This window comes from Camelus dromedarius, chromosome 16 (genome assembly GCF_036321535.1).
Source record: "Camelus dromedarius isolate mCamDro1 chromosome 16, mCamDro1.pat, whole genome shotgun sequence".
Classification (NCBI taxonomy): domain Eukaryota; kingdom Metazoa; phylum Chordata; class Mammalia; order Artiodactyla; family Camelidae; genus Camelus; species Camelus dromedarius.
This window is the reverse complement of record NC_087451.1, coordinates 30,144,245-30,421,815: the sequence shown is the minus strand read 5'-3', so window position 1 is coordinate 30,421,815 and position 277,571 is coordinate 30,144,245. Positions and strand designations below refer to the sequence as shown.

The 277,571-nt window shown below is 51.7% G+C and overlaps 10 protein-coding genes, 2 long non-coding RNA genes and 1 pseudogene across 38 annotated transcripts; 8 read left to right on the top strand and 5 right to left on the bottom strand.

Annotated features, from left to right (window-relative positions):
* Positions 1 to 19,171: 19,171 nt before the first annotated feature.
* On the bottom strand, positions 19,172 to 21,572 carry LOC105092167 (uncharacterized). The gene is made up of 3 exons (XR_837429.3): positions 21,319 to 21,572; positions 19,468 to 19,559; positions 19,172 to 19,216 (listed from the first exon to the last, which is right to left on the bottom strand). It is a non-coding gene; the product is annotated as an uncharacterized LOC105092167 (long non-coding RNA).
* Positions 21,573 to 40,331: 18,759 nt separating this feature from the next.
* On the top strand, positions 40,332 to 154,218 carry TNRC6C (trinucleotide repeat containing adaptor 6C). 5 transcript variants are annotated; one of them, XM_064495464.1, is made up of 23 exons: positions 40,332 to 40,428; positions 80,238 to 80,337; positions 81,043 to 81,064; positions 100,456 to 100,782; positions 111,718 to 114,297; positions 122,185 to 122,400; positions 123,188 to 123,354; positions 124,954 to 125,034; positions 126,299 to 126,356; positions 128,390 to 128,532; positions 129,962 to 130,135; positions 131,481 to 131,627; positions 133,456 to 133,575; positions 135,660 to 135,743; positions 135,942 to 136,173; positions 138,194 to 138,361; positions 139,480 to 139,671; positions 140,129 to 140,272; positions 143,497 to 143,613; positions 145,558 to 145,752; positions 146,387 to 146,457; positions 146,942 to 147,081; positions 151,255 to 154,218. In XM_064495464.1, exons 2-23 carry the CDS (start codon positions 80,275 to 80,277, stop codon positions 151,613 to 151,615), a joined length of 5,802 nt encoding a protein of 1,933 aa, XP_064351534.1. In that variant the 5' UTR covers positions 40,332 to 40,428; positions 80,238 to 80,274; the 3' UTR covers positions 151,616 to 154,218. The 5 variants fall into 5 exon arrangements, with proteins under 5 accessions (XP_064351534.1, XP_064351533.1, XP_064351535.1 ...); XM_064495463.1 differs by lacking the exon at positions 40,332 to 40,428 and adding an exon at positions 57,530 to 59,178; XM_031469189.2 differs by lacking the exon at positions 40,332 to 40,428 and adding an exon at positions 57,531 to 59,178 and having other exon boundaries at positions 129,986 to 130,135.
* LOC105092163 (uncharacterized) lies at positions 152,266 to 154,218 on the top strand (annotated as a pseudogene). Its single transcript, XR_837427.3, has one exon. The product of XR_837427.3 is annotated as an uncharacterized LOC105092163 (transcript).
* A 3,363-nt stretch (positions 154,219 to 157,581) lies between these two features.
* On the bottom strand, positions 157,582 to 173,408 carry TMC6 (transmembrane channel like 6). 8 transcript variants are annotated; one of them, XM_064495471.1, is made up of 22 exons: positions 171,703 to 171,903; positions 171,346 to 171,504; positions 169,293 to 169,434; positions 169,003 to 169,145; positions 168,749 to 168,844; positions 168,296 to 168,457; positions 166,905 to 167,010; positions 166,655 to 166,751; positions 166,157 to 166,414; positions 165,670 to 165,860; positions 164,768 to 164,912; positions 164,064 to 164,219; positions 163,476 to 163,627; positions 163,296 to 163,377; positions 162,999 to 163,096; positions 162,239 to 162,334; positions 161,958 to 162,033; positions 161,008 to 161,141; positions 160,677 to 160,853; positions 160,510 to 160,588; positions 158,540 to 158,607; positions 157,582 to 157,822 (listed from the first exon to the last, which is right to left on the bottom strand). In XM_064495471.1, exons 3-22 carry the CDS (start codon positions 169,349 to 169,351, stop codon positions 157,756 to 157,758), a joined length of 2,442 nt encoding a protein of 813 aa, XP_064351541.1. In that variant the 5' UTR covers positions 169,352 to 169,434; positions 171,346 to 171,504; positions 171,703 to 171,903; the 3' UTR covers positions 157,582 to 157,755. The 8 variants fall into 8 exon arrangements, with proteins under 8 accessions (XP_064351541.1, XP_064351538.1, XP_031325050.2 ...); XM_064495468.1 differs by having other exon boundaries at positions 171,387 to 171,504; XM_031469190.2 differs by having other exon boundaries at positions 169,003 to 169,142; positions 171,387 to 171,504; positions 171,703 to 171,901.
* On the top strand, positions 172,066 to 184,678 carry TMC8 (transmembrane channel like 8). 6 transcript variants are annotated; one of them, XM_031469192.2, is made up of 17 exons: positions 172,066 to 172,180; positions 173,431 to 173,498; positions 174,117 to 174,380; positions 174,578 to 174,726; positions 175,065 to 175,214; positions 175,510 to 175,595; positions 176,070 to 176,206; positions 176,489 to 176,636; positions 176,970 to 177,140; positions 177,441 to 177,580; positions 178,781 to 178,904; positions 179,244 to 179,341; positions 179,515 to 179,698; positions 179,832 to 179,962; positions 180,052 to 180,210; positions 180,785 to 180,863; positions 181,388 to 182,536. In XM_031469192.2, exons 3-17 carry the CDS (start codon positions 174,220 to 174,222, stop codon positions 181,643 to 181,645), a joined length of 2,175 nt encoding a protein of 724 aa, XP_031325052.1. In that variant the 5' UTR covers positions 172,066 to 172,180; positions 173,431 to 173,498; positions 174,117 to 174,219; the 3' UTR covers positions 181,646 to 182,536. The 6 variants fall into 6 exon arrangements, with proteins under 6 accessions (XP_031325052.1, XP_031325057.1, XP_031325053.1 ...); XM_031469197.2 differs by lacking the exons at positions 172,066 to 172,180; positions 181,388 to 182,536 and adding an exon at positions 184,539 to 184,678 and having other exon boundaries at positions 173,360 to 173,498; XM_031469193.2 differs by lacking the exon at positions 172,066 to 172,180 and having other exon boundaries at positions 173,360 to 173,498; positions 175,513 to 175,595.
* C16H17orf99 (chromosome 16 C17orf99 homolog) lies at positions 184,539 to 196,466 on the top strand. The gene is made up of 6 exons (XM_064495479.1): positions 184,539 to 184,659; positions 184,753 to 184,881; positions 185,279 to 185,305; positions 194,412 to 194,681; positions 194,847 to 194,940; positions 196,341 to 196,466. Exons 2-6 carry the CDS (start codon positions 184,851 to 184,853, stop codon positions 196,444 to 196,446), a joined length of 528 nt encoding a protein of 175 aa, XP_064351549.1. The 5' UTR covers positions 184,539 to 184,659; positions 184,753 to 184,850; the 3' UTR covers positions 196,447 to 196,466.
* A 605-nt stretch (positions 196,467 to 197,071) lies between these two features.
* SYNGR2 (synaptogyrin 2) lies at positions 197,072 to 200,879 on the top strand. Of its 2 annotated transcripts, XM_031469199.2 has the most exons (4): positions 197,072 to 197,227; positions 199,059 to 199,296; positions 199,559 to 199,698; positions 199,788 to 200,879. In XM_031469199.2, exons 1-4 carry the CDS (start codon positions 197,129 to 197,131, stop codon positions 199,983 to 199,985), a joined length of 675 nt encoding a protein of 224 aa, XP_031325059.1. In that variant the 5' UTR covers positions 197,072 to 197,128; the 3' UTR covers positions 199,986 to 200,879. The 2 variants fall into 2 exon arrangements, with proteins under 2 accessions (XP_031325059.1, XP_031325060.1); XM_031469200.2 differs by lacking the exon at positions 199,559 to 199,698.
* A 1,118-nt stretch (positions 200,880 to 201,997) lies between these two features.
* On the bottom strand, positions 201,998 to 212,576 carry TK1 (thymidine kinase 1). Of its 2 annotated transcripts, XM_031469202.2 has the most exons (7): positions 212,420 to 212,576; positions 212,293 to 212,324; positions 211,143 to 211,253; positions 208,691 to 208,784; positions 203,391 to 203,480; positions 202,971 to 203,090; positions 201,998 to 202,881 (listed from the first exon to the last, which is right to left on the bottom strand). In XM_031469202.2, exons 1-7 carry the CDS (start codon positions 212,483 to 212,485, stop codon positions 202,678 to 202,680), a joined length of 717 nt encoding a protein of 238 aa, XP_031325062.1. In that variant the 5' UTR covers positions 212,486 to 212,576; the 3' UTR covers positions 201,998 to 202,677. The 2 variants fall into 2 exon arrangements, with proteins under 2 accessions (XP_031325062.1, XP_031325063.1); XM_031469203.2 differs by lacking the exon at positions 211,143 to 211,253.
* On the top strand, positions 211,194 to 230,039 carry AFMID (arylformamidase). 4 transcript variants are annotated; one of them, XM_010983813.3, is made up of 12 exons: positions 211,194 to 211,273; positions 212,797 to 212,871; positions 214,488 to 214,578; positions 224,066 to 224,170; positions 224,252 to 224,300; positions 225,343 to 225,428; positions 225,516 to 225,588; positions 225,765 to 225,862; positions 226,115 to 226,193; positions 226,313 to 226,454; positions 226,651 to 226,755; positions 228,050 to 230,039. In XM_010983813.3, exons 2-12 carry the CDS (start codon positions 212,812 to 212,814, stop codon positions 228,080 to 228,082), a joined length of 921 nt encoding a protein of 306 aa, XP_010982115.1. In that variant the 5' UTR covers positions 211,194 to 211,273; positions 212,797 to 212,811; the 3' UTR covers positions 228,083 to 230,039. The 4 variants fall into 4 exon arrangements, with proteins under 4 accessions (XP_010982115.1, XP_064351547.1, XP_064351548.1 ...); XM_064495477.1 differs by lacking the exon at positions 214,488 to 214,578 and having other exon boundaries at positions 225,249 to 225,428; XM_064495478.1 differs by lacking the exon at positions 212,797 to 212,871 and having other exon boundaries at positions 211,197 to 211,273.
* A 2,008-nt stretch (positions 230,040 to 232,047) lies between these two features.
* On the top strand, positions 232,048 to 239,560 carry BIRC5 (baculoviral IAP repeat containing 5). Of its 2 annotated transcripts, XM_010983810.3 has the most exons (4): positions 232,071 to 233,053; positions 233,355 to 233,464; positions 234,701 to 234,818; positions 238,277 to 239,560. In XM_010983810.3, the coding sequence occupies exons 1-4, from the start codon at positions 232,943 to 232,945 to the stop codon at positions 238,364 to 238,366; spliced, it is 429 nt and encodes a 142-aa protein (XP_010982112.1). In that variant the 5' UTR covers positions 232,071 to 232,942; the 3' UTR covers positions 238,367 to 239,560. The 2 variants fall into 2 exon arrangements, with proteins under 2 accessions (XP_064351550.1, XP_010982112.1); XM_064495480.1 differs by lacking the exon at positions 234,701 to 234,818 and having other exon boundaries at positions 232,048 to 233,053.
* Positions 239,561 to 245,134: 5,574 nt separating this feature from the next.
* On the top strand, positions 245,135 to 250,662 carry TMEM235 (transmembrane protein 235). 3 transcript variants are annotated; one of them, XM_064494888.1, is made up of 4 exons: positions 245,135 to 245,315; positions 246,728 to 246,808; positions 247,392 to 247,529; positions 250,421 to 250,662. In XM_064494888.1, the coding sequence occupies exons 1-4, from the start codon at positions 245,135 to 245,137 to the stop codon at positions 250,660 to 250,662; spliced, it is 642 nt and encodes a 213-aa protein (XP_064350958.1). The 3 variants fall into 3 exon arrangements, with proteins under 3 accessions (XP_064350958.1, XP_064350959.1, XP_064350960.1); XM_064494889.1 differs by lacking the exon at positions 246,728 to 246,808; XM_064494890.1 differs by lacking the exons at positions 246,728 to 246,808; positions 247,392 to 247,529.
* Positions 250,663 to 253,288: 2,626 nt separating this feature from the next.
* LOC105092200 (uncharacterized) lies at positions 253,289 to 259,225 on the bottom strand. 2 transcript variants are annotated; one of them, XM_031469206.2, is made up of 7 exons: positions 258,925 to 259,225; positions 257,255 to 257,338; positions 256,426 to 256,514; positions 255,781 to 255,966; positions 254,940 to 255,077; positions 254,550 to 254,742; positions 253,289 to 254,010 (listed from the first exon to the last, which is right to left on the bottom strand). In XM_031469206.2, the coding sequence occupies exons 1-7, from the start codon at positions 259,124 to 259,126 to the stop codon at positions 253,730 to 253,732; spliced, it is 1,173 nt and encodes a 390-aa protein (XP_031325066.2). In that variant the 5' UTR covers positions 259,127 to 259,225; the 3' UTR covers positions 253,289 to 253,729. The 2 variants fall into 2 exon arrangements, with proteins under 2 accessions (XP_031325066.2, XP_064351532.1); XM_064495462.1 differs by lacking the exon at positions 258,925 to 259,225 and having other exon boundaries at positions 257,255 to 257,800.
* A 16,105-nt stretch (positions 259,226 to 275,330) lies between these two features.
* On the bottom strand, positions 275,331 to 277,171 carry LOC135323144 (uncharacterized). The gene is made up of 2 exons (XR_010384390.1): positions 276,524 to 277,171; positions 275,331 to 275,622 (listed from the first exon to the last, which is right to left on the bottom strand). It is a non-coding gene; the product is annotated as an uncharacterized LOC135323144 (long non-coding RNA).
* Between the last annotated feature and the right edge of the window lie 400 nt (positions 277,172 to 277,571).

The window sequence follows — 277,571 nt, the reverse complement described above, 5'->3', positions numbered from 1 at the left end:
TCTTTCTGAGCCTCCCGTTGTCATCTGGTAGCTGAGTGGCTGTGGCCCTCCCCACGCTCTGAAGGCCACCGTCTCCTTCCAGCTTTGTGTCCATCAAGAACAGCAAGCTCTGGCGATGGGGCAGGTGAGCAGGGCTTTGTAGAGGGCAGGGGCTGTCCACCCATCGCAGGCCTGCCCAGCCCTCAAGATGCCACATTTCCTGGAGCTCAGGCCACTGCCAGCTTCTCCTCTGCTGCCACCCCTTCTGGCCCCAGGGTGGTGCCCAAAGATATGCACCCCAAAGCCCTAGGGAACGCCCCATCCCAAAGGCACAGTGAGCCTGAATGCAAATGCCCCCTCTCGCTAGCTGCAAGGGGTGGCTGCTGAGCCCGCACAGTGCTGAGGGTGACTCCTCCACCAGGATTTCTGAGTCTGGAGCAGCCTTGAGCCGTTTCCTGCAGCAGGGAAGAGTTGAGTCGGGGAGCACCTCTGTGCATCCGGGACTGCGCCTCCATACCACACTCAGGGCTGCTCAGACAGCGCTCCTCCCTCTCCACCAAGGCCCGTACGGGTTCTGTGCCTGCTGCAATTATCTTTCAAAAACATAAAGTTTCCCCTCACTCCAAGGCAAGCATCATCATCCAAGGCAAACAGGAGCCAGGACACTACATAGCCCTGGGCAAGAACAGGGTCATTCACCAGAATGACCAGGAAAGCCAGATCCTGACACCAAAGGTGCCCTCCTAGAGGGCACGGGCATCTCCTCCGAACATTAGCCCCCCTCTAGATAAGGCTGGCTGCCGCAGACCTAAAGGTACTTCTTAGAGCTATTCGACACAGATACGGGAATGTGGGTTGATCCAGAGGCCACAGATATCTCCGTAGAAACGGAATATATAAACTGAAATCTGATCTGCCCCGGACCCCAGGACAGGAGACATCCTGTGTGACCTTGGATTTGTTCCTTAACCTCTCTGGACTTCATTTGTAAGAGAAGAAAAACCTCATTTGTAAGAGAAGAAAAACCATACCTTGCAGCTTTCTCATGTGGATTACAGTATTACTTCTGTAACTAAAGCTGTGCTTTGCTGTGAACTTTCTAGGGACTAAGAATTCGGGGAAATCCTCTTATACACAGTATTTCGTTTGTTCATTCCATGAGGAAAGAGAAGGTACTAGTTTTACGTCTATTCTGTATAGGAAGAAGCTCCGGCTTGTTGGGCTTAAAGCATTTACCCAGCATCGTGCAGCTAAGAAGTGGTCAGCCGCATTCAGCCCCGGCATTTCGCCCCCAGACCTGCACTCTTCATCACTGTCTCCTGGTACCGCCCTTGCTGTTCAGCATCTGGAACACCATCAGGTACATAAAGGCGCTCAACAAATGGCCACCTCTGTCTCACCCCACGCGGTGCTGTGGTATCATTGACTGTTCTTTCAAATCAACCAGCCTGTGCACCCATGTAGGTGGCTACCCACAGGCTTACTAGTTTCCTGTGGCTGCATAACAGATCACACCAAAATTCAGGAGCTTAAAACGACACATATTTACTATTTTTTATCTTCCAGCTCAGGACTTCTCAAAGCTCCCATCCAGGTCGGGGCAGCTGTCTCGTTTGGAGCTGTGCTGGGGGAGGATCCACTTCCAAATTCACTTGGTTGTTGGCGGAAGTCAGTGCTTTGCCAGCGGTGGGACTGAAAGTCAGAGTTTCTTGCTGGCTGTCAGCTGGAGACTGCTCTCAGCTCCTTGGTGCATGATCCCCTCCAAAGGCGACTCACAACACGGCCACTTGCTTCATCAAAGCCAACGAGAGAGAGTGCCCATGCTGGATGGCGTGACAGACTCACGTCATGGGATCACATGCACCCCATCTGTCATAGGTGCCGCCCGTGCTCCAGGAGAGGGGACCACACAGGGCATTACACCAGGAGGGGACCACACCCTCCAAGAATCTGTCCACCACAGTGTGACGTGCGGTCACAGATAATCACGTCCCCAGTTCATAAATGCAGAAAAAGAGGCATGGGCAGGGAAGCGATTCGCTCAAGACCAGCTTAGCATCAGGCATCCCTGCACCTACGCTGTTGTTCTCTTGGGTAAACGCATCCAGTAGATGAAGGTGGTGTCTGTGGCGGAGACTCAGCGTCGGCAGACCAGGACCAGAAATGCTGTCACAGCAATCAGTACCGGTCTCTGTACTCCAAGAGCAGGAGCACTAGGTTTGACTCCCTGCTGAGTCCCCGGCACCCAGTGGTACACACCCTGGCAGGTGCCCCGGGAGCACCCGCCAAATGAAAGGGATGGATTGGCTGGCGGCAGCAGAGGGGCCGCTTGGACTGGCTTCCACCCAATGGTGGTTTGTAGGGAGCAGGGAGAGAGGTACACGGGACCCAGTCTCTCCCTAGGCCTGTCTTGTCATCATCAAAGGCTGAATATATGAACAAACCCTCGAAAGAATGAGATACATCCACGCGGCACCTCACTGATCTTTCCTGCTTGGGAAGGGACCATGTCTACAGAAAAGGCAGGTGAACTCAGGTTGAGGAGGACAAGTGGGGAGGTGAGTTCCCACCCTGGAGCCTAGACCAGCCTTCCAAGCCCCAGCCCTTAGCTGTTCCGAAGAAAGAAAAGGCTTTTGTTACAAGAGCCCTCTTTAATGGGAAAGAAATGCAGTCTTGTCAAAAGCCCAGGGTGGTAACACTTCCCTAACACAATACATGCTGGTGACAACGTCTAATGAAGACTTTTATGATAGGAGCGTAATTGTAAAAAAAAAAAAAAAAAAAAAAAATGATTACAAAATTGGTTTCAATGCTTTGTGGTCCAAGAGTTCATTTGTGTCCTCATTCATGCACTAAATAAGCCCCTAATTAATCTTGAACCTTGGAGAAAGGAGACTAGATTGCCATTTTCTCCATGAGGATGCACTTCACATTTTGGAAAGTTTGAAGAGGCTCTTAAGCATTTTCCTTTAGCGGTATTTTATCAGCATTTCAGAGAGGCTTCATTAGGCTGCCGAGGCTGATAATTGCATTACCATATTTTTAAGCCTCCTATGTGCGGGGCGGTTTCATCTTTCTCCAAATTCTGCCATTAATCTGCTGGCCGGACGGGTCAGAGCCTGGGCGCTCATCCTGCTTCCTGGAGGAAAGGAAGCTAAGCCCAGGGCTGATGCCAGCCCTTGAACAGAGGGAGAGGCCACCCTCACACCAGCGAGCAGCCAAGCTCCATGCTGCTTTCTCTTTTAGCAGCAATTTTAGCTTCAAATGTCAGTGTGATGTCATTATTCCTCGGAAGGCGTAAAAACCTCCAATTTTCCAGCCAAGGGAAACAAACAAAAGGAACATGTGTATGTGTGCGTATCTATGTGCGCATAGATAAATATGTATGCAGAAAATGAATATATGTATATGTGTGCATAGGCAGATACGAATATATGTATACAGGAATATGTATGTATACATAAATAGAGATGATATGTGTATATATAGATTAAAATATGTACAGATATGAATATATATGTGTGTTTATAGATGGATATGAATTTTCATATATATGAATATATGTGTGTACATAAATAGCTATGACTATATGGATGTATATAGATAGATAAAATATGGACAGATATGAATATATGTATATGTGTGCATAGATATGAATATATTTGCATATAAATGAATATATGTGTATGTGTGCATAGATATGAATATATGTAGATATGAATACACTGTATATAAATACGAATATATGTAGATATGAATACACTGTCTATAAATAGATATGAATATATGTATGCATGCATATATACATACACGGATAAATAAATATGTGTATATATGCACATAGATATATATGAATATAGATATACAAATATGTGTATGTAAATAGATATAAATGCATGTGTGTCTATACATGTACAGATAGATGTAAATGTGTGTGTGTGTGTGTATGAATCTATGTCCGTGTGTGTGAAGACAGATCTGAGTGTGTGTGCATGTGCAATGAGCCAAGATGTTTAGGTTTTATCCGGATATTTCCCCTCTATTTAAAGAAAATTTCAATGGAAAACTCATTCCCAAACATTCACAGCTGGGCAGATAAAGGCTGGCACCCCACCCAGGGTTCCGTGTACATTTCTTTAATTCTCATTTCTGGAGCAGAGCTGCCTGGTATTTCCCTCATTTTACAGAGCAGGAAATGGATTCTCAGAGATCCTAAAGCACATGTCTCTGGTGGGGGCCTCAGAATTTCCAGCAGGTGCTGCAGACTCAGAAGCTGGCGCACTTACTGGTTGAATATCCGGCTCAGGGGTCAGGAGCCCAGGAGAGGAACAGCCCTGGGTCCAAACCCCAGCTCTGTATCCCCAAACAGTGTCTTCACTCCCCTGAGTGTCCACTCCCATCTATAAAATGGGGTGATGCTGTCCACCCTGCAGAGGTAAAAGGATGAAATGAGATCAGATATGTGCAGCCATAAACCCTGGCCCGGCCACACACCGCTCACACAGGTGCAGGCCTGAGTGGACAGCCTGATGCCGGAGGACAAGAAGCCAACCAGGCAAAGAGATGCAGAGAGGAGCCCTGCAGGAGGGAGTGTGTCAGCTGAGCCGGAAAGCGCTCGGAGTGCTGGAGGAGCAGCAAGCGGGCAGTGGGCTCAGGCAGCGGCGTGGTGAGCGATATCCACACAGGGTCCGCACTCCGAAGGTGGGGGCTTCACCCGTACCGTGCTGTGTTCCCTACAGCAAGAGTGCCCGGCAATGACCGCTCCCCCCATGAGCCAGGTGGCCTCCCAGGACAGCCGAGTCCTCTGCCCCAGGGTGGCCTCCCAGCCAGCAAGCGTGTGTGCTGATCCCTGAAACAGCTGGGCCACAGAGAAGCCACGTGTATCCCCAAACCCCACACCCCATCCCTTCTCAGGGCAGAGAACCTTCACCCACACGCCATGCCCTGAAAACGGTCTCTTCTTCTACCAGGAAACTCCTTTCCATTCTGGTTCTTCTTTGGGCTGATCTCGCTAGAAACTCAGGCAAAGAGAGAGCAGATCATAGGAGACAGCTCAGAGCTGTTTCTATCCCAGGCAGTCGGTTCTCTCTCCCTCTCTCTACCCCTACACATATGCAGACAAGGACCAGCCACAACACAAAAACCTATTTCCACACCTGTGAACCTCACTCCCCCAGATCTTCACCACCAACGTAGCTAACACACTAACAAATGGCTACAAAATGCTTGCGATATGGGTTTATGTGTAAAACGCACCCGTCGACACACACATAGACATTTATCCATTTTGGCCAATGAATGGGGGCAGGTATTGTCTCTGGGGTGTAGATTTTTGTCCCATTTAACGGAAAGCAACTCCAGGCTCTGTGACTAACCCAGGTAACCGTTGCGGCTTTGCTGGGGACGTGTGATGCCCGCAGTGGTCCCACCCTCTGAAGGCACTTTGTTTCTCACCAAGGGACACTTTTTGCCTTTAAGTCTTGGCAGCACCCCCTGCCCACGACCTGAAAGCAGGGACCGTGTCATGCGTCTTGGTATCCCCAGGACCCAGCCCAGTAAGTTGGTAGAAAGTAAGGTGTCGGAAAGGATCGCGGGGTTCTGCAACAGCGGTGCTCTTTTCCGGGCCTCCAACTTAACTCCAGCCCTCTGCTGGGAAGCCCCGCCCCGCGGCACCCTCACCTGGAGATGCAGCCCCCAACCCGACACCTTGATGGCTCCGTCTGGCAAAATTTCAAAACAGAAAAGTAGGGAGCGAGCGGGGTGGCCAACTTTTTCTCTGAGTAAGTACAACTTTTAAAGCATTTGCCATCCAACATCTCCGTCAGTTTATGTAACAAAGGACCTTCTAACACCAAAAGATAGAAAGGATCTCAGAATAGAGGTCAGGTCTATAAAGGGACTACGAAATCTAGCTCTACCAAACACTCACCACTCCGTCCATTTCTCTTCTCTCCATTTTCCATCTGGCCACATCCAGCGTCAGAGGCTGGACCAGGTTTTAGGAGGATGGCCCTGGCTTAGTGGGGGACAGGGCCAGGCCAGAAAGGCAGGAGGGAAGTGGGGACTCACAGTCCATGGGAGAGGCTGGGTTCTGAAATGGAGGCGAACTTGGGAAGGAGATGCAAGGGGTCCTGACCAGGAAGCCCACCGAGGAGAAAGCTGAACTCAGGAGCTGGGAGGCAGCCACGCTTGGAAGGGATCTCACCTGGAAAGCTGAGCGGAAAATGGGAAGTCTTAAAGATCCCCTGCGGACACTGAGACTTAACTTTCAGCCTCTCCGTTAAAGAACCGAAGACAAAGTGTGTTCAAGGCTGGCTCTCAGTCAAAGCTCTCATTTTACACCGACGTGGTCTTCATTTTCCAAGAGCGTGTCCTGTGAAGCCAGGGCCAAAGCGGACAGAAGACCCCACACCCTTGGCCACCTCCCCATCTCCTCCCCAGCACGACCACACCATGGGAAAGCATCAAATTGACAAGCCTGGTCGGCCAGCCCACCTCCCACCCCTACCATCCCCACCCACCATCCAGCCATTGTCCCTCTACATACAGTTGTCCAGTGCCTTCTCTGTGCCAGGAACAGACAGTTCTCATCCACCAAAGGTCCCCAGCCAGTGGTCTTGAGGTGGGAGGAAAGAGGAACTTGTCTTCAAGTTTCCTCCCCGCCTCTAGCCTCCCGCCTCTCTCTTGGTCCCTCCCGCCCTGCCTCTGAGCCGCACCTCCACCCCCTAGGTTATTCCACCTGGACCCCAAGCACAGTCCCCCACCATCCTGGGGCAGGCACCGTCCTCGGGCCCGTCTCCCCGCAGCTGCCCTGGCCTCTACACCGGTTCACTTTAACCTGCTGGAAGATGTGCCCAGGAGATCATTTCCTAATAACCACATTTCCCCTCAATGATCTTCTCTCTAGAATATAAATTCAGATGAAGTCAAGGTAATTTTTCCTCTGTTAAAGACAGCCTCACCTGGGTGCTTCTGGAAGAGAATTAACAGAGGGAATAAATAACTCCACACCTGCCTGATGAAGGGAGCATGGTTCATGTGACAGTGACCTGCCATGTGGGACTTGCCTGGACATGCCTCAGTTTCCTTGTCTGTAAAATGGGAGAATAACAGTATTTCCCTGCTAGGATTGGTGTGAGAATTAAATGAAACGAAGTGGAGCCTGGTCCCCCCTGTTAACTATTATCGTCATCAACATTATTATTTCCAGGTGGGCATGAAAATTGGCCCTCAGCGCTGTAGCCAGTGATGACTGTAAAGGACACATCTGGTCACTCCTCTCCCCTCTAAATCTTCTCTCCAAGGCTCTCCAGCGCCCTCAGGCAAAATCCTTAGAGATCTGGTCCCAGCTGACCTGGACAACCTTGTTTTGCACCACATGCCCTCACCCCTCCAGCTGCCCCAGCCACCTACACTGGAGGGGCTGGCGGTGGGTCAGCACAGGGCTAGCCCCTAAAGAAAGCTTCTTCCTAATTCCGCCCCAAGCAGCTGGATGAGCTGGCACGGCATCTGAGCAGAGTTTGCCTTCAGGCCGTGTCCTCCCATTTAAGGGCAAAATGCAAATGATAAATTCTGAAATTAACAGCCGCCAAGATGGCTTGTCAGGTTCAGGGAACTCCTCTTCCCGTAGCCGGCTCTGCGTGGTGGCATCTGCAGCTCGCCGGCTGCTGTTCGTGTGTTATTGCAAGTGTCTTATCGCATTCAACATGATTATTTTTCAGAGGATAAGATAGCAATGTTAGCTCTACTTGGGATTATTGGCCTGCAGTCGCAGCCACCTGTACTTGGCATTCACTGCAGAGGCTGAAAAACCTTCCGAGACTTGTGAAACCAATCTGATGTAGGGTTGGGCAATGAGGAGGGAGCAGAGAATAGAAAAGAAAGAAAAACAGCTAAGAGCTGAGGTGTAAAATATTATCCTAATTAACTACAGGGGCAGAGTTAATGCACTAAGGTTAAAAAAAATGCACTGTTTTCCTTTTTTTTTCTTTTCGCAAATTGTGTTCTTGTGTGTTTCCTGATGACTGATGTGATATATTCTTGGCTTTCAGAGCAAGAAAAGTCATCAGGGTTTCATTTGTTACGTTTATGCCAAAAGAAATAAATCTGGGCGGTCGTGGAGAAGGTTGCTCACGGCCCCGTCACTGTGTGGGGAACCAGGCCAGTCGCATCCCCAGCAGGCGGGCGGGCAGAACTGACTTGGGGTAAGATACACTTTGGCCTTATTGATCACAAAGCTTCTTCATTACTTCTGCGGGGCTGCAAATCAATAGACAGGCCCACAGAAACATAATAGATTTTTTTTTTTTTTTTTAGAAAATCAATTAAACAGAATTTTTTTTTACAGAATTGAGTTTGCATGGCTGTTGTCTTTAATGTGGTTTCCTTCTCAGGGTTGCCTTATAACGACCAAGGGGCAAAGCCTTGTTTAAAAGTTTGAATTTGAAAGAAGAAGAGAGGACAGTCTGGGAAAAGCAGAAAGCATCCTGTTCAGCCCCCGAAACCCTGACTCGACAACCTTGCTAGGAAGCAGTGGCGTCGGGCCTGCCCCGCATGTCATCCTCTGGGCAGAATCTGTCAGTGTGTCTCCTCTCGGGCTAAAAACGTGGAACTGAAACTTCTTGGAAAGCCCAGATTGATGTCTGAATTTCCCCATTCCGAAAGCAGAAGGAAGCCCTGCGGGCATCAAGGTGAAATGCGCCCGGGCTGGGGCTGCCCAGACCTGCCAGTGAGCTGCCCACTGGTCCCTCTCCCCCCAGGGACACAGAGGAGCAGCTGGAGGCTCGGGGATGCTGAGCTCAAGAGGCAGCTACGGCCCGGAGCCTCGGCCAACCGGCCACACTCTTGGGCTTTTTCTTTTTGTAGTTCTCAGATAAGCAAGCAAATTCCCACCGTGCCAGAGGGAGCAGGCTGGGGTTTGGACAGCGTGCCGCTTGTGGACTCGTGTAGCTCCCCGAGTCCTGGTCCTCAGCGGGCAGGGGTTTGCATCCCTCTGCTCCCTTGACCTCAGCCTTCTTGCCACTTTCTTCCCGGTCTGCCATGACCCTAGATGACATCTATTTTAAAAAAGACAATCCTCCTTCCCCTTCTAGCAACTTGACAAAGAACGCCTCACGTGGACATGGTGACGTGGCGTGGAACCCGGCAGGACAGCCAAGCCGGAAGTCCTCCAGCAACGCGGGGCATGAGGAATTATATGTTCCTGAAGGCGCTGAATAAAGAACAAAGCTGCAGTTCCGTAGAGGAGCCTGGTGATGACATTTTAAAATCTCCCTTAGCTCTGTTCCTGTGGTTCATGTCATCAAGACACCAGGACAGAATCTCGGCCTGAATTTATGTCCATTTCAGGGCGGACGTGTTATTTACCGTCGCTTCCTTCCATCTGTCTCTCGCCTTGGGCTTGTCTTTCAGTAACTCAGGCGTTCCGTCTGGGTGTTCACAGCCCTCCCTGAGGCAGCTGGCACCGGGGCTGCTCTGAGTACTGGGATTACTTACATCACTAAAGGGGCGTGGTGCTCCAGCTTGGAGATTCTGGACTGAATCTGGAAAGCTAGGGTGAAGCATGAAACCCTGATCCATTTCCATGGGGCTAAAAGAGAGCCAGAAAGACCTCCCAAGCTAATCAAAAGCAGCAGGCTGGGTTTGCCTGAAAATGGAGACGCCAGTCTGCTTCCTCTTCCTCTCCATCCCTGTGGAGACAGGGCTGGGTGGGGACCCAGGAGGTACTGGAGCAACATGCCTTGCTTGAAGGAAGGGGAGTTTTAGCAAGCAGTGCAAGAGTTGAGGGCCAAATGGAGATTTTTCAAGATAGAGTGATTTGGGGGAAATTATTTCTTCTCAGACCGTGTTTTCAGTCTGGCTGGATTTCACGGTACCTAATCGGTGTCAGCAAAACAATGACTGACCATCCAAGACTCAGCTTCAAACCTTCCATATTCTGCTGTTCAGAAATTCAACTTGGACCCACCATAGACACTGAATTCCAAGACTTTGAGGAAACGTTGAAGGAAAAACAACGGCATTGCCACCATAAACAATGGAGAAACAAGAAAATCCATCTTCATCATCTGCTGGGACATTTTACTTGGAGAACTGTAATTCCAAATTCTTACATCTCAGAGATGGACCTAATGGGACATTATCTCATTTAATAAATGCTCACGGAGGGCTGCCATGTGCCGGGCACTCTTCTTAGGGAGTGGCTAATTCATAGGAAAAGGGCCTGCCCTCCAGGAGTATGCATTCTATGGGTGAGAAAGATAATAAACAAACACATAGGGGCGTGATGTAAACTCCAAGAGAGGGGGCGGAGGGTACAGCTCAGTGGCAGAGCATATGCTTGGCAGGCACGAGGTCCTGGATCCAATCCCCAGTACCTCCATTAATTATAACAATAAACAAACCAATTACCAACCCCCCCAAATAAAAACTAGACCACTTTTTTTTTTTAAATCATTAAAAAAAAAAAAAGAGGGAGGTGGGGGAGGTTTGAGAGTAGAGGACAAAAGCAGAGGAGTGACACCCTTTGAAGACAGAGAACAGAGATGCAAGCCAAGGGATGCAGGCAGCTTCTAGAACCTGGAAAAGGCACTGGGTCCTCCCCCCAGAGCCTCTGGGGGGAGCACAGCCCTGCCAAGGCCTCTGTTTGGCCAGGTGACACCCATCTCAGACTTGCAGCCTCCGAGACTGTAAAATACTAGATTTCAGTGGTAGTAAGCCACCGAGCTTGGGGTCACCTGCTATGGCGGCCCTAGGAAATGAACACAGTGATCAAGTGTGGAATAGGCAACTTTTTCTTGATGTGTGATTTTATCTTATTTTTTCACAGTCCCTGCTCCCCCCCCCCCATCTCCCCAGTCCCTCTGAGTTTGGGATGCCCTATTGGCTGTCTCTGAAGAGACAGCCTCAGCAAAAGTTCCCTCTAACTGGCTCTCAAATAATAATTCTGTTTGCTCCCTTTGGTGGTCCAGAGGCAGGTCCCACAACACTCTGCACCCTCAGGGTGTCCACCCTGGCCCACCCAGGCTTTCCATGCCAGTTTCCCCCTAAATGCCCGCAAAGAGCAGCCGTGAGCCCCCATCCGTGTTCTCAGACCCTGGGACCCTGGAAGTCATCTACTTTTAGCCTGGTTGCTGGTCACTGCCTCCCAAATATGCATGGATCCCATCTCCAGCCCCTGGGTCTTCATGTCCACAGATGCCCTTCCTGGAGTCAAGACCATGCTTTCCTATAAGCTCTGAATGTACCTCCCTGCTCCCAATGCCTCCATCACCTTGGTTAGGAAATCTCTACCCTATTCCAGTCCATCAACACCCACCCTGACCTCTGACAAATCCCTGGACCAGACAGGAGCCCACCCGCACTGGCTCTGTGGGGCGGGATATGTGTGCGGTCAGACAGCAAACAGAAGATGCACGTTCATATGTGCAAATAATTCTCTTCAAGCAGACACCTTCAAGCTGAGGCCCCTCTTCACTCGCCTTTTACCAGGCTGCTGTGAGCTCAGCAGCCTCTCCAGGCCTCAGCATCTCCGCCTGTGAAGTGGGGCTAACAAGAAGTCCCACCCTATGGGGTCACTTCGTTGAGAGGATAAACACGGTGGTGTCTGAAGGTGTCTTAACGCTCCACACACAATAAGTCCAGGAAATGTTGTCCATTTCATCGTCTGATCTTTAGTACAAATGTTATTTTGCAAAAGGAAACATCACCTCCAGTGGATTGATTTTTTTAAACATTTTTTATTGATTTATAATCATTTTACAATGTTGTGTCAAATTCCAGTGTTCAGCACAATTTTTCAGTTATTCATGGACATATACACACTCATTGTCACATTTTTTTCTCTATGAGTTATCATAACATTTTGTGTATATTTCCCTGTGCTATACAGTGTAGTCTATTCTACCATTTTGAAATCCCAGTCTATCCCTTCCCACCCTCCACCCCCCTGGTAACCACAAGTCTGTATTCTCTGTCTGTGAGTCTATTTCTGTCCTTTATTTATGCTTTGTTTTTGTTTGTTTGTTTGTTTGTTTGTTTGTTTTTGTTTTTGTTTTTTAGATTCCACATATGAGTGATCTCATATGGTATTTTTCTTTCTCTTTCTGGCTTACTTCACTTAGAATGACATTCTCCAGGAGCATCCATGTTGCTGCAAATGGCATTATGTTGTCGGTTTTTATGGCTGAGTAGTATTCCATTGTATAAATATACCACATCTTCTTTATCCAGTCACCTGTTGATGGACATTTAGGCTGTTTCCATGTTTTGGCTATTGTAAATAGTGCTGCTATGAACATTGGGGTGCAGGTGTCATCCTGAAGTAGATTTCCAGTGGATTGATTTTTGTTTGTTTACACGGTAGTGGTTGTTTTATGACAAAGCATTACAGTTTTTTTTCTTCTTCAGAGGAGCTGGACTATGTTCCCTTTGCAAACATGGATCATGTGAGATGATGTTTGAAAATTATAACATATTTCCTCACGGATTTGGATTAGACATGCAACACGGACCCACGAGTGGATGAGGAAGTAAATGCCTTCGGTGCCTGCGGCTGTGGGCCAGGGTGGTTGATAACCAGGAGCATGGTGTACTTGCCCAGATCACCTGGAGAGATGGATCTCGATGTGTGATTTTTAAAAATCATTTTGAACAGACACACACTACTATATATAAAATAGATAAACAACAAGGACCTACTGTACAGCACAGGGAACTATATGCAATTTCTTGTAATAACATATAATGGAAAAGAATCTGAAAAAATACATATATGTGTATGTATGTATATATATATAACTGAATCACTTTGCTGTACGCCTGAAACTAAATTGTAAATCAACTACACTTGAATTGAAAATAAGAATAAAAAAAATCATTGTGAAAGAAGAATAACTGTTCATCTAAACAAGATTATTCAGATTCAGTAAAATCTCTCACGCATGAACTAAAACCAATACTCACCAAATGAAACTATTTCTCATCCCCATTCATACTGGGTCCTTGTTTTACCTTTTAAAGCCTGATGTGGAGTCATGCAGAACGACCGAGGGGAGGTCAGTCAAGCTCCATGCAGCCTTCCAAGGGCTGGGCTGTCATTGTTTATGCCTAATCTGCTGCTTAAATCAGGAAAATGCGGTTCCACGGGGGTGGGACACACAGACTTCCCCCCAAGCGATCACCAACGATCCCAAATCCTCCTGAATTTACCCCCTAAATGAGCAGGAGCGGCGATCCCCGCGCCAGGAGCCAATGGCACAGCAGGGCCTTTCCAGCTCGACTCGCACGAAGACTGCGATGTTTATCACAGGGCAAGTAATAAAAAGGTGCTAATTCGAAGCTTACATGTATATTGTTAAAACCCCAGGAACAGCCATTGTTTAGAACTTAGACCAACAAAAATATTTTCCAGGGACATTTTTGGGGAGTCACAACACTGTTAATAAAAAGCAGAGCAACTTTGGCGGGTTTTATTGTTGTTTCCAGATTTCCTACGGATGCTCTGTGTCCTCCCTGCTGCACTTGGAGCCGTGTGTCTCTCCCACCTGGGATTTTGCATTTTTCCTCATGGGCCAGGAGAAAGGGAAGCCAAGTCTTCCTCTGACCCGCCTCCCCGCGGGTCCTACACAAAATGAAGAGTCCAAGCGGGTCCTCTGTGCAGCCTTCCCTCTGATTTGGGAAACTTCTCCCCGAGGAGGCCCCAGCCCCACTGAGCCTGACCTCTCAGAGAGGTCTGCCCAGTCTCCCCAGGCTTTGGAACCCCCCTACACAAGGGACACCCTCAACCAGGAACTCACCCACAAGGCTGGTGACTGCATAGTGACTGTTTCCATGGCCAGCTTGGACTGTTTCCTGGAGTAACTAGCCCTGCAAACTGGAGGGATCTGGAAGTCTGGGCATGTAGAGCTGCCAGGCAGATGGAGGGATGAGGTCAACAGGAAGCGGCGAAGCAATGAGAAGGGGAAAGGTGTCTGATTCTCAGATCAGCCAAGCCACCCCACCCAGGACCTCCAGCCACCCTCCACCAGCTCACAGCCTCCAAGGCCAGGCGATGGCTAGTCACTGGTCACCACGACCCATCCTCTTCTCCCCAGATGCCCCTGAGGTGCAGGTGGCCTCCCTGTGACCTGTAAGCTTTGGAGTCCACAGATGTGGATTCAAATCCTGCTTCTCTCGCTGTTCTCCCTCAGGCAATGCTCCATCTAAGTGGGACATGCAGGGTCCACAGGGCTGCTGGCATCACGGGGGACTGGAATGGCGTAGGCAGGGCTCCTGGCACCAGGGAGGGCAGTTGGGCATCCCCTCCCCCTTCCATCCTCCCGGCCGAATCTACCAGAACAGAGCCCCTTGGAAACAGCTTTGACTGTTTTCACAGGAGCCTTTTGGAGACACAATGATCATTTTCAGCAGACCAAGAGGGGGCGGTGTTCAAGGGCTTTAGGGCAGCACTCGAGGTGGCTGCGGTGGGGATGGGGGCAGGCAGCCCCATCCCGAGTGGGCTGGAGTGGGAACAGGGGGAGGAGAGGGGAGGGGCGGGCGGGGGGGGGCAAGCGCCGCAGCGGCTGTTCCCACCCCGTCAGTATGCAAATCGCTCGCCGCTGAGATAAATGATCCGGCTGGAAGGCAGGCAGGGTTCCCAGCGGGAGCCATTTGTCATTTCCATTCCCGACCAGTGAGCAAATCCGCGAGAGCCTCCCCATCCCACCCTCCCGCTCAGGTGGCTGCGCGGGCACAGGTGCCCAGAACAAATGGAGGCAGCTCCCTGACCTCCGCCTTCCCTCTTCCTAATGGGGGCAAAGACCCGCCTTGCACAGCCTTGGACTTGGGTAGCCCAGCACCATGTGGAAAAAACTCGAAGGCCAGGGGAGAGGGCGCTCTGTCTCCTGGAAGGACAATGGGAAACCGCAAACCTCTCTTTTGGCAGTCAGACCCCCGCCTAATTGACAAGTGTGTGTCCGCTGCATGAGCTGCTAAAATTTTCCATGACGTCAGCAGAGTCGGACAATGTCTGGGGTTCACCTGGCAGGCTTGGCACCGAGTGGAGGAAGTGTGGGGCCGGCTTGTGCTCCGGCAAGGATCTGCGTAATGCTTGGACACCACAAGCTTGTTCATAAAGGGCTGACAAAGGCAGAGATGGATCAATCAATTCTGGAGATTTCAAAATGGCCAGAAGTCCAGTCCAAGTCACCCCACCCTTTCCTATTTGGGGCTTCTCGTCTTAAGAGCAAAGGCTTGAGAACATCGCACTCACTAGGCAAGACTCAGATGTTATCGGGGAGCAAACACCGGGCAGTGGTGATTTAGGAAGCAAGAAAATGGGCTGTCACTACCAGGGATGTGCTCCACCCATTCCGACAGGACCCCGGCCGGCGGCCGGCGCTGGGGGCATGGCCCACAGGGGTGGCGGGCTGGGCTGGAGCATCCTGTCCGTTCCCGGAGCGCAGAGCCTGGTCCACTCCAAGGCAGGGGGCTCCATAAAAACGTGCTGAATGGGTTAATAAGCAACCAGAGAAAGCCCCTCATGGGACCGTGTAGCGCAGACCAGACTCTACAGGGCTAAAACTCTTTGGCACAGCCAGGAACTGAATTCATAGCCTTTGTGTTTAAATCCTGTGGCCCCACTTTGGCCTTTTATTGACTCATTCATTTATTCATTGAAGAAATATTTATCAGGTGCCCACCCTGCTCAGCGCCCGACAATGCTGATTCTCATTCGCTCATAAGTTGCCAAGAGCTGGAGTCTTAACAGTGACCCGTGGGCTCTCCACTGTCAGTGGCTAGTCCTTGCCAGGAGTCCTCATGAGCCAATGCCCTGAAGCTCCAGAAGAACCTAGGATATTGTTGGGTTCTGCTGGCATCATGGAAAAATCTTAGCAGCTCACACAAAGAACATGCGCTTGTCAGTGAGCTGTGGGCTCACACGCCAAAAGAAAGACCTGTGGTTTCACATTGCCTTTCCAGGAGACCACTCATCTTGGCCAATAACCAGCATTACCCTCGCCACCTCTTTAGCAGAGCCCTTCCTGCTGCAGGAAAATGGCGTGCGAGAGAATGGCCATGTCCCAGGTCCCAGGCAAGTTCTGGGGAGGTGCTCCATCACATGAGGGTCCTGGGCTTCAAGCAGGAAAGAATTCAAGAGTGAGCCATGGTACAGTGAAAGTGGACTTATTCAGGGAGATACACACTCCAAAGACAGAGTGAGGTCTGTCTCACGAAGAAGGGAGAGGGGCCATGAGGTGTTGGGCTGGTTAGTTTCTACGGGCTGGGTAATTTCATATGCTAATGGGTAGGAGGATTATTCTAGCTATGTTGGGGGCGGGGATTTCCAGGAGTTGGGCCCCACCCACTTTTTGGTCAGCCTGGGAACTGTCATGCACCTGTGGGTGTGCTGTGAGGCTCAAAGCCTACTGGAAGTCAAAGACAGAGTGACTTCACCGGAGGAGGGAGGGCTGGGACCTGGGGGATTGTCAGCCCGGAAGCATCCACGGGAGGGTGCTGTCTGGGGGGTCTCTTTCCAGCAGGAGGTGGATGGGGGGGACCGAGGTGCAGGTGACGTCGGGGAGGCCAGTCCTGGAGGAGGGCCTGGGCCACATTGCCGCCAGGGGGATCCAGGTTTCCGTGAACTCAAGAGGTTCGAAGGCACTTTCCAGGAAAAGCTGAGGATGTGGCAAGAATCCCTCAGCTAAGAATGAAAGGGGCCTGAAGGGCTGGCAGGAGGCTGGGACCAGGAGGTGGAGGAGGAGACGAAGGTGGAAGGGGGCAAAGGGAGCTCAGAACCAAAACGAGACGACCACATCTGCCCCCAGCGTCACACACTGTCTGTGCAGAACGCGCAGTGAGGCAGGAGGCCCCAGGGCTGGCGTACACGCCGTGTGCACATCTGCCGAAGTCCCCGCCCTGCAGTGACCACATGCTCCCCACGCTCTGCCAGCACCGGTCTTGTTGCCAGTACAGCAGCAGTCACCATCCTTGGAGGAAACAGACATGATGCTCTGGTAGCAGCGATGAAGGAAGATAAGCAGGGTGTGGTGGGGGGATGGGCAGGGAGTGGGGTGGGGTAAAAATTTGCATTCAGGGGACTGTAGAAAGGTCTTCTTTCTCCTCGAGGGAGTCCCCCCACCTAGAGGTTGGCTTTCCTGAGTCTCCTTCCACCTCTCCCGGGGGCACAGGCTGGCAATCACACCCTCTCCTGCGGAGGGTTTTGAGGGCTTTGAAAGTGCCGAGGCTGGTTGCCTGCCGTTCAGGAAGTCTGGTGGGGTCACCTCTTCTACCCCCTGCACCCCCTCCCTCCGCTGACTGGTCTGACCCCTGGGGTTTTATCAGAGCCTGGTCCCAGCGGGTGGCAGCGGGGCTCAGCAGGGCCACCTGAATCCCACTGAGAACTCATTCTCTGATCCTGCCTCCCTTACCGCAGCAACATGGTGGGGGTCGGGGGATGGGAAGCACCTTCACAAGCAAAGCTTATTCTCAGCTCCAGGTTTAAAGAGGCATAGAGACAGGAACATTCTCTCTCGAGCATCCTGCTGTACAAGGAGGCTGGATATAGCAGGGGGAGAGCCAGGCAGGGCCTGAATACAGGGGCCTCTCCAATAAGGCATTGCCAGCACCATCCTCCCGGCTGGGCTTGTGCAGGGCTCAGAGAGGTTAAGCAAGCTGCCCGAGGTCCTGCAGCTCCGGAGCACACACCCCAGGCTGACAGCCTTCAGAATCTGCTTTTACCCACTGCAAGATCCTCTGGCCTCTTTCTCGGGCAACGTCTCCCCTCTGCCCGGGAATCCACCAGTGAATCCACTCAACAGGCCTCTCCTGGCGGCCTCCCAAGGCCTGAAGTGGCTTTAGGGGTTGACGATCTGTCCACAATGCCAAAAGTCTGCCCCTGGAGATTAAGTAATAAGGGTTGTAGGCGAGGAGGGTATAACTCAGTGGTAGAGCATGTGCTTAGCAGGCACGAGGCCCTGGGTTCAGTCCCCAGCACCTCCATTAAATAAATAAATAAATAACCTAATTACCCTCCCATCAAAAAGTTGAAAATTAAAATAAGAGAAACGAGGGCTAGGGAATGAGACCCTTGCAGGAGGCCAGCACCTCCCTCCCTCCTACCTGCGCCGCCCTTTCCTGAGAACCCAGGTCTCTCCCTGGGAACAGGGGAGGCCAGCCCTTCCCAGCGCCCTCTCTGGCCTTCCTTCTGCAGCCCCCAAAGCTGCTTTCTCTCCCCCTTCCCTTCTGTGCTGGCTGTCTTCACCCTCCCCTGGTCTGCAGACCTCCTGGATCTCCCAAAACCCTGAACTGCTGGCTGGGGTCTGGTGCCCGCATGGAAGCGTGGACCTGCATCGGGGGAGGTGGCGGCCAGTGCGCTCTGTGGCGTCAGCAGCTGTGGAAGCCAGAGTCCTGGGAAGGACTGGGAAGGAGGATCCACTCCTTCCCCATCAGCAGCCCAGGCTGAGAGCCTTTCTGCACGTGGGTTGCAGGCTGCCGCCTAGAAAAACCTACCCAAGGCCAAGGTGTTCGAGGGGGCCACTGGGCTTCCAGGCATCCACAAAGGAGTTGCTGTGCCCGGGGCCACAAACATGCCACCAGGGCAGCAGAAAGGAGTCAGGGACCAGATGTCAGAAAGAAGAACAAACCTGACTCCACGTTGGATCTGTTCCTTTGGCTCTAAGCCTGTGCTCTGTTGCCTGTGCTGAGTCTTGCTGGCTCTGCACCTTTTGTAAAAGAATGTTGCCTATGGCCTGAGATACAGAGGAGCGCCCAGGGCTCTGCCCTTTAAGGGTGTAACACTTTTCCATTAATACAGAGATAAAAAAGTTGCAGAACAGAGAATAACATTGTCTTGTTGGAGGTTTACAGGAACATTGTGGCCAGACCTACATGGACAGCTGCAAGAACAAAGGATCTGACACCAAGAAGTTTGCAACAACCAGCCACACCTCCTCCCCTTTTAGTATCAAAGAAGCCTGAATTCTAACTTGGGGAAGATGGTTCTTTGGGACATTAGTCTGCCATATTCTCAATCTGATGACTTTTGGAGTAAAGTTGCTATTCCTTGCCCCAACACCTTGTCTCTAGATTTAATCGCCTGTAGTTTTGTGAGCAGAATGAGCTTGGACTTGGTAACCACATTTGATTATGAAAAAAAAAAAAAACAAGGCTCTGAACCCAGAGCTGGGCACCTGGCTTGCAGTCTTCTCCATGTCCCTCACTGCTCTCAGTTCTCCGCCCTTCTCTCTTCTGCCACACCCTGGAGAAAAGGGAGACACCCCCGCCAAACACCCCAGGTGAAGAGTGAAGTCCCCTTCCTTGCCTCAGTCTCCCCTTTGGTCAAATAATCCTAAAGCCCAGAATAAATGATGAGCTTGGAATACATTCATTTCCTAGTCCCTGGATTTGAACCCTCCCAGCCCAGGTTCCTTTACTAAAGAGGCAGCCAGCCCACCTACCTGCCCTCAGCCCCACCTGCCCAGGCTCCCTCCTTCCGGCCCCAGGCCTTACTTCGTTCCTGGGCCTCCTGAAGTCTCTCCTTGCACATTTGATGCTGTGGCCTGGCTCCGCAGAAATGGCAATTACTGCGGTAGCCCAGTGGCCTGAAGAAAGATTGGAGTGGGTAAGTGGGGGGTGACCCGAGGAGAGAAGAGGAAGGTTCTTTATTAAATGCAGATGTTTTTAAATCACTGTAATTAACTGGAATGGAGACCAGGAATCACAGGCATAAATGCTAAATGGGCTTTTGTTTTAACTGTTTGTCATATATTTAAAAGGTCATTGGAGAGTATCAGGCGCAGAGATGGGCTTCCTGTCTGTTTTTCCCTAGCAAAGCCTTCCTCTGGGCATGTGCACATGTGTTACACACACACACACACACACACACACACACACACACACACACACTCAGTTGGCCTGGCCAGGATGGGTCTTGCCCAAGGGAGGAATGGGGCTCCACTCCTGCAGCCCTGGAAGTTTCCTCAGAGGCTGTGGCTCTTCCTGCACCAGAGGCCACGCAGCAGGTGGACCTCTGTGGAAGCGCACGGAGGCCCTGGCCGACTGCCTGCCTCTGATCACCACAGCGCAGGGCACGCATCCATGCAAGCTTGCTTCTCCAAACCCTTCCTTGTCCCATGAAAAAGAGTGGGGGGGCGGACATCCCCCTTTGGGGGTCAGACTACCCTCTTTCCCTAGGATGCCGGGCCTCTCTTCCAAGTGAACAATTCCTTCCCAGTTTCAAGGCGTGGGAAGGGCGCAGGGTAGTCTGTGACAAGGCGGCCAGAGATGCTTTGAGAACCTTTAAAAGGTCCCCCTGGTCAAACACCTCTTCCCGCCTCTCCCCAGATCTGTATCCTAAACTCTGAGGGCATGCGGGGCTGGCAGTTTGCATAGCGCGTGGGACAGAGTGAATAGGACAGGCAGACGTGTCTGCAGTAGCACGGGTGACAGGCTCCCAGCATTGCTCCAACAGGGCTGAACCAGCGTCCATCTAATCCCTTTCCAGGAGAACCCAGCCCTACGCCGCCCCCAGCCATGGGCTCTGCTGCTGGATAAAGCCGGGGGTCTGGGGCTCGACAGCAGGGTGCCCACCGCCCAGGGCCGCCAGCACCCCACCCTGGCATTCCCACAGCCCATGAGCACAGATGAGTTTTTCCTTTTATGCTCTGCTTGTCCTCTCCCCATCCACCCTGCTCAGAGCTGAGCCAGTAAAAAAGGAAAGGGGGCCAGGAGGGAAAACGGGTGAGGCTCCCCAGATGGTGGGAGAAGCTGCGATGGAGCTGTTCCTGGGATGTGCTATTGGAGCTGGAAACCCACCGCCCCCACTTCCCATGGAATCCATGCCAGGGCATGGGGATCACCAGGCGCGCATTTAAGGTTGCCTTCTAGCTACACCCTGAGTCCAGCCAGGCCCCCGAGCCCCCTAAGAATCAAGTGCAGGGGCACCTCTAGGCCCTGAATCCACAGGAGTGTCCTCCTTCAGGCCAGGCTTGTCCTTCTAGTGGGGTCAGCAGAGCAACCCAGGTGTCCAGTCTCCAGGTCAACCCCCAGCCCCTCCAGGTACTCTCCCCTCGGATCCCTCGGAACTTCGTCTTGGGCAACAGCTTTCTGCCTGGGCTCTCCAGGCCAGTGGCTCTCTGACCTTCTTGGCCAAGACCCACAATAAGAGACAGATGACGCCATGTGACCCAGCCCAGAAACACGCATGCAGACAAGGATATAAATAACCGTGACAAATGCAGCACAAAGGTCTTGCCCTCCACGGGGCCTCGCACGCGGGTATTTTCTCTTTTGCTCAGTTTCTCCATTTTTTCATGTTATTTTTTTCTATTTTATTCTTGTAGAAATCCAGAATATTCTTACCTGAGCTTTGATACGTCATGCCATCCTTTCTTCTGTCCTTCCTTCTTGGCCACCTTTTTTTTTTCCCAAGCTTCATCAGGCTCACTCTGTCTCTTCCCTTCCTTTTAACTTCCTCCCAGTTTTCCAAACTCTGAAAGCATCTTTGATATTCAGAGAACACGACTTGGGTCTCCCCGACCTTGAGAGATGCGAGCCAAGGAATCCAGCTTATTTCAGTTTGAAGAATCCATTTGCGTGTCTGGCCAGCAAGGAGATCTTCCAATTTCCGTACAGGGTTTTGCATTCCTGCAAGAGAGGAGCTGGTGTTTACTGAGCAGTTACTGTATGTCCAAAGCTCTCCGTGGAGTTCTAAAGGCAGCATCTCATTTGCTGCTCTCAAGAACCTTTGAAATAGCATCTTATTACCACTATTCCCATAGGGACTCAGAGAAGTCAGTTACTCAAGACCAGGGAGTGGAGGGGCTTGGGGGGTAGCAGGGGTGGCAAAAATCACAGCTCACAGGGACAGAACAGCCAGAGGACAGCACAGCTCTGTCCTTCCTGCTGGGGGGGGGGGGTGGTTGCTGTCCCCGAGAAAGTGATCAAGGCATAACAGGTCCCCAGGCAAACAAGAATTGTTTCGCTGAATGACCAGTCTTTCCCCCACATCCCTCCCCCGTGTAATTTTCCAAGCTGAAAGCAGGGAGAAGGGATGGGGCTGGGGGAGAGGAAAGAAAATGCGAGAAGGAGAAAAAGAAAGAGTGAGCCAGAAACAGACAAAAATAGAGACAATGAAAACTAATATGAGACCACATTTCCTCCATCTGAAAAATAAACGTATTTTTTTCACTTTCTAACGTTCTTGCTAGAAATTGAGGTACACCTTATGATCAACGTCAAGAAAAACTTGTTGGCTATCTGTGCATTTTACAATCGTGGTGAATTGGAACAGAGAGGAGGGACGTGTGGCTCCAGGTTGTCCCGAGGCTCACAAGGTGAACGTCACCTGGGGCAGTCTAACTTCCTAGTGCGGCTCACACGTCTGCAGATACGTGGGGACTTTCCTGGTTCGTTATCAGAAGAACTTGACATAATCTGGCCACCACACTTTTAACCATGTTGATTTACGGGGAAGAAAATTCCGGGGCCACCATTCTATTTTTATTTGCACAATCTTATGTATCTATTTTCAAAAATGTGCATTTCCAGCAGTTTGGCTGGCTTTTTTTTTTTTTTTTTTTTTTTTTTTGGTTTGGTTTTCGTTTGTTTTGTCTGCGGCAGCAATTAACCTAATAAACCACCTTTTCATTACTCTGGTAGATTAACCACTTCAGAGAATAGCAGATAAACATTCAAGCACATTCAGAAGCCAGGCCTAACAGTGGGGTTGTTTTAATGGTGCGATCCCGGTAATTAGAGAGAAGAGTCCCCTCAGGTAACTGCTGGGAAAGGTCCCTTAATTTGACCCTGTTTCACATGGTCCAATTTTCAATAAAATGAGGCACTTCAGCCCTGTCCCTTAGGAAATCACCTCGGAGCTTGTAATCCCTAGATCTTCCCGGGGGATATTCAGTCTAAAGTACCCCCTTCTGATCTGTTGGCATCAAATTGGCCGTCCCTTTCTGCTCGCTGGTATTTACCCAGGGATGTTTCCGGGACCCGGCCCTGTGCCTTATGGCAACGGTAGTCAAGGGCAGAGGGTTCTTCCTCCATCAGTTGGTACCTGCCTTCTTCCCATCACTTCAGCTTGCTTCTCTTTCCCGTTGTCAGGGGAAACGCAAAGCAGGATTTGATGGTTTATTCATTATTTACTTATTTATTTATTGAAGAGTACTCCTACTGCAAATACATTTTTGCCAGAAGCAGAAAGAAAAATAGACTCCAGCTCCTCGCCCCCAAATTCCCCCTCCCCTACCCAAATCTGATATGTGGTATATATTCTCGAGAATCCAAAACCACCCAAATTCACTGCAAAGTTTCCTCCCCAGGCACTTTAGTGCCAGGTTTTTTGTTGTTTTTTGTATTTTGTTTTTTGTTCTAAATCCCCAGCGTTCCCTCCTTGAAGCTTGATCTGGCAGTCTGAGACTAGACAAAAGTAAAATGCAACCTTCCTTCAGGCAGAACTTCCTTCCAACCAACGAAGCAGAAGCATTTCCACTCTAGGACCCAGGAGATGCAATGCTCCCAGAAGGGCCCGCACACAGCCCTCAGAGCTTGCTGGATGGTGCGTGGGCCGCACTGCTCATCCAGGCCCCTGGAGTCCCTGGGCCTGGGTACCAAGAAGTGTATCATAGATTCAAGCCCTTCACCGTGGAGTCAACCTGCCCCTGTGCTGCTCCCTGCCTCACACTGTGCACTCTGGGAACTCCAAGATGCTAACAGCGCCCCAGTTTTAACTCGCATGACTCGTGGAAAACTTAGCTCAGGCACCTGTTCCTCCAGGAAACCCCCAAGAGCCCAGGCTCATCTGAAGCCGTGGGTCTGCCTGTGGCCCCAGCAGGACTGAAGTCTCTTCCAATGGAGTGTATGGGAAGGTGGTCTTCCAGCTGCAAATTTCAGAAAACCAACCCAACAGGCTGAAGCATTATAAAACGCATTGGCCCTCGAGGTGAAGTTAGGGCTGGCTCCAGACGCGCTTGAAGCCGGAGCTGGGACAGGGTTATCAGGACTTGTCACTGCCCATCTCTCGGCTCAACACCATGGGCTTGGTTCCCAGACGGACTCTCCCTGCGTGTGCTCTCAGCTTCGTATCCAAGGTGGGGAGGCTCTGGTTTCCCAGTAGTTCAGATGAAAATAATGGAATAGCCTTGTTGGGTTTCATGGGCTTTACTTGATCAGAGACCCATCTCACTACCAGTCCTAATGATTGCGAGGATGAGACATGTTGGTAGAATCTGGGAGTTTACTGGAACCATATAATAATAGTAATAGTAATAGTAATAGTAATAATAATAATAATAATAATAATAATAACTACTCATTATTAGTCATCCAAAAGTAGGGGGTTGGTCCTTAAATGAGAACTGGGGTGGGTGGGTACAGCTTAGCTCTACAGTACAGTGGAGTGCCTGCCTAGCATGCATGAGGTCCTGGGTTCAATCCCCAGTACCTCCATTAAAAAAATAAATAAACCTAATTATCTACCACCACAAAACAAAAAAACAAAAATAAAGTAAAAATTGAGTTGTCTTTTAAAAAAAAAAAAAAAGAACTGGAGGACTATTACCACAACAGGGAGAGCAGAACTGGACCACAAAACCACCAGTGCTGCTGGCAGCGACTGTGCTGGTCCACAGCTGCCTGATACAGAACAACTCAAGAATACAGGAAATTCTTTAAAAAAAATAAAAAATTATAAAAATGATTTTAAAGATAAAGTTATCAATAATCTCATCACCCAAAGGCAACAATTATTAGCATTTTGGGGTGCTCTTTCTTGCAGTTTTCCTTTCTAAATGCAGTCTTAAAATTTTTTTTTAAATTTTTGATCTGTAATTGATTTACAATGTCAGTTTCAGGTATACAGCAAAGCGATTCAGTTATACATATACATACATTTTTTTTTTCTTTTCAGATTCTTTTCCACTATAGGTTATTACAAGATATTGAATATAGTTCCCTATGCTACACAGTAGAACCTTGTTGTTGATCTATTTTACATACAGTCATGTGTGTCTGTTAATCCCCAACCCCTAATTTAGCCCTCCCCACCCCTTCCCCTTTGGTAACTGTAGTTTGTTTTCTCTGTCCTTGAGTCTGTTTTTGGTTTGTAAATAGAATTTGTATCATTTTTTTTTTTTAGATTCCACATATAAGTGCTATCATACAGTATTTGTCTTTCTCTGTCTGACTTACTTCACTTAGTATGATCATCTCTAGGTCCATCCACATTGGTGCAAATGGCATTATTTCATTCTTTTTTATGGGTGAGTAATATTCCATTGTGCATATCTATACCACACCTTCTTTATCCAGTCATCCGTTGATGGACATTTAGGTTGCTTCCATTATATGCAGACACTTTTATGCATATGCTATGGTCATATTATCTATAGCTTTGATATCTTACTTTTTTTCACTTAAGACTTTACTTTTTCCACCCAACTTACCACTTTTGTAAACATTTAACCACTGCCATATAATACATTGAGGTGATGTACATGACTATTTAATCATTTTATCATGAGGTATGTGTAAAATATATGCTATTATGAAAATACCACCTGAAGCATTTTTAAATTTCAGATTGGGTTTAAGGAGTCATTCTTGAACGAGTGGGTGATCATTGGATCTTAGGACACCATCCTGGGGATCCCGAATTTCCTAAGACTCTCCTTCCTCTGCCTTCTCCAGGTTTTCCTTAAGACTGTGATCAGTGGAGGACACTTTGTTTGGTGTTCCAAATAATCCCAGCTTCATGCAGGGAACAACATGGGGCTCTCTGGCAATAAACTCATCACGTGGACATGGCTGCCCTCCTACAGTTCTCTTCAGGGAACAATTTTCTGAGGTCTAACATGGAGCCTAATCGACACCTTTCTTGAATGGGCTGGGATGATAACTCTTTCTTTAAGCCACAAATGATGATTCATGGAGTTCCTGCAGGACAAGGTCTTCACTCTGTTCTCACCTTCATTATTTTAATCTCCCTCTGAATGATTGTCTAATGGATTTGTGTTGCTATAAAAGTCCATGAATGGTGGGTGGGTGTCAATAAATCCCTCAAATTCACAAGAGGTCCCTCCCCTTGATTAAGGAGGCTACAGAGAGACTCCGTGAAAAGTCTGTCCAACCCTCGGACGCAGGAGGGTGAACACAACTGGGAGAAAGGGGCAGTAGGCCCGACCATAATGTGGCCAGCTGCCTTCAAGGTCACCAGAATGGCTCTGAGAGTCAGATCACATTTCCTCCTTGTGGGAAGGGATGAGAAGCAGAGGTTGAATTTGGAGACTCAAGGATACAAAGGGTTGTGAGGGATTAAAGATGAAGTTGTCAGTGGACTCATCCGATCATTCAGCATTTTACTGAGCTCACTGGTCTGTGCCAGGGACTGTGCACTGGGAAATCAGGATTAACTGGAACGGCCCCAGCCCTTCAGAGTCTCACAGCCTCCAGGACAGAGGAAAAATGTCCAATCCAGTAAGGACCATATGGATCAAAGTACTGGGGGAGGGGGGGTTCGATGTTTTGTTTATTTATTGCTTAATGGCAGTACTGGGGGTTGAACCCAGGACCTCATGCATGCTAACCATGCACATTACCCCTGAGCTATACCCACCCCCTGCAAAGTGCTGATAAAGTGACATAAGCTAGCAGGGCCCTGCGCATACAAGGACCTCACCCTTGGTTTAATGCTCTGCTGGTGGGCATGGTTACCCTTCAAATCCATTCATTCCGAAAAGATTTATTGAGGGCCTACTTTGTGTCAGACACACGCCTGGACACTGAGGACAACATAGACATACATTCAGGACAGGTAGCGGCAAATAACCACATAAGAAACATGTAGGATGTCAGACGGGAGTGGGTGTGGGGGAGGAGAGCGGGGTCAGGGGATCCTAGTCTACGCAGTCTGCCAATTCCGTGTACCACCCCCTCAGGCCCCTAGGCCATTGTGATGGTTAACTTTCCGCCAGACGCCAGTCTAGATGCTGCCGTGAAGGTATGTTTCAGATTTTTAAGATGTGATTTAAACCAGCAGGCTTTGAGTAAAGCAGGTGACTCTCATCCAATCAGTTGAAGGACTTAAGAGAAAATAGACTTGGGTCCCCTTGAGGGGGAAGAAATTCTGCTTCCGGACTGGAGATTGCCACATCAGCTCTTCCCAGGGTCTCCAGCCTGCTGGCCCACTGCAGGTTTCAAATTTGCCAGTATCCCTCACCCCAATCACATATGTCAATTACTTTTCTCTCTCGCTCTCTCTCTCTCTCTCTCTCTCTCTTCCTCTTGATCCCTCCTCCCCCTCCTCCCTTCTCCCACTGGTCCTGTTTCTCTGCAGAACCCTGACTGATACAGCAGCACTCAAGGCACAGGGCTTTCCCATCCTCCTTGCTCCCAACCTCACTAGCTGCCAGAGTCAGGGTGTAAAGGGATGGGGCTGCTCAACTCAGGGATGCGTCTGAAGACTCCCACCTCAAAGTTTCTACCACAAAGAGTTGTGGAGGGGAGGGTACAGCTCAGTGGTAGAGTATGTGCTTAGCATGCATAAGGTCCTAGGTTCAATCCCCAGTACCCACATTGACAAAAAATTATTTTTAATAAACCTAATTACCTCCCCCTGAAAAAAAGGCCTGGGGTGGGGAGAAACAGCTCTGGGAGCTGCCCCTACCTGTGCTGATGGCCTGGCCACAGGGACCTTCTCGTTTCCTCTTTTGAGGACCCCGTGGGGGCAGAAGTCCCACACACCGCACCGCACAAGTCCTCTGGGCCATCCCTGTGGAAGGGGCTTACTCCCTTCCTGATGGCTGCCTTCAGCTTGAGTTGGACCTGGGGTGGAGGTACTCCGTGGCAGGTAAGGCCCTTCCATCAGGTCCAATAAATCCCCTCCGTCGGCCCATCGCTGCACGTCTGGCCCGCTGAGCCAGTGGCTGCCACCATTCGGATGATGTGTGATAAGGTCTTTTAGCACTAAGTATAGGATTCTCCAAAGGGGGCTTTGCTGGGATGCCAGGCTCCACTCTTTTTTTTTTTTTTTAATTTTCTCATACATTGAAACACGTGTCTTTGCTCCAGAATGCTGTTGTCTTCTGGGAACAAACACAGAGCCCCATTGTTTACACTGCCAATTAGGAGCCACAACACCCCCACGCACAAAGGCCCGGCTGTGCCCAAGCGGCTGAGGGAAGTGTCTTAGAGTTTGTGACATGGGTCTCTGGATGCAGGAGCCTGGGCTAGTCATGGATGGGGTTCTGGGGAGTCGTTTTCTCCAGGTACAGGTCTTGCTACTGGTCCCCAGGGCATTGCTCCACGGACAACCGCAGTGTCCAGGGGGCTTTCCGAGGGCATGGTCCGTCTGCCCCTGGGCAGCTGCTGTCCCTGAGGTCATGCAGCCTCTCCGTGCAGAGCTGGGGAAGGAAGCTGGATGGTGCTGGTGCAGCAAGAAAATGGAGGCAGCCAAAGTCTTCACCCGCTTTAGCAATGAAGACTCATGGAGATGAGATGCTCCCAAATCGGTGCAGTGGCTGCTGACATCTGTTCTTCGGGGGTAAATTTCACTCTTTAAACAGGTGGAGGAAAGCAACAGACATGCTTTTCCTAAGACATATTTGTAGCAAAATGATGCTGCCCTGTACAAACCCATCTTTTATGTCATCATTGGCGGCGGCCCCACTCAGTGGTATTCAGAGCCCCCAGGTCCAATCAGAGATGAGGACTTGGCTCTAAGATAGTTCTGCATCTAGTTCAAGGGCCGTTATGTAAATCATGGCAAATTCATTTGATGAAATAGTATGAATGCTGTTAAGATGAGTTTTATAGAGTTTACTGTAATAACATGAAAAAAATTATAATGTGAAAAAAATTTTTTACCCCAAGACTAAACATGTTTCTCTTTCCCCCAGAGGGTAATTCCAAAACAATTCATAGAGCATGAGCAAGTGTCTGGCTTTTTAAATTAAAATATGAGTCTGGAAGGAAACAGTTTTTTAAAATTTTTTCAATTTTAATTTCTTGAAGTATATCGGTTTACAGTGCTGTGTCCATTTCTGGTGTACAGCATAATAGTTCAGTCATACGTATACATACATGTATCTGTTTTCATATTTTTTCATTATAGGTTACCACAAGAGATTGAATATAGTTCCCTGTGCTCTACAGGACAAACTTGTTGTTTATCTGTTTTATATTTAGTGGTTAATACCTGCAAATCTCAAACTCCCAATTTATCCCTTCCCACCCTCTTCCCCCCTGGTAACCATAGGTTTGTTTTCTCTGTCTGTGAGTCTGTTTCTGTTTTGTAAATAAGTTCATTTGTGTCATTTTTTTAGATTCCACATATAAGTGATATCATATGATATATGTCTTTCTCTGTCGGACTTACTTCACTTACATGATAATCTCCAGGTCCATCCATGTTGCTGCAAATGGCATTATTTTATTCTTTTTTTATGGCTGAGTAATAGTTTTATATATATATACACCATAATTTCTTTATCCAGTCATCTACTGATGGCCATTTAGGCTGTTTCCGTGTCTTGGCTATTGTAAATAGTGCTGCTGTGAGCATTGGGGTTCATGTATCTTTTTGAATTAGATTTCTCTTCAGAAATACACCCAGGATTGGATTGCTGGATCATGTGGTAACTCTGTCTTTAGCTTTTTTTAAGTGATCTCCGTTCTGTTTTCCATAGTGGCCACACCAAGCTCATTCCCACCAACAGTGTAGGAGGGCTCCCTTTTCTCCACACCTTCTCCAGCGTTTATTGTTTGTGGAATTTTTAATGATGGCCATTCTGACTGGTGTGAGGTCACGCCTCACTGTGGAAGGAAACACTTTCACGTGTTAATTTAGGCTTCTTTGACGGTCAGGGCAATGTGGTATTTTTCTTCTTTCTGTCCTTCTATATTTTCTACACATTTTTTCATAAAGAGCCTTATTATTTTATAGTTGGAAAGAGTAAAATAAACAAAAATTAACAAGCAAGCAGCTGCTATGATGAGAAAATTGGGTGGAAACTCCATTGTTTTGCTTCTCCATTGTTCCAGTATCACATTATACCCAAGGCCTGAACAACTGGCAGCTGGGAACCTTGCCCAGGCTCTGCGAGATGAACCCAGGACCTCATGGCTGATTCCAGATCACACCAGGTGCCAAATTCAGAGGTTTGGCAAACTCTGAATTTCACCAGGTTGTTTTTTTTCCCATTTCTGGCTACACCCCCTGCCAAATCTACACATTTTGGTTTGTGGGGTTCACCATGAATGGCACCCCTGCAGGAATCAGGTTTGCAGTCCCCAATACAGTCTTTTTGCAGCAAGATGGATTCTTTGCAGATGCTGGAATCTCAATTCTGTTCCTCTCCAGGGGTCCCTGACCCTTGAAACCTAGCTGCGGACGAAACTGATTTCAGTGATAATTCCTAGAGTCATGTTTTCCAACACAAAGGCTGCGCTCCAGGGGCGACTTTGAGAGTCAACACAGGGCACATCCTGGAGATTCCGTCCCTGGGTCTAAGAGCAGGACCAGCCCTCAGGAGGAGGGGAGCACACACACGGCCCAGGAGATCGGCACACGTTGTGGCAGTTTCCAGGTAAACCTGCCCTCACTCCCACGGCATCAACCGACTGAAATCTGTGGTTTGGGCAGCTGCAACAGCTTGTGAATTTCTCTCTGGCCTCACTCCTCTAATTATTCATCCTGCTGATTTTAACAAGAACTGCAGCTGAGTGTCTGAGGTCAGCATGGTTTCCATGACCCAAACTGCCAAGGGGGATCTGCTTCTGTTCCCCAAGCTGGCTTCTGCACCTTCACGTACGTGGAACTCTGAGCTAGCAAGCCTGTCCCTCCCTCCTTCTCCCAAGACTCACCTACTCACCAGTTCCAGTGTCATCTCTGGATGACACCTTCCCTGCCACCCAGGCAGACGTAAACCAGTCATGCCTGGTACAGAAAACCATTCACTCATACAACAAGAATTTTTTGAGTACCTGTTACATGCCACATACTGGGGAACCAGTTGACATGACTCTGCTTATGTGGAAATGGTTGGACACTTAATAAATGGCTGAAAGGAAACCAGTGGGAATCCAGCCCCACTGTCAGAACAGAGCAGACATCTGAGCTTTTCTCTCCACCACTGGGATAATGAAGTGGGGCAATGTCTTGGTTGAAACGGGATTGAGGCTCCCTTGGGTTGACCAAATGTGGTTGGTGATTTGGTTACTCAAATATTACTAAAGATGAAGTATCATGTGAATGTTTACCAACTCTCCTCTATTCCTTCTCCTGGTACCACTTTTCTGTTAATTGCCCAGTTCATCATCTGAGTCACTTTGACATCCCCTCAGCTGCCCCAGACACCTGCTCTCCAATTAGTGACCGAGCTCATGCCTCTCTCTGAAATGCCTCCAACTTTGTCAGCATGGCACCACCCTTACTTATCTGCACGGTACCAATGTCTATCTTTCCTTCCTCCACAAACACGTGTAAAACACCTACAGTGTGCCAGGCACTGTGCAGGTGCTGGGATAAAGCAGTGAGCAGAAGAGCAAGTGCTCTCTGCTCTCGTGGAAAGTAGCGTCTCGTGGCGAGACGTGCATTAACTAGGGCCCATAGAAGATATGAGTGGATGAATGCATGAATACACGACCAATTGCTTAGACTGTCAGGATCCTGGCTCTGATCCGTCCTTCAGTGCTGCTGCTTGGATATAGCTTTGCTCACATTCCCTGCCTAAAACTTTCGATGGCTCCCCACTGCACACTAGTTAAGTTCTCATTCCCTAGCCTGGTGGCTCTCCACACTCTGGTTTCAACCCTAGCTCTGTTTCCTTCTAACCCTCTAAGATAACCCTCCTACTACTCAAACTATCCCCATTCTGTTTTGCATGTCCCCTCCAGCCCTGCTGTTGACATTTCATCCATCTGAAGGAGGAGAATTGTGTAGTTTGGTGGAATTTGGGGGAGAAGAACCAAATCCTCATCTTCTGAAGTAGGAAGTCACGATGTTAAAATACAAAACATCAGGAAGGAAAAATATCAGCTTTTTTTTTTTTAGAATTATGAAGGTCAACAGCAGAAGAAATGGCTAAAGGACTTGAAAGTTGTTGCCTCTGGGGGTAGAAATTGAGAGGCAGGAAGGATGGGCCATGAGACTGGGGATCTGTTTGTTTTAAGTCTAGTAGGATGTAATTGCCTTTTTGAACTATATACATGGATTAGGGTTTTTCGTTTTTGTTTTTTGTTTTTAATGCCTAGGAAAGTCCCAGGACAAGAAACACCCAGTTATCAGAGGCCGATTTTCCTAGATATGTCAATAAACAACAACTTTCTACTGTACAGCACATAGAACTATATTCAATCTCCTGTAGTGACCTATAATGAAAAAGAATATGAAAACAAATATATGTATGTATATGTATGACTGAACTATTATTGCTGTACATCAGAGAAGGACACAACATTGTAAACTGACTATGTCAATAAAAAAAGAAACTGCCCAAAGCAAAAAACAAAAACAAATGAAAATTTTAATGCCTATAATGCAGCAAGACAAAGTTTAAATTAAAAAATTAAATAAAATTTAAAAATATTAAGGGAGGTAATGTGTATAAAGTGCATAGTGTAACGTCCAGCATTTAATAAAGCAAAGAAGAAAGGGTTATTATTACGTATTTTCATCTTTTCTATGAATCCCACCACCAAGCAGTGGCAGGAATGGGGATTATATTTCTTTGCTTTCAGTGTTTCTCTCCGCTTTACTATACAACCCTACAGATCAATGGCATATTCCTTGTCCTAAGGGTATTTTTCTCTTGAAATCCCTACTGAAAGACTTTACAAAGGTTTCCTAAGGTGGTTTAGAGCACCAGTAGCTGCTGGGACTAACACACCCCTACAAGGGCTTCGCCTAATACAAATATATTTTTCTTGCATCTGGGATTCCTGGTTTATAGGAGATTTCTCTCCTCTTGAGGATTCAGAAGCATAGGCCCTTTTCCTTTCAGGGCTCTTCTATCCCCTGGTGCCCTGAAATCCTCTGCATCTGGGCAGGAAGGGTACAGATGGAAAGAAGAAACAAGTGCTTCTCAATCGCTTTGGTGAAGAACATCACTTCTGCTCACATTCCACTGGCAAAAACTAGTCACATGGCTCTACCTACGTGAGAAGAGGGTGCTGGGAAATGTAGTCCCTGGCTGGACAGTGTGAAAACTTACAATATGGAAGGATTGTATGGATTCTGGTGGCAGGATCTCTGCCACATTCACCACCTACAAAAGGAAAGAAGGAAGGATGGATGGAAGGGAGGGAAGAATCCTATCCATCCCTCTAAAGCCATCTGAACGCCAAGTCCCTATGTAACGTTCCCCGATTCACCCCTCATACATAACATCTAGAGGTCATTTCTCCTCCGGTATTTTGATGTTGACTTTCTTATGACATTTATCATAATTCCTTCATTAACTCAACAAAGAAACACATTCAGCACCCACAGCCAGCTCTGCACTGGATACTTGAGATACATCTGTGAACAAAACACAGAGATCTTGCACTAGTTGGGCTTACATCCTAGTCTGGGGCATGCTAGACAATAAACACAATCAAAAGCAAACTATATATCACAGAAGGTGATAAATGTTACAGAAAAAAGTAAAAGCAGAACAGGGAGGTGAAACTGCTCGTGTCTTTATCTTGTTCACTCTCTCAGAGGTGCAGGCAGGGTGGCCTTGAGCTTGGAATGTCTGCAGTGCTTTGCATATGCCAGGCACTTGCAAATATTTGCTTAATTCATGCAAGGATGAAGGAGCTAGCCCCATAATGGGGAGTTTACTCAGATGGCAAATCCAAGAGTTACTGGGTGCTGACGTGAGCCCTGCTCCTTAGTTGGTCATCAGCTCCAAGCAGATTTGGACCACAGGAAAGCCCAGCTAGGGGACAGCCCATGAGGAATACTTCCTTCTACCCCACAATGAAACTCTGCAAGCTGCACCGCCTTGCCTCTGTCCCTGGACTGCCGATTTGGCAGAACTTGAGCAAAGAAACTGCAGTGCCCCCAAAGCTGTCTGCCTAGTATCACAGGACCCAGATAAACGAGACTGTCTTAAATACCTGAACTCCCTACACAGGTGACATCTTCAAGCAGACTTCATCAGTCATCTTACACTCCCGACCAAGATGACCTCCAGTAAATTTTCACCCCAGAGTCCGGAAGGAATAGAGCCGGTAGGAAGGGAGCACTACGAAATGACCACGTGCGGACCAAGGCGTGCTTCCAAGACATCCCAAATGTCACTTTGTGATTCAGACCGAAAGAAACACAAGCAAACGAAACATGTTTCCTGTAGTTGAGATACGTGGGCCCATAGAGTTGGGGGGGGGGGGTGGAATTTGTTTTCATAACAGGCAAAGATGCAAGGAGTATATTTTCCTATTAGGTTTAATACACCACAAACAATAAATTAAAATGCAACTCTATTATAATATAGAGGAAAACAATAATTTGTATTCAAATAGCTAGTGAGTTCCAAAAGATCTAGAAACAGAATTTCAGACCCAGGAGGAATCTCAGGCCATTTCAACTTCATCAGGAGAAAAATGGTGGTAATTCTCTCCATTTTTTGCAAATCATGCTCCCTAATTCTCTCTGTCCCTCTTACACACACACACACACACACACATACACACACACACACACACACACACACACACACACATAAGAAGCTACCTCCGCTGCCTCCCTCTGGTCTCAGTAACACAAGTGACCCCCTCCCACCCAGAGCCTTGGCATAGCAAAGTACCACACAACAGGCGGCTTAAACAGAAATTTATTGTCTCACAGCTCCGAGTGCCAGTCCAAGACCAAGGTGTTGGCAGAGTCAGTTCCTTCTGAGGCTTCAGGGAGACTCTATTCCACACCTCTCTCCTAGCCTTGGGTGGTTGGCTGGCACCGTTGGCTTCCCTTGGCTTGTAGATGCATCACCCCAATCTCTGCCTTCATCTTCAGCTGGTGTTCTCCCTGTGTGCATGTCTGTGTCCAATCGTCCCCTTTCTCCAGGGATACTGGCCATCCTGGATCAGGGCTCACAGCAAAGATCTTACCTTAACTTGATTGTCTCTGCAAAGACCCTATTTCCAAATGAGGTCACATCTCAGGCACTGGGCAAATCCTTTGTGAAGGGACACAAGTCAACACACAGCAAGAATGTGGTCCTTCATGTTCCCCCCTCCACCTCACTCTGCAGCCTGCCCACACCCCGCCACCGCTGCTGAGCACTAAATGACCTCCTGTTTGCCCAACTTGGAGGGCGATTTCCTGTCCCTACCATGTAGACCTTACTGTCACGCTTTTGGCTGCCTAGTCCATCCACAAACTGCTTCCTCTTCCAGCCCCTTCACCACCTGGAATTCCGAATCTCAGAAGGTCCCTCCTCAAACTCCCTTAGGGCTTCCTCCTCTTCCGTGGGGTTCCTTAGGCCCAGTACTCAGCTTCCTTCCTCATCTTCCCTCCTAACCAACATCTCAAGCGAATCATCTATGCCCCTGCCTTCAACGTCCTCCCCTCTGCAGACCACCCCTATTAGGTTTCTCCAGCCCAGACATCTCTCCTGACTTGTAAATCTGCCTGTTGCCACTAGCTGTCCCTCAGGGCCTCCTACTCCAAATGGACCCACCTGACTCACCCCTGGCCCCCCAAAGTCACATCTAAGGCTTCTGGTTCAACCTCCTCCTCTTTCTGTAGCCCTGCCTCACCTTCCATCCATCCCTCACTGAGCAAGAAGACTAGGCATCGTCCTTTACCATTTTCCTTACTCATCTCCGGAGTTCCCTGGAGTTAAAGTTATCTTTCAAATGGATCTTTCTCTTTGACCTCTATCACCACCCTACTTTCATAGTTTTTCATTTCCTGGCTAAGAGACTTTGCAGGCATCTCACCCTGTTTCACCACCCACTGCCTCACTTTCCCTGTCTTACCCTTCTCCCCACCATCCACAACGTTCCCAGAGAGATCTCTGGGACAGTCAGGTATAACAAGGTTTAGAATTGTTCAGGGGCTCTATATCACCTCCTTAAAGAGACATGAGATGCTCCTTATAATCTGGCCCCTGCTCATCTCTCCCACTTCCTTACTCTTCCTTCTCCTTACACGTGAGCTGTTCCAACCCTCATGACACTTTGCAGCCCCCCTGAAGGTGCTATGCTGCTCTATTTCCTTTACACTAGCTGTTCCCTCTGCCTCCAACGGCCTTCCTTCAGTTCCCAACCATTACATTCTTCTAACCATTGCCCCCCTCACATCCTTCAAGACTCAGAGCAGAGGTCCCTCTGGGAGGTCTTTCTGAGCACCCCAGAACGACCTGGGTCTCCCCTCCTGCCCCCTGCAGAGCCATGTATACAATCTAATCCTAAATCAACCATGGCTTTCAGCTTTAAATCCCCAGCACCTAGTTCACTGCCTGGCTCATAATATAGGTTCAGTAATTGGTCAGTGAGAATCTCTAACTCAGTGAGGAGTACAAAAGAGCAGTGTGAGGCCCAGAACACTGCCTGGGGTCAAACAAGCAGCAAGGGGTGGCGCTGAGATTCAGCCTTGCTCTTAAGGTTTTCGTCTCTCCTCAGTGTAGTGGGATGACACGGAACCACTTGGGGAGAGCTGGTTAAATATACCACTTCACAGGCCCTGCAGTGGACCCAGATGAATCTGTATTTTAAGCAAGTTACCCTGGTGATTCTTATGAACAGATTTTTAAGAACCAACACTCCATGCCTTGCAGCCTGCCTGAAAGGCCTTTTAAGTTCATCACATTTTTTTAAGGTCAGGGTGGTAGCTATCTGCTGGGGAGAAGCAGCCCCATTCCATTCCGTTTCCATTGAAAAGCAAACATTTGTTGGTGTCTTGAAGCTTTCCCCTTTGAGAGTCTACTGTTAGGATGCAAATTCTACTCGCAGAATCAACAGGATGGGAGGAGGGACTTCCGGCGGAAGAAAAGCAGCCCCGTGAGGTTGGAAGTGGCTGGGAGTAGATGGAGAAAGGTGCCCTTTATTATTATTTTTTACTGTCAAATTTTAGCAGGCATCAGAATCACCTGGAGGGCTTTTTGTTGTTGTTGTTGTTGTTTTTAAAATTGTTTTAAATAAATTTTATTGAAGTGCAGTTTGCAATGTGTCAATTTCAGTGTACAAGGGCTTGTTAAGCTGCAGATATTTGCCCCCCACCCCCCCACCCCAGAGTTTCTGATTCAGCAGATCTGGCAGTGGGGTCCAAGACTTTCGGGGGGAGGGGGATTACATTTATTTATTTTTAGAGGAGGTACTGGAAATTGAAGTCAGGACCTCACGCATACACTCTTCAACTTGAGCTATACCCACCCCCGCCCCCCAGAAGTTGCATTTCTAACAAGCTCGCAGGTGATGCTGATGCTTCTGGTCCAGGGAGCACACTTTGGGAACTGTTGAGCTAATTCAACCTTTGTGCCCAACGCAGTAATTTATTCTGCAATTTCCCTGGAGATGAGGGTGTAGTCACCCTGTCTTTCTGCTTAAACCAGATGTGGCTCTGGTTACACTTCAAGCTGGAGTTTCTACGGGTAACTCTCAAAATTTTTCCTTGAATGGAACCAAAATTTGCCTCCAAACCTTCCACACATTTATCCCAGGACTGCCTCCTACAGTGTCACAGATGCATCCAGCCAGGTCTTCTCCATCTGTCCTTAAGTAATTGACCTTTTGGTGTAAGGGATGCACTTAATACTTAATTCTCTTGCATGTCATTCTGTGGGTTTTGCCCATTATTATAGATTATTAACTCATACCTTAGTTACAAGGTGGTAATGGCAGGGCTGAGAGGCGGATAACAGACCCCAAATGTGCACTTACTCATTTTACCACTTTACCAGGGGGCTCCTCATGGTTTATTCGGCCCAAGTAGCCACTGATAAGTGACACTGAGTTCTTCAAGCTCCACACTCATGGCCATGGTATATCTCAGTGTTTCTGGATGCGCCCTATTTAGAGTGTTCTTTCTGTTGCTACAGGCCCATATGCCAAACCATGAGTCCAATTTTTGGTTCAGAAAACATGCTCAGTATAAGTGTTGCCTTTTCTCTGTGTGTTTATGGTCTAAGATAACAGGAGAGGACAATTATTTTGCCTGCTTTAAGCTGAGGGAGGGGTCAGTAAAGAGAACAAGATGGAGAATAGTGGAGAGGTTACAGTCACAAATTCAAAACCAAGGACAAATATTAAATAATGTAATTTGGGTTCAATTTTCCAAACAGTGAAATTCTGCTTATTACAATAATGGGCCTACCCAGGTAGGTACCTGAATTCCTCATTGATTAAGCAATCTATTTAGTGGATGCTGCATATTTTATTTTGCAGTCCCTCCTGGAGCAGGTGACAATATCTTTATCTTTGAGAAATACAAAGGAAACAGGTTTCTCCGCAGTCAAGAATTAAATTAATGTAAATAAAAGTTGAATGGAAAACGCAGAAGCCTCTCTCAGGTCCGTTTGACTTCAGATCCTTCTAAGTATGTAGGTTTTTAAGAAGGGAAATGCCCAACACAGACAGACGTTTGAAGATGATTTTAGACCGGGGTTTCTGAATCTGACTACCGGAGGGCTTAAAATATGGCAGTAAGAAGAAAGGAATGCGCAGAGCTCAAGGGACCCTGAAGGGAAACGAGAGCGGGGAGTCTGTTGTGTCCCTTTCATCCACAGACGTTTCAAAGCAGGACACTTGCGGTAACAAAATTACACTGTGAAAGTAGCGTGTCATTATCTGCTCTTCAAGATGGGGACACGTAGACAGGGAATGGCCTCCTCCAACACGAACAGCTTTCAAGTAGCACCGCGGAGCCTCCACCGCACGAAGGGGAAAGCTGGCCGGCTTCCACTACGCTTCGTGAAAATGGAGTGAAGTCTTGGTTTCAATATCTTCTCGTGACTTGAACCGAGAGTTAAAAGGGAACGTTTAAGTTGCACATCGCTCCTGACCTTACCTACAGTTAACGACTAGCGTACATCGAAGAGGAGCGGCGGAATGGAGGACCGCTACCGGGTGCCGAACGCCAGAAAGGAACCGTGGAGTGTGGGATCTGGAGCGCCCGGGTTCGGCCCGGCAGCCGTTTGCGCGGTGGGGGCGGGGTGCTCGCGCTCCGGGGAAAGGGTCGTCTCCCGGGAGCTGTTTCGCAGCGAGGCTTGTTAGGCTCGCAGCAGGGCGCTCCCCGGGGAGCGGCTGCGCGCAGGGGCTGGCTGGGAGGCGCGCGGCGAGCAGGATGCTCCCGGGCCCGGGCCGGCGCGTGTACGTGTGTGTGCACGGTGGGGAGGTGCAGGGCGTGTGCACGGCACGGGCCGGACGCGCGCCACTGCGGGCGCTGGACTCCGGCGCACAGAAGGCCAGCGCCGCCGGGTGAAAATACCGCTCAAAACCCTGGCTTGGGAGCCGCGGAGCTCCGGCCGGAGAAATCGAGCAGACGCGCAGGGCCGGGTCTTCGTCCCGCCGTTGAGCGCGCTAACGCGGAGCCGCAACACCTAAGACGACGAGGACGCCGCGCGGGTTTTCACGCACCCCAGGCGGAGCTCGAGCCCTCGGGACTCGCACCCGCTCGGGCAGGCGGAGCGCGTAACCGCCAGCGCCCTGGCGCGCTCCCCGCGCGGTCTGGGGAACCACAGTGCGGGCGGGTATTAAGGGGGATCGAGGGGGCGTGGCCTGACTGGTGCTAGCCAATGGGCCGGGGAGGGGCGCGTGGGGGCGGAGCTCGGGTTCAGAGCGCCGATTGGTCAGTTGGCCCTCCGGTATGCAGATACAGTGGAGTCACGTGCCAGGGGCCGGGACGACTTCCTGTTGGAGGCCAACGCGGGGCGGGGAAGGGGGCGCGAGCGCCCCGTCTGGCTGGAGCGGGGGGAGGGGGGTTCTTGTCAGTTAGAGCAACAAGATGGCCGCGGTGGCAGCTCCGCACCTCAGCACGACGGCCCCGGGAGCCGCAGCCGCCGCCGCCGGCCCCGCCGCCCCGCATTCCTGAGCGCCGCCCCGGCCGTCCCCACCGCCCCTGACAGGGCCGTCCCCGCGCTCGCCGCGCTCCTGCCGCCGCCGCCGCGGGCCCACCCGAGCCGGAGGCGGAGGGAGCGGAGCCGGCAGAGCGCCGAGCGCCGCCGCCGCCGCCTCGGATCCGGGGCCGCGCCGGAGCCGCCGTCCCGCCAGCGGGCGCGAGGAGGAGGTCGCGTCGCGGCGTCGCCGGGGCCGGACCTGGACCCACCGGGACGCGCCGCCGCCCACCCGCCCGCGCCGCCCCCGCCGCCGCCCGCTTCGGGACGTGAGCCCGCGGCGCCGGCGCTGAGCGGGCCCCCGCCGCCCGAGCGCCCCGCAGGCCCCGGGGCGGCCGCCCGAGTCGTCGTCGCCGCAGCCCCCAGGCCCGCGCCTCCGGAGCCCCGCCGAGGAGCCGCCGCCGCCGCCGCCGCCGGGGACGGAGCCCAGGTGAGCGCGGGCCCGGCCTCCGAGCCGCCGCAGCTGGCAGAGCTGGCGGCGTCGCCTTTGTTCGTCCGGGCCCGGAGCGCGAGGGGTCGCGGGTCCCGGCGGGAAGGGTGCGCGGCGCGGGGCGGCGGGAGCAGCTGCCCGCGGCGCGGGACCGGGTGCGTGCGCGCGCGGGGAGAGAGGTTCGCGGTGCCGGGCGTGATCCGAACGGGCGGTGCGGCCACACGGCGATTGCGTGTGTGGTGTGTGTTTAAACTGATGCAGTTGGTGGGATTGGTCGTCCCCGAGTAGTCACCCCCGGGTTTTGCATTTCTGATGGCATGCACGAGCCCAAGGGTTTTCGGTATGGGGCCTCCCGCGCCGTTGTTTGGGGGAGCGCAGACGCGAGCGTGCTTTCGCGAGCGTGGAGGGGCCCCTCGGCCTCCTGCGGGTCTGAATCAGGTGGGCTGCTCGCTGCGCTGCAGTCTGCGGGGCGACGCGCACGAGGCGAGGGAGCCGAACCGCAGCTGCCCGGCTCTCGGACCCCGAGCGCCCCGGGGCCACCTCTGCTCCAGCGACGCCTCGTCTGCACCTTTGCCTCGTGGATGAGATTAATTGATGGATTCGTGCCTGTTAAAATGTGCAGATGCGAATGCAGGGGTTCCCTGCGCGTTAAGCCGGTGGAGAACCATCCGCTCGCAGGTTACACAGAGCTTTGGGAATCTCACCGAAGATGCAGGCGCGCTGCCTCGACGGTGCGGGGCGGGGGAGGAGGAGTCGCAGATCCCGGCTGCACCTCTTGCGGTATAAGGCACTCGGCAGTCACAGTGATTCTGTGCAAAATGAGTGGAACTGTCTGGTACCTTTGCCTCTGTCAGGTTGAACCTCCATTTGAGTGGTCTGCTCGGTTTTGTCTCGGCATGAACTGCAGATCCTGAACTCAAAATGGTGCTCTGTTGAGGTCCAACTTAAGCGTCTTTAAGGAGTTGCAAGTTGGCGGCGTCTGACTGGTTTAATCCATTGTGTTGCTGAGGTTCGGGTTTTCTCCCGTATCCGGTGTTCACGTTGATGTGCTGCGGTCGGTGTAGGTGGTCGGTCAGTTTATGGCGATCACTGAGGAGAGGCAGCTACGTTTCGGAATGTAATTTGACCCCTCAGGAGGCTTATTTTATGCAAGTGATTTCCTACATTTAGAATTGAGTAACTAGGGGGATGAGTTGAGACACTGGAAATGTGGCTTGAGTGAGCTTAAAGGACAGTGGTGGCCAGTTTGAAATATGTGAGGAGTGCTGACAATTACACGCATAGTTTCCAGACTTCCCTCAATACTATGTGAAAGAATAAAGGATAAAACTTAGCCCCAGGCCAGATGGACTCATTGGCAGAGGGCACCTTGAAGAAATTTACCTTATTTCAGAACCACAGAGGTGAGGGAGGTCTTTGAACACCTTTCAGTGTGACACTTCTGGGATGCTTTGTTGGGGGAAATGATGCAAAGTGAGATTTTAAAACCGACTAGCCCAATAATATTAACCAAATTAATTTTTATTGTTGGTGTTTACAGAAGATAATAATGGTCTGAATAGTTGTTAGTTTACCTACATTGAAAGTTTTTTATATTTGTAATTTCATAAGAATAGAGGTTCATAGAATCTGTTTTTCTTTCACACTTTGGGTCGTGAGACATTGATGGCTCTTCAGAAAATAGTAATGTAAAAGTATTGGTTAAGTTTTACACATGCACATACACACATAGTCAGACTTGGTTTTATTATGTGGATATAGTTTTAAAAGCCTGATTCTAAGTCTTTAATATTTGTCCAAATCAAAGACCTTATTGTCTGCTACCTCTGATTTACTATTAAGGTATGAAATTAAATAAGATTGACACTGAGGCTGTCATAAGACTTAATCCTAACTACTTCATTTTGGATTCTGGCGTTTAAATATTTCAGTAGTAATCTGGGGTAGACGTAAATGTTGATTTTTGGTTTTCCTCCTCAGTGTTTATTGTTGTTCTTTTTCAAGTGGCATATGTTTTAACACTTTGACAAAGATTATTTTGTAACAGGTTTATGTTTATACTTAGTTGTTCAGGAATTTTGCAACAAATAGTTACCTTAGAATGCTGGTTATGAGGGAAAGTGGGGCGAACTGTTTCATTTGACTCTCAATGATTAAAATATAACTAAACCATGGGGGGAACACAGGAAACTTTAAATTACAGTATTTCTCACCACCACCACCTTTTTGTTAAACACCCAGCTTTCCTGAGATAAATTTGTGCTTTTCCAAATGCTGTCATCTGGCTCACTTCCAAAACCCAGCTGGAGGAGGAGGAGGTCAGGGCTGGAGGGGGCGGGGGGCAGCCTTTTTCCTTAGTGCAGAGGGCTTTCAGTTGGGAAGAAATGGAAGATAAAATTCCTACAGTACTGGCTGAGGTTGTTTCCATTACTTCCCCAACTCCAAGTGAGGGCAGTGAGGTCCTGAATGTAAACTTATTCTTGCTTGACTCAAGAAAGGGATGATAATTTTAAATTAAAGAAAAATACTAGTGATGGTCTGTTTACCTGTTATTTGACTTGCGCATATAGGATGTCTTTGACATCGTATAACTTATGTATCAACTTAACATCGTAAGGCTTAAGAACCATTTTGAAGACTGTTGATGGGTTTTTGTTGGTTTGTTTTGGCCTTCTCCAGTAGGAAGTAGATCCATGAGATAGCATGCTTAGGTTTGAGATGATATTTACCTGCCAGCCAGGGTTTATTGGGTAAAGGTGATATCTGAGAAGACTTTATAAGAAAGAAAACATTAGCTGTGAAATCTGAGGTTGTTCCATGTATCAGAATAGCATATGAGTTAATTAAGATTTGGGGATGGAGCAGGCAAAGATTACTTAGCCTGTGTGGAAAGCATGAGAAACAGAGAGGTGAGGAGGGCAGATCTAGAAAAGGCCAGGGGCCAGGGTAGGTTGAGGGAGCAGGAGGTGGAGCCCTGAGCTGGCAGTGCCTGGAAGTTTCTAAGTAAGTGGGGAAGAACCAGGTATAACTTTGGTTTTATTTGTTTTTTCTTTTCCTTTGACTGAAATTGTTTTGGCTTCTTACTCCTGATTTTGAGACAGTCAAATGGGTTTTTACCTTTTTTCCAGCTTTATTTCAGAGGGTCTTCTGATGTTTTAGGTGAGCTGTAAGGAAATCTTTTGAGAATGTTGGTGCCGTGGTCTATTTTGTATGATAACTGGTTTCACAGTGAAGGTGACTGAATTCTATTTGCTTAATTAAGACAGTGAACATCTTAATAATTATGTTTGAGGATGTCATAGATTTGAGTAGAGAGAGCAGAATATCAAATGAGAACTGGCTTTTTTTTTTTTTAAAGGACGTTTTACGGATTTTCTTGGTTTAAGCTGGTCTAATCATGACTATCTAAATTTTTACACTTAGCTTTTAAATAGTTGTGCAGTCATGCAGAGAGCATTCTTTACTTTGCAAAATAATATGCAGTAAGTTTTCTTTAAGATGTTCTCGATTATAAACATTCATCTTATACACAACCTTTTAGGAATATAATTACTTAAAAATATGAAGGTTAATTATAGTCAGAAATAACTATATAACCTTGTGTAGAGATTGTGTGTTTGACATTGAAACCAAAAACATGTGTAATCCTTGCCCAGTGAACTCGTTTGAATAACTTGATTAAAATACTCCTGTAACTTTGCTGTTGTTCATATTATGTATTTGAACTGTAATTTATTTAACAAAAAGTAAACATGTATTTTTGAATTCTCCAACTGGAATGTGACAAAGATTGGCGTGTTAAAAACACGATGAAAATTTATACCCTTTGTACCATTTTTGGAGTTTTACTAAAAATGAGTTCTTTTCTTGGCCCCAGATGCTTTCAGAGAATGAAGAAGCTCTTGCAGGGATGGAGAGCTGTTTGTTAAGAATGCATTCTTCCTCCGTAGCCCTCAAAAGGCTCTCGAGCTGTGTGCAGAGCTAGACAATCTGGGCATCCAGCCATAAAACATCACTGCTGCAGCACAGAGAGTTGCTCGCACCCCCCCGAGCCCTCCGCGGCTGCAAACCACAGCAGAGGGAATGGCCTTGGGAAAGCAGCGCGCACTGCTGTTTGAACTCTTAATATTCTGCGTAGCTCTCTGAGCTCCAGCTCTGCACTGGGACTTCAGTGTTCTAAGATGTACTCATGGTTAAGGGTGGGCAAGAGTGTAACTTCTGAAATCTGTCCCCTCTGGGCCAGTGGATTGGAGTATTTGTTGTGGGAAATAAGGAGCAGCGAGGTGTCGGTCCCAGAGTCTCACTCTCCTCGTTTGCCCCTTTGTCACAACACTTCTTTCCTGTTGGGGGATGACCTGCCAAAGACACATGGGACAGAGGAACGGGTCCTGTGGAATCTGTCTTCCAGAGAAGGGACTCTGTGGGGTGGATTGGTCCCAGGTCGCTCGCATCCCATTCTACTTTCTCATAAACCTTTTTTGACACAAAAATTACAAACATATGAAGATGACAAAGTGTGCAGATGTGTGAGCTCACCTTTGTTGTAAGGTTGTGGCATTTTCTGTGAACGTCGTCTATTTGTATAAACCCAGATGATCCCCTGTGACCCTCTAGAATACAGATTCCCGAACAGCTCTTCAGTCTAAAGACCTTCTCTCTTTTCCTTCTTTCGAGTGGTTTAGAAATTAATACTCTATTATTTCATAATGACCTTCCTCTGAAGACCTGAACTGCAAACCTGCAGTATCAAGACTGACTGTTCTCAGCAGCGGGAGAACCCCTGTCTGTGGCCGAGCGCCTCACTGAGCGGCAGACGGGCTCGGGCCGGACACAGTTAGTGCCACAGCGGTTGTTGGGAACGTGTGTGTTGTTGGGTTCGTTTCATGTGTACACTCTAAGCTTATAAAAATAAGATTTCTCACAGGTAAAATCAGTTGCTTGGGTTTATCCTGGCAAAGATATTGTTTACTTTTTATTCCCAAAGTTAATTTTTCTTTTCTTTCTTTCTTTTTTTTTTTTTTTAAAGAGATTGGGGGAAAGTTATCCCTTACTTTTATTTATTTATTTAAAAAATTTTTTTTAATTGAAGTCTAGTCAGTTTACAAGGTTGTGTCAGTTCCTGGTGCACAGCATCATGTTTCAGTCACACATATACATAAATATATTTGTTTTCCAAAGTGAATTTCTTTTTAATTTTTCTTCTGATAAATGAATAATTAAGATGGCAACCAGGAAAACCTAAGTTAGGACAGCAGCCCGGAGGTAAGGTTCAGGGCCGAGGCTGGGGAGCGGCAGCCCAGGCTGCGCGCGCCCCGCCTTCGCAGCCGCTCGGCTGTGGGGAGGTGTTCACGCGGGAGCGGTGTGTGCGCGTGCGAGTGTGTGTGCAATTACTCCCTGGGTTGCAGTACGTCTTCTTGTACTATGTGAGATGTGGAGGGGAGAAGGTGAGTCGGAAGGGAACTCACAGTCACAGGGTTTGTTCTTCAGGAGCTGCGGTTTGACGCGAGGTTGGGGAGGTGCGGGAAGGAGGCGACGGCTGTGTGGAACAGGTGCCTTTGAGTCGCTGAGGACGCTGGAGAGGTGGGGAGGGGCTGAGAGAGCATCTTCTCAGGTAGCCAGATCTCAATTCAGAAATAATCTTCTAGCAGGTACCACGAACATTTGAGATGTACTTTGTGACAGGGCGCCGGGGACGGGAGCGCGGCTGTCTTCCCTCGTCCTCACGGTGCTCCCAGAAAACGGCTGCTCCTGTTCTTTCCATTTTGCAGAGGAGGAGAGCGAGGACAGACAGGGGAGTAATTTCTGCAAGGCCTACAGCCCGTAGGAGGTAAAGCCAGAAAGTACGCTCAGCCCGCTTCAGAGCCCGCACACGTGGACGGGCAGCTTGGATTATCTGAATAGCTTTCTAATTAGTCTCTCTTCCTTTGGCCTCTGCCCTGCTCACCCATCTGCTAATAACTGAATGCTCTCTGGGCACTGTGTGTGTGTGTTACCCATTTCTCATTGGCAGCTTTACTGTTCCTGTGTTTGTTTTCTAGATTGGGAAACTGAGGCTGATGGAAGTTGAATAATATGCCCAAAGTCAGAGCCTTAATGAGGTGTCAGGCCTCTGATGCCAGGGTCTGCGGGCTTTAGCATCCCCCGGGCCGCTTTCTAAAGCCCAAGCCTGGTCACATGTTCCTTCCTTTATGCCACAGAAACTGAATGGTTTCTTTGCTCAGTGGCCACAGTGAAGGTTGACATCTCCCTGCCCTCCTTGCTCTGTCCTACTAGTGAGGGAGACAGGCACCAAACAAGTGAAAACAAACAAACAGAAAAACTGAGATAGCAATTAAATGTTGCGAAGCTTCCTTAAGTTAACAAAAATCCGTGGTGGTGTATAATTATATAGCTGTATACCGTATCTCCCCTCTGGAAGATGCATATTAACACACTGGGTGCTTGGAGAAGTCCAGCAGCAAAAGGAAACTGTACCTTCACTAGCCCAGTCTCTTCCAGACTTACGTGGCCACTGAACAATGTTTTCCCTTCAATACCACCTTTCAATGGAATGGGCTTTGGGACTGCGGAAGGAGAAAGTGCCCAGTCATTCAGAGGAGGGAGAGGATCCACGGGTCACAGTGGTCAGGCAAGGCATCACTTGAAAGGGGTCCTGGAAGGTGGATAGAATTTGGCTGGATAGAAAGGTATTCAGCAAGGAGACAAATGGGCAAACGATGTGTGGGGAGCATTTTGGAAAGTGCCTACCCATAGCAGCTAGGACTCCGTTTATTGACTGAGCACTGAGACCTAGCTGTAAGTGGAGGCTTCGTGTCAGCAGTCAGGTTTAGAAGGGACTATGTGGAAAGCATCTCCATTCTTTGGCTGGTTAGGAAATTTTGATGGTTATTGATAGACGTGACATGTCTATCATGTGATTAGAAACTTTCGTTGAGCTGACATACAGCGGATGGTTGGAGGGGGAAACCATGGCTGTTGTGGTTGTTGGTGCAAGGTGATGCTAGCTCGGACAAGCACTATGGCAGGGTGGAACTGAAAGGGTGTTCAGAAGGATCAGCGGGAAAAAACAGCTCAGAGTGATTGGTGTGGGCTGTTGGAAGGAAAGAGTTCTGAGAGGTCAGCTGTACGGGGCTTGCTGCTCTTCCTGGGATGTCCTAGAGAGGCTTTAAATTAAGTAAGTAGAGAAGCTAATGTTAAAATATGTGATTAAATACATACTGTGCATCCTTTTACAATGCTGTTTTGGGAAAGAGGACACATAAGATAGTAGTTTTAGGAGAGTTTGTTGTTTGAGGTTCTGGGATAGAGATTTGACTCACAGCATGAATCCTGGTACGTAAAGGGCCATGTAATGACAGGGTTCTGCTGCTAATTATGGTGAGTACTCTCAACGGCAGCGAACTTCCTGAGTGCCATCCCCATAAAGAAATCTTAACTCAGAATTATGTAGCAGTCTCAGATACATTGTAAACTTCATGGATATGGAACACTGACAGAAAAGAGAGAAAACAAATCTTCAGTATTTTCAGAAAATGTAAGATCAGATTATAACAAATAGTATACTCGTTTTCATGGTGGCTGTGTTGATGTTACTAGCACTTTTTAGAGGTTAGATAAATATGATAGATTCCTTAAACTAAGTGATAATAGATTCCTTTTTAACAAAGAAAAAAATTGAAACACCAAAATAAACTTTTTTCTTTTTTTACCTCCCTAGAGTGGGGTGGGGAAGCTTTAAAACAGACAAAAATTTTATTTACCACCGTCAAGTGATGAATAAGAACATTAGCCCCTGCTGTACCCTTGCACGTACTATGGTTTTGTATTTAATTGATGAGCACTATTTCTTCGCCCATTTCATTTTAGACTGAACCGCCTTAGTGCTTTGCAGAAAAACCATCAGCATCATCATTTCCCTATTAGACTCTGAGTTCCTTGATAGCAGGGATAATAACATGTTTGTCTTCGTAATACCTACAGCATTTTGGAGATGCTCAGGTAAAATTTTTCAGTTTGATTTTGAGTCATCTGCTTCTGCAGAGATGTTGCTTACACACATGGTAGGAAGGGGGCGGGGAGAGATGGATGGTGACTACTTTCCCCCTGTGTTGTACTCTTCTTAGGATCATGACCCACCATATTTCCAACTAGTCAGATGGGATGCACCTGAAGGTGTGAGGACAGTCTTGGGGATGAGTCATCCTGACAGTCCCCAGTGGGATGCCCTGCGCCATGTCATCTGCCTGTGGGAATGGGCAGTTCCCTTTCCCTGAGGCCTCTGGGCACTGCCAGTGAGTGCCCCCAACCAAATTGTAAAGAAATAATACGTGATATTTCTTATGGAATTCGAATTTTAGGTCTAGTTCCTGGTTTGTCTTTCAAAGATCAGGCGACTATCTTCAGATACTAGCCATTGGAAAAATTTAGTGTTACATAACTAACAGGATAGTTCTGGCCAGTCCACAGTGTCTGGTTAGCATATACTAAGCTTGTTATTCTAGTCTCCTCTAGGGGGGACTCTGGAAATCAGATTGAATTTTAAAAGGATGTTGTCGAAATTCTTTTTCTTGAGACCAATTTTATGTTAACTCAATTTAAGTACTCCTTTAGCACAATTGTTAGATGTGGTTATTTAATTAGCTTACATGCATGCCTGTTTAACCTTTGATGGCAGAATTTTGATTATATAGATCCACGGCTTAAGAAAGTGGGTTTTTCTCTTTAACTTGTGAGCGTCCAGCTGATCTCAAAGTAGCAGACATTGATTTCAGAATTCAGCCTTTAAGATTACTCAGAAGTCTTTTTGCCTTTTATTTATCTTTCCCATGACCTTTTCTCCCTTTTTTCATGTGCTCTTTTCATGTTTTTAATATTTTTTACATTTTCCCTCCTGAAACTTTGCACTTCAGAGATGGGAGGAAAGGCCTATTCTATTTTGAGGCTCTGACCATGCAATTCACAACTGGAGAAGGGATTCCAAAGGGCCTAATAGCTGTAGTTTTTTGAGTGCTTGGTGTGTGCCAAATACAAGGCACTTGATGTATTACCTCATTTATTCTCATCAGTAGATGAGGACGTGGAGGCACCTCGGGGAAGTCAGGTCTGCAGGACTGCCGTGGCCGTGCGTCTGACTGCTCTGCTGCTCCACCTCACTGCTGGACAGAGTGGTTTTTTATTATCTTTAAAGATCTAAGAGATCTTTGGGGCCCCAAATTTGATCTGTGGCATTTGGCCTATTTTAATAAAATTTTTTAATCATATGGTATATAAATAACCTGTGTTCAGTGGGTTCATAGCCCCAAATAGTATCATTTTGGGCTCTAAAAATATATTGAGAGAAACCAACTTTGATGTGTTTATAAGAAATGTTAGTTCTACTTGAAAACCCTGATGATAAATTCTCTTTTCTCCCTGATTTCCAACTCTGGCATCTAGAATGCAGCTGAGGAGGGGCGTGTCTATGAGACAAACAGAGGTCTCATGAAATCTCGTGGATTACTTTTTTTTTTCTGTCACAGCAGCAGGTTTTTCTTAAAGCATTTTTTGAAAATAAACATTACTGAAATTTTTAAGCCTATTTAAAGGGATTCTACTTTTGATCCAAATTGTAAAAAGTGGGAAGATGCTTCTATGCAAATCGGTGTCACCTTGGAACTAGAGTGCTGTAGTTATTAGTGGGTAGTTGGAAGGAAGCTGCCTGTGACTTATGTGAGCAGTGCATGATAACTGTCTGTCTTCATCTAATTGAGCTGCTCCCTGCTACTTCCTGTTCAGTCTCAGATCTCAGTAGGAAAGCAGCTTCTCACTTGACCCATTTTTCTTCTGTGTTGTATCTTTCTTCCGGTTCTTCATGACAGAAAGTTTGAAGGAGTGGAGTGTTGTAAACCCGAACTGACTTATAAGGTGAAGACATTCAGACCTTGGAATAAGCATATTATCTTTTGTTTTCATTATTTCGCTCTCTGGTTGGAGGATAACAATTTTGCTTCTTTGATGTCACAGTTTTCAGAGGAGATAGATATTAAATGACTGAGAATGGTGGAGAGGCATAGGGCAAAGAAAAAATAGGTACGTGGGGTAAGGGTCTTGTTTCAGTAACATGGACAATTTAAGGATGTCATAATTTTAGTAAACATATATGCTGTAAGCCTGGCATTAATAGATCCATGTTATAAAATGTCTATTCATCTGGAGACCTGGGTCTCTTAATATCATTATCTTGTCATCATTAACGCTGCCATTAGTCACAGGTAGAACACGTTACCATGTGATAACATTTGTGTCACACTCATGGCTTATAGAGAGCTTGAATTAGCTTCTGTCCTTGACAGATGAGATTCTCAATATCCTAACATACCTAACTGAACACCAGTCTCATTCATGAAACCAACTCTAACTTCACTTGTGTGAACTTTCTCTTTTCTGTCTACACTCACACCTTTAGTGACCTCATCCAGTGCTATGACTTTATATACCACACCTACTCTAAAGACGCCTAAGTTTTGTTTCACCCACCTGGACTGCTTCGCAGACTCAGTATTTGCATATCCAGTTGCCTCCTCCACATCTCCGATGACTGTTAAGTGAACATTTCCAGCCCAGAGGGCCAGGACCTAACTCCTGTTTTTGCTCCCACATCCACTGTGCCCCTCCCTGTCTTACTTAGGGGTGCTTACATCCTGCTGGTTGTCCAGTCAAAAACTGGAGTCCTTCTTGGCTCCCCTCTTTCTCTCCATGTACAATCCATAAGAAATTAAACAAGAGGTTTCTAAGTAACCCATGGGTCAAAGAAGAGATCACAAGGGGAAGTCAAAAAGTATTTTGAATTGAATTAAAAAAAAAAACCACAACATATCAAAATTAATGTGATTCAGCTAAGCAGTACTAAGAGGGAAATTTATAGCTTTAAGTGTCTATACTATAAAAGGAGAAAGATCTCAAATCAATATTTTAATGAAATCCACTAATTCATTCCTATGAATCTGGAATGTGAAGAACAGACTAAACCCATAGTAAGCAATAAGAAAGAAAGAAAGATTAGAGTGGAAGTCAATGAAATAGAAAACGGAAAACAGTAGAAAAGATCAACAAAACCAAAAGCTGCTAATTGAAAATATCAGTAAAATTGACAAACCCATAGCTAGATTGACCAAGAAAAACAGAAGATACAAAGTAGCAAAATCAAGAAGGAAAGAGGGGACTTGAGTACTGATCCCACAGAAGTTAAACAGATACTCTTAATAACTTTGTGCCAACAAATTAGACATCTTAGATGAAATGGACAAAATTCTAGAAATAGACAAATTGCCAAAACTGACTTCAGGAAGAATGAAAAACTTGAATGGACTTAAAACAAGTAAAGAAATTGAATGGGTAATTAACAGTCTTGCCACAAAGAAGAGCCTAGGTCATCTTGGCTTCACTGGTAAACTTTGTCAGACATACAAAAAACTAATACCAAGCCTTCAGAAACATTTCCACAAAATAAAGGATGAGGAAACACTCCTCAGCTGATTCTGAGGCCAGTATTGCCGTGCCAAAGCCAGAGATACCACAAGAAAATAAAACTACAGCCCAATGTCTCTCATCAGTGTAAACACAAAAACTTCAGTCAGAAGCCAAGTCCCGCAACATATAAAGAGAATTATGACCAAGTGGGGTTTATCCTGCAAGTTTGGATTAACATCCTAGAGTCACTTGATGTCATTCACCATGTTGATAGAATCAAGGACAAAACCACATGATCATCACTATAGATGCAGAAAAAACATTTGACAGAATTCAGTATCTATTCGTGATAAAAACTCTCAGCAGATTAGGTATAAAAGAGAAGTTCATCACCTTGATAAAGGGTGTATAGGAAAAACATGCAAAACACAAGAAGTTAACATATTTGAGGTTGAGCAACTGAATGCCTTCTCCCTAAAATCGGGAACAAGACAAGAACGTCCATTCTCTTTGTTTCTATTCAGCATTGTACTGAAGATTCTAGCCTGTGCAATCAGGTTTTTTAAAAAAAAAGGAAAGGAAGAAGTTAAACTGTCCTTATCCACAGATGGCATGATTCTGTATTTAGAAAACCCTAAGGAATTCACACACACACACACACACACACACACACACACACACACACACACACACACACAGATGCTACTAGAACTAGTAAACAAGTTCAGCAAGAAATACATGAAAGTCTCTTGTATTTCTATATACTAGCAATAAACAATTTCACTATAGCATAAAAAAATTAAATACTTAAGAATAAATTTAATGAAGTAAAAGACTTGTACTCTGAAAACTGCAAAACATGACTGAGAAAAATTAAAGAAGATACAAATAATTGGAGAGACGTTCTGTGTTCATGGATGTGAAGACACAACATATAGACACAATATAGCAGTTCTTCCTAAATTGATCTATAAATTCAGTGCAATTCACATCAAAATCTCAGGCTCTTTTTTGGGAGGGGGCAGAGGTTGATAAGCTGATTCTAAAATTTATATGGAAATGCAAAAGACTGAAAGTAGCCAAAACCATTTTGACAAATAAAGTTAAAGGAAGGACTTAAAATTTCCAACTTAGGAATATACTCTGCAGCTAAAGCAATTAAAACAGTGTGGTACTGGCACATGAGCAGGCATATAGACAAATGGAGCAGAAATGAGTGTTCAAAACCTTTGTTTACGGCGAACTGATTTTTGACAAAGGTGCCAAGACAGTTCAGTGGGGCAAAGGACAGTCTTCTCAATAAGTGTTCTAGGGCAGTTGGATATCTGTATGCAAAAAAAAAAAAAAAAAAATGATTTAGATCCTTACCTCATACCATACACAAACTGAACCTAAAACGGACCATAGACTTAAATGCAAGAACTGAAACTATACCACTTTTAGAAAAAATACAGGAGAAAATCCTCATGACTTTTGGTTAGACAAAGACTTCATAAATAAACCACCAAAAACATCAAAAAAAAAAAAAGTTGATAAATTGGATACCATCAAAATTCAAAACTGTGCTTCAAAAGACATTAAGAACATGAAAAGACAGTCCACAGACTGGAATAAACTATTGCAAACCCTGTAGCTGACAAAGAACTTGTATTCAGAATATATAAAGAATAAGTCTTCATAACTCAATAAGACAAAGTACCCAAGTGAAAAAGGACAGAGGGTATTAATAGACATTTCACAAAAAAAGATATAAAAGTGGCTAATAAGCACATAAGATGCTCAATATCACTAAGCATTCAGGAAATGAACATTAAAACCACAAGATACCACTTCATATCCACTAGAATGGCTACAGTCAAAAGGCAGTAACAAGGATGTGGAGAAACGGGGAACCTCACCCATCGCTGGTGGAAATTGCTTGGTGCAGCTGCTTTGGAAGACAATTAGGCAATTTCCTAAAAAGCTGAACATAAATTTACCATATGACCCACCAGTTCCTTTCCTGCTTATCTACCTATACAGATACCATTACACGAAAACATGAACATGAAGGTTATTTATAATAGGAGTAAGTGAAAACAAATGACCATCGACGGACAAATGGGTAAATGAAATGTGGATATCCATACAATGGAATATTATTCAGCAATAAAAAGAATGAAGTTGTGGTACGTGCTACAGTGTGGATGAATCTCAGAAACATCACACTAACTGAAAGCAGTCAGATGTAATTTATGTGATATTTCCAGAAAGAACAAATCCTAGGATCCAGAAGTGTACTGGTGGTCGTCTAGGGCTAAGGGTGAGAATGGGGATTGGCTGTAAATTGGCATGAAAGATTTTTGTGGGGGTGGGGGGGTGGTAATAAAATGGTTTGAAATTTGGATTATGGTTAATGGCTGTACAACTCTAAATTTACTATGAACCTTTTTTTAAAGAGGGAAGAAAAGCTATTTTTATATCTTAAGGCTTTGATGTATGTTAAAATATATATACTTATCAGACATTTTCATCTTATTTTTTATTAAAAATATGAAGATTGTTCTTTGTGTGTTTTGTTTTTGCTTAGTTTTATTTTGGGATTATATTGCCACTGCTATTTCATTTTCTTTAAGGTGACAATAGATTAGCAACAAAAATATTATTGACTAGCATTATATTGTGTGTACCTGCTGCATTTCCAAGAATGAGTCTTAACTAATTTAAACTATTTAAAATTCACAGATTATGAGGTTTATAGAGGAGAAAACTGAGGTCCAAAGAGGTGGTGTGACTTGCATAAGATCAGACAGCCCTGGGTTCAAACCTAAGTCTTGCCAGAAAAACTAGCTTTATGTCTTTTGGCATAGGTAAATGAGCAAAGGAAAAGACAATTTATAAAACAGATTACTAAGTAGACATTTAAAAAATTTATCTTGCCAGTAATCAAAGAAAAGCAAATTAAAGGAACCAGAATTTGTTTTTTCATATCCAGTTGGCAAAGTTTAAGTATAATCCTAAGGAGAATGAGAAAAGAAATTCTTCCACTCCTGTGCTGCTAGGGAAAATGCGGCAGTGAAGATGGGTGCAAACACCTGCAGGCAGTGAAAATGCTAGTACTGTCCAAAGGTTCAAATGCCTTCATTACCCCGGCGAGGTTATTCTGGGGGGCATCTTTATTAAGGTTTTTTCCCCACATTTACTAAACTGCACACATTTAAAGTATACCATTCAGTAAGGTTTTATATATGTACACACCTGTGAAACCATCCCCACAATCAAGGCAATGAGCACATTTGTTGAGGTTAAGTTTTGAAGTTCGTTGGTGGGAGTGGTGGGACGGTGCACTGGAGGGGGATGAGAAACAAAATTTTAAAAACCAAGTGACCACTGGAAAATGGCCTCCCTTAGAGGAAATGGGGATGCCTCCCTTACAATCTTGCCCATAAGAGGGGAGGATATAGCTAAAGTGGAAGAGCGCACGCTTAACATGCACAAGGTCCTGGGTTCAACCCCTAGCACCTCCTCTAAAAATGAATAAATAAATCTAATTACCACCCCCCTCCAAAAACTTTTTTTGCCTAAAAAGATAGCTACACATAGCAGTGTTTAAAATATACTTGTTTTTGTAGGAAGATAATTAGCTCTTGAATATTATTTAATCAAACCTTTCCTTTTGGGGCTAAAAATCTGTTCTTTCAGAAGTATAGAAAGCACTGCAGTTAGGAGATTCTGGGGCTTCATACACAAAGTTTCAGCAGCAGAAGTGGGAGCCAACACGGTGCCACGTAAGACATTTGAAGAAAAACCACCACCATCCACTCTCATCCTTACTTTATGAAACAACAGACATTCCCATGCAGAGAAGTAGAAAGGATACCATCTTAGAGGAGAGTCCTACAAGTCAAGTGAATGTAACTTTGTGAAAAATGTGCCTCATCCTTATTTCTCTCGTTTTGTGGAGTTACCTTGATTGTGAGGGTGGTTTCACAGGTGTATACATGTATCAAAATTTATTGAACAGTATACTTCAGATACGTGCAGTTCCTTCTCATAAACTGATAACCAGCATTTGAGGACCACTGATACAAGCATGGTCCTGGGAATTTCAATTCTGGGTTAAATTTCTAGGAATGCCACTTACGAGCTAGGTGACTTTGGGCTTATTTTTTTAATTTCTCTGAGCTTTTGCCCATCTGGAAGAAGTGGATAATTATGCCTCTACAGGGTTACTGTGCAGACTCAGTGAGATAGTGCATAAACTTGACACATTGTGGGTACACGTTATCTTCCCTACATTCAGCCCTGCAGAGTCTATTCCTCACTGCCACACATGTGCACTGTTGTTACCTATCTGTGTGTGTGTTACTGTAATTTCAAAGGAGTGATTCAAGTGTGGAGAGTGGTATTGTTTTAACCCTATTATAGACATGACCATAGTAATCACTTTGGTATGATTTGTAAGGTGTGTGTGGGGGGTTGTTTTATCCTGAAAAGATCCACAAATGGCCTATAAAATTATTGCTTGAGCAACGGATGTAGGTTAGAGATTGAATTTGTATTCTTTGTAGACTGTTAGGATTTGTTCTTGTGATGATCATATTGTCCGTTTAATTTACTGTATTTCACATAGAGGTGCCCCAGTCAGCATTCCAGAAATGCTTATAAATTGGTCTCCTGTGACATTCAGTTATCATAATGTGGTAAAGCTTTATTTGTAAGGTCAGATACCTAAGAAATATGAAGTCACTCAGTGACTTATAAAACTTGGTTTCCCCCTTTATTTTAGAGGTATGTTAAAGAGAGAACAGAATGCTTAACATGTTGCTACTCGGCATACAAGTTGTATGAATTATTATATGACAGGTGTTTCCAGTTGGTATCTGTATTATGATACTTAGACTTTCTACCTTTTATAATGATTATGCATGTATATATTTTTTCTTTCTTGTATTATAAACTCCTTGAAGGCAGGATTTTTCTTTTCGTCTTTTATAAAACATAGCTTATTGACTTATTCATAGTAGGTCTCAGTAAATTTTGCTTATTGATTGAATAACTGAATCTTCATATGTGTTAGATTGTCAGCTTCTGCTAGTACCAACTCCCTCTCCAAAGAGGATGAGGAAAGTAGAGTGAACAGTAATATCCCCTTTTCAGTTCCACTAGTATCTTTCTTAAATCTCCAGTAATCTTAAAGCTTTGGGTAATGAAAAGCAACTTCCCTGACTCAAAAGTAGTATGTATTTATGACCTGGTACAAAACAAAAAGATAACCTTTTAGGTCAAAAGGAAACATTTATTGAGCCTTACCCTTGTGCTGGGTCAGGATCTTAACTTTTTAAGTCATCACAGAACCCTTTGAGAATCCAGAAAACCTAAATAGAACAAGGAAGAAATTTCAATTATAGAAGAATTCCTCTTCAAAAAGTTTCTTCTTTTCTGATATTGCTAATGAAAATAAATTCTTTCATACTTTTTAATATTTACTGTGTAAATTGTCTCAGAATTTTAAAAAGAGGGAAAGCTATCTAATTTGTTTTGTGAAGTTAGCGTAATTATACCAGAAACGTGAAAATGATAGCAACAAAACTGTCTTTAGACTTCTGTTAATGTAAATATAATCTGAGAATCTTAAATAATTTACCAAAAAGTGTAATTCATCAGTGTTACTATTATTTCTTTAAATCTCTCTATAGAGAATTGGAGATATGCAGCAGCATGAGATTATCTTAATTGCTACCTAGAAATTCATTGAGTAAAATCCAGTATCCTTTGAGACTTCTGCTTCTTGCTAAGGCAGACTAGCTGTATTAGACCACCCTGCTCCCAAGAACTAAAAAAGCTAAGTAGAACATTAAAAGCAACTATTTGAAGGCATTGGAGGCTACCAGGGCATTCAGGACTTCGAGGGGCCAAGATTTCCCCCCAAAGAAGGGAGATCTGAAAAGGCAGAGTAAACATTTGCTGCCATATGACCCCTGAGAGGCCATTGCCAAGTCAAAAGCCAAGACTGAAAAGCTGAACAGAAAACTGAGGCTGAGAAGCTAAGTAGAGTGTTCCGTTCTGGGGGTAGGGGGGACATGAAAGGGATGTCAGGGATGACAGAGAAGGAAGGACCCTGGTAACCATCCCAGGCTTTTGGTTGGACCTCCCTGGCCCTACTCAACGGAGTTTTACCCTAGGACCAATGATGAACATAAGCATCTTCCTGAAATCCACCCTTGCAAAACTGAAACTTAATTTTGAATTGGCTAAAATGGATTAAAGTGATTCACCTCTGCTCCAAAGTACCTGTCAGGAGCAGAAGTAAATGCTCTCTACAGGAAGAAGATCATATCATCTGGTCTCAGATATCTTCACGATTTTTCCATGCAGTAACTAACATTCAGTCGAAAACTAGGCATGTAAAAAGACTGACAGTCAAGGGGAAAGGCAGGCAACAAGGACACCCACGGAAGATCTAGCTTTTGGGATTATCAGACTTGGACTTTAAGATAACATTGATTAACATGCTCAAAAAGTCTGATGACAAATGGAGTTTCAGGAGAAACCTGGAAACTGTGGGAAAATATCGGAATTGAAAAGTACAGTAACAGAAGGGTTTCATAGCAGATTAACTGCAGCTGAAAAGAGCATTTGTGACCTGGAAGACGGATTAGAAGAAAATATCCACGCTAAAGCACGGACACAAAAGGATAAAAAAAGGAAAAGAAAAATCACATAAGAGACAAATGGGACACTACTCAAAGTCTAAAATACTTATATTTGGTGTCTTGAAAGGAAAAAGAATAGGTCAGAAGTAATATTTAAAGAAATAATGGCTGAGAATCTTCCAAAACTGATGAAAGTTATCAGGCCATAGATTTTGGAGTCACTGTGGACCTAACCAATGTTTTTTTTTGTTTGTTTGTTTTAAAGAAAGGAGGGAAGAGATGGAGGGAGGAAGGAAGAAAGAAGGAAACGGAGGAAAGGAAAAATTGCTAAAAAACCAAAGGCAGTCTTAAAATTAGCCATACGAGGCAAAAGATGCATTACCTTCAAAGGAGTAATTAATGATTGACTTTGCAGAAGAAATGGAAACAGGAAGACAATGGAATGATGTCTTCAAAGTGTTGCAAGAAAATAACTGCCAACCTGGAAATTTATATCAAGCAAAAATGAAGTAGAATATAGACCTTTCAGATAGACAAATAACGTGTGAGAATGCATCACCAGAAGATCCACACTGAAGGAACTATAAAGAGAGTTCTTCAGGTAGATGGAAAATTACCCCAGATTGAAGCATAGAGATTCAGGAAAGAATCAAGAGCATTGGAAAAGGTAAATGGTGAATAAGTATAAAGTAATATAACTGTATAAAACAGTAGAAATAGTAAATGACAGCAGTATCGCAAAAAGCAGGAAGAAGGTAAATATGATTTAAATATTCTAAGATCCTTGTAATTTATATTTAAAAAGACTAACGAGTCTGGGGTGTATGATGTAATGTGTAAGGCAGCCCTTCTCGACCATGTGTAGTGAGAAAATCACACCCTAATGCCCAAAGACAGCGACTGATAAACTTCAGCCCATGGGCCAAATCCAGCCTGTAGCCTGTTTTGGTAAATAATGTTTTATTGGAACAGCCATGCCCATTAGTTTACGTATTGTCTGTAGTGGCTTTCATGATACAGTGCCAGGGCTGAGTAGTTGCAACAGACACAGTATGGTCCATGAAGCTCAAAATAATTTACTTTCTTGCTCTTAATAGAAAAAGTTTGCCAACTTATGTGCTAAAGCATCCTTTGTATGTAATGAATCAACCTCTTTGCATCTAGCATGACACTAGCTATGTATCATCTTTGGAGGAATTGAAAAATTAGTCACTCACATTATTTTCTGTAAGACACAGTTCTCTCATGGAACTTCAGTTGGAAAAAGCTACTCTGGGATAACCACTAAAAGGATAGAAAGAGAATTTATAGCTGTCAAGCTAATAGAGAAGGAGAGGGGAAATGGAATAATAAAAAACACTGGTCCAAAAGGAGGCAAGAAGTGCGGGGGAGGGGGAGTACAAAATGAGTAGTAAAATGGTCAATTTAAGTGATATTAGACAAAGTAGACTCCAAGGTAAGATACATCCCTAAAAATGAAAAAAGAAGTATCATGATGAAAAATGAGTTAATCCATCAAGAAATTTGTATGCACATAGTAACATAACTTCAAAATACAAAAAGCAAAAATCAACAGAATCAAAAGAAGAAAAAGATAAATTTATTATTGTTGTTTCTTCTGTTAGACACAAATTAGGAAGAGCAAGACATTTGTTTAATGTGGTATCAATTCTCAGACCAATCATACTTAACTGTGAAAAGCTAAAAGCTGTCACTCACTATGATTATACCAAATGACCCCTTTGAAGAATTTCTGCTTTTCATCCTAGCAACTTTGAACTCTGCTGGGGTTTGGAGTTCTTACTTTCCAAGTGGGGAATGCTTCTACAAGACTTCGCAAAACAGTTTCATTGAGTTGGACTATGAGGCTGCCACTCATTTGGGGGCTCTTTATGTTACTGAACCCAAGGGGTTAGTTTACTGACTACAGTACTTAATCCTGATTACTAGGGGGAAACAGGGATGGTGCTGCACACGGGGGGCAAGGAAGACTGTGTCTGTAACTGGGGATTCTCTGGAGTGTCTCTTAGTAAGTGCTTCTATATTAATACACTATTAAATTATTGTATATTAAAGGGTAATGGAAAACTGCAGACCCAGCAAAAGCCTGGTCTTTTGAGGAGTCAGATCCTTCAGGAATGAAAGTTTGGGTCATCCTATCATTTTGAGAGCCCTAATGAGCTGAGGTTCTCATTGAGGACAAATGAAACATGAAATGGAAAGTGGAAAAAGAAAGTCATGGACCCCATTCATGACCATGTGACCAGGCGCAGAAGTGAGAATTGTAGTGAAAGCACATTGTTTGCTTTGCTTTGTTGTATCTGTGTGTGAAACTTTTGCTTTTTTCTCTTACTTTTTACACAAATGGTTGGGAATTAATCTGACAGTTTAGTCTGCAGAGAACGGAATATTCAGTGGGACTGGATTGACTTGAAGGAGAATGAATGTGCCAGGGCTGGGTACAGTGGCTGCTGGGACTATGGCCCTTCATCTGGGGGGAAGGTGAGAATGTCCTCACTTACAGGAAGACAGCTGCCTGCTGTTAGGCAGAAGCATGGTTGTTTTTATGCTTTATGCCAGTTCAAATGTGCGTAGAGGGTGTATTTGGGAGCCAAGCAGCCAAAGGGATGTTATTCATTTGTCTCTCATCTCTGAATCTGTGTAAAGCCCAATCTGTCCATCCCCAGCCTTGTGATGCTGGAGCAGGGCACCGTAAACATTTCCCTTTGGCCACGTTAGTCTTTGTCAATAGACGGCACTGGAGAGACAACACGAGGAGGAGAGGGACGGAGGGGGCTTCCCTTCCTGGTTCCATTGTGCTTTTGGCGGGGTGCAACAGTCAGCAGATTGGCATCTGGGGGTCCTGGTGGTTCTCATCTCAGTGGCACTCAAGGAGCAGCTTTGGCCTACCCATGCCCTTAGGGAAGATGATTCACCACTCAGGAGGCCTGGGTCCTCTGTGGGGCCTCTTTGCTGCTGAACAGCTGTGTGTCCTCTGGCAGCTGCCCCTCTCCGGTCCATGTGAAGGGATCTTCTTCCAAAGTCTTAGCCTCTTCCTTATTTATACACCCCCAACCTAGAGGTGGAAAGTTTCTGCTTCCTACATTTGCTTCGTTTGGACCCCTTCAAGACCACTTTACCCCTCTTAAAAGTTAATCAACTTTTACTAGTTAACAGATCTTTCTATTAAATCTACCCTATTCAAATTACTGGTGTGGTTTCTGACTCCAGCTATTTCCTGACTGGTAAGACTAACATTGGTATTTAATTTTTTTCTTATGTTGACTTCTAAGTTCTTGCCAGTTAAATAAGACAGGTATGTTAGTTTTCTATTGCTGCATCATGAATTACCACCACCTTTGCTGTTTAAAAGAACAGCCAGTGTTAGTTGACAGTGTGCAGGCCAGAAGTCTGGCCTGGCGTGACTAGGGTCTCTGCTCTGGGTCTTGCAGGGCTGAACTCAAGGTGATGACCAAGCTGAGTTCTCCTGTGGAGGCTCTGGGCAAAGACCTGCTTCCGGGCTTATTCTTATTGTTGGCAGAATTCACCTCCTTGTGGCTATAGGACTGAGGACCTTGTCTCCTTGTTGGCTATCAGTATGGTTGCTCTTAAGGCCACCATGTTCCTAACTGTGTACCCTCCACCTTCAGGCCAGCAGCTGTGTGTTATAGCCATCTCATACTTTGAACTTGTGACTTCTTTGTCTCTGACCTCTAAACCTGGGTTCAAAGGGTTCCTGTGATTATGTTGGGCTCACTTGGATAGAAATAAAAAGGTGAAAAGAAGGTTGTTGTTTACAGATTGTATACCCTTTAAAAACCCAAGATGCTCTACTGAAAAGTTATTTGATGTAGCACAGATAAATCAATAATTGACTAGATACCTACCATCAGTAACCATTTAGGTAATACATAGAATATTTGATCCTATACATAAGGACAATAAAATATCATAAAATACCTATAAATGAGATTAACATGTATAGGAAATAAATATAAAGAAAATGACGGAAATTGATACAACATTATAAACTGACTGTAACTCAATAAAAAATTTAAAAAAATGTTTTGAAAAGAAAATGATGGTTTCACTGAAATAGGAAAGGCATTGAGGGATTTTCTCTAATCTTACAGAGCTTTCAGTTCAGTTAATTTGTACGTTTAAAGCAATTCTAATTTTTAAAAAATAAATCTTTTTCTTCTGGAACATGGTAAAATGGTTGTAAATTTCATCTGGAAGGATAAAAGCATAGTTAAAACAACTTTTTAAAAAATAATGAGGGAAACTAGTGGTAGCAGATAACCCAAAATTTTATGAAACTAGGATAATTAAAATAGTGTGATCCTGGCAGAAGCACACAATTACTCATGGCACAGAATGGTCTTCGGGCCCATCTGTTATACGTGACTTTGATATATGAAGAGTCAGAGTCACAAACGAGTTGGGAAGGGAAGGGTCATTCAGTCCTGGGCACCGAACGATGCCCAGGCAAGGAACTCTGTGAGCTACTGGATTTAAAAGAAAGCAAGGTAAATCCTAGTGTCTACCGTGAATATCTTAAATAAAGCATCATCTGTATAAAACATTTAAGAAATCTAGAAAATAAACCCAGCAAATTTGGGGAATGTTTCTATACTGAAAATAAAATCTTGTGAAAGCTTTTTGTGGGATTTTATGGGAATTCAAAACTTCTGAATATCAAAAATAATTTAAAGGCAAAATGTGAGAAATGTTTCTAGCAACATAATAAAAGGTTAATCCAGTTAACATATATAATCTCTTATAAATTGATAAAGAAAAAAAGCACATTAAGAACCCAAGGGATAGACCAGAAGATATAAATGGAAACAAAATTCATGCAGGTTAACAAATATGGGGAAGTATGCCCATTAATAATCAAAGAATTGTAAATTAAGGCCAGTGAGATACTTTGTATCTGATTAGCAGAGATTAAAAATTGTAATTCTAAGTGCTTGTGAAGGTATTTTGAAACAAGCACTTGTACTCAGCTAGTAAAAAATACAGATTATTAAAATGCCTTTGGATGACAGTGTGGTTATAAGTATTGAAACTCTTAATTATACCCCTGTGTTTAGTAAGTCTGCTTCCTGAAATCCCTCTTAAGACAATAATCACAAAAATAGAGCATCTTAGAATAATCACAAAAATGGAGCAGACTACACAAAAGAGGATTAGTGGTGAAAGTCGTGTAAAAGGGAAACACCTAAATAAATAACAGGAATTGTTAAGAAAATTATGGTCTGTCTGCACAATGAAAGTAGTATGTTGTCATTAAAAATTGTATTTGTGAAGCTCATTTAGTGTGAGAATACCTTGTTATAAATGAAAAGAGCAGAATATAAAATTTTATATAAAAAATTATTTCAACCATATCTTTTTTTTAAGTTTAGAAAATTCCCTGAACTGAACTGAGCGTTATTGAGAGCATAAATTGAAACTGTGGTCAACTGTCCACCAGTGGTGCTGTGCTAATTAGCAATATTTGCCAGCTCTTTGTTCTTCATTGCATCTTCTTCCCAACATCAGAATTTCTTCTCAGCATCTGCCTGTCTGTGAATCTGTTCTCACAGGAGATCACTTCTGTACTTTGATTCCCTGGTTAAAAACACACAGCTCCCCACTTGCTTTTCTTTTCTGTCTGAGAATATTTAGAACCCAAAAGGGTTTGGTTATAATTGGCATCTTTTCCATTAGGGCTACCTTTTTTCCCTGTAAAAACTTTCCCAGTACGATTTGAAACTACAGAACTGTTTTTTCAGTGTTGGATGTCATTTGTTGGGTGCTGTTTAAATCTCTTTTATGGTACATGTGCCTGCAAACTTTTACAAACAGTTAATGGGGAAAATAATGTTAATTTTCAAGGAAACACTTTGTGCTTTTACCTGAGAGGTGCAGGGATGTATAGATTTCATTTCGAGTCATTGTGTGTTTCCTGCAGTTTTCTAAAATGTAACCTCTGGTGGCGGCAGGGACCGAAACAGAGTCTGGCACATAGTACATACACTCTCAGTAAGTACAGTGGATCCTTGCACCATGTGAGGGTTAGGGGCGCCCATCCTCCGCACAGCCGAAATCCACGAGTAACTTCACAACCAGCCCTTCATCTGGGTGGTTCCATATGCTCAGAATGGATTGTGTAGTACTGTAGTAGTTGTTGAAAAAATCCACGTGTAAGTAGACCTGCTCAGTTCCAGCCTTTGTTGTTGAAGGGTCAGCTGTGTATATCGAATGAAAAAGAGCGATTGCTACTTCATGGAAATGTCTACAACTAGAATTTTTCATGTGGAGACCTCAGTGCATCTCCATTTCTTGAAATTTGTGCCATTTAGTACAGTGTGTGCTTTGTTGCCTCAAAGCAGCGTTTCTCGACAGGGTAGGTACCAACCCCTTTGGGGGTCACTTGGAAAGATGGAGATGTGTTCAGGCTGTCACGTGATTGGAGTTGGGCACGATGACATTCAGTGAGTAGGAGCCAGGGATTCTAGGTGTTCTGTAGTGTGTGGACCAGTCCCACACAGTGAAGACTGGCACTGTGGTACTGCACCCTTTGTTACTTCTGGATAGCCCTCTGGATATTTAGGTAGGTGAAAACCTTGTTTATTTTCACGTAGACCCTATTTTACGTGTGTATACAGTTTTTTGTGCTGTTGTGATATACACTGAATTTCCCAGGAAAGCAGCTCTCTTGTAAGTTGAGGGAAGATTGTACTTTGGAGCTTTCTCAGTACTCATCATTTTGGAAATCTCATCAGTGATGTCAGTGCCATTCATGGAATTTGAGTGGCAGTGCCAGCTTTATTTTCTTCATAGCATTTGTCACAACGTGAAATTGCCTTCTTTACTTTCTTGTGTTTTTTGTTTACTCACTAAACTTAGCTCCTTAATAATAGGGAGCTTGTGTGCCTTGTTCACTGGATATCCGTATGCCTAATACAGAGTCTAGCATATTGTGGCCAGTTATTAGTAAATAATCGATGCGTAAGTGGTGGGTCGGTGTTTTAATGTGTCTCATCCTCCTGAGCCTGACCGTTGCATGCTGATGGTCCTTGAGTCTTTGTCCCAGGCCCTCTTTTCTGTTTACATTAACTCCTTCCCTACCTGATCTCAGCTCTGGCCGTGGCTTTGACTAATCTCTGCATTGACATCTCCCTAGATTTTTTTCCAGCCCAAGTCTTTCCTCTGAATCCAGAATTATATCTCTAGCTGCCAGCTCCCTTCCCAGTTTAACGCTCAAGCATCTCAGACTCAGGATGTCCTTCTCCAGTGTTTGTCTTGAACGATGCTGTCCCACACTCAGGGTGAGAACCCTGGGGTTGTTCTCAGTGCCTCCGTCTCCCTTATGCCCACATCCCGTTAATCACACGTTCTGTTCATTTCATCTCCTAAGTAATTTTCAAACCCTGCTTTCTATCCCCAGATCCTCTGAGGCTCCCCAAATGTAAATTACCAAGTCTCAACTCTTAGACTGACAGCAGAGCCTACTCACTGGTTTCCACCTGCCCAGTCTTATCCTCTTATATTCCATTGTCCACTTAGTAGCTGGAATGATCCCGTATAAACACAAATATGATTGTTATTCTCTTGCTTAAAATTCTTCAGTAGCTTCTCGTTGCTCTGAGGTTGAGACCAGAACTTTTAACCCACATCTCTCCCACTGACTTGTAACCACTTCTTCCTGCGCCGAAGCTGTCGGCCCACTAGTCACCTTGCTGTTCTCAAATGTGCCACGTTTCTTCCCACTGCAGCGTTTCTGTCCGTGTGGCTAGTTATCCTTCAGAACTGAGCTCACCCCCTCTGGAGACCTACCGTGCTCTCCTGAGGGGCAGCATGCCCCCATCACGTTCTCTCACAGCAGCCGGTACTTCTTAGCAAATTTTAATCGATGCGTTATGAAAGTAGCTGTCTGTCTTTCCCTAAGAATTGAGGGGTTTTTTTTCTAATTCATGAAGCATACGCATGGCCTCAATATGTTTACTTTTATTACTATCATAAAGAATGACATAATAGCAACTATAATAATTTGCTTTCTACAATTTAATTGGTTTTTGTCCAATATTTTCATAGGGTAGATGAGTTTCATTTGTCACTTCAGGGACAGCCTGTGTCACTTGTTCTAAGAAGCACACTTTTCCCACTTCTAACATCTCTGAACTGGACGTGCATCTTACAGACAATGGTGTGTCACGGTGGAACTGGCAGCAATTTTCCTTAGTGGTGCATAAAATGTTGGTGATCTTATAGTTGAAGGCATCTTAAATTAGATAAAATTTGGCATTTTGTAACAAATTCATTCTGGAAGATGTGCTGGGAACCTTGTGGGGCTCAGTCACGCTGTGGAAGCATTACTAGGGTTTTTCTAGTCACAGCAGGTAATGGGTGACATCTTGATCCCTTAAAGAAGTTTCTGCCTATTTTGCTCATATTCTATAGAGGTGAATTTTGGGGACTCGATTTATGATTGTTTGGTCAAGAAATACACAAACTCACAGATATGTGTGTATGTATATCTGTTTTGTTTTGGGAAAACTACCTACTATTTATCTTCCTTTAGAGGTGGGGAAGCCATCCGTCAGTTTCAGAAACTTAATTTTCCCTGGGGAATGCGTTCTCTCCTTCCTTTTGGAAGGCGTTTTAGATGAGCACACCTAGACCTCCCCCAGCCTTCCTTGTATCTACATTGGGCATGTGAATAAGTTCTGGCTAACTGGACATGAGCAGAACTCGTGTATGAACTTCCAGGGCATGAACCAAAAAGGAAATGATTTGCTCTGCAGCTTCTCTTCTCCCTCTTCTAGTGACTGAAACGAGCTGGGTCCCTAGATGCCTCTTGGAGCAAAGCTGCCTGGCCAGCCTCTGCAGTTGGAGGAGAAATGTCTCAAGGACATTGCACTTCGGAGTCTCTCAGTTATAGCAGCTTCGCCAGTAGTGGAGCTGATGTATCATCTAAGAGACTGTCTTGATTAGACTCTTCAGTTTCCAAAAAGTGGGGTCAGCCTAACCATCAGCTTGTCTTAAGTCTGAAGCACACGGCTCTCGCTCCCGGACTACGTACAGCAAAGCGTATGTGCTTTTTAGGGGTATGTTGTGCATGGGGGACGAGCGCGTGCTCAGGATTGAATCACTTAACTGCGGCACGTCGGGCTCCTCACCAAGACGGCTGAGCTTCAGAGCCTTCTCCTGTAAGACGTAGGTGATGTCCCTTTCAACGAGGTTTTGAGGAGTCAAGGATGTCGTCTGTTGAGAAGGCCTTCCTAGCCCTGTGTTTAGTAAATGACAGCTATTGTTCTCATTAGTTTTTCCGAAGACTAAAAAACCTCACACTGTCTGCTCTCCTCGTGTTTTTCATTCGGACTTGGTATCTATGGAGGAGTGTTTGATTTTTCTAGGTTTTATCTTTGGATTCAGTGAAACTATCAGAAACTTTCATATTTGGACCATGTTGCCTTGACTCCCTAGAGAACTGCTGAGTTTTTGACATTACCTGAGTCTCCCCACTATGCTTTTAGCTGTGAGGAGGTTGCAGGAGCTGGTTTAATAAAGCCAGCCCTTGTGCATGCTTTGGGGCGTGAAGGACGCTCGCTGTCCGGGGCCTGGCTGTGTGTCACCTGGGGGAGGTCTCCCGTGGAAAACTTATTTTTGGACCTGAGTTCTAGGGAACCTTTTTCTTCCTTTGTAGAATGGGTTTGTGTTCTCATGGTTAAGGATGGAGTGAGGAATTGAATCGTAAACAGTAACATAGTTTAGGAAGCTGCTAATTGCTTCACTAGAGGGCAGACTGTAGGTTGGCTCTGAGTGTGTGTTTTAACCCATTACTGGATGTGGTCGCATTAAAGTCCTTTAAGGAGGTGAACTCCTTTTTTTAAAAAATCAGAAAGCCAGAATGATGGCGACTAGCAGTGAGTCGACTTTGTGAGAGTAATAGAAAACATTTGCTGTTTTAAATTGGTATATGAACATAGTATTGCACACACAGTTCATACAAGTTTACATACTTTGGGGATTAGAGTTGTTGATTTAAGACAGTAATTCCCAGGCTTGTAGTTTAAGATACAGAACCAACAGGCTGTGACTAGTAAATACTTTTTAATGTTCACTATCTTTTAGGAACCTGTAATTTAAAAAAATATGACAACGAATACATGTATATATGTGTATGACTGAACTATCACGCTATACTCTGGAAATGGACACAACAGTGTAAACTGACTACAATTTTTTTTAAGTGAGGAAAAAAAAAGAATTGCTAACTCTAACGGGGGATTGGAGTAATGAGGGATTTGCTAGTCAGAAGTAAAGAAAACTTTATATTTAAAGCTTTAAATTTTGTAGGAATAGCAGGTATAAAGAGTAGCCACGGCCCCCAGGGCTGAGCTGGGGCACCCCCTGAGAGCCCCACTGGCTGAGGTCCAGACGGCTGGAGAGGGTGCAGCTGTGGTCCAAGGTATGGCAGAAAAGTCACCAAGCAGGGGACTGGGGCGGAGGCACTGCTGGGAAGGTCCTCTGCCAGGGGAAGGGGAGGGGCTGCAGGAGGCGCCTGAGCGGAACGCTTTTCCTGCTGTGTCTCTCTAGCACCCTCTGTTGAAAAAGCTTCCCATGGTGCCAGCTGGCAAAGGCAGATATTAAAGGTCCCAGTTTTCAGAGTGGGCAAAAAGCCGAGTGTGGAGCTCAGAGGCCATAAATCCATAGCACAGTGCCCCACGTCCACATTCCTTAGCAGCTGGGAGTAGACACTTTTGGGTAAAGTGTGCTTATTATCTGTTACACAGTGCCTACTTTAAAATTTTCTAGCAAACATGAAATCTTGATCAACATTAATGACCACTCTGCGGCTTGTGCACCAGAATGTGTCAGCAAGGACTAGTGTATCTGAGAGATTGGTTGGAGATTATTAATTCAAGCATATTAAAAGTACACATGTTCAAGTGCCATTATGTAAATTGACTATGAAAATGGAGCGACAGTAGACATTGCAGTGTCATTGTCTGACTTAATTTGAGGCTACTTTAAACTCAAAAATGAAATAAAGAAAAGGTTTCCGCAAAACGGTACCAACTTCTGTACTTGTAATTACTTGTAATAATTCTGTGCGTGTTAATATAGTAGTACTAAAGCAGTTTTTATGTAGTCGTTAAAAATATTTACTGAACATGATTAGTTTTGAGACAAATCATAATTAAATATTGCTAACCCCAGTCAGTACTCTTGCTGAGTAAGCCTAAATTAAGTAAATAGATTTGTTGAGAAACTGTATTTATCAGGATTCTTTGGTTACAGGCAACAGAAAGTGGCTCTGTATTAACTAAGGGGGAGGGAAGAGGGCCTTTTGGAGCAGCATGAGGTGGCTGGCGTCATTGAAGGGAGAGCTGAAAGGCCAGGCCCAGCAGCCTGCAAGTCTCAAGAGCGGGTGTGAATGGACAGGGTTTGGGTTTGGTTTTGGTTTTGGTTTGGTTTTTGAGTTATAGTCAGTTTACAGTGTTGTGTCAATTTCTGGTGTACAGCACAGTTCTTCAGGCATACATGAATATATATATTCATTTTCATACTCTTTTTCACTATGAGCTACTGCAAGATACTGAATATATTTCCCTGCGCTATACAGTATAAATGGACAGGTTTTGTAGGCCACAGTCACTGAGCTGAGTCTGCTCCCGCTGTTTGCCACTCAGTTCAGGATTCACATTCCAAAGAGTGTCTTGACTGACCTAGTAGGACCAGGGGGTAAGATACTGAGGGACGAGGCACAGAAACAGCTTGTTCCCGGGCTCAGAGGACATGTGTCACTAAGGCTTCATTCTCACCCTGCTTCTTAGCTTCTCTTCCTTGCCGTCAGCCTCGTTGGCAGGCCTCCTGTGGTTAAGGCCTTTAGCTTCTATTCCTCTGATCCTCAGAAGTTCACGTTCCTAAAACTCAGAGTGAGAGAGGGACTGGTACTCCAGGGGAAATCAGGGTACAGTTACCAACGTGGGGAGTAAAGGAAGCTGAGTGACAAAAATAACAGATGGAGGTAATCAGCTTTATTGTTCAGAGAAAAGCCTGCCAAACGAGGAACATAATTTTTTCTGTGATAAAAAGTCAGTGGAAGTAGATAACAACACGTAGGAAGCGCTGGTGGAACAGGGAAGGGGCTGTGTCTCTGCCAGCGCGCAGCCAGCAAGCACCCGTAACGTGCGTGTGTGACAAGCGAGAAGCAAGAGGTGCTGCTGAGAAGTCTGGTCGGTCACGTGGCACCCGACCAAGAGTGCTGCTGGCTTTGCTCTGGTTTGGTGTTTTAGCCACAGTAGTTAAGTCCTCAGATAAATCCTGGGTCCGAAGTCTGTACTAGCACTAAAATGAAAATAGTGTCTGAGTTCTTTTGGAATATGTTGAGGCCAGCTGATTTTGCCATGTCTCTCCCTGGATCTCTGTGATTCTTCTCCATCGTTGCAAAATAAAGGCTCCTGCAGTCATCATTCCTAACCAGGGTCTTTGCCCTTTTCTCCAGACTGTCCCCATGTGCCTTATGGTGCACCGGTCCTGTGCTAAATGACCGTCTTTAGCTTTAGCTCTGTCCCCACAGCTCACCCCATGTCCCACCTCCATTTAGTTGCCACCTCACCTCTCAGTAGGCGAGGAACAGCCGGGGAGGAGAATGCATGGGGAGGGATTCCACGTTCTCCAGAACCACCCTCCCACCTCCATGACCACTTACAAATCGTAATTTTTTTGCTTTTGTTTTTTATTTTGTCTTTGTTTGCTTTTTTGTGAAGTTTGCATACAGCACAGTTCCCTCCCTGGTGTACAGTTACGTAAGTTTCAGCAAGTGCAGCCAGTGTGTATGTAACGCCCAGTGTGTATGTAACGCATATAGGTGCACGTAACCACCGTCGCAGTCAAGGCGCAGGACAGTTCCGTCATCCTCCGCAAAAGCCCCCTTGCTCCGCCCCTTTGTGGTCCGTGTCTTCCTCCAGCCCCAGCCGCAGCCCCAGCCCCAGGCAGTCACTAGTCTGTCGTACATGCCTATTATTTTTCTTTTTTCGGAGTGTCTCATGAATTGAACTATGCAGCATGTATCTTTTTGAGTCTGGCTACTTGTACCTAATATGTAATATGTCTGAGGGTGGTTTCTGAGTTTATCCTGTTTGGAGTTTACAGAGCTTTCTGAATCTGTAAATTTATATCACCAAATCGGGGGAGTCTTCTACCACCCTCTCTCCAGACTTCTTTTTCTTCACCAACCCCTTCCTCCTCTAGTTCTGGAACTCCAATGACAAGAATACTGGACCTTTTGATATTATCCCATAGGTCCCTGAGACTCCATTTTTTTCCATCTTTTTTCTGTCTGTTCTTCAGATTGGGTAAGTTCTGTTGCTCTTTTAAGTTCAGGCTCTTTCCTTTCATATACATTCTTTCATTGAGCCCATCCAGTGAAGTTTTTAATTCAGATATTTTTCAGTTCTAGAATTTCCATTTGGTTCTGTTTTGATAGTTTCTATTTATCTGCTGTGAATGCCTGTCGTCCCATTTGTTTCTAGTGTATTGGCCTTTGTTTGCCTCCTGGAGCATAGTTACAACAAGTGCTCTAAAGTCTCTGATAACTCCAGTACCTGGGTCATCACAGAGTTGGCATCCCTTGTCTTTTGTCCTGACAGTTTGGCCACATTTTTCTGGTACTTTGGGTAAGGAGTAATTTCGGATCTGTCCCCTGGATGTTATGACTGTGTGTACTGACTGTGAGTCCTAGTCAGCTCCTGGAGTTTGTTGTTGTCGTCGTCTTGTCCCGTGCTTGTTTTTATCGGCGGTCTGCACGACCGCGGGGTCTGTCTTGCCGTCTGTGCACGGTGGCTCCAGGGTCAGCTCCGTCTGCCTGGCCTCCGCTGTGTTCTGTCACTCTGGGCCTGGCCCACACCCGCCACCCAGGGGACAGTCTGAGATGTGCAGACATGGGGAGGGTGGTAGCAATTGCAGTCCAGTTTTCAAAGGCTTTGCTCCGCTGTTTTGGGTCTGTCCTACACATGCGTGACTCGAAGGCGAGCCCAGAACTATGGAAGTTTGTGCATAGAATTTGGGGGATCTCCTCTAGTGGATTCCTCTCTGGGATTCCCCCACATTGTCTGGCTCACAGGAGCTCATTTTCCTAATCCTCTCTTCAGAAAGGCGGGGCTCCTTCCAGTTCAGCTGCTGGGCCTCCACTGGCAAAGTGACAAGAACAGACAAGCTGCGAGAGAAGAAGGGAAATGAGACACACCCCCACGCAGGCCACCTCCCCAGGTTTTGATTACTCTGCCCGGTCCTCCTGCTTTGCTTACTTTTCAGAAACCGTATTTTTATATTTACGTCATACACCATACAGTTTTTTGCTGTCATCAGTGGCAGACAGAGGCTGTACTGGGCTTACTCTGTCTTGGCTGGTACCTGAAGTTGAAATCAATACCTGTATCCATCTGTATGCTGCCTAACAGATTGCCACAAACTTAAAGCAGTCGGCTTTCATTATTTCATTATTTCTGTGGGTCAGAACTAGGCCTGCACTAGCAGGGGCTGCTGCAGGCTGCCGTCAAGGCCAGGATTTCACGGGCGGTGGGTAGGGACGGGGCTTGACTGGGGAAGATGGGCTTCCGAGTGCACTAAGGCTGCTGGCAGAATTCATTTCCTTGCAGCAGTAGGATTCATGGCAGCTGTTTCTTCAAAGCCGGCACCTGAGAGGGAGACCAAAGCTAGTCTGCTGAACAGATGGCGTCTTAGAAACATAGTCAGCAGAGCAGGAATCCATCCCTTTGCCACATTCTGAGGGTGAGGAGCAAGTCGCGGGCCCCCGCGCCCACGGGGAGGGCATCGTGCAAAGGTGTGAGCCTCGGGAGACCTGGGAGGCCCTGCCAGCTACAGTCCCCTTTGCTCCTCAGAGGAAAGCTCTTCCTTCCGCCGTCTGCTCCTGTTGGAGCCGGGGCTCCCTTTCCCACCCGGTGTCCTGGTGTCCTGCTGAATGGCTTCGGGGTTCTTTTACGCAGTTTATCCGATACTTGGGCCTCCAGATTCTTGACCTCCTGTGCGAGTAACCTTTACTTTAGAACCCAGTTCTGTGACTCTGAATCCCCAGCATACGCTGTCCACTGCACTGCTGTGTTTGTTTCTGTGGTCTGTCAAGTACGAAGATGACTCAGGCCTTACTGTCCCTGCCCTATGAGCTTCCTGCCCCTCACGGTCTAGGACTGTTTGCTGCCTTCCCCTTGTGCTGTCCGTGAGGGTCTAGCGAGTACATCCCACAGACAGCAGGTGTTCAAACGCAGTCTGAAAAGTTAGGAACCTTAAATATTTCTGACAACTGGACAGGATACCACTTCTTTCCCTCTTCCTTTTTGATTTTGTCTGATAACACTTAACCAGCCCTTCCTAACCTAAACACTGCCAGGAAATTCAAACTGAATTAGGCGAACTTTGTAAATAATGGCATGTAACACATACTCAGAGAACTAGGGAGTATTTTAATAACATGACATTGGAATCTAACCAGTGTACGCAGCATAAGTTGTGACTTGTCCTGTAGGTGAAACTAGGTTACCGTTTCTGGTAACTAAACCTCACAGGCAAAAACAAGCCCACCCTCTTTTACTGAATCCCATTCTTTTGCAAAAAGAGAGGAGTCGACTACCAAAAAGACTGGAAATTTGGAAGATCTTCCACCCAGAATATTTGAAAATCCAGATTATTAAAAATATTTTCCTTCTAATAAAACTGAATATATTAGGGACCCATTACAGCATTCCTTGCCACATGAAGTGTAGATCATTTATGTCCACTTTGGCCCTTTGGACTTGCTCTGGGTCCCAAAGCTGAGCCCCAGTATCAGATTTTCTCCTTACCTGGTTTTCACTACTACTGAAACATAAACTGCACCACTGATCAAAGCAATGCTCTTTTCTTTAGCAGAAGCCGGTAGAATAGAGCTGGTGTCACTTGTAGTGGTAATAAACTGGAAATGAAGTAAATGTGTATGGATAGAGGAATGATTGAATTAAATATGGTAACTTTCACACCAGTGGTATATTATGAAGCCATTAGAAATAATAGATTAGCCTGTCAGTTGGGCAAGGGGACAGGCACAGAAGGCTATGAACTAGGTGGGCATGTGGGTTATCCGGGAGGGAGGGGAAGGGAGTGGACCTTTGACATGGATGTGGAGGGTGGAGAAAGCCAAGCAGAGGAACAAAAGCAAAGGTTATACTGGGGGAAAATACAAGATTACGTTTACACATGTATATAAAATCATGTGTTTAAATGTAATTCTTAAAGAAAAAGTTGAAATTAAAAAATGAAATTCTTGCAACCTGGCCATCCCTCTCCTTTATTCCCCTAACAGCTTGACTTGTAAGTCCATCTCACAGCTTCTCCACGTAGGAAGAAAAATACTGTTTATAATCTCCTTATTGGCCTCAAAAGGTAGATAGAAACATTGGATATTACCTGATCATTTCAGAAAATTAGGTTTCCCTTGGAAAGAAAGTATACTTACGAAAGATTTTCTCCAGTATAAATTTCAGCTGAAATTAGGGACCAGAAATGCCCTGAATGATGACAGGCTTTTCTCAGTGCCACAGAGACAGGACAGTCCTGCCACCAAGGTGCCCCAGCCCAGAGGACAGAAGGAAGCAAGCACTCAGTGTTCATTAAAACCAGGACTAAAGTCCCCCTAACTGTAATAGAAAGAAAGCGTAAGCAGGAGGGCATTGCCCAGGCGGACTTAGTGTTCATCTTTCTTGCTCTTGTTGAGTTTCGTATATATCGCTGTTGTAATAGTGATCATTTGTTTGATGCATTATTTATATGAATATCTTAAAAGCATAGGAACTCTCCCTTGTTCACTGCTGTAATCCCAGAGCGCTTGTGATGAGTGCCATTGTTCAGAAAATATTTGCTAAGTAAACCAATCCCTTTTTGTCCCTGGCGCCTACCACACTAAATAGCATATGTTAGTTGTATTCCTGAGTGATTGGATTAGTGAACAAAGGTGATGATCTTAAGGTTTAGGCTCTCTAGGAAAGGAACTGTTGAAAATAGCTTAGAAGAAAGTGGAAGTCAGGGAATAGCAGACTTCAGTACAGATGATGAATGGGCACAGTGGAAAGAGGAGTAGGTACAAGTTGTGGTCAGAAAGCAGAATAACGACATCCGGAATTCCAGCCGTGGAGCAGTCCTGGGGGTGAGGGCTACAGCTAATACTCTGGATAAAGCACCCTGAAAATCAGGGGAAGGGCTGCGTGTTTTGCGTCTGCTTTAGCAGAAGAGCCAGCTGCCCAGCCGATCACCCTAAAGCAAAGCTTGTGATGAAACAAGTCCAGCCCATGCACAGAAAACTGATGGGTTTTTTGATGCCTCGGTTTTAAGCCTGAATGGTCAGCCAAAGATGACCAGACAGTTGAGGAAGGGCTCTCACGTCAAAGAGAGTCCAAGAAGCGTCCAGAAAGGAAACAATGCAGGAAATTTAGAAGAACTTTATAAAACCCCTAATTAATATCCTTAGCTAGTGGAAAGATGATTTGCACCCATAAAACAAGAACAGAGTGCTGTGGGAAAAGAGCAACTGGAGAATAAGAGAGTTACTTAAAATTTTAAATGTCATGGAATTAGGAAACTCAGTAGAAGGATTGGAAGACCAAGTTCAGCCAAACACTCAGAAAACTGAGAACAACAATGATAAAAAAGAGTTGAAAACATAAACATAAATTATGATGATCCATCCAAAAGATTTAATATGTTGTTGTTTAGAAAACAGAAGGTATTTTCAATAAAATAGAGAACTGAAAAAAAGTCTCTGTATTGAAAGCGTCAGCTAAATCCTAAGTGTAAATAGCGGGGGAGAAAGACACCAAGGCGCACACACATCACCGTGAAACTTCAGAATCCTAGGGATGAAAAGAAGCTTTAAGGGGGAAATAATCACCTAGAAAGGATTAAAAGGCAAAATGACATCAGACTTCTCTTGAGAAGGGACCAGATGCTAGAGCAGAGGGGCACCGTGCCGTCAAAGTTGATTTTCAACCTAGAATTTGTATGCAGCCAAGCCGTCAGTGAAACAGAGTATAACCAGTTCCAGCATAACTGAGGGCATCATTCAGGAGGAAGGCAAGGGAAGTCACAGGATGACCAAATTAATAAATTCAAGTCAACATTAATGGATGGGCTATGGTGAAGAGTTTGCGCATGCTGTTCCTTCTGCTTAGTTCCTCCTTTCCCACTCTATCAGTCTGGACTGATAGGAATGACACAGTGATACAGTTTTATATGAAGAATATGCTATGATGAAAGAGTAAGTGTGGGCTCCAAAAAATATACAGATGTCCAAGAAGCATATGAAAAGGTGCTTGACATCACTAATCATTAGGGAAATGCAAATCAAAACCGCAATGTGATACTTAGGATAGTCAGATTAATACAAACAAAACACAGAATGGCGGTGGCCAGAGCCTGGGGGCAAGTGTGGGGTAGGTAATGAGGAGTTGTTTAATGGGCACAGAGTTTCAGTTTTGCAAGATGAAAAGAGTTCTGGAGATTGGTTGTACAGCAGTGTGAATGTAATGTTACCAAACTGTGTATATAGGAATGGCTAAGATGGCAAATTTTATGTATATTTTAGCACAGTTTTTAAATTTCATAAGAAATAACTAGAGGATATTAGAAACCTCTAGCAGAGTGCTCCCAGCCCAGTCATCTGGCCTGAAGACTCTGGAAAAGGGTTTTGGGAATGCAGTTGAGGGGGCTCATGTTTTTAAACAGGGAGAGGGGTGTGTAAAAAACAAAAGCAGAATTTTTGTAAAGAAAATAGTGCAAGAGGAAAAGAAAAATAGCTACACAAGAAGTAAAATGTCATCACAGTGTATGACCTAGCTCTGCAGCAAACATTTACATATTCCTTATAAAGCAGATGGCATTCATTGTTTTAACTGAAAGTAGTGATGGAGTAGAAGCTAGGGGTACTGAAGAACCACATCCACATCCATCATTATAGGAATTAAATTGTTAATGTCTCAAATGGGTAAGAAATAGCAATCCAAGCATTTTTAAAGATATATAACTGCATAGTCAGAGAGAGAATGTTCTTAAAGGAACTGTTAACATGTTACCTCTAAGGAGAGAGCCGATGGGCACTGCACAGAGAAGAGTCTCTTTTTGTTATGTATCTTTCTACTGTTTTTTTTTTTCCCATGAGCAAGTATTACTTTATGAAAATGAGATTCAATGTTGATTTTTTTAAAAAAGTAATTAATGATAAATGACAGACATTGTACACCAGGAATTAGAGATACAAGAAATTAGTGCTAGTTAGGGGAAAATTAGATAAAACTTCATTAAAGTTCATACATTTGCAGTGTGCTTTGTCATAGAAACATGGGCTCGGGCAGGAAAGTGTAAGCTATCTCGTGGCTACGTGGGCCCTTTATTTCCAGCACTTTATTTTAGTGGTACAGTAAAACCTTAACTGGACTGCTGGGGGGAGTGGCTGCTTCTAATTAATTTAATTTGCAGAGTAATAAGATTAAGCAAAAATCATTTTTATTCCATCTTCCATAGAATACCTTTTTAAAATGTAGCTGTACTTGCCTACTTTATTAAGCTTAATATCTGAAGATAATTTCAGGCTTTCATTGTGCTGTAGACTTAGAAAGTGTAACAGTAGAGGTGGGCAGCCACTGCATTCTAGTTTTTGTTCCCCCTTCTAGTTGGGCGGCAGGAGCGCAGTGATTAGCACACGACCAGCCCCTCACTCCCAGGGCTTGCCTGTGCCTTGTGAGAATGTTTCTTTAAACCGGATGTCTTAGCATCTCTGCACCTTTTAACATGAAAATATTCCTAGAAGGTATCATCTAAGATAATGAATAATAACCGTTTCCCAAGCTCGGTAAGTGTGCTGACCTCCTTTAAAAGTTGTGTTTCTCAGCCTTGGCTGAACGTTGGAGTCATCTGGAAGCTTTTAAAATTGCTGGTGTCTGAGTTCTGCTCCGAGAGATCTCACTGAAAAGGGTTGCAGCCTTGGCACTGAAGTTTCTAAAACTTCCCAGGTGGTTCTGATGAGCAGCCAAGAACCACTGTTTTAAAGGAAGAACAATCTGTGAGCGCCCCCCACCATGTTGATCTAAACTATTTTTATTAGGATGGTTTTCCGCCGTGTACAGACTGACTACCTAGGTCGAGATTCCCTGTGCATGTAGTAGTTGTGTGTAAAGTACATTTACAAATTTAAAACAAACTCCAAAATTAACCAATTGAACAACAGTACTGGTGGGTGGACGGTGATGTTTTGCGGAGGCTTTTGTGCGTGTTCTGCTTAGTCTGTTAAACCCTCCTTCCCACCGGTCTGGGCCTGGTCGGGAGGTAGAAACCACCTAGTTGTAGAAACAGAGGAAGTTTATTATAAGGAATAACTGAACTGTGATAAAAGGGTAGCTACAGAAAGCGTACCAGGGCTGCGGGAGAGAGCTGCGGAGGGACTGATGGGAAGCCCTGGCCCACCGCCCCCCGCCGGGCCCAGACTCCCTGGAGGAGGTGTGGCTGGGCCCAGGGCGGCCAGTCAGCAGGTGCTGGGCAGCAGAAAGCGCTCCTCTGGGCCAGGAATGCCCCAGCCAGTGGCCAGTTGCATGGACACGTGGGAGGAGGGAGCCCTGGTGGCAGCCCTCCTGGTGGCAGGCTGCAGTTGATGGCCAGGCGAGCAGCCGTGCAGAGGATGTGGGAGTATCTGTGCAGCGGGCGTGGAGGATCCGGAGGGCCTGTCATTGGGAGAGGACCAGAAGAGACGGGCGTGGGAGTGGGGTGAGCGGCAGGAGGCCTGGAGGACACGGTGTCTGTGTTGAAAGGGTCACAGGAAGGTGACACTAGACCACGCCAGAGCTGCACAGTTGCTAAGAGACTGCTCTTTCTGGACATGTGGCTGAGATCCTCACCAAGTGTCCTCAGAGCCACATGCTGACCCCACCCTGCAACAGCCAGACAAGGGGAGCGCCCCTTCCTCCTGCGGGTCCCTCCAGTGCCGTTCATGAGAAACCTCTGCCTTGTGCTCCCCGGAAAGGAGACGTCGTAAACGATGGCTGTCCGTTACTGCGGGGTGCGTGCTGCGGGGCGCGGCTGGAGCTGCCGGTGCTGGATTGAGAACTGACACAGCGCTCCTGCCAGCCGGACACTGTGCAGCATTTAAGTCACCGCTCGTGGCCACCTGACTTTTCCAGGCACTGCTCTATGCTGTGTCCCAGGGTGTTCTTGCAGTAGGCCAGCATGCTGGGTAGGAGTCTTTGTTTAAAAACAACTGGTTTGTCAAACAAACGTAAAAGGTGCACATGAGTCACCTCCAGACTCTGACTTGGCTGGGCTAGGGTGGGACCCGGGAGTCTGCACTTTGGATAGGAATGATTCTGACGGTGGTGGCCCCTGAGACAACACTCTGAGGACTGCTGGTCTGGGGCTGGACTGTAGGAACTGTGTCTTTCCCCATTTTGTACCTGTTACACTGCCTGACAAAGGCTGGTGCTGGACAGATGTGGGCCGAGTGAACGGGCCCCCGAGAACCCGGGGCTGCCTGCTGCAGCGCTGCCCGGGAGGGACGGGGTGGGGCGGACGCTGGGTCGAGCATCTTTCCTCAGGTGCGCGAAACTGTCTGACCTGAACTTTCTGCAGCTGCTGTTTTTCCATTTTTTGATTTAAAATGAATGTTATACTAATACTACTTTTCTTTATATTTACTAGGGAGAAAGAACAAGAAACACAAAAAGAGGAACGTTTGATGGAAGAAAAGAAAAAGAAAAAGCAGGAAGAAAAGAAAAAGAAGGAAGGTGCTCAGAAAAAGGTTTGACTGGAGTTCCTAGTTCCCTGTGTCTGTCACCACTGCATCCCCCTGCGTTTTCATAGCCGTTACATTAGGGAGTTTCAGTTGATTTTGAAATTCAGTGTGCTCAGTCCAGAGTGCTAGTAACATAGGGAAGGAAATAAGAGAGCTGTTTTCTAAAGGAGTTTGATTTTAGTTGGTGGTGAAGAATGTCTGTGCTGCTCTGCTTAAACTCAACTGTCCAGAACAGCCATGTCTGCGGGCCAGTTCACTGATGATTAGAAAAGCTGCAGGTAATCTGTACAGCTTTGGCAAGCATTCTTTTACGGCTCTTATTAGCAAGTAGTAAAACGTAAAGCCCTGCTGTAAACATCATGGTCATACTTGAATTTCACGGCATTTAATGTACCAAGTTTTGCCATTTGTTTTGTTCTTGCCTAGTTTAATGCATCCTGAGGCTCAAGCTGTATGCCTTTTAATCTAAGTTAAAATAGAGAGCTCAAATGAGCTCCCAGATAAGGGTTTTTTTTGCAGTTAGATCAATATTGGCACATAATTAATAGCATGTAGACAATTGTGCATATTACCCAATAACTGATTTTAATATATTAACTGGGTAAAAACTTACTTTTAAAGTTTCTAATGTTAAAATCTGCTTATAAACTTTCATAAATGTGTGCATTCTACACCTTATTATTCCTAAAGCATTTCTGATTTTTTTTTCAGGCTGCTGATCAAAAAACCAAAGGTAAGTTTATTTTGTTTGTGGGGGTACATTTTATTGCAGTACCCAAGTTTATGATGAAGATGACTTTTTTTTAATTGGTAGTTAAAAACATAGACTCTAACCCTGCCTTTGAATCTGCTTTTTATTCACTGTGAAATTCTTCATTTATCACTGGTTTTCCATCTGCATCTTGGCATTTGCTTAATCTAAAATGCCTAAAGAATGTTCAATTAGCTTTCTAAATGATACTTTATAATTTTCCTTTGGTATGATTTTCACCAAACGAGGATTAATCTGATAAAGTTGATCCAGTTTGAATAAGAACAACCAAAGGGTAATGAATTTTTTTTGAAGCTTCCAATTTCTCTTTGCCGACTATTAATAATAAAAAGAGGTATACTCTTTCTGTATTCCCTCTTTGCCTGTTGATGTGCAAAAGGTTTCTTTTTCATTCTCCAAGTCCGGAATTGGCTCATGACTGTCCCAGTGAGTGCCGTGCGAGCGCGTGTGGTTCTCACGGTAACGTTGGCGTCTCTGATGCGCGGGGAGGTGAGCAGCAGGGAAGCCGCCTCGAGCCCTGGGCTCCGTCCCTGACGTGCACGGGCGTCCCGTCTTGTGGTGACGGGTCGCGCCCTCGAGACTCGCACACACCGGCTGTGCTTAACTTGGGGCGAGTTAACTGCACTTCTTGAAGCCTCAGGTATCTCGTATTTAAAGTGAGATAAGTAAGTAAATAAATAAATAAATAAATACGTTTTTAAAATGAGAAAGATAATGAGCGAGTGGTTCCCACCTCCTAAGGCTGCCGTGGAGACTGTGGAGAAGGGGCAGGAGCAGGGCCCAGTGCCCACTCGAGGTGGGCCGTGACGGCGACTCTGCGTTTGTATTCTGTTGGCCCGTCTCTCGTCACCGAGGGCGCAGACACGGTGGCCCCGGCGGCCCCGCTGCGCATGGCCCGCTCTGTGTGGCACTTGCAGTTTTCAAAGCAGAGTTTGTATGATCTCACTTGAACTTCGCGATTAAGCAGGGCAGGTGCTAGTTGACAGTGAAGAAAACTGAGGCTAACAGTGGGAGGCACGTGGCTTGCTCTTGGCCCAGCGTTAGTGTCAGGACAGGACTCAAGGGAGCCCAGGCTTCTGACCCCAGTGCAGCAGGCCTCGGGCTCCCACACCGGAGCCACAAAAGAGACAGGTTTCATGTCAGTCAGGATAGAACGGCACCATAGTTTTCAAAAAGGACCTTTTTTCTCTCACGCCCTCAGTGACAGTGTGAACTTACGTCACACTTGTCAGAAGGGCCCGAAGGGCTGTGGAACAGTGCTGTTTTGAATTTATGATCTTGAATAAGAAATAATGGGTTCTTGTAATTGTCATTTAAAAGTGCAGTATTATTGCTCTGAATCATCCATTTCATCCATTTCCCTTTTTTTTTTTTTTAACATTTTGAGGAGTTTTTACAACCTGATTCAACACCAGCTGTGTTCTGTGGTCATTGTCACTGTCTTCTCTCAAAACAGTAACAGATTGCTTCTGACTGCACAGTGACTGTGAGCGGCATGCCCGCCTCCCTGCACAGAGCTGCTGCTTTCTGTCCCTGTTCTGATGAGTATTTGCATTGCTGACTCCAAACCACTGGGTTTTTATCTTCTCTAAAATACTGCTCCTTTGGATACAATTTGTCAGTAACTGTACTAACTATAACTAGCCTTAGAACAGAACATGATAACGATTATTAATGTCCATCTAAACAAAAAACATGCTTTTTGGATTGTAAATAACCCAGCGGTGCTGCTGGGCAGTTCATTCACAAATATGAGCAGCACCAGGGTCTGAATTCTTCTCAGACTCTCCGTCATTACTGGTTCCCATCAAAACTGACTCCCTGTAAGGTGGTGGTTCTGAATTTCTGACTGGACATGTGTGTTAAATAAATAACACAGGCTGGGCCTGCCTGAGCGTTGAGAGGTCTGGTGGGAGCGGTATTAGTGCTCACACAGAGCGCAGGCCTGGCCTTTCACGTGCTTCCCCTGCTCCAACCTCTGTAGCCAGGAGGGCAGGTGCACACGTGCCCAGCCCTGTGCGCACGGGCAGTGGTCCTGAAACCAGCACCCTCGTTGGCAAATACTTTCAGACAGACCCTGCATGTTTGTTATTTCTGGTTGCTGATGGCATTGTCTGCAGTGTACACACGAGTAAACTGAAGCTATGGAAGTTTGCCAAATGCCCCCAGGACTGCATGGCTAGTGAACAGCAGGGCTGATGTGCCCGGAACCTTCCTGAACTCAAAGCAGCCAGGAAAGGCACGCAACAGATGTTTATCAAGCATTTACAGGGTCTCAGTACCTACCAGGCTTCAGAAGTCTGGTAACTTAGACAAGGTGGTGGAGCCGGTGAGTGACAGACTCCAGAGCCAAACCTCTTCCTGGCCCAATGTGACCACCCACTTTGGAATCAGGAGAAGCTGAGGACCCTGCTCTCACCACAAGGCAGCGCCCGGAGGTCTCAGGCCTGAGTTGTTAGAACACAGGAAAGAGTTGAGTGACTTGAGTGAGTCCAGGAGTTGAATACTCTTATAAGGGAGGCTGCCGTTATAAATTGGATTATATAATATGCTGAATCAATTAACAGAGTAGAAAGACGTTCGAATTGATTTTATTTTGATTATTAGCTCAAACTAGAGCAGATCAGTAATTTCCTTGCCCTGCGAGCTACACGCACAGAAACAGCGTGAGGAAAGCGGTGCCTGCCCTGTCTAGCGTTACATTTGACTTAGTTTTCCCAATTACTGAAACTTAACCTCTTTAAATTTGGGTTTATTTTAAACATTTTCAGAAAACTCTTTATATCATACACGTACGTATACCTTTCTGCTTTCTTCTAAAGAATAACCAGCCTAGTCCATTCTTGATAGATCAGTCTTCATTATAGCATTAATTATGCTTAAATTTTTTAAATCTGGCTATAACCATTGAACTTGAACTATAAGTCTTCATTTAAAAGACTAATGGAGAACTGAGTCTCACTAGGAATTCTCTGATTAGCTTAATCTAATACATAGCATGCATCTCCCCCGCTCCAATCTGAAAACTAGGTGTCTAGAAATTCTGCTTTGCAAAATTATGAATAAAATAAAATTTGGTTCCTGTTTTTTCAAATCCTGTCTTGCAGTGTCTTTGTTGAGTTCATTTTCTTTCTATTTTAAGCTTCAGGCGAGCAAGTGAGTTGATCTGAAACCCTGAGCCCCCCGCGCTCATACCCAGCACCCGCCCTGCTGTCAGGTGGGGGCCCCACTGAGTCCAGCTCGGGGACTTTTCTCCACGTAGTGGACTCATCCTTGCTTTCCACCAGTTTCCCCTTGTCTGTCCCCCGCGTGTGCACATCCTGCGGTGGGATTGGTGTCCCATGCTCCTCAGGAATCCGATGTGTGTACATGCCCAGAACCCTTTTCTTTCAGTGCTCTCTAGTCTTGAGTGGTGGTAGTTTCAGCCATCTTTTCCTTCTTTTTCCTCCTGTGATGAAAAATGCAAGTAATATGTTCTCATTGTCTAAAAAGAAGTTAAAGTTCACTTGAAATCCCTCCATCATGAGATATCCACCAGTTAACAGTCTGTTGACCGTCCCTGAAAGCATATGGATACATAAATACGGGTTTTATATGGACTCTCCACCACTTCCCCTAATTAAACACTTCCCCATCCCTGCCCCTCAAGGAAACGCACTAAGCAACTTGGAAACCTCTGTGTCAGCCTATTTAGAAACAAAATAGTCCTTTGTAAATGCTGCTAAACATTGTCTTTGCAGTGGTGACCACTGAGCCATCTGAACTCAATGCCTTAGTGAGGCCCGAGATGCTTTCATGGAGGGGAGAGTGGGACTCAGATGTAATCGTCTTTCGAAGTACCAGTGATGTGTGCGTCGTGTCCCTGCTGTGGGGTGACTAGTGTCTGAGTGCTGGGCGCTTCATATTGGGTTTTGCTTTGGTAATCAGTCGTCTCTGTTCTTTATTTGAGGGACTGCCCTTAATTAGGGCAGAGAAAAGAAAAGCTTCTATATGTGATGACTTTGAGCCTGAGTTTTCCGTATTGTCTTCTGCGTGTTTTCATGGACTTAGAGGGGTTTTTTTTTTAGATTAACTATAGAAATACCCATAAATATGAAGTAAATTTTAATTCCATAGTTGTAGCCAGATTTTCTCAAGTTCATAAAATAGAAAGGTAAGTTTTCATACAGAAAGCTCAAAGGTAATTATACCACATATGAGAGCAAATATCTTGATGCCCGAATATGGCTCAAACACAGTGAGATTAATGATTCATTGTTCTGAGTCATAAACTTAAAAATTCATACATTTTAATTAGTTTCCTAATCTTGCTTGAAAGGACTGTAATTTAAGTTTTGCAGTCAGATATTCAGTTTCGGCATGCGTTCAGTTTGTAATTCTTAATTTTAAGAAAAATCTTTATGTGCTTTTGTTAATGTAAATCAATTAAAACCATACTGTTTTAGTAGCCTTTTATTGTTATAAGAGTTTGAGGGGGTCACAAATTACATGCACTGTGCTGACCTGCTGTTAAGGCTCGTCCTAAACATACATCTATAAAGCTTTTCCTCAATATGAGTGAAAAGCAGTGAGAACTGAGGTTTAAAGCATACCTTCCCAATTTCATAGTCGGATAGAGATAAAAACAGACCCCGCATTTCTGCACTTCCCCCGTTAGGCGGCGCTTCTCTTGGGCTGAGCAGTTGATTGCTCTTTGTTTAGTCTTTTGGGGTCTCAGCACAGCGGCCAGCAGTTAGTGTTTGTAAAACCACAGGCCTGTGTTTCCCTGAGTCACACTGTGTGATGCAGTTGGCCAGAGTCCTTGAATTTACATGTGCTCACCTTCGTACCGTGTCACCAAAACAAATACTATTTTGAGTATATGAGTTACTTTTAAAGCCAGTAGCTGAATGTCTAGTCAGCCTGCTGAGCACAATATATTTTATAAAATACGGCATTTTATTTGCATGTCTACAAAATTAATAAAATCTTAGCGCTTGAAGGATCCTTAGAGATTACGCATTTCCTATGTTAGATGGGAAATGAAATTCAAAGAGGTTAGGTGATTGTTACAAGTTTTGACAGCTAGTTAGTGGCACAGCTAGAACTAGACCCTCATCTTCTGGTTGTCAGTTACATCATTTTTCCGCTATCATATGGAGGGGCTGGAGAGGTAGATACTGTGTATGTATCATCGGTACCGTATGACTGTTCATTTTAAGAAGTAACTTATGAACTTTTCAGATAAGGCTGAAAGAGATTTCTAAGAGACTTACTATATGAGGGATCTTTATAGGATGGTGTCTTATAGGATCTTAAATCTTAGCTGTGTCTTTCTTTGGCCAGTTTGCTCTATGCTTAAAGGAGTTATCTAATTATACTATTAAAACTCTACAGGAAAGAAAGTATAATAAATACGTGAATATTTTTTTCATGGGAACAATGGAAAGTGTATTAAGATGTAGTATTTGTCCCCTACATATGTAGGCAATTTAAAAGGATAAAAGTTTATTGGGAAAAGAAACCTAAGGAAATGTATATATATCTTTTTTCTTGATGAAATAGGAGAAGAGAGGAGGTAAGCTGGTGAGAAGGGGAGTGGCATGCAGCTGCGGCGTCACAGGCCCCTTGAACCGCATCTCCTGGCGGCCCTTCTGATGGGCCTCGGACAAAATGCAAGTCTGCGTCTCAGTGGAGCCGAACTTCACTAAGACGTTAAACATCAGGGCAGTTTCCAAGGTCAGAGAAAGCAATAGCTCATGGCTCTAAAGGAAGCTGCCAGTCTGCTTTCTGAGAAATAATTTGCTTACCCAGATTGCTTTTTTTTTGCTTTTTTTTTTAACAGCTTTATTGAGTTATAGTTGACATATGGTAGGCTGCATATAGTCAAAGAGAACTATTTAATAAGTTTCGGCATGCGCACACCTGAGAAACCATCCCCACACTCAAGACAGCAGCCATCACCCCTAAAAGTACCCCTGTGCCCCTCCCCAGCCCCACTCTCCTCCCCCTCCTCCCCTCACCAGTCTCTGGGCAAACACTGACTGCTTTCTGTCACTCCAGGCTTTGTAGACGATTATGTAAATGGAGTCACACAGCGTGCACCCCTGGCCGCGTTCACTCACAGAGTAACACTTACGAGATTCATCCCTGTCGTGTGTGTATCTTTCCTTTTTCCTGCAGAGTAATATTCCACTGTTTGGATACATCACAATTTGTTTAGCCATTCATCTGTTTGTGGACATTTGAGTTGTTTTCAGTTTTTAGCTATGGTGAATAAAGCTTCTGTGGACATTCATATACAAGTCTCTGTATGGTTATGTGTGCCGTCGTTTTTCTTTGGTAAATATGTGGGAGTAGAATGGCTGGATCTTCTGATAGATGTATGTTGAACTTTTTCACAGTGACTGTACCATTTCTCAGTTCTCCCACATCCTCACCAACGCTTGGAAAGTCAGTCTTCATCATTTCAGCCATTCTGATAGGCGTCGTATCTCTTTGTGGTTCTGCCTGGCACTTCCCTAACGGCCAGTGACGTTGCACATCGCTGTCATGCGCTTTTCTGTCATCTCTGTGTCTTCCTTGGGGAGTGCCTACTCAGGTATTTTGCCACTTTTTATAGAGTTATTTGCTTTCATACTGCAGATTGGTTTCTAGCATTAAATTGGCCTCTAGAGTTGGGCAGGAAGCCTCATCACTGCAGCTGAGTTCTGCAGGCCTCAGTCCTTCCCCCGTCTTCCTGTGTGTGCAGTTGTTTGTATTACAGGGATATCAGCAAATCTGCACTTTCAGTTGTGATCACGTTTTATCTGGCTTTTAATGTACCTACTAAAGACTGCGTTGATAAGTGAGCAAAGTATTAGTCACATCTTATTATCTAGAGTTGTCAAGTTCGTTCACTAATTAATTTAATGAACAGTTTATAAATATCTATCAGACAGCTGACACAAGTTCTCTGTTCTCAAGAGATACATTAATAGGAAGAATTAGCCTTATAAGCAAATGGATATATAAGCAAATGAATGCAGTAAGGTGTTCTGAGGGTTGTGATTTATTTATCCCTTACCTTCTGCCTGTAAGGATTTAAGTTACATTTATTTGATCATCTTTTGTCCAATATTTATATTTCCATAAAGAAGGTAACCTGTTTTTTAAAACTAAGTGAGAGAACTGGGGGAGGGACAGCAGTGATGAGGCGCGGCACGGGCGCGCGGAGCTGCGCCCCTCCGGGTGGCCCTGAGTTAGCTGTGGAGACGAGGACAGGGAGGGATGCCTACCCTGTCCCCCAGCCCATCCCGCAGGCCGGGAGAACTGCGCACTCGTCACAGCCTGGCCTACCAACAAAGGAGGTGAAACTGGAGAGGTGGGAGGCAGGGGCCTCGCTCATTGTCAGTCCCTGAATACCATCCTGAGGATTTCGATTAGGTCTTTTAGACCAGAGAGAGCTGTTGGGGAGCTCTAAGTGGGAGAGTGACATCATGAGACTTGTATTTTAGAAAGGTCACTGAAGGGCCAGATTGAAGATGGAGGAAACGGCTGGAGGGAGGGCTGGAGCAGCGGGTGCAGTTAGACCACTGCCTGCAGATGCTAAGCTGAGCGGCGGGGGTGCGGAGGAAAGGGTCACGTCGATGGAACAGGCAGAGCTCAGGGACTGGCTGGGCTGCGGACCGTTTGAGCCAGCGGATGTGTACTGAACACCTACTGTGGCCTGGCTGTGTGCTCTTCAAGTCCCACTCTTCCGGAGTCCTATGGGGAATGGACGAAGGCATCAGTCAGGATGCTGTGGGCACAGTTACCAAGCGCTGTGATGGAGAGGAGCGTTGATTGACAAGAGCACAGAACAGAGGAGCCCGGACTAGGCTGGGGTTAGGGAAGGCATCTGGGTGGTGCCTCGGTTGGGATCTGAAGGATGAAGAGAACGCAGCCCGGCAGGGGGAGAGCAGAGGGGGCTCAGGGCCCCCCACCCACAGGGAGCAGCGTGCGCAGAGGCTGGCAGGGGTGTGGCACTTTCCAGGACCTAAACACACACGTAGCGGCGGAGCCCCAGCGTGGTCAGCAGGGGAGAGAGCGCTGTTGGGGGAGTACAACGGGGGATGGGGACCAAGGCCTGACGGAAGTGGAACGTCCTTTTCCTGCGAGCAGTAATGAGGCTTTTCAAAATAAACTGGCAATACAGGCAGTTTTCCTCCTGGTCCGGCCTTCTGACTCGGGGTTGGCTGGTTCACTTGGGCACCCTCTTCTGGCAGTTGTAGGATTCTGCACTTTGGAGGAAAGTGCAGATTATTTCTATTCCACAATTTATTGGTTTATTAAAACATGCACACAGCCCTACTGCTGCGCGTCCTGGGAGAGCGTGTGTGAGGCAGACCCACTTAAACCTCTGTGTGTCATGAGATTTCAGATTTGCTGTTTGTTTCCAAAGCTTGTTCAGGAGAGAGAGGTCAGGATGGAGGTGAGGGACTGAGAAGCGGCTTGCTTGCTGGGCTGTCTCCACCTGCAGGTCTGTGCGCTGCGGTGCCTCGCTGGGGAGTGTTTCAGTTGACCGCACATGCTGAGAAGGCTGTAGAAGAGCCAGCATGTGTTCATGCTGTATTGGCTACCTGGCTTTAACATAGGCTGTTATTTTCTGTTTTGATCTTCTAAAGCAGCTGGCCGGTGTTTAAGAGAACCTAGAAGTATTTGCCAGTATGATAAATAATACATTTTCTTAGAGTAGAAGAATCCAAGGACCAAAACAAGGTAACCTTTTAATGAAGTGATTCTTATTGTTAGTAGTCATTATTAAAATAATTTTACTTGAACATTTATATTATCCAGCCTATTGAGTAGAATTTAATTTAATGCCCTTCAGAGAGGTGGCTGTAATACATTAGAATAGAACATATCTCTAAACAGCATTTCTCATTAGCAGCAGACACTAAGTTAATGTAGTTAGTAGCAATGAGTTTGGGCTCATTTTGAGTTGGGCTCTAAAAGTTACCATGGTGACAGATCAGCCAGAAGCCATCAACAGAACAAACAGAAGGCCACCACTGTGTACCCCACAGGGACTGCCAATAAACACAGCAGATGGACTCTCGATCCTCATCTCTGTCTCCTACTCACATCTCGTTGTAAGGGAACTTCTGGCTGCAGTGTTTGTTGTAGTATAGGCTGCAGAAGTAATTGTAAAATGAAAATATTCCTTGGAGTCACCGATTATTATAGCACAGAGGAAAACTTCTCTTTCATAGTCATGTTTGCAAACAGCCAACATACTTATTTCAGTAAATTTAAATTTTTAAGAAACTCTGAAGCTTTGAGTATATATTCCGAAATGGCTAGGACTAATGCAAGATTTTTTTTAATGCAGGATTTTAAAATGTTTTTTCCTTTTCGTCACTGTGTGATGTCTGTGCATAAGAGAAATTCTGTGCTTTATCATACAAAAACTGTTTCCCAAGTTCTACGGTACCATCAGTTATCAACATATAGACATTGATTGATTAACGTCTCACTGATGGGAGTTGGCGGGTGAATGAGGAAACTATTAAATTTATGCACCAATTGTCAGATGCATCCAAATTTCAGAAATAAGACATTGAAATGTGTGAATTAAAGTGTCCCTCTAGGTTAACATTTACCTATAAAAAGTTACTTTTAAAATAGGCCACTCGAACCCACTGCATGCCTATTGTCAGTGTGCTTGAGGCTAGTGGAGGCAGCCTGTGAGACTCTAACGGCAGGTGTATGGAGGTAAGTCCCGTTACAGTAGATGCCATCAGAAGGAAACAGTTGTTAACTGTCTCGCTCACACCATATGCTGCAGTGCTGTCTAGGTGAATGAAAGGTTTAAATGTACTACGTGCTTTAAAAAAAAAATGAAACCTGTGCTCTTCACCAGAACTGAATTGAAGGGTGTAGAAACAAAGCACTCTAGCTATTTTCAGCAGAAATGAGTTTAAGTACAGGCAGTTGGGTGCTTATGAAATCATGGGGGGTGGGGGCGTGCCCCAGGCTGGGAGGCAGAAGTGACTCCCCACAGGGTCCTCCAGAAGAGCTGCTCCCTGGTGAAGAATCGGGAGGCCCCACTGGCACTGCTGACTTCAGGAGCCCAGTGTCACTGCTGCAGCCCAGCCGCTGGAAAGCTGCCACCAACACTGTCTCACCACCAGCAAGACAGTGACTGGGACCCAGGATGCCATGTGGAAACTCCCACCGTCTCCAGGGCTGTGCTTACACTCAGAGCTGGTACAGTGGGCAGAGGGCGCCCGGGTCCCTCTGCGAGCCAGGTCCCTCACGCACACGCCTCTCGTGGGGGCCTGAGTCAGGCCTCCTTGCAGCTGTGAACAGACCCTGCCAGTCCTGCTGCTGGTGCACCTGTCGGGAAGGAGGCACCTTTTGCTTGCTGCTCTGAAGTGCTTTTAAAATGCTGGGATGAAGTCAAAACTACAGTGAGATACCACCTCGCACCAGTCAGAATGGCCATCATTAAAAAGTCCAGAAACGATAAATGCTGGTGAGGGTGTGGAGAAAAGGGAACCCCCTACACTGCTGGTGGGAATGTAGTTTGGTGCAGCCATTACGGAAAACAGTATGGAGATTCCAAAAAAGACTAAAAATAGACTTACCTTATGATCCAGCAATCGCACTCCTGGGCATACATCCAGAGGGAACCTTAATTCAAAAAGATACATGCCCCAGTGTTCATAGCAGCACTATTTACAATAACTAAGACATGGAAACAACCCAAATGTCCATCGACAGATGACTGGATAAAGAAGTTATAGTGTGTGTGTATATATATATATATATATATATATACAATGGAATACTACTCAGCTGTAAAGAATAATAAAATAATGCCATTTGCAGCTACATGGATGGACCTGGAGATTGTCATTCTAAGTGAAGTAGGCCAGAAAGAAAGAAAAATGCCCATATGATACTACTTATACGTGGACTCTTAAAAAAAAAAAAAAAAAAGGCAAGGGAACTTACTTACAAAACTGAAACAGACTCACATAGAAAACAAATTTATGGTTACCAAGGGGGAAAGAGGGTGGGAAGGGATAAACTGGGAGTTTGAGATTCGAAGATACTAATATATATAAAACAGATAAACAGCAAGTTCATACTGTACAGCATGGGAACTATACTCAATATCTTGTAACTTATGGTGAAAAAATATGAAAACGAATATATGTATGTTCATGTATGACAGGCACTGTGCTGTCACCGGAAATTGACACAACACTGTAAACTGACTAGACTTCAATTAAAAAAAAATATATATATATATGTAAAACGCTGGGATGGCTGTTCATTAACAACATTTGTATAGTTTGTTAACAACACTTTTCAAGCAGGGGAAATATGAGACCCAAATTAAGGAGGGAGGCTTGGGCCAGACCAGAGGTCCAGTCCTCTGACCCTGAGTGCGGCTGTCGCTCTCCCTCCTAAGCTGTTGCCTCCCCTGACCTCTCTGAGTCTGGCCTCTCTTCTTCCCTTCTTTACGTCATTATCTGCAGTTCATCATTTAATGTGACTTGGGTTTTGTTTTTAATCAGCACAAGTAGTTTCCATTACTTCTGTGAGGAAAAGGATTATTCTAACTGACAGATTTTTCTGCTTGACCAAACTTTACTCAGGCTCCTGGACCTTGTCCTGTGCCCGTCTGTGCACTTCCCTGTAAAATCTGGTCCTGCTGAGTCAGTTTAACCGGAACCTCCCCCCGTGATATCTGATCAGCTTCTCTGTCCTCCACGGCCCCCCGGTGTTGTCTGAGCCCCCTGGCCTGCCTTCAGCTAGAGTCCTGTTAGGTCAGTGCAGCCGGAACCCCCTCCCCGTTACCCCTGATGTTTCCTCTTGGTGTTTGCTGTCCACTGACACCTGCCCCCCACCCCAGCTCCTTAGCTGTGAGTTCCCACTTGCCCGCACTGTATCCGGAGTTGAGCCCAGCCTCTCTTCCCCGCTGGGAAGTAAAACCCCACTGAGGTGGTTGCACAGTGATGGCCCTGGATCAAGTCTGCCTTATCTTCAACAAGTGTCATTGAATGTTTTCTTTAACATAATGTAAGCACTTACAATGCACTTACTGTGTGCCAGACACTGTTCTAAATGGCTCTTAACATATATTAACGCTCACTTTTCAAAGAACCCCTCCCAGTGAAATATCGTTACCCTCACTTCATCCTCCACTTGCCTGCATTTTACAGATGGCACCACTGAGGGACAGCCAGCCAGTGAGTGGCGGAGCTCGCAGCCACTACGCTGCATCTCAAGAGAAAAAGCACGTGGGATTAATAAACCCCAAAGTGTGCATGGCCGTAATTTCCTGGGAGAAGGTGGGGTACACAGCCAGGGAGGGGCGGATAGGGGCCTTTGGTAGAGTTGGCAACCTTTTCTTTCTTAAGCTGGAGACTGGGTACATGGGGATTTGCTGACCTTTTTGTACATCTTAAATATTTCCAAATAAAAAATTTTTTAAAAGAACGTCTTGGTGGTATGATTTGGAAACACGTCAATGCACTGGGCGCCCCATGCTCCCCTGCTCTGTTAAGTTTCTGACGAGCAACATAAGGTGGATGATAGCAGGAACGAACTCCTAGGTGGGTCCCCGCACAGTCCAGAACGGATGTGGAGGGTGCTGCTGCTCTGGACCACGGCCCCCGTGGTTCTCCTACCGCGGAGGTGATGTCGGACAGGACCCCTGGCCCTGGAGCCTGCCCAGACAGGCTCTTGATCAAGGCCACCTGCTTGTTGAGTTTAAACTGCCAGTGACAGTCGCAGCAGCTCGACTCTCCAAGAGTTGGTGATCACAGGAGCCCGTCCCCAGAGAGCTTCTGCCCAACACTGGAGGCTTCAGGCTTCTCCGTGTGTTGTGGCCAAGACAACACCATGGAGTGACCCTCCACCAGGCTGCCCCTGGGGGCTCTTCCAGCTGTTGGCCAAGTGATGGAATCCAAACCCTAATAAAGTCTACGCCTGCCTCTCCGGCCGTATGTCCCGCTGCTCTCCCCTCAGGCACTGGGCTCCAGCCACACCAGCACGGAAGCTCTTTCCCACTTCAGGACCTTCGCATGTCCTGCCCCAGCCAGTGGGAGTGAGGTCACAGACGTGGCCCACTCGTACGAGCGGGCACACTTCGCCTGGTGAGGTTTCCCACACTCAGCCTAAGTGTCACTTCCTCGGGGGGGCTTTCTCCCAGCCCCTAACCTAAGGGACTTACTTTCATGTTCTTGCAGCAACTGGTAACTGTACGTTTGTGGAATCACTTTTAAGACAGTATCTGTCTCCCACTGGACTGTGAACTACAAGGGTGAGAACCGTATCTGTTTTCCTCCGCGCACAGTGTCCAGCACAAACAGGCCTTCACTGAGTATTTCCTAAGTAAGTCGGTAAATGAGGAGACTGACACACAGCGGGGGGTGGGGGTGAAAGTCATAGGCAGATAACATTAAAAAAGGTGAGCTCTTGTTTACCTGCCCAGCTCTCCTCATTTTTCACAGCACTTAACGCCTCCTAGTGCTTGTTTACCTTATGCGTTGTGTTCATTGTCTTTCTCCCCTCCGCTGACGCCAGGCAGGAGTGGAACGTTCCCAGCGCCTGGAGCAGTGACTGGGCTGTAGAGGGGCTCCGGCGCATAAATGAGGGAGTGGCATCGATCTCCAGCACCTGGGGTCTAGGTCATAGACGGAGAGAAGGGGCTGGGCGGTACCAGGATTCAGAAGCATGTAGGGAAAGTTTGAAACAGTTACAATAAGGGAGTTTGGGCAGAGCACATTAGAGGAATTCTCTTTAGCAGTAGGGGCTTAGAATAGCATACGTAGGAACTAGACTTCGTCACTTTCAGAGCCTGCAGTTTCAGCCTGTACACCAGAGTGGTGGCGGGGGTGCTACAGGAGGACGGACGCAGAGTGAAAGGGATCCAGATGGCAAGACTGGGGCTCGGGTGGCAGGAGGGAGAGCAAGGTGGTGCAGGCTGGGTCACCAGGGGAAACTCCTCCTCTCCTGGTCCCCTCTATGCAAGGTGTAGAGCAAAAGTTTGAAAAAGAGCTCCTTCTGGATGAAGTCCTCCAGAGCCCTAAGGGGCCCGTCTGAGCTTCCTGCCCAAACTGTAGCCTGTTGTTTTGGAAGAGCGATGATAGGATTTTTTTTTTAACATTTTTTATTGATTTATAATCATTTTACAAGGTTGTGTCAAATTCCAGTGTTCAGCACAATTTTTCAGTTATACATGAACATATATATATTCATTGTTACATTTTTTTCTCTGTGAGCTACCAGAAGATTTTGTGTATATTTCCCTGTGCTATACAGTACAATCTTGTTTGTCTATTCTACAATTTTGAAATCTCGTCTGTCCTTTCCCACCCTCCGCCCCCTTAGTAACCACAAGTTTATATTCTATGTCTATGAGTCTGTTTCTGTTTTGTATTTATGCTTTGTTTGTTTGATTCTTTGTTTATTTGTTTGTTTTAGATTCCACATATGAGCGATTTCATATGGTATTTTTCTTTCTTTCTGGCTTACTTCACTTAGAATGACATTCTCCAGGAGCATCCGTGTTGCTGCAAATGGCATTATGTTGTTGGTTTTTATGGCTGAGTAGTATTCCATTGTATAAATATACCACATCTTCTTTATCCAGTCACCTGTTGATGGACATTTAGACTGTTTCCATGTTTTGGCTATTGTAAATAGTGCTGCTGTGAACATTGGGGTGCAGGTGTCTTTTTGAAGTAGGGTTCCTTCTGGATATAAGCCCAGGAGTGGGATTCCTGGGTCATACGGTAAGTCTATTCCTAGTCTTTTGAGGAATCTCCACACTGTTTTCCATAGTGGCTGCACCAAACTGCCTTCCCACCAGCAGTGTAGGAGGGTTCCCCTTGCAATGGTAGGATTTTATAAACTATTTGGACCCTATTGTGACAGTGCCTTCTGGAAATTTTAACTGAAAGCAGAAAATTACTTCTTGGAAAGGAAATTGTGGGAAAGACTTGCTTTCTTATACAAGGATCTGACATCTGTCTTTTCACCAGCAGATGGCGCCCTTACTTAAAAGAAAAAAGTAAAAGCTTACTAGGCAAAGGAGAGGAACCACAATGTCTTGCTGGAAGTTCTTTTATTAGCCATGTAGTTATTCTCTGATTTCTACTCTTTTTTTTCCCTAAATAAAACATGATTTGTTGACCGTCCACAGATCAAGTTAAATTCCCATTGCCCTACTGTGTTCTACTGTGTGAAAACAGATGTGTAAGGTAGGCTGGTTTGCGAGCCTCTGCCGTCAAGGTGTGGCCTTAGATCCGGGTCTGTTTGAGAAGAGGAATGCCAGGCATTCTTTGATGCCCTGCTCTAGTTCTTTGAGAGATTTGGATCTAAAGAGAGTGTATGGCTTATCAGATACTGCCCATCAGATGCATCTATATTGTAATAATAGACTCAGGTTCCATTTGTTGGTTGAGGTTATGTTAGTTGTCTGCTCGTTGCCAGGATCTGAAAGATTCTGGCTTATGCCTGAGAAGGTTTATCACTATCTCATAGAAGAGGCCAGAGGTGCAGCTTGGCAGGGTCAGAATTCTTGGTTCCCTCCGTGTCATGCTCTGCTAAATGAGGCTTCTCTTCCTTTTCCTCCAGATACAGGGTGCCCCCCAGGCCACCAGCCAGAGTGGCAGTCGTTCAGGCCGCTGGGAATAGGGTCGAGAGTGCGCATGAGGGTAACTGGGGAGTGAGTGCTGCGCCCGCCCTGTGCCCCGGGCCCCTGGCCCCGCCTGTTAGTTTGCAGGTATCCAGTGATGCTTTTCTGTTTGTGAGGTAGGACGCCAGTGTTTCTGCTAGTGCAGAGCTGGAATAGGAACGCTCTCACCTGAAAAAGCCGGTGACCCACCACGGTGGGCGGTCCTTTATGAAAACAGTTATTTAAATGCAACAGGTGTCTGAGAAACCAGCTCAAACCTCACTCTCTTTCAAGAAGACAGTGCTGCTTCTAGACCAGCGTGTTCCCTGAGAGCTAGAACCTGAGCCGCAGATGTGAGCTGCATGAGGAATTTTAAATCTTCTCGTAGCAAGTTTTAAAACTAAGAAGAAACAGGTGTGATTACTTTTAATAATATTTTTAACTCGGTATATTCAAAATGTTATTTCAATACAAAATCAATATAAAAACTATTAATGAGATTGTGTGTGTGTGCTAACTCTTTGAAACACAGTGTGCACATACCGTCACAGCAAATCTCGGGTCAGACGCCAAGTGCTCAGTAGTGACATGTGGTTGGTGGCATGCTGGGCAGTGTGTGATCACCTTACCTCTGAATGACTGACTTCCAGTCAATACCCCCATGCTTTTGTGTCTCGTAATTTCTGTTTCCCCAGTTGTTGGTTCATTTCAGTGAGAAACATCTCATGCTTCAAGCCTTCCTACAGCAGCCAGCACCATCCTGGGCTCAGACCCAGGAAATTCTTGTTTGGCCTCTGGATACGTTCAGTTTGAAGGGTAATGGCTTTCCAGGCAGCGCTGTCCAGTGCACGACTGAAGATCGAGGCCGAACTCGAGGGGACAGTGTGGGACAGGCAGTATTTGGGTTTCAGTAGCATAGGGATGATGGTCAAAATTGTGCAACTGGATGACCTCGCCAGAGTCCAGGGCAGAGACTGAGTCCGAAGACTGGAAGTCCATTTGTGGTTAGAGGGGCCAGCGGGGCACAGGGGAGTCTCTGAAGGACACGGGAACGGGGTGAGCATTTCATCCAGTTGTGGGTTGACAAGTATAACACAGGGTGACTTTTGTTCTCCTCGTAGCCCGATGCTCTGCTCTATTAAGAGCACCTGGGATTCCAGGCGAGCACTCAGATAATCCCTTCAACTGAAAGTTCCCTTTCTTTTCCCACGTGTAGCTCCGCGTTCCCCTTCCTTTGGCAATCACAAAGGGGGCGTCCTCACCACGGAGAGGAGACGCGAGACGGGCTAGCCATGCGCGTCTGTTCGGCACAGCGGCGCCCGCGCAGCCTTTGGCACCCTGCTGGGGCTCTCATCCTGGGAGCGCTTGTGTCTGACGCGCAGTCCAATAGTCCAGGCGGTTTCCTGTCCTGCAACGGGAGCTGGTCGTCCTCCTCCCTATGAAGGGCTGGGTAGCAGATACTGTAGACTTTGCAGGCCATGTGGTCTCTGTGACCTACTCCTCGTTTTTTTCCCCACTTTTTACAAATGTAAGAAACACTTAGCTCACCTGCTGGCACCCGCCCTACTCAGCAGTTATTCAAGAGGAAAGGGGAGCCTGGCCTAGAGGACTTTGACCCTTAAAATGAGGCTATCTTAGGTATAAAAAGGACTCTGAGTAACGCATCAGGTAGATAGCACAAGGAAAACTGAATATTCCCTATCAAGTATCTTAGAATTGGTGGTTTAGATTCAAAACTAGTAACTGATAACGCTCATTTATTTGCATATTTCTTCATTTCTGCGCCAGGAATTGCTTTTCCTCTTCCTCTGAAGGTTTTGAAGAAAAATAGCCCTGCTCTTGTCCTTTGATCTCCCTGAAGCGGTAACAGCAGTGTCGTGGAAGAGCAGGGGCCGGGGTGGGAGCCGGGAGTCCTCGTCCTGACGTCCTGCCGGCAGATGTGGCCGCGGGGTCTCCGTGGCGAGGGCGGGGCGGGGCGCCTCACCCTGAGGCTCCCGTTGGCCTGGTTCTCTGCTGCTGTTACTGAAGCACCGGGTCTTTTCCTTGCGTTCCTCCTACTGCCGGAACCTGCTGAGACCTGGTGCTTTAATTCTAGTTGCTCTCCTTCAGGTTAATGAGTTCAGGTGGGCCTTCTTCGCTTCCAGCCTGTGGAAGGGCAGGACGACAGGTGGAAGAGCCTCGACTTCGATGGAGGCTGGCGGCCCTGCCGGTTACTGCGGAAGGGAAGGGGTCTTGTGAGCAGGGCAGGTGGGGCTCTCTAGCTCACGGCTGCGGTCTGTATTCCGTCCTTGCCTCCCTCCTCCCCTTCCTCTCAGTTCTCTCTGACGCTCACCAGTCTTCCGGTGTGTCGGTGTGCCGCGGTCTGTATTCTATAGAAGGACGTCTTGGTTGCTTCCAGTTTGGGGCAATTTGATTAAAGCTGCTGTAAAAATTTCTGTAGAGGTTTTTTGTATGTGGACACAAGTTCTCAACTTATTTAGGTAATGACTTAGGAAGAGCCTTAGCAGTCTACGTCGGGGTGGAGAATGGATGGTGGCTTCATCCGGGATTCAGGGTCACGAAACAGGGTGACAAGGAGAGGCCTTGCGGACACTGGCTGTGCACATGGCCTTGGGGTGGATGGTGGTACCCACGCGGGCGACGAGAAATGCAGGCTGGCTGCAGGGGACAGTGAACGGCAGTCACATCTATCCCCAGTGTGGACTGGAAGCATTTCGTACTATTACTCACACAAGTAAGATGTATGGAGAGCCAGGTCTACACTCGTTTGGCACATAGCTTTTACTCAACTGTGCGATCAAAGACATCTACAAATTAAGTAGAAAAATTTTTTTTCAAATAATATAAATGTAATGTCCTGGATGTTAATGTTTCGAGTTCAAGACGGGAGCGACCTTGAGGCTCAGAGTCTGGCTTTTTGCGCCTGTTCCCCTTCCTCGTCGGGATCACTGCTCACCCCTCTTTGCGTTGGGCGGCTCATTAGCGTCACCCCTCAGGGCTGTCACCCAGCCCTCCCACTCCTCCTCTCTGTTGACGTTACTGTGAAGCCTTCCTTTCTGCCGTGCACCCTCGCAGCATCTTGACTTTCACTCCATGCAGATGCATCCTTTGCGAACTAGCCCGCCTGCATTCTTTTCCAGTAAATCTGTGAGGGATGTCTTTGTGGTAGAGTTACCATCACCACAAATGCTGTAATATTCACATAACCCAGAACGCACTGATGTGTATATTTTTTACTATCTTCAGAATTAAAACGAAAATATATAAAACCTCATAGATATCTGATGATCCCTTAGTTTTAAGAAACACTGACTGAGAGCAGTGGTTCTCAAAGTACGGGCCGAGGGTGTCGGCCTCCCCTGGGAACTTAGCAGAAATGCAGATTTGCGGTCTTTCCCCTCCAAGCACTGAGTTCCCTCAGCAGGGCCCAGGAATCTGACTCCGGCTCAGGTGTGAGAACTGCTGCTCTAACCTGGCCTAACCACCTGTCCTACTGGTGAGGGAAGTGGCCAAGAGCTGCTGCTCAGGATCACAGCTCGCTTATAGGAAAACTGGATCTCAGACCTGGAGCTCCGTCAGGCCTTCAGTGCAGTTCAGTTTCCACAGCGCTCCATTGTCCGTTCTTCCTCGCTTTAGGTTTTGTTTGCTTTGGTTTGGGTTGGGTTGAAGGAGCTGTTACTAAAGCACCGGGGTCTTTTCCTTGTGTTCCTCCTAGTGCCAGAACCTACTAAGACCTGTTCAAGCCAGCCCCCACCTGCCGGGACCAGTACCAGTACTTCCACCAGCACTGTCGCCAGCAGCAGCAATGGCAAACGCGCGTCTGCCAGCGGCCAGCAGCCGGCTGCGTCCCGCTACCTGCCCCGCGAGGTGCCTCCACGCTTCCGCCAGCAAGAACAGAAGCAGCTGTTAAAGAGAGGTCAGCCGCTGCCCGCCGGGGCTCTGACCAGCGTGAGCCCGACCCAGGGTGCTGGGCCTGCAGGGCCGAGCCCCCCTCCCCTGCCGGGAGCCGGAGCACAGCAGCCCCCCAGCAAGCCCCACCCAGGTAAGAGCCAGGGCTGGTTCTTTCTACCTCAACACTGGTTTGCAGTTGGCTTCGCTGCCCAGTAATAAAAATGGTGGTCCCTGTTTACTAGATACGTGATCAAGCTAGCTGGCTAGCTAGACAGGTCACAGGTGGATTGATTCATCTCAATTGCATTTTAAAATTTAATTCTGTTTTCCCCTACTTACATATATTTTTCTCATGTATGTTCAGATGGCATTAGCTACTTCAGCTAAGTCTGTTGCTCACAGTCTGCGTCAGCACATATAAATCTGTCAAGGCAGATGCTTTAGAACCCTGCAGCGAAACCGTGTAAATCAAACCCCGTTCTCTCACTTTACTAGGCTACCCCATGGCCGCGCCCACACTTCTGTGCGGGAGGTAGTCGCATCTTGTGGGAGTGGGTGTTTCTAACCGGAACTGACACAGGCGCCCGGAGGCCAGCATGCCTGCCCTCTCCCCTGCAGGCCCCTGGGGGCCTGGGGCTCTGGGCCATCTGCTGCTTGTTGTTTCACCACTGGCGTTCTCTTGGCTCCCAGAGAATCACCACTTGCCCCTTTGCTCTCCGGCTTCCAGAACGTCCACACCTCTCATCTCCTCTCCCCTCTTCCCATCTTCTTGACCTTCTGGATTTATACGTTTGAAAATTTCTTTATTGGGAGTTTTCGGGGAGTTTTTGAAGGAAAGCGAAGTATGTGTGTTCAACTGCATGATTCTTCGTTATTTTCTTAAATCTTTCTATTTCAAGTAATTTAACTCACGACTGGCACCTGGTCTAGCATGGAAACCATGTTGGCTGATGGAAAGTTGGGTCTGTCATTAGAGAGTGAAGGAGGCCTCTTGTATTAGATTGGAATTTAAAAGAAACATGTCACAATTCATACTAATATTTGTTTTCTTTCTTGTGTTGCCTTTTCCTGCAGGGAATAATTCCAACATGACATTGAAGTATTTATAGCAGTATTTCTCAAAACCATGACTTTGTGGTTTTGTTCAGAACAAATATTTTTAGACAGCTTTGCCATGTCTCTTCAAATAGTCTTGACTTTCATCTGCTAAATTCCTGGTAGAGGGGATATAGGTCAATGATTGTCAGCAAAAAGCTAGGAAGAAAAGAAATGATCAAATGTTTTTGTTGAATATAATCTCCTCTACTTAACTGCAGCCAGTTTATCATCAAACTTGCAGTTACTTTCTGCACTGAAATACGGTCCCCTGACCAAGCTTCACAGAGACATAGACTGTATAGGCGGCTCCTGCAGCTTGGTGTATCAATTTAAGACCCTGATTTTGAAACACTGAAAAAGCAGCGCCAACAGCCCTGTTTTTTCTGGGCTTCTCTCATTGTTGGAAGGTTGGCGGGCGGTCCTGCATCAGCGCTCTCATCAAATGCTGGCGGTGCGCAATGTTGCTAGTATTTTCTTAGACAAGTAGAAAATAATCAAGGAGTTGATTCAGTAAAATTTCATATGAAAGTAATATTCTTTAGTAAAATATTTGTCTCTGTGCATATGATATCCTTCTCCAGAAAGTTATTCCTAGTTCATTGTACTTTTAAAATGTATACCCTGAAGACTAAATCATCACTTTACATGTAAAACATCTCAGGAGGTGGAATCAATCTGAATATTAAGGAAATGAGAAATGGTTGGGGTGTTGTTGGTTTTTTGGTTTTTGTTTTGTTTTGGTTTTGGTTCCCAGACAAAATCTTCCTTTTACACCAGCTTGGCCTCTTCCCCAGCACTGTCTGGTATCACAGCCGGGGGAGTCTGACTCCTCACCGCCCGCTGGTTCAGCGCTCCGCTCGGAAACCCGCCCTGGTTCCCTGGCTCCTGACGCAGGCTCAGCTTCTCTGCCTGGCTCAAGACCCGTCCCCACCTTGTCCAGCCAGCATGTTTCCTTCTGTCCTCGTGGCCTGCTTTCCGTTGTGAGTGGGATGGTTTCCTTACTGCCTCCCAAGTCTGCCACACCCAGTGTCATCTTTCCCAGCACGTGCGCACGCTTGATTGCCCTGCTCTTTCTGTCTCTCCAAATCACTGTCACCCCACCCTGCATGAGCCCCTTCAGGATTTCTGCCCTCGCGTGCCCCTCAAAGCTGGAAGGTGCCGTGTCCACAGCCCCAGCCTCCTCGTGTTGTGTACCGTGTGACCTGTATTGCATGCTGACTAAGGTGCCCTAAAAGGAAAGGGTCTGGGCTGCCTCCTGTGTGACAGGTTTAGCAAAGCAACAGGAAGCCTAAACTGGAGGGGACACCCTGGCAGCCGGCCCTGGGTATGCCACCGCTGGTGCTTCCGGTTCTCACCTAAAAGGAGGCCTCGGGCCCTTCCCTCGGCGCACTAACTCAGACACTCCCCGAGAGCTTGTGGGGTTCCGTCAGTGGAAGGCATGCTGGCCTGCCCGCCGGGACCTTGAGCAGTCAGCGCGGGGACTGTAGGTGGGCGTCCACGGGCACGGGGGTCAAGAGACTGGCCCGATTCGTTTTCCAGACCCACGACCCCTGTGTGGGTGACCTTGACCAAGGCACTGCCTGCACTTCGGGCTGCTCATCTGTAAAGTGAGGAGATCCCTACTTCACAGTGTTTTGGAGATGGTGTTTGTTTCATGCTCCACACAGGCCTGTGTGTAGTAAGTGCTCAATAAATGCAGGTGACTCCTGTTACGTGGGACTTGGGAGACTGTTGAAATAGACCATAAATATGTACCTGTCTTTAAAACACTACTCTGGAGCAGCAATTTTAAAAATTCACCAAACCTTTATAAACTTTTGTTTTTCATAGTGCAGGTTATTTAATGAGTCTGTGTCCAGGTGAAATTCTGTCAGTATGTTCCATCCACATTTTCTTCTGCACTGAAAGTTTATTAGCTACTGCTCGAAGTAAAAGGTCTTGTAGCTCTTTTTTTAAGTAATACGTAGGTTTTTATTGTATTTGTATCTGTGTTAGTAGGTTTCTCACTCCTGTAGCCACTCCTACATTAAAACAAAAGTACGGTTCCATTCCTGATTCCATTCCTCTAACTGTGGGGTTAAATTAAAAAGTATGAATCCTGGGTCAGCAGAACTAAGATTGAATTATCCAAGCAGGAGGCACATGGTGACTGATCCTTAAGAATTTAACAGCAGACCATTTCTAGTGACAGGAGAAGTAAAATGGAGAGCTGTCTCAGCCCAGCATGTTAATTTGTGTTTTTTCCCAAATGTTATCAGTATGTGCTCATGTCCTGACCACGAGCCTAACGCCCAGAAGTGGTTCTTCGCCTTGTGGTGTGAACTGGTGGCGGTGAGTAGGGACCGGAGAGGCAGCAGGGACACGTTCGAGTTGACTCTCACCGCTTTGGACCCATAACTCGTGTTGGCGACGTTACTAACTTACAGGGACCAGCGTGACGCGTGGTGGACGCGGTGATGCTGGAGGACCAGGGCACTTGCACTAGGTCTCCAGCCCTGGAGCAGCAGTCTAAGCCCCTCCCCACCCCTGCAGCCCCCGGGCTCTGTCGGCCCCACTGTGCGTTGGTGCCCCGCGTCTCCGCGGCAGCACTGTGTAAGTCACACTGCCCACGTGCTCTGAGAGAAGCAGGACTTCACACTGGCAGGCAGGGGCGGGTCCTGGCTGCCGTGAAGGCTCAGTAATGCTGACGTGGAGGCGAAACTCAATAAGCTGAAAGCAGAAGCAGATTCTTTACAGTGAACTTCTAACTCAAAGTAAGGAAATTTTCTAGCATCAGGTCAACTGTTTCCATCAATCATTGATGCTCTGTCTCCACTTTAGAGACCTCCGTGGGCTGCCATCCCTCGTGGAAAAACAGGGCTGTCTAATAGGCATGCCCAGGGCGGCTGGGAGAGAAAGGCCTTGAAAGGCCCTGGAAGGACTGGAAAGGAACTGGAGGAACCCTACAGAGAGCCTTGCGAGGGGGAGGGCTGGTGACTGTTTTGGTTACAGAAAGTCTGGTCTGAGAACCCAGGAGGCCACGCTGGGCCAACCCAGAGGGTAGAGGCAGAACTAGGGGCAAACTACTAAGCAGTGGGGCAGGTTTCAGCCCTGTGGGAGAGCTTGTGTTCCTTCCGCCGTCGCTGGCAGCATCCAGGGAGACGGAATCACAGTCACTGGGACGGACAGGCCAGGGTTCGGCCCAGCCCTGGTTCCAGGTTCTCTCTTTAAATAACAACAGTTCATCCTGAAATAAAACATTGTTCTTCTAACAACCTAATACAAGGGAAAGTAGATTTTCAAGTTCACGTACTGATTCGGAAGCGAGCTCATTTAGCCAACTGGCAAAAAATTTTAACTGGTAAGATAAGTGTTACTAGTATATAAATGTTAGTGATTCACCCTATTAAGTTTCCAGAAGAACGTCATTTTATCATGTTATTTTCTGTTCAGACTATGTTTTTGCCAATCTGCAGCATAACTCCAGCTTGAAACACTTGAGAGCTTTTATCTTTTAAAAAAAAACTCTCACGTGCTAAAGGCAGAACAGTGTATTGTTTTGGTGGCTGCTTGGTACATTTGTAAACAGAGGCTTTGATTAATATGCAGGAGTGTTTGCTACTTAGATCTTTTGTAGATAGAAGCAGAAAGTGATTAAGAAGTTGGACGCGTGCCAGTTTACACACGGGCTCATTTAGAAAATGCTAGCTGGTGTCGGTGTGCCACACGGATAGGGGTGCTTAGGAAAAGCGGGAAAGAGGAAGGGACGGAAAACAAAGGAGCAGGAAAGGGTTTGTTTGCATGCGCCCAGTCAGCAGCACGAGTTACTCTTTTGGCAGACAGGAAAGGTGGCTCTGGTGCTCCCTACAACTGGTCCTGGTGAAAACGTTTGTGTCAGTTGAAAGAACTTAAAGAGGAAAGGAGATCGGTTTAGTGTTGGCTGCAAATAGATAATCAAGGCTTTCAAATCCTCTCGACAGGATGCCTCTCTCCCCCCCACCCCCCGCCATGTCCCCTTGTTGGAGGGGGTGATCAGCTCCCTCCTGGGGTGGGAAGGGCACCGCCAGCCCCTGGCCCGCCGAGGCCCGTGGGCCTGCAGGTCACTGCGCAGGGAGGGCCCCAGCCACCTCTGCATCCAGCAGGGACGCGGTGGCGCGGGGAGCCGCGGGTGCACCAGGTAGCGTCTCCGGGGACGGGAGGCCCCCTCTGCAGGTATTTCTGCCCCGTCGGCCCCGAGGGGCCCAGAAATAAAACCCCCGCGGAGCAGAGAGCGGCCGCTTCTCCTGGGCCGGCCAGGCCGGACGTCCCAAGCTCCGGCCGTGCCTCTGCCCTCCTGCTTGGTGTCTTGGGAGGGAGCGGCCGGTGGCAGACCTGCGAGAGGCCCCTGGACCGCGACCCCAGGGCAGACACCCTGCCGGCTGTTCCGCCTCCTCCACCCGGAGAGCGCAGGCCGGCCCGCTCGTCCTGAGCACGCGGCTGCTTCTTTCCCTGATCTGTTACTGCTCTCCAGGGTCTTAACCTGGAGGAAGCAATCTCGGCTTACTGCCGCCTTGGAAAAATGCACAGGACAGTCGGCTTATTCTTTTGGACACTTTCCTTATTGTTTTCAGTGAACCTTTCACTCTGTTCCGCATTTCCTAATTCCCTGCATGTGTAGAAGTTGACAGATGAGCTGCTGCAGGGTCTGTTGGGTGATGGAGCTCAGAATTCAGAGCACCATCTCTGCGATTTTCACATGCAGGCTAAATGCAGCAGAGAGGGAGGCGTCTTCCATTCCCAAAAGCTGAAAGCAGTTGTTACATTTATCCTGCCCCTTGAAACCAGGTGGGGGAGACTTTGTGTTATCGGTAAGAATTAGGGCATGTGTTTCCAACTATGGGAAGCATTTGGAGTTACTTTTATAATGTATGGTTTATTATCCTGTCATTTCAGTTAAAAGGGCTATAGTGAGAAAGGGGTGACTTGTGCGCTGTTTGTCGGTGTCATCACTAATTAAGCATTCCCAGCACTTCTGAGTAAATCTTGTCCACGCTTCTCTATCTGATTAATTCGATACCTAATTAAAATTTTGCCTACTGTAGCTTTTGGAAGCTCTTTGTTCAGTACTTTTTCCTGAAAAATTTATCTTTATATGGTTACATTTTGGAATTTTGAAACAAAAGAAGAAAGCTTTTCTCTTTAAACGATGCTGTTGTGTGATCCTTTGTAATTTAATCACTTAAAACAGCTTGTTACTTAGATTTTTATAGAGACACCTATTTTTAGAATGTGTGAACCATTTGAAGGGTTAAAAAAAATTTAACATACACAAACTTCATTACATTTTTCTTTTTAAGGCTTTTTTTTCAGTGGAAATATTTTAGTAGTAGTATTTTGTAGTGGAAGGAGCACTAGAATTTTATCCTGAAGATACGGATTTCAGTTCAACCCTTACTGCTTACTGGTTGTAACACCTTTTCCAAGTTTGGCCTTTGAGCCTCTCTCTCCCCATCTGTGAAACAGATGCAGTTGTGAGATTCAGGTGACTTAATGTGTGGGGAAATAGTTGGAACTTCAAAATGCGATGAAATACGTTATGTCTTAGGGATGTAAAGACTCTTGTTTATAAACTCTTTCAAACTTGCCGTTCATCAGATGCATGGATTTTAGCCTTTTGGAGCTCATGAGCTATACTGGAGAGTCTAGAATAACCTACCAGAGGATTCATTCTTGGTTTATTTCAGAGCTTTCATTCATGTCAAAATGTCTGTTTCCAGAAGTCAGTCATTCCACAAATTTTTCTCATGTAGTCTTCCAGATTACAGCTGAAAGATAGACTTTTGAATTGATAACACAATCAAGAGACTTTGATTTATGAAAACCATGCTATTCAAATATTTTCGAAGTCACAGATTCTCCTAAGAAGAACGGTGTACTTCAGACATAGAGCTCAGTGGGTGACACTCCCACCCACCCGTAGCCCAGGCCTGCGGTCAGGACACCACTCCGGAGCCTCCCTCTCCTGCTCCCGCGCATCTGGTCTCTCACTAGGTCCTGGCACTTCCACCGCCTGAGTGTTACTCCATCTCCCCCCGCCCGTCAGATTATCATCACCAATTTAGCCACGGCCATTGAAGTGGGATGTGGAGGGAAATTAGCATTTTTTTAGATATAAAAATTTAGGAAGGAATTCTAGTTTCCTAATTCTAATATTTGCTCTGCAGCATGACACACGTTCTCCATTGATCACCCAGCCCGGGTCCCAGGTCTCATACACAGAGTTGGTGAGGACCCCCGGGGGTGGGGAGGGTCTTGCCCAAGAGGAAGGATTACTTGGGGGCCGAGGTCATTCCTTCTTGCACTCCGTGTTCTGTGCCAGCGTCAGCTTGTATGGGCTCCGTTCTGTGTTTTCGTGGATTGTACTCCCGGGGCAGGAGCGTCATGGCAGTGCTGGCCATCTGAGGACATGGGGAATAGAGGTGAAAATCTTTCGTGCCCCAGATTTGTGACTGTATCAGGGCAGAATAATCGGGCACAAAGGGGTAAGTGTTCCAGACTCTCTGGATGTGGGGAAATTGGATCTTTTGTTTATTTTTAACATTAAAAATGCAGAGGAGGGCCGCCTTTTTGCTCCCTCCTCTTCGGAGATGGCCGGTGCTCTGTCTATAGAATGTGTACCTACTTCTACCCTAACCTGAGCGCCCAACCCCACACCTCGTGGCCTTTCTCTCGCCTTCTGAAACAGCCTACACTCTATGCAGTATGTAGCTCTATAAATAAATCTACCTTTACTCAAAAAAAAAAATGCAATGGAGGGGGGAGGGTACAGCTCAGTGGTAGGGCATGTGCTTAGCATGCACCGGGTCCTGGGTTCAACCCCCAGCACCTCCATTAAAAAACTTTTTTTTTAATGAGGGTAAAGGCTTTACTAATATTTGCTGTATGGACAGACACAGGGCCTACTGTTGGTCATCCAGCCTTGGGTCTCGCTCCCCACACAGGCTCTTTGTTTTTGTTGGAGCAGCGTTTGACAGTAAATCTCAGATATCATGGCCTTTAAATATCTTCACAGACGTTCTGTTACGTAACTACAGTGCAGTGATACATTTAGGAGATTTAACACTGGTGTATCTAACTCTAATACATCCAAATTTCACCAGTTGTCCCAATAATGTCCTATTTTATAGCAATCAAGTTAACTATTTCTGTTAATGCCCACCTCCTACAAATGGAATGTAAAAACAAGGTGAACCGCGTTAAAATCGTTTCTGGTAGTGAAATAATAGCTCAGTACGAGGTGTAGTCCCTGACTGTTCGTTTTTTGCATTCATAATTGTCAGAAAAATACCTAGAACTTGCCCTTGTAATGAGAGCCTTCAAATGGTAGAAAAAACACAAGAGTAACTTGTGTTTACTTTTTATATACTTTCTGTATTCGTGAACCTTCACTGAATTCTGAGTGAAATTAATTTTTGAAAACCTAGTCCGTCTTGGTGGTGTTGAAGTAGCGAGAGGTGAGGAGCCAAAGAACAGCTGAAACATAGGAAAGAAGGAAAAGGAGCAGCAGTGTGTCCAGTCGGGGCAGGCCAGACGCGCCTGAGACCAGCGCGCTCCCCCCCCACCCCGGGCTCTGCCCCCGGCCCAGGCCGCCTCGCAAAGGGAGACCGCCGCTGCGCACTGGTTTGCTTTGCTTGGTGAAACACCGCTGCCCCGAACGGACTTCTGTGGCTCTGTGACTTCTCTCCGCCGGAAACCACGTTCCAGTTGTAGGTTTATAGTATCCGTTTTAATTTTGTCTAAATAAAAAAGATTTTGAGCCAGCAGTTCTTTTTCTACTACCTGTTTGAATAATCACCCTGTATTTTTGCAAATCGCTTCAGTTAAGTATCTTGCTAGTCGACATGAAACTTAAGCTTAATCTTAACATTACCTTCAAAGTCAACTGAAATTAAGTAACATCATTTTATGTTACTGGCAGACTGCTTCCAAAAGTGTTTATAAAAAACATCCATCAATTCATTTGTTTACTCCACAGATATTTATTCACAGCCTCTTACGTGTCAAATGCCCTGCTGAGCACCAGACAAATAGGGCAAAAGCAGGCAGCGCTTGCTTTCGTGGGGTTCGCAACGTAGAGGGCGAGGGAGACACGAAGGGTCACACCCGGAACTCCCCCGAGGGCGTGCACTCCTTGAGTGGAGGACTCTGTCTGCAGGGGTCGTCACTGTCCCCCACGTGGCACCTGCACACGCCGTGAGGGTTCTCATCTGGGTCAGGGCTTGGCTCACCCGGCGTACGGGCCAGCTCAAGCTCGCCACCTGCTTCTGTAAGTAAAGCTTGGTTGGGGCACAGCCATGCTCGTTCATTATCTGTGCCTGCTCTCCCACCGTAACGTCAGCATTGAGTGCTTGTGACAGAGACCACATGGCCCACAAAGCTGAAGTACTCAGTGCCTGTCCCTTTACAGAAGATGTGTGCCAGCCCCTGGTGCAAATGAATTTTTTTTTTTAAAGGAAGACTTTATAATGAATGTGTCCGAGAGTCTTAATGGGGAAAGAAAGCTTATTCCATGAAACGCCTGGTGAGGTGAGGAAGAAGCAGACAGTTGAGCCTGAGCGCAAGCGGAGGCCAGCCCCTCCCAGGGCGGGTTGCTGGAGTGGACGGTGCACACAGTACCACGAGGAAGCAGCTGCAGAGCCAGGGGAGAATGGGGAGAAAGGAGGCCCCAGAAGAGAGCCAGCCTGGTGGGCTGCCTGGAGACGCCGGCCTTGTGCTCAGAGCCTCGGAAGTGTGTGAGCACGCACTCCTGACCTGCCGGGCATCCGTTTGGCACAAATATTCGGTGCACTGTTGACAAGACCCTGGAGAGGAGCAGGAGGGGGCCTGGCGGAGGCAGAGCTGCTGGAGTAGCCCCAGCAGAAATGAGGGCCCTTGGGCCAGGGGGGCGGAGGGAGGTTTGGTTTCTCAAGGTGAGTGGACTTGTTCTAGAGACTTCTCATGTGTAGAGGCGCGGGCCTGACTTCCTCCTGGCCTCAGGGCCCGGGGCCCGGGTGTGTGGACACGGCTGTGGCCTGCCAGCCCTGCCACGTCGGTGCTCTGCTCACGCCCTGAGCCCCTGCCCTCCTGCCCGGGGAGGGCCGCGCGGCGGGAGCTTGACCGTTGTGCTGACCGCTCCTTCAGACCGCGGGCTGCTTGTTAGAAACAGCCCAGGCCGCATGGGCACCTCCTCAGGCCCTCCATACACCTTTGTATGTGTATAGTTTTCTATTGTTTTACCTAGTGACTAATATTTTTCTTGAAATGTGGGATTTTTTTTAATGTATATGAATGAAAAAAATCTATATTCTCAGAGGATTGTCTCCTTAATTCCAGCATTAGCCTTTTTATGAATGCACAGGAAACAGTGATAAACCATAATTGCTGGTGGTAAGTAGTATAAATGAGATTAAGTGGTTCTAAACTGTGTACCCTTGGTAACATGAGATACCATTTTCTAAAATCTCTTCCCTCTCCTCCGGCCCCCACCCTCTGCCAAATATTGATTCTGTTGTATGATTCTGCGGTGCATTTATAATTCTCTTCTGTGGAATAGCCTCTAACACTAGCTCGTTACAGGTCTCGAAAAGAACTGCAGGCTGCATTCAGCATCCACGTGAACTGCGCATCGTAGCCGGTGTCCGCAGAGTCTGTACACCCGCAGGCGCCCTGGAGTCAGGGAGGCTCCTAAGCCGCTTCCCGCTCAGCCGCTCTCTGCGACAGATGCATGCGGAGATGCCCTGTGCTGATGTGCACTGTCAGTCTTCTCAGCAGTGTGGGGTTGTAGGAAATAAAGTAATTTTAGAAACATTAACTTTTTTAAATGGGAGTTACTAAGAAGACAAAGAACTTGTTTCTTTGAGTCATTTTTGTAGTATTTGTCGTTCAGAATGGAGAACTCGAAAGAAAGAGCTTCTCCCAAAGCCTGGTTAACAGTTGATTTATTGACACATGGGAGGAAAATCTCATTTTGAATTTCTTTGATCTTTTTCAGATCTCAGTCACAGTGGACTGGCAGATCATTATGAAAGTTCCCACTGGGGACAGCAGCCCACTTACAGAGGTGAAGCCACCTGCAGCTGGGATAAAGTGATAATAGACAGGACGGATAAGGAGGCGTGGCCTTCCATCACAGGGGCAGAGACTGAGTCTGCCTCAGAATGTACGTCGGACACTGACTCTGCCTCCCACTGCGGCTCAGAGAGCAGTAGCATGGCTACCGGGGGCGCGCAGGGCAGCTTCGCCGGCCACAGCAAGAAGGCCAGCGGCAGCACTGGCACCAACGGCGCGCTCGTCCAGAGCCCCCCCGCCCAGAGTGCCCTCGGAGCCGGGGGAGCCGGCAGCGGCAGCGCGGCCCGAGCGTGGGGCGTGGCCCACTGCTCCCTCGGTGGCGGGGATGGGAAAATGGACACCATGATCGGAGACGGGAGAGGTCAGACCTGCTGGGGTGCCTCCAACTCCAATGCTGGCATTAATCTCAACCTTAACCCCAACGCCAACCCAGCTGCCTGGCCTGTACTCGGGCATGAAGGAACTGTGGCAACGGGCAGCCCTTCCAGTATTTGCAGTCCGGTCAGTGCCATCGGTCAGAACATGGGCAACCAGAATGGGAGCCCCGCAGGCACTTTGGGTGCTTGGGGGAACTTGCTGCCGCAAGAGAGCACAGAACCACAAACGTCCACTTCTCAGAATGTGTCTTTCAGCGTACAACCTCAGAACCTTAACACTGATGGACCAAGTAACACTAACCCCGTGAACCCTTCACCAAACCCTGTCAGTGCAGTGCAGACGAACGGACTGCCGAACTGGGGCATGGCTGTCGGTGTGGGGACCATCATCCCGCCCCACCTGCAAGGCCTTCCTGGTGCTAACGGATCATCAGTCTCTCAAGTCAGCGGGGGTGGTGGTGGCGAAGGAGTCAGCAGCTCCGTGTGGGGACTGTCCCCCAGTAACCCTGCCACAGGAAATAGCAGCTCTGGGTTCAGCCAGGGGAGTGGAGACACTGTGAACTCAGCATTAAGTGCTAAGCAGAACGGATCCAGCAGTGCTGGGCAGAAAGAAGGAAATGGAGGGAACGCCTGGGATTCGGGGCCTCCTGCCGGCCCTGGGATCCTCACCTGGGGAAGGGGCAGTGGCAGCAGCGGTGTTGGTAACATCCATTCGGGAGCTTGGGGCCACCCTGGCCGAAGCACCTCGAATGGGGTGAACGGGGAGTGGGGAAAGCCCCCAAACCAGCATTCCAACAGCGACATCAGCGGGAAAGGATCAACAGGGTGGGACAGTCCGAGCGCGGGCGGCCAGAACCCTGCCACACAGCCCGGCAGCGAGCACGCGAGCTCATGGGCCAAAGCTGCGTCTTCCGGAACCACAGCGAGTGAAGGCGGCAGCGATGGTTCAGGCGGTCACAACGAAGGAGGTGCCGGGAGGGAAGGAGCCGAAGGCCGACGGCGAGACAAAGGGAGTGTAGACCAAGGGCACATCCAACTGCCAAGGAGCGACCTCGACCCCAGAGTCCTGTCCAATACTGGCTGGGGACAGACTCCAGTAAAGCAGAACACTGCCTGGGAATTTGAAGACTCCCCTCGGTCTGAGAGAAAGAGTGACAATGGGACAGAGGCCTGGGGCTGTGCAGCCACTCAGCCGTCACACTCAGGGGGGAGGGGCGATGGGCCCATCACGGACAGTGCAAATACCTCTTCAGTGTCTGGGTGGGTCAGCTCACCACCGGCCGCTGGGCCAGCAAGCACAGGCTGGGGAGACGGCAGCAACAAAGCGCCAAACGGCCCAGGGGTCTGGGGGGATGCGGTAAGCTCTACTGCTGTTAGTAATGCTGCTGCTGCCAAGAGCGGCCACGCTTGGAGCGGGACCGTGAATCAGGAGGACAAGTCGCCCACCTGGGGCGAGCCTCCAAAATCCAGATCTCAGAACTGGGGAGATGGACACAAATCGAACCCAGCCTGGAGCGCAGGAGGGGGAGATTGGGCCGATTCGTCTTCTGTCCTTGGACACTTGGGGGATGGGAAGAAAAATGGCCCCGGCTGGGATGCTGACAGTAATCGATCAGGGTCAGGTTGGAATGAGGTTCCCAGGTCGGGGACCAGCGGCTGGGGCAATGGCACAAATGCGAAGGTGAATCCAGGGACGAGCTGGGGAGAGTCTTTAAAGCCCAGCCCCCAACAGAACTGGGCGAGCAAACCCCAAGACAGCAACGCGAGTAACTGGGGAGGAGCTGCTTCCGTTAAACAGACAGGAACAGGGTGGATCGGGGGGCCGGTCCCTGTCAAGCAGAAGGACAACAGTGAGGCCACAGGCTGGGAGGAACCTTCTCCACCATCCATTCGACGCAAAATGGAAATTGATGACGGTACCTCAGCTTGGGGCGACCCAAGCAACTACAACAATAAAACTGTAAACATGTGGGACAGAAACAACCCGGGCATCCAGAGCAGTGCCACGGCCAGTACCAACACCACCACCACCACCACCACCACGAGCAATGGCGCCAACGTGGCCGAGGCGCCGCCGGCCCACCAGGCCAGCGCTCAGCTCAACCGATCGCCGCTGCTCGGTCCAGGTACGGGCGGACTCTGTGTCCCTGTAGCAGTGAAAAAACATGGTTCATTCTCATTACATTTGGGTTTTTTTAGCAAATGACCTTAGACTGATTATAAGTGCCCTTCACCTTAAAATATCGTATTTGAGTATTATCCAAAGAGAAAAAATAAAGTAGGATGCTGTGATAGCTTTCTATCCAAGGAAAAAAATACATTAGGAACTTACAACAGAAAAGGAGAGGAAAAAAAAAATACATCCTCTTTAGGAAAGATTGGGGACCATTATGTTGGTTTGTGTTTACATATTACAGAGCCTTCATTTCTTTATGAGATAAACCGGCGGTTCTCCACCCCAAGGGGCTTTCGTTAGAATCACACGGGAGCTTCGGGGCTGGGGGATACCAGCCTCAGAGATGGCTAGTGTCATTGGGCTGGAGGGAAGCCCTTTCACTGGTCATTTTCAGAGCCCCACAGGTGTTTCTGGTGTGTGGTTGACGCTGAAATAAAACCATTTTTGTAAAATGCGATGGCATTGTGCAGAACAGGTCATGTTTTGATTTCAGGTGAAAGAAAAATCCTAAGGTTAGACTGCAATCTGTGTTTCAAGTTCGTGCTTTGTGGGAGGCACTCTACTGGGTACTGCAGTGGAAGAGACCATAGGATGGTTCAGGGAGTGAGGCGGGGAATCCAGCTGGACTTTGTAACTAGAGAACTAACAGGAGCTCCCTGACTTGAATATCAGACCAGGGTACGAAGGGCCACTGTGCTCCAGGCGTGGAATCTGCCTGAGTGATGAGTGAGGACTGGACTCAGCAAATCGCAGAGCTGCCAGGGGTGGAAGGGACCAGATGGAGAATCTCATCCAGCTCCGGGCCTCCCTCTTCTACACACTCACTGGGCACCAAGTGCTGGGATTCCTGCCCCCACTGGTCACTTTCCTGGTCACTCTGGCTAATGTGTCCTTCTTGGACTGAGCCTCGGGCGGCCTCCCTCCAAATTTCTAGAATGATTCCTATCACTTTAGGACTGTACAAAGCAAGGGTTAATTTCCCTTCCCATACCACCGGATTTCAGACAGCTGCATATGGTGATCGTGTCCCAGCTGCCCATTCGCCAGGAACTGTTCCCAGCTGCTACCACGGTTCCTCATAATCACGGCTGTAATTCCTTTTTATCATCTGGAAAAGCTGTAGCTTGTGAGAGTCCTTGTGCCCAGAACTGATGTCAGTGTTCTAAGTATGGTTTAACCAGCACAGAAATAGTTGAGATAACCTCCCTCGCTCCTAAAGTCATACTCCTAGTAATGCAGCCGAAGGTTCGTGTAGTCTTCTTGAGCCACGTCACAGTTTTTCTTAAATTCTGAAGTCTTTCTTTTCGTTAAGGCCACTGTGAGCCCTTCCTCGCTCAGGACTGTTCTTGTGTAGCTGGTGGCTTGATCCCAAGTGTAATACTTTGTTCCTGGTAAACTTGGGTTCAGGGGCCCTAGCCCGTTGACGTCTTTTGAAACCCTGATTCTGTAATCAGCATGAGTTACTCCTTCCAGTTTTATGCCATTCCTAAATTTTAGAGATGTGGCCATAAAGACCAGACTAAGGATGGAGTCTTATCTCCACGGTCACTTACTCGGTTGTCTTATATATGGAACCTAGAATCCAACCTGCAGGGGAGTCTGCAAAGTGTGGTTTCTTTCACTCGGGGCCTCTGTCATCCATGAAGGCTCACAGACAGCGGTAGAATGGCATGCTGAGTGCCTGCGACCGTCATGTGCAGAGGTTTGGGGCAAAAAAATTGTGAGCATCAAACATCCTTGAAACAGATGAGTAGAGATTCGTTGCACCCCCACTGCCTTGTTCTGGAGCCCCATCAGAAACCCCGCCAGGGCTGATTCCTTTCGCCCCTCTCCCTCCCCAGCTCCCGCCTCCAGGCCGCCTCAGTCCTGTGATCTCTGATCACCCAGTGAAGCCCTGTAGTCTGTGAGGTTTTTCCTGCTCTCAGCACCCCTGTGAGAATGCTTCTAGAGCCAGTACCTTTATGCCTTCATTTCGCACACGTGCACCCAGAATGCACTGTTGAACACCTACTGTGTGTTGGGCTGTAACCGCATAGAGGACAGAGCTCTGCGCTCTCTACCTCCGGACCTGCATAGACCTGGGCACAGACCTCTGCCTTACGAACGTGGTTTCTCAGTGAAATGGGCTTCTTGCGTGCGTCCAGTTTTACGAAAGTAAATGCTACAGGACAATTGTTTTCTGATGAGCCTCAGGAAAATCGGCATTAATTTAGGAAACGCACTGTAGCTTCATAAACTGGATTATTTAGATCTCGTTCAAACACATTCTGGAGCTGGAGCACAGTAATGACCTAGAGAAAGTCCCTGTGCCTGCCTTTGGCCAGAGCTGGTTAGCTCTCTGGGAAGGGCGCACAGGCTCACTCAGCTTAGGGTGGCGAGCGGTGTCTGCCGGGGCGGGGCGGGGCGGGGCCGCCTCCTGGCTCAGCTCTGCCCCGAGGCCCGATGAGAGGGTGAGCCAGACCTGCAAGCATGGCACTGACACGTTTCTCAGGAAATGCAAGCAGATGCTGAAAATACAGCCTGATCACCTTGGGCACTTAGAAATAAGTACTCTGGGACACTTAAGAATCAATTTGCAGACACAGGAGAACACTGACCATTGAGTCTAACAATAAGATTAAGGGACAGCCTCCAGAGATGGTTCCTTTCATCTCTGGACTTTGTCCACTTTCACCAAGACGTTCAGATCATTTTAAAGAGAGGTAGGGAGACTGCTATGCAATTAATTTAGAGTCAAACATGAAGGCCATTACAGGCTTGATCTGAGTGAAACGAGCGACACAGTGGGGCCAGGAAACCTTGCCTGGGATTGGTCCTCGCGTGGTGGACGGGAGTGAAGCATTAGCACCGCACACCGGCAGCGAGCTGGGGGAGTACTGCTGATGTTGCTCGTGGCGCATCCCTCTTCCTGCCTATCCTCAGCTCCTCGGAAACGTCTCTCGTCAGCCTGCGCCGGGCGCTTGAGCCGTGCCGGTGGTGATCCCTGCCTTTGTCATGAGGTTGGAGAAGCCTCCAGCCGGAAGCAGACGTGACTTTGCTTTGGCTACTTTGGATAAGTGGAATTATATTTGCTTTATCGTATAGGTTTGTGGCACAAATGTGGTGACCGAGGTAGAGATTGTGTGAGTTAATCATGGAAGGGGCATGTCACCCATTGGATAAACTAAGACTTGGAAGAAACTGGATTTTTTTTAACATTTTTTTATTGAGTTATAGTCACTTTACAATGTTGTGTCAAATTCCAGTGTAGAGCACAAGTTTTCAGTTATACATGAACATACATGTATTCACTGTCACTTTTTTTTTCTCTGTGAGCTACCACAAGATCTTGTATGTATTTCCCTGTGCTATACAGTATAATCTTGTTTATCTGTTCTACATTTTGAAATCCCAGTCTGTCCCTTCCCACCCTCCACCCCCTTGGCAACCACAAGTTTGTGTTCTATGTCTATGAGCCTGTTTCTGTTTTGTATTTATGTTTTTTTTTTTTTTTTAGATTCCACATATGAGTGATCTCATATGGTATTTTTCTTTTTCTTTCTGGCTTACTTCGCTTTGAATGACATTCTCCAGGAACATCCATGTTGCTGCAAATGGCGTTATGCTGTCAGCTTTTATGGCTGAATAGTATTCCATTGTGTAAATATACCATACCTTCTTTATCCAGTCATCTGTTGATGGACATTTAGGTTGCTTCCATGTCTTGGCTATTGTAAATAATGCTGCTATGAACATTGGAGTGCAGGTGTTTTTTTGAAGTAGGGTTCCTTCCAGATATATGCCCAGGAGCGGGATTCTTGGGTCATACGGTAAGTCTATTCCTAGTCTTTTGAGGAATCTCCATACTGTTTTCCACAGTGGCTGCACCAAACTGCATTCCCACCAGCAGTGTAGGAGGGTTCCCTTTTCTCCACAGCCTCTCCAGCATTTGTCATTTGTGGACTTTTGAATAATGGCCATTCTGACTTGTGTGAGCTGATACCTCATTGTAGTTTTGATTTGCATTTCTCTGATAATTAGTGATATTGAGCATTTTTTCATGTGCCTATTGATGATTTGTATTTCTGGAAGAAATTGGATTTAGGAATCCTCGACCTAGGTTGATAAAACGTGCATGTTGTCTCTCTGAGTGTCCCTAGAGCAGAAGCTGGAGAGCGCTGTCCTTCCTGCAGGCTGCCCTGTCCTGGAAGTTCACTCGCTCCTTTATCATCCTCTGGGGTAAAAATGATACCCAGAGACAGTTACCTGCAGATGGAGAGAATCAGCACCGTGCTGTTAGAGAGCGACAGTTTTCACACTGCGACTTCAGAAATAGATCTCCCTGACCTCTCCAGCCTGGGTAATTTTCTGTTTTAAGCACCATGCAACAGTTAATTGAAAAAGGAATGAGCTGGGAGCAATCTGTGCTTTTTGTGGATATGAGATTTTTCTTGGATTTCAGTTTGATTGGGGTGTTTATACTTTCCTGTGTTTTGAGGGACTTGTAAGTGGGGCTGGACTTGAAGGAGGACCAGGGAGTCAGAAGTCCTGCTGAAGAGGTAGCGTGTGCCTGTCAGTCAGGTCCTGGGGTTACAGACGAAGGTTTCACTTTAGGTACCTTCAGTTCAAAGCGAATAAAAGAATGAGACAGTTTAAGGTACCGTTTGGCCCCCTACGTATCAATGAGAAAGAGCAAATTTAAAATCTGTATTAAGGCGCTAAAGTACGAACTGTTTTTTTGTTTCTAATACCGGCCGTCTGTGATGACCCAGGAGGGCAGGCAGAGGCATCTCCTCTAAGAGGCCGTTGTGCAACTCAAGACCATGTGATCAGCCTTTTAAAAGGACCCTTACCTGTAACCCTCAGATAAAGTCCCGTGAGTTTGGAACAGAAGTGTCAGATAAATGTCCAAGAACCAAGGCATTCTGAAAGTAGGATGCTTCGCCATCTGACTGAGCAAACTCTTCTGCATAAAGCTTTATTACATAAACACCTTGATTTTAGATACGAAAAATTAATTGTTCCTGCTCTGTCCCTCCATAAGCCAGTAGCCAGCTGAGCATTATCATAAATTTACATCAGGCTTGAAGGCCATCCGTATGAACAAAATCCCATCTCATTAATATTTAAATTAGTACCTAAAAATGCCAAGCACAGAGCAGGCACTCAAATGCTTAATCAATTGAATTTTCAGTCCTTTATCTGTCCTTCACTTAATTGTAATTGGCCACTTTTTAACTGAACCTTTCTTCCCAAAAAGGACTGTCACACGTATAAAACTATCTAAGCAGCATCCATGGAACGAGCTAGCATTGATCCCTTGGGTCACGGAAGGAAACATGCCACCTGCCGACTTAGCTGTGTGCAGCTTCAGGGTCTGGATGGTTGAGTCAGATGAAGGGTCTCCTCTCTCTCTCTCAGGTCTGCTTCCTGGCCTCTTACCTGCTCCGTGTTCATCTTCACGCCAGTCCCCTGGGCGCGCACCTCTCCGATCTGAGAGGAAGACGAAGGATGTAGGTTCAGAGCTGTCTGAGAGCTGCGGCTCCTGTGGGCGTCTGGCGGCTGCTGCTGCCTCATCCCAGCACTGTGTGTGTTCGGGGAAGAAGGGCGCTAGCGACTCGGGACCCCATGGTGCAGGAACATTTTGCCAAAAGCGATAGTATTTGAAGGACCATTTTCTAAATTTTAGTATCAGTGGTTTTAATATGAGATAGGAATTTGTTCAGCCTCACTATGCCCAACTTTGAAAGAGCTTCTATAAAATTATTAACAACAAGGATACCAAATTCACTTGAGCACTAACCATTAAATGTGGAGGTTGTATATATTTTAGGAGTATGCGTTTGAATTCATTTTCTCCCTACCAACAGTATTTGCTTTGCATCAGAATTTTCTGGTGTGCCTCGGTTTTTAGCATCTCTAGAGCCTCTCGGTGTCTGGTGGTGCACTCACTCTGATGTGTACGTTAGTTTGGTGTTGGGGATAAATTATATTCTTGCCAGGCTTCAACTTAAAATGGTGGAAATATTGTTTCTTGGTGTTTGAGCAGTTACTCTTCCGTAAATTTCTGAGATTAGGAACACGCCGCGTGTAGACCGCTGGCCTACTATAGAAAAATGCTCTGCAGACATTTCTGCTGCTTTCACTGGAATTTAAAACTCTGACTGTCATTACTATAGTCTTAACATTTATTTGTAGTTTTGACTTAGTTAAGTAATTTGTAGTATTGCTTTTCAAAGAGATGGGAGTGTAAGGATGATAAACAAATTTTAGGTGAATTTGTTATTTAGTTACAATAAATGAGTATTTTTACAGCTGATTGGCCTTTAACAACACCTGAATTATTTCGCCTTCCCAAAACATCCCTAATTTTTGTCACGTGTGTTAATTTTCCTGGTTTAATTTTGTCCCTTCCATTTGTGAAGCTCGTCCCGATGTGCACAGTGTTTTCTGTGTAGTGGCAGGTGGTGCTGTAGTCAGCAGTGGCTGCCGGTAGCTGGTTGGGGCTGACTCCCCTGTTACTGGTCATCATTTACGTCATGTGCTGCTCAGCACAGAGCTTGTGATTTTAAATGATTCATAGGTTGTATGTCCTTTTGTCATTAATTAATATTGTTGGCATTTTATTAGAGTAAAGCTGCAAGGGACTGACACCGCACTATTTTTACTCAGAAAAATCAGGAAATTTCATAATTGAGATGGTAGTATCCAACCATATCGACCAAATTGTTTAAAATTTGTGGTTGGTTATTTACAGTTTATGCTTTCTTTTTCTTGTTTTTTCTTTTTCAATTGAAGTATGGTTGATTTACAATGTTGTATTAATATTATATTTTATGGTTTCTGTTCTTCAGGTAGTAGTTCACAGTTCTGTCTCTGAGAAACTGTATCTGTATGAAAAATACAGCTGCTGTAAGAGCTGTCAGTGTGACTGTTAGTGTCAAGTGAGCTTATGGGCAGAAACAAAAAGATCAGAATTTGGGTCAATTTGGAAAAATAAAGTTTGCATATATCATGTAAAATATTTTTCTTACTAAACTGTAAAGAGAACAGGGAGATCCTGTTGTCACCTGGTCTCGTGATCTCCTCTGTGCCTGGAGGTAGAAATGCCATAACCTTCTGCATTCACTAGTTTCCTTGCATACGCTTGTCAGGGACCAGCCCCAGATCGGGATGCTCTGGCAACAGGACTAGATGGAGGAACAAAAGAAGAATCCTGAAAACCCTTGCAGTCAGTGTGTCTGGCGGAAACACCGTATCTGTAGTTCTTCCACTCTGTCCCCATCTTTTAAGGCCGATGCCTCAGCTCTGCCTCAGCTCACTGAGGACCTGAGAACCGTGGGTTTTCTACCATTACATTATCTGCACATGTGCAATCTGCCATCTTCTCATTTCTTCACCTGGATCTGTGTCTTTGATGGTTAGTCAGAAGATAAGCAAGAATAGTTGTCAGTGTATATTTGCAACTTGTAAAAATTTTTGTAAGAGAATCATGTAACATAAAATTTCCTTTAGGTTGTTACATTCATACCAGAAGTAAAAGAGCTACTTTTTCAACTTTCCTTTTAAGCTATTCTTCTAAACTCTATTATGTTGCAAATACTGCGAATTTAATGGTCTTTAATGTAATGGACTTTCTGCTTTAAGTGGGTAGGGGTCAGGAGTGAGAAACTTGCAACTTTTAAAAGCCAGACAAATCTGATTAGGTTTGATATTGTCTCCTTTGCACTTTCTACTAAAAGCCATCCTAAAGATAGATTACCTGGAAATTATTTTGACCTTGAAAGTACCATTTTTACTTTCTCCGTCTTACTTTTTCTTGTTTTCTCTCTCCCTGGTCCCCTGGTCCGCCTTTCAGTTTCATCAGGCTGGGGAGAAATGCCTAATGTTCATTCAAAGGCAGAAAACTCTTGGGGAGAACCATCCTCCCCTTCCACCCTGGTTGATAATGGCACAGCGGCCTGGGGCAAGCCGCCCAGCAGCGGCAGCGGCTGGGGGGACCAGCCCACCGAGCCAGCAGTGACGTTTGGAAGAGCCAGCGCCCCCGCTGCCGCCCCAGCCCTGTGCAAACCAGGTAAGCCGAGCTGGCAGCTTAGAAATGGCTCAGAGTAGTCTATTTGGAGAGATGTTTATCAAATGCATTTTAAGAATTAATTTTTAAGGACACTGTCCTCATTTTGTTTACATGTTAAGACTAACATTAAACCAAGCCTATAAAGAAATATTTGCCATGTCTAATAGATGAACACAAAGGAGCTTTCAACAGAAGCTCTCCTTTAAAAAAATAAAATAAACACAAGAAGCAGAACAGTACAGCATTCCTGCTCGCTCCTGCCCACCAGCCACACTTGCTATTTCTTTTTCGAGGAACTTGTCAAAAACACAGACTGTCGGGCCTGACCACAGACCTGCTGCATTTCCCATGGTCCCCAGGCGACTTGTGTGTGGTCACGTTGTGTTCCACGTGGCATACCATGTGACACAGAGGACAGCGACATTTTCAGGACTCTGCATTTTACTGGCCATTTCATCCCATGGCAGAGACTGCCGCCTTCTCCTGTAGCCCCCAGGACTTACTGTAGACTGTCCATGCTTCACCGTGACCTCTAGTCGGGTACGGGGGTTTGGAACAGCACAGACTACAAATAGCTAGAGTTTGAAGAAAAAAGCTACATACGCATTTACATGTATATTACACTTTTCACGGGAGAAATTACATTCTTGGATCCAAGGGAAACAAAGTAGTGAAAAGGCAGGTCACAGGACACCCCTTTGTTCTACCTCCCCCGAGTGATGTTTAGTGCACGCTGTCCGCCTGAGGAGTGGCGAATGCCACACATTCATGTCCCCTCTCTTTCTAGCTTCAAAATCTATGCAAGAAGGCTGGGGCGGCGGCGGGGATGACACGAGCCTGGGCGCCAGCCAGTGGGAAGACGAGGACGGCGGCATGTGGAACAGCGCTGCTTCCCAAGAGAGCGCCTCCTCCTGCAGCCCCTGGGGGAACGCCCCCAAAAAGGGGCTCCTGAAGGTGCGTGTGTCACCAGAGAAAATGCTCTCCACATCAGTGGTGCCGAGGGGAGCCTCAGCACACGGTGGTCCCCAGTCACAGTGCAGAAAGCTCTGAGGACCCCTGCCGGCCCTGGGTCTGTCCTGAGCCCAGAGCCGGCTTCCCAGGGACTCCGTGGCGCTGCTGTCACAGCAAAGCAAAGGCAGAGATGACAGGAATCCAGCTGCTTCTGCGAAGCCGGCAGTGGAGGGGTTTCCCCTCAGGCTCAGCACCGCCACTCCTCTCACCAGAAATGTTTACTTTGGAAAAAATGATTATTTTCCACAAAAAACTAGTATTCATATTAACATATAATGGGTTTGCTATTGTTCTTTTTAAGCAAATTAGTAACATTTTCTAAATTTCTGAGTTTTAATTTCGAATGCAGTAAATATTGATAAGATGCAACCCATGTAAACAAAACTGCAGGACCCTTAGTTTTTCAGAGAGGGTAGCGGGGTCTCACGACGGCCCGTGTAGGGTTTTAAGTTCTCTGGAAGGGTAAGTGAGGGGAGGAGAACTCAGCAGAGGGACCTGGGGGGCGGGGGAGACGCTTCCACATGCCCCTTTTTTCTACTTTCAAACCATATGAATGTGTTATCTGTTCAAAAAAAATTTTTCAATTTGAAAAGCATTCAGTTAGCTGTAAGCAGAACCCGGAAACTAAAACTGGGGCTTTCTGTTCAAAAAGAGTAGAAATGATGGGTGAGACTGTCTTCCCACAGTCGGGCGGGCAAATAATCCAGTTAATGGCCAAACCAGAAACACCAAATTGGGAAATTAAGGTATTGTATATTCTTGGCAAACGTGGCTCTGGCCACACGGTGCTGATTAAAATCACCTCCCAGAAGCGGCCTCCGGAGGACAGCCAGCCCGTTAGTTGACTGCCCCCGCGGGTTCCGCTCCGTCGCTGTGGCAGCCCGCCCTTGAAGAGCGCCGTAAGGGATGCTTTCTGTGCCACGTGGCTGCATCAGCTGCATCCCTGTCACCGTGGAAGAGCAGGGGGGTGGGCCAGGGTCCCGTCTTGATGCTCAGCCCTTCCACGGTGCCCGCCGCCCTCCTCTCTGTCCTCCCTCCCCCTCCCTGACAGAGTGAATAGTTAACAAAACTAACAGAGTTTTTGTTCCTGTCACCTGGTTGCCTTTTCATTCTGTTGGAATGAACCCCTGGCATTTTGTTGTCTTACTGAGTAAAGCTTAAAAAGGGCAAAAGCCGTGTAATTTTTGGTAAACTTCATGTGATGTTACCGGCCTTTATTCAGGGGAGCACTTATGATGATCTGATATCGGAAGGGGTGCATATTTGTGATGAACTAAGTCCTCCGAGGGAAAGCAGCGACTGTCTTGCTTTTTGAAGTCTGTGAATTGCACACGTATGCCTGCCTCAAAAGCACCCTGAAACATCCCACGGCGAGAGCCACGAAGTGCTGTCAGGGCACCCCTGAGCGCAGCACCGCTCGGCGTTGACCCACAAAGATGCTGGGACTTATAAATTGACGTGATGTTCAGTTGTCTCCCATTTCTGGAAGAAGTGCATTAAAATGTGACTCATGGGCTTTCTCCTTCCCACTCTTCATTCCAGGGCATGAAAACATCTGGCAAACAGGATGAGGCGTGGATCATGACCCGGCTGATCAAACAACTCACAGACATGGGATTCCCGGTGATTGGCACCCCATTTCACTGCTCCCTGCCGTGTGCTCCGCTGTGTGTGGCCCTGTCGTGTCCGGCCCGTGTCTGTCCTGTGTAACACGGAGGGAAGGCCTTTGAGGGACGAGATTGTAGCCTTAACCTAGCCCGTAAACTCCCCTTTCACCTGGGCACCTCTGCTTAGGGCCCTGGCTGAGCCACAGCAAAGATCCACATCATTTCTATCGAGACAGGTGTGAGAACCTTGTCCTAGAATAAAAAATGATGTGTGATTTTTAATTTTTATCGGTTTATACAGTTTTATTTTTTCCTTTACTTTATAATTAAAGGTGAGTTTTGTTTATGTCATAGATTGACAAAGATCACAAGACAAAACTTGGTGTAAACTGCTGACGCTTCATGTCCAGAAAACGAATCCTAACCAAGCCTGTTTGGTTCCTGAGTCTCAGATCACGTGCAGGGGGAGTTGGAAATCTTAGGGCACTCCTCTGAAAAGGTGTCAGTCTCTCCCGCCCCTGAGGTCAGCGGCGGGAGCTCAGAGCACAGGGATGCCACCCTCACCCGCCATGTATTCCCTTCAGGTGTCTTCTTTCCAAATCTTTATTCGAAGAGTATTTATTTTTCGATTGCTGTGGGTGTCCCTGAAAGATGAGCCTAGAGTGGCCCCAGACAAGAGGCAGGAACGACGCCCTTCGCGTCGGGCACAGGCTCTGAGCCCGGCCTCCTCCCACGTGAGCTGGTGGCAGGGTCGCCCTTGCCCTTCCACTGAGACCAGTCTGTTTCAAGCCACCTGTGGCTTGTTTTGTATTGTATTGTTTTTACCCTTTTTTTTGGTGACAAGTAGTTGACAGCAGAGCCTGCAGCAACTTCCCGCAGCTGTCCTGGCAAAGAGCTCATCCTCCCAGAGCCGCTGGTGCTCAGACTCCTGACCCTGCATTTTGTCTTTAACACGTTGATCGCCACCTCGCCCAAATCTGGGTGACAGTTGTGCTTCCTCAGGGCCACCTGATCCTCAGTGGGCTATCAGTGTGTTAAAACTGTTAAATACAAGTTCTTCCCTCTAAAAATGAATTCAGTACCCTTTATTACAAGTATTCTTTTATTTAGAAGATGTCTGTCTCTAACTTCAACACGGAAGAGAGGTATTTCTAGTTCCAGAACCTGACAGTATTAGGTTAATATTCATCACCGCCCTGAGCTGACAGTGGTAGAACTCTGTATGAGCCTTTCTACGAAAGCGACCGCTCAGTCCTAACGGAAGCGCTTCTCCCCCGCAGAGAGAGCCGGCTGAAGAGGCCTTGAAGAGCAGCAACATGAACCTCGACCAGGCCATGAGTAAGTGACGGACACCCCCCGACGCGCGGCCACAGGTGCCAGGTTGAGCTTTGCTTTCGAGTCGTGGGTTGAAGGCGGAAGGCCTGCTGGGTAGATGGGCCCAGGCCGCACAATGTGCACGGCCGCAGGGTGAGACCTTCGGGACGAGGGGCTCCGGGGGCAAATGGCCAAATGTCACATTAAACCACGTTTGCTTTTTCTGTTTTTTTCCCCCAATTTGTTCAACAAGTAGATGAACTTATCCTGTCTTCATCTGTTTTGAGGGAAGGAGATAGTGAGCCTCTTGGAGAAGGTGCTGGGGCCACGTGCCCCCTCATTGGACGCTGAGGGGGCTGGTCCTTGTGCCTCGCCGGCCGGGGCCCCCTCAGGGCCCAGCAGGAGCAGCGCCTGCTGGCCGAGCACCCACTCCCACTGAGAGATGAACTCACTGTCAGGGAGCAAGCGACTCTAGTTCTAGAGTTGCTTTGAAAATAATGATACTGGGGGAAGGGTATAGCTCAAGTGGTAGAGCAAATGCTTAGGATGCATGAGGTGCTGGGTTCAATACCCACTACCTCTTCTAAGAATAAATAAATACTAAATAATCCTAATTACCTCCCCCACTAAAACATAACTTAGATAAACTTAAAAGAAAAAGAAAATAATGATATTATGGTAACTGTTTACGTGTAAAATACAGCTGATTCTTGTCATCCGTGGTCCTTATGTCCTGTAAAGTCCCTGCAGACACGGAACCCACAAATACGGAGGGGCCCTCACCCCCAGGAACAGCCAGGGCCACAGCGCAGTCAGCACGTAACCTTGTCCGTGTGCTTTTCTGCGTAAAGACGCTGTATTTAACATCTGTTTCTCACGGTCACCTGCCAGATTTCTTTCCAATAAAGCAGTAGCTGAGAAGGACTGAGCACGCCCTGACCCTGGGTGACGTGGCCATAGACGCCTTTGTCTTTTCGATTCATGCCAGTGCCACCGGCTGGCTATGTTTCTTTTAAATCAGCCCTCATCTTGTGACTCCACAAATGTGGCCACATCCTGTCTTTCCTGAAGCACCGTCACGCTGCACGTGTCCCCGTAGCCCCTCCCGAGCAGCCCTCCATCCGGACGGTGACGTTCCTCCTTTCTCGCGGCTCTGCCGTGCTGTTGATTCATGGGCGCCGGCTCGCCGCTGTCTCTATCGGGCCCGACGCAGTCTTCTTGTGCTCAGGAACACGACAGCATGTTGGCTTGGGGACCGTTTTAAACGCTGAAATCTCCAACAAAAAGCACAGCAATGTGGAAAGCCAGGCCCTGGATAAACCACGAAAAGGACACTTGTCCGTGCGATAGCCTGAGCTAGGAACGTGTGTGTTGGGGCTCAGATTCTTCCCTGCCCTGTGCACGTCCACAAATGACTACCCAAGTGCCACAATTATTGATCTGGGGGCAACAAGTAAATTTTAGCAAGTAGGTGAGCTCACAAGCTCCAGATCTATGAATAATGAGGATCAGCTTTCTAGTCTCGGGCAAATGCTGAATATGTGGTGTACACTGCCAGGACCGAGGGCACTGGTGAGCTGGAGGGTTATTCCTGCCTCCAGACCCGCGAGACGGCATGGAGGCACAGGGAGCTGAGCAAACACCCGTCTCTAGGGACAGGGACAGGCTCTGTCTGGTTTGTGTTGTACATAGCCCCAACATCTGGATGGTCCTTACAGCCAAGAGGGATTCAGCTGGTGGGAACCGATGGCCGTGAGGCCAGGACAGCCGGGGAAGAAGGGGCGAGGAGTCCCAGGGAGAGGAAAGGCTGAGCCCCGCAGGGGCAGGGGTGGCCGGGTGGCTGGCGTGGAGCCAGTGAGGGCTGAGGATCAGGGGCCGGACAGCAGACTCCCGGGGCCCGGCCAGAGCCAAACCGTGAGGCCCCTGGTTTCTGGGGGGTGAGAGTCTTTACTCCTCCCTTGAGGCGTCAGCCGGCGCCCCTGTGTGCTCAGAACTCGCAGCCAACCCCACCCCCAGGCATCTCGTTTCAAGTGCTGCTTCTGTACGCTGTGTCCCAGGCGCTCTGCTGGAAAAGAAGGTGGACGTGGACAAGCGTGGACTGGGAGTGACCGACTACAATGGGATGGTCACCAAACCCCTTGGCTGCCGCCCGCCAATCTCCAAAGAGTCTTCCGTGGACCGCCCCACCTTCCTGGACAAGGTATGGGTTTAGGTGGCTTTTTGTTTGTTTTTAGCAAGAAGTAATTTTCACTTTTCACTGTGTTGGAGTAAAAAATTATTGGACTGTAATATTTAAGTGATTTTTACCCATTTTTGTAATACCCGTGATGTCTGAACTCCTGAGGGGTAGTGTTGTATCTCGTCTGATGTGACTAGGACTACAAATACTTAAATGAAAACTGGTTCTCATATTAGTGGGTGAACTTGACTGCTTCAGCTTGTCCAGTAGACAAGGGTCATCAAATCTCTGTGTTACTGTCTTGTTTTATGTGTGTAGTTCTGATTGGAAATGATGTGTTTTATGTTTAATCTAAAAAAAGGGACTAGAAGTGGTTGGGCTTGGGCACCCATGTCTTGTGGCCCCTGCTTGGGTCAGGCCCTCCCGAGACCACACCGGCATCTGGGAAGCTCCCCTCGGACGGTTAACAAGTCCCGTCACCTGCCCCCTCCTCTCGGTCTTGGGCGTGGTGCCCCCTTCCCAGATCAGGGTGACCTCACAGTGGGAAACAGGGTCCCATTAAACTCTAGCAGAATGTTCAACCTTGAAAATAAAGTGGAAGTGAGAAAAGACAAGTTTGAAACAGACAAAAAGCAGGCCACAAGAGAAGAGATGAACGTTCATCTCTGTCCTCACATCCGCGGCGTCCCCCGCTGGTGCTCACGCAGGCCACTGTCGCCAGAGGGTCCTCACCCTGCCAGCACCATCGTGCCCAGGGAAACCAGAATTTCAGACAATGATGAATCTTTTTGGAGCCATGCTTATTCTAAAATATTATTTGTTGTTTATCTGAAATTCCAATTTAACTCAGCATCCTGTATTTTTATTTGCTGAGCGTCGGACCCTGACTTATTTCCTTATCATTAAAATGTGAAATAATACTACAGGCTTGTGAAGTTAGATGAGATAAATTTGCAAAGGACCTGGCACAGAGTGTCACTTCAGTAAATGTTAAAAAAAAAAAATTAAGGTTTTTTTCTGTTTTATAGCTAACTTTATTATTAGGTTAAACCGTATGAAATCTCTATAAGTCAAAAACAGTTGAATGTCAGCAGAATTCAACCTAATGTATACCTAGAGCCTTGCAAACAACTGAAAATGGTTGTAAAGTGTTGGATTCCAAGTGAGATTTCTGCCTCGTTTCTGTCTCTCTCTCCTGATTCCTATCCCGGGGCAGGGTCCATAGCATATGAAAACATTGTAGGCTGATACATGTGTTTGTAAAGTAATTGTTAAAATGAAAACAGCATCTTAACCCTGTTTCTCTTTTTTCTTTTTCCCTCTTCCTTTTGCCCATGTTCTCCATTCTCTTGTCCACACGTTTTTGATCTTTCAATTCCTTATTCATCTGCATCCGTCTCTGTGTCCCGGGAAACTCTGTGCTTTGTGTGTGGACGGGCACTGCGCACAGCTCACGCTTTCTTTCCCCAATCAGGATGGCGGCCTCGTGGAAGAGCCCACGACTTCACCATTTTTGCCTTCACCAAGCCTGAAGCTCCCCCTTTCCAACAGTGCACTCCCTAATCAGGCCCTGGGCGGGATTGCCTCAGGGCTGGGCATGCAAAACTTGAATTCTTCTAGACAGGTAAGGCTGTTGGGAGAGGGCCCCTTTTACTTGCCTTTAAAAAAGATATGTTTGAGACGTAAACCTTATTTTTCATTAACACCTGTATTTTAAGACATAATTGAATGGGTAAAGGGAGCTGAAACGCTGTAAGGATTTCCTCTCAAGCGCTACTGGTGTTGAGAATTAAACCCAGTTTTTGACATGTAACCATCTCGTAGGAGAGGCTTCACAATTATGTGTGTGTTTACGTGCGACTGAGCTGTATTTGAGTTCAGCGTGCTTGGTACTCACTCCCCGTATGTGGGGTGACGCACAGGGCAGGGCACCCTTCAGGGGCCAGGCCCGTCCAGAGGTCCAGGTAGTGCCCACCTCTTCCTCATTTCTCAAATGATTATCCTGCCAGAAAACACCATATTCTCCCCTTTTTCCCAGAAATAGAGGTGACATCTCTCAGGGGTTCTCAGTGGTTTCCAGGGAGTGATGTTGGCGTTTCTCCCTGCCTGGGAGACCCCCCTGGGGATGGTGAAAGTCACAGGTAGACGTGACTGATGGCTGTGTCGTGTCCCCCTGCTCCCCTCGGATGAGATGATACGGAAGCAGACCACGCTGTTCCCGCCTCCAGAGCCACCTTCTGCTTGGTTTTCTCCCGGCCGAGGCCGACGGCTCTGAGACTTCTCCCAAGGTCACTGCCATGAGACCCGGGGTGTCCCCAGCCTGCGGGATCCCCGCCATCTCACACCGCTCACCCTGGTGGCAGTTCAGGGAACGTCTGCATCTTGGACATCCCACGGTCGGGGAGGCAGCAGCCCGGTGGTGGGCCCGGGGGTGAGCCCCATAGCAGGATGGTCTGCTCAGAGCCCGGGGGATAACTCAGCCAGCAGAGGAGAAAGGATGACTGCAGTATATTTATTAGGTTTCACACAAAGCGAACTACCTGAGTTTGTCCAACTACCCAATTTCAGGTTTTGCTGAAAGAATAGCTGTATTTCCTTTTTGAAAATGTTGTGTTCTCTGGGCGAGTGATCCCCAGACAGCATCGCCCTGTGACTCATCAGTGTCCACAGCTCGCGTCTTGCTCTGGTGCCCAGCACTGATCTGAGTAGTTTCTTTAAACACGGTAGCCTCGTGCGGGACCCCTGAAACCGCTGTGCGTGTGGCTTCTGCGATTTAGAAGCACAGGCAGGCTTCTCGGGCTGATGTGTCGTCGGTGCTGAGTTGAGTCAGCATGTGTTCAAAGCCCCTCTGGTGCAGGCTGAGAGTGGTAGGAGGGGCTGTGATTCTGCCTCCCTGCCTAGGGAGACCACGTGTCCCCCAGCTCAGTGTTCCGGTGGCAGCTCTGTGACAGGCCCCCGTCTCCCCACAGACCCCGAGTGGCAATCTGGGCATGTTTGGCAGCAGCGGAGCAGCACAAGCCAGGACCATGCAGCCGCCGCCGCCGCCGCCCGTGCAGCCCCTGAGCTCCTCCCAGCCCAGTCTCCGCGCTCAAGTGCCTCAGTTTCTATCCCCTCAGGTCAGCCTGCGCGCACAGTCACCTAGCTGGTCCTCCGGCCCCGGGGGACGGTCCAGAACTGCCCACACCTCCAGCAGAGCTGTGTGCCCAAGTGAAGAGAGGTGCCCAACACCAGCAGTGATGGACTTTTGTCCTGGCCTTGAGAAAACTATTCAGAGGAAGCCAGTGACTTGTCCTGGGGTCGGGGAGAGGAAAGCAGCAAGTGAACTGTCGCTTAGGACAGAGGAGAGCCGGCTGAGCAGCTGCGAAGGGCTGACCGACAAACCCAGTGTGACCGTATACAGTAGGACCTGACTGTAGACTTTTTAGTTAAGTTTATTATTTAGTATTAGATCATTTTTTCCCATAGAGATACTTAAAAAAAAAAAGACAATCAAATAGAATTAAGGAAAAGGATCTTGTTGTGCAATAGCTCTCAAGCATAATATCAATTATTTTCACATTAATATTGTTTGCTTTTAGGACGGTCCATCATTTTAGACTTTGGACTGAGTTTTTAGTTACAATGTTACAATCCTGATCCCTTATAGAATATTTAGTAATAGACTGTGATCGGACATCATAGAACCAGCTGGAAGTAATTATCATTCCACAGTTGTTTGACCCCAGATCTGTGCACTGAGTTGAGAGGCTGAAGTCTGAGTAAAGTAATAGTTAAATTCATTAAACAGGATACACTGTAAACCACTACAACAAACAGACCGCACAGTACAGAGGCGTAGAGAAGACAGACATGCCCTTCCCTCTCAGGGGACAGCACAGAAGGCCGCAGCCCTGCCCCAGCAACTTCCCCACACGGGAGGGGAGGCAGGAGAGCCTGGCCCAGGAGCTGCCGGACCCATCCACACACATCCTGCTGCCCACACCTAGTGGCACGGCCACCCCAGCGAGGGCAGGGGAAGGGGGGTTCCTGGAGAGCAGAGAGCAGCCTTCCCACACTCAGCACTCCCCGTGTCCCGAGTGTCCCGCGTCCGTGTCCACCCACAACTGTCACATAATGTGTTTCCTTTACATTGATTTGCCTTCTTAATTCAGATAAATTTGTTCTCAAAGAAAACTTTATCTATCATAAATAGAAAAATCAGCGTTTTTCTAAGACCCATTACACAACTATAAAAGTAAAAAATGCTCTTTTTGCGTAAATGCTGTGGTAAACCTACAAAGCACATGGCGGGAAACACTGAACTGGCCAATGTCAGGACCCTGATTGGCTCAGAGCAGTGAATTCCAGTTAAACAGGGAGTCAGGTTAACAGAGTCAGTTCCCCCTGAGAGGAATGTCTGGTCCTCTGAGCCAGGGAGACCACTTCCCGAGCGTGTAAACTTGAGTAGGGTCACTGCTCACCCTGGACGAGCCCTCTGGTCGGGGGCAGTGGCGCCATCCACCGAGCTCCTGCGGGGACTGGTCCGAGACACACGCATCTCCCCACTTCCGTGAGGCTCAGACTGAGTGAGAGCACCGTTGTGAGACCGCCCCTGCACAGTCTCCGGTTCTCACATGATGCCCACTCCTTCTCACTTTGACAGAATGTGAAATCAGTTACCGGCAGGAGAAACCCAGAGCCTTAGAAAGTTCATTCATTACTGGACTATTTAGAGGAAGAAATCTCTTTCTGACTGTCCCTCCCTCCCTCCCTTCTTCCTTCCTCCTTTCCTGCTGCATTGTCCACAAAAGCGAGTAAACGACTAATGTTAAAACGGTCATAATTTTTTAAAAGCTTTTGAAGTTCACTCATGAGACAAAGATAATTTTCTTTTAGTTAGTCAGTTTTGATTCTGAAAAACTACATAGCCAAGTAAATAACTAATGGTGCGTTTTGTGTTGACAGGTTCAAGCACAGCTTTTGCAGTTTGCAGCAAAAAACATTGGTCTCAACCCTGCACTATTAACCTCGCCAATTAACCCTCAGCACATGACGATGTTGAACCAGCTCTACCAGCTGCAGCTGGTGAGTGGGCAGAGCGGCCGGGCCGCGGGCCTGGGACGGAGGAGGGGCCCCGCTCCCGCACGCTGGCAGGGACAGCAGCTCCCACCGCACGCCGTCCACGCCGGGGGCGTCCCTGCGGCTCCCCTCAAGTGTGTGCACTGTTCCTTACGGGTGGTCTCACCAAGCTCTGTGATCAGCGGGCCGTTGGTGATTGCAGTCTCCCGGGTCAGACGGTTAGGCCTGCTTGATCGCCCTGAACCCCAGAACCCAGAACAGCAGGTAGTGTCCGCGGGTGGTGTCCACAAGCACCCGTCTCCAGGCAGAAGTCACTTCCTTACATTCAGTAGACGCCTTAGAGATTAGGGCTTAATTGTCTCTCAAATCCCTCTTGAGAAAGGCTGATGTAGCCTAATCATTCCTGAGTTTTATAACTTAACATCTGTGGAATTTTTAATTTTCAGTGATCTCATTGCTTTTACCGTGAAATGCCATGTCGTATCCCTAGGTGCATCTGGATGTATATTCACTGAAGGACCCACTCTCTTTCTTTCTTTAATATGCTGCCACCTGATTTATTTAGAAGTCTTGTCCAACAGCTTTGTCTCCTAGAAAATGAGTCATGCAGGAAGGAATAAAAGGCCCTCTGTAGGCAAAGCCGTGATGTCAAGCTTTACTTACAGGAGGGCCTGGCACTCGGTGCTCACCCTTTGGCATCTGTTAGACACGTGTCTGACCAGTCTGCATGTCCAGCTTCCCAGTTAGTGGCAGGGTGGGGTGGGGGTGTCCTGGGGACCAACGGCAATGCAGGGAGGTGGCCAGCACCCTGGACGTGGGGTCCGGGCCACAACTGGACCTCTCACACTGAGGGAGCGGTGTAAGGCCCCTGGGAGAAGGGGCAGCAGCTGGGCTTCCGCCAGGAGGCCACTGACCCCGGGTGGACAGGGCACAACCAGGAAGCAGGCTGTTAGAGCTCTTCCTGCAGAGGACACTTCCTATTCCTCGGTGACGTCAGAGGCACGGCTGGATTCTGACATGAGGCAGAGCCAATGGTCATGCTGATGTCCTGGAATCTTTCCTTTATGTGTAATTTTTATTGGCCCCTTTAGTGTCAAAGAATTATGTGTAATGTATTCTGCTTTAAAAACAAGGTATATTATTTTAACATTTTTCCCAGAAAAAATGGAAAAATGAAGTTTCATTGCATCCTAAGGCTAGGTTTTAGAGCGTATAAGGACCGCTTAAGTGTTTTATTCCTCTCTAATTTACAGATTAATGAGGCATTTCTAGTAGTATAATCTATACCTCTGTTTGGATTCTGTTTTGATAAACTCTCTTGCCCAAAATGTCCCCAAAAATCCATGTTGTAAGAAAACAATTGACAACAGTCGGCCAACTTTTAAAGTAAACGGTCAAACCTTCTGCACTGGTGTGGGAAAAATCTGCTGCTCACGCTGGCGGCTCATGGCCAGGGGTCTGTGTGGACTGAGGTCACATGTGGCTCCTGGCACTTAAAGCCCTTTAGCCTTCATCGTTCTGTGATCATCTAGGGCTGCTGATCACCACTGTCCTGCCACACTGTCTGAGCCACCCTGGTCTCGGGTCTTTATCATCATAAGAGTACATTTGGATGGAGGGGCAGAGCTCAGCAGTACAGCACATGCCTAGCATGCACGAGGTCCTGGGTTCAATCCCCAGCACCTCCATTAAAAATAAACAAACTTAATTACCTCCCCCCCCAAAAAATGAAATTTCTCCTCATTTCTTTTTATTTTTAGTTTGTGTGAATCAAGCAGAATAATTTTGATCTCTTCATTAATTAAAAAATACTTGCTGACAAACCTCATTACCAACACTCCACAGGGCACTGACTGAGTTACTTTTTACAAGTCTGTGCTCTAGAAAGGTTTTGGAAAGACATTCCTCCTTTTAAAAATGCTTCAAGCCTCACAGTATGCTTAGCTTAGAACACAATACGCTTAAACCACAGTGTGGCAAGGGGCCCGAGATTCCTGGCCATTTTCTCTTTTTTTAACTGATATGCAGAAGTCGAACCATTTGTTGGTGCCTTCCTTACAACCTGTTGAGGGTTCTCTTTCTGTCCCCAGGCGTACCAACGTTTACAGATCCAGCAGCAGATGTTACAGGCCCAGCGTAACGTTTCCGGACCCATGAGACAGCAGGAGCAGCAAGTAGGCGCCCCCGGACGGCTCAGCCCATTCGCTGGCTGTGACCTCCCCTGACCTTGTCCACGAGCTCTTACGTTGTCCTTGGTTTCTCTCTCATTGGGCCTCCCCTTTCTAGAGTCCCCGGGCCACCTGGGCTGGGGAGGAGGTGGGCGCGCGTTGGGGCCCCCCCCCCAGCCCGCTGAGCACGCGTCTCGCCCGCAGGTTGCGCGCACAATCACTAACCTGCAGCAGCAGATCCAGCAGCACCAGCGCCAGCTGGCCCAGGCCCTGCTCGTGAAGCCGCCGCCGCCCCCGCCGCACCTGTCTCTGCACCCCTCTGCAGGCAAATCGGCCCTGGACAGCTTCCCCCCGCACCCCCAGGCCCCCGGCCTCCCCGACCTGCAGACCAAAGAACAGCAGTCTTCACCCAACACCTTTGCTCCTTACCCTCTCGGTGAGTCCCCGTGTGCCGACCCCATGTGTCTGGGGGGCTGAGCTGCATGGCAGAAGTGAGTTCCAGCCAGAGCCACGGAGCAGCTGTCTCGGCTCCTTCGTTAGGGAGCCGCCCTGGCTGGCTCCCACAGAGCAAGTTTTGCTGCAGCCATGAGTACTTTCAGTATAAAATCTTTTCAGGCAGTGCCGGTGAGCGCCCCAGAGCAATCTCGTCTCCGCTGCGGAGTCTGCACTTTGTTCCAACCCTGGTTCCCTCCAGCCTTCCCCGCCAGGAGCAGGAAAGGTGTGCGGGCGTACGGGAAGCAGCCACTTCTAAAGAGCAGCGGTTGTCCATACAGTCCTGTAGGGCAGGGCGTGATTTGTGCAGCCCCCCAGGTCAGCCGATAGGGCGCCTGCCCAGCACAGAACCCGCAGGTCAGTGGACAGCGTGGTGCCACCCTCGGGGGCACACAGGCTGGCCAGGAGGGGCACGGGTTATGGAACTGAAGACTGAACAGAAGGGATGTGTCAGGAAGGTGATTGTATGGGGGCACAGGTGGACCCTTGGACAACACGGGTTTGAAGCTGCATGGGTCCAGTTACACACAGGTTTTTTCGATAAATACTCAGCGCGGCGCTACGTGGTCTGTGGGTGGTTGAAGCTGTGGATCCGGAGGGCCGACTGTAAAGCTATACCCAAGTTGGTGACCGCACAGATGGTTGGCGCCCCTCCCCTGCCTCGATGGAGGGTCAGCTGGACTTTGCTGTAAGAGTCTAGGAGCAGGCGGCGGTGCCACATGCTTGTCAGGCTGGCGGGGGCGCCTGCAGCTGCGGGCAGAGGGGATAAGTGTCCCAGAGAGGACAGTGCACCCAGAAAGGCCCGGCCAGCCGAGCGGCGGCACGCCTGGGCTGCAGTTGTCCCCTCCTGTGTGATGTGGCCACCTTCTCGGAGGAGAGGTGTGTTCTGATCACGTGAGCACGTTCTCCCTGATAGGCGATTGGGGTGTGTGTCTCTGCTGTGAAACTGGCAGACACTAAACTGATCCTTGTGTCCTTCCATCAGCGTCCCACCCGCTGCCGCGCGCTGTGTTTAAGAAGCAGGGCATTCTCGTAGTTACAGCCTGACTCAGGAGGCGGGCTGCCACCTTGCCTCCCCGCCCCTCACAGCTAGCTCACCACTTACTTGTACAACCTGCCTGACTGCACTCCGCCTCACTTTCCCCATCTGTAAAGTGGGAATACTCACCTCATAGGATTCTTTTAAAGGTTAAGTGAACTAATACACATCACCCAGCGCAGTGGCAGTCCTTGTCACAAGCTCCATTACATGCCCGCTTTCAGCTCTAAGAAGTAGACCTCAGCCAGCGCACCAGGCCAGCTGGGCGTGAGGCGGCACCCCGCTTTGAAATAGTTCAAGTCCTTTAAAGGAGGTTGATGTTAACTCCTAAAGAGCAGGCTTTGGTGAAGTGAACCCTCCCTGCCAGCCTGTTCGTTTGTTGGTACTTAAGTACACTCTCTGAAAAACTCGTCTTGATCTGGTGAGTTTCTGTGAGATGCCCTAACATCAGAAAAGGTTTTCCTAATTGTTTGGACTTGATCTGTTTTCCTGTGGTCTCTGACCAAGAAGCTTCAGAACCATATTTGGCACAAAAACAAGTAAAATGAAGGGAATCATTGGTCTTATTAATCAAAGACTACTTGGTACCATTTTCACCCTAATTTAGGAATACTATTCTTAGAAACGTGTGTTATTAAAAAGACAAAAAGGAGAGGGGAGGATGTAGCTCAAATTGTAGAGCACTTGCTTAGCATGCATGAGGTCCAGGGTTCAATCCCCAGCACCTCCTCTAAAAATAAATAAATAAACCTGATTACCTCACCCCCCCCAAAAAAGACGAAAAAGGTTTTTCTTCCCACCAGGATTAAAAGTTATAAAGTATTTGGCTGTGAATTAATACGTAGATTGACTCCCTAGGAGGGCCTTAAAAAGTAATGATTTAGAGGAAGAGCAGATATTACCCTAATGGCTTTTTTATTTTCAGCTGGACTGAACCCAAACATGAATGTCAACAGCATGGACATGACTGGTGGTCTGTCGGTGAAGGACCCGTCTCAGTCCCAGTCCCGCCTCCCTCAGTGGACACACCCCAACCCGATGGACAGCTTACCCGGTGCTGCTTCCCCACTCGACCAGAACCCCAGCAAGCATGGTACGTCCGCGCCGAGGGCCGGGGTCTGTCGCTTCTGTTCTGCTCGCACCTACCCTCATCCTGTTAACTCTGACTACGATTCTTTTCTGAGAGTTCAGGGCTGAAAGCTGAATAAAAAAATACTGCATCCCAAGAAGCCAAACCAAGCAACAGCAAACCCGTCGATACGGAGAACAGAGTCATTACTGGAAGGGGAGAGGCGGGGGGAGGGGGAAGTGGGGAAAGAGGGTCAGCTGTGTGGTGACGGGTGGAAACTGAGCTTTTGGTGGTGAGCTCGCTGTGGTGTAGACAGTGGAAATGCAGTGTTGTGCCCGCAAAACTTACATAGTGGTATAAACCAGTGTTCCCTCAGGAGTTCAATATATATACAGTCCATTGCGTTCCAGAGCGCCTAGGGTCCCGGCTGCTCAGTGGCCAGACCCCTTGAAAGCTCAGCTGGCCCAGCTCAGCGCAGACCGAGCAGCGGTGTAAACGCCCACGCGCAGCGGAGGCCGCGGGTGGCGACGGGTCTGAATCTTCAGCAAAAATGCTGATAACCACAGGGGGGCGTCTTCCTATTAAACATTGAATTTAGCTCTAAATATCCTGGTCGCATAAACAGGAAAGGAAATTTAAGAAGGTGTATCATTCCCTCTGGACATCAGAGCATTCTGAGAAGACTCTTCTTCCTAGTGGTTAATTCTACAAGAAAGCCATCCCGTGCCATCGGCACTTTGCTTGGCCAGAGAGAGCTCAGTCGCCCGGGCAGTGGGGTTAGGCCTCTGAGTCCACCTGCCGGTTTGTCCTTCCGAAGTGAGGGCAGCAGACGAGGGGGAGAGACAGAGAGAACAACAGGGACACAGCTGAGCACGGGGACTCGCAGGCTGTCCCGAGAGAGCTTCACCGTGGTGCGTGTGTGCATCTCATCAAGAATTCTAACTTTACAAATTGAAACGGTTCCTAAAGAGTTTGTCTTTCAAGGGCGAAGTTTGGAGTAACTGGAAGGGTCCCTCCCTCCTGGAGAGTGCTGGGCAAACCGAGTCTGGCAGCTCCCTCACCCCAGAGAAGGGCACAGCCTGGCGCCTGGCACTGGGGGCTCGGGGTCCCCGTTCACTCTTTGTTCCCTTCTGTCCCCCCAGGTGCTATCCCTGGAGGTCTCAGCATTGGGCCTCCAGCTAAGTCCTCCATCGACGACTCCTATGGCCGGTACGATTTAATCCAGAGCAGTGAGTCACCAGCCAGCCCTCCTGTAGCTGTTCCCCATAGCTGGTCACGTGCCAAATCTGACAGTGATAAAATCTCAAATGGCTCCAGCATCAACTGGCCCCCAGGTAAGAGCGTGCACCCCTGCTGTGCAGTGCAGAGCAGCTCGTGCTCAGGCCTGTGGGGGGTGATTAGGCCCAAGAGAAAGCAGGGCCTGAGCTCAGAATCCTGGAAGCACTGACCCCGTAGGTAATGCGCCTATCAGATCAATGGCGGATGTGGTTGGCGCCTTGGGCCTTTCCTATAGCCCCTCAGCCAGGTGGGAGGAGAACGGGGAAGGGCACTGCATTCTGTCTGTTCGGCGGTGCCCAGGCTGCATCCCCCCATCTGGACACTGTCTCGGTGCTCAGTGTGGCAGCTGTGATCCCTAGTTTGTTCCAAAGGATTGGTGATTTACTGAAGAAAGTCTGAAGTGTACCTCTTAACCTACTTAGCAAATTGTAAACATTTTTATAAATGATCATGAAGCAATGTGAAGGTACTCTAACATGCATGTTTTGATTTTCAATTTTTGGAATTTTCCAGAATTCCATCCTGGAGTTCCATGGAAAGGACTTCAGAACATAGATCCCGAGAATGACCCAGACGTCACTCCTGGAAGTGTCCCCACCGGGCCCACCATCAACACCACCATCCAGGATGTCAACCGCTACCTCCTCAAGAGTGGAGGTGAGGGGCCGCAGTGGCACTCGGGCCTCGGGGACGGTGGGGGCGGCGAGGCGGGGACAGTGTGAGGCACATCGGTAGGGGCCTTCACTAGCCCCCAGAGCAGTGTCAGATGTTACGCAGCGCTCACAGGAACACAGAGATTGATTCAGGCTCAGTGTTTTTGCTGGATTTATTAAAACGTCATTTTTTATGAGCATCGTGTTATAAAATAACAGCATTAATCATTGAGTTTTTTAATGAAAAGGTTTTCCACTTGAAATCTCTTTAAACTAGAAATGAATTGACTCTACTTGTCTATCTCAGTCTGTTTTTCCTTCACACACAATCTGGTAAAAAAGACTGAAATTCTTCCCCTGGACTGTTTTCCTGGCACAAACTTCTGATGCTAAGCTGTGCCCACCCCGTGTCAGACTTAGGTTCCAGCAGGAGGAAGTGATGAGCTGAGCTGTGAGACTACAAAACAAATATAATTTCAGATGCAGCAGGCAGAAGGGCAGTAACTCGCCTTCCCTTGAGACCCTCAGACAAAGACGTTCCCTAAGTGCTCCTGCTGGTGGAGTTTTCTCACCAGCGTCCTAGCAATGGAAAGGAATAGCCAGGTTACCAGCGACACTCCACGCTAACAAAGCCGCATGGATAGTTCCCAAAATGTTCATTTAGGTTTCCTACTCCAGAGTGGCCCATGCGGGAGAGGCATTTCCTGTTCATGCTTCTTTAAAGTGGCAGGACTCTGCATGGGCCTGTGGTTGGGGTAGGAGGTGGCATAAACTCAGACCATCCTTTCTGTGCAATGCCAGGCACTCCAGGTGGTGGTGCCACTATTCTTAGGGGCATCGCAGCCTCCCCGCCATCGTGCACAAAGGAGTGGTTTGGTGGGGAATGGAGCCTATTGGAGGCAATGGGAACGGGGGAGGCACTAGGAACGGGGGAAGCACAAGCCAGAGGTGGGACCTAGCCCCCAGGTGTGGCAACGGGGTTGTGCCAGGCCGAGAGCATGGTGTGTGTGTGGGTACGGCGGGGAGGTGCGAGGAATCTGGGCTGCTCTGCGTAGAGCAGGGCTTCCTGCCCAGAGCCCGATGGGCACCCCTGGTCCCCTGGCACCCAGGGCTTCGCTGGCCACCTCCGCCTGTGCATGCAGGTGCTGTCACGTGACACTGGCAGCCTGGGGGCCAGTGAGTCCTGAGGGCAGAGCTAAGCAGAGATGGACATCACGGTAGAGAGACACTAAGCCTCAGAGAGGCGCTGGCATCCAGTGGGCAGAGACAGGACCTCAGCTGTGGGGCAGCGGGGCCAGCAAGCACGGCCTCAAGCGGGGTGGTGGGACCTCTGGGGGCCGGACACCCAGCGCGGGGACGTTATGAGTCTTGGGCGGCTGCCCCTCTGTCCTGTGACCTGGCCACACCCGGGAAACCCTGCTCCCCCACCTTTTGGTTCGTTATCTGAGAGAGGGAGCAGAACGAGTAATGTATCTTTATGTAGAATACGTTCACAAAAAGCACCACGACCCTGGGGCTGGAAGTCAACTGCGAGGGCCAGACCCCTGCTGCCCCTCTGGGCCCATGTGCCGCTCCCAACACGTCCCTGGGACCAACCCCACTCAGGGCCAAGCCACAAAAGCCATTGTATATTTGAATGATCAGCTTGGTCTAAAGTATAGAGGGAAAAAACTTAAGAAAATGTAGCCGAGGAGGAGGAGAATCAGAAAGCTGCTAAGCTCTTGATGTCGGTTTATTAATTTACGTATTTTCGGCGAGATTTTCTGTTTTGTTGAGTATACTTGGTGTTGGTTTTCTATTTACATTTTTGGTTTTTATTTATTGCCATTGGTATTAAGTTCCAACTTGATATTAAAAACTTGCTGTAGCCAAGTACTTATTTCGATGTTATAGCTTTAACCTTTATGAGGTAAATAATTATCAAAATGGTAAAATGTGCCCTTGCCGCCTTCTGACACACTGATTCTAAAAAGGAAAGTTAACTATAACTTACTTCATGGAGCAAATTCCACTATTAAACTTAAGATCTCAAAGCTAGCACGCTGTTAAAATCTAAGTACCTTCCTGTGTTAATTACAAAAGAAGTACCTTGTAGGGTTAAATATTAAATAGTCTGTAAGCTTGGGATCTTGGGTTGATGCATTTCATTGGTAAATGAAAGCAGAGGTTTTAGGAACTAACATTAGGTTGTCAGTAAAGCTGGCACTTTTTAAAATTGAAGACCTGCAGATTACAAATAAATTTTAATTTTCCTCAGCTCTGGTGCCACATTCTAAGGAGGTCAGTTAGAACAGAGCAGCTGTAAACAGCTGTGCAGGCTGTAAACTGCACAAGTCTGGGAGGTGCCACACACCTGGTAGACCCCAAGAAGGTACCCCTGAGGTTGTTCAGTGCACCGCCCTGGGGGAGGCCCAAGTCTTTTGAGATAATGTCTGTGGTAATAAATGTGTGACAGCCGGACTGTTCTGTGCCCCTGTCCCTCCCAGCCAGCTTCCACACACGGGGCATGAAACTTTCCAAGTCAGAAGAGCTCTGAGCCACCCTGCGTGAACCCACACCGTTCCCGCTCCTTCCCCCTCCTCCTTCCCCGGCTCCCTGCTCTTCTCAGAGAACTGAGGAGGGGCGGCCCCCCCACCCAGGAGCGGGGCCAGGGTGTTCAACAGGAAACGGCGGTTCTGGGGACACAACAGCTCACGCTGACAGTTACTGGCTCGTATTTGTCCTCGTTACTCCTATGTTCAAAAGAGAAGCAGGAATGCGGGCAATGGGCTCCCTGAGCCTTCCCAGTGAGAAACAGTGCTGTCTTCTTACGGCAAGATCTGTAACAGATAGCTTGGAGTTTTATTTTGCTTTTCAATTTGTGGCTGTTGTTGGAGGTAATGAAAAGATGAGTATCAGCCCTGTAGTTTTACTTTTATCTTCCTTGGAAGGGAGAATCAGTGTGAGCCTTTAACTCTGATGTGCTGTCGTAAACATTCTGGTGGGAACTGTCTTCTGCTTCTGGTCTTTGCCGCCCCGCCCCCCCCCCCCCCGCCCCCCGGCCCTCCCGGCGGCGTGGGCACCAGAGGCGGTGGCATGCCCATCTCACCGCGATCTTGGCCGCGTCTCACTCTCATTTTCCGCCATTTCCGAGAACGGCCGCCTAGGAGGAGACTGGTTCCTGGTTGGTAGAACTCTCGGCCCAGGCGGAGTGGCTCAGCCGTCTTAGTGCCGCGTTTGGTCCTGCAGGGTCCTCCCCACCATCATCTCAGAACGCCACGCTGCCTTCCTCGAGTGCCTGGCCGCTCGGTGCCTCCGGCCACAGCCGCGCTCTCAGCAGCATTGCGCCCGCGCCTAGTATCGCAGGTACGCATCCGCCTCCCCACTCGCAGGTAGCCTTTTCCTTCTTTCCCCAACGAAACTGATGGCCTGGCTTTTCCTGGTGGTCTGTCTGCCCCTACCTGAGCTGGGGGCCCGTGGTGTGACAGAGAGTGGGCCTGAGCTTGGCTGAGCCGCGGGGGGACCTTGGGCACAGCTGCTTCCCCCACCCCACCCCGTGGAGCAGGAGTGGTGACCTCTCCTCCGTGGGCTGTGCAGAGATCTTGGGATTATGTAAACCCAGCGCAGGACAAGAGGTGGCCGCTGCCTAAGCGCATCTGCTTCCCCCCTTCCCCCTGTGGCTGCAGACCAGAGGCTGCAATGGGTACGGACGTGGAGGTGGCCGCTCCTGGGAATTTGCTGCTACTTGCGTTCGCCAGGGACGAGGAGGCCACAGCAGCCCCGTGCTTAACTCCCAGCACCCAAAGCATGGCCGCTGCCACCACCCGGATGGATGCGGGGCCTGGGTTACCCCTCACCCCTGTAGACGTTACCGGTATTCCGAGGAAGACGTTTCTTTCAGGCTCGGAGGAGCACTGAGAATTGTCATAATGACTTCAGAGGAGTTTGAGTCTGGAAGTTGTAAGACAAGAATGTAAAGAGATGTGGACACACACACATCGTGTACAGGTTTATGAAATAACGTGGAACTTAAGTAAAGAGGGCTTACTGCTTATGCATTTCTTCAGACATGTTTCCGCATCCCAGCAGCCTCCCCGTCCAGGCTCTGTTGAAACCAGTGTGAGAACGCTCTAGGGGTTCTCTTTCTTTCATACCAATACCTGGGGGAGAAAGGAGTTGTGATCCAGTTTAGCATCGTATTTTAAAAAAAAGAAAGAGCTTCTGGATTATTTCTATTCCTTCTGATGCTTATTCTCTCTAATGTCTAGAAGGGATGTACTAGGCCTCTCATATTTCCACACATGTAGCTCAAGAGATGGGCAAATAAAAGCATCTTCCCAGGCATTTTGCTTTTCTGATTAGCGGCCCCTTTGCTCAGACTAGCGTTTGTTGTTGTGAAGTTGCGGTCGACCTGGTGGCCGGGGTAGAAGGAGCGGTGCACGCAGGGTCTGTGCTGACAGAGGAGCTCGGTGACAGTGACCTCTATGCTTCCCGTCGTCACTGCGCCCGCCCGCCCGCTGAGGGGGGCGTTGCAGGCACCCCGGGGCACGGGAGGGGCAGAGGCTGGTGATCATTATTGGTTTTGTTTTTTCTCCCAAAGAGCCTTAAAACATGCTTCTTCCAACCAAGGTTCCAAGATGCCAAACGGCTCCGCCCTCAGGGCGCCTGGGCCACGCCCATTTCTGCAGGCACAGAGAGCCAGTCTCAAAGCTGTAAAGATACACTGGTGACGTGAGTTCAGTTATGTCAGAGCGGGTGTTGCTTTGAAATGGGACTTAGACTCAAAGAAATAGTGTAAAGAATACATGCGTTCCACCCATGACTGTGGTTAGTTCGTGTGTTTTGGTTTTTTGGTGGAGGGGAGATAATTAGGTTTATTTATTTATTCGTAGAGGTGCTGGGGATTGAGCCCAGGACCTCACGCATGCTAAGCGTGTGCTCCACCACTGAGCTGTACCCTCCCCAACTTGGTGAATTTGTTATGGGACACGTCCCAGCAGAATATGTTGATGAGTTAGCCTGAGCACTGACCTCCAGTAATGCTGTTTTCCGGGTGGCAAACTTGTGGCTGGAACATTTAGCAAGTTGAGTATCAGAAATACTGTCAGGGTCCATACTGGACACCAGCAGACTCTGTCTCTGGGCAGAAATCCAGGAGAGCGCAGAGCGTGCCTGTGGTTCTCGGGAGGGGGCTTCACCTCGCCCCCGCGGGCCGCTGGAGCCAGGGCGCCGGTGTGAGTCCCCGGACGCCGCTGCGACGCTTCTTCTCTGTCTCAGGAATGCCTGAGCTCCGTCTCTCTGCCTTTCTAGGTAAACTGTCAGACATTAAATCGACGTGGTCCTCCGGCCCTGCCTCCCACACGCAAGCCTCTCTGTCTCACGAACTGTGGAAAGTGCCCAGAAACACTACTGCACCCACAAGGCCGCCTCCAGGGCTCACCAACCCCAAGCCTTCCTCCACCTGGGGAGCCAGTCCCCTCGGCTGGACCAGCTCTTACTCCTCGGGTACGCATCCTGCTCCTGCCCCAGCGGGGCGGCCCCGCCTGCTCTGCTCCGCCTGTGGGGAAGGTCCTGCATCTCCTTTTTAAGGAGGGACCCTGGACCCTGGTAGGGCCGAGGAGCCACCCAGCTCCCCTGCCCGGGCTGCAGCATCCGCGCCGGGTGTTCACGCCGCTTTGCCCCCTCGCTGGGCCTCAGCGAGGCCCCTCAGCCAGCACGAGGGTGTCGGTCTCCACAGGGCTTTCTGGGCCAAAACCAAAACAGACCCCAGTGGGAGAGCACCACCCTCCCGCCTCGGCCCTGCTGAGCTGCGGGAAGAGGTGGGGGCGGGGGCCTGAGAATTTAAGGAACGTTTCACAGCAGCCCTGCACGTCTGCTGTGTTTTTGTTAGCCTCTAGAGGGCGGGGAGACCAGGCCTTTCAGGCGACTCTCCAGTCTCTGCCCCACACCTGCCCCCAGGGGTCTGCAGGGATTGTCAGGGATTGTGCGTCTGGGTCAGTTTCCAAAGGTTGAGAAAGGCTTGGCGCTTGCGGGTCTGGCCTGTGCTGCGTCCGTGCTGGTGAGACGAGAAATGGCCGGTGGGGAGAGCCATCTGAGCAGCACGGCCTGGTTGACCGAGTTCTTCCCTGGGCTCGTGCAGGGTCTGCCTGGAGCACCGACACCTCAGGAAGGACGAGCAGCTGGCTGGTTCTCCGCAACCTCACGCCCCAGGTACGGGCACCCACGGGCGGGCGGTGCGTCTCACCAGCCTCACTCCGGCCCCAGCGAGCAGACACGCCCAGGGGTCCTTAACCCCCTTCCTGGGGAGTTGCTTACTTTTCACTCTTCTGAGGCTTAAAGAGTTTACCCTCATGAACAGAACTGCTCACCCGTAACTACCCGCTCCAGAACGACGTGGCCTCCCCGTTCCCGGGTTAGGGGCCGCAAGGCTCTGCGCAGTGCGCTCTGGCCAGAGGGGGTCAGAGCCAAGACAGTGTGTTCTTCTCCTGATTAGCCTCGCTCATCAGATGTAACTCTAATGTCCAAGATTTTACAATTGCGAGGTAGATGACAAGGTACAGAAGGTTAACATCCTAAAGCCGTATACTGAGCCCCTTTGAGGCGTCTTCCCAGCGCATAGTGCGCCCGGACTTCCTGAACACCTGCTTTGACGAGCGCGGTGGAAGAAGTCCCTCCCCCTCTGCTTCCCCGTCAGATCGACGGCTCCACCCTGCGGACGCTGTGTTTGCAGCACGGGCCTCTCATCACATTCCACCTGAACCTGACGCAGGGCAACGCCGTGGTCCGGTACAGCTCCAAGGAGGAAGCCGCCAAGGCCCAGAAGTCCCTGCACATGTACGTTGCTCCCCTGCCCTCGGCCGCCCCGTGCTGCACCCTGGCAGTGCTGGGCCCGGGTGTAGTGGGCGGGTCCTGTGGCCCTGGGGACCTCGGGCACAGACGCCGATTATCTCATGGTCTAGAGGCTGGAAATCCTACAGAAATCCAGCATGTCCTCAGGGGCGGCTCCTCCCAAGGCCTTTCATGGGCTTGCTCACGGCTGCCCCTCCCATGTCCACACGGTCATCTCTCAGTCCGAGTATTGTATGTCCTGACTTCCTCTCCTTATAAGGACACCCATAGCGAATTGGGTTTCTCTCTCATGACCTCATATTACCTTAATGATCTCTTTAAAGACCCTCCCTCCAAACAGAGGTACAATGAGGTCTTGGGGGTTAGGGCTTCAACATAGGAATTTAGGGAGAACACAGTTCACACCAGAATAGGTGTCTTGTGACATGTTGGTGTCCTCTCTGCTGACTTGCCGCGGCTCTGCCCTCCAGTAGGGAAGCCCCCACCACCTCCACCCCAAGAGAGGACACGTAGAGCCTGGTGACAGACGATGCGCCCCCACCAGGTAGCGCTGGGCACTCGGCACGTGTGTGCCCACTGCTGGCCTCGTCAAGGTCCCTGCAGCTTTTGATGAGATGTGTGAGCAGACCTATCCAACGACGTCACTTGAGATGTGGACCCTGGAAATTAGTTGTTCCTGCTTCTAGCCTAGGATATAAATTACACCCATCCTGAACGATGCTCGAGTTTAATGGTGCGTCCACACACTTCCTTAGAAAGGTGCTCTCCACACCAACACAGCATAGCAGCTAGAGTCTAAAATGAGGGGGGGAGAAAAGTTCATAAGCCAGGCTTGGGAGTAGCAGTGACAACCCGTGAGCTGCAGGACTGCTTCTGGGGGACCTGTGACATGAAGCCTTCAGCTGCACTGTTCCATTAAAAGGAGAAAAACGGAAAGCCAGTGAGGCAGACACAGGAAGACCTCCGCTCATGTGACCCCTGCCCTGCTTGCTTGTTTGTTTGTTTTGAGTCTTTGTTCTCTGAGATGTAACTGACATACAACATGGTGTCAGTTTAAGGTGCAGGACATGTTGGTTTGACACATTTGTAGATTGCAGTGTGGCTACCACTGTAGTGAGCTGACAGCTACATCAGGGCAGTAGTTAGTATTTCTTTTTTGTGGTGAGAACATTTAAGATCTCCTGTCTTAGTGACTTGGAAGTGTTGCGGAGTGTAGTTACCGAGCTGCCTTGTAGCCCCGGAGCTCACTCGTCTTCTGACTGGAGGTTTGTGCCCTTTGACTAGTCCCTCCCTGCCTCCCCGCCTGCAGCCCCTGACAACCACCAGCCTACGCTCTGTTTCTGCAAGGCTGGCTTTTTCAGATCCCACATGTGATCGATACCATGCAGTATTTATTTGACTTAGCTGACTTAGCAGAAGGCCCTCAAGACTGATCCAGGTTGTGGCAGGGTTTCCTTCTTTCTCATGGCTGAATAATATTCTTGTGTGTGTGTGTGTGTGTGTCTCACATCTTCTTTATCCGCGGATCTGTTGACGGACACTTAGGTGGTTTCCCTGTTTCGGCTGTTGTAAGTGATGCTGCAGTGCACCTGGGCATCCAGGGATCTCTTCAGTACCCTGTTCATTTCCTCCGGATGTGTAACCCAGGAGTGGGCCTGCTGGATCATATGGTGGTTCTGTTTTTAAGTTTTTGAGGAGCCTCCATACTGTTTTTCCATAGTGGCTGGACAAGTTTACATCCCTACCAGCAGTGCACAAGGCGTCTCTTTTCTCCACATCCTCCCAGCACTGGTGATTTCTTGTCCTCTTGATGATGGCCAAGGTGTGAGGGGTGTCTCACTGCGGTTTTGATTGGCATGTCCCTGACGGTTAGCGACGCTGAGCATCTTTTCATGTGTCTGTTGGTCGTTTCTGTCTTCTTTGAGGAAATATCTATTTAGTTCTTTTGCCCATTTTGTATTTGGATTGTTTGGGGGTTTTTTGGTTGTTACCAAGTTATCTGAGGTTCTGTATATATTTTGGATGCTAACTCTATGAGACAGCTGGTTTGCAAACACTTTTCCCATTTTATAGGTTGTCTTTCCGCCTGGTTGATGGTTCCCTTGGTGTGTGGAAGCTTTCTAGTTGGATGAGGTCCCTCGTTGAGTTTTGCTTTAGTTGCTTGTGCTTTTGGTGTTATGTCCAAAATTTCATTGCTGAAACCAATATCAGAGAGCTTTCCCCCTGTGTTTTCTTCTAGGAGTTGTATGGTTGCAGGTCTTATTTTTAAGTCTTTAATCCAGCTCAAGTTAATTCTTGTGAGTGGTGTAAGAGAGGGCTCCAGTTTCTTTTTTCTGCTTGTGCCTGCCCAGTTTTCCCTGCACCATTTGTCGAAGAGACTGTCCATTCCCCATGGAGTGTTCTTGGTGACCGTATCGAATGTCAGTTGGCTTGTGTGTGGGGGTCTGTTTCTGGGCTCCCTGTTCTGGTCCACTGGTCTGTGTGTCTGTTTTTATGCAGCACCTGCTCTTCTGGTAACTGTGGCTTTGTAGTGCGCGTGAAGCCAGGAAGCCTGATGCCTCCTGCTTTGTTCTCTCAGGTTTGCTTTGGCTGCCTGGGGTCTTTTGTGGTTCCACACACATTTTAGGATTGTTTTTACTATTTCTATGAAGAATGCCATTGGAATATGATAAGGATTGCACTGAATCCATGGGTGGCTTTAGGTTGTATGGACATTTTAATGAGTTTTTTAAACTTTCTTTGGGGGGTGGTGTAATTAGGTTCATTTATTTTTAGAGGAGGTACTGGAGATTGAACCCAGGACCTCGTGCATGCTAAGCATGCACTCTGCCACTCGAGCTATACCCTCCCCCTCATTTTAACGATAGTTTTAACTCTTCCAACCCATGAATACAGGTTAGCTTTCCATCTGCGTCGTCTTCAAATTCTTTCATCAAACTCTCACAGGTTCCCTTGTAGAGATCGTTCACCTCCTTGGTTACATTTATTCCTAAGTACTTTATTGTGCTTGATGCTATTGTGAATGGGACTCTTTTTCTTTATCTCTTTTTCAGATGTTTCATTCTTAGTGTGTAGAAGCACAGCTGCAGTTTTACTGAATTCTTTGATTGGTTTCAGCAGTGCTTTGGCAGAGTCTTCAGGATTCCCTCCGCATGAGGTCACATCACGTGCAAATAAAGAGCATTCTGCTTCTCCCCTTCCAGCTTGGGCACCTTCCATTTCTTTGTCTCGCCCGCTTGCTCTGGCTAAGACTTCCAGTCCTGTGTTGAACGGCTGGGGGTGGCACCTGGTCTTGTTCCTGACGTCAGAGGACAAGCTCTCAGCCTCAGCCCTGAGCGCGGTGCTAGCGGCCTGCGTGTGCGCCGCTCTTACTGCCCTGAGGCCTGTCCTGCCAATTCCCTGCGCGTAGAGGAGTCTTCGTCATGAAGGGATGTTGTGTTTTGTCGGCTGTATTTCTGCATCTACTAAGATGATCATGTGATTCTGCCTTTGATTCTTTTAATGTGGTGAATCCCATTTATTGATTTGCAAATGTCGAGCCACCGCTGCCAGAATCCCAGAGATGAATCCCACGCAATCGTGGTGTATGATCCTTTTCATGAGCTGATTCAGTTTGCTAATATTTTGGTGAGAATTTCTGCATCTGTAGTCATCTGTATTGGTCTGGTTTTCTTGCAGTGCGATCTGGCTTTGACATCAGGATAACACTGGTCTTGTAAAATGAGCTGGGGAGTGTACCCTCCTCTTTAAGTTTTTGCAAAAGTTTGAGAAGAATTGATCTTTACCCTCCTTTAAATGTTTGGTAGAATTGACCAGTGAAACCGTCTGGTCCTGGGCTTTTCCATGTTGGGAGTAGTCAGCTGATTACGGATCAGTCTCCTTGCCCGTTATTGGTCCTTTCAGATTTTCTGCTTCTTCACGAGTCAGTCTTGGTAAATCATGTGTTTCTAGGACTTGGACCATTTCCTGCAGGTGCCCAGATGGTCGGCGCCTCCTCTGTATTTCTGTGGTATCAGTTGTAATGTCTCCTCTTTCCATTTCTGCCTTTACTTATTTGTGTCTTCTTGTTTTCTGAGTTAGTCTAGCTAAAGGTTTGTCGATTTTGTTCATCTTTTCAAAAACCCAGCTCTCACTTTCGTTGCTGCCCTGCCCCTGCAGGTGTGTCCTGGGAAACACTACCATCTTGGCCGAGTTCGCTGGCGAGGAAGAAGTGAACCGCTTCCTGGCCCAGGGCCAGGCGCTGCCGCCCACCTCCAGCTGGCAGTCCAGCAGCGGGGCCGGCCAGCCGCGGCTGGGCGCCTCGGGCAGCTCCCACAGCCTAGTGCGGAGCGACGCCGGCCACTGGAACCCCCCGTGCCTGGCCGGCAAAGGGAGCGGCGACCTGCTGTGGGGCGGGGTCCCCCAGTACTCAAGCAGCCTGTGGGGCCCCCCCAGCAGCGACGACGGCAGAGTCATCGGAAGCCCCACCCCTCTGAACACGCTGCTCCCCGGCGACCTGCTCAGCGGGGAGTCCCTCTAGCCCCAGGACCCCGGGCACCCCCATCATCAGCACTGGGGGGGAGCTGACCCTTTCCAGTCCGGCGTCGCTGAGGACCCGCTTGCCCCGAGCAGCCCGGCAGCCCTTTCGAGTACCTCTGTCCAGTACTGCAGACGAACCTTGGCCGCAGCCCTTGCGAACTGTTCCCGAGACAGTGCGGGCTGCGCGGGGTCAGTGTCACGTGGAATGACAGGATGCTTCTCACAGCTTTTTATTTTGTGTCGTCCTATGTTTGTACGGTGTGTTGTCATTTTGATTTTTTAAGTATAAAAGCTGCTTAGAATAGTTCTATCATGAAGGGCACTTTTCAGATTGTGGGCTGGAAAGGGTTATTTTATCAAGGGGGGAGGGCGGGAGGGAGACGAGAAAGCCTATTTAAAACGAGCCTGTGACGATTATGCACATTACCAGAGGCGGACCCCGTAATCAGGGGGAGCTGGCGCCCACCCCTGGGTGCGGTCCCGGCGGCCCGGACCAGGAGCCGAGCGGAAGGAGCGGGCTGCGATCTGTTCTCCGTTCCCACGGAGCCGCCTATGCACATTTCCCTTGTTTCATTACTTTTTCATGTCATTTTTTTTTAATCCCAAAAAATATTTTTTAAAAGTTAAAAAAAAAAAAGAGACATATCAAACATGCAAATACTTGAATCCAGCAGGCCAATAATGAAATGTGAACACTTTCTAAGTCTAATTCTACACTTCCAGGTTGACATCAGTACGCAGAAACAGGCTCTAGGAAAAATTTCTAAGTTCACAGCCTATGTGTGTGAGTGTGTGTGTGCGCGCGTGTGTGTGTGTTGAAACAGAATGTGTGTGCACGTGCGTGTACGTGCACACTTTCTGTGTTCGTGTGTTAAGTGCGTGAAGGATTTAACTGTGGGTTTTCCCTTTTTTCAGTATGTGCGCTTTTTTTTTTTTTTGGCGCATTGGTCAAACGTTTGTTATTATTAATTAGCTTCTAACTTTGCACTGAGTGTCCCTGCCCTTCCTTTAGCTAATCCTATACATTAAAGAAAATTCATAGGACAGGGCCGGTGACAATTCATGTGTAAATGTTTACTCAAGGACTCTGTTATTGCGTTTAAAAATTACAGTGTATATCTCTGGAGAAATAATATGTATACCTACCTTTAGCAGCTTTTTATTGTGGACTCATGCAAGAAAATTATTACCAGAGTATTGCACCATTTTTCCATTTGGAATATAAAGTTAAAGAGAAAAACTCTTGCTGAACTGTGGCCATAGATACTTGCTTGTAGAGGATGGATGGTTCCGCGGGAGGAGCGGAGACAAGCACTTGGACGTGGGTTGTGACTGCTTCGGAGGGGCCCGGGGTTAGGGCTCCCACCTGTTTACAGACCTTTTTTTTCTCCTTCAGACTTTAAAAAAATTTTAAAAAGGAATTAAAAAAAAAAAAAAGACTTCCGTCGTAAAGAAAACTATTTTCAGAATGCAGACCCGCTACTTCAGAGCTCTGGGATTGAACAGTGTTGTTTCCCCTCGGCCATCGTCATGGACTCTGTCGACTGTCCCTTCTTCGAGGTGACGAGTTGTGGTCACTGTCTTGCACACGCGGGTGCGCTCTCAGGAAAGCCAGGGTTCCCGAGGGGCGGCTCCACACCATTTCATGTATTTTGTAACCCAACTCCTAGCACTGAAGATGTTATTAAAAAACAAACAAAAATAAAAAAGAAAGAAAAAAAAAGAAAATAGAAAAAAAAAAAACACAAAGAAGAAAGATACCTAATCTCTAACGTGTAGCAGTTACGTATGTACCAAATAATGGACTCAAAGGAGATAGATGTTCGAAGAGTGCTTTATATATTAAAAATCGCTTTATGTTTTAAAAATGATCAATGTTTTGATTGTTTGGCAAGAAAGAAAGACAATGGAGTAACATACCCTCAAGTATGTTTAAAAAAAATATATGAACATTGTGCTCCCTGCCTGCCTGATCAGGAAACTTGTGCATTACATTTTTTTTAATTAGCTTTTTAATGGTTTTATCAAAACAAAACAAAACAAAAAAACATAAAAAACGAAAAAAAAACAAAAAAAAAAAGAAAAAGAAAGTTCCTGCAAAATTGCAGATCAACAAAAGCTGGTTTTATAGAGGATCACGAACTATGCACAAACTGGTTCAAGACTTTTTCTCAAGTTCAGTAGTGTATTTCGCTAAGAAGACCTTCCTCAGAGTAACTGCATCTCATTGCCATTACACGCGCCCTGTGTGCTGGATGCACACGCCCCCGTGCACCCGCATCAGACACACGCGCGTGGCCCAGACGTACAGCTTCCCTGCTGCGTTAGCGTCGAGTCGTAGAGACCTCCTGACATTTTTAAATTGGGGATGGAAGTAAAGAGTTTGTTTTGTTTGTTTTTGTTTTTTGTTGGGTTTTTTTTTTTTTGACCTTTTATTTTGAATTAAAGATGTCTGTAACTCTGAGATTAAAAAAAAAAAAACAAGTTTGTGGCTTTTAATGTTTCTCCTCATAGAATGTGATTGTCGAAGAACACGCACCGAAAGTTGCTTTCAAAAGTACAACGCTTTGTTGAATCTCAATAAACTGCAATTTTTTTCTTGGCTGTTGGAATAAATGTGTTCTTTGTTTTCCAAGGACAGCTGTCATCACTATGCACTTTGCATGTGTTGGGAGAGAGCGCTGTCCTACTGTGTAACAAATCTCCTGTGTCTTTTTACGCTGTCCTGAGTTTACATATAATTAGATAAACTCCAAGCTTCCGTAATTTTATCATTTGTTTTGTGGTTTTGCACTGAAATCTCATTACTGTTGGAGAGATGCAGTTGAGCCCGTGGCCTCCGCCAGCCGCCAGTGTTGCCCGGGGCAGCCACCGGGGGACCCCCCTGCCCCTCTCGCCCAGGACCCGGGCTGGAAGTCAGCGACACTCGGAGGGAAGAGCGTCGGGAAGGGCTTCGGTGTTCGCTAGACATCGCGCTCCCGTGCCTGCGGGGCAGCCGCGGCTAACTGCAGCGGAGCGTTCGCACCGGCGCGGCCGGCAGGGCGGCGCGTACAAAGAGCGGCGCCTTCCCCCGCGGCGAGCAGGCCGGCAGTGAGAGGTCGGAACACTGGGCCTGCTGACTCAGGTCCGCCCCGGGAGGCTTACCGTGACCGTCAGTAAGTCCAGCACCACTGCTTCTGTCCCGTCAGGACTGTCCCTTGTGACCTTGCTCGGAGACCAGCACAATGAGTGTCTTTTTCTCTCTCCACCCCTAGGGTCGAGTCAGCGTCTTACCAGGAAGACGGGGTCCCGGTTGGTGAGCTTCCAGCTGTGACCAACCTCTTCAGAAGGTTGAGGAAGAGATCCCTGAAGGGTCATAAACAGGAGAGGAACCAAAAGGCTAAAGGAAGAATGAAACTCAGAACGTGGATGATCAGCACAGACCCCACATCCCAGTGTGAGCCTGGAGGGAGCGACTGTGGCGCTGGGAGCCAAGCCCGCCACCAGTGTCCGCTTGGGGCCGGTGTGTCTGGAGTTACTACAGGGGAGCCAACTGTCCCAGCGCTGCTCCCCGAGAGCAAGTTCAGGGCCTCAGCAATGTCCAGAGGATGACGTTCATGGAGGAGTGACAGCCCGGGGGGAAGCAGGGGATAGGTGGGGAGCACGGCGTGAGCGGAGTGACTGCCTCCCTCCTGGAGTCGGGGCAGGTCCTGGGACCCACAGGTGAGGAGGCGGCCTGGTGTCTGAATCAAGAAAAAGTCCAGGCTCGGAGCTGCACTTCTTTTTGATCATTCCAACCAGGCCGTGGGCGAAGAAGGCAGGGTGCTCCGTGGGTAGCAGTGTGGTTTGCAGGGAAAGGACTGTGGAACGGACAGGAGACGCCGGAGAGGTGCCAGGGCGAGCAGGTTCATTGACGGCAGGTGAGACCCTGGGCGCTGAGGAGCAAGGCGCAGATTCACGGAAAAGAGGGAAGACGGAGACGGGGAGGCATGTCAAGAAGGTTCCTTGCAGGAAGAGAACATCTGGGCTGAATCAAGAAAAAGCTACACGGGAATCATGGTGGAAACATGCAGTTAACGTGTCAGCTTTGCATCGGGTTTCACAGTAGAAACACTGCTAAAAAATGTCAGAATAGCAGTTTCCAAGAGTCAGCTGGTCTTGTTTGGCAGTTGTAGCTAGCTTTTTGCTTTTTTTTTTAAATAGCAAAGCTACTGTGTGCCAGGCCCGGTGCTAAGCACTACGTAGGACTGTCCGATGTTCAACAGCCCCGTGAGGTGAGGAACGGGGCCGGGAGAGGTTACAGAACACGTGCAAGGCCGCGAGCTAGTAAGGTCAACTCCGGGCCCTCCTGACTCCGCAGCCCCACATGGGCTCCCTCACGGAATGTTCCAGCCAGAGGACCTCAAGGCCACGTCTGTATCAGAAACAGCGTGGACAGGCGATAGCTGTATGTGTCGAGAGGGCTGGCTGCAGCCCGGAGGCCAGGCTGGTGCTGCAGCCCTGGGCAGAATTTCTTTGGAGAACCTCAGTTTTGCTTTTAAGGTCTTTCAGCTGATTGGCCGAGGCCCACACACATTAGTGGGGATAATCTCCTTGAGGTCAACTGACTGTGAGTGCTGAACACACCTACAAAATGCCCTCACAGCGACACCTCGATGAGCGCCTGAGTCAATGGCCAGGGACACCAACTCACCGCTGCGCAAGGTGTCTGCAAAACACCCTTCACCTGTTCGTCATAAGCAGTGTGTCCTGACCTCGCAGTTGTCGCAAGGCAGGTGAAGGGGGCCCGGTAGATCGTGACGGATGGTAACGCGGGTCAGACTGGACGCGGTCGGTCCGTGCCTTCCATGCAGAGGCAGGTATTGCGGGAGGGGGGCCCTGAAGAGCCCAGGTTGGTCTCCCCACCCAGCTTCACCCAGCGGCGCTCATACCACCAGGTCAGGCCAGCTCCTCGTAGAGTCCCTAAGCACCGCCAGGCTGGGTCGGCCACAGCCAGCCCAGGAATCCTGACCTGCCGGGGCATCAAGGGCACCTGGGGAGGTCTGGTTGATGCTGGGGAGCCTCTGGGGCCGAGTCTGCGGAACACCGGAGCGCCCCCGTGGGACCATCCTCAGACGAGGGCCATTTGGGGCTGGTGTGGGCCCAGCTGCGAGCACTGCTAACGGCAGTGGCAGCTCCCTGTGGGCCTGACACGGCCACTCGGCCAGGCTTTGCTCTCCCAGGTCCCCCTCTGGGACGAGGGCAGGGGGCCCGTCTCCACTCTCAGCTTGTCTCCCACTGGGGCTGCTGCCCTGGCTCCTGCGGTCAGTGGGCACCGAGGCTATGACAGCCTAGTCCCCTCCTCTCTGCACCCTCGGGTTCTCAGCATCCCCCAGGCTCCTCAGACTCAGGCTGGTAGGACCGGAGGTCACCCCGCACCAGTCACTCCTGCCACAGGCCTAGGAACTGGCCGGCCTCTTGTCTGTAGGCTCCTCTCCCCATGGCTCATTAGCCAATGACCCACCCCAGTCCCTCCCTAAACTGGCCCTCCTCCCCACCACCAAGAGCCACTAGAGCATCAGTTTATCACCCTCGACACGCCCCGTAGTTGTTCCATCCCCGTAGTTGTGCGCAGGCTGGAGGGGCAGCGTCTGAAGCTGCGGTGCCGTCCATCTCTGCCATCCGGGGCTGGGCCGGCAGAGGGCGCCCTGCGCCCAGCACCGAAGCCCCACCGCCTGTTTTATCAGGAACCCCATGTCGGGAGGGGACCTGGTACCATCTGGTCCATCTGGTGAGGCTGCAGGGCCCTGGCCGGGCAGAGAGAGGAGCCTTGAACCAGGAGGAGAAGCTGAAGGGGCTGCCGGTGCAGGAGGCCAAGGTTCCCATGACCTCGACCTGGAGGTCATCCCCGGGGCAGCAGGAGGCGGGCTATGGGCCCGGGGGCGTGGCCGTAGGTGCCTGCAGCTGGGCGGCCTGGGTAGGAGCACAGCCTCCCGAGAGACAAGCCCATTCTGCAAACCATGTTTAATCAGAATAAACAGAGTCCCGGGTGGGGCAGGGTCCGCTGGGTGCTCCCGCTAAGGTGGGCTGCAGTGCCCCCACCCTCCGGCTGGTCGGCATCTGTGCCCGCAGGGCTGTGTGAGCGCAGGTGAGCAGGTGCGGGGCTGCTGGCCCAGCGCTGTCCTACCAGGTGTCCCCGTCGTCTGTGAACAGGGCTGGGGGCATCGCAGCCGCCTCAGTTCTACCAACCCTGCCGGAAAGGGAAGTCAGCGAGGGGCCAGGGCCTCGGGCAGCCCTTCCTTCCTCAGGAGCTGCGTCCAGGCCTCCCAGGGTAAAGGCTCGGGAGAGACGTGCCAGGGTCTGGCAGAGGCCTTTGTTGGAGGGGAAGGGTCTTGTCAGGTGCGCAAGGTGGGTTCCTGCTGCCCGGGGCATGTCTCTGGGGAGGGGAGCCCCCGGGAGCCTTGGCCTGCAGACCTCAGCCGCCCGCCTGGCCGCGTCAGGGGTCAAGGAGGGCTGTGTGCATTCAGGAGGGTGTCTGAATTCATCTCCCTTTCTCTGGGCTTAACCACAGAACAGGTGGGAAGCGCAGACCTGGAGCAGCCCAGCCCCACTGCAGCATTTTCTTAGGGTGCATTCACCCCATTGGGAAAACAGGGGCAGAGCCTGAGGAGAAGGCCAGCGAGGCTGACCCCCAGACTCATCAAGATGGGGGAGCAAAGAGGACACAGAGAGAGCCGCAGAGAGGGGCAGGGAAGGACACGAGAGACCTGGCTCCACCCCGCCCCCTGCACAACAGTTCTTCGTGTCCTCTTCTTCCTTTCTCACCAAACGTTACCTCTCCCTCCTTCCCCAAACGCCCCACACACGGTGGGGAGAGCGGGCAGGGACTTCCCTCCCCACCCCCCAGCTCCACGGTGTCTCCATGTCCCAGGGGTAGAGGGGCCCCGACCCCTCCAACGCCCCTCACCTGCTCCTCTCCTTTCTCTCGTAGACAGACTGAAGCTTGTTGATTAAGAAGATTTTGTCTTCCCCCTCCTAGAAATGCCAGAACACAAAGGCTGAGAAAACAGAAGTTGTCTTTTCTGTCCAGGACTGCCCTGTTCCAGACCGCACTTGGGGTAGCTCACAGAGTATTTGACATCACAAGCACAAAAAGTTTAAAGAAGGGGAATGAGCCACCAAATGAGGAGAAAGTAAAACCAAGAGCCAGGCAGTGAGCAGATGTAATGTACATCTAAGCTTCCTAGTGGCCACAGTGAAAAGGGAAATGTGATCGGCCACACAGTGAAGGCAGCAAAGCCAGCCTGACTCAATTTTAAACTGGCCCTGCCACTTACTGAGTCTGCCTTGAGCACATTACCTTCTCTCTGACCTCAGAGTCACCCTCTAAAAGAGGACAAATGTCTGTCACAGGGCTGTGTTCGTTTTCTGCTGCTGTTCCAGCCAATTACAAAGCTTAGGGACCAAAACAACATGAATTCATCATCCGTCAGTTCTGGAGGTCAGAAGTCCAAAACGGGTCTCACTGGGCTAGAATCAAGGTGTCAGTAGGGCTGATTCCTTCCAGAGGCTCTAGGAAGAATCTTCCCTTGCCTTTTCCTGCTTCTGAATTTGCCACACCCCTTGGCGCACAGCCTCCTTCCATCTGCAAGACCAGCGATGGCCAGTCAAGTCTTCCTCTGACACTGGCTCCCCACTTCCATTTTTAAGGAACTTACAATTACACAGGGACTTCCTTAAGCGACCTCCCCATGTCTCCTCCCCATGGAGGTATAAGGGACAGGGCTGTGTGCCTGAGTAAGCCGCCCTGCCTGAGAAAGACGGCCTGCCCAAGCCTGGGAAAAGATGCTTCGGGCGGTGGCTGAGCTCAGACCTGCAGCCCCAGAGACAGAACTAGGGCAGGGCTCGGCCTCGGGAGGACACTGCCTGCAGCGAGGGCCACAAGGGAATGAATGGTCCTTCAGCCCCCAGAGAAGTGGGAGGTGGAGCTGGTCCCCTCCCAACACTGCTGTCCACCTGACCCCTCCCCCCCCAGCCCCCTCTGGCATCCGCAGGCCCCAGAGCCCTGTGCAGTGGAACAAGAGCCAGTTAGCAAGATTCCACTTCCCGCAGCTGGGACAGGCGGCCACCTCGGCCGAAATGCCCAGCCTGGGCCCTGTCCCGTGTTTGTGAAAGGCGAGATGACGGGTTAAGTTGTACTGCGTTAATTATAACCCCAGAAAAAGTGGGAGCTTTCCCCAAGGGATCCTCCCGCTGGGAAAGACCTGGCCTGGAGCCCCTGCATCAGTTAGCCAGTGGTGAGGGTCCCACGTGAGCTGCACCCCAGCCCTGTCCTGCCTTAGCTGACACCCCACAGCTGACCCCCTAGTCCTTTCTAATGCAGAGTGTCTGGCAGCCACCAGCCCTGGTGTGACAGCCTGGGGACAGAGGCACCAGCTGGCCCCAAGTGGGCTCAGGCGTTAAGTATACAGGTCAGAAACTGCGAAGGACGTGAAAAAAAAAAGAAAAAACAGCGGTGGGGGCAGTGATGTCAGAGCGCCGGGGACGAGGTCAGCGCCCACTGCGTGTTAACAGGAGGCCCGCTGCTGCTGGACGGGACTGGGTGAGAGGCCATTCCTACCTGGGGAAACGCCAGCCCAAGGGGCAGTGACTTGTTTTCAAGGTGACGGTGGTGGGGGGAGGATCGCCCCGTAACTGAGCAGGGAGGGGGCACAGCCCTCAGGGCCAGGCGGGGCTGCCTCTCAGCGGGCGTAGGGGCGGTGCTGGGGCGCTGGGGCAGGCCAGCTGCATCTCCTTTCAGTACAAACTACACATTGCCATCGATGTGACTTGTTTGGCAAACAGCCCCCTTCCACACCCGGGGTCCGGGGGAGGCGAGGAGGGGCCTGACTGTGAGCGGCCGGTGGCCCCCCAGGGGGAGGCAGGAGGGGCACTCACGTTGCTGATCTGCTCTTTGAGGAGGCAGATGACCTTCCGCTGGCCCTTCACCACCTGGATGTTGAGGTAGATCACGGCCCTGCGGGAGATGGGCGGTCGGCCTGCGCCCCGCGCAGGAGCCCACGGCTGGGAGAGGCTAGGACCCCGGCCTGCAGCCCCACACTCACAGCAGCAGGGCCGACACCAAGTAGATGGGAAAGGTATTTTCCAGCAGGTACCGGTGGATCCAGGGCAGCCAGGAGACCCTGGGGCCCGCCCTCTCCAGGTGGCGCACCCACACCTTGCCCGCCTCATACATGGTGTCCAGGGTCCGGAAGGGGCCGCAGATGCTCGAGGGCTTCACCCTGGGGAAGAGGGCAGGTGGCTCGACCCGTTGGCCCCAGCGGAGGCCCCACGTCACCCAAACCGTGGCCACCATCCACAGTCCCTGCAGGCAGCCCTTCCCTAGACCCGGGGGCGACCCCATCCCCACGCCCCCGAGGCCAGGAGCCCACTCACTGCCAGACAGCGTAGCAGAGGAAGATGGCAGCGCCCAGGAAGGACGGGAAGCAGAGCAGCGAGATGAAGACGGTGCTCATGTGGGAAGCCTTCCAGGGCCTGCGGGGCGCCTGGCAGTTGGCCATCAGGCTGGTCTGGAGACAAAGGATGTGCTCAGCCACCGTCCTGCCGCCGCCCGCCACTGGGCCTGGTGGCAGCCCCCAGAAGGAAGAGGGGCGAGGCCGCAGTGGGTGGGCTGTGCTTCCTGGCAGAGCCCGAGCCAAGGCCCCAGGACAGGACCCGGGTCCCCTCCCCGCCGGGACCCGGACTGCCAGGCAGAGAGGGGGACACTCGGAATCGGAGCACGCAGGCCACCTCCTGATCTAGGGAGGGGAGACCCAGGCACACGGGGGGCTTCTCATCCAGGGTCACTGGTACTCAGAAGGGCTTGACACTAGGAGTGCTTGTGATGTCAACGGAAGGTCTCTGCAGGGCCACACCCCAAGCCCAACGCTCTACCATCATCGTCTCGGCAGTGCCCCCAGTGCCCCAGAGCACTGTCCACGATGTACAGGTGCGAAAACAAAGGACCCAGGAGGAGAAAAACCTGGTTCTGAGACAGCGAGCCCACCTCCCCCGACCTGAGGACAGACGACCAGGGGCGCCTCACAGCCCCCCACCCTAAGCCCAGCCCACGCACACAGGCGCCCAGCCCTGACCACGGCCCCTGCAGGGATGCTGCCTGCCTGCAGAAGGCAGGGAGGCAGTGATGCGGGGAGGGGGCTCAGCTGGCCCTGGGGGCCATGGGACTGTCCCTAGAGGGTGGCCCTAGGCTGCCAGCCCTGCACCAGTCAGGTCAGGGGAGGGTTCCAGAGTCCCAGGGCTGCACGTCTGTCAGCCCAGAGGCTACCCTGGCTGCACGTGCTCCCTGGGCCCCGTCGCCCTCCTCAGGGCCCAGGTGGCACCTTTACCTTCTTGACGTAGAAGAGGAGCAGCAGTTTGATGATCTGCATGGCGGGGAGGAGTGGGGAGAAGAGGACACCGAGCCTGAGGGGGAGGAGGCGAGGGGGCTGCAGTCCAGAGGCGGGGGTCGTGACCCCGTGCTGCGCCCTGGTCTAGGACAGCCTGGCTCAGGCACAGGACCCCGGGAGCTGAGGGGTGGGAGGGCTGGGCCTTGCTGTGTCCCAGAGGGGGAGGGGGAAGCTCCGCGACCCCAGGGCCGGGCAGCGGGACGCACGTGGGAGACACTCACCAGGTCAGGGTCTGCCCGTAAATCAGCTCCAGGACGTTCCCAGCAATGTCGAACTCAGGCTTCCCCCTCCTCTTCAGTGTCCGCTCGGAGATGAGCCTGGGGCAGAGGAGCCCCCGGGGTCCGCAGGAGGGCAGGCACCCCGGCCCGGGGCCCCACCCGCCACGCTGACCATCCCGCCCGTCCCCCCCCCCGGCACCCAACAAGGTCGAGGGGAGACGGCAGCCGGGGTCCCACCCCAAGGGGTCCGCACTGCCGCGGGCTTCGTCCCTGTCCTTTTTCGAAGCCCGTACAGATGCTCCCGGGTGTAAACATGCACGTCGGCATCCGACGTTTTACTTCTAAAAATCTTGTGAAGTTAATACATTCTCAAAGAAAACACAAAGAGAAGGAAATACAAAACACCCGCCACACGAGCGCCGCAGCGAGGCCCTCAGAAAATGTCCCTCCACTTCTATCCTTCCTTCCGACCCCTTTTTCCATCATACGAGACTCACATTGTATCATATGCGTCACTTTGAAACCTGTTTTCCTTTCCGATCTAAAAATAGGTTCCATCCTGTGTCCTAAGTGTTTTTCTCGGTTCAGTGATGTCTTACAGAGGAGCTGTCACGGGTGGAGATTTAAGGCCTGCTATTCAGGGACTCGAGAACCACCCAGGTGACCCTCGTCACCACGCTGGTGAGGATGCTGGGAGCCCTTCGGAGCTGGGAAGCCCAGATGTCCAGGAGGTGAGAGCTGGGACCCGCCCCTGGGGCCTCACCTCCACACCAGCTCCCCGAAAAGTGTGTCCAGCAATGTGAAGAGGAAGTCCATCACCATGAGCCGGTACAGCTCCTGGCCCACAAAGTTCTCCCAGCACTGAAACGGACGCAGTCTCAGCCCCAGGGCCCCGGAACCCCCCACCCAGCTCACCCAGCCCATCGAGGGGCCTCCAGTACACTTATAGCCCAGGTAAGGTCCGGTGAGGGCCACCCCCTCCGCCCCACCCTGGGACCAGGGCAGACCGTCCTGAGGGGCCCAGGGAGCCTCACCCCTACCAGCAGCGGCCGGCCCTCACCTGGTCCCGCAGGGTGCCCACCCTGCGGCCCAGCCAGTGGTAACAAAGGATCCCCAGGGTGACCATCTTGAGGATGAGGTTCCTACAGAAAAGAGCCGGTGTGGAGGCTGAGGGAGGGTGCCTGGGAGACAGAGGGTGCGCCCCAGAAAGCCCTCACCTCCCCCTGCCCTGGCCACTCACCTGCAGATGGCCACGTACACCTCCAGCACCGGGGAGTCATGGCGCTCCAGGGCAGCCAGGCCGCGGTACAGGTAGGGGGCCCCCAGGTTGAGGAGGCAGACCACCAGGGGCAGGGCCAGCAGCGCCCCCTCCCGCTCAGTGGACCCTGGGCTCTGTCAGAGCAGGGGAGGGGCAGCATCACCACAGGCGCCCAAGGGACAGGGCCGTGTCCACTGACGGGGGGAGCCGCAGGGCGGGGTCCCAGGGCGGAAGTGGGGGGTGGAGATCACAGGCACACCTCCTTCCACCCCAGGCCTCGCTGTTCAAACCGCACAGGAAGGGGGTGGGGGGAGGAGGGGAGGGCGGGACACAGGTGTCAGAGAAGAAAAGAGAAGATAAAAAACAAAAGGACAGAGAAACAAGAGTGTGAAACAGGCAGAGAAGAACCAAAACAAGGCCCGAGAAGAACCAAAACAAGGCCCGTGAGAGAGGCGGCCTCCAGGGAGGGCTCGAGGCTCCTGGCCGCCTTCCAGGTCCCCGTCTAATAGCTAAAGCGGGAGTCTGACCCCCAGGCTGGAGCCCCCTGGGGGCTGCCCACTCCCCCTGCACCTTGATCATGAGTTCCGAGAAGCTGTAGACGGCCACGGTGCAGCCCAGCGTGGTCCCCAGACACAGCAGCCACACGAGCCCCAGCACGGCCACACGCCGCAGCCGCCAGCACATGCTCCGAGGGCCCCGGCGCAGCTGCCACACGGCCAGCAGCTCCTGCGGGCGGCAGCCGGCCTGTCACCCACCCCCGGCACAGGCGCGAGGAGCCCCGGGGACCGCGGAGTGGACACACACGTAGGGTCACCACCCGCCCACCCCCAGCGCCCGGGCCGGTCCCCCGCCCTGCTCCAGGGCCGGCCCGGCCTCTCCCGCCCGGCCTCCCCAGGTGTCCTGCCTGCAGGCAGCTGTCCCCTCGCTGACCGGAAGCCCTGAGGCGCTCCCCAAGGCCAGTGAGGGCCCATCAGCCAGGTCAAAGCTGTGAGCTTCCCTGATGCAAACCCTGCACATAAAACCTCAGAAAGTCAGAGAACGTTCCACAAGGCCCAGCTCGGCTGCCTGCTAGGCCTGAGGCCTCAGACAAACAACGGAACCTTGTTCCTCCTTGTCCTCCCTTGTGGCCTCCTCCCATGGGGGCCAGAGGACACAGGGACTCCCGGGAGAGGGCCCAAGAGCAGCCCTAACCGTCGCCCACTGGAGCAGATGTGGACTGGTGTCCCCAGGACCGGGGTGGCGGTGGTGGCCTCAGGCCCCCCCTGGCAGCTCACCTTCAGCTGGGTTCGGATGTTGTCGTGCTGGAGACGGGAGGCCCACTTCTGAGTCACTTTGTAGTCCCAGGAGCAGAAGACAGAGATGGCGTGGACCCCCGAGGTGCTGCCCACCCGGTAGCTCTCCCCGAAAGAGCGGGACATGCTGGGAGAAGCAGAGCCGAGCAGGGATTGAGTGGGGGCGGAAGGTGCAGACAAAACACCTCGGATGCTCCTTGCAGCCAAAACCCAGCACCCACTCGGAGGAGCCCGCCCAGTGCTGGATGGGCCTCCCGTCACCCGCCCCCTGCCCCACCTCCAGCCCAGAGGTCTCGGCCTCCTGGTGGGGCCCACCGGCCACTCCAGATCCGCCCTGTCCAATACTGTGCCCACCAGCCACAAGTGGCTAGAAGAGGGCTCAGGCGCCAGTCCCCACCAACATGACCAGCTGCCTCCCACCCAGTCGTGGCTGCGGAAGATGCTGGCTCACCTCAGGGCCTTTGCACTGCCTCTCCCGATAACCCAAACACCTTCCTCTGGCCTTTCTCTGCCCACCCTTATTTAATCTCTCTCCCTGGGACAAGTGTCACCAGCCCTGAGAAGCTAGTCCGACTCCCTCTCCTGTGCTCCGTAACGACCAGGCAACACAACACCAGGACATCCCCAGCCTCTTCGATGGCCTGTCTCCTCCCACAGACGGCAAGCTTCCCGAGGGCAGGCACCACGCTCATTTACCTTCCTGCCCTGCGCCAAGCACAGCAAACGTTTGTGGAGTGGATGGTGCATGGGTGAAACTGGGGGTGGGTGGGAAGGAGGAAGGAAGGGTCCGTGGATGGTGGATGGACGGACAGACGGACCAATAGACAGACACGGGGTGGATCAGTGGTGCTCAGAGCCAGGGTCATGTGGTGGAAGGTTATTACCTGTAAACCAAGGTGATGCAGGTGATAAAAAAAGCAACCCCCACGGTGAAGAGGTAGGCCAGGGGCATGTTGTAGGGCAGGCCGCCTGCCTCTGGGGGGCACTGGCCGCCATCCGGCGGGGAGGCACACGGCTGGCTCAGAGTGGCGTTACTGTAGTAGCCGTAGTACAGGACGGTGTGGGCGAAGCGGCCCTGCAGAGAGGCGGCCCGGCCGAGTCAGGGGCTGTCCCTCTCCCTGCGCCTGACCCTCCTCAGGCCTGAGGTGCAGAGAGAGGAGGGCACCCAGAGGGCAGGGCGAGGGGAAGGGCAGAGGGGGCAGGGCAGCGCAGGGCCAGCGATAAGCGCACGGAGGTGGACAAAGGCCTGCAGCCACCCTGGGGCTTCCCAGGCCCCACAGAAAGCACGGGGGGCGGGCTGCAGGCCCCTGGGGTCAGAGCAGGGGGCAGCCGTGGTGAGAGGGGGGCCCGCCTGCTCCCACCAAGCCTCACCCCACCCGTGAGGAGCTCCAGGCCCGTGAAGGCGGGCACGGAGGCCGGGGGCGCTGGCGGGAAGGCGGCCTGCACGCCCACGATGAAGGCCAGCAGTGGCAGCAGCAGGAGGGCGTTGAAGGCCAGCAGGGTCTTGAGGAAGAGGAAGTAGGAGAGGACGCTGGAGCCGAACTGGCCGCCGATCCGCTTCAGGGCATAGCGCCAAGGCTTCAGGGCCTGCAGCCCCGAGAGCAGCACCAGCCCCAGGTTGTGCAAGGCCTATGGGGACAGCGGCGGGACAGTCCTCAGGTGAGACTCTGAGAGGGGCACTGGGAGCAGGGTCAGCCCCTAGCCAAGACCCCAGGGGTCAGGCCTGGAGTGCAGGGGCGGGAGAGGTGGGTTGTTCACAGCCCAGAGCCAGGCCGAAGGCTAGAGGACCCTGCAAACAGGACCAGGATGGGGAGGAAGAAGGGTGGCCCCTCCCCCAGCATCCCCCCCAGCTGCCCAGGAGGTGCCTACCAGGACACAGCTGTCCTGGAGCTGACTGCAGCAGGAGGGGAGCCCACGGCCGCCCTGCCTGGCCCTCCGCTTGCCCCTCGGGGTCCGGCTCTCCTCTCTGGGGGCAGAGGCAGTGTCAGGGTCTGGACCAGGGAGGGATCCCCCTCCCTCCCAGGGACCACCCACCGCAGGCTCGGGGCCCTTCTTGCCAACCACCCGACCCAGCTGAGGAAGTGGGTCTGGGGGCCTCAAGAGGCCGAGGGGCACTGACCGCAGGCAGCGTTTCTCAGCCAGGCTCAGGGGCATCCCCCGGAGCACATGGTCCCGCTGGGCCACTGTCAGGCCCTGAAGCTCCTTCACCAGGAGGACCCGCTTCTCTGCAGGGGAAGGTGGGAGTTCTGTGGGTTCCCCACAGCATCTGTCCCTCCCTACACCGCTGTGGCTACTGACGTCCACCCGACGGAAACACAGCCTCAGCCCCCTCCCACCCCCTAGCAGGCCTGGATGGCGCCTCTCTGCTCGCACCATCAAAGCCAGGTCACTCACTGCCACCTGGCCCACACCCCACTGGCTGTCTCCCTCCCACTTCCAATGCCTGTCTCCCTCCCACCTCCACTGCCTGGAGCCCAGGGCACGATCAAGTTCCTAGTGTCCTCCGCGGCCCAGCCCAGCACCCCCTCCTCCTGGACCCAAACTCCCCACAGGCATTTTGCTCTGACCTCCAGTACACCTAAGCCCCCCTACCCAACCTACTCAAAAGCAATGGGGTCCCAACACCCCACCACTTCCCACTATAGCAGCCCTGATGGGGTGAGTAGGGGAGGAGGGGCCTGGAGATCTGCCCCTGTCCTCCCCCCTTTCATCTTCACAACTGCCCTGGAAAGCGGTGCTATTTTAACTACCCTGAAACGCTCTGTCACCCACCAACTGGGGGCCTTGGGTAAACAGGGGGAGGAAACAGAGGCAGGGCCCCAGGGAAGTACTCAAGCCCCTGGCACTGATGCCTGAGATCTCTTGGTTGAAGCTCAGCCTGTGACCTGGGCCCTGCTCCCTCCTACAACCACTCTCCCTTGTTCCCCAGCCCCTCCACGCTGGCCTTCCAGATGCTCAGACAAACCAGCACGCTTCCACCTCAGGGCCTTTGCACATGCCTCATCTGCTCTAATGTCACTTCCTCCAGGAAGCCTCCCTGGATCCCTCTAGGCTAGATGGGTTCCATAATGTTTTCCCGAAGCGCACTTTTCCTCAGCTGTCTTTATCTAAGCTTTAGCCATTCCATTATTCACTTATTTGGTTCCCGTCTGTTTTAGCGAGCAAACAATAAGCTGCATGAGAGCTGGAACAGGCCTGCTTACCAACAACACATCCTAAAGCCTAGACCAACACCCGCAACACTACAAGTGCTCAGCAGACGTGGGGCGCATGAACTAAGGTTCTGAGTGCCTGCCTGCATGAGCCAAACACTGCAGCCCGAAGGCCCCCTCTTCTCTGCCTCGGTGGCCAGGAGGATACCAAGATACTCCCACACCCCCTGCCAAGGGACCTCATGGCTGGGGGCCTTCAGGCAGCCCATTGGAGAAGGGGCCCTGGGTCTGCTGCCAGCGCCCCACCCCCACCAGCCTGACCCCCCTCCCCACCGAGGCTGCGGCCCTGCTCACTCACCCTCCTCCTCCAGGACCAGGGGGTCCAGCTCCAGGTCGTACAGGCGGAGGCTGGGCCGGGCGGAGCGGCCCACGTCCCTGAGCTGGGGCCGGCGGGCAGCCCGGCGGCGCAGCCGCACCGTGCGGTTGTAGAGCTGGGAGAGGATGGCGCCGCGGCTCCGGCCTGGGGAGGCAGCTGGTCAGGGGGTGCGCCCCTCCCGTGGAGGCAGGGGCCACCTTCCGCCCCTTCCCAGGACCCAGGAAAGTCCTTTGACAAGAGACCTCCACCACCACTGGGTTTCCAGGAGCCTATTTTTATCCCCATGACGACTCTGAGTCATTTTTAGAACCCGGCGAGACTGCCTGGGGCCATGCTGGGCCTGCAGGCAGCAGCCAGGGTGGGTGGGAGCCGAATGGGCCCCCAGCCTGAAACCCCCGCCCCACCCAGGGTCCGAAGGCAGAGGGTCCCACTCACCAATGGTGCGGCTGGGCATGCTGGCCAGGATGCGGAGCGTGGCCATGCTATGGACGGGGACACCCTCGGGCCCCAGGAGAGCCTGGTGGTCATCGCCTGCCAAGCAAGATAGACTTGTCCAGAGATCTATAGACGCTGCTGACTGGCGACCTCCCCCCCTCCCCCACAGGCTGCAGGGAGGGGCTTCCCGGGAGGCTGAGAGGCTCAGTGTCCTGCCCACACCATCCCAGCACCCCACCTGGGCCCGGGCTCACCTAAAGCCCCCAGGGCTCCAGGCCCCGGCTCCCTTTGCTGCAGCTCCAGCCCCTCCTCGGCCGCCCACCGGCTCTGCTCCTGGATGAGCTGGTAGAAGGAGTCATGCACCTCGCTCTCATCGTAGGGGCTGGGCTCCTGGCTGCTGGGATAAGGATGGGGGCTGGAGCTCAGGCTGTGACCAACCCAGCCCTCGTCCCAGTAGCCCACCCTCTCCAAAGGGCTGTGGTCCAGACTGCCTCCCCCCAGGGGTGATGCATCCCAGTCCCCAGTCCCACCCCAGAGCACTTACCCCTCTGGGTCATCTGGGGTCTCAGGGACACTGAGGACAAAGACCGGCGGCTGGGCCATATCTGCGGCTCATGCCCAGCCGGCCTACAGACCTAGGGCAGTTCAGAGCCTGAGCATGGCCTCCAGGGCTTCCTGCTACACATCTGATGAGACAGGAAGCGTGACACCAAAGTTAGCCCTCAATGCCTGGCACCTCGCCCAGCGACCCGCGACCCGCTCCCTGGGGACCGTGGGAGGCACTACTCCCTAGGCTGCCTGTGCCCCCGCCCTGCCCCCACCCACCAAACACGTGGTCAAGTGAGTGGCCCCAGATAAACCTCAGGCCAGAATGGACTGGGGGGGAGCCTGTTCCACCACTGGGGGAGGAGGAGGGAGGGGGTGAGGAAAGGAGGGGGTTCTGGGCAGTTCCCCACTGTCAGTCCCTGAAAGATGGGGAGCAGGTGGGGTGCCTGTGGATATGGTCCTCCGTTCCTCGGGTTCTGCCCCAGGGATGCCACCCTTTTAGTGAGAAAGGTCAGGGCAGCTGACACCTTCCCTGCGCCCACCCCGTGACCCCCCAGCACTTCCTCCCAGAGGAAATCCCACAGGCAGCCGGCGGCCTGGGCCCCCACCCCTCTCGCCACACCAGCCCCAGACAGAGCAGCAGACAGGATGGCCTCCTGGGCTGTGCCCCACCCTGCACCCCCCCCACAGCGGTCACTCTATGCAACGCTAGGCCACACTGGGCGACTGCATTAAGGTCAACAGCCCTCCTGAGAGACTCCCCCACATTCCTTCACCCCAGGACGGCCAGGGCAGCTAGCTGGGGGCAGGGGGGCTGGGCATCAAACAAGCAGCCTTTGTCCAGGCCCTGCCATCACCAGGACAACTGAGCCAGGGCGGCCTTGTCCAGGCTCTTCACCCGTAGGAGCAGGGCGGGAGCAACAGACTCCCAACCACCAGCTGACTGCGCAGGGCCCAGTCCCAGCACGACTGGGCCCAGCCCCAGCCCGCCCAGTCACACACACCCCCCCCCCGCCCTGCCCCTCACCCACAGGAACTCAGCACTCAGAAAAGTTGGTTTAGCTCAAGGTGCTTCTGCGGGCAAGGCCGGGGTGCCTGGACAGAGCAGATCCCAGTAGGGCTGGGCCCACTTAGCGGTGCCCAGTCTCTGAGCCCAGGCCCCAAACAATCGGAGCCCCTCCTCTTCCTTCCCACAGGAGCACAGTGTGGAGAAACCAGCCGAGAGAGGGGTCAGAGGTGACTCCGCCAGAAAGGGGAAGTGGCTGGAGGTGGAGCCGAGGGTGTGCCCCTCAGTCCAGTCCCTACAGCTGGAATTCCTTTCTAGAAAGACAGGCCCCCCCCAAGTGCAGACCGCAGCCCTCTCCCACACGCTCCTTCTCTAGGAGGGAGGGGCCGGGAGATGGGAGGCGCTCAGAGGGCGCCTAGGGGATGAGGGTTCACCTGGGCGCCGGCATCTGGGCACAGCTGAGGACTTCTGCCCGGCTGGTACCCAGAGCCCTGGCACCCAGCACCCAGCACCCTGCCCCAGGCCCCTACAGACGGTGCAGCAGTTTCCGGGGTGCACCATTCCTGAGCCCTGCAAGCTGGGGAGGGGCAGGGTGGAGCCCGTTTCCGGAAACCCTACCCCAACCAGAAGCGAGTCCTCTGGGAACAGCTACGGCTCAGGAAGAGCCACAGCCCAGCCTCGGAACCCAGGGCCGCAGTAACTCGGAGAAGCCTTGGACCCCTCACCTGCCAGTCTCCCACTCCCCCATTTTCAGCCAGTGGTACCTACCTGTGGAATTAGGCCTCCACTCCCCTGCCCATCCCAGTCCCGACACACACCACGGCCCTCTCCCCTGATGCCGCCAGCCAGCTAGGGTGGGCTGGGATCAGCAGGTCCCCCTGCCCTGCTCAAACCCTAGGAGATCCCGGAGAATCCAGCCAAAGGAATTCGAAGGGGGTGAACTGGTGGGCACAGGGGAACTAGATGGGACTGGGAGGACACAGGCGCGCCTCCAAGCCCCGGAACTGTGCCCTGCCCAACTGGCACTGGCATCCTGGCCGCTCACCTGGGAGGCGCCAGGGAGGAGGGGCCCTGTGAGACGCTCACCTGTCCCCAGAGCAGGTCGCCGGGAACTGTCTGCGCTCCACCAGCTCGGGGAGAGGTCTCAAGGTCAGAGAGAGGGAGTGACCAAGGGCCCAGGGGACAACATGTGGCCATCGCAGGCCTAGAGGGGGCCAGAGGGAGCTGCACCGCCCAGCCTGGACCACGTGGTGGCCGGCCCCAGGCAGGTCACATGACCCGGATCCGTCCGCGGGCGCGACCGGCTCCTCCCCGTCCTCCTCCTCCTCCCCCTCCCCATTCCCCAGGGAGCCCTCTGGCGACTGTGCCCTCTCCCCTGCCAACTTCTGACCCTTCGTCTCACCCGACCCCGACGTTTGAGCAGGGTGAAGGTGTCCGGATGTGTTCCCATCTCCGGTTGAAGCCAATTTCTGTGGGACTCAGTTTCCCCAAGTTTCAAATGGGTACAGTACTTCCAGACCCGCCCACTTCCCCAGGGCGATGATCAAAATAACAGCACGCTGCAAAGCCACACTGATGCAGCGGGCCTTGCAACACCAGATTGGGTAACCCCTTCCTCCAGGACAACCTCCGGTGACAAACCCCCGGAGCCGGCTGGTGGAACCGGTCTTGGGGGAGGGGGCAGAATCTCCGCCCTTCGGACCTGGTGGGAGTGGCCTCTGCTGTTTATCGCTCTGGCGTTCTGGCACACTTCCTGTGCTAAGTGGAGAGGAGGGGAGACACGTTGGGGCTGTTCCCACTGCCGTTTGCTCAGTTGTTTCCCACAAGCCCAGAACAGGGTTACCATCGACCCTATTTCACAGACGAGGAAACAGACTGAGGTCAGTCAGCCTCCAGAGTGTCGTGCCCTAGGGCCTGAGTCCTGTCCACCTAGGAGCTCTGCCGAGAAACCTGACTTTGAGAAGGCCAGAGGAGAGGCTCCTTTGAGTTTGAGAAAATAGGTGGAACTTGGACAGTGAAGGGGCCATCACTGGTAGGGAGAAGCCTTAAGAGGTGGGCAGGGTGAAGGTGAGGTGGAAGGCGGAAAGGAAGGAGAAGGTCCGCCTGCGGAGGACAGGTGGGCCAAGCCGGGATGTCCAAATGACGAGTCGTCACTCGGGTCAGATCTTGGCACAAGGCGCCTCAGCCTGGGGAACCAGACCTGTCTGGCCTTTGCCTCTACTCCTCAAACCCCCACTACTCCTCCCTCCCCTGCACACCCATGCTCCAGCCATGCTGTACTTGCATGACCCCAGGCCCATCCTGAAGGTCACCTCCTCTAGGGAGCCTTCTGGGATTCAACCCTGTTAGGGCATTTGCCATTTCCTATTGACAAGTGCATTGGCCAGTCTGTCCTCCCTCCCCTGCCCACTCTCTGTGCCCACTCTGTGCCCAGCACCACCCAGCTTGGGGTCTGGCATAGAGGACGGGTCTGGAAAACCAGGAAGGGGACCAAGCCGGGAGACAGAAAAACCCGTGGAGCTCGGCTAGAGAGGATGGGGCCCTCAAGGAGGCGGGTAGGGGTAAGGGCAGGACCGCGGGGCTGCCCAGAGGTCGCGGGAGTGAGAAAAGGCCAACTCGCCTGGGCGGGGCCCGAGCGGAGCCGAAGCCTGAGCGCTTCCTATTCGCCAGGCGCGAGGCCCGGCCTCGGATTACGCGCCGGTAACAGAGGCGGGAAGTTGAGAAAGAACGCCTAGGGCTTCTGGAAACCCAGCCGCCGGCGGTGATGGCGCCCGCCGCTTAAATCACCACGGCGCCCGCCGAGCCGAGCGGAGCCGAGCCGGAGCTACGGGCGGATAAGGGCCGAGGCCTGCGCCCCCCCGGCCCCACGCGGCGCCGCCGGCCCGGATTCCCGCGGGGCGGGGAAGGGCCCGGCCCCCGCCCAGCGCGCGCCCGGCTGCCCTCCGGGAGCGCAGGCCCGCCGCGCTTCTCACCTGCCCGCCGGGGCCCCGCGCCCCCGCAGGAAGTGCTGGCCTCAGCAGAGAGCAGAGGAACTGCGGGGGGTGGGGGAGAGACAAGTGGAGGGGGAGGCGGCCGAGGGGGGAGCTGGGGTTCCTGTCATGTGACCCCTCCCCTCGGCTCTCTCTCGCAGCCCCGCCGGGAGTGGCGGGAGCCGGTCCGAGGAGGGTCTCCTCCGGGAACTTGGTCCCTGGTCCCCAGGTGAGCTGGGAACAGAGTGGGGGTAGCGGCCGGAGCGTGAGCGGGCGGAAAGGAGAATTGAGGCTGAGGAGCCGCTGGGGGCTATGTGGTGGGGAGGGGGTAGAGCCCCTACTCTGGGATAGGAGGGTCCCTTCCCCCTCCCACGACTGGGGCTGTAGCCACGCCTCCTCACTGGGTTCCTTGAGAGGACTGGGCAGACCCAGCCCTGTCAGCTGGACCACCAGTTAGAAGACAGAGGGGGTCCGGTGCGTTCAGATCCGAGGTACTGTAGGATGCTGAATCCTAGGAACTGTTGAGGTTTGGGCGGGGGGGGGGGGGCCTTCCTAATGGGAAAATCAGCAGGTGGAATTGTCTCTTACCAAAGGGTAACCAGGAAGGCCTGAGGCCATCAGTAGCTGGTTGGAAGTGGGGCAAGGCAGGCCTTGAGCCCCACCGGGCTTAACTGTGGCCACACCTGGCCTTAGCTTTGTTTGTGATGTCCCATCATCTTTCCCAGCCCTTTGGATCTTTCTGCCCATTTCACAGATAGGGAAACTGAGACCATGTGTTGCTTCGCAGTGTGACTGGAGACTGAGCCAGCTCTCCTACAACAGGATTCTTTCTCTGCATTTTTGGCAGTGCCAGGGCCAGGACCTTGAGGCTCATCCAGTAGCCACTCCCCCTCCCTCCCAGAAGGGGGACCGTGCAGCCTGGGTGCCCCCACCTCAGCCCCACTGCAGAGATGCTGCGGCAGTGGTCGGTGCAGGGGGAGCAGGCCCCCGGGGAGCCAGAACCTGAGCATGCGGGTGAGGAGCTGTGGGAGCAGGAGATGAAGCGACTGCACTCCTCCCAGGAGCCCGTGCGGGTGTTGCCCTACGCCATGGTGGACAAGCGCTTCATCCGGTGGGTAGCGGAGCACCAGCACTTTGCGGAGGCGGGGCAGTGGGGTGAGGGGAGGATGCACCTGTTGGACTAGGTGGGGCAGCGGGTGGAAATCACCAGCAGTGGGCAGACTCCCCAGCAGCCCAGGTCGCAGCTCTGCCTGGCTGGGTGGACACACTGGGTGACTCAGGGACGCCCCCATCACCACCCCATCCCAGGCAGCTGCGGGAGCCCGAGGGGGTGAAGACCTCATGCTGGCAGCAGTGGCGCCGCAGGCAGGAGACTGCAGGACGGCGCCTAGGGGAGGCAGCACAGCGGCTGGCCCGGGGCTGTGGGCTCTGGGAGGGGGCTCTCTATGAGATTGGGGGTAAGACTCGAACCCCAATCCCCACTTCCCGCCTCGCCCTCTGGAGTCTCAATGTCCAGTTTAGAATCCCCAGGAGGGGCTCATACCCCTTGCCATTGCACCCTTCTGCCCTCCCTCATCAACCGACTCCCCCATCCTCACCAACTCCCCTCCAACCCCAGAACCACCGGTCAAGCCTTGACGGATGGTGGCGCCCCTGGTGGCTGTTAGAAGTACTGCTAGGCAAGCTTCCAGAATGTGGCCTTTAAACCGAGATCTCCTGCTGGGTTGGGTTGCTCAGCCCTCACACCCGGCACCCCTTGGATTATCAGCAGGCCCACCTGCTGTCCTCCCCACAGGCCTCTTCGGCACCGGAATTCAGTCCTACTTCACCTTCCTTCGCTTCCTGCTGCTGCTGAACCTGCTGACCCTGCTTCTGACCACAAGCCTCGTCCTGCTGCCTCTGGTCTGGCTCCACCCCCCTGACCCAGGACCTGCCCTGAACTTCAGTGAGTGCCTGGCCCATGCAGGAATAGTACCCCGAGCCCACCCGAACCCTGGGGGACTGGTCCAGGGCTCACAGTGTTGGGACAGCCCCAATCCGTGGTTTCCCAACCCTGGGCATTGCCCTGCTTGGGTCCAGCCCGGGCTCGCTCCCTGACCACACCTTCTGCAGGGCAGGCCTCCTGACACACCCTCAGGGTCCTGCTCAGGCCTCCCCGAGGTTTGGGGCTATGAAGGGGGAGAGGCAGAACCTCAGCTATGCCTTGGGGGTCCCCTTCGTATTGGCCTCCTCTCCCTCAGCAGCCCTCCAGTGTCCTGGTGACCTCCAGTCCCAGACTGGTGTTCCCAAGTTCCACAATCAACTCTGGAATATTTTAACTGGCAGGGTGAGTAGCTCTGTCCTGACCATGGACCAGGGGGCCTGGGGGACTGGGGAACTGGCCTTGGGGTCAGACCCCAGTCTCCAAGGACATTTGGGCTTCATGATGGAGTCAGAGAGAGACTGAGGCTTCTGTGCACAGCCCAAGCCCATGGGCATGTGTCCCCAGCCCTCAGAGCTCAGCTGGGGTTGGGAAAAGAAGGGCAGGAGGGGAAAAGTATCCAGGCTTCTGGAATAAACACCACCCTACTCCCATTCCTGGAAGCCACTGTCATTACTCTGTGGGCTCTGGTAGCCTAGTCCTGGCTGTTCCTCTGAGCTGTGTGTCCTTATGCAAGTTGCCTAACCCCTCTGAGCCTCTGTAAAATGAGGATCTTCTGACTCCCTGCCTGATGAGGTCATTGCGAGGGTTAATGAGTTAATACACAGAAAGCACAGCTTTGCATGGACTCCTGCTCAGTGGTCGCTGTGATGTCCCCAGGCCTTCAACAACACCTATCTCTTCTATGGCGCGTACCGAGCGCGGCCTGAGAGCAGCTTGGCGTACAGCGTCCGCCTGGCCTACCTCCTGAGCCCACTGGCCTGCCTGCTCCTCTGCTTCTGTGGGGTTCTGCAGCGGTGAGAGCAGAGCCCTTGCCACCACTGCTTTTCAGGGAGTCTCCGCCAGTCACCACCCCTCCCCTGGCATGGAACCCCCAAGTTGGCAGGAAGGCCCTGGCCTCCCCGTTCAGTGAGGCTCGTGGGCGGTTCCAAGGCCCAAACTCTGCATCCCCAGCTGCAGACCACCCCTCTATCCCCACCCCTGACCCAGGCCAGGGCCAAGTCTGCACCTGGGGCTGCCAGGGGCTTCCCACCCCACAGCTGAGCGCAGGCTGAGCCCTGGCCCCCTGCCCCCTCCAGGATGGTGAAGGGGCTGCCACAGAAGCTGTTCCTTGGTCAGGACTACAGGTCGCCTCTCAGTGCCAAGGTCTTCTCCTCCTGGGACTTCTGTATCCAGGGGCAGGACGCAGCCACCATCAAGAAACACGAGATCAGCAACGAGTTCAAGGTGTGTGCGGACGTGCGTGAGTGTGAGGCGTGCTGTGAGTGTGACTGGGTGTGAGAGCACGTGGGGCTGCGTGTGAGCATGCAGCCTGAGCATGTGTGAGTGAGTGTGTGTGCACCCGGGGTTTTCCAGCTGGAGGCGGGGGCTGTGCGAGTTTGCATAGCACTGGGGGTGCTCTCGATAAAGCCAGCCCACCTGCCCCCGGCCCAGGGTCACCCCAACCTGGCCTAGAACCTGACAGCCCCATGCACACCTACCTGGGGCTGTCTGCCGGCACCCTCCCCTTCCCCTTCCCCCTGGGCAGCCCCAACCCCCTCTGCCCTGCCCCCATGCCAGGTGGAGCTGGAGGAGGGGCGGCACTTCCTGCTGGTGCGGCAGCAGACCCGGGCCCAGAGGGCCTACCGCCTGCTCACCTACGTGCGGGTCAATGTCCTCATCGGGCTTCTGGTGGCTGGAGCCATCAGCGCCATCTTCTGGGCCACCAAGTACTCGCAGGACAACAAGGAGGTATCAACTGACAAGCCTTTATTTCTGGCAAGAACTGTGGGCCCAGATGGGATGGTCCTACTTTGCAGAAGAGGAAACTGAGGCTCAGAGGGGTCAAAGGAATTTGCCCAAGGTCAGGACCAGGTCAGACTGGCTCTAACTGCTGATATCCCCACCACTGCTCTGCTGCCACTGGGACTAGTCCGTGGGCTTCCAGAGGTCAGGCCTGCCCCAGTTACACTTGAGGGAGTCGGAGGGGATGGGGGTGCTGCCGGGAACCCTAAGGCCTATGGTCATCCCCTTACCTGCCTTTCCCCGCAGGAGTCCCTGTTTCTGCTGCTTCAGTACCTGCCCCCTGGGGTCATCGCCCTGGTCAACTTTCTGGGTCCCTTGCTGTTTGTTTTCCTGGTCCAGCTAGAGAACTACCCTCCCAACATGGAGGTCAACCTCACCCTCATCTGGTGAGCACCACCTTCGGGGTGACAGGTGGGAGAGCTTGTGGAGAGCAGAGAAGGGCTGTATCCTTGGTTATCACCTGGCACTGGGGGCCCCAGCCAAGGAAAGCAGGCAGCTGCTCCCAGTCCTAGTCTTGGGGGTCCCAGTCTAAGGTTTTCCAGTCCTCTCCATCCAGAGCAAGCCAGTGGTCCAGACCAAGCGCTGGCCTTGCCAGGGGGCATTGGGTACCACAGCCACACACCTCGGAACACAGCTCCCTCCCATGTTCCTCACCTTGACAACCCTCCTGACCTATGCAGTCAGGACCACCCTCATCCCTATGGGACAGATGAGGAAACAGGTTTGAAGAGGCCGAGTGCCTCGGCCAGGGAAAGCTCACCGTGCCTGCTGGGTGCATTGAGATGCAAGCCCCCTCCACCCCCAGGCTCTGCTCTGTCTCCCCTCTCAGGGCTCAGGTCGTGCCTTGGACCCACCCGCAGGACCCCCCCCCCCTCAGCTCCAGCCCAGGCCTTCTCTCCGTCTGCCACACACCCCTCACTGGGCGGGGCCTGGCTTTCCTTGTCTGGAGCCCACTCAGCGTCCCTCCAATGTGGACTGTGTTTGGTCTGAAGCTTTATTTTTAGCATGAGCACGTTGTAAAAAATTCAAAATGCTCAAAAGGATGAAAGATTAAAAAGTAAGACCCCACCCACCCCTGCCTCCCAGCCTCCCTCGACAGAACCACTGTCCCCAGCCACACTCCGGCCACGCATCAGCAATGAAAGTCCATGTGGGGACATGACGTGCAGGCGATGGTTTTGTTAACCCACCCTGCCTGTGTGATTGGTCACGCATCGCTCAGGAGTACGCATGCATGCTTTTGGGATACGTGGGGCAGTGTAAGTGGACTAGGGCATTAACGAGCCTTAGAGGAAAGAAAGGTGTCAACTGCGTTAAGAATATGAAGGCCCTTATGTTCTCTGTGTGGGGGGAGGACGGCTGGATGTGCAGTGTTTCCCAAAGTGATTTTAAAATAGAACCTTCCCCCTGTGAATCATCTGGAGACCAAGATTCTGGGGAACACACTTTGGTTAACTGCCATGGATGCGGCTTTGGAAGGAGACTGGGTTCTGGATTTAGAGGGGGCTGGGCCCGGGAGAGGCATGATCTCCTGCAGGTGCCCCTGGCCCCTCCCCCTGATGCAGTCCCCACCCCTTGGCCCCCAGGTGCGTGGTCCTGAAGCTGGCCAGCCTGGGAATGTTCTCCTTCTCACTGGGCCAGACCGTGCTGTGCGTCGGCAGAAACAGGACCAGCTGTGAGTCCTACGGCTACAACGCCTGTGACTACCAGGTGGCTGGGGGCTCCGCCAGGGCCTGTCCCTCCTGTCCTCTGCAGAACCCCACCTCCCTGTGCTAATTGTCCCTCTCCCAGCATGGCCTTTGCGAGAGGCTGTGGGCAGAGCTGCCCGCCCAGCAGCCACCTACAGGGGGCGCCGTCCGCATTACACTGCTCTGCGCAGGGCAGCCGCCCTGAATGTGGGTTTCTTTGCTCAGATTTTATCCTCGAGGCCAGGGTTTTAACTTAGCAATCATATCAGACTCCAGGCTTCTGTACCACACAGACCCCCTCAGCGGGAGGGTGAGGGGTGGCTGGGGAACGAGGGTGGTGACAAGCGCCCCCTCTGACCAGTGCTGGGAGAACTCAGTGGGAGAGGAGCTGTACAAACTCAGCATCTTCAACTTCCTCCTCACGGTGGCCGTCACCTTCCTTGTCAGCCTGCCTAGGAGGTGAGCCACCTGGGGACACGGGGTGGGGAGGCGTGGGCACGTCTGGGGGGGAGCCAGGGGTCGCAGCCAAGGGTGAGCAGCTCTACACGCATGTGTCCATGTGAGTGAGTGAGCGAGCGGTGGTCCACGCGCTCCTCCCGGGTAGTGGGTACCTGGACGCTCCCCTCCCCCAGGCTGCTGGTGGAGCGGTTCTCAGGCCGGTTCTGGGCCTGGCTGGACCGGGAGGAGTTCCTAGTACCCAAGAACGTGCTGGACATTGTGGAGGGGCAGACGGTCACCTGGATGGGCCTCTTCTACTGCCCCCTGCTGCCCCTGCTCAACAGCGTCTTCATCTTCCTCACCTTCTACATGAAGAAGGTGAGGGCTCTGGGGGTGGGGGATGCACCTGTGTGCAGGGCAGGCTTTGGGTCCTGCTTCCGCCCCACCAGTCACTTCCCGGGGCGTCTGCAAACTGGGCCCACAGCCGCATGTGTTGTCCCTCGCTCCCCAGTACACGCTGCTGAGGAACTCCAGGGCGTCCCTTCGGCGATTCCGAGCCTCCAGCTCCACCTTCTTCTTCCAACTGGTGCTCATCCTGGGCCTGCTCCTGGCCACCGTGCCCCTGGGCTATGTGGTCAGCAGGTGAGGGGAGCCGAGGGACCGAGGCTGCCAGGCTGGCTGATCCTACCCTGGACCCTGACTCCAGCCCTCCTCTGATCATCTCTCTGCAGCATCCGCTCCTCCTGGGACTGCGGCCTCTTCACCAACTACTCGGCCCCCTGGCAGGTGGTCCCAGAGCTGGTGGCCCTCCGGCTCCTGCCCCCGGGCCAGCGCATCCTTCACTACCTCGGCTCCCAAGCCTTCAGCTTCCCCCTCCTCGTACTGCTCAGGTGCCTTTCAAGGCAGCAGGGGCCAAGGGCGGGAACACGGGGTGGGGGGGCCTTCCTTCCTTGGCACCCCCTGCCAGTCTTGGGATCCAGGAGCCAGACAAGGGGAGCCCAGGGACACAGCAGCGGTCCAAGGGCTGGTGGCCTGGGGGGTCCCCTGGGTAGCCCCCTCAGGGCCTCACCTGTAAAGCCAGCACCTCACAGGACCACTGGGAAAGCAGCAGAAACGCTGAAACCCTGCCATCTTTCTGTTACTGATTGCCTTCCCACTTGGAGTAGAGGGGCTGAGCGACCCACCAGTGGAAGGAGGGAGAGAGAAAGCCGTGCCTGGGAGCCTGGCAGAGAGAAGACCCCAGGAGGCCTCTTTTAAAAGACTAGGGTTGCGGGATGGAGGGCGTGGCTCAGCGGTAGAGTGCCAGCCTAGCGTGCACGGGTCCCGGGTTCAATCGCCAGTACTTCCACTAAAAGACCTAATTACCTCCTCCACCAAAAAAAAGTTTACCTCCATTTAAAACTGGTGAGGAGGAAGTCCGAGGTGGGGGAGGAGGGTGACTGACCTTGTGTCCTTTGTCCAAAGCCTTGTCCTGACCGTGTGCGTCTCCCAGTCCCAGGCCAATGCGAGGGCCATCCGGGGGCTCCGGAAGCAGCTGGTGTGGGTGAGTGCCCGCTAGACTGGGGAGTGGCCCCCGATTGCGGGCGAGGCCCTGAGGAGTGTGGCCTCAGGCTGCGGACTAAAGCGAGGAAGGTGGAGGGAGGGAACGGGCTTCTAAGGCTTGGCCTCAGGCCGGGAGCCAGGCGACAGGAATGCAGCTCTAGGCTTGGGGGTCCGGTTTAATAAACGTGTGTCCTTGGGCTGGGGTAGGAGGCGGGACTCTGGTGGGGGCGTGCTCTGTGACCAGGCTGGCGTGGGACCGTGGTGGGGCGCGGCCTCGGGCTGGGGTGAACTCTGGAGAGGGCGCGGTCTCTGGCTTGGCTGGGTGGGGCCTGGCCTGGGCAGGGCATCTGGTGGGGGCCGGGCCGGATGGGGGCGGGGCCTCTGGGCGTGACTGTAGCGGGGTTGGGTGGGAGCTCTGGGCCCGGCGGGACCTCGGAGCTGCCACTGCGGTGCCGGCTTCTCCCTGCGCCGTCTGGTGAGAGGAGGCGCCTCTTCCTAACCCTGCTGCTCAACCCCCACCCCCAGCAAGTCCAGGAGAAGTGGCACCTAGTGGATGACCTGTCGCGACTGCTGCCGGAGCCGGGCCCCGGCGATTCTCTAAGACCCGAGTCCCCTCTCTCCCGAAGTTCGCGCCCGCGGTCCTTCTGCCCCGGATTCCCGTGCCCAGGTTCCCCGGGATCCAGGTCCCCCAGGCCCGGGCCCTCCCTCAAGGATCCCACAGAGTTGCGAGGTGTCCCGGTCGCTGCCCATAGATTCCGCTTCCCCAGCGGTTCGAAGCTATAGCAGCGTCCCCCACCTCCGCCCGGAGCCTCCCCAGGGTCCCACGTGCACCCCGTCGCCTCACGCCCCTGACCCCTGGTGACCACCAGCCCTCTCCGTGGCCCTCCAGCAGGGTGCTCCAAGGCGGGGTGCATACACCTAGGGACAGCAGGAAGGAAATGTGGGAGCTTATATTTATATTTTAATCTCAGCCCGTTAAAGTTTCTGTTTTTGTTTAATGTTGGATAATATACATAATATATTAGTATAGTAACCCGTGAGTGCGGTTTATAAACACATCCATTGGGAGAGCTCAGCGGTTTACTGTGGGGAGTGGCATTAGAAAAGTTTGGAGAGCGCCACCTATGGGAAGGGGAAGGCCTAGCCACAGTGAGAGCAAACCCACGCTGGGGACCTGCCAACCCCTCCCCCGTTATTCCTGCTTTATCTGCGAGACCGCTGAGACCCACCGAGGTTAAGAGAGAGCGAGGGGCAGAGCTCAGGTGTGACCTGCATTGAGACAGAACCGGCGGCCCAGGGAGGTGGAGCTTCGTCTGAGATTCCCACGCCTCCAGTCCCCGAGGTTCTCGGCCTCTGAGAACACCTGAGAAGCTGGCCCTGTGCCAGAGAGTCCGCTGTGACTGACCAGGTGCAGCCAGCAGCCGGGCACTGGGACTTTCTGAATCTCCCAGGGGGCTCTCGCCAGCAGCCGGGGTTGAGAACTGCTGGCTTAAAGAGCTGTCAGGAGGGAAGGTTAGGAGAAACCCCAGGATGTGCTTGAAAAGCCCTTCCCACAGGAACGCAGGAGCCCAGTGCCTGGCTGGGTTCCTGGCCTGGACACGGCGTTCGGGCGGCTCTGGCCTGGTGCCCTTAGCCCAGGGGCTTCACGTGGTCATTAAAGGCTTGGCTGGTTCAGCTCCTCCTGTCCCCGTGCTTCTCTCACTCACCCAGCACCACATGACCCATCAGTTTGTCAACAACGGCCGGGCCCTATTCTGGGGCTGGTGATGAGGCTGCGAGGGGAACACATGGAGCTGTATGCTCGGTCTGGGGAGGGCCGCCGCCTGACCCTGATGAAAGGGATGCACATTAATTAGCAGCTTAGGGCCAAAGTGTCTTCCCAGACCAGCAGCACCAACATCTCCGGGGAACTTGTTAGAAATGCCAGTTCTCAGGCTCCGCCCCCCAAGGGTGGGGCCCAGCGATGTGTTTTGGTTTCGGATTGAGGGGGGTGGTAATTAGGTTTCTTTATGTATTTTTTAATTTTTTTTTTTTTTGGTGGAAGTACTGCGGATTGAACCCAGGACCTTGTGCATGCTAAGCACGCACTTTACCACTGAGCTATACCCTCTCCCCAGTGATGTGTTTTAATGAGCCCCCAGGAGGTGGCCGATGGGCACTGACTGGGAGAACCTGCAGCACTGAAACATCAAGGCCCTTCGCTTAGCACCTTCACCTGCCTTCAGAGAGCCAGCCAAGTGCATCACGGGATGTGGGCGGGGCGAGCTTTCAGACCTTGGGGAAATCAAACTGGGCTTCGGTTTGCTCGACCAAAGCCTGGAGGTGACACCGTCCTCCTCTGAGTGGTTGTGAGGACTGAGTGAGCAGTTCCTTATAAAGATGGGTGTCTTACCCTTCTGGGGAGGATAGTTGAGGTCCTATTACAACGTGGTCCTTAGCCTAAAGGAGTGAAGTAGGAGAGATGGGAAGTGGCCCCAGTGGCCCAAGGGACCATGCCTGCCCAGCAAGGCAACTGGGGCACAGGGAGGGGCTGTCAGCACCAGCAAGAGGGTTTCTTGGAGCAGGTGACTAGTGGGGCCTGGGAGGAGAGCGGAGTCATGAGAGATAAATGCACAGGGATGGCCAGGGCAAAGGTGTAGAGGTGGGCGGTGCAGGGTTGGGCTGTGGAAACTCCGAGTCAGGCTTCTCGACTGGGCTGTGGGGCCCGTGAAGACAAGCAGAGTGGAGAGGGAGCCGGCACACCTAAGGCTGGGCTTGGATGATTTTTTTGTAGGTGACAGGGAGCCAGGGGCCGGATACCAAGCCTCCCCACCAGCAGCAAAGAAGACACACCTGGGCAGGGAGAGGCCCATGGGGGTTACTGTGAAGTGAGGGTCCCTCCAGGGGCCAGAGCCCATGAAGATGGAGGAGGGCAGGGGCCCCGGGGCCCATCTAGCAGGGGTGGTTTCTGGATTCTTTCCCCCCAGCCGAGGGGGCACCCAGCTACGGGACCTCCCAGTTCCGCAGGCCAAGGCAGCCCAGCACAGCCCAGCCCCCCACCCGGGACCCTCCCAGGAACGTGACGTGCTGGTAAGACCTTTCATCAGTCATAGAGGAGACTGGCCCTCGGTGGGCAGAAGTCACAAAGCATGAGCCTGGGGCGAGAGTATAGCTCAGTGGTTAGAACACACGCTTAGCATGCATGAGGTCCTGGGTTCAGTCCCCAGTACCTCCATTAAAATAATTAAATAAATAAACCTAATTACCCCCCCCAAAAAAAAAGATTAAAAAAAAGCATGAGCCTGTAGTGGGTAACAAGAAAGCTGCACCCCAACTCCACTCAACCTGGGTGACCTGGTATGTCCTCAGTCCTGTCCTCAGCTGCAGCCTGTGGAGAAGGCAGGACACACCAGAGAAGCAGCTCTCATCTGAGGCACACCGGGGTTCCCGGGATGGGCAGGAAAGATGCGCCTGTCCCTCCAAGTCCTGGAGGAATTGTCCCTATTGTCCCTTCGCTGCTCTCCCGGTCCCCACCTCACTGCTCCCTCTGCTCTCTCTCTGCTCCGGCTGCCCTGAGGGCCCGGCCCACCAGTTCTTCGAAGGACCCTCACAGTTACATCAGGCCCGCCTCAATAATCTGGAATAATCCCCTCCTCTCAAAATCAGCAGATGAGCAAACTCAGTTGTCCCTTGCCAGCTACCATAAACACGGCGCTCCAGGGGTGAGGACGCGGACGTCCACCTCCCAGACCCAGGAGCCCAGGATCCGAGGGCTCAGCGGCGGCGGCGGCTGAGCGTGAGCCCTGGACGGGCTCCAGGTGCCTCCTAACTCCCGGGGGGTGGGTGGGGGAGCTGCTGTCCTGGGCCCGGCCCTGGGGCGCTGTCACCTCCAGATTATCTCTCCACTGCAGGCACCCACCCAGGGGGCAGCCAGGGGCCCCAGAGTGGAGGTGGCCTCAACCGAGGACACTCTTGCTCGCCCGGGCAGAGGGCCCCGCGCTGCAGAGCCATGAGGCTCCTTCTGCTCCTCTGCTTAGCCGGTGAGCTGACTGGAGACCTCACGGGGTGGGGGTGGGGGGCTGCCAGGGCCTTGAGGCGGCAGGCTCAGGGTCTGGGGGTCTAGGGGGCACAGAAGAGGTGGCACCCAATGGCACAGACACCTCCAGAAGTACAGGACAGAGAGGGCAAGATTTGGGCATAAGTCTCCGACCAGCCCCTTACTGCGTACGCAGCCCATTTACTGCTTTGCCCACTCTTTACTCATCTGCGAAGTGGGCTGATGGTATGAAATGCTCTGGGCTCCAAAGAGCTTCTGTACTTTCCAAATGTGAAGGAGCTTGTTGAGTTCTGGGCTCCATACGAGGCTTTCTGGGCGGTCTCTGGCCTCCCCTCCACCCTGGGCTCTCCTTACCGCTCTCCCCCTCCCCTCTCTTACAGCCACCAGCAGCTCTGCGAAGCAGGAAGGTGAGTCTCCCGGCACACTGGAGGGGGAGGGAGAATCAGAGCCCTCACCTGTGGTAGGCACCTTGGCGGGGGGGGGGGGGTTGTCACTGGTGAGTGACAACTTTAGAACCCAGCGTTGACCCTTGCAGGGCCCTGGGGTTGGGGCAGGGTTGGGGGTGGAATGCGGAGAGGAGAAGGCTGAGGAGGTGGGGGCAGTGGGGGAACGACAGACAGCCGGACAGTTGGGATGGTGACTTGGCCAAGGAAAGTGCTTGGCTTCTGCTTGGGCTGTGTGCGCAGCGGGGAGTTGGCAGTGAAAGGGGGCAGAGGGCGTGCCCCTGGGCAGGTCCTCCGTCACTACCCCAAGTGCCTGATCTGTAGCAGAAGCCTCTCTGGGTGGGTGTGACCCCAGGGAGGGCTGGGGGCATTCTGGCAGGCACCTTGGCCCGGGAGAAGGGCGGGGAGAGAATAAGGACGTCTGGGCTCCCCGACTCCCCCTCCCTCCCAGAGGTCCAGCCAGCGGGAGGGGGGCTGCCTTACTCTCAGAGGCAGCAGGAGGTGGTCAGGGCACCCCCTCCTCCTCTAGGGGGAGGGGATGCTCCTAGCCCTGCCCCCTCCACCTTTCTGCTCCCTCCTCTCTCCTGCCCTCTTCCCCTTCCGCCCCCATTTCTGGCCCTATCACCCTTCAGCTCAATGTGGCCTTTCACCCCCTTTCCAGGTCTCCACAAGGGGGTCTACTCTCCCTCAGTTCTTGTCTGAACCTTGTCACATGGTTGCAGCCACAGCCACCTCCTCTGTTACCCTTAAGGGTGGGTCTGACTTGAATGAGGCTCAGGCTGAACTATCATTTCCTCATTCTCTTTAAAAACAAACACATCACGGTGTTTCCGTTCAAAAGAACAGCCAGCGCTGGGCCCAGGCCTCCGGGTCTCCGGGAAGTACGTGGGCAGGGCCGTTCCACCAGTCCAACCGCCCCTGACTTCTGCTCAGATGCTTGCCGAGAAGTCCTGCTTACTCATTCATTCAGCCATTATGGGTTGAGCCCCTGTTTGGTGCCCGGTGCTGCTCTGGACCCCAGAATGGACCCACAGGGTGCAGAAACAAAACAGATCCCTGCCCCCCGGGAGCCTACACTCTAGTGGGGCTGGAGGGACAGGTGATAATAAAAATAAGCACGGGGGTGGGGGGAGAGCTCAGTGGTAGAATACACGTGCTTAGCATGCACGAGGTCCTGGGTTCAATCCCCAGTACCTCCATTAAAAAAAAATTCTACAGTGTTCTGGAATGTGATAGGTCCCAGAGAAAAGCAAGCAGGGGAGGAAGGGAAGGAGATGTGGTGGCGGGGCTGGCGGCATCTACTGGGGAGTCATCACTGAGAAGGGGACACCCTGGCAAGCACTTGAAGGAGTGGTAGAGCAGGATGTGCCTGCGGGATGGGGATGCGGGCGGGAAGAGGGGGGTACTGGATGAGGTCGGAGGGTGGGACACTGTCCAGTAGGGAGGGCTCCGTGCGCAGAGCGACCGGGGGGGGGGGGGGGTTGCAGCAGGAGATGCGATTGGATTTATCCTTCACAGGGTCCTTTTGGCCACTGTGCTGAGAAGAGGTGGGATGGCAGTCAAAGGTAGAATCCCCAGAGAGCCATGAGGCTGCTCCTGGAATCCAGAGGAGAGACTAGGTGACAGCCAGGAAGCCTGGAGAAGTGACCATAGAGATCAGGCCAACAGCATTCGATGGCATGGGAACAGAGATGGCCATAAGAGATGACTCCCAGGTTTTTGGCCTGAGCACCTGGAGGACCTGCTAAGTCAAGGGCAGCCTTACAATGGGAAGGAGAGGTTGGGCCCGAGATATTGGATTCTAAGGAACTGAAGAGCCAGGACTTTGGAAATGCTCTCTCTGTGGATTCTGAAACCCCCGAGAATGACAGCAAGTGTATTAAGAGTAGTGGGAACCAGGCACCAGAGCCTTCAAGGGAGGGTGGGTGTTTCAGTGGTGACCTGGAGGGTCCGGGTGAAGGGTCCGAAGGCATGAGGTTCAAGGCTGGTATTTAGGGAGGAAGGAGGGAGAATGGCCCAGAAATATCCAGAGGATGCCCACCCAGGGCCAGTGCGGAGACGGCTGTGGGATCCGCTGCCTCCCAAGATGCTGGTACCGGCACAACTCAGGTGGGGGTGGGGGAGGAAGGTTTCCAACAGGTGTGGAAGACGAGATGTGGGAGGAAAGCTTGAGGGTTCTGGGACTTGGTGCCGACTGATCCCGCCAGCCTTGCAGAGGGTGCAGCGGGGGGATTTCAGGATTGGGAAGGTTGGGAGGTAGTATGTAAAAGGGGGCTTTCAGAGCCCTAGAAGGGGCGGGGCAGGAAGACGAGGGTGACCCAGGGGCCTGGGGTCTCCCTCGTGGCTGCCATGATTGGAGGGCAGTGTTCAAGGTGGGGGGTTGTCTGGTTGAAGGACAGATTGAAACAGAGTGAGAGCAAAGGACCTGCGTGGACAGTCCCCCATTCCCTCCTGATTCTCAGGGTGAGGCTGCAGACCGTTTCATAAGCACCGCTTGGAGGCGGGCTGTGTTAGTTTCCTGGGACTGCCATTTTTTTAAATTTCTGTTTTGAAAAAACAGAAATTGGGGGCGGGTATAGCTCAGTGGTAGAGTGCCTGCTTAGCATGCACAAGGTCCTGGGTTCAATCCCCGGTACCCCCACTAAGAAATAAGTAAATAAAATAAATATACCTAATTACCTACCCCCCCACAAAATTTTTTTTTAACTGAAAAAAAAGAAAAAACTGAAATTGATTCTCTCCCAGTCCTGGAGGCAGAAGTCTGACTCCTGGAGGCCGTGGCAATCCTTGCTGTTCCTTGGCTTATGACAGCGTCACTCCGGACTCTGCCTCTGTCTTCACATGGCCTCAAAGTGTGTGTGTGTGTGTGTGTGTCTGTCTGTCTGTCTGTCTGTCTGTCTGTCTGTGTGTCTTATTAGGGCCCCCTTTAATCCAGCATGGATTGGTATTGGAATACATCTGTAGGACCCCATTTCCAAATGAGGTCCCATGCATACGTACCTGGGCTTAGGGCTTGAATACATCTTTTTTGGAGGACACAATTCAACTCTCAACAGGTGGGCTGCTTGCAAAATCAGATCCCTAGGACCCACCTCAGGTTTAATGAATTGGGCCTCTCAGGATGGGACTCAAATCTCCAAGCTTCCTGATTATCATAGAAACAAGGTAGAGAGGGGTAGGGGCAATCCTGGAGGGCCTCTGAGCCCAGCTGGGCAGCAACCCCACCGTCCAGGCCTGGGCACCACCCTGAGCAGCTCCTTCTTTCTTTAGCATCTGTGGGAGGCTCTATCCAGCCACCTGCTCATCCCAGCCCTGGCTGGGCTCAGCCTCTGGTCCCCAGGGTGTCCTTGTCCCCTCATCAGATTCTGAGTGTGCCATCCCATCATTCAGATGTTCTGACGCAGTTGATGAATTTTTAATTAAATGATGGACCACTGGTTACTGGGGTGGGCTAGATGCATAAACTAAATGAAAGGGAAAAAACACCCAAGTCTGGTTAGAATAAAAAGTGAATGCTCTGCTGCGTAGGCTACTGAAAAAGAAAGTGGCTCCTGTCGGTGAACTTATGTAAATCAAGCTTCTATTAATGGCCATGGAGATGGAAATGAAGGTGGGCCCGCTTTTTCTTTCCACTTTTATAAGTAAAGGTCATTTCCCTCCCTGAAGGGAGCAAAAAGTGCTGTCACTTTTAAGCCTGGACCCCCATTCGCCACCCCACCCCGCAGGAAGATGCTGGCCCCAAGAGCCTCTTCGGGCGGAAGGCAGTTGGCCCCAGGCTCACACTGAAGAAATTGTTGGTTGCAGTTTGCAAATTGGTGCCCCAGAGAGTAGATCGAACTCTAGATACAGCTTTTCTTAACTTCAGACCGAAGATTTTACATGAAAGACTGCTTGAGAAAAAAAAAGTATTTTAAAAAAAATAGCACTTCTCATGAAGTCAAGAAAGAGGCACAACTGAGAAAAGATCTGTGGTGGCGAGAACCCTGATGCAGGGAGGCCGCTGCTGGCTGTCTAGACCAGTTTCCCAGCCTGGACCCTGCTGCCAGTGGGGCTGTGTCACCTCTGTTGTGGGGGCCGTCCTGTGCGTTGCAGGCTGTCTAGCACTTCCCTGGCCTCTCCCCTACAAGATGCCAGGGGCACCCCCCACTTGTGACAATCAAAAGTGTCCCCAGACACAAAGGTCCCCTGGAGGCGGAATCACCCCTGGGTGAGAACCACTGGTCTAGAGAGAAGTATGCCTGGGGGTCAGAAACTTTTAGGATTCCTACAAAATGTCCCCGGAGAACATCACAGTCTAGTTCCCTCCAACTTTCTGCTCCGTGGGAAGGTTCCTAATCAGTGTTTCCAGAGCCAACCCGCCAGGCAGGGCGAGGGTGACGTATGAGGCCGAGGACACTCAGATTTCATACACCCTTCTCCCTGCCCCCAGTCAAGCACTTCCCCTACACCCTCTTCTTGAAAAGGCAGGTGGATGCCCACCATTCACAGTTCAGCCTTCTCTCCCAAGCCCCCTTCAGAAGGCGTCCTTGATCCTAACCACTGTCCTGCAGAATTCAGCATGGGCAAGGCTGGGCCCAGGGGAAGATCTTAGAGGATCTGCATCAACATTGACTCCAGGATCTGCCTGCAAAGCAGAAAGGTTACTCCCAAGCCGAGAGGTGGTGTGTGGATGGATGAACGCCTGCTGGGAGTGGCTAGAGAGTGGGTTTGGGTCCTGGGGCCGCTCCGTGCTGTGAGCATCTGGTCTACCTACAGGGTCTCCCTGTTCTGTGGAAGTTCCTGCTTTTCTCTCTAGTTCAGTCCATCCTCTCCAAGTTTAGGATCTGTCCACTGTGACACCTCTTGTGCTCTGGGTCACGCTTGTTGGCCCCCTGCCTCTGACTGTCCCTTTGAGCCAGAGGTTGACCTCCCTGGGTACAGGAGCCCTGCCACCACACCTGCAGCCCATGTCCCCACGCTGGGTCCAGCCGTGACTGGGATTTTCGCAGCAAGCATCCGTGTCATAGATGTCTTCACTGTGTAACTAATTAACTAATTGACCATAAGGCAATTTTGCCAGAGAAGATAAACTAACGAAAAATAAAAGAGGGATATTTAAAAGGACATAATGAAACATGAAAAATGAATGGCAAAGTTAAAGACTTTATTACGAAATGCAAAATATTTGAATACATTTAAAGTGTGTGCAGGTTCATGGCAACACTGCGCTAATAACTGACTCAATCTCACAGGCTGTACCTAAGCACTTCTTTCCGAGTCTTTCGTGAATAGTATTTTTTACCTTTCTTTCTTGTTTGCTTGCTTTATTTGCTTTCTCATTCAGCATTGCACTTTTTCTTGTTCACTAAAATTTCTTCCTTCATTAAGAGAGGTATCACAGACATTTCTCCAGTGAAGACGTACAGATGGCCAGTAGGCACGTGAAAAGGTGTTCAGTATCACTAATTATCAGAGAAATGCAAATCAAAACTTCAATGAGGTGTCACCTCACACCAGTCAGAATGGCCATCATTCAAAATTCCACAAATGATAAATGCTAGAGAGGGTATGGAGAAAAGGGAACCCTCCTACACTGCCTGTGGGAATGCAGTTTGGTGTAGCCACTGTGGAAAACAGTATGGAGATTCCTTAAAAAACTAAAAATTGACTTATCATATGATCTAGCAATCCCACTCCTGGGCATATTTCCAGAGAAAACTAATTTGAAAAGACACAAGCACCCCAAGGTTCATAGCAGCACTGTTTACAATAGCTAAGACATGGAAGCAACCTAAATGTCCATTCACAGATGACTGGATAAAGGAGCTGTGGTGTATATATACTATGGAATACTATTCATCCATAAAAAAGAATGAAATGATGCCATTTGCAACAACGTAGATGGACCTAGAGATTATCATACAAAGTGAAGTTAGTCCAACAGAGAAAGATAAATATCATACGATATCACTTATTTGTGGAATCTAAAAAGACACAAATGAACTTATTTACAAAACAGAAACAAACTCACAGACATAGAAAACAAACTTGTGGTTACCAAAGGGGAAGGGGGCGGATAAATTAGGAGCTTGGGATTTGAAGATACTAACTACCATATATAAAACAGAAAAACAACCAGGTCCTGCTGTATAGCACAGGGGATTGTATTCAATAGCTTGTAATAACCTATAATGAAAAAGAATATGAAAAAGAATATATATATGTATAACTGAATCACTATGCTGTACACCAGAAACTAACACAACATTGTGAGTATATTTCAATTAAAAAAAAGAGGTATCAACTTCCAGACACTAGGATGCATATTTGTAACAGGCCTGTGTTGCCTTGGGAAAACCTTCTACACTGTCTTGTGCTCTTGGCACATTGTCACGTCTGTTGATAGACGTTCCAAAGTTCTACGGGAAAAACTCTGTGCCTTCAAATCACCAAAGGGTTTGCAAACTGATATGTTATCATTTTCTAGTATAATATGCCATCTGGCTTTATACTCTCATCTCACACTTCCAGTAAGTTTTATCGCTGCATTTTCTATCAAGTCAATATTACAAAGCTGTTATCATCCACTATTTTCAGACTGTCACGTCTGTACTTGTCACTGTATAGACCATCATGAGGACTAAGATTTCTGTAATATAAACATGGGAGTCCTGCATCAATGGAGAAATGATACCAAACTGTCAGCCAGTTATTTTATCTTCCACGGCAAAATTGCCTTACTGCCAATTAGATACGCGGTGAAAATGTCTGCAGTAGAAATGTCTGCAGTGAAGATGCTTACAGGGAAAGTAGTTCCTCTTTTCTTTCCTTTTTAAAAAATTGAGCTGAAATTCATATAACACAAAAATCAACCACTTTAAAGGGATAATTCAGTAGCATTTAGTCCATTCGTATTTCCCAAAAGGAGACCCCCCCATCCCTTCAGCAGTCACTCCCCACTGCCCCTCCCCCAGCCCCTACTCACCACTAATCTGCTTTCTGTTTCTGGGGGATTTTTTTCCTTCTGGATATGACACATGAATGGAATCATACACTACCTGGCTCTTTGTGGCTGACTTCACTCAGTAGAATGTTTGAAGGTTCACCCAAGTTGTAGCCTGTGTCAGGGCATCATTCCTTTTGATGGCTGCATACTATTCCGTCATAGGGATGGACCATGTTTTATTGATCTGTTCATCCACTGATGGACATCTGGGCTGTTTCCGCCTTTGGACTGTTGTGAATAGCGCAGCTGTGAACACGTGTGTACAAGTATCTGTTAGAGTCCCTGTTTTCGATTTTTTTTACTATATGTCTAGGAGTGGAATTCCTGGCTCATATGGAAATTCTTTAATTTTTTGAGAAACTGCAAAACCAGCATTTTCTTAAGGTGCTTGGTAAGTCTTGGTTTCCAACCTTCTCCTTGGACTGTCTCACCTTCTAGAAGTCACCCCTGGGACCTTGATTGCCTACAAAGTCCTGGAGCTTTACCCCAGAGGCTGCCGAGTTCTCATAACGTGCCACTCACCCGGGGCACCCCAGCCCCTCACCTACTCCCTCTGGGGCAGTGGGGACATTGAGGTCTTCAAGAAGGTAGTGACAACCTCTGACCCAGCCTCCTTCAGCATCGACATCATGCTCAAGTCCAGGCCAGACTGGCTCACCTGCTTCCGCCAGGCGGCCTCCAGCTGGGGCACACAGGCGCCCAGCACCAGGCTGCAGTTGTACGGGAGCTGTGCAGGGGAAGGGGGCCTGTGGGATGCAGGGTCTGGAAGATAAATAGAAGCTGCTGGGGTGGGAGTCGCAGGGACTGGGGTCTGGGACTTAGAGGGCTGAAGGCAGGAGGGTGGGGATGGGACAAGTTGCCTGCCTCCAAGAGTCACTTTGGGTCCCTTAGGGCCTGGTCACAGGCCAGTGTGGTTCCTGGCTGGGCCCCCAGGGCACAGTCTCCTGGCAGGGCCTTAGGGGGCCGCAAGGAGGGTGTCAAGGAGCCCTTGGGTGGAAGTGACCAGGGCCTGGGCCCCATTTGACCTCTGATCTCAAGCTGGTAAAATAGGCACTTTTTGTGCCTCATCTAGTTTAATCTTCACAGCAGCACGAGGTTGGAGTTCATGGTGGCTTGGCTCTGGAAGGGGCAGCTAAAACTCTAGAGTAAAAATGTTGCCCCAGGCCTGCAAGTGGCAACAGATGATTCAACATCCCGCTCTCTGGACCTTCAGAACGGCGTCCTTCCCAGTGCTGTCCTGATCTCAAGTCAGGCATCCTTCCCAGTGGGAGGCGTGGGGGTTGGGAAGCAGAGAGTGTTGCCCAATTATTGGTGGGACTGTGACCCCCCCCCCCCGGACCCACAGGGAGGAGATGGCCTAGGGAGGAGAGCCCAGTCTGGGCACGACAGGTGCAGGGTTCAAGTCTCCACGTTCACAGGCTGAGGGGTCGTGGGCAAATCGCCCAGCCTCCCTTGGCCTCTGGCTGCTTCATCTGCAAAGCGAAGGTAATAACAGTACTTACATCCCCTCCTCCCCGCTCTCCGCCCATCGCCCGCCGCTCCAGAGGGTAGGAAGAACCCAAGGGAAGCTTTTAGTAGGTCTTACATCTGTTAAGAGGGGTGCCGGTTGTTACTCAGAGGTAATAGAGCATTATTCTGACAGCCCTGGAGAATTCCAGAATCTTCTAAGTGACAGTTCTTGTCCTGAAGAACATGTGTTTCAGCATGTATTCCAGTAAAAGAATCAAGACTGAAAGGATATAAATAGGGCTGCTAGATACATTTTGCATAGGACATACATTCAATTTTATTCACTGTTAATCTGAAATTCAAATTTAACTGGGTGCCCTGTATTTTCAGCTGCTAAGTCTGGCAACCCAGAATATACTACACAAACATAAAAACAGATGTGAAATTGTACAGTGAGGTAAGATAGAAACTCATACACAAGGCAGAGGGAGTAATCCAGAAGGCTGCCTGGAGGAGGCAGCCATCACAGTTAGGCCTCGAGGCTCATAGGCATTGTGTAATGAGGGAATGTGCAGGGGAGAGGGTGTTAAAGTCTCCCAACCATGTCTGTGTTCCCACCCTCTCCCGCCCTGCCAGAGCCCGTGTCCCAGCTGCAGGCTGACTTCACCCTGCTGGACAGAGGATCAGGCCCCAGGGTAGAGGTGTCCTGCCAGGCGGCCTCAGGCAGCCCACCCATCACCTACCGCCTGGTCGAGAGGGATGAGCACATCTACATGTGGCAGAGACCAGACGATGAGCAGCCTGCCAACTTCTCCTTCCCACTGACCCAGCTGTCACACTGGTTCCAGTGCCAGGCTGCAAACAACATCAGCTTCCAGTGCAGCGCCTTCACGCTGGTGCCCCCAGGTGAGGGGGGGACACCCGGCACCTCTGGGTGGGTCAGCGGGAGGTGGCTGAGCTCCCGCTGGCCACCGCCAGGGGCAGGGAAGGGCGTCCTGAAGCGGCCGTGTCTACCCTGGCCCAGACTAAAGCAAGTCAAGCCCCGCCCGGCCGCCCCTGTCTCCCTCACAGGACAGCTGCCCCATGGACCCATCTTCCTGCTGGCTGGTGTCATCTTCATCGCAGCTATGGCTTCTTGGAACCTGGGCTGGATGATGTGGATCAGGTAGGAAACGGGTGCTGGCTGGAGGGAGGGGCGAACTGCGCAGGGAGCAGCCGGTGGTGGGTTGGGAGGGCAGAGAAAGGGCCATATTGCTGATGCATGACTTGCAAAAGCTTATTAAGGGCCTACCCTGTGCCAGGTGCCTGCGGATATATTCCTGGCTTTATCTTACCCTGCCCAGGCTCCCAGCCACCTTGCAGTGGAGCCAGCTGGCCTCTGGGTGGGGCCTGCTCCCACACTGCCTGTTGGTCTGAGGAAGATGATGCTTCTCGGAGACCAGGGTGGGCTTCTGCCCTCCAGGGGAACCCCATGGGTCAGTCTTACCCAGCTGGTGACCAGAGGCAGGTACAGGTCTCCTCTCCAAGGCCATTACTTCACTGACTTGTAAAGTGACCAGGGCCTTTGCATTGTCCAAGCCCCAGCACTGCAGGCCTCTGTGTGCTCCACCTGCCTGGCCTGTGGCAGCAGTCACTTCTGCCTCCCGAACTTCTTGCCTCTCTTGGCTCCTGAGACACCGCTGTCTCCTGGTCCTCCTCCTCTCTCCCTGGCCAGCCTTTTCAGTGGGCTTGTCCAGAAGTCTGTCCTCGGCACTCTCCTTGTCTTACCTCCAGACCCTCCTCCCAAGTCTCTGTCCTCTCCAGAGGCCAGGCTCATGAGCGAGCCATGTCCCCTCTCTGAGCCTCAGTTTCTCATTCTATAACATGGGGTATAGAGACCAAGGGCCAGTGCTTGCCCTGCTGGTGATTCAGTGCCCCCCTTTATTAGTGGGGTGACTAAACCTCATGCCACTCTGCCTGCCCAGGGCGCTGATGCACTTGGCACCATAAAATTCCTGGAGGCCTTGGGAGGGCGTGGCTGGGAAGTGTGCTGGCCTAACCTGGAGTCTCAACTCCTTTGTCACCAACGTTGTGACCAGAAGACAGAGGCCCAGAGGGGAGCTCTGGTCCTGGCGCCGTATGGGAAGAGCCACCATCTGAATGAAGAAGCCACCAGTCTGGAGTCTTGGAGCCTGGTGTTCTTCAGCAAACACACACGGTGCTAGTTTAAGGGTTTTAGGATGGGGTGGTGGCTTTAGGGGGAAGAGGGGTCCAGAGGAAGGAAAAGGCTCTGTGAGGGCCCCTGTCCTCCCCCATCAGCTGCTGGTCACCATCCATCTATCCAGGTCTGGGAAGCAGGTGGGTAGAAGAGGCCCAGCTGCACCAGCCCTCCCAGGGCCACCTCCTCCTCCCCACCCCTGCTCCCCTCTTCCCTGGAGTGGCGACCATCTCCTGGTGGCCCAGTCTTCTGGCTCCAGCACTCACCTCACACTGTCCAGCTCAATTGGACGACTCTGGGCCCCACCTGGCCAGCACCCCCTCATTAATCCTACCTGCAACTAGGCTGTCTGGAATTCCTCCCTGCAGAGACAGCGTAAGGCCCCTGCAGAACCACCCTCCACCCTCACAGACACACACCCAGAGCCTTCCCAGTTTGGACGCTTGGAACCATTTCCGGAAAGAACTGGAATAAACTCTGCTCCCTGCCTGTCACCCTGGGAACTCCGTTTCTGTCTGCACACTATCTTGGGAGTTTGTTGTCTCAAGACACACAGCCCTTCACAGCCTTGGGGCCGGGCCCAGCCCGGGAAGAACTGGGAGGGGCGGTGGTTCGACCCCATCCCAGGCTTAGCTCCAGAGAGGAGGAAAGAGTGACAGACCGGGCAGGGAAGGGTCCAAGCTGTGGCCTGGGATTTGAGTAGAATAGGGGAGGAGAAAAGAAAGGGTGCGGAGGAGCCCGGTCTCAGGCAGGTGGGACCCAGACGGGCGCCCGGGGGCCTTCCCGGAGGAGGCGGGAGCGCAGGGGCAAAAGGTAGTTGGGGCAGAGGGGCGGGCCCTCCGTGCGTCCCTCTCTTCCTGAGGGACTCTCTGGCCTGTTTCCGGTCGCGCCGGGGGCCAGCATAGCTGAGGGACTAGATCCCGGTCGAGAGGTAGGCTGCACAATGAGTCGCGGCCGCCGGACGCGTGTCGGCCGCTGGAAACGCAGGCCAGTCTGGGCACCCCTGCACCGCCGCTCGCCGTGGGCGGCACTTTGCCCTCGGTCCCTGGGGAGGCGCTGGCCACGCCCCTGGGGAGGGGCCGGGCTGGGGGCGGGGCGGCCAGCTGGTTTCTCGGCGGTCCGTGGCGGCGGCGGCGGCGGCGGCGGTGGCGGCGACATGGAGAGCGGGGCCTACGGCGCGGCCAAGGCGGGCGGCTCCTTCGACCTGCGGCGCTTCCTGACGCAGCCGCAGGTGGTGGTCCGCGCCGTGTGCCTGGTGAGCCGGGGTGCGGGGCCGCAGCGACCCGACTTCGTCGCCAGGCCCGGGGGGAGGGTGGCCTCCGCGAGCCTGCGAGCGCAACAGGTGGCGGCGGCCGAGGCGGGAGGGGGTGCGGCGCGCGTGGGGCCGGCGAGCGGAGCCCGGGACCCTCCACCCCCTCACTCCCCGGGCCCCGCCGTCCCCCAGACACCGGGTCCCTCCGCCTCCACCTCCGGGCCCGGGCGCGGGGTGGCGGGGAGTCTCCGCGGGGAGCAGGCCGGTCGCCCTGTTGGCGGTGGGTGGAGTTTGGGGCGGCTCCAGGACAGGTGACCGGCACGCCGCGACTGCCAGCTTGGGGAATTCATGTGGAAGGGGCTTTCCAAAGCTACATGAGATACAGAGGATTGGGGGGCGGCTTGGCTCCCTGAAATAGGGTCTCTTCCACTAAAGAGTAGCTCGTGGGTCTGCTTCCTCTCTCGAGATGAGGTGACCCCAGGATGTACCCCAGGATGTGAGCTGGGCCAGCCCTCTAGCACCAGGTTATTGGGGGTGGGAGGTTGGAAGGAGGTCCTAGCCAAAAGCTGGACAAGGTGTTAGCTGGCCTGCAGGCAGCAGGCTAGGCATGCGGTCCCCACACCACACCTCCCTGGGGAGAGCCTTATGAATTGCCCTTATGGCACCCTCTCCCCGGCCCTGACTGTGGGGTCTGACCCAAGGAGCAGATGCCCACCATTCGGGATGGCAGTGCCAGGAGTCAGGCTGGCACACTGCTCCCAGCATCCGGAGTTCCAGCTCCATCTCCAGCTGGGGGTGGAGCTTGTGACTGCCATCTCCACAGCCTATTGAGAGGGCCTTGTGCAGGCAGGCAGGGCAGGCAGGGGTGAGGCCTGGGCACGTCCCAGAGGGAACCAGGTGTCCAGACCGCCTGCATCTGCTGACAGAGGGCAGGGATGGGTGGTGGCCTTTAAGTTTGGGGAGGAGACAGATGACATGAGGCTGTTCCCAAGGACCTGGAGCCCTTCCCAGAGTTCTGGTTGGTACCCCGCTTTGTCCCCCACCCCAGGATCTCCAGGGGTCTGAGTGCAGAGGTGTGTCCACAGGTCTACAGGGCAGACCAGCCTGAGGTCCCCTATGTGGGTGGAATCCACTATGAGCAGGAGGCCGACTGAGGTTCCCTGGGAGGGCAGGGGCCAGGATGCCAAAGAGGCCAGAATTCCTTGTAGGAAGAAAGCTGGCCAACTGGGGAGGCTAGCCTGGAGCAGGGAAGAGCTGGAGGGGGCTCCAGGAGGTGGGAGCCTGGGGACAGAGTTTCAGCACAGGTTGCTGGCATGGCTTTCCTGAAGCCGGAGGAGTCCTCCATCACTGGGAGTTTAAGCAGAGGCTGAGCGCTGTAGAGGTGACTCAGGCAGGTGATCAGGGGGTGAGACTTGAAGCTTGAGTTTCTATGAGTTTGTGACCCATCCTGGTCAACGGATTGTCCTTAATCCTCATCATGTACCTAACCGCCATGACCTATTCCTCCAGGCAGACAGCTGAGTGGGGCAGTCCCCTCTCAGGAGATCCCCGTCCACCCCCACCCCATCCCCAGGCCAGGAATCCCCAGCCATGCCCCTTGTGACTTGTGACTAGTGTCTGGAGATGGCCCTGGAGAATGGAGGGATGTGCACTAGGAAGCACTCACTCCGAGTTCAGGAGGGACTGCGACGCTAGCCTCCAACAGAGGAAACAGCAGGAGTTGGGAGATGCCAGTGCCCAGACTCCCATCAGGGCCCCACCCTGTGTGCCCGCAGGGGCTTTGTCGCGTCCTGTATGTTCAGCGGTCACTCAGCCCTTCCCCGACCACCCCCAGGTCTTCGCCTTGATCGTGTTCTCCTGCATCTTCGGCGAGGGCTACAGCAACACCCACGAGTCCCAACAGCAGTACTGCGTGTTCAACCGCAATGAGGATGCCTGCCGCTACGGCAGTGCCATCGGCGTGCTGGCCTTCCTGGCCTCCGCCTTCTTCTTCGTGGTCGATGTCTACTTCCCCCAGATCAGCAACGCCACTGACCGCAAGTACCTGGTCATCGGCGACCTGCTCTTCTCAGGTATCTGCTGGCAGTACCTCCGTTTGGTCTTGGGGTAAACCGGAGCAGTGGTATCCCCGGACCTCTCTGGAAGACCGGCTGCTGAAATGCGCTGGTGCTGGTGGGGCATTGGAGCCAGGCCTCCAGAGCTGGAGTTCTGTCCCCACCCTTGGTGCCCTGCATTGGTGCCCTTTACAACCCTGAAAGCTTCCCCCTCCCCCTAGAAGGCCCCTGCCCTTCTGCCTCTGTGGAGTAACCCTGCCCCCCCTGGCCCTCTCCCCAGCTCTCTGGACCTTCCTGTGGTTCGTTGGCTTCTGCTTCCTTACCAACCAGTGGGCAGCCACCAAGCTGGAAGATGTGCGGGTGGGAGCCGACTCAGCCCGGGCCGCCATCACCTTCAGCTTCTTTTCCATCTTCTCCTGGGTAGGTGGACCAGAGTGGGCGTGGGTCCTGGTGTCTTTGGTGAAGGGTGGTGGAGGGCTGAGGGACCCAGACCTCTGGGCTCTCTGCAGGGTGTGCTGGCCTCCTTGGCCTACCAGCGCTACAAGGCCGGAGTGGACGACTTCATCCAGAACTACGTGGACCCCACTCCGGACCCCAGCTCGGCCTACGCCTCCTACCCCGGCGGGCCTCCCGACAACTACCAGCAGCCACCCTTCACCCAGAACGCCGAGACGGCCGAGGGCTACCAGCCGCCTCCCGTGTACTGAGCTGCAGCTGGGGCTGGTAAGGGGAGCTGGGAGGGCGCCTGGGGGCCTCCCCTCCTCCTGGACTCCTCCCCAGAGGCTTGTCCCCAGAGCTGCTGGCCACTTTCGTCCAGCCTGTTGGAGCTGACGCCGGGCCTGGAGAGAGAGCTCCTGCCTCGCCAGCCCTGGCTGCCCAGAGCCCTGGCCTGACCTGCCTGTGCCCCAAGGGCGCCTCAAGGGCATTTTTTAGGAAAGGGTTTTCAGTTAGACATGTTCTGTCATTGCTTTTAATGATCCCCAGGCCCGCCCGGAGTAGCTCGAAGTGCCTAACACGCTGTTTGTCAAGTGCCTTAGCTTCTCCCCAGCCCAAAGGCGCCAGGCCCAGGCCCAGGCCCAGGCCCAGGCCCCACGGCCATGGTCAGGTCACTTGGGGTTCTCTGCCAAAGACGAGGTGGGGCCTTCCCCCCGTCCTGCTGCCGGCACTGGGCTGGGGCTCCTTCCTTCTCACTCAGGTTCCTTCCTGCCGGCTGTGCCCCCAACCCCCTGCCTGCTCTGGGAGCCGGCAGCCCCATGTTCGCTGCTGTGGTGTCAGCTTGCTCTTGATTCGGGGGTCACGACCCCGTGCCAGTGCCTCTGAGCCACCTTCCTGACAGCTGAGGGGCAGGGCTGGTGCCTGCCGCAGGGGGCTAGGGCCACACTTCCCTGTCCCTGCTCCCAGCCCTTGGCCCCTGGGAGGGGCTTTGCCTGACCGACAACACCCAGCTTTATGTAAATACCCTTGTCAGTTAGGTGTGGGGCACACCCACAGCCCCCAGGCAGTCCTGAATGTATTACAAAGCCTTGGGGGAGGACGCACAGCAGCCTTGGATTCTGTTAGACTAATTTTGGAGATGGAATAAATGTTTTCCTCATTCATAATCTTCGTTGTCATTGGTGGGGCCTCTGCCTAAGAGCAAGAGGAAGAGAAATTCCACTCTGAGGTGCACCCTCAGGCCATGGCCTTATGGAACTTGTATTTTGAACAAAGTCATGGCAGTCTGCCCCTCCAGTGTGCCCAGTGGCTGCCCTCTTCCCCCATCTGGGGTCTCATTCCTCACACTGCCCTCCATCAACATCTTAAAATAGCAACTGTGCTCAGCTCGTAAACAAGACGGTCGCTTTGGGCTGCCCTGGCAGGTCCTGCTGCTCCAGTGCTGGAGGTGACACAGGGGCACCTGGGGGCTGCTCCTCTGCGGGCCCCTTCCCCTGTCACCCTTCCCATCCTGCCCCTACAGCAGAGTGAGGGGTGCCAGGGGAGGGGCTGGCGTCCTTTTTTTCCTGCAGACAGGGCTCAGCACCTCTGCAGCCTGTCCAGGGACACAGGGAGCCCACCCTGGGGAGCGAGCCCGGCTAGGGCAGGAGAGGCCCAGGCCCCAAGGCAACTCCTGGCTTCCCCTTTTGATCAGTGTCAGAGGAAACTGTGACAGTGGGCCCCCATAGTTTCAAAATCCTGAGTGAAAACTCAGAAGGTTTGGGAATTACGGTCTCACTGCTGCACTGCACCTGGGACCAGCCTTTACAAAGGGGAGGAGAGCAGAGGGAAGGGGAAGCTGGGGACCGGACTGTCTGCACCGGGCACACCTACCGCCCAGCCCCACTCCCCCCCGACTGGGCACGCTCGCCGCCACGCACCCTGCCCACAGCCCATTTCCCAAGGCACAGCTGAGCTGGTCTTCTTGGCTCCTGAACTGTCAAGTGTCTGTTTCACAAACAAAACCTGACCTCACAGCCCCAGCTGGCAGCAAGACCAAGGCTTCATTTTTCCAGCCTGGGCCTCAGGCTCCTCCGTCCCTGTCTTGTCCTGAAACCCACCCAGACGGAAGAGCGAGCATTCTTCTTAGGACACGTTTCATGATCGTTTCTCTGTTAAAAAGGGTTGTGGCTAAGAGATCAGTAAAACTAGAAAAAGATTTAGAAAGAAATCCCCAGACCTAAATCATGGCAGAGTTGTCTACAGTGAGACCCGGGGAATCCCAGACAGTTAAAGAGAAATGTGCTTTTGCTAACCAGTAAATTTTAATATTAGTTATTAATTTCACATGCTACAACAGAAAAAATCATAGCCCCTCCCCAAAAGACAAGCCCCTGGGATCTGAGCCCCAGCAGGGCACATAGGAGAAGCTGGAATCCTGGAGAAAACGATCACCAGAGCAAGAAGGGAAGCAAGAGAACACAAGTGCAGCCATCCCCAATGGGCTGGGAGCCTGTCCCAGGCAGAGGGACCAAGTCTTTGCGTGGGACGAGGCTGGGCGCCAAGCCAGAGGTGCGAGTGCATGGAGTTCCCAGTGAGAACAGAAACTCAGCAGCAAAGCCACAAAGAGGAAGAAGCCAGCAGCACTGGCCCTCACCCCAAGGGGGAGGGAGGGAGGGAGGGAGGTCTGCGGGGGCCAGACCCCGCACCACAGAGCAACCCAGCTCTGGCCTGTGAGCCACCCAGCAGCTGGGAAGGGAACTGAGAAAGGCCAGTGGGCAGGCAAGGAGGGAAACGTGGTGTGTGGACCACCGAGCCAGGAAAGGGTGCTGCAGCAGGCGGAAAGCTCCCCGTGCTGGTGAAACCTTACCCCCAACCCCAGCTTCCTCCACAGAGGCCGCATAGCACACAGGGGGCAGGTGTACGGCAGGGGGCGGCAGCAGGCCCCGGGGCAGGTGGCTGGTCCCAGGTAGGGGATCCAGCACCTCAGTTGGCCGGGCCGCACTGCAGGATCTGATGAGGGGCAAACAGCTTCCGGGCTCCCGGGGCCTCCCCGGGTCTCCCCAGCACCGGGCAGTTCTCTTTGTTCTCCGTGCCGTCCAGCCAGGCAGGCTGCCCCGATGATGCCTTCTTGAAGTAGCAGAGGCGGCACACAGAGTGGTACTTGTCTGCTCCTCCGATCACCTCGACCTGGCCATGGGACACGAGGCACCTGGACTGAGCGGGGACGTGGCACCCCCGGCTGCACCCGCCCCCAGGAGAAGGCAAGGAGGGGCTACCTCTTTCTCCACGCCCAGCCTCTTGGTGTAGGCAGCTTCCCGGAAGCACTCCATGCACACGGCCGTCAGCTTCACCACGCTCTCAGCCAGGGGCACCAGGTTCAGAATGGTCCCGAAAGCCTGCGTTCCCACAGAAAGACTGGTGTACACCCACCTCCAGAGGTGGGCTTTTCCTTGAAACCCTCTGACTTACAGCACTGACACCAGGAAGCGAGGCCTTGACCTCGCCTATCCCTCAGTACCACAGCCCACAGCAGGTGGACCCAGTCTGGGGCAAACCAGGGGTCAGGATCCGGCTCACCTGAGTGCCTGGGGTTGGGCACGACACAGTTTGAGCAGCTCCAAGTGCTCCCAGAGCCAAGCCACAGGCCCCTTCCCGCCTCCAGGGTTCAACCAAGGGCCAGGCCAGACAGCCCTTACCTTCCTCTGGAAGGTCCCATCCAGTGCAGCCACAATCACAGTCTTCCCGGCGTTGGCCATGGCCTCGCTAAACTCCACGATGTCGGGGAACTAGGAGGGGCGAGAGGAGGAGGGTGAGTGTCCACCCTGGGCAGAGCTTCTGGGGCCACGGAGAACTCACTGCCAGACCCGACAGTCCCAGCCACCAGCATCGATCAGCGTGGCGCACGAGCACAGGGTGGCCCCAAGCCTCCCACCCAGCACACAGCCTGCATATCCCCTGTCCAGGTGGTCCACCACTCCACCAGCTTTCCACGACAACACCAGGTCCTGCTCCGTGCGAGCACCTGGACCTGTCACCAGGATGCCAGCCCGGCTGGAGAAACGTCTACCACCGCAGGGGTCAAACGCTCCGACCAGAGGCTGCCTTGGGCTTGAACCATGCTCTTGGCTGGACCCATTAGCTGTGTGACTTTGGCAATGACTACGTTCCTGAGTCTAAGAAAAGGCAAGGAAGGCCCTTGGTGTTTAAGGATTAAAGACCCTCAAATAATTTCTTACATGTGCTATGTGGCCGATAGGCAGGCTTTGTGTGTTTGCCCCCCACCTTAAACATAACATGCTGTGTGATGCCCTGAGAGGAGGCTGGGGTTCCACTGGCCCTTAAGGGACAGGACGGCACAGCACAGCCTTCTAAATACGGGGCCTGCAGAGAGGTCACTTCCTTGGTAAGTCAGATTTTATTCCAGCCGGACCCCCTGACCCAGAGGCTCCACACGACCACACGCACAGCTCTGCTGTTTCTCTAAAGGAGTCATCACAGGTCACAGAAATTCAGCCCACAGCCCCGCCGCCGTGCTCACAAACAGCTGTTGTCTAGACATTGCCAGGTAGCCCCTGGGTGGGGGCGGGGACAGAACCGGCATGAGCATCCCTATGCCTCACCCTCCCTGTCGAGGCCCCGTCAGGACACGGGTCCTTCCACATCAGCGCTGGGGGGCCTTGGAGGGTCCTTGGCCCCGCCCACCTCAGCAATGCCCACAGTCAGAGAGCTCACCTCTTCCACCCAAACTTTGTCCCCTGTCCACATGCACCCACCCCCAACCAGAAACACTGCACCCTGGACCCCGCAGGGGCTCCTGGGTGACCACAGGTAAGGACAGAGCTGCCTGGGTTGTCTGCACATCTCGAGATGCCCACTGGTAACCATGGTGTTACTGGCATTAGTTTTTATTGCCATTCGTGTTTTAGGTCACATTATGGGTTGAATTATGTCCCCTCCTGCCCCTCAAATCCATATGTTGAAACCCTAACTCCCAACACCCAGAATGTGGCCTTCTTTGGAGAGGGTCTTTGCAGAGGTCGTCCAGGGAAAGCAGGCCAGTAGGATGGGCCCTAATCCAGTAGGACTGGTGTCCTTGTAAAAAGGGGAAGTTTGGACGGAGACCCACACAGGGAAAGATGATGTGAAGTCACAGGGAGCAGACAGCCACCTGCACGCCAAGGGGATGGGCCTGGAACAGCCTCGGGGGCCCCACGCACCCACACCTTGATCTCGGGCTCCCAGACTCAAGGGCCGAAGGAATTGAATGTCCGGGGTTTAAAGCACCCAGTCTGTGGTACGTGTTACAGCAGCCACGGGGCCCTCATGCAGGGTACGTTTAAAATGGAGCTGCAGAGCACTTAGTAAATGTAGGGTTTTCCCGGCAGACAAAGATGACTGCAACACGGGATCCGGGTAGAAAAGTAACAGGAGGGGTTTCCTGGTGGGGACACGTCTGGCTGCTTGGTTCCTCTGCTGGTTCAACGCCTTGGCTGACCTGCCGAGAGCCACTTCCTGAAGGAGGTTTGATGGGGGAGAGAACAAAAGGGGGGGGCAAGGGAGAAGTTTCACCCTCGTCATCATCTTGCCAAGGGCTGGCGGCCATGACACGCGGGGAAACCATGCGCCCCGGCTGAGGCCACGGAGGACAGGAATGTGACCGCGTGAAACATTCCACCGCGAGTGGCGACAGCGACATGAAACGCACAGACGAAACCCAAAGGCAAATAAACAGGAAGAAATAGCTACAGCGTGTGACAAAGGGGCTCTGGTTTTTTCCCGTCTGACAGAGGAGACAGAATCCAAGAGAAGAAGGCAGTTTACAAAAGGAGAAACACGGAGGAAGATGGGAGCCGCCGGGCCAGGACAGACACTCGGGCAGGACAGGAAGTGTGCGCGCCACTCTGCCCTGGCTGGGGATTTCTGCAAAGACCCAGCTGTCTCTCCCCGGCCCTCGCCCCTGCCTTCCCGGGTTCTCCTCAAGCAGAGGAGCGCCCTCCAGCGGTCCCAGACCCTCCCGGGGTTAACTCTTTCCAGCCAGCCTGGCTGAAGCCCCAGGCCTCCTGGACACCCCTGAGACACACTCGGAATCACACTTTCCTTTTGACCAATTTCTGACCCATAAAGCAGCGTCCCCCCCCGTTAGCTCTACCCCTCACGCTGCCTTTCTCCTCCAGCTGCCCCCACCCCACCTGTGACAGATTTCTCTTCCAGAACTAGAATTGTGAGGGTGAGGTGCTGGCTGTATCCCCAGCACCTGGAACCCTGCTGCCCAGTGGCACAAGCTCAGAAAATACTTATCGAATGAATGAATGAATGAGATCAGCCCCTCAACCGGTGATTCCATTTAGTAGACAAACCCCAGTACACCAGACGACAGCCCAGGATGCCCGCACACATGTCCCTCACAGCCTTTAAGGGCCACACCCAAGGGGCCTGCTTGTGTAAGACATGGTACATTCATAAGGGTAAGTAGCTGACATGGAAAATGGTCACACGTGTGGTGTCAGCCCGATCTATAAATATATGTATGTATGGAGACTAGAAGGGTTAAACCAACATGTCACACGGGGTTTGTTTGTTTTTCTGGGCAGTGAAAGGGAAGGGCCGTCCGGCAGCAGGAGCTGGCCTCGCTCATAGCTGGGCCTTGCTGTTTCTCTGTTGAACAGAATCAATTTCACGGAACACGAGCTCCCAGTGAGGCCACTCCGTGACTCTGACGGTTGAGACAAAAACCAGACACCCCGCAAGCACATCTGAGCACGGATGGAACGTGAACACCATGTGGGCTACGACGCACCAGACGTCCCCTCTCCTGGCTAAGAGGAGCGACCAATGCTGCTTTACCAGCCTGGCCCTGCCCTCCCTCTGGGCCACCCTCCCTGTAGGTAAGGTTTAAGATGTGGGTCAGAATCATCGCCCTTCCCGGGACACCGAATCAAGAGCCAGAACAGCCTCCTAAAACCCTCCCCGGAAGGACCCAACACAGCCCCCATCCTAGTACCCAGACCCTCGCCAGACCCCTCACCCACACCCCCAGGCCCCTTGGTGTGCGTCTCCCTGTAACAACAGTCCCAGTTCCGGGGCCGTTCCTGGTGGTCTCTGGACCACAGCGATCAATCGTGGACTTTCTTTCTTCTTTGATGTAGTCCTAACTTTCCCTAGATTACACCTGTTATTACCTGTGCGATAAAACCAGCACTCGGGGTGACACTGCGGGGCCAGCGTGCCTGAGAGCCAGGCGCCCACCTCCCACCGCACCTCAGCTTGCAGCCTGGGGTCTTTGGACACACCTCTCCCAACCATCCCCTGCAATGGGGAAAGATGAAGGGAGGGAGGGGCAGTCCTTTTGTTGGGTCCTGTGTTGAGGGGTGGCCCCCCAGACCCCAGAACTTCTTACAAAGCAAGACCCACAGGGGTGAGGGCAGAACAGAGACTGGTGATGTTTCCACGGTGGGTTTAATAGACATTTGTTGTGAGAACCCAAGTTCTACTTGCTGGCCAGGGAGAAAGGAGACACAGAAACAGGGAACAGAATTGTGGGGCAGGTGGCCCGCTGGGTCCTGACCTAGGGCACCTGGTTATTGACCAAGGAGAATTAAGAAGAGGAAGGTCCCTGCCAAGGTGCCCGGTTCAGCCCCACAAACACATTTTACACACAGCCAGGGAGCAGAGCTGTGAGCCACCCATCGCTCTGGGTCTGAAGGAAGGGAGGGCCTCCACAGAGCTCACAATCCTTGTTCTGAGACTGTCCCCAGAGCCTTTCCGAGCCCACAGTCTAGAAGAGAAAGGAAGAGCCATAGCCGGTTCCCACCCTGAGCTCACCTCCTAGCCCCAAGTCCCTCCACCACACAGCCAAGGGAGAAAACAGAAAGGTGTGCACGTGTGTGTGCGAAGATACCAGGTAAGACGCAGCTGTGCCCGGAAGCATCTCCAAGGGTCGGAAATGGAAGGTGGGCGAGCAGGCCCGGGCGGCGGGGAGTCGGTCTCCACCGGGCACACTTGAGAAGATGCACCCCGCATGGGGGTAGAAGACCCTCAGCCTCCAGCAGTGGGAGCGGAGCCTGGGCCCGGGCTGTCCCTGTCGTATAGTCCAGCCCTGGAAACATGAAGCCCCTTTGGAGCAAGTTCTAGCTTTCTACATTCAGGACGCACTTGCAGAAACAAAACATTCCAAAGCGCCGGAGAGAAAACTAATGCCCCGAAAGACAACCTGTCAGCGCAGCCAGAGGACGCGCGCTCGCTCCTGGGGACATGGACGCAGAGGGAGCCAGGAATGCCTGGAAAACGAGGTTTCCAGAAAGACAACGGAAGGAACAGGACCGACTCAAAACCAGTAAATTGTTCAATAAGCCACACCCAACACGAGACAGGATAAATAAAAATAAGACCCCGGGATGCACTGTTCTGAGACAGAGCAGATCAGCTCCCTGCCCGGGAAAGCGACTGCCTGGCTGGGGCAGCCTTCTCCCAGACTGTAAGGAGGGCTGTTGCTTTTCCAAAGCAACAAGGAAACGGTCAACTGCCACTTGCTGCCCAGCTGAAACTGGAAAACGAAATAAAGCCATTTTCATATCAAGACTGGGAGCGCTTCCCACCGACACATCCTGGCTACAAGAACTACTAAAGGATGTATTTCAGCAGGAGGAAAAATACACCCACAAAGAACAAGCAGGAAGCAACAACGAGCCAAACAAAACCAAACCCTCCCAATACACCAGTGTTGAGAAATCACATTTTTTGTTCACTGTAAGCATATATATATATATACATACACACACATATATATATTTTTTAAAGTACAATAAATCCCATGTAACAGTAACGCAGTAGCAAGGGGAATTCAAAGGGTGTTCAGACGCTAGTTCAAGTGAGTTAACATAACAATGTTTACCTTAAAGAAAGATCAGAACCAGAACCAATAACGTCCAAACCAGCATAGGAAAGAAGGGGAGTTAGAGGGGTTCGAAATCAGTGATGCCAGGACAAGTCAACTTACAAACTGCCCTTCGTCGATGCCTATGACAGCCACGCCCAGAGCCTCGGGGACCACATCCCGGAGCAGGCAGGCTGGCAGCGCCTCCATGGTGTTCCTGGGGACAGAAAGCCAGAGAGACAGCGTGAGCCAGGCAAGGGAGCCCAAGGAGGCCAGGAACGGGGCTGAGGGGCCAGGGAACAGCTCTCATGAGCACCCCTCTACCTGCAAAGCAGGCTGTGGTGTCGGTCCAGAGCTTTGAGAAGTTAGTGCCCGTGGGAAGGCATCGGGGGAGAATAAAGGCCTTTGTTCGGAAAGCCAGTTATTCAGCAAGAGCTATTTCACTTCACGCTTTGGACTGGAAATGAGCAATGCCCGATGTAAAGCTCCACCCAGAGGCACAAGCTCTCCTCCGCTCTGCAGAGACTGTGTGTGCGCGTGTGTGTGTGGCAGGGCGCAGACAGGGTGGCACTTCATCAGGCACAGTGCCCAGGGCCCGACATGCCTTAGGGGCCGACAGAAGGTTTTAATTTATTTAAAAAATCAGAATAAATGTAACTCTGCCTGGATTCTACTTGTCCTTATATCAGTGCAGCCATAAAGTATAATTTTTAATCTTTTTCTTTTTATAGAGGAAGGGGCCCGCAAAGGCAGAAAGTCCCCAGGGCCCATGGAAGTCCCACCACGCCCCCAGACACACCACTAGCACCAGACTCTAAGCCAGGGGGCCCTGCCGGCCCAGCAGGGAGAGGAGCCGCGAACACCACCCAGCAGTGCAGTGACCTCGAATTCCCTCCATTTGACTTCTCGGGCCGATTAAAGGATTTCTGTAAGATCATAGAGCTATTGACTGGCAGAGTCAGGATTCAAATCCGCATTCATACTGCTGCCTCGTGTGTCCTGGGGGGAGCTTCCTACCCAGCAGCGCCTGAAAGTGAAAGGCCATGTGTGGGAGCGTTCCAGGGCGCTCGGGGACACGTGGAGCCCACCCTGCCCCACGGCCTTTGGGAAGAGGAATACAGTTCTTTGTCCTCTGTCTGTTTAAGCAGTTTCTATGTTTTTCTATAATGTTATTTTCTTCTGTTTCCATTTCTGCCTGCTTCTCTGAATTAGCCTTCCAAGGAGCTAGGAGTTTGCTGAAGGCCCCGCAGTATGCAGCTACGTGTGGATACAGAACTTTACAACTACTGCTTCGTTGTTCTTTGGCCATAATCCTGTTTCAAGGTCTGGGATGAGCAGGAAACTGTTTCCTGTGTTTAAGAGTCCCCATCGTTCCCCAGAGAAAACCAGAGAGCAGGCAAGGCAGCGGCTGGTTCTGGCGTCTCTGGAGCTCTGTCCCTCCTGCCGAGCGCTCAGCCCCACTGCGGCTTGTCCAGGCCTCTGCAGCCCATGTTAGAGGATTTTGACATTGGGACAGAACTTGGATTCCACCCCATCTGCCCGACTCCAGAAGCTGCACCTCTAATCACTGCATTGTTGCCTCTTCTGCCTTCGCTGTCCACCCCTGACACTCCCCACTGCGCATCGGACACCTGTGTTCGAGGGATAAAGAAGCAAACATGGGGATGCAAATGACTTGCATGAGACGTGTCTGGGAAACGTCACTCAACATTTAACTTAACTCCAAGTCCTGGGCCCTCTCTGCCTTACCACCTGCCTGGCTGCAGAAACCCCCACGCTCCCACCCTGAAGCCACACACAGCACAGCCATGATGCTGGGGGCTCACGTGGATTAGTCGGGAGGCTGAGAAAAGGGTCTCAGGCTCTGAAACATCAGGCCCCAATCCGCTGCAAGGAATGTCAGGAGTGGTACCAAATTTAACCTCCCAGCCTCAGGCTGCAGGCTGAAATGTCCACAGGGCACAGGCGGGTAAACGTGAAAGCGGATGCAGCGAGACCACGAGATGAAGGAGTCAGCGAGGACAAGCCAACCAAAAACTTAAATAAAAATCAGTAGGTCTAGCGAGGGCTTCTCAACCGTGGCTAGACACTAGTGACATTTGGGGCTGGACCATTCTTTATTGTGGGGCTGTCCCGTGCACTATAGGATGTCTGACAGCATCCCTGCCCTCTGGGGCTGGACCATTCTTTGTTGTGGGGCTGTCCCGTGCACTGTAGGATGTCTGACGGCATCCCTGCCCTCTGCCCACTAGATGCCAGCATGCCCTCCCCTCCTCCAGCTGTGAAAACTGAAAAACATTTCCAGACATTGCCAAATGTACTCTAGCAGGCAAAACGGTCTCCAGTGATCCAGTTAAGAATCACTGGGCTAGAGCCACATGAAAGTCCAAGTTCTAGGAGACCTGGCCCAGTAACCTGGAAAGTTTGTGGATTTTAAGGACTCGCTGCCAGGCAACAGCACTATTAACCATCCTCTCTCAAGAGCTCTGAGAGCACAGTATGTTCTGTGCCCTGGGAATTTCACCGGGCTTCTCACAAAAGGTGTGGGGACAGGACGGAAGGGGCAGGGACTGACCGGTCGTGCGTGGAGAAGTTGTTGCTGTACCGCGTGTCTTTGGCATATTTGATCACCAGGCACTTGTACTGGGCAATTTGGAAGCGACGGACCCGTCTCATCAGCTCAGTGCTGCAAGAGCAGAGCGCCAGGTGAGGCCCCCGGCATGAGAGTGGGTGAGAAGACCCCATCAGCCCAAGGCAGGCCCCCACTGCCTTCTAGGGGTGTACAGCCTGAGCCCCACCAAGGGATAGAAAGCCGCCAGGGCAGGGTGTGGAAAGGACCCGTGAGGACAGAAAGGGCCCACAGTAAGAGTTCACAGACTAGGCTTAAGAAGGAGGAACACGTCTGGGCTGGAAGTCGTTCTGTATGGGGAGGGTGGTAAGGAAGGGCCCTCAGGTGATCCAGGGAAGGTCTGGAGGAGTGACTTTCTCAGGGGCATGGTAGGTTGGGGGGAGGAAAAGACCACATGCAAAGGAGGAGGTCCAGATCCCATTCCAAAGTAATCTCATCTCTGAATTAACTTCACAAAACCTTTTGGTACCACAAAGAAAGGGCTTTGTCTCTGGGTCCAAGAGTCCACCCTAAGCCTCACCCTCAAGGGAAGGGATTTGGGCTGGAGTGATCCCCCAGGGCCATACAGGAAGGAGCCTGGGGAGTCACTGGGGGCCCCCTGGCCCCACCTCTGCCTGGGACTGGCTCCATCACTTCGAGGAAGCAAAGGCCCCACTTGACTCTTCAGTGTGGAAAGTAACTACCTGTCCTGGGCCACCTAAGGAAACAGTCACCCCAGAAGGAGGCCACAGATAGAGCAGGGCACACAGGTCTGGCCCACCGTGGTCGCCCCCTTCAGAGAAGACTTCTGTGAGGGGCTAAACTGTAAACACCTGTCACCAGCTCCTGGAAGGAGTGGTGGCTGAATGACCCCAAGGGGAGGCAGGTTTGACCCGGGCGGGAAGGGGAGGAGCTCCTCCTCCAGGAGGGATTCCGGGAAGGAGCGGCATCCTCGCGGGGACGCGGGGGTCGGGCAGTGGGGGCTGTTCTAGAGGGGGTCTCTGAGAGGCGGAAGGCTCCGGGTAGAGGGCGCCAGGGGAGGAGGACGGCGTCCTGAGGGTTGGAGGAGGTGGGAGAGAAGGAAGTCCCGGCCTACCCCCCGTCCCGCGGCCATTACCTTTTTCCTGAAAACATGGGTCCGAGAATCACCTAGGAGAGAGGGAGGGGACACTTAGAGGCCTGGTGGGCACGGCCACCCGGACCCCGGGCCCCGGGCACGACCCCGCCCCGCCTCGCGCCCGCACCTGGATCTGCCCCCGGGTCTTGCTGGGGGAGCCGGGAAGCACGTTGGGCAGGTTGATGCAGCTCATAGTGCCTCCTGGGAGACCGCGAACCGGAGACTCTCCACCGCCGCCTCCCCGCAAGCTTGCGCGGGTTTCCGCGCCACGATTCTTTATCCCCGGCGCTCGGGCCAATCGGGAGCCGCAGCCTCCGTCCCGGAGCCAATCACCGCGCGGTCACGGGACCGGCGGGAGATTTGACCTCAGCCCGCCCCCTCGTGGGAGGCACCGGGAACGCGCGCCCGGCTCGTACGCCGGGGCGGTGGACAAGGCTCAGCGGGGCGGGGCCTGGCGGGAGCCCCGCCCTCCGGTATTTAAAGAGCCGGCCTTGCACCTCTCAGAAGGTACGCAGCGGGATGGATGTTCCGGGCGGAGGCGGCGGACGCGGGGCTCCTTGGAGGAAAATGTCTAAAGAGGTAGGCGGATTTGTGGGAGCGGCTAGGGCCGAGGTGTAGCTCAGGGATTAGACGGGAGTTCTAAGAAAAGTTGAGAACCACTCCTGTGGGCGCCGTTAGGAGCCTGCTGTGGGCCATTCCCGAGAGCTTTAGCACTGTGATTTGTTTTACTTTTCGCTTCAGGCTGGTTTTCCTAGCCTGGTTTTAAGAGTAGAAAAAAATGAATCCCTGGCTGTGTTAATATCCATAAACCCAGCAGCGTTTGGGGTCGAAGTTCCCGACCTTAATCTGCGGTTATGCAATGTGTGTAGCGGATGTGTCAGGAGCTGAAGGAGGCAGAAAGGCTGGAATTTACCGCGGCGTGGTCGTGAGGGTTAGATACAGCCTATGCAAAGCACTGTTAAGATTATCATTCAATTATGATTTCCTAACTATTTTTCCTACATTTTAGGCAGTGGTTCTTTTTCTTGTCATGGACACACTAAGAATCTGATGACAGTTATGGATACTGCCCCCAAGAAATTCCATCCTCTGTCTCTGTTTCTCACACACACACACACAAACCTGTAGTATGAGAGCACTCTCAGAAACCCATTACATTACCATTATCATAAATTATAGCAATAAAGATGTTAATGATAGAGGTCACAGGGTGGGCCAGGTATCCTACAGGTACGGATTATATAGACCCAAAGACCCTTGGCCAAGAACCCTGCTCAGTGGGTAGAGGAGGTAACCCACATTTGCGTGGTTAGCTTTACTTCATTTACATGCCTTATATCTTTCAACCTTGTGAGGCTACTATTACAATACCCACTATAAGGAAGCAGGAACTGACTGTAGGTTAAGTGCCCCAGGGTAAAAGGGATAGAGCTTGGCTGGCACTGAGCCCATCTGACTCCAGAGCCCAAGACCTTTCCATGAGGCCACCCTGTCTTCAGATCTCCCAGTCCAGCCTTCACCTGTTTGTTTTGTTTTGTTTTGTTTTGCCTTTGATCTCTTTCTGCAAAACCTGGTTCCTCGCTACTTTCTGCATTAAGTCTGAACATCGTAGCTTGACATCCAAGACCCTCCACCCTACAGCCCTAGCTTCCCAGCCTCACCTCTGTGTTTCAACAATCTGGCTGGTCAACATTTCCTAGCTGACCTTTGATTCCTTCCTCTTCACCACTGTGCCTCTGACTGCTGTGTCCTCTTGCCGTCAGAATTGTACCCTCTCAGGGAAGATCAGCTCCACGCCACTTTCTCTGCAGTGGCCACACCAGCTCCCTGGCCTCCCATGGTCTTAACTGCTATAGAAGTGGTACCCTTGGTGGCATTCACTGGGACACATTTACAGGACCTCATCTCCCCTTTAAGGCTGTCCTCTTAAAGGCACAGTCACTGCTCTAGACCATGAAACTGATGGCATCTGCAATGTTGTATCTGAAACATGTAATTAATTAGTTGGGGGGAAAGTGGGGAGTGGGTTGTTAGGTTGGAGACTGGAGGGAAGGAAGCTGAGGGCATCTGTGAGAAGCTGAGATATTGGGGAGGGACTTCTCCAGGCTGAGAGGAGCATCCAGTCATGCAGAGGGGCGGGGGCACTATGCGTGGAGGTCAGAGGTCTCAAGGAACCTTGTGTCTGTGTCCCGTAGGAGCTGGAGAATCAGTACTCCCCCAGCAGATGGGTCGTCCGACGGGGAGCAGAGGAGGCCATGAGGACCTACTCACAGATAGGAGATGAGGGTACCAGGGGACCTCTCTGTGGCTGCTTCGGGTGGACTTTAGCACGTGGCAGTGGTTCAAAATGCTGCGGGATGGAGGAGGAGTCGCAGCGCCCCAGCCTCTCGGGGAAGTTCCCAAAGTCCAGACACTGCATCTGAGGAGGGAGCCAGGCACCCAGGAGCCCTTGCTGCCAGACAGGGGCAGGCAACCATGCTCCACTTCCCCTCCTGCTCAGCCAACCAGCCAGCTGTGCCCAGGCCCTAAGGCCACACTGGCACAGGGATGCGGAGTGAAAAAAGGAAGGCCCCCACCTCAGTTGCTGAACGTGGGATGTTGTCACTATTTACAAAAAGCAACCCCCCCCCCTTTTTGTTTTTAAAGAAACCAGGACTTGGGAATCTGTAGGCTAGTGAAGTCTCAAGGTTAATTCCCATCCCTGCCCCATGTCTTTAGAGCGTTGTACCACCGCTGAGTTGGGCACGTGGGCTCCCTGGGGGAAGTGTGGGTGAAGACGCAGCCAGCCTCTCCTCCAAGGAGGGAAAACTGGGTGTTGGCAAATGCCTTGTTTCGGCAGACTGAGCGGAGCTCCTGCCTGGGTTGGTGGTTGTCTTCACTGAGATAGCCCAGCAGGAGGAACAGGCTTGTGGGGGTTTGTTCCATTATGTTTCAGCATCTTCCCTGTCCCAATAGGGGATGGAGCTGTGTCCTGGGGCCCGCTGTGCTCAGCTCTGTGCCAAGTATGTCTCTGTGTGCTCAGTATATATTTGAGTGTGCGATGAAGCCTTCATGAGCTGGTAAAACCTGTTTGTCTATCATAATTGTCTTGAGGGATAAAAGAGCTGACCCCATAGAGAAAGCGAGACACTCAGAGGAAGAAAGAGTGGCGAGCGTGCTGCCCTCGGAGGCTCTCTTTAGCAGATGCTCCCAAGAAGCCCTCTAGACAGCTTTACCTTCATGTCCCACCTCCCTTCCAATTTTTGATGCTACAGCTGGCACAGAGGTGCCACAGGTGCATCTGACCCATTTTATCAGTGAAGCAGATGAATGTCATAACAGAGGGGCAGTAGGGCCAGGTGAGTGAGCAGAGCCATGCGTGGATGGGTTGGAGCCTGTCTCTATTGGAGATGTTGACATTTTGTTTGTCACGGACTTTTTGGTGTTAATTTTTGGGACGGGTATAGCTCAGTGGTAGAACGTGCACAAAGTCCTGGGATCAAGCCCCAGCACCTCCATTTAAATAAAGAAATAAACCTAATTACCCCCCCCAAAATACTGCTTTTAAATGAGATGTATCTTTGTATTGGTCAGGTCAGGCTGCCGTAACAAAATCCCGTAGGCTGAGTGATGTGAGCAATAGGAGTCTCTTCCTCATAGTTCTGGAGGCTGAGAGACCAAGATCGAGGTACCAGCTGATTTGGTTCCATGGTGAGGGTCCTCTTCCTGGCTTGCAGACAGACTCCTTGTCCCTGCATCCTCACATGGCAGAAAGAGAGAAAAAGAAACGCTCTTTCTTTTTCTTCTTATAAGGCTACTAATCACATCACAAGGGCTTCACCCTCATGATCTCAGCTAAACTAAACTACCTCCCAAAGTCACCACCTCCAAATATCACCCCATTAGGGTATGAATTTGGCAGAGGGGCACAAACATAGAGCCCATAAGGACCCTCATTACTGAGTTTCTGGTGCCCCCCTCCCCATGCTGTGCCTGGGGCAAGTGCCTCACTCGCCTCACCCTAGTCCAGGCCTTCCTTGATGAGGTTAAATAACTTACCCAAGCTCACACAGCAAGTGACAGTCACCACTTGCCCGAGCTGAGCGTCCAGGGGAGAGTGGAGCAGGCTGACGAGGGGTGATGATGGTCAGGTGGCATCGATGAGTGCCCACCAGCTAGCCTCTCCTAGTGGGGTTCCCCAGATGTCATCAGTGCTGCCTGGGGACTTGCGGGTCACCTCACTGGAATCAAACTCAGGAGCTGGCGATGTAAAGTGGAAAAAATGAAAAACTCTCCTGCCAACCCAGAAAACCTCTCCACAAAGGTAGAAGAGAAAGATAACATGATTTTCTACTGAGTAAGGATGAAGCCAAACTGTGATGTGTATCACAGACAAGCCGCTAAGGAGAATGCAAAACCAGAAAGAAGCCTCTCTTTCACACAGCCAGGGATGTATCACTATTGCATACCTGCTCTCGAGATGGATACCTGCACTCGAGCAAGAGGACCTGAAGGCACCATCTGCTGCAGTAGTCCATCCTAAATCCACCAGGTAATTAAGGTGGCCATCTGTGTTTGCAAGTTGCCTTTATCCAGAGGAAAATGAAAAATTCCCATAATCCTTAAGGCAAGAGATCGTTTTGCAGCTTGGAGCCAGGTGCCTACAGAAGTTAGGGTCCCGCCCCCCTACAGAATCTGGGTTATCTCCCCGGGTGATTACATTTCAAAGAGATGAGTCCCAGGTCCTTGAGAAAAGCATTCCTAGGTTGTACAACTGGCAAGAGACTCATTGAGCTTTTTAAAATATTTACATACATCCCAAAGGGATAGAGAAAGGATTTATGGTGAAAAGTTTCCTAAAAATAAATGCTCTAGGAAAAGGGAGGTGGGTATACTCTCTTTTCCTTTTTTTTTTTTTTTTTTAACGGGGTGGGGGGAGGATTGAAATTGTTTCTCTTGTGATTTGTATTTATCCTTCCAGCGGCAACCTGTAACTTGCAGTGGGGGCTGTCCTCTTCCAGTGAGTGGATCACTCTTACTCGCCATCAAGGCTGGGCACCAGGGGACGGCTGGCTAAGCATGGGCAGAGAGCAGAGGGTGATTTGAAGAACTACTTCCGCTACCAGTAGCTTTTAAATTTGTTTTACCAGGATTCTCAGTGAAAATACATTGTGCAAGAAACTAAATGAGGTGTATGTAAAACCCCCGGGCTCGGGTGCTGTTCCAAACTCCCAGTCCCCCAAACCACGCCTCCCCCAGGAGGACCAATCACCAACCAGGTGGGTGGGGCCTCGTGATTGACAGCCTCCGAGACTGACAGTGTCCCCGCGGGCCTCTCCTGCCTTAGGAGGCTGAGGTTGGGCTTTTTCCTCTCCACTAGAAAAACCAAGGGAAGAAAAAAAGACACGTAAAATACATGTCCTAATTGTGTTTTACTGGGGTAAAACACACATAGCATCAAATGTACCATTTTAACTATTTTAAAGTGTACAATTCAGCAGCATTTAGTATATTCAATGTGCAAATCATCACCTCTGTCTAGTTCCAGAACATTTTCATCACCCCAGAAGGAAGCCCCCCACCCATGAAGCAGTCACTCACTATTCCCCTCTCCTCCCAGCGTCTGGCAACCACTAACTCCTTTCTGTTCCTACGAATTTCCCTATCATGTACACTTCATAAAAGTGGGACATACCATGTGCAGCCTTTTGAGTTGGGCTGCCTTCCCTTGGCATACTGTTTTCAAGGTCCATCCATGTTGTAGCGAGTGTCAGTGCTTCTTTCCTTTTTATGGACGAATAATGTGGATGGACCACGTTTTGTTTATCCATTCGTCCATGGATGGACATTTGGGATGTTTCCACCTTTTGGCTATTGTAAATGGTACTGCGGTGAGCATTCATATGCAAGTCTTTGTTTGAAAGCCCTGATTTCTTAAGTTCAACAGACACATCCATTCTACCAAACTGCGTATATTCCAAATGTTTACTTTCACCTTTGTACTTAACTCGTCATGGACCAGCAGCAAACAGTGTGGGGCACCCAGTGTCCACAGACCCCATTGCAATAGCCCAGCTCTGCACTCTCTGAGGTGAGCTATTTTTAGGCAACAATTGTTTGTTGATTACAAAAGGAGGCATATGCTTATTGAAAGGGATTTTAGAAAATAAAACCAGTAATTCTGCCACCCATTGTTTACACTGTGATATGTTTTTTTCTAACCTTTTTTTTTTTCCTCCTAGGAGAAAGCATTCTGTATTCAGAGTGTGTAGTCCTGTTTTTTAATAGCATAAACAGCATTAAAAATTCTTTCTTAGAGACAGAAACTGCTATATAAAAAATAGGTAAGCGACAAGGATACATTGTACAGCACAGCAAAATGTAGCCATTGTTTTGTAATAACTTTAAATGGAGTATAACCTATAAAAATATTGAATCCCTGTGCTGTACACCTGAAACTAATACAATATTGTAAGTCATACTTCAATTTAAAAAATTCTTTCTAACCCCAAAGAGTTGAAAGTAAGTACTCAAACGAGGACACGTACATACATGTGCATAGCAGCATTACTCACAATTGCCAAAAGGTGGAACAGCCCAAATGTCCATCCACAGATGACCAGATAAACAAAATGTGTTAAGTCCATACAATGGAATCGTTTTCAGCCCTAATAAGGAATGAATGACTGATACATACTAGAGCACGGACGGACCTTGGAAACAGGATGCTCGGTGAAAGAAGCCAGGCACAAAAGGCCGCATGTGTATGGTTTTATTTATGTAAAATGTCCAAAATAGATAAATCCATAGAAACAGAAAGCAGTTAGTGGTTGCCAGGGGCTGGGGGTTAGTAAGGTATGGGGAGACAGGACTTAACGGGTGGGGGGTTTCCTTCTGGAGTGGTGTTTGCACAACATTGTGAATGTGCTCAAGGCCACTGAATTGTTCACTTTTAAAATGGTTAATTTTATGTTATGTGAATTTCACCTCCATAAATTATTTTGAATCTTTTGTATCACTCCCACTTCTGTCTGTCTATCCAGCCGCAAAGCCTCATGCCCCAGCAGGTGCAGGGGCACGGTGCCAGGTACTCAGAGGAAGCGGATGCTTTTGTCTTGTCTTTTGACCCCTCTCCGTCCACTCCTTCAGCCCCTGCCCCTCTGCTGGCTTCCTCTCCCTCCTGCGAAACTCAGTTTTTCTTTGACTTTGGTTGTCACAGATTTGGCTAAGAATTCACTGTGGCTGAGCCCCAGAGCCCACCCACCCCCTCAGCCTCCCCCAGCTTCACCCCTGGTCCCTATTTGTGCACTGCCCTGGAAATCCATCCTTCCCTCCTTCCATCCCAGCCCCTGGAAACCACTGATCTTTTCACCATCTCCAGTGCTTTGCCTTTTCCAGAGTGTCCTGCAGCTGGGGTCCTACTGTATGTAGCCTTTTCAGATCCTGCCTCATTTTTATACCACCTAACATGTTATTTGTAACTGCTTGTCTTCCTTACTAAGCGATAAGCCACACGTGGTTGGGATCGTTCATCAGTTCATCACTGTGATATTCCAAATACCTGGAGCAAAACAGGCACCAGGTTGCTGCTTACAGAGATATTTGTTTGCAAAATGAATGGAAAGACTGGGAGAGATTAGTTCTGAAACTGAAAGGGGCTGATGGGTACCAGCCTCCTTTTTTTTTTTTTTAATTGAAGTATAGTTGATTTACAATGTTGTGTTAGTTTCTGGTGTACAGTGTCGTGATTCAGTTCTATACACATATATATATTCTTTTCATTTTAAGTTATTACAAACTATTGAATGTAGTTCCCTGTGCTACACAGCAAGACCTTATTGGTTATCTGTTTTATATACAGTAATGTGTGTACATTAATCCCAAACTCATAATTTATCCCACCTCCCCACCTTTCCCCTTTGGTAACCATAAGCTTGTTTTCTATGTCTGTGAGTCTGTTTCTGTTTTGTAAATACGTTTGTTTGTATCATATTTTTAAGTTATCTTTTTCAAATTTTTTTATTGTAACTTTTTTTTTAATGGCATTGGACCCAGGACCTCGTGCACGCTGATCACGAGCTCTGCTGCTGAGTTGCACCCTGCCCCGTGTCATATTTTTAGATTCCGCATATAAGTGATATCACATGGTATTTGTCTCTCTCTGTCTGACTTACTTCACTTAGCATGATCATCTCTAAGTCCATCCATGTTGCTGTAAATGGCATTATTTCATTTTTTTTATCCCATTTTTACTTTTTAAAATCTCCTCTTAAATTGCTTCTACAGCATGTGATAAACCCTTGGTCATCGGCCTCCCAGGACTCCCTGGTCTCCCCGCCCCACACCTGCAGTGGTCTCTGGGGCTCTGGCCCCCGCATCCCCGAGTTGCTCTGACACAATGCTCAGTTACCTCCAGGGACCTGGGGTTTCTCTCGGGAAGAGCTGTGACACTTGAGATCGTGACTAATGGAAGCTGAATTTTTGCTTTCCCGAAAGAGGAAGTTTGTAATCAGGTCTATCCTGGGGCATCTGTTGAAGCCCTCCCGTGTCCCTGCCCTTAGGTGCGGGGCCTGAAGGGCTGGTGGGTTTCACGCTCTGGGGGAGGCACCATTCTCTGTCCCTGCAGCCCAGCCACCTCCAGGGAGAGGCGATTTCTGATTTCTGTCTCAGGGTCAGCTGGGTCTTTTCCTGTTAGAGGGAGACTCTTGTGCATGATGACGAGAATCCACAGCCACTTGGTTTTAACTGCTCTTCCACCTGGAACAGAGATGTCATCTTTTTTCTTCATTTTGGAACAATGTAAATCTAGTTGTTCCGCATACACTTTAGGAACTCTTGTGTTAATTAAATTACCCTTTGATGAGCCCTCGATGTTGATGACCTTGTCGGGCACAAACCTCTCTACACAGAGCTGGTGGGAGGGGAGTTGGCAGATCCCCGCTGAAGGCAGGGGGCATGGCCTCAAAATGACAAGGGAATGTCCCAGTTGATCCAGAAATCCCACTGCCGGGAGCACTGCCCCGGGATCCATGCACACAGTGAAGCAATGTGTATACCAGGCCATTCACAGCAGGGTTGTTTGTGATGGCCAAGTCCAAATGCCCTTCATCAGAGGACTGGCTCATCATTTATTGATCCATTCAGCGAATATTCATTCACGCTAGACATGTGCTGGCAACTCACCAGCATTCCCAGGGCAGATGAGTGAGCAGAGCTGACGAGTCCCTCCATCTGTGTATGGTTGCGATTCTCAGTGGGGCGGGGGAGATAGACACTAAACAGAAGGACTGGGTGAGTCACAGTCTGTTAGGAAGGGCAGGTGCTATAGGAGATACGGAGCAGGTGAGGGGGATGGCGGAGGCTGGGTGTGAGGGTGCTCAGGGTCAGCCCCTCAGAGAGGGCAAGCCGGGCAGCTCCAGGGCCATTAGGGGGAGGATGGGGGCTGGGATGGCCTGAATCTGTGTCTCCCCAAAATTCACATGTTGAAACCCTAAGTCCTGGTATGGCTGTGTTTAGAGATAGGGCCCCTTAGGAGGTGATTAAAGCTAAATGAGGTCGTAAGTGTGGGGTCCTGATCCAGTGGGCTTATTAGATGAGATACCAGAGGGCTTGTCTCCCTGGAGCGGGGGAGCGCTCCTCTCAAGCACAAAGTGGCCACTTGAGCACGCAGCGAGAAGGCCACCTGTGGCCCAGAGGGAGGGCCCTCAGCTGCCCAGCCCTGCTGGCACCTCGATCCTGCCCTTCAGTGTCCAGAACTGTGAGAAACCAGCGTCTGCCGTTGCAGTCCCCCACGCTACGGCACCTTGTTACAGCGGCCCCTGCGACTGTGATGGGCGCCTCGGATGCATGGAGCCCCAGATCCACAGGGTTGAAGTGCTTTCCGTCTGGCTCACACCTGTGGTTGTGGGGAGTCCTAGTGAGAGCAGGAGAGCAGTGAGGGGCTGTCCCTGCTTCCAGGGGACAAGTGACAGGAGATCCACGGTGGTCTCAGTGTGGGTGGGAAGGAGACCCAGGATTCAGGACGAACGGGGAGGGAGCCAAGTGAATTTCCTGATGATCAGGTGTGGTTTTTTTGGTCTAAAAACTGGCATGACTGTTTAATAAGTTAATGTGCAGCCATAGGATGGAATAGTAAGTGTTAAAAAAAAAAAAAAAAGAATGAGGAAGCTGTCTACCATCTGATTGAGAAGGCTCTCCAAGAAATATTAAGTCAAACAGGCAGGGCAGAAAGGTATTTAATGTGCTGCCATTTGGATTAAAGGGAGGAAGATTGTGTCCATTCTAGTAACAGCCACCTTGGCAGCGGCAGGTGAACAAGGCCGAAGGCGGGAGTATCCCACGGAAAAGCCTATTGTGTATTTTTTTAAACCATATAAACATTATTATTTCTTTTAAAGAAAAATTAATTTGGCATTCACTTATTTTTTAAGTTAATGCTCAGCCCATAGCTTTCACAGATTAAATTCCCCTAAACTTTTAAACACAATTCACAAAATGGGACTAAATTCTTAAAAAACACTTCAGATTATAATCACAAATGCAATGCATTTGACTGGCTTAACAGAATCTTATGGGTCTAATCAAGTAAAACATATCTATTTAATCAATTTAGGGCTTTTTTTTTTTTGATGGAGGTACTGGGGAATTGAACCCAGGACCTTGCTGCCTGCTAACCATGTGCTCTACCACTAAGCTATACTCTCCCCAAAACGTGTGTATTTAATCAGAGGTTGATTCGGTTCAGTGTGTCCCACAGCGTGGTCCACGCCCCGCGTGGCACGTGGGGGCAGGTGGAGCCTGTTCGGTGCTGATCCTTGCAGACGTCACACATCAGGCTCTGAGCCATTGGTCACTGGAAGCTTTAGGAGACGGGAAGCATCCCAGCACCCCTCCATGGGAGAGGGAGTGGGAACCCACACATCACAGCCCGCCTCCTGCCTCTCCTAGGAAGCCTCCCCCTGGCCTTATTCCCTCACTCAAGGGCGAGGTGTTGGTAGGCAGGGCCGTGTGATGGCAAAACTGGTTTCTCAGTCACCTCACCTGTCCTGCAAATGCAGCCTGGTCCCTAGTTTTGGCACATGGTAAACTTGGCATCTCCCATCACTTAAAAAAAAAATAGTTTCAACTTTTTTTTAGGGGTGAGTAATTAGGTTTGTTTACTTATTTCTTTATTTTAGTGGAGGCACTGGGGATTGGACCCAGGACCTCGTGCATGCTAGGCACGTGCTCTACCACTGAGCTACACCCTCCCCCCCCAACTCTGGTATTTATCTCTTACAGTGCCCTTCCCCTTTTCTCCTGACCCAAGTCCTAGCCAGTTTTCCCATCATTCTGACCTCTCCCATCATGACACTCAGTGATATATTCATATTGTTTTATTATCTATTTATTTCAAGTGAGTTTATATCTTATTTCTCTAGATTATTTTTCCAAATACTTGGAGAAGTTTATACTTGCCAGAGCACATAGCCACGTGTAACACACATAATAATCATGTAATAAGCTAACGGTCAACATGATGCCTGCCAGCACTGCAAGGTCACCTAGGGACAGACGTCAGCGGGTAGGACTGGTCCCCACTTGGATGGGCCAGTCTGATTTCTTCGTAGCTGTGCGCCCATGGAATGCTTCAGAGCCCAGCCCAGATTACCGTGAGGACTCAGGGAGCCCTAACGGCTGGAGCGAGCCGGTCGACCCAGGGGGGCTTTCAGCCAAGAGGTTCCTGCCTGAAATAGACTAGAAATTGCTGCTGCCTAAGTTGTGCTGACAGTGACTGGTCTGTTTCCGGAGACAGCCACCAAGAAGGCCCGGGCCACGGGGAGGAGCCTGCTCGACATGCCTTACGGAGACGGCGAAGGGGAGAAAATGGACATCTACTTTCCGGAGGAAGTGTCTGAGGGTAAGCGGTGGCTGGTGGCCCCCTGTGGGTCTCCGCGGGGCGCCCTGCCTCGGCCCACAGGCCCCTTGTTTTGCCTTGCAGCCTTGCCGTTCCTCGTGTTTTTCCATGGAGGATACTGGCAGAGTGGAAGGTGAGCGGGGGCATCCGGGTGACTGGCGGGAAGGGACACCCATCCTCGCCTGGCCTCCCCAGGGCCACTGCAGCAAGCTGTCACAGACTCCGTGGTTTCCAGCCACAGGAATGTCTCCTCTCGCAGTTCTGGAGGCCAGAAGTCTGAGAGTGAGGTGTGGGCAGGGCTGGGCTCCTGCCGAAGGCTCTGGGGGAGGACCCACTTTTGCCGCTTCCAGCTTCCGGGGGCTCTAGGTCTTTCTGGGCCTGTGGCTGCATCCCTTCCATTCCCGCTTTCACCTTCACGTGGCCTTCTTTGTGTGTCTGTCTCAGATCTCCCTCTCCTCTCCTTTCTCTTACAGGCTCACCAGGCGTTGGGTTGAGGGCCCAGCCTAAAACCGGGCTGATCTCATCCCAAGATCCTTACTTATATCTGCATGACCCTCTTTCCAAAGAAGGTCACATTCGTGGGCACTCGGGCTTAGGATTTGGACCCGTCTTTTGGGGAGGACACTGCGGGACCCCTCTGCCCGGTGAAAAGCACACCCCTCCTCCCCAGTCAGAGGGACCCACAGCAACTAACCATCCCTGTTTGCTCAGAACCGAGAGGCTTCCCAGGAGCTGGGGCTTTCAGTGGTGGAAAAGCCAGAGTCCCGGGCAAACTGGGACAGCAGCTCAACCTAAGATAAGCAGAAGGGCATTCCCTAGAATCTTCCTAAGAAGTTGCCTGTTACAGGCTCTAGCTTGCTTCAGGCACATTTACCCCAATAGCTACAGTTGTTGCATTTTTACCCTTTGCCATGTCTGATCTCCTGCAGTTCTCAAGAACAGCATCCTAAGAGAAGGAGCGTAATTGTCCTATTTTACAGAGGAAGAAACCAGGCTTAGAGGTTAAATATAGTGTCTAGGGGTCTGTAGCGAGCATGTGATGTGTTAAGGACAGAGCCTCCCTTCTTCCCTTACCTCACAGGGTCAGAGGGGGCGGTGTTCTCGGTGGACAGGACACAGAAGCAGCCTAGTGGCCAAGTGGCCTCGAGTTGTCCCATCTTTGTCTCCTCCTGCAGTAAAGACACATCAGCCTTCATGGTCAGCCCGCTAACAGCACAGGGAGTGGCTGTGGTGATAGTGGCCTATGACATTGCCCCAAAAGGTAATGAGGGTGGTCTTCTAGGTTCAAGGGCTTTGGAGGGGAGACAGCCCCCAGTGGAGCCTGACCCAGCCCCTGCTCTCTGCGCAGGCACCCTGGACAAGATGGTAGACCAGGTCACCCGGAGCGTGGCGTCTGTCCAGAAGCGGTATCCAGGTAACAGGTGGGTTTCAGTGCAGATTTTCCTCTTGTCAGGCCAGGCAGGAGGACAGTGGATTCAGCCCCTTGGATGCAGCCCAGTCGCCCCCTCTGGCTTTCGAGCAGAAGGTAAATTGACACTGGCCTGTTGCTTTGGGTACACTGAACACAAACCCAGCTCTCTGCTGTGATCCATCCCAGGGGAATTCACCTGTGCGGACACTCAGCTGGGGCCCACCTCGCAGCCATGATGCTCCTGGCCAATTGGACCAAGCTTGGTGTCACACCCAACCTCAAAGGTTTCCGTAGGAACTGAGCCTGGCTGGGCAGCCTTCACCCTCCCCTGCTGGGCCTGAGGTTGGGCACCAGCTGTTTGAAATCTCAACAGCTGTGAGCTGCTTGACGGGGGGCTTTGAGTCCAGGGAGCAGGGTCTGCTTTGCTTTTTCCCTGCCCCCAGCCTGGTCTTGCCCTCTTGGAGGAATGGAGGCGGGGCTGGCCCCATCTCACCCCACCTGGTGCCTGGCCCTGGGACTGTTCCTTACCTTCACAGGCCTCTTCCTGGTGAGTGGGATCTACGACCTGGAGCCTGTCATGCACACCTCTGAGAACGCCCCCCTCCTCGTGACCCTGTGAGTCACCTGCCACCTTGTCCCCCCTCCCCAGCTGGCCTGCAGCCTAGGAGGAGGACCGGGTGCAGCAAAGTCTTCTCTCTGTCCTGACCACCCCCCTCACGTACCTCCTGCACCAGGGAGGATGCTCGGAGGAACAGCCCACAGTGGCACCTGGAGATGGCCCCAGCACAGCCAGCGGACCCAGGCTGCCGCATCCTGGTGATCGTGGGCCAACACGACAGCCCCGAGTTCCACCGACAGTCCAGGGAGTTTTATCAGGTACCCCCAGCGCTCCGCTCTTGGCTGACGGTCACACAATCCTATTATCTTCTTCTTTATTTCACCCTAATGGACCCCAAGACATCACTTACTCAGCAAGTACTTAGTGAGTGTGTGGTGTGTGCCAGGCAGGGGCGGGAGCCCCGTCCCCCCTCCTGCAGCCTTGTGCCTCCTCTTCCCTCGTCTCTCCTTCCAGGCGCTGCGCCGAAGAAGCTGGGAAGCCTCGTTTGAAGAGCTCCGTGACGTAGATCACTTTGAAGTCCTTTGGAACCTAACCCAGAAGGACTACGTGCTTACCCAGGTGGGGCGCATCCCTTCCCTGTGGACAGCAGGGGTCCTGCCATCGCCCTCACACATAAGGAGAGGTGGGCGGGCAGGGGGCTCGGGGAGCCCCCTCGCTGGCTCTTTGGCATCCGGGAGTTTGGGGGACACAGCTTTACAAACCAACTGCCGTGTTTGCTTCCCGTACTTCACTGCCCTCCGAAGCAGCCCCAGGTGATCTGCAGAGGCTGTCCTGGGCACACAGGTGGGATCTGCACGGGGCTGTGGTGTGGATGGGGACAGGCAGGGACAAGAAAGGATTAACCTGTGTGTGTATAAGCGTAAAAGCAACTTAAAAGCATCCTTGCCTTGGGGAAAGGATGGATGGATTTGGCCATGTCAATGTTTATTACAATTTTAATGTGGAGAATCCTTTTAAAAGTCAAAAGACAGATTGAGGAAACTATTTGCCACAGACCTGGAAGATACACAGTTACCACTTTTTTTCTTTCTTTCTTTTTTTTTTTTTTTTCTGGGAAAGTGGGCACCTGATTAGCTTTACATTTTTTTTTATGTTTACTTTTTTTCTTCCAGTTTTATTGAGATGTCATTGACACACAGCACTGTGTATGTTTAAGGTGTACGGCATCATGATGTGACTTACACACATCATGAAATGACGACCACAAGTTTAGTGACCATCCGTCATCTCATAGAGATGCAAAATGAATGAAAAATAAAAACATTTTTTTCCTTGTGGAGAGAACTCTCAGGATCCACTCTCTTAACCTTCACATACAACACAGAGCAGTGTCAATTACATTAGTCATGTTGTACATTACATCCCTAGCACCTGCTTATCTTATAACTGGAAGCTTGTACTTTCTGACCACCTTCCTCTCGTCCCCCCTTCCCCTAGTCCCAATTAGCTGCCACTTCAATAGGGCTTTTAGAGCACTCAGGGTTTTTTTCCTTTTTTTTTTTTTAAATGGAGGTGCTAGGGATTGAACCCAGGACCTTGTGCACGCTAAGCATGTGCTCTACTACTGAGCTATGCCTTCCCCCACAAATAATTTTCTTTTTTGATTTTTTTCAACCATTTTAAAAACATAACGGCATTCTTGGCTTGCGGGTCGTACAAAAACAGGCAACTACCTGGAGGTAAATATACACATGGTTTATGAGAACGTTTCAGAGAGGCGGGAGAGGACTCATTTAAATTACATTTCTCTGATCACCAGTGCAGCCTGTTTCTTTGATCAAATTCCTCCTGAGAGATCCTCACAAAAGCCTCTCCAATTTTTCAGCTTTTATATTTTTCCTCCCTGTTGCAGATTATTTTGAAAACAATCTTCCAGGAGTCCTGATGACACCTGTACCCCCGCCGGCACACACCCCAGCTTGTAAAACTTCTCCAGCGAGCCCGGCAGCGCCCCCTTCCCGCCAGCCCTGCTTCCCTGCGCCCAGCAGCGCTTCTGTCTGCCCACCATCCCGGCCAGAGTCTGTTCTTCTCACCGCCCTGAGCACGAGCACGTACCCCAAGGTCCGTCCCTGGCCTGGGTCAGGCGGGCTCCAGGGAAGGTCTGGCCCAGGTCAGCGCTGTTTGTGATGCCCAGAGCTGCCTCCTAGCCAAGTCTGGCCCCTCAACCTGCTACGAGGGTGACATGAAGATGACAACTCCTAGAAAAGGGAACCCCCCTGCACTGCTGCTGGGGATGTGATTTGGTGCAGCCGCTTTGGGAAACAGTATGGTGATTCCTTAAAAAACTAAAAGTAGACTTATCATATGATCCAGCAATCCCACTCCTGGTCATATATCTGGAGAAAACTTTAATTCAAAAAGATTCATGCACCCCAGTGTTCATAGCAGCACTACTGACAATAGCCAAGACATGGAAGCAACCTGAATGTCCATTAACAGATGCCTGGATAAAGAAGGTGTGGTATATTTATACAATGGAACACTACTCAGCCATAAAAGAATGAAATCATGCCATTTGCAGCAGCATGGATGGATCCAGACATGACCATACAAAGTGACGTAAGTCAGAAAGAAAAAGACAAATACCACATGATGTCACTTATACGTGGAATCTAACAAATGACACAAAGGAACTTATTTACAAAATGGAAACAGACTCACAGAGGTACAGGAAACAAACTTATGGTTACCAAGGGGGAAAGGGTAGGGGATCAACAACATTGCCTAAGACTCACAAAGTGATGTGTTTCCGTGTGTGCACACTTGTGTGTGAATGCAGAGAAACAGGCCGGGGAGATTCCACACCGAATACCTCTGCCCCGCTCTGGGGAGGGAAGTGGGGATGGGAACACATACGTGGAGGGGGCTGGATTAGCCTGTGAAAGAACGTGGCTGGAGCAGGAACAGGCAGACAGATACAGGGGCAGAACTGAGACTGCAGAGCTCTGTCCCCGAACATAAGGCAATTTAGTCCATGATAAAGGTGGTATTTCAAACCCACAGTGTAAAGCTGCTTGTGGAATTGACGGTGTGGGCAGGTCTTGGAAACCGTAAATCTGAACCTTTTCACACCTTCCAGGACACAGTTTTGGGGGGGTCAAATGTCAACATAAAAACCCAAACCAGAAGAAACCAGAAGAAATCTTCAACCAGTATCTGAGCCATCTCAGGGTGGAACAGATCTTTCTAAGCATGGCAAAAATACAAAAGACACCAACCAGATATAGAAAACTGAAGTCAGAAAATGAGTGATAGACAAATAAGACTGTATACAAATTTTAAGCTTCTGCAGGAAAAAACACCACCTGACAGAGTCAGAAAAAAACTTGGTCGGAGGACGGAGGGACATGACATGTGAGTGTGTGTGAAATCTTACCCTTATGTGTAAAAACTCTTCAAGCAAATGGAAAAATAACCGTAACCCAAGAGAAAAGTGTGCAAAGACGTGGATGGGCAATTCGCAGAGAAGAAATTGAAGTGCCTAGTAAACTTGAGAGGATCAGCCTCCCTTTTAAATAACACAAGGTACAACCTAAACCAAGCACGTGCCATTCTGCATCTCAGATGGTCAGAGGTTTGATGTTTAAGCAAGTCGTGGGGAAGGGAGCACTCTCAGGGCATCAGAGAAAGTGGTCTTGACCTCACATTAACCAGGGGGTCCTTTGACCCTAAGAACATAGCAACTGATAGAACCAACACAGCCTCACCCTGTCTGCCACCCCTGTGTGGATCTCTCTTTGTTAACCTCTGTGTGTTATTCTCTTGCCAGTCTGTTTCACAAAATTGCGCACAACGTTCTTGTGAATTAAGAAAAGAAATAAATCCAAGCTACCAGCTTCTTATCCAGTTCACAGTAACAGTTACTGATAGAAATGAGCAAAAGAAAAGCAATTTGACAGAGGTTAAAATTGCACATGGTAAATGTCTTTACTAAAACTGACACGAGCCTCGAGGTTTCTGTAGCCACCAATTTAGATGTTAAAAGTTTAACCCCAGAGGATAGGGGCTTGTTGAAAATTAAGTAGAAGGCTCAAAATGGCAGGAACTGTTATTGGTAAAATTTGATAGAGTCAGAAACTGATCTCTGAATTCACTTTTTGTTGCAGAATCTTATGGAAAACGGGGAGTGGGTGTTGAGTGGGTACAGTTTCAGCTGGGGAAGATGAAAACGTTCTGGAGGTGGATGGTGGTGACGGTCGCACAGCAGTGTGAGTGTGCTTAATGTCACTGAACTGCACACTTAAAAGCAGCTAAAGTGGTGGTGATCATTGTGTAACAAACAGAAATAACACGTCACTGTGTTGTGCAGCTGGAATGAACATACAGCCGTAGGCCAGTTATACTTCAATTAAAAAATGTTTAAAATGGTAAATTTTACGTGATGTATATTTTACCATGTAAAATAATATATAATATGTAATGGAATGATCTAGAAAAAATGCAGACATTCCAAATACTTCCACTTAAATATACTTCTTTCAGTTACCATAGAAATGGGAGGTAACCAAAGCCCAAAATGTTGAGATTTCCCTGCATATGCAATGTTACCAGGTATGGCAACTTTATAATATGTTATCTTATTCATGTTATATATGTTACTCTTGTATGTGATAAAATACAAGTAATAATTTTTAAAAACCTTATGGAAAAAGCCTAAGCACCTGAAGTTTTCAGTAAAGTAAAAATTTGAATGAAAAAAAGTTGGAACTGGCTTGCACCAGATAGAAAGTGAATCGCAGAAATACAGTGGCTTGATGGTGTTTGCTCCAGAAGATGTATTTTTTAACAAATGCCATCAATATTGGTAGAACTCTGATTAAAATATCCCAGGATAAAAGAGGCAGTGTCACCGTCCACCCAGACGAGAGGGTGGAGCAAACTAAGTCATGCTCTAATGGCAGGCTGGCTGTATTCAAAAATTTTGAAAAGGTTCACACACCCTTTCCCAGCAATCCTGCTTGTAGATGTTTCTACTACAGGCAGAGTTGCACACGTGTGTGTGCCTGTTTGCTGCAGTGCAATTCATAGCAAAAGAAATTGGAGACACCCAGTGTGTACCTGGTTAATTAGAATCAGGGTAGACCATCCAGTAAACACCATGCAGATACTATAAAAAGTGGTGAGATCTCTGGGTGCTGATAAAACAGAGATGTGCTGTTACCCGAAAAGACAGGATGCCAAGTGGCGTCACACACACACATACGTCTGGAAGCATATATAGAAACTGCTGAAAAGTTTCCTTCTGCTAGAGGTCTTGGGTGAGAGGAAGACTTACTTCTCATTGTACCATTTTGCTTTTACGGTATCAATGCATCACTCTATTTTCTTTTCTTTTCTTTTTTTTGGCCACTCTTAATGGTAAAGGAGAAATGTGTTCACCAAAGGTTTGGTCAGACTAGATGGCTGTAAGGTCATATCTAGCATTGATATTTTATGATCTCAGAACTGTTTTGTTTGATCATCACAGTATCCATCAGGATTTGTTGCCAACTATTTGAAAATCCAGAGAGTTCACATAAAATGCAAATTTGCCTTTGTGATAAATATATATTTGGTCTTTGTCCCCGATTCCTGGCACAAAGCTCCTAAAAAATTTTTTTGGAATCTCCGGAGTGATAGGAAAGTCTATTGTTCTAATGAGCGGTTCTTGGCAGGTCCCTAGGTGGGCTGGAAGGCAGAAAGACCAAGCCTAGATTAGAAGCTTGGGCGCTATCAGACCCACCCTCCCGACCTCCAGGGAGGGGGAAGTGGCTGGTGATTCAATCAACCAACAAAGGTCAGTGATTTAATCAACCAAACCTATGAAATCTGCATAAAACCCCCTGAAAGACAAGGTTCAGAGGGCCGGAAGGCTTGGGCATCTGCACCAGGCTAATTCCCAGTCACACCGTCCTGGGCCCGATCTGGCTGAGCCTACAGGAGGTGCCTACTCCTCTGGGCTCTCTTTTCTATCATCCAGGTGGACTGTCCTGAGCTGTTCGCTTCCTGGAGTCACATTCCAACCCCGCCTCCCTGAGAAGACACCCAGGCCTCCTCAGGGGCCGGCAGTGGGCACTGTTTCCACACTTGCTGCACCTCTATGGGGCCCCACCCCCACCTCTGCTTGGGGCGGGGACTTAGAAGGGATCTCTAACTCGGGACGAAGCTAGTGGAAAGGGAAGAACAAAGCTCCAAAGGTCAGTTTCTGGATGTTCAAGAAGCTTCCGTGGAAAGACTTTATAAAAGAGACGAGGGAAGAGCTCACTCGAGAGAGGGCGGAGGTTTAGCTGTGACCGTCATCTCTGTGACATCATTCCCCTGGAGGATGCGTGGCCTCTAGGTGGACATGCCTCGGCACACATCTAACCCTCCGGCACAGGGGCAGGGGAAGCTGGCACCAGCGAGTCCCAGCAGTGCGGCGCCCACAAAAACAATAGAGTTTGCAGGCCGAAAGGGCTTAATCCCTAAGTGCTCCGGCAGGGACCACTCCTTGAAACCACGACTGGGACTTGAGCCCATTCTCGGCTCCTCTTCACCACTACTCTCTACCAGCAGTAGCGACACGAGCGAGCGGCGGCGGGGTTTGCTCGGTGCCTGGTGAGCAGCAGGGGAGCCGCGCGGAGAGAAGACTACAACTCCCAGCACACCCCGCGCCGTCCAGCCTCACATTTCCCAGAAGGCCGCAGGCGGCGCGTTCCCGACAAGCCCCGCGGCGGCCGCCCACCGCCGGATTTGAATCGCGGCACCGCTCGGTGGCGGCAGCGGGATGGGTGCCCCGTCATTGCCCCCGACCTGGCAGTTCTACCTCAAGGACCACCGCCTCTCCACATTTAAGAACTGGCCCTTCTTGGAAGGCTGCGCCTGCATCCCGGAGCGGGTGAGACTGCATGGCCTCCCGGAGCCCCCGTGCCCGCCCCGCCCTCGGCCCTGAGGCGACCCTTCCCGCGGGCTGCGGCCCCTCTGTGGGCTCCGGGGATCCCAGGTGACCCCTCCCACGGGCTCCGGCCCCTCTGTGGGCTCCGGGGATCCCAGGTGACCCCTCCCGCGGGCTTCGGCCCCTCTGTGGGCTCCGGGGATCCCAGGTGACCCCTCCCACGGGCTCCGTCCTCTCTGTGGGCTCCTGGACCCGGGGGTGGGGACACTCCGCGCTGAAGCCTGAGCCCTGCTCTCCCTTGCAGATGGCCGCGGCCGGCTTCATCCACTGTCCCACTGAGAACGAGCCCGACTTGGCTCAGTGTTTCTTCTGCTTCAAGGAGCTGGAAGGTTGGGAGCCAGACGACGACCCCATGTAAGTCCCCCAGGCCAGCTTTGCTGGCTTCTGGGTACCCCAGCTCCAATGGGACCTTTTGTTTTGAGTTGGGTTCGCCACAAAACATCTGAATTTGGAAGAATTAGTGAAGGAGCTGCAGCTTTCCAACCTCATTTTGTGCCCTAAACAGCCGTTGTAATGGATGAGTCTCAGTGCTGGCACCTTGGTGATGCTTTAAGTCTCATCAAACTTGATTTGGCAAATGTGGTTCAGGGTGGATGTTGAAAAATGGCTCATTCTTGTAGGTATTTGATATGCCTTTCAGGTTTGACAGAATGCTGGAGCACAGTCTGCCATGACCTGGGGGTGTCCAGGGGCTTTTCTTCTTTTAGAGTTTTTAAAAATCTAAAGCTTTATTGAGCTATCATTCAGACACCACAAAAACCACCCTTTAAAGTGATATAGTCAGTGTTGTTTTGGATTTTGTTCTTTAAGGCAGCTAGGTTTTAAAAAAATTCTCTGTATACATTCAGACAGAACATAATAGCTGTGTTCCTGTAATGTAATGCCACATTTTTCTCTCACCTTTTTTTCCACTTTCAGAATCGATTGCTTCCACAACTTTAATTTTTTTTTTTTCCCCTAACATGTTTGCTCTCGTGACCCAGTATTGACTGGGATGGCCTGGTGATCGCACCAAGAATCGCTGGGGAAATGCTGGCTGTATTCTTGGGAGTGAATTTCCAAATGCTATAATATTTGCAGATTATAGTTACTGTTAGCTGTCCTCTTGGACTTTGTGTGGCTGTGTGTTCCTTCCAGAATGCTCTGGTTATAGTGCTATCCACACTGCAGGGATAATTCCCAATGCAGAGGATGATGCCCTTTTTCCAAACCAAGAGATTACATAACAATTCCAGGAGAGCGAGACAACTGCCCACAGTTCCTGGAGGAGTTTAAGGGTTTTGGCACGTGATGCCTTTGGATTTACACCGTGTAACACTTCCCCCACTAATTGTTAAAGGACCCCAGGCGAGGGCTGGAGGGAGCTGTCCACAGAGAGGGAAGGTGCTAAAATGAGTTGTGTGGGAAGGCGGCTGGGGACCTGGCCCTGGTTCCACCTGCTTCAGACTTACGTCACACTTTGCTTTTGAAGCAGAGCCAAGTGTGTCTGTGAGATGGGAGGCGGGGAAGAGAGGGACTGTTGATAACTGTGGCTTTTCTCCCTTTACCTGACTTTTCTCTGTTGACGTGCTTGTGTGTTGCTTTTTCTAGAGAGGAGCATAAAAAGCACTCATCTGGTTGTGCTTTCCTTTCTCTCAAGAAGCAGTGTGAAGAGTTAACCCTCAGTGAATTTTTGAAACTGGACAAAGAAAGAGCCAAGAACAAAATTGTATGTATTACTGGGCAGAAGAGCTAGGAGCAGATCCTGCTCGGCATCTTTAGTACCAAACTCCCCAGCCCCTCGTAAACACTGGATGGGCTGTGTTCTCCTCTGAGCAGTTTTCAAGTCCCTCAGATGTGTATGTGAGGATATGAAAGGACAGAAAAGCATCTTTGCTGGGATGTGGTCTTGGAGTTGTGCAGTCAGACAAAACGTAGCGGTGTCCTCAGTTTGAGGTTACCTCTGGTGGTGAGGCACATGGCAGCTAGGGTGGCACTCCCACCTTCAGTGAAAGCTGAGATGGGAGCCGGTTTATCCAGGGTGTTCATGTGTTAGCAGCGGTGGCAACAGGGTTTGGGGACATAAAGTAGAGAGTGTATCGGGGAAGGGGCATTATGGGTAGTTGGAGAAAGAAGCACCAGTCCCACTGGACCGTGAAAGGGTTTCTGCAGGTGGACTTTGACCTGTTGGACAGGCGCCCTAGGTTGTTGGGAGAGTGAGGCCAGGAGTCCACAAAGAGGCAGCTTGCAAGCAGCCCAGGCCACGGAAAACTAGGGTCAACAGAGAAAACCAGGACTCCCAGTTAAGTCTGAATTTCAGACGGACAAGGAATAACTTTTTGGCATAATTATATCTTACATTTTGTATAGGTATTTACTAAAAAATTACTGGTTTGTATGATGTTCAGATTTAACTGAGCATCCTCTCTCTTTCTATGCTAAATCTGGCAGCTCTACAGAGAATAAATATTCAGGTGTTTAATTTCTTTGTAGCAAAGCCCTGGGCAGGGAGTCCAGATGTACGGGTTGTCTCTGCTGCACCCACGCTTTGTGAGTTTAGGCCAATCTTGGTCATACTTTCCTTGCTGCAAAATGGAAGATAGACCCCCATGGTTTCCAAGTTTCTTTTTCAACTTGGAGATTATGTTCCTTTTTATAGAGGACTATATAGTAATTCTGTCTAATTAGTACCTGTTAAATGCCAAGCACAAAATTGAAAATTTTTTCAAGAAATGGGAAGAAATCCGTGGTCAGTAAAAGCTGTGTGTTCGACGGAGGCCTTGGGAACTGCGGTGCTGGAGTTGGGGAGGGGGCTAAGGAGGGGGCTAGGGAGGGCCCTGGGGGTCAGGAGTCGGCACGTTTTCTGTGATATACAACAGGTGGTAAGGGTTTAGCCTTCATAGGCCGCTTAGCTTCCGTTAGGTATTACTCTTTGTTTTGGGGGTTTTTATTCCCCCATAAATGCTTAAAAATGTAAAAACCATTCTTAGCCATTGGGCTAAGAGCAGGCCGTGGGCTGGCTGTGTCCCCGGGCTGTCATTTGCCAGCCCTGTCCCAGGAGAAAGACCAGCGTGTGTACTTAGGGTGCGGTTGTGAGAAAGCTGTGCCCGTGCAGACGGAGGAAGAGCAGGGGTCGCGAAGTGAGGCTGCCGGCAGGTGGCAGAGTGCCGAAAAGCACAGAGAGGCTTCGGTAGTTGGAGCAAATGGGAAGACACTGCGCCTGTGACGGTCTAGTTCCAAAAACCCGAGTCTTGGGGACCCTGTGCTGTGTAGTGGAGGTTGGGTGGCCTGTCAGGAGAGATGACTTAGGAAGACTGCCTGGAGCAGGAGGGTCTCGGTCATCTGGGTGTCCGACAGTGGGGCCAGAACCAGACTGGAACCAGGTGCAAACACCCTGGCGAGAAAAGTGGGGACATTGGAAGGAAATGTTTTGCTTTTATTTTGCAACTGTCTTTTTTGTTCTCCCCAAGTTAGAACATAGAGTACTTTAAAATTATATGTCTGTTTTATTACTTTGTTTAATTACAGAACAAACCATGTAGGTTTCTGTAAGGAAGAATCAAATCTCCACCCCTATGCAGAGGGTAACCACCATTAACTGTTTGGTGTGATTCCTTCCAGATAATTTTAAAATTTATATGCTGTAAGAATAGAAAGTTGAAGCTATTCATACTTTCCTTAATTGGTTTATAAGACTTCTGCAGTAGAAAGGCTTTTTGTAAGCCCGTGACCCTCAGCTGTATTGTTGCGATGTTCCAGAGCTGTGCTGTCCCGTGGCCATCAGCCACATGTGGCTGCTATAATGCAAGTCAAATAAAACTTAGGATTCAGTCCTTCAGCTGCACTAGCAGCATTTTACCTGCTCAGTAGATGTGTGTCGCTGGTGACTGCTGTACTGGACAGAGCAGATCATTGAACATTCTCATCAGTGCAAAAAGTCCTGATGGGCAGGGCTGCTTTAGAGTGCCACCCAATTTGTTTGTTGCAAATAATTGATCACGAATATAAAAATTCAGGTCCCCTGGTGTCCCTACACGTTTTCCCAGGTGAATGGATGTGGATGGTAAGATTTGGGGTCAGAGCCGAGTGGCCTGAATGCTTCCCGCTGGAACACCTGGACAGGCACCTGGGGGTACATCACTGCTGGAGGTGGACTGACACACAGACCCCGTCCATTCTGTGGTAGGGAATTAGGGTGGGAGCTGATACTTTAAGCCATTTACTAAGCCAGTTATGGAATTGCAGTCCATAGTTTTAAGACAAATGCTTATCAGATGGTCTTTAAAAAGAGTCAAGTGAGATAATTACGTGTTGTGGTTTACAAGTACTGAAGTCAAGGAGCAAGAGTTGTTTGTAATGATGCTGTGAGTTTCTGAGACCCTGCATTTAAGTGTGAGATGCTGCTGGTCAGCGGGACAGGACCAGTGGTCAGGCAGTCGCCGGGGCCCTGATGCCGGGCAGGTGTGCATCCGAGCTAGAGCCAGGCCCCAGGTCTGCCCTGGGAGCGCACCCCCTGCTCCGTGTTCCTCCTGCTGTGTCGCTGCCGCCGTCTTTTCAAAAAAACTTAACTTCTGTTGTTTTTCTTATTAGAAAACAAACTTAATCCAGTAAGAGTCTGTTGCTTGTTTTTTAACATGGCACACAAATCAAGGAGAATAAAAATTAGGGAAAGGGGTTTCTGGATCTGCTGGCGGGATTGTCGCTTGTTCTCCTGGAGAGACACTTAGCAGGATGAAAGGTTGGAAGCCAGAGAGCAACCTTTTCTGGAGAAAGCTGATGCTTGACAGAGTCTCCTTAAATGGGCAAGAGGAAGGCTCTGGACTTCTCTGTGGGAGCCTCAGAAGCAGCGCAGGGCGGAGGGTGAGAGCAGGCTCTGCCACAGGCCAGCTGGGTAGCCCCGGGCTGGACACTGCGCCGGGCCTCGGCTTCCTCATCCGTGCAGTGGGGGTAGTGGTAGCGCCTGCCCCACCGGGGCCCAGAGCAGTAAGTGAGCGAGCGCATGTGGAGCAGGTGGAGCGGCGCTTGGCACGCGCACAGTGGTCCATAAATGTGTTCTGTTGCTGTAATTACCGTGAGGCAGTGCAGGTGAGAGGCAGGCGAGGCGAACGAGGATGTTTACTCCAGAGAGCCGGGCGTCTCTCTCCTAGCCTGGAGCTTCCACTTCACATGTCTGTTCTTTATTTCCAGGCAAAGGAAACCAATAAAAAGCAGAAAGAATTTGAAGAAACTGCAAAGAAAGTCCGCTGCGCCATTGAGCAGCTGGTGGCCTCAGAGTGACGCCTCCCACTGTCCCCGCCCCACAGCGGCACGTCGGTTCCCAGGCACAGCCCTCAGCGTTACCAGCTTTCCTCCGGGGCCCCTTAGCTGCACCTTAGGAAAGGAGACATCAGCATTTTGAAATGAGAATGTTTAAACCAGCTTTTCGTTTTTTTCTTGAAGATGGTGCCAGGGGCTCCTTCTGTCGTGCAGCTGGTGCTGAGGGCAGTGACCGATTCTCTTTTCTCTTTGATAGTTTTTGCTTTATTGCTTCCTGGACTTACCTGGGTAAGGTGAGACGTTTATCCGTGTGGGCAGAGCCCGTCCACAGCGACGTGTCTGGGCTTCTTGCTGACAACTGGCTATTGAGCCGAGCTGTGACGCGTGAAGGCGACCGTGGGCTGTGAGCGGACCGGCAGGACTGTGGGTGCCATTTTAACCTTCCCTGTGTAGCGGTCCGCGTTTATGGTGTGCACGTCTCCATTCCAGACGCTGTGTGTCATCTGACTTTGACGTCAGCAGGTCCTATGACCACCCCCTTTACCCCAGCAGGTCTGTGGTGTCGCAGCAGCTCCCCTCCTCCCAAGCGAGCTGTGCAGACCCCCCCCCCGACACCTCTGGAAGCACGGCACGTGTGTGCACGCGCGTGTGTGTGAGAGCAAGAGGGGTCCCTCGCTGTCTCTTCTGGCTCATCTTGGGATTTCCAGGTTCACGGGGTGGGGGGTTGTGGGATTAAACCTCAGGCTCTGCCTCCCAACTCGATCTGTGTAAGAGCCCTCTCTGTGCCTGCAGGGGGCGGGGTGGTGGGGGTAGATGCAGGGGCACTGATGTCTTGAGAGTAAAGCTGGCCTCTTGCTTTGAGATCAGCTGAAGAGAAGTGTGACAGGATTGCGGCATTTCTCTACAGGAGGTGAGGGGAGGGTCCTTTGGGCCAGACAAGGCACTTTCCAGAGGCCTGGCTCCCGGCTTCTTCCTCTCTAGTGAGCAGAGCACACAGCCAGAGTCCTGCTCTGGCCCAGCTGTCGTCCACGGACAGGGCAGGGAGGGCTGGGGTGGGAAATCCTAGGAAGGAGTTCCAGGGCCTAATATTGCCTGTACGCTGCAAACAGCTGTTTCCCATTAATGATGTGTCTAAGGCAGCTGATGATTCACCTGTCTTTCTAATGTGAATCTTCCTAAAGGAGAGCAATTGAATAAAATTAATTTTAAAAAGTGGATTGGAAAACCTCTTTGGGGGAAACTTTTTTAAAAAATAGGTAACTTGTTTATGTTGTTCAGTCTTGCAAGATCATAAATTCAGTGATGTTTGAGTTTCAGCCTCGGCATGGACTAAGCAGAGGTGTGCAGGACTCCTGCCCCGGGCCCTTGCTGACAGGGTGCCTGCCTCGTGGGCTTGGGCCCAGCCCCTGCTGATTTGGAGCTGCGGTTTCCTTACCTTCCACACAGGGGCCGTCGGACCTGTGCCACCTCACCTGGCTGCTTGCTTGTAGCTTCACGGGTTTTGTGTGATGAGAGGCATTGAGACAGAGCCCTCAACCCCTTCTAAGATTCTGCAATGTTGTTTTCTTATTTTGTTTGAATTATCATTTCACAGAACAGGACAAACTACAATTAAAGTTGAGCCCAAAGCCTCTCTTAGTCACTGGGAGGACCAGTGTGAACTTTATGTGGGTTCTGAGACAGAGTGAGGTGGCAGGAGCTGTCTAGCAGAAGCGGTCATTTATGAAATTGCCGCACGATCAGACCGCCCCAGTGAGCTGGAAGGCGCACGCTGCTCGTTGCGCCTCCCCGAGAACAATGCAGTGGCCTGAATCCTTTCTAAATGACTTGGCTTAGAGCTGTGGGGACTTGGTGGGCTGCTGCGGGCAATCTGTCAGCCCTGATTTGCTGTGTCTCCATTACTGCTACCCTTCTCCACATCTGTGTCACATTCTCCACGTCATCGGCTCCGCAGCGGTACCCAGCTCTCCTCCCCGAGGCCCGCTCACGCGGGCTGAGGCCTGGCGTTAAGATGATAGATTTGATTTCACCCTCCTTCATGAAGTTAAGCTGCAGGGTGGATTGTCACAGTCCTACTGGAAACCTCTGGTGGTCATCTAGGTAGTGCTGAAAAATAAAAACTCATTTCAAGCACTGTGCAGACCCTACTGGGCTTTTTAAATCTTGTCAGCTTTTCGAAGTGGTCCTTAGCCTGCTGACTGACCATTCCCACCCCAGCGGTGGCAGCAGGAGGAGGAGTCCTTGCAGAGACAGAGCCAGCCTTGGGCTCCAATGCAAGAGTCACTTGAGCCCAGAACCGTTTATTTGTGCCATCTGGATTCATTCCATGTACAAGCCAGCTGTGAGAAACACACCTCAGGCTTACATTTTCCTGCCACGTCTCAGAGGAGTGAAATGTGTTTTTCCCTCTAAGCTTGGAGAATATTGCAGTGGTTTTTGTTCAGGGGAAAAAAGCACTCCAGCCTTTATATTCATCTCAGCTGCTTATTTTTGATATTTGCAGCCAATCTGTAAATGGCCACTTCACTTTAATATCTAGTCCTTACAAACTTGGCGCCATGGAGAAGCCGAGAATCCAAACATTTCTGCCCTCAGTTCCGTTGCACAGCGGGGAATGCTGCAGATTTTGGCTTTGTCGGACTGTGCCGTGGACCCCGGCTAAGCCGGGGCCGACCCCTCAGTCCATCTTACACATTTCCTCTTCTAGAAACTTCAAAGAACCATGTTTATTACTGGACCTTAGTGGCTGCCCACGTCAGGATGCTTGGTAGGCCTCCATTAACAAAGCCTCGCAGCTTCTCCAGGCAGCAGAGTCTGGAAGGGGTGTCGGGTGTGCCCAGGGCAGAGCCTGCGGGTGGCCTCGGGGACCAGGGTCCTCCGTGTCCCCAGGGCTGTGGAAGACGGGGCACCAGCCAACCGTCACCTGCAGGTTGGCACCACCTTGGGATGCTGAGCATTCTTTGCAGGTTGTACTCCCTTAAAAAGAAGCGATAGCTCAACTGTTGCCAGTAAAGTCTAAGGTGATCGTAGCTGCGTTTCCCTGGATGCATAAGTGCAGGTTGGTAAACAGGTGAGGTGGCTTGTCCAGGATCCCACAGCTAGTGAGTGTTCAGGCTGGGATTTGATCCCAAGCAGTCCGGGCCCTCGCCATTGGATGCTGCCCAGCCTCGGGGTTTCGGCTGTGGGCGAGGGCCTGACCCCAGGGAGCAGGGGCTGCCTTTAAACCGTCCCCTTTCCATTTTTCAGACAGCTTTGTCACAAAGGCCCTTGTTCTGTGAACTGACACCTGCTTCCCTGAGCCTCCCAGTGATCCTCGTTGTATAAGATCTTAACTGTGTGTTGCACTAAGGTTCACAGGAAGTTGTAAAGATAGAACAGGGGTCCTGTGTAACCTTGGCCCAGCTTCCCCTGTCGTAACCACAGTCCAGCATCTGGACTCGCTTTCAAGAGCTCAGGTCAGGGCTGAGCAAAGGCGAGCGGTGCTGCGCGGTGCGCTCAGAGCTGGCCTGCTGGCGCCGGGCTGGCTTGTCTCCTGGGGTGAAGGTAGCTCTTGAAGCAGGGGGCCAACTGAGCCATAGGATTTCTCTCCACCGGCTCAGCCTGCAGCATTTGAGCCAGATTTCAGTTGCTGCGACCAAGCTGGGGCCTAGGTTTCTGTGGTGCTTTTCCACCCAGTCCCCAAGGTGGTGACGTCTATCTGTTTGTTCACTCAGACACTTGAGCACGTACTGTTTGCCAGGTGCCATGTCCAGGGCTTGGAGCCCAGAGAGGACTCAGCCTCGTGCAGCGAGCTCACAGGGTTCCTTGTTCTCTGAATGGTGAGGGGACAGAGGTCAACTAAGCCTTATGAGTGTGTCCGTGGGAGCACCGAGGTAACAAGGAACTCTTGGAGCATCCTATTTGTCCGGGAATGAGGAGGGGACTGCCAGATGGACAAGGCAGGGGAAGGTGTGCCAGGCGGAGGGAAGGGAGTGTCCATTCTGAGGACAGCAGGTGCGTTCTGTATGGGGGGACGGAGGGATGGCATCCTTCTGTTTCCCTCTCAGGCAAGCCTGTCGGAGTTACCAGACTGGACAGGGGCTGGCCCATCCAGGGTGGCCGTGATGAGCCCTTATAGGCCTGTGAGCCCTGGCGGATGAGAGTGACCGGCCATGTGGCTGCCGCCCTGCACATCAGTGTTTCCCACCTGTGACCCCGACCATCTGAGAACCCTGTAGCATGGTTGGTTTTTGACTAGAACAGTATCTTGAAGAGTCTACCAGTTTGAATTTGCTTCATAATGCTCCCTGAGGGAACGAGCTGACCTGTCAGGTAGGGTGAGGTCAGGAGGTTCATTTTCTGTTGAAGGATGTTTGCCAAACGCAGTGAGATCAGCTGTGGTGCAGCCGGTGCTGAGCGGCTCTGACCGTAATGTTGCCAGTGGTTTCGGCTGCTTCCCTGCCCTGCATTGGAGGCCATTTATGGTGCCGTTGATTGGCCTGGAGCAGGGGACCTATTGCTGGAGCCAGGCATCCTGTTCCTCCAGCCGCTGCGAGCTAGCTGAATGTAAGTTTAAAGAAGAGAGGATTGGGTGCAGCCCTGTTTCTTTGTCCCTCATAATTGGGATTTCTTCCATCGAAGATGCCGCCTGCCCTGATTCCTGTGCTAGTGGTCTGATGCTGGCTTTGAAGAGGCCCCAACAGCCAGGTGACAAGTTCTGGGTTGCAAGTTGATGAAAGGATGAATAATGGAAAGTAATTGGTCATTCTAAAGCAGCGCCCTTTCAGAGCTAGGCTAGGGTACAATTTGGATCCATCTCGAGGGAAGTAGCCTGGTGAAATTCATCAAAGTAGCCCCTGAAGGACCGACACCCACTGTCTGGGGTGTCGACACCATCCAATCAGTAGCTCTGACTGCACAGTCTGGGGTTTAACCTGAGCCAGGTCTTTAAAGCCATGGGGTGTAGACTGCTGACCTGGCCATCGACACTGCAACGTGAGCGGAATACGTGTCTGTTCCTCTACAGGAATGCGAGGCTCTGGGGTAACAGTAGCCTCGAACAGCGCCCATTGCTGGCCCTGACAGCAGAATCCTGTTCTGTTTAAGCTTTATGGGGGTGCAAAGGAGACCCTTTCAAGCGAGAGGCAGAGGGTCCCTGGGAGGAAGTGTGGCCCATCCACACTGTGGAGTGTTCAGCCTAAAGGGTTCCTCTGTTCTCCCTAAACATGGTCTCAAGTCATATCTGAAACACAGAAGCAATACCCATCCTGTCACGCTGTGGGGCATCCATTGGGGTCATTCTCTCTCTTTCCCAGCTCTGTCCCCACCCTCCCCTCCTTCTGGTGCAGATGGCTCTGCTCCCCATCTGCCAGCTGAATTCTTTCACTTTGCAGGCCCAATGCCCCCCTCACCCAGAGAGGAGGGCAGCTGCTGACACCTTGCTTCCAGAGCAGGGCCTCGGGGCAGGGCCGGCAGGCACAAAGGGTACCATGATCACCCCCTGCTCAGCCAGGACCCCCCCCACCCTACCCCCTCACCCCCCGCCACACTCCCCAACCTAGTCTTGGGTGTGGTGTGAAGAAAGGTGGACAATTCCATGCCGCTGTCTGACCGCCCTTTGAAGTATTGTTTCAGTAACTTTGCTAGGACCGTTTTTACCGCCTAACTATATTCCTCAAACCCAGAAGAGCCTGGTAGAGAAAAAGGGGCCAAAAAAACCCCCCAAACACTCCGAAATGAGACCCCTTGGATTCCCTAAGTCATGAAGCTGCTTCCTCTGAGAAGGACGGCCCCCATGAGGATGTGGACTTCCAGCCTGACTCCTGTCTCTGCTCACAATGTGGGGGGGAGGGGGCACGAGGGACAGTCCAGAGACCTGGAGGGGAGGCCCTCCCAAGACTGAACCCCAGACAGCCCCACTATGGCAGCACCAGCCTGTCCCTCCGCACAGGCCACTGCTCCTGCTCCTGGGTGGGGCCCCTTTTGTGACTCCTCTGCCTCCTGCCCTGCAAGCACCCGGCAGCTGTCCTAGAAGAGACTTCATTTAGGTTTATAAGTGAGTGATGGGTGGGCAGAGGACCGCCTTGCCTCGTGTGGCGTTGGTAACTGGAGCTCATCAGAAGCAAGACTTCCTTCGGCAGCCCCCTTGCCAGCCACCCCGTCTTCATTGGGTCCCTCTAATGGTAGGTCTTGGAGACTAAGACCCCAGGGCCAACCAGCAGCCAAGGGCCCCAGCGGAGGGGCTGCCTCCCACCATTCAGGCTGCCTGCTGAGCCCCTGGGGCTGCTGCAGGCCCCACCCTCCTTCCTCCTCAGCCTGGCCCTTTGGCAGCTGAAGAACTGGAGGTTTAGAGAAATTAAGAAATTTGCCCAGGGACCCCAGCCAGCAGCCAGCTCACTGGGGACACTGGAATTCGAACACATATCTGCACCCGGCTACCTGCGCTGGCTCCCCGATCTCCTCTTCCTCTCCCCGAGGGGTGAGCTCAGCGATCGCAGACAGACAGGCGTTCCCTGCCCACCTGAGGAGTGCTGCCCGCCAGGAACTCGGGCGCGGAGCCCAGAAGAGCCCCGGGAGCACCACCTGCCTTTCTGGTTCCCGCCGCCCCCTCTCTGGGACCCCTCCCCTGCCCTACTCCCCAGCTTCCCCACCTCCTCCCTGCCCCTACTCCCCCGGGCTCCTCTTGCTGGCTCTCTCCACTCCCTCAATCCCAGCTTCCCGCGAGCCCCCCACTCCCCAGCTCCCCCTCACCTTCCAGCTCCCTCCTCTCCCTGACACCCAGCTCCTGGGACCCCTGCACCCGCAACCCGGATGGCCCGGCTGGGCGCTCTGCTCCTGGCCGCTGCCCTGGGTGCGCTGCTCAGCTTCGCGCTGCTGGCAGCTGCCGTGGCCAGCGACTACTGGTACATCCTGGAGGTGGCGGACGCCGGCAACCGCACCAGCCGAGACGGGCAGCTCTCCTCCCACTCGGGGCTCTGGCGCATCTGCGAAGGTACCTGCTGCCCCTCCCCCAACACTGCTCACCCCCCTTCCCCTTCCCCTCGGACCCCCAGTCTGCACCTCCTCCTCCCAGAGTAGTGCTGAGAGGCCTCCCCTGCCCCCCACCCTCCACCCCGCCCGGTCTGCCCTCAGGGGTCTCCTGGGCACCCCTCCCCCCCAGCTGTGACAGTCCAGCTGGAGGAGGAAGGGACTCCTGCTCAGGGCCAGGCTGAGAGTGGGAGGTGAAAGTAGGGGGCACTGGGTGGTCCCATAAGGACCCCAAGAGCCTCCCAGGGCAGATGCCCTCAGCAGCCCCTCAGCCTCACCTACTGGGAGCCTGTCTTGTTTTAGAAGTGGTGGTGTGTCCCTTGGAAGGTGGCAGGTCACCATCTGCAGGGGCCCTGGACTGAGGTGGAAGCCAGTGTGGAGGAGGAGGCCCAGGTGTGGGAGCTGGGGCTCTGGCAAGGCCAGGGTTCCTCACCCCAATGACGAGTTGTTTCTTGATTACTGTGGTGGCTCAGTCTGGTCACCCCATTATCCCGGCTCCCCATCAGGCACAGCCAGGGCTGTGTGGCAAGGCCCCCCGCTCTGCTGCCCCCCACTGCCCCACACCACACAGCAGCCTGAGGTGCACTGGGTAGAAAGTAGGGGCCCCACATGGTTTCAGACCTGCACAGGAGAGAGGAGAGCTTTCCTCAGCAAGGCCTGAGGATGAGGGCTTCCACACTCCTCCCCCCTCAACTGCTGGCCTCACAGCTCCCCCCTCACCGTGGTGGGGCTGGACTGGGGGGCTTCCCCTGCACAGGACAAGCGCTGGGCGGCAGGGATGCATGCGAGCGTGTGTAAATGGGTGTGCACGTGTTTGTGAGTGCAGTCGGTGTGAGAGCGTGAATGCAGCTGTGTGCCTGTGCATGTGTGCATGCTGGTGCCTTCCTCAGAGCTGCGGGGAAGGAAGGACAGAGCTGTTATTCATCCATCCATCCCACAGGCAGCCGGAGGCCCCAGGCCTCTCCCAACCTGTGCATGTGTTCATGCATGTGTGCCCGTGTGCGCAGAGTCAGAGAGCCCACATTACACGCCCTTCTCCCGGGCAGCTGAAGCCTGGCTTCCGCGTGTGAGCATGCTTAGGGAGCCCGGCCCGAGGGAGGCCTGAGGGCAGCCTCTGCAGTGTTTGAGATTTTCCACGAGCATCCACGTAGGTATTATTTGTACACTAAATAAGCAAAGTGAAAGGTCTGGAGCCCTCCAAACCCATCTGGAGCCCCAACACCGAGTTCCAGGAGAGAATCTGACAGCGCCCCGTGGGGCCCTCGGCTCCAGCTGCGGGTGAGAGCCTGCAGACGTCCCATCTCCGACAAGCACAGGGTGGGTAGTGGGCCCACCGGGGTCTGGCCCACCAGGCTCTGCGTTCTTTCTGCTTTTTAGGGCAGAACAGCTGCATCCCCCTGATTGACCCCTTTGCCAGCGAGGTCCTGGATGCCTCCGCCTCAGTGCGGCGCCTGCTCTGTGAGTGCTGGGGCCGGCGTCATCCCCCGGCCTCGTCATCGCCGGGCGAGGCTCAGAACCCGCTCATCCTGGACCCACAGAACTGCCTCCAGCCCGACCCTGCGTGGCCCGGAGGACATTTCCCCACATGACTGGCCTCAGCCCCCATGCTCTGTGGTTGGTTTGTGACCACAGGCACCTGACCCCCAGCCTGTCCTGCCCTCCCCGTGCCCCTTCTGGACTCTCCTTTATGTTTCCAAATGGGTCTAGCTGGTGGGCAGCTCCCACCTTGTGGATAGAGGGGCATGTATCCGCTGCCCCAGAGAACCTGGGGCGGTTGGGAAGGGTACTGGGGAACCCCCTCACCCTGGGCCTCAGGAAGCCTGTTAGGACCCAGGGTGGGCACTGGGAGGGTCAGGTGGTTACCATGGAGACATCAGAGGGACTCAGATGGTCCAGCTCGTCCTCCGGCCAAGGCTAAGATGATCCCATGTGCCCTGCGAAGGAGGACCTCCAGGCAGGCAGGGCTCTGAAGGGCCCAGTTAGAGCTCCCTGGGGGCAGGTCCGGGTCCCCAGATGCTCCCTGACCCCCGTCTCCTGGCAGCGCTGCACCGTGCCGTCATGGTGGTCCTGCCCCTGAGCCTCATCCTCATCGTGTGCGGCTGGATCTGCGGCCTCCTCAGTTCCCTGGCCCGGAACGGCCCTCTGCTGCTCTTCACTGGCTGCTACTTCTTGCTGGGGGGTGAGTCTGGGGGCCATGGAGGCCACAAGTCCTGAGAGTGGGGTGCTGCCCCTCCTGCTCTATCCCCTGTGCCCTGCTGGCTGCTCTGAGCCTGGGCCCTCCCTAGAGACTGAGCTGTAGGAGGAGGGGGCCTTTGTAAGGGCAGGGATTCTGGCTGTGGGCCCAGATCCAGGGACTGGGGTGGAGGAGGCCCAAGACTGAGCTTCCAGGCGGGGGAGGTGTGAGGATCTCCGCAGGGACCCCAGGAACTGCCCTGCTAGACCGACCCCCACCCGTTCCCCACTGCTCCCCAGACTGTCCCGGCCGAGGGAGCCATGTGGGCAGGGGTTTGGCGTGGGCCAGGCAGGGTCAGGCAGTAAGACAGGGTGAGATGCAGCCTCAGAGTCCTTGGCAGTGACCCCAAGCCAGGCCCAGACTGGGACTAGTAACAGTTCATCAGCTGACATTCCTCTAGACCGCAGGCACTTGGCCAAGCCCTGCTCAGGGATGTGGTGTCACCAACACTCAGTGGTCGCAGCTCCCAGCTGAGATGGCCAAGGGAAAACTGAGGTCAGCAGGAAGCTTGTCCTGGAGTCCCCTTCACTGCCTTTTGGTGCCATGGCACAGACACGGGTGCCTCGGGCTGGCTGTCATTGACAGTGGGCTGGAGGCTCCTTGGGGTCAGTCCTCAGTGGCCCCTCCCATCCAGGGCCAGGCCTGAGCCAAACCTGGCGTCCGTACTGTCAGGGCCATGGCTCAAGGACCAGACCACAGCATCCTGGGGCTCCCTCCCAGGAGACCTGCTTCCTCCCCGGGGCTGCTGGGCCTCTTGAGAGGCCTCGGTCAGGAGCGAGTAGACGGCCCGCCCAGCACCAACTGCCGGAGGACTGGCAGCCTGGGTGTTTGGTTTAGAGAGAGAGCAAGAGAAGTTAGAGCGTCAGCTCTGAACTGACCCCTGGGGACCCTGTGTGTGTGTGTCCAAAATCCAATTAAGAGGACCTTGGGATGCCACTGAGAGGAGTAATTGGGTAGGATTGTAACCAGGAAACCTTATGATGAAGGAAACCTTGCATTATGCTTGGAACCAGGGTGCCGGCCAGTAGGCAGAGGGAGGGTCTGGAGGCAGCTAGTAGGGGGCATTCAGTTGGTAGAGGGCATTCCGCCTGCTCGAGGGAGGGCAGGCAGGGAGCCTTGGTGGAAGAACCCCCCCCTGCTCCCCTGCTCAGGGGCCAGACTGGCTGCACCTCTGCTTTCCTTGCATGGCAGCTTCTCCGTGGAAATGGATCCATCTGATGTCACTGTCAGGAGCCTGCCCAGATGGGGCCAGGGCTGACCGATGCACCAGCTCCGGGGGCTCTGAGATAGGAATGTCACACTAAGGGGACCTGCATGTGGCCAGATCACCCCACAATTCCCCACTTCCGTCATTACTGCAGGGAGAGGGAGTCACACACAGGTCCAGGACGATGCTGGCTGGACCCTGAGCTGGGGGTGTGAGGATGGACATGGCCTGGGTGATGATTTCTGCTGATTGCTATCACCTAGCTCGAGGCTCCGGCACTAGCCAGGGGAGATGCCTGAGTCATCCCCAGGAGGTCTGTGGCTCAGAGAGCAATTTGGCAGGAGCCCTGACCACTGTAGGCTGAGACAGACACCTCTCTTTCTGGAGCCCCAGCTGTATGAGAGCTCCCCAAGGAAACCTGAGAGGCGTGCTCAGCCCCAGCACTAGGCACTGACCTCAGTCCCAGAGGCCCGCAGTCGGTCTGGCTTCACATCTTCCCCAAATTAAATCCATAACTTCTGCTGCGGCTCTGCCCAGAACCTAGGCTGGTGGCTGTGAGTCCTCCCTCCCTCCCTCCTTCCCATCTTTGGTCAAGTGAGGAATCGCAGAGGACCTGGGTAAGAGTCGGGCAGGAGCGGAGCCCGGGGCTCTGCCCCTTCTCTGGGTCCCAGTGAGGTCCAGACCTGCCCTGAAGGTCAGCTCCGGTCAGCCTCTTGCCCTTAGTAGGGCAGCGTCCAGAGGGAGCACCGTGCACCCAGGAAGTGCCTGTAGGAGCCTCAGGACCCACCCTGCAGTCTCTATAGCTGGTACCAAGGGCAGGCTCTGATGTCATCCTGCAGCTGTGGGACAGGAGGTGACTCTCTGGGCTGGTCCCTCTAAGCCCAAGTGGACAGGAAAATGTCCCAGTGCCCAGCTCTTTGTTTGCCCCTGAACCTCCAGGGCCTCCAGGCACCATGTGCTAAGCCAGCCTCCTTCCTTTGACTTCACAGAGACGTGGGGTCGGAGGGAGGAGGACGTCCTTGTCTGGGGAAGGACATGGGTATTGGGAGCAGTAGGAAGGGCCTGAAACTCAGAGCTGGGGAGGGGAGAGGGCTTCTGGGAGAGAGGGACACTGAGCTAGGGCCAGGAGGGGAGCATGTGGCCCAGTGAAGTGGGGAGGGGAAGCTGTGGGCTAGAGGGGGCCAGAGGGGCAGGGCAGGGGATGGCTCAGGGCGCCTGGTCAGAGCTCCAGCTCTCCGCTCCCGGCTCCCAGGAGAGATCACTGTGTGTGTGTGTGTGTGTGTGTGTGTGTGTGTGTGTGTGTGTGTGTGTGTGTGTGTGTGTGTGTGTGTGTGTGTGTGTGTGTGTGTTGGGGACTCCAGGGGTAAGGGAGGATGGAGGGTGCTGTGTCTATGGGGCATTTATGTGAGTGGGGACTATATATTGTGGGTGTATGGGGTGCTGTTTGCAAGGGGGTTTTGTAGGGTGAAGTCCTGAGGTTTGAGGACTGAATCAGGGCCTCTGTTGCCCCCAGAGGCCAGTGGGCAGGGGCTCCCAAGGCCATGTCTGCAGGACCACCTTGGCCAGGGGCCCAAGTAGCAGGCGCCCCCAGCAGGCATGCACTCTGGTCACTCCACACCCCGTCCCCCAGGCACCCTGACCCTGGCGGGAATCAGCGTCTACATCCACTACTCGCACCTGGCCCTGGCGGAGACGGCCCGCCAGTACGGCCCCCGGCACGTGCAGGACGTCCGCATCAGCTTCGGCTGGTCTGTGGCCCTGGCCTGGGGCTCCTGCGCCTCGGAGGCACTCAGCGGCACCCTCCTGCTCACAGCAGCCCGAGCCCTCGGCCTGAGCCAGCAGCCGGGCGCCCCCCACTCTGTGGTCATCTGAGTCCCAGAAGGGCGGGGGTGGGGGTGGGGAGGGGCTCGGTTTCCCTTTGCACCTTTTGGAATTTGGTGGCCAGAGCCCGGCCCTGGAGAGGCTGCGGGAGAAGGCTGCTGGGAGCCCCGTTCTGAAGGCCTGGCTGGAGTCCTGGCTGGGCTGGGGCGGGAGGTCCTGAGGTGAGCAGGGGGCAGAGCCGAGAATTTAAGTTCCTCTTACTTGGCAAAGCCAGATGTCTGGGGCTCCCTTAGCCCGTTGTGCCTTTAGGAACTAAGTGATTTAGCCCCTCTCAGAGGTGAGAAAAGTGAGTCTGGGAAAGAGGAAGCAAATGGCTGTGGGATGGTTGGTGGTGGAGTTGGGTGGGGGTGCTGTGGGCTTCTGGGTGGTCAGTGGGTCCCCTCGCCTCTCAAGGGTGTGGCCTGGGCTCACCCAGCCCCCATCACTCCTGGTGTGTCACCACCGTCCCCCTTCCTTTCTGGGGACCTGAGCCAGGCGGAGAGGCTACCCTGATCCCAGGGAAGGGGCCGTGGGAGAGAGAAGCAGGTATCCAGTTACAGCCCTGTGCGAGGCGTCCTGCAGAGCTCTGTGGTCGTCTGGGCTCCCAGGCTCCCTTCACAACAGTTAACCGTTCACCCAGTTTACAGAAGGGAGACTGAGGCCCAGGTCACCCAGAACAGCGCCCTTGCAGTCTTGGGGTTTGCCCAGGCCTCTGTCTGTCCCCTCGCCCTGAGGGCAGGCGTTGGTGGAGAGGAGACTGAGGACTGGGGGCCCCTTGGATTTGCAGGCGCAGGGCAGCCCAGGGGGCTGGACATGCCTCCGCCTGCCTTGTGTTCAGGCCCGGATCCTTGTCCTGGCGCTGCTGCTGCTGCTGCTCCTTCCGAGGGCCAGCGCTCCAGGACCCCCTCCTTGTCTGCAGCTCCCTGGGGAATGTCTGTGATCAGCAGGGCCCTGTGGGCGCCGGAACATGCAGGTGTGCAAGCCCTCCTGGGGTGGGGGAGCCGTGCCAGGGTGGAGAGTGAGGGACTTCTCAGCCAGGAGGGGCGGAGGCTGCCCAGCACGACAGAGGCCAGAGCCTGGACCTTTGACCAGAGGCCAAGCCAGGCCAAGTGCTGCTCTGAGGGCCAGACAGGCAGGGGGGCTAGCCTGTGCCTGGTCATGGTGATCTGCAGGCTGGGGCTCCCCGGATGCTGGGTGGGACCGGAGCCCCTACTCTGGTCTCAGGCTCAGGGCCTCCTGAGTCTGGGGTGTGTGTGGCCTCTCTTGCCTTGGTCTCCCCCTCCCCCACCTCCATTGCTTCAGAGGTTACAGGAAGCTCTGGCGGCATCAGGGGCTGGCCCCATTCTGGGGGGCCCACTGAGGGGCAAAGAGCTGGGGGGTTGAGTGGGGGCTTCCCTTCCTGCTCGTGTTCTAGCATTTACCATTTCATGTGGCAACATTGTGCCAACTAGTCCTTAAATAAATCAGCTTGTTCTGTGTGCAGTATAAGCCTTTCCTCTCTTAATGATGTTCAGAACAGGTACCACACGCCCATGGCTTAGGCAGTTACCGGCTGGGCCTGCATATCCGTCTGTCCAGAGACACCTTCCGCAGACACAGCAAGCTCCTTCCTCCCAGGCCAGCGCAGGCAGGGAGGACTCCCTGGCTCTCGTGTTGGGCCCGGGGCGGGCTTCGTGGGCAGGTCCTCTCGGCTTGGGAGGCTCCTTCTCACCTGACCTCTCCTCCGTCCCACGGCAGCGCCTCCTGTGGGTGTGCTGGGGTCGGGACTCTGAGAGCTGAGCCCGGGGCCTCTGGCTGCAGGCAGGCGTGGGCTCCAGGCACAGGATGGGGAAACAGACACACATGGGTGGCCCTGGGGTCCCAGATCCCTGAGGGCCGGTGTTTGTGGGAGGCGGGGGCCTTGCCCGCCCTGCCTCCCGGCCCGTGTCAGCGGGGCTGCATGGCTCTGCGACGCCTCAGTCTCTGATTAACCGAGGTCCACAGAGGGTATTTCTGGTTTGCCCCAGCCCCTAACTGAGGTCTTGGCTGCAGCTTCCTGAGAAGCTCCAAGGACTCCCAGAACCGCCCAGCTAGCCTCTCCCTGATTCCTAGACCACAGAATCAATGAGAAACAATTGAGGATTACTGCTGTTTGGGGGTAACTGGTTGCAGAGCAATGGAAAACCAGCACAGGACATGTTTGCAGGGCGGGGCAGGGCAGGAGGCACGACAGAGGTTTAGAGTTGCTGGCTTGCTTTTGATTCTCTGTGTCATTATCACCTCCTCAAGCACAGGAGAGAGGTTCTGGGGCCTTGGGAGAGCCCCACATTTTGCATCTCCCATAGTATAGACAGATGTAGATTCTTTTTTTTTTTAAGTTTATTTTTATTTTCTGGGGGAAGGTAAGGAAGTTTCCTTATTTATTTATTAATAGAGGTACTGGGGATTGAACCCAGAACCTCGTGTATGCTAAGCATAAACTCTACCACTGAGCTATACCCTCCCCCTTCTTTCTTGGGTGGCTTTTTAAAATATATTTTGTCCAGGGCTTCTAGTTGACCTCAGCAGCGTGGTCCTAACCACCGAGTCTGCCTAAATTACCCCAGGAGTTGCCAGAAAGGAGATCCAGTCCCAAATTATGTGCAATAAAGACAGATCATTTTGTAAGCAAACATTGTATTGTTTAAAAAGGTAAATACACATTAGGTGATTGCAGGATAAGGCCCCAGCCCCCAACCCCGCCACCCAGCACCAGTGTCCCTTTCTGATGTCCTCTCACGCTTCCTCCTGTGTGTCCCCGAGCACAAGATGCTTCTCCTGAGCCACATGCTGCCCCCTGGGCTGTGGAAGGGGCCAGCATGGGGTCCCGCCTGGCCCTGCGTGCTCTGGCCCCTGTCCCGGACACAGGGGCACTTGGGGTTTGCTAGAAGAACAGATGAAAGGCCTCACCCCCAGTGTCATGGGAAGTGAAGGGGCCCAAGGAGACCAGCCGTTAACGGGGGTGTTGTTTCACTGCCTCTTCTCTGCCCGCTCCCTGGGGACACCTCCACTCCCCACCTCCACCCCAGCCAGGGCACAGACAGGGTCCATCACCCTGTCCTCAGGGCCCCAGCTGCCTGAGCACAAACGCCCACTTCCTCAGCGCCAGTTCAGTGTCCTGCACCGAGACGTCGCGGTGCCACACGGCACGCACTGACCGCTTGGTCCAGGGGAACAGCAGCACGTGCACCGCGTGGCCGGTCTGGGCCACCTCGTCGGCGCTCACGGCCTGCAGGCGCCGGCACAGCTCCTCGGGCGGCAGCCCGTCCACCCTCACCATCACCATGTTCGTTTCCACGGGGGTGTCCACGGAGCAGACGGGCGACGCCAGTTCCTGGAGCCCTAGGCCCAGATCCTGTGGTGAGTGGAGCCCAACGCCAAAACCCCACCACTGCCCCTACCACCCCAGCCTTGTCACCCCAGGAAAGGCAGGGGGCAGCCCAACTGTAGTGGGAGGGTAAGAGGGTGCCTTAGTCCCGACATGGCCAGACCTGGCTCTGCTGGGTTTCAGCTGTGTGACCTTGGACAAATCAGTTAAACTCTCAGGGCCTCAGTTCCCTCATCTGTAAAGTGGGGATATCATGGGGTTGTTGTGAGGACTCAATGGATATAAAGACCCAAGTTAGAGGCTACATTCTGCTGGATCCTATAGAGAATAAGAATTCCTGACACCCACTGTGCACTTACTGGTCCAGGCCCTGCACAGGATGCATCCGCTAAAGCACTCTGGTCCCCTGGATGCCACCCTTACTGGCTCAGAGGCTAACCTTCACCTTCTAGAGTTGGAAGGATGCACACCTGCTGGGGATTTGGGTCCTGCTACAGGGGACCCCCTCAGCACACCCCTGGGACCAAAGGGAAGTGGGGAGGGTATCCGGCACCTTTGGCAAATCTCTGGGCATTCTGGTGGTCCCTCAGCAGCACCTCCTCAGTGTCAGCCAGTCCCACCAGGGCAGCCGCGGCCAGCACGCCCGCCTGGCGCATCCCCCCACCCAGGGCTTTCCGGAGGCGCCAGGCATCTTCAATGAAGTCCTTGGGTCCCCCAACCAGGGCCCCAACTGGTGCACCAAGGCCCTGGAGGAAGAGAAGAGAGTCTTGTCTGCTGGCCAGTGGTGTGCATGGCTGGTGGAGGGGACAAGGGGACAGGGGCAGACACTGTGGCTTCACCAGGGGAGGGGGCTAGAGGGGCCCAGGGTAAGAGGCCGCCAGCACAGGAGCTTGGGGACCCCCCTCCACCCCCCGTGTTGGGGACAGCCCAGCAGCTTCCTTACCTTGGAGAAACAGAGAGACACAGAGTCACAGTGCTCCACGATGCGAGCAGGGGGCACACGCAGAGCCACCGCGGCATTCATCAACCGGGCCCCGTCCAGGTGGACCCGGACCCCGTAGCTCCGGGCCAGCAGGTGCACCTGTGGGCAAGGTGCAGGCGGCAGTCAGAGGGCCCAGGCTGGGGGGAGGAATGGAGGGAGGATGGGTCTCCAGAAAGTCACTGGGCTTGACTCCTTGAGGAAGCACAGGGGGTCTGAGTCGAGAGAGTGGGTTGGTGACCAGCTTGGCCATCTGGAACCTAAAAAATTACTCTGTGGCCTGGGCCTGATGCCACCCTCTGTGAAAGGGGTTGATAAGGGCTTTAGCTCACTTTTATGGTCCATCACTGTGGGCCAAATGCTTACAGTGGTCCGAGCGATAAATGCCTCATCTTATCTCAGCTGCACTGCAGCCCCGTGAGAAGGATGCCCTCAGTCCTGCTGGACTAGGAATGGGTCTGGACAGTTAGTTAGCACTCATGTCCTCACACAGGAGAGCAGCAGAGCTCAGCCCTCCCACCCTGGCGGAATGACCAGGCCAACCTGGTGCCACTTGGAGACTCACCTTCCTGGGGGCAGTGGGTTCTGCTCTATGGAGGAAAGTTTGGGCACAGGGGGCTCTAAACTGGGGTAATGATTCCCTTTGCATCTGCAGCCTCGGACCACACCTGTGCCCCCCACAGCAGTTTTGGCCACTGCTGGGCACCCACAGCGTGTATCAGAGGGACTAAGCCCCAGGAGAGGGGCAGGGGGACAGGAAGCCAGCAGCTAGATGGTGGTGGGGCAGTGGTGGGGCCGGGCCTACCTGGCGGAGGTATTTGATGGGGAGGACCCGGCCCCCGGAGCTGCTGTGGGTGTTCTCCAGGCAAATGAGCTCACAGACCGGGTGGTAGGGGCTCCCAAGGCCCCGTGTGATCAGCCGCTCCAGCTCAGCCAGGTCCAGGGTGCCATGGGGCAGGTCTGGGAGGGGGTGGGAGTGCACCCCTGCGATCTGCAGGTGTGTTGGGGGCAGAGGATAAGGTCCAGAGCTCCAGAAGCACCTCCTATCTCTGTCCTGTCTGCTCCACCCCAGCTCTGGGCCATGGAGCCTTCTCCCGGTGCTGTGGCCATGGGCACAGACATCCCAGCTAAGGATGGGGAGGACAGAAGGCAATGTGTCTGCCCAAGAGGTTGCTGTCCCTCCGCCCTGAGCGCCCAGTGCTCTGGGTGCCCACTAGGTGGCAGCAGGGTGCTTAGCACAGCGGGCACACTGGTGGCTGGCCTGAGCCAAGCATGCCCCCGCGTGGCCAATCTGAGTATGGCTCTCCTTCCTGCCTCCCCTAGAGAGGCCACCATCTCAGCTGCTTCTCCTCTCTGCAGGTCCCAACTTGGTGCCTGGGAAGCAGGTTCCCATCACAAGTGCCGAGCATCCTGTGATGGTCCCAGGTGAGGGGTGCCGCCAGGTCCTTACCTGAGCCACCCCGCCCTGCTCATAGACGTGGAGGTGGCATTCCTGCCCGAGGAGGAGCTGGGAGCCCCGGCGCCGGCAGTGACACATCACTAAGGTAGACCGGGTGGGGGCAGTGTTGGCACTGGGTCCCATGGGGCCTGTCTGCCCCGACCCAGCTTAGCTGGGCTGACCCCCAGGGCCACGGCTAGCTCCCAAGTGCCTTATGCCAATTAGGAAACAGTGCCCCTTCAAGACACCTTCCTGCCATGTGCTGGAAAACCATCCCACTAACTCCACAAGGTTGGGATGATGACCTGGTGGATCACTGGGCCCTGCACAGCCTACACCCCCATGCCCTACGGCCCAGCAGCAGGGCATCTCCTTTATGGGGAGGCCAGCCACAATGCTGCCTCTTGGGGACAAGCAGCCCAGGGCACGGGCATTTGTCAGGTCCCAGCAGGGAACAGGGCATTGGCACTCTGGGAAACTGGAGTGTTTGATAAAGGGACAATTTACAAAGGTGTGGCAGCGCACACTGAAGTCACAAAGGTCAGTGCAGGAACCCTAGGCAGGAAGGGGTGGGAGGAGGGTGTGGTCACAAGAACCTGGAGACTGGGCAGTGTAGACAGGCTGCCCGCCAGGCCCAGGGAGACCCTTAGAGGAGGGAGCTAGGGGAGGGGCGTAGGCTCCCCCACCTCACTCTCCCCTCCATTCCTCTGTGGGGTTGGGGGCCTGGCTGAGCCCATCCAGATGGCTCAGGGCCCCACTGATGTTGGCCCAGCCCCTAGCACAAAAGGGAGAAGCATGGAGGGAGGGCCTGGAGGGCCAATGGAGGTCACCCCACGCTCACCAGAGATGAGGTTGGCCATGGTGTTTGTGGGCACAAACAGGGTCCGCTCCACCCCGAGCAGCTCCGCAGCCTTGGCCTGCAGCTCTAAGGCGGGAAGGGATGAGGGCGGGGGCTTCATCAATGGCACTTTTCCAGGTGCTCTCCTTTGGGACCCCATGAGTCCCTGTCCCAATGAGGACACCTTGCCCAAGGCTGCAGTGAGCAGCTGAGCTTGGGAGTCTAGCCCTGGTCTGCCAGCAGCCATCTGTGGTCTTGGTGGCCACACATCTGGGTCCAGGGGCCCCTCAGTCAACCCTCTGTGCCCTGCCCCCTCCTGGGCCATGTTCTCCTCAACATTGAAACTCTGTGGTTTGAACCCCCCCCCGTCCCACCCAGACCTCACACCTGTCTTACTTCCTTTCTCATCAGTCCCTTGCAGGTGGGGCCCTGTGGTTTCTCTGCTGACTTCCTCTTCCAGAACAGAAGGACAGGAACCCTCAGAAGGGGAGACTCTGAGGGGCTGGAGTGGGGTGGGGCTTCCGGCTCCTGCTTTAAAGTCTGCTGTGGCTCCCCTATGCCTGTGGCATCAAGTCCAAAGCCTTTGCCATGACATTCAAGACTTGTGGGATCTGGCCTCTGCTTCCCTCTTCAGGGACAGAGGTGCCCTCCTATACCCTACACTCCAGCCACATTCCCTACCCATACCCTGAACACCTTTCTTACCTCTGTTCTGCTTCTGTGGGTCCCCTGCCCCCCTGCCCGGTGAACCAGCGCTCCCTTCCCTGCCCAGGGTTGGGGGTGGAGCACTTCATTCATCTTTTATGAGGTTCCCCCACAAAGTCCTTCTTTTCTGTGAGTCCCATGTCTCCCCTCACCCACCCCCAGTCCCCAAGGCACCTTCTGGATCCATGTTAACCCCAGCACCTCCCTCACCCCTATGGGGGTGACTGTCTTTGCATCAGGGATGCCTGCAGAGCCGTGGGCTCAGCGTCTTTGAAGTTCCAGGCAACAATGGGTGTTGGCTGGATGCATGGTCATCCCCATCACCACCTGACCCCCCCCCCCACCGGGCCCTTGGGGCTCAAGGGATGACCCTGTGGCTTGCCCCTGGCACAGCTGACACACCCCAGCAATAGCAATGGCTCTCTATGGCAGCAACTCTCAACCCAGGGTGGGGGTACCGGTCACCATCTTGAAAACACTCCCTAGGCTTTTAGAACCCACTCCTCGGGAGGTGTAGCCTTTGTAGAATCCCCAGTTCTAGGTGGGTTTTCTGTTTGTCTTCATGTGGGAAGATGGTGGATGCGGGACAACAGCTACGGGCTCCAGAGTGAGCAGCCCTGGGTTCAGATCCTGCTTTGGTGTGGAGCCCTGCGCGCCTAGCTCAGCGTCTCGGAGCCCTCCTCTGCAAGATGAGACAACACCCGTCTCATCAGCAGCTTTAACGAGCACAGAAATCACCTGGTGATCCTGTTAACTTGAAGATTCTGGCTCAGCAGATCCGGTGTGGGACCCGAGAATCTGCATTTCTAACAGGTTCATGAGTGATGGGTCAGACTGAGCAGCGAGGACGCCTAGTCCCCAGCTGAGCCGCCATCCCTGAGTCCCGGGCCACCTCTCCCGCCAGCACCACGGACAGCGCTTTGGGGTCGCCCCGGGACCCCCAGCCCCGGCCTGCAAGCCGGGCTCACCGCGGACGGTGGGGTCCTCGCCGTAGTCGTCGTCCCCCACGACCGCCTCGGCCATGGCGTGCCTCATGGCCGGCCCGGGCTTGGTAACCGTGTCGCTGCGCAAGTCCACCACGTGCGTCAGGACCCCAGCCAGGCTCCCAGAACCCCGCGCCCAGAGGGCCCCGTGCCCCTGGGCCGCGGCCCAGGCCAGTCCGCGGAGCATGGCGTGGGCAGCGCCCAGCCCCTCGCCCTGACCGTCCCGGGAGAGAGCGGCCGACTGCGGCGGGATCGACGTGGCAGGACTTTCCAAATTTTGGCCGAGGCTGACCTCGGCTGGCGGGGTGAAGGGTGGGTGTGCCGTGGCATGCTGGGAGTTGTAGTTCAGCCTCCGTCGCGGCGGGCAGCACGCGAACCTCGGCAGGAGGGCCCCGCGGCATGCTGGGAGTTGTAGTTCAGCCTTCGTCGCGGCGTGAGACGCGCAAACCCGAGATGTGGCAGAGCAAGTGTTACCCACGAAGAAACAGAGACCAGGCAAGTTTTTATAAAGCACGTGCCTCTTACCGCGTGCCCGGCACTGTCCTAGGCACTTCACAAGCGTTAACGCAGTTAAACCTCCCAACAGCCCTTAGGAAACGAGTACTATGACCATCCAATTTCCAGATGGGGAAACAGACGCACAGAGTCAGTGACAGTGCCTAAGGTCACTTGGCGAGAAGGTGGCCACTATGTTACGTTGCCTCTTAAAAGTAGCTTCCCGTCATCTACTTTTTTCAGTATGGATTTATTGAGCACCTATTGGTGACCAGGCATCGTCTAGGTGCCGGGCAGAGGGACACAAAGGTGGTGCAACAGGTCTAAGCGTCCAACTTCCAGGGGCATAAATGGAGGCGGAATGAGAGGGGTGCACGGAGAGCCCCCTTCCTCCATATCTGGGGCCCTTGAGGGGCGGGCTGCTTGTAGTGAGGGCCAGTGCTTTGTAGCAGTGAAGGGCTCCAACTAATTCAAGTCACCATTTACCAGGTATATGACTTTGGACAAGCCTCAGTCTCCTTAAATGAAAAATGGGCTGTTTTGAGGATTTGATGACAAGGTTTTTCAGCTCATAGTAAGTGTTCCCTATGAGTGTTCTCTCTCTTACTGTTGCTGCTCTGTCGTGGTTCTTGGTCACAGCCCAGGGCCCCAGGGTTTGGTGCTGCAGCTGTGGGGTGCAGCCTGACAGCCTGGACTGGGCCTCCAGCAGGGTGACCTTCCCTCACTCAGGAAGGACAGGCCTGCCTCCCTCTGGGTGCCCAGCCTCGCTCGGTGGCTCCCATTCCTGGAGTGTGAGCCACAGCTGTCTCCCCCACAGGAGGAGGTGGGCCCTGAGTCCACAGTCCCTGATCAGGGCACCCCTCAGTGAAGAGGGTTCTCACCCTTCACTAGACATTGGTGTCCATCAGAGCTCTGCCTGCTCCAGGTCAGGTCTGCGGTGAAGGAAAGCAAGAGCAGCCCACTCTTGAAGTCAGGTCCTCAGGGTGGGGAGGTGATGCTGCTTGTTGGCGCTGGGAGAAAATGGATCAGGCCTGGTGGAGGCATCAGGGCAGGCTTCCTGGAGGAAGCAGTGATTGGGCTAAGCTTTGAAGACAGAGCAAGGTGTTAATCAGACAAAGGCAGAGGCAAGAGTGCTCTGGGCAGAAGGAACAGTGTGGGCAAAGGAGTAGGAGGCAGCTGGAGTGTTTGAGGCCCTGAAAAATGGCTAGCCTGGCTGGAAGACGGGAGCAGAGGAGGGAGGAGCCCAACAGCTACATCCAGGGTCAGGGCAACCTCCCTGAAGCTCTCTCCCTTCCCCCTGTGCGGGTGGGGCCATCCTGAAAGGGCGGAAGTTGAAAGGCCCGGTAGGGTCTGGGGCCCCAAGGACCCCCATCGAAAGGAAAGGCTCATTGCACCCTCCCCCACCGCAGCGCCCTCTGGCCCTGACCTGCAGTCTCCACCGAATTCCGGGTCCTTAGAAAACAAGCCCCTTATCTCAGTGTCTGGCTCCAGCCCTTCTGCTGGGAAATGCGGGGCGGGGAGCAGAGGCCTCTGTGGGAAGGAAGGGAGGGGCTGGGGCAGTGATGGTAGCTCTCAGGGGAGCAGGAGAAGGGGGCAAGCAGCTGGACCGCCAGGCACCCCCCAGGCACCGCAGAACCACAGCGGGGCATTCTGCCCACAGGCTCTTCACGGTTTGCCAAGGCTTCCCGCCCCCAGCCTCCCTGCTGGCCCTCACAGCAACCTCAGGGACGGGGACTGGGCAGGGGGCTCAGGGCTCCCCAAGAATACCACCACGGAGACATAGCTGGTCACCACACTGGGCTTCCTCCTCCCATAGCAGAGCTGTTTCCCAGGGAGCTGGCTTTCGCCCCCGGGGACGCTGAGCCTAGCAGACCTTGCTTCTACCATGTGACTGCATATCGCCTCCTCCCTCGTCCCAGGGCACCTGGGTCAGCCCTGCCACCCAGTGGTGGCTTGCCCCAGTGTGGGGGGAGCAGGAAGGACGGGCTATCAAGGGAGAGGGATGGAGGTCCCTCCTGGGGCAGTGAGGCCTTAGTGTTTCTGAGGTCTCATCATCAGGGGACATCTTCTGACCAAGGCTTGGTCTGGGGTGGGGGGCGGCGTCTGGGTACCTGCGCGTGTGCCTGTGTGTCTGTGTATGTGTGTGTACACGTAGATGTGTATAAGTTGTGCGCACATGTTGGTGTGTCCATGAGCGTGCACATTTGTGTGAGTATTGTTTACGTGTGCACATGTGTGTGTACATGTATGGGAGTATATGTAACCATGTGTGTAAGTATGTGTTTGCATGTGTGTGTGGGCAGACCTCAGAGATACTGCGAGTTCAGCTCCAGACCACTGCAAGAACGTGAATATCACAATAAAGCAGCAAGTCACACGAATTTTTTGGTTTCCCAATAATTGCATATAAAATTTATGCTTGCAGTACACTGTAGTCTTTTAAGAGTGCAATAGCATGATTCTAAAAACAGTGTGCATACCTTAATTTAAAAATATTTTTAAAAGACTTTATTGCTAAAAAAGGCTAACCATCATCTAAGCCTTCAGCGAGTTGGAACCTTTCTGTTAATGGAGAGTTTGAAATATTGGGAGAATTACCAAAATGTGACACAGAGACACAAAGTGAGCAAATGCTCTTGGAAAAATGGTGCTGACAGACAAGCTCGATGCACGGTTGCTGCAGGGTTGCTGCAAACCTTCAATTTGTTTAAAAAAAAAAGGAAGGAAGAAAGAAAAAGCAATAGTCTCGAATTGTAGTACAGTGTGGTATGCCTGTACGTGTGTGTGTACCTGGGTATACACGTGTATGTCTGTGTGCATGTGTATATGTGTGTGCATGTGTCCCTGGAGTGTGTCTGAGATCTGGGTCACCTTGTTGATAAACTGGGGACAGATTACAGCTCCCAGGCCAGGATGAGAAGCCAGAAGCCCCCTATGCAGCCAGCCTTGCCTGCCCCCTCCCCACCACTCCGTGTCCAGAAGGAGAGTCCAGCCAACTCCCCAGCTGCCACCCCGGAGGTGGGGGGGGTCCTCCTGCCTCCATGCAAACTTGCCCACCTCATGCATCAGATGCCCCCTTCCCCATGGCCCCTGCCCTGGGTCAGGCCACCTTGGGCTCCTGCCCTGCCCCTAGGATGCAGCCCTTCCTGCCTCCCTGGCCACATCCTCGCAGCTGTCTCCCTCACACCACTGCAGGCTATTGGCAACTGTTCTGTTCCCCGAATGCGCTGGCCTCACTCTCACCCCGAGATCTTTGCACCTGCTGTTCCTTCTGCCCGGAAACCCCAACCATCGGCACGTGTCCCTGGTTACCACCTTCTGCGTCTTGTCTCAGCTGAGAGGCTCCTTCCGGGAAGCTCCCCGGCCTGGTCCAGAGGGGGAGGAGGCGACTCTCTCTCTAGGGTGCCTGTAGCATCTCTTTTTAGCCTGCAGGTGATGGGCAGGGGCCAGGACACTATCAACCTTTGCAGCATCCTATGTACCCCACTGAGCACCGGCCCACAGCACTCAGTTTATTCCAGTTGAATGGTTGATAAGGGTGACACACAGTCCAGCTTCCCCTGACCCTGGGACCCCCAGGCAATGTGGACACTCGTGTGAGGCAAGGAGCCCCATCTGGAGCTCTGACCTGGGTGGACCAGGGCAGGAGGATGCAGGAGTGGTTGAGGATCAGACCCTGGCCCAGTCTCAGGCTCCCCATGGGGAAAGTTAGGGGGTCCCCAGGAAGCCCCTTCCCTGGCCTGGAGATAATTCGCCACTCCCCAGAGTAATGGGAGGACAGCAGGCAGGCTTTCTGGGAGCTATGAGTACTGGGGTGGCTATCTCTCCCAGCACCCCAGGCTCCCTGGCACCCCTCCAGCGGTAGGCTCTGGGGTGTGGGCGCCTGTGCGTGCGCGCACGCGCGCACACACACACACACACACACACATGCACGAGCCAAGTTCAGTGTGCATATTCCTGTAACGCTGGGCCGCTGGCAGGAAGTGAGCAGCGGGGAGGCCACTGCTGGGAACCCAGGGCTGGCCCTGCTGAGATAAAGGGAGGCAGCAGATTGGAGCTGTAGATAGCGGCCTGGGTCCTGTAAACAGGTTGGGGAGATGTCCTTCCCATCCCAGCCTCTTGGCCCTGAGCCCGCAGGATCTGTAGGGCGCTGGCCCGGGTCCCGACCCGGTAGCCTGGGAGTCAAGGGAAAGCTGTTTGTACTGTCATCTCCGCAGACTGGGGGGTGGCCAAGGACAGAGTGCTGGGCCTGGGGGCCCTGGCAGGGCACGGCAGTGGGTCGCAGTTAGCGCCCACGGGGGCCACGCTGTGTCAAGGCCACGTGCGCTGTTGGGAGGGAGGGAAGGGGATGGGAGGAGCCTATCCAAGCCCCTGTGCCTCCCCCACTGGGGAGGGAAACAAAAGTGACAGCAGCGCATCAGAGGCGTCCCATCCAGAGCCATCTCTGGAAATCCAAGCAGGGTGGGGGAGACCAAGAGAGAACAGAGCCAGTGGGGTCTGCACCCCACTGCTCAGCAGGTGGGCCCTGCAGACAGCCCACCGTGGGCTTGAGGACATGGTAGCTGGGGGAGTCTGCACTCTGCAAGCCAGGGGGAAACCACACAACTCGCATCCTCCGTCCACGAGCTCCTGGGCCGTGAGTGCCAGGAGCCGGGCTAGGGGGGTCTGTGTGGCTGGATCCCCAGTACCCAGCACTGTGGATGCTCAGATATACTTGTGTTACCGGGAAGAGGGGAAAAAAGTTACCTGGGTTCTTAGTCACCTGAAAAAAATGAATTTCTAACAGGAGACAGAGAGTGTGCTATAAATAGATTTTACTGGTGAAGTGAAAGGCGGTGTGGTAGGTACACCCCCGAGGACTGGGGGGGGCCCAGGAGGAGGACCGGCGCCTCTCCTGTTTTCCCTGTTCCTGTACCCTGGCATGGGGGGCGTGTTCATGATCGATTGCTGACGGCCTCCGTCCTTGAGTGCCCAGGCTGGTTGACAGCTCAGGTTCCCGTGCTCAGGCACGCCCACCTCCTTTACGCATGTTTTCACCCAGGATGTACGCGGAGAGACCTACAGGAGGGGGCTCGCCCCGCAGTGTTAACTGCGTCATAATTCGCGCTGGGCCAGGCTGAGCCGGGTCCTGCCCTCTGCTGTGCAGCCACGGCATTCGATTCCAGCCGGCTTCTTCGCTGGCCCTGTTTAGAGAAAGTAAAAGTTTTTGGAGCCCCTTATCCTGAGCACAGGCGTGCTGTTATTTCCCGGGTTGCTCCCTCCCCCTTCCTCTCCCCTTGCCCAGTGCTCATTTCTGTCTTAATGCCTAACGCTTGTGTTTTTTTTTTTTTTTAAAGTAATGGGATATCACAACATAATACAGACAGTGCATGAAGCATATTTGTAGTTTTACAAATAAATATAAACTCCCGTGTCGTTGCCACTCAGATCAAGACATAGAACATGGCCAGGATCTCAGGAGGTTCCTTGCCGTGCACAGCTGCTCCCTCTGCCAGAAGTTATGCTGCAGTCTGACTGTCGTGATCACGACCTGCTCTGCTTTGTGGTTTTGCCAGCAATAGCCAAGTGCTGCTAGTTTTGGGGACTTGATGTGAATGGGGCCATGTGTGCCCTTAAGTGCCTGGCTCCTTTTTTGACACTCTGCCGCCACATTCACCCGTGCTGTGCTGCAGCTGGAGTTCATTCTTGCCCCGACCGTGTGGTTTTCCACTGTGTGCGCGGTTTATTTCTTCACCCGCCCTGTGAGACAGGGGACCTTTGGCTGCTCTCAGACTGGGTTTCTGTGCAGGCACGTTCACCCCCCCCCCGGGGGGGGGTTCCCGGGGCAGCTGCGCACACGTTTCTGGAGGGCAGACTCCTGGGGAAGGAGCGCTGAGGCAGCGACAATTCTCGCCTCCTTAGAGACACTCCCAGCCCTTCCCCACCTCGGCCGTCACCAGGCACCTTCACACTTCAAAACAGTCATCCTGGTGGACGTGGGGTGGTTTCTTGTGATTCTAATCTCCTCTTTCTGATAAGTGACGAACTTGAGCACCTTTTCTGAGCTCTTCGCCACTCGGGTTCCTCTCCCTCGAGAAGCCTGATTACGTCTCTTCTCTCCGCTTGGTTTTGGCGGAGTTACTTCCATATGCTGGATGCGAACCCTCCTTTAGCTCTGTCTGGCAAAAACGTTTTCCCCCTTTCTGTGGCCTCTCTTTCCACTTTTGTGGAATTCTTGATGGATTACAAAGTCTTCGTTTTCTGTAGTTAAATCCCCACCCCCCATGATTAACGTCTTGTTTAAGAACGCTTTCCTTCCTCAAGGTCATGATGACATTCTCCTAATTATCTTCTGAAGTCTGGAAGTCCTGCTTCCCCATTAAATGTAACCACTTTCTTACCCCGGGGTGTGGAAACTAGCTCCGAGAGAATTCGCCCGGGTGGTGCCGGGGCTCTGAGTTCCCCCGACCCCAGGTGGCCCAGGCTGGCCCGGGTCTGGGTGGGAATCAGAGCGCCCTGCCTTGGGGAGGGGCTGGGGAACATCTTAGTTGGAAGCGAAAGGGAGGACAGGAGGCACATGCCACCAAGGCTTTGGGGACAAAAGTGGCCTTGGACAGGCCTTTCAGCTCTGTGACCCCCAGTGGGGTGAGAGGCCTCTGCTGCCTCTCAGGAGCCCCTCCCAGAGTGCGCAAGGCCAGGGGCTCAGCCTCTCAGGATTGGGTCAGGGTCTGACCCTTCCACAGAAGCGCCCACACCTTGGGGTCCAGGGGACGGGCCACGAGGAGCTCTGGGTCTTAAGGGCTCCTTGGGAATCTGGGGGTCCTGGGGGACAGAAGAGCCCAGGGTGAAGCCTGGCAAGCAGGTGGATGGAGTGGCTGGAGTCCTAGGAGATGGGCTGGGACGGTACCCCCAGGGTGCCCTCGGTTTTGCTAGGAAGCGGCCAGCCTTCCAGGAATCACTTTGGGGTGGGGGCAGGGAGGATTGTTGGGGGAGCCAGCAAGCCCCAGGCTGGGTCCCCACTTGAAGGGCCTCCCTAGGTGATGGGGCAGCATATGCCTGGCAGTAGGGGCAGGAGGCCTGCGGATGGCCCGTGGGCACAGCTTTGGAGACGCCCTGAGTTTCAGGCCCCACCTGCTGGGCCCAGGGAACCCTCTGACCCTCGCACCTCCCCAGGACCCCCAGCCCTGGCTGCAACCAGAGCAGACCCTTGTACCATCTGGCCCACCTGCCCCCTCCCAGGCCCTGCGCCCGTCAGCTGGAGGCCAGTGTTGGGGGCCTGGCGTTATTTACTGCGGCAGCTTCCTCCTCCTTCCAGTAACTTGTCCTCCAACTCCAGGCAGCTTCTGATCAGGCAGCAGACCTCTAATCTCTCGAATCTCGCTCTTACCGGCATCAGCTTCTCGCTTCCTGTTACTGGGCCTCGGCCGAGGCGTGGGGTCAGCTCCGTGCTGGCTGGGCCCTTGCCTGTTCCCGGGGCCTCTGCCCCAGCCCCTTGGCCCACGAGGCGGGAAGGACAGATGCCGGCCATCGTCATGGGCATGACGGCCCATCTGGAATGGGTCCAGTTCCACAGACGCTGACCGTGTGCTGGGTGTAGGGGACCCGGGGACGAGGGGGCCACAGGCCCTGAGGCCAGAGCCCCAGGTCCTGCATGGTGGGAGGCTTGCCCCTCAGCGTGGCAGAGCACCCAAGGACAGCGCCCTTCCGCTTTGACCCTCCCCTGCCTCCCCGACCCCTGCAGCCACCAGGGCCAGAGCCTATGTGGGAAGAAGGACAAAGAAGGTTCTGGAGCAGACATGGACGGAACTCTTGGACGGAAGGAGTCGGAGCTTTGGGGTCCAAGAGTCTCCTTTAGCCTTATTCCCAGGGACAAGGATGGGAAACGGCTTCTGCTGCAGAATTCCAGGGCTTGTCCGCTGTGTCCACCCTGGGTGGGTCTCCCCAACTCTCCCAGAGGAGTCAAGGTCACAGGGGTGTGGGGGAGAATGGCTGCCCAGCCTCTACTGGATTCTGAATCCAGGAACAGACGTCTGGCGCCCTGGGGACAGACCTACCTTGTTTATGAACAGTATTCCCAGTGACGACTCCCGCGTGATGGACACCTGCCGTGTGCTCTAGAGGCAGCCTCTCCATCACTCACTTACCCCAGAGGTGCGACTTGAACCCGGTTACCTAGTACTGAAGAGCGCCCTCCCTCCCTCCGTGCTGTAACTGCAGGACCTTTGTCTTCTAGGAGCCCTAAGCCTTCTGTTATTTTCTCCCCTGTGGGTCTGTTTCTGTCCCTTGTGCCAATTTCTCTTCCCCGGCAGCCCTGCAGAAGGTGGGAGATGGCCCTTGTTGGGGAACCCCTGGGCACCCCGGGCTTGGCTCCCTCAGCTTCTGGCAGCATGGCTGGCGTCAGAGGAAGCAGGCAGAGTTTGGGGGCGAAGGTGAGGCTGGGCAATGAGCCAAAGTACAGAAGCTGCCAGGGAGCCCATAGCTGCGGAGCCCAAGGGGCTTCTCCCTGATTTTGGTCTCCAAAGTGGGACACCCAGAATGATCTCCTGAGCTGGGAGGAGAATTTTATGCTTAGTATTTACATTTCGTCCTTTTTAAAATGTCTATCTTTTGTGGATATTTTATAATACAAGTAATAGATTCATACAGTCCTGGAGACTTACAACCTGTAAATAACTACATACATAGGTCGGAGCTCACATGGAGTTACGAGCGCACACATTCCTCATGAGGCGGTGCGTGACCCCAACAGTGAGAAGGTCTGAAGGTCACTGTCTCTTAGGTCTTATAACATTTTATCCTGTGCACCTGCCTACTGGGCTCAGCGTCCAGGATGGCAGGATGAAGGAAGGTTCCACATTCAGGGACCTGGATGGCTGGCTGCAGTGAAGAGTCTTGAGCTGGCCTGATGGGGGTGATGGGGGGTCTGTCGCGGGCATAGATGGGGCTTGGGCGTCTCTCTGGTGGGTACTTGCTCCCATTGGGAGCAGAGACAAGAGTGAGCTTGCCCTGGCTTGGGGTGTGGAGAGAGGCAGCCATGGCTGGGCCCTCTGATCAAGACCCAAAGAACCCTTTGCTCAGGATGGAGGGCAGCACCCAGGACTGGCACCTTCTGAGATTTCTCACCTTTCTCTCTAGCCCTGGGTGCCTGGGAGGAGCTTTGTTCCTGGAGTGCTTAATTCCACAAACAAATATTTGTCACGTTCCCGCAGGGCCCAGGGTAGGGGCAGGACATAGCTGTGCCATCACATGTTCTTGGTCAGGTGGGCGGGTGACTGAACAAGATGCTTGAGGTCCCGAGTGTAAGTGCGCTCCCCGAGCCCTGGGCGAGCAGAGACTGGTGCTCCCTGCTGGGGTTTGTTTGCTGAGGAAGGAAGATCGGGAAGAAAATGCTGAGGTCCTCAATCCACCCACCAGTCAATAGCTGCTGAGCACCTATTAGGTTTCTCAGCCTGTGCTGGGTGCCAGGGTAGGATGCTCTGTCTCCTGCTGAGGACAGAGGGCTGAGGATAGATCGCAAGGAGCTCTGCACAGCTGGGACCATGATCCCCATTTTACAGGTGAGGAAACTGAGGTCCCGGAGGTAGAGTAACTTGCTGATAAGTAGTAAGGTCAGGACTGGAACCCATACCTCAGAGGTTTGGTGCGAGGACCACAGGTGTGTGTAGAGCCAGCAGGGGGCAGTGCTGGGAGCTCCTGGAGGGTCCACCTTTCCTCCCGTTCTGCACTTGGAGGAACCCCATCCATCCCCAGACTGAACTCAGCTTGTCTTCTCCTCCAGGAAGTTTCCATGATAGCCCTCAAGCTTCTGCCAAGGCATTCTTTTCTCCGTTTCCTCTGCACTGGCTTACCTCAGAGCAGCCCCGTCACTGGTCACTTGCAGGTGTCCCTCACTGGGCTGCCGGCTGCTTGAAGGCGAGACCCGTGTCGTTTGTTCTCGGCATCTCTAGCAAGGGGCTTGGGACATGATGGGTGTTCAGGAAATGCCTGAATAGATGTGGATGAGAAAACCATGAGTAGAGGGGTGAAGGGCCTTCCTTCCAAAGAAGGGAAGTGGGCCCAGAGAGAGGGACAGGATTTACATGCATTTGGGGGAGGGCAGGCCCCCGGGGACAGCTCCCACACAGGCACTGGATGGTAGATTAGACGGTGCTGTCAGGAGGGAGCCCTGGCAGGTCCTTGAGCAGGGGCATGGCAGGGCAAGCCTTCCTTTGGCCCTGGGCCATCCCGTGCTGACCCTCCTGCAGAGGAGGTGGGAGGGCAGCTGTACGCTCCAGGCCTGTGGCCTGACTCCCTCTGTAAGTTCTTCCTGCCTTCTCACCTGGGGCCCTCCAACTGCAACTGGGAAAGGTGTCGGCAGCCATGGGGAATGAGGGCTGCCTGCTCTCTGCCGGAGCTCAGGAGAGACACCCGCCTGAAACCTGGGGGTCAGTTAAATGGCTGGCTCTTTTATTTGTTTACTCAGTAAATGTTCATTGGGCATCCATGGGTGCCTAGACCCTGCCTGGCATTGGGGTGGGGGACCCTGCCCAGGGGCTTGGCCTTTGGGGGTGCATGAAGGCCACCCCCATGGCGGTGCTAGTCTCCCTCACCCCACTGGCGGGCTCACAGCCCCTCCGCCACCCTCTCCCGGCCCAGGCCCACTGTGGGCCAGGCAGGAAGACAGCCCCCCTGGGTTGGGGGCGGGGCCCTCTGGGGGAGGAGCCTCTGGCAGACCCTCCCCGAGGAGCGAGTGGGGAGGGGGCGGGCCTCTGCAGCCCCGCCTGGCCCCACACAGGCAGCTGTTCCCGGAATAGGGGTTTTAAACTTTTTTTTTTGTTGGCGAATATGCATGTGGTCTTAATTATTTATACGCAGCACTTATCTCCCCCAAATGTTTTATCGGGATTCGGCAGATCCGAGAGAGCAAGATGGAAGCCCCGGGCTGGCGCGGGGGGCGGAGGGAGGGGACTGGAGGGGAAGTAGTAGGGAGCGGGGGAAGCCGGTTAAGGTGTCCCCTAAATCAGCCTGGGGGTGAGGGAAGGAAGGACCCCATTCATGGTCGGTTTTACTCTTTCAGGCCCAGCTGGGCGTTGGGAAACCGCTTCCGGTGTCGGGCCTGCGGGAGATAACACCTGGGGCGGGTTGACTTAACCTCTCTAGGCTCCAGCTTGCGAAGGTCCCGCCAACAGGCGGCGCCAGGCCGGGGGCCGGTTCTTCCCGTTGCGTCCCTGGGGGAAGCGAATGAGGATGGAGTCACATCTCTCAGCAGCAACCCAGGAGGCCTTAAGAAGGGTCCTGGCTCTTTCCAGGTGGGGGTGCTTTGTAATCCCGCACCTATTAACCTGCCGGGCGTTGTGGTCTCGTTTAGTGCTCACCGCCCGCTGGAGACAGGAGTGGCCTTATCCTACCCATTTTACAGATGAGGAAACTGAGGTCTAGAGGAGTCATCAGTCTAAGGACCTCCAGCAGAGCAGGGGTTGATGCCCACGTGGACTCAGGAGGGTGGTCTTTCCCGGAGCAAGGGGAGGGTAGTGGCCCGGGTCCGTCCCCTCACTTGGCCCCTTCCCCCGCAAGTCCCCTCAGTTGCTATGTCCTCCGTATGCCCTCCATTCCTGGCCGTTTGGGCAGCGCCACTGAAAATTCCTGGAAGCGCCTCCCGGGAACACCCCCTACTCGCACCCGCCCACCCTGCGCTTGCAGGATTTGCAGGGGGAGATGCTCCAAGGCCAATCCTCAGGGCCCCCAGGCACCTGAGCCTGAGGGCCCAGAAGCCCCCGACTCCTCCCACCCGCAGTGCCCAGCGCGCCCTGGCCTGACCCGCGCGGTCCCGCCCGCACCCAGGAGGCCCTCTGGGGTCTAGGGCTGAATCGCCGGCCATGCTGGCGTAGCAGAGGATCCCGACGGGAGGTCCGGGGACTCGGGGAGGCGGGGATGGCGCGACCGGGTGGGGAGCTGGGCGGGGTCGACCCTATCCGCCAGGAATTCCTAGGGGGCAGAGAGCGGGCAGGGAGGGTCGAGATTTGAAGGTGCACCCTGAAGCCTCCTGTGCCTCGGGGGGTGGGGGCTGGCTCTCCCCTCCCAGTCTGGGGCTTCCGGAGGGGGCCCCATGGCCCTCGCTAGGAGGGTGTGAGTGTTTGTGCTGGGGGAGGGGAGGACTTCCTTGAACTTGCCTCTTGGGGCTGGAATCTTCCCGTCTGGGGCCAGGTGGGGGCCCGGATGGAGTGAGCTCTTTGGCCCCTTGGAATCTAGGCTTCCTCGGTTGGGCCAGGCCTGGGATGGGGAGTCTCATCCATGGCTTTCCCTGAATTTCACTCCTGGCCACAGAGTCGAGGCTCTCTCCCGAGGTAAAGCTCTTTCAGAGGGAGATTCCCGCGAGCTGCGGGCGGCCCTGGGTAATTGGTTCATCGATTAACAGCTCGGGTGTGGGGGGCGCTTCAGCGGCGGGGCGGGGCGGCTGAGTCAGGGGCCCAGGCCCGGGAGGGTTGCTGGAGGGAGGCGGAGAAAGCAGAATTCCAGGTTGGGGAGGGTCTCTGTGCCTCCCCAAGACAGCGAGGACCCCCCCCCCCGGAGAGGCAGCTGAGGGGCCTCCGGGTGCCAAGCGCCAGCCGAGCCCCCTTGGGCCCCTGGAAAAATTGGTTCCCACCAACCAACCTGTTCCCATAGCCAGAAGTTGCCATGGTGACCCCCTCCCACCTTCAGCTACAGCTTTTCCAGTAAAACCACTGCAGAAATCCATACTTCCCGACAGGCACGCCCCCGGCCCCCCGCCCCCCACTCTGCGCGGTCTGGGAGCGGCTGGGAGTTAACCCTCCGCTTGCCGGCCGACCGCGGACGCTGTTTGGGGGAGTCAGGGGAGTGAGAGCTGGCAGTGGGGAACCTGGGCTGGAGAGGAGAAGGTGGACAGGGGACAGGCCGGCTACCTTCTCCCTCAAGGCCCCAGGATGGGACTTAAGCAACTCTAGGAAGTTGGAGGGGAGAAGGGAAGCTAGCTTCCCACTCGCCCACCTTAGAGGAGTCTTGTTGGGGCACCAGGGCTGCTACCGGTGGAACCCGAGGGCCCTTGCTGCGGTCCAGGGGTGACTTCCGCTGCACTTGGTGGGGTGGCAGATCCACCCACCCTGGCCCACAGCTGCTGGCCATATGAGCTCTCCCCTCTTCCTCTTCTGCCCCTCCTCCCAGCACAGATCTCTTTCCTAGAGGCAGGGAGGGCCCAGCTCAAGTTAGGCGACCCAGCTGCTTGGCTGTGTGTCCACAGGTCTGCTCTGACGGGCTGTTGGGCAGAAGTCACTGACCGCTCGGAGTCTCGGCTCCCTCCCCTGAAAAGTGAGGATAAGGAAGTGGGCTGCTTGAAAGCTTGAGGAAGAAGAGGGGCTCTGCTCTGCTGGGCCCCAGGGTACAGCCTTCCCTGTCTAATGGGGGAGGGGCCCCTGGGGACCCTGAGGCTGTGCGGGCCCAGGGGGCCCAACTCTGCGGCCCAGCCTGTTTCCACTTTCAGAGCTGAGGGTGGGAGATGCTCTAATTGTTCTCTCAGTAGCCCAGGATGAATAATTGAGAGGTCTTTTAAGAGAATTAATTAGCCCGTTTATTGACTGTAAATGCTTTCCTGTAGCTGAGGAAGGGAAGGCTCCGATGCCTGTGCCTGCTGCCTGCCCCCAGCTTGACACTGAGTTTGCACTCAGGGTTCCCTGGGCACACCAGGGCTCAGCCTTTGCCTTCTCCCAGTGGTGGGTGCTGGCTGCCAGCCCCCGCCTGCTGGCGTCTTGCTGCAAGGTTCTGCCGCTCGGCCCCAGCTCTCCTGTTTATCTTCCAAGAGGCAAGTGGGGACCCTCCTTCCCCCAAGGACTGTCCCAATGTCAGGAGCACTTGCCCAGCACGCTGGCCTCCTGTCCTGTCCTGGCTCTGGGCAGGGCCCCATGTCCTCTGGGGCAGAGGCACCCCGCCATGGGGGGCCTGGGGCTCCACGGGTCTCTCTCCACTCCATCCAGCACTCCTCCTGCACCCCAGCCCCTGTGTGGGCCTAGAGAGTGACAAGAAAGTAGGCAGTCGTCCTGCCCTCCAGGCTGAGGTGGGGGGGGGCAGGCGTGTAAACAACTGGTCATCTGTGGGACGGAGAGGGGTGGGCTCTGCCAGCCTGCACAAGGCTGGCTTGCTAGATGGGTACTAGCAATAATAGCAAACATTCCTATAGCTTTTACTCCAAGCCAGGCCCTGTTCTAAGCACATTACAGGGACTAACTCATTTAATCTTCCCGTGTAGACCCCATGAAGGCAGGGGCGTGGGCTTGTGCCCAGAACCTAGCACAGGTGAGGGCTTGTTGAATGAATGAGCGAACAAATGGATGCGAGGAAACTGAGTGGCAGAGCTGGGCTTACGCTCCCTTTTGGCCTGGCGTGAGGACCCACGCTCTGCTGTGTCAGCCAGCCCCGGGGACCAGCGTGGAGGAAGAGGTGGGGACCCTGAGCGCCATGCCCTGAGGGGACCTCCTGCCTCTGTGGCTGCTGGGCACCAGTGAACATGAGAGCAGGTGCCTGCAGGCCCAGGGAGACCTGCCTTAGAAACCCCAGCCCTGCAGCTGTGGGGCGCATGGATGGCAGAGGGGAGACCCAGCTGGGGAGTCGGTTGGAAACCCGAGCACTTGGTCCTAATGAGCCACGGCAGGGCCTGGGCTGAGACCACTGCAGTGGGGATGGGGAGGCGGTGACAGCTCTGATCTGTCGGGGAGGAGAGGGGAGAAGAGAACTGAGTGACTCATGCACCTGGAGATGAGGGGACAGAGGATTGGAGATAACCCCAGGGGGGTCTGAGGGTGAGGGCAGAGCTCAGGAGACACAGTGGAGTGGCTCTTCCTGGGCAGCCCCCCAGAGAACTGGGATGACCTTGGCCAGTTTCTCCCGTCCTCTTTCCACCCTCCATCCCCCACCTTTGTGCCCAGGAGGCTGCCTTGTGGGTGTGGGTCCACATCAGTGGGCTCCCTCTTCCTCTGCCTCTTCCAGCAGGAGACTCAGGCAGATCTGGGGGCAGAGAGGACAGTGCCTTGGGCGGGGGCACCTCCCGTCCCCAGCCTGCAGCTCCTGTCGGCTGCCCGCTGCCCTCCCCGGCCACCCAGCTCTCCTTCCTGGGCTGCTGTCAGCATCGCTGTTTGTTTGCTTTTCTTGAGCCTCTGCTGTGTGCCAGGGACTTCAGTACAGCCCGACAGCCCGACGGGGCGGTCTTGTGCAACAGCTGACTTTCATGTGACGCCTGACTTAGACGATGACCCTAAGTCACAAGTTAGTGAGTTGTGGGGCCAGGGCTCGAACCCACATTTCTGAGACAGTCCTCAACCCCCCTCCCCCTTGCAGTGACACCTATTTCTTGCCCACCTCCTCTTCCTTCTCTGGGAACCGCTCCTCCCTGCCCTCAGCAGGGTGATGGTAGGAGCTCAGGGACACCTCACCTAAGGGCTTCTGCAGCTGAGCACGAGAAGCAGTCCTCCCCGGCGGCGGCCAAAGCTGGGCTCGTGGGACCTGGGAAAGCTGGTGCATGCTGAATGCACGGGGCCCGGGAGCTGAGGAAGGTCCCTGTCTGATGGGGTCTGCGCCCGAGGCGGGGGCAGACGCAGAGCTGAGAGCCCAAGCCTGCCTCCAGCCCCTCCCTGCACTCCTGCCCGTGGTGGGCAGGCATCTGTCCTTTTGGTTGCTTGCTATCCCAGCAGCCTTCATGGGGCCTATGGTAGGGTCAGACATCATGCAGTGAGGGTCCAGCAGGGCTGTCCTGTGCAGGCCGTTCTGTGCTAACTGACGCACCCATAAACTACTTTTCTACTTGTCTTAACCAGAGAGCACCTCTGTCAGTTGCAATATTGACTAATGACTTCCCTTGGGTTCTATGAGCAGCTCCCTGTGTCAGTCAGCTACTGCAATAATTAGGCCCATAACAAACAGCCCCACAATCTCAGTGGCATTCCACAGTAAGCATTTATTTTTTGCTTTCACATATGTGGGTTGTTGGGGTTCAGCAGATCTGGGCTGGGCTTGGCTCCAGGCTGTGGGTTGGATCCAGGTTTTCTCCATGTTTCTTGTCCTCCTTGGACCAGCAGGCGGCCCTAGGTGTGTTTTTCCCTTGCTGTTTCAGCCGTGCGAGAGAGCAGGTTTGTTGTGCATGCGCGGTTCAAGACTCAACTGCAGGTCGCTGCCATCCCATTGGTCAAAGTTGGTCACGTGGGGCTCTGGTCGGAAGGTTTGTGTCCCCTGCAAATTCATATGTTGAAATCCTAACCCTCAAAGATGACGGCGTTAGGCGTTAGAGCCTTGGGTAGGTAGTGTTTTCATAAAAGAGACCCCCGCCGGCCCAGAGCTCCCCAGCCACTCCCACCACATCAGCACACAGTGAGAAGGTGCCAGCTATGAACCAGGAAGAGGCTTCTCACCAGAGCCTGACCATGCTGGTGCCTTGATTTTAGATTTCCAACCTCCCAAACTGTGAGACATAAATATATATTGTTTATAAGCCAGCCGGTCTGTGGCACTTTGTTACAGCAGCCTGAACAGACAAAGACAGACAGCTGTGCCCAAGGTCAAGGATACAGGTGCCTGACTTTGCTAGAAGGGAGTGAAGAGGTGGGAATGATAACTCAATTCTCATTTTTATATTTTTAATTTATTTACTTTTTAAAATGGAGGGAGTGGGGATGGAACCCAGGACCTCCTGCATGGTAAGAACATGCTCTACCACTGAGCTGTCTCCACCCCCATCTTTTTTTATTTTTCATTTTTATAATGAAAATAGTTTTTTTTAAAAAAAAAAATCAAAGAACAGGAGGTGGAGGTTATAGCTCAGTGAAAGAGTGCATGGTTAGCACGCACGAGGTCCTGGGTCCAATCCCCGGTACCTCCATATAACTAAATAAATAAATGAATAAATAAATATCTAATTACCTCCCCCAAAAATAAAGTGAAAAAATAAAAAATAAAATAAAAAAATAAAAATCAAAGAACAAGAGTAGGCAGAAGGGCATAGTGAATCCCTGAAGAGCATCATCCAGATTCCATAATTACTAATATCTTCCCATATTTGTCTAATCTGCCTTTTTTTAAAGTATTTTTAAACTTTTAAAAAATGGAGGTAAAATACACATGACATAAAACTTACCATCTGAACCCTTTGTCAATGTGCAGTATGGTGACATTAGGTTCATTCACACTGTTGTGCAACCATCACCACCATCCATCTCCAGAACATTTTCATCACCCTTCACTGAAAGTCTGTCCCCGTAGCAAGTAACTCCCCATTTTCTTCTCCCAGCCCCTGGCAATCACCATTCTACCTTCTGTCTCTATAAATCTGGCTGTTCTAGGCGCCTCCTGTAAGAGAAAATACGCAGTATTTGTCCCTTTATGGCTGACTTATTTCACGGAGCATCATGTCCTCAAGGTCCACGTGTGTTGTGGTGTCAGAATTGGTGCTGGAATTCCCTTCCTTTTTAAGGCTGGATGCTGTCCCGTTGTCTGGATGGACCACACTTTATCCATTCATCCGCTGATGGACACTTGGTTTGCTTCTGCCTTTTGACCACTGTGAGTAGCACTGCTGTGTGTGAACGTCCACGTGCCCGTTTCTGCTTGAGACCCTGCTTTCAGTTCTTTTGGGTGGAAGCCGAGAAGTGGGACTGCTAGCTCGCAGAGAATCTCTGTGTGACTTTTTGAGGCACTGCCACACTGTCTTCCACAGTGGCCACATCACTTTACGCTCCTGTTGGCAGTGCATAATGGGTTCAATTTCTCCACATCCTCACCAACACTTGTTATTTTCTGTTTTTTCCTTCCTCCCCTTCTTTCTTTTTGCATAATCGACATCTTAATGGGTTTGAAGTGGTGTCGCATAGCGGTTTTGATTTGTGTTTCAAGCTCCTTTTGATTTAAGCGCCTGGGAGATGGGTTTCTGTTTCTTGTAACTGGTACCAATGAGACTGAGCAGCCCTGAAAGTTTACCGCGAACCAGTCTCTCCACCCACCTCGCACCGACCCAGTCCATCTCACAGCAGCCCCAGGAGGTGGGGGCTGCTCGTGATGCCAGTGTAGGGTGAGGCTAGGGTGGACAGGTGACTTGCCCAAAGGCACATCGCTAGGGTTCAAAGGCAGGTCCGCACCTGAGCCATGACTTTGGGCCCTGCCAGGGTAGGTGGGCATTGTCAGGTCAC

Bases quoted from the DNA above. Each gene is read 5' to 3' on its own strand.
- TNRC6C (XM_064495463.1), top strand. From the start codon at position 59,117: ATGGAAAATTACCCCAGATTGAAGCATAGAGATTCAGGAAAGAATCAA. The intron at 59,179-80,237 runs GTAAATGGTGAA...TATATTTACTAG, and splicing joins AATCAAGAGCATTGGAAAAG to GGAGAAAGAACAAGAAACAC. The intron at 136,174-138,193 runs GTGAGTCCCCGT...TTTTATTTTCAG, and splicing joins CTTTGCTCCTTACCCTCTCG to CTGGACTGAACCCAAACATG.
- TMC6 (XM_064495472.1), bottom strand. From the start codon at position 169,351: ATGGCCCAGCCGCCGGTCTTTGTCCTCAGTGTCCCTGAGACCCCAGAT. The intron at 161,142-161,957 runs GTAAAGGTGCCA...CTTTGTCTCCAG, and splicing joins TCCTCTTCTACGTCAAGAAG to ACCAGCCTGATGGCCAACTG. The intron at 160,589-160,676 runs GTGAGTGTGGGG...CATCTCCCGCAG, and splicing joins TTGGTGTCGGCCCTGCTGCT to GGCCGTGATCTACCTCAACA.
- TMC8 (XM_031469192.2), top strand. From the start codon at position 174,220: ATGCTGCGGCAGTGGTCGGTGCAGGGGGAGCAGGCCCCCGGGGAGCCA. The intron at 179,963-180,051 runs GTGAGGGGAGCC...ATCTCTCTGCAG, and splicing joins CTGGGCTATGTGGTCAGCAG to CATCCGCTCCTCCTGGGACT. The intron at 180,211-180,784 runs GTGCCTTTCAAG...CTTTGTCCAAAG, and splicing joins CCCCTCCTCGTACTGCTCAG to CCTTGTCCTGACCGTGTGCG.
- C16H17orf99 (XM_064495479.1), top strand. From the start codon at position 184,851: ATGAGGCTCCTTCTGCTCCTCTGCTTAGCCG. The intron at 185,306-194,411 runs GTGAGTCTCCCG...CCGCCCTGCCAG, and splicing joins CAGCTCTGCGAAGCAGGAAG to AGCCCGTGTCCCAGCTGCAG. The intron at 194,941-196,340 runs GTAGGAAACGGG...TCCTCCCTGCAG, and splicing joins GGCTGGATGATGTGGATCAG to AGACAGCGTAAGGCCCCTGC.
- SYNGR2 (XM_031469199.2), top strand. From the start codon at position 197,129: ATGGAGAGCGGGGCCTACGGCGCGGCCAAGGCGGGCGGCTCCTTCGAC. The intron at 197,228-199,058 runs GTGAGCCGGGGT...GACCACCCCCAG, and splicing joins TGGTCCGCGCCGTGTGCCTG to GTCTTCGCCTTGATCGTGTT. The intron at 199,297-199,558 runs GTATCTGCTGGC...CCCTCTCCCCAG, and splicing joins CGGCGACCTGCTCTTCTCAG to CTCTCTGGACCTTCCTGTGG.
- TK1 (XM_031469202.2), bottom strand. From the start codon at position 212,485: ATGAGCTGCATCAACCTGCCCAACGTGCTTCCCGGCTCCCCCAGCAAG. The intron at 208,785-211,142 runs GTCAGTCCCTGC...TTCTGTCCCCAG, and splicing joins AACTTCTCCACGCACGACCG to GAACACCATGGAGGCGCTGC. The intron at 202,882-202,970 runs GTAGCCCCTCCT...TCCCATGGCCAG, and splicing joins GGCTGGGCGTGGAGAAAGAG to GTCGAGGTGATCGGAGGAGC.
- AFMID (XM_064495477.1), top strand. From the start codon at position 212,812: ATGGATGTTCCGGGCGGAGGCGGCGGACGCGGGGCTCCTTGGAGGAAA. The intron at 224,301-225,248 runs GTGAGCGGGGGC...CTTACCTCACAG, and splicing joins GGATACTGGCAGAGTGGAAG to GGTCAGAGGGGGCGGTGTTC. The intron at 226,756-228,049 runs GTGGGGCGCATC...TCCCTGTTGCAG, and splicing joins AGGACTACGTGCTTACCCAG to ATTATTTTGAAAACAATCTT.
- BIRC5 (XM_064495480.1), top strand. From the start codon at position 232,943: ATGGGTGCCCCGTCATTGCCCCCGACCTGGCAGTTCTACCTCAAGGAC. The intron at 233,054-233,354 runs GTGAGACTGCAT...TCTCCCTTGCAG, and splicing joins GCGCCTGCATCCCGGAGCGG to ATGGCCGCGGCCGGCTTCAT. The intron at 233,465-238,276 runs GTAAGTCCCCCA...CTTTATTTCCAG, and splicing joins GAGCCAGACGACGACCCCAT to GCAAAGGAAACCAATAAAAA.
- TMEM235 (XM_064494888.1), top strand. From the start codon at position 245,135: ATGGCCCGGCTGGGCGCTCTGCTCCTGGCCGCTGCCCTGGGTGCGCTG. The intron at 246,809-247,391 runs GTGAGTGCTGGG...GTCTCCTGGCAG, and splicing joins CTCAGTGCGGCGCCTGCTCT to CGCTGCACCGTGCCGTCATG. The intron at 247,530-250,420 runs GTGAGTCTGGGG...CCCGTCCCCCAG, and splicing joins CTGCTACTTCTTGCTGGGGG to GCACCCTGACCCTGGCGGGA.
- LOC105092200 (XM_064495462.1), bottom strand. From the start codon at position 257,576: ATGGCCCAGGAGGGGGCAGGGCACAGAGGGTTGACTGAGGGGCCCCTG. The intron at 255,967-256,425 runs GTAAGGACCTGG...ACACACCTGCAG, and splicing joins AGCAGGGCGGGGTGGCTCAG to ATCGCAGGGGTGCACTCCCA. The intron at 254,011-254,549 runs GTGCCGGATACC...ATCTGGGCCTAG, and splicing joins TGCCCAGAGATTTGCCAAAG to GGCTCCAGGAACTGGCGTCG.